General features: G+C 38.4%; 2 protein-coding genes across 5 annotated transcripts; one reads left to right on the forward strand and one right to left on the reverse strand.

The window, feature by feature from the left end:
* Window positions 1–3,161: 3,161 nt before the first annotated feature.
* On the reverse strand, window positions 3,162–215,999 carry CEP85L (centrosomal protein 85 like). 4 transcript variants are annotated; one of them, XM_070496098.1, is made up of 14 exons: window positions 215,894–215,999; window positions 167,177–167,285; window positions 146,388–146,549; window positions 103,351–104,138; window positions 61,906–62,027; window positions 54,236–54,353; window positions 37,646–37,825; window positions 30,824–30,976; window positions 28,678–28,832; window positions 23,939–24,056; window positions 23,348–23,398; window positions 12,142–12,249; window positions 9,976–10,207; window positions 3,162–7,946 (listed from the first exon to the last, which is right to left on the reverse strand). In XM_070496098.1, the coding sequence occupies exons 2-14, from the start codon at window positions 167,256–167,258 to the stop codon at window positions 7,783–7,785; spliced, it is 2,433 nt and encodes an 810-aa protein (XP_070352199.1). In that variant the 5' UTR covers window positions 167,259–167,285; window positions 215,894–215,999; the 3' UTR covers window positions 3,162–7,782. The 4 variants fall into 4 exon arrangements, with proteins under 4 accessions (XP_070352199.1, XP_014721605.2, XP_070352200.1 ...); XM_014866119.3 differs by lacking the exon at window positions 215,894–215,999 and adding an exon at window positions 176,322–176,462; XM_070496099.1 differs by lacking the exons at window positions 167,177–167,285; window positions 215,894–215,999 and adding exons at window positions 145,830–145,911; window positions 165,640–166,059.
* On the forward strand, window positions 89,557–100,944 carry PLN (phospholamban). The gene is made up of 2 exons (XM_014866123.3): window positions 89,557–89,695; window positions 98,077–100,944. Exon 2 carries the CDS (start codon window positions 98,172–98,174, stop codon window positions 98,328–98,330), a length of 159 nt encoding a protein of 52 aa, XP_014721609.1. The 5' UTR covers window positions 89,557–89,695; window positions 98,077–98,171; the 3' UTR covers window positions 98,331–100,944.
* Window positions 216,000–288,358: the final 72,359 nt, after the last annotated feature.

Consider the following 288,358-nt stretch of genomic DNA (forward strand, 5'->3'; position numbering starts at 1 on the left):
GTTCTTAAAAGTGAAAGAGGGAGGCAGAAGAGAACCAAAGACAATGTATGAGCGACTCGGCCTGGCATTGGTGGTTTTGAAGAGAGAATAATGGGACCAAGGGATGTAATAACCTGTAGAAGCTGGAAAAAGCAAAGAAAGACATTCTCCCATAGAGCCTCCAGGAAGGAACACAGACCTGGCAACACCTCAATTTTAGCCCAGTGAGACCCCCTTTGGATTTCTGACCTCCAGAATTGTCAGATAATTGTGTTGTTATAAACTAACAAGTTTGTGGTAATTGGTGACAGAAGCAACAGGAATATGAATGTGAATTGTGGGCAAGAAACTACCAGAAAGGATTCTTGGAATGAAGGTGAAACTTATGGAATGGAGAAGCCCAATGAGGAAGCAGATTTAAGAAGGAGGAGTTGTTTAATTTCGACCACAAAACTGCGGTAGGAGGAGGGCTGGTGAGCGGTTCAGTCAGGCTTTGGAGTCAGAGGCCTGGCTCTTATTGTAGCACTGCCTCTTACAAGCTGTTCCAACTTGGGTAAGACATTAAACTTCTCTGTGCCTCAACCTCTTTGTCTGACGTAGGGATAGCAACAGCACCTATTTCGTAGAGTACTATATAGGGGAATAAATGGGAGAATCTATGCAAGGTCCTTGTGTGTGGTTGGCATGTGCTCAAACGTTGGTTGATGATGATGATACATTCAGAAGACACACCTCCTGTGCAGTTTTTTTAGTCATCGTGGACTGCTAAACAACTTTAAGCACTTGTTTTACGACTAAATGATCAGTATAGGAATAAAAAATGTAAATTAAATTACCTTGCTTCCTTGTTTAGAAGGATGCCAGCTGTACTATTTCTGTTTAAATTATTATTCTCCAGATTGGTGTATATATATGTATTCTCAAACTTAAAGTTAGATGCAACTGCGTTCATTTTTTCAGTTGATAATTTGTGGCTGTTTTAAGCTAAACCTTGGATTTGCCCTTACAAAACCTACACAGCTGGCCTGAAGCCTCATGAGACTGCTATGCTCCAGGAGCACCGAGGCTGGGAAAGACCTGCGTCCAATCCTGTGGCCTGGACCCACAGAAGAGCAGAAAGAGTAGTCACAGGAGAGATTAACAAGAGATCTAAGAGATGGAGGAAAATGGAACCTGCCTAAGTAGGATTTATTACCACCTTATCCCCCTTCCATTAAGAGCTCCACACCCTGATAGGGTGACCTATGCTTTAAAGACCACATTTTCTCCTTGGAAATGGAGTTCTTCCTTCCTGGGGCTAAGGACAGATATGTGCACATCTCTGGAGGGTATTATCACCTAGCTGCTCACTAAACACAAAGTTTAATAAGACAAGTAGCCTGTTTTAAAAGAGCTCAAAGTCTGGTGGGAGACCAGTCCCCAAACACAAGCAGTGGCACAAAGGAAGGGTGAGACCAAGTACTTCACATGAATTGTGGACACTCACGGAATATATGTGGCAGCATGACAAAGGACAATACTCCAGAGAGAAGTATAAACAAAAGTCAACAGGAGGTCTGCGTTCCAACTCTGACTCTCCACTGCCTTGTTGTTTATTAAACTTTACTCCATTTTCCAAAAGTATACGGAATATTAAGTGAAAATCAATTAGAACCCAAGACTGTAAAAGAATGCTGCTGTTCAACTCTGGGGAGAGAACTCTTACTGACAGATCCCTGGACCATTTCCAGCTTGGGGTTACTATGAATAAAACTGCTATGAACATTCACCTACAAGACTCTTTCTAGGTGTAGGTTTATATTTATCTCAAACATCTACTGTGAAATTTCTGGGTTACAGGGTAGGTATCTGTTTAACCTAAAATTTCTGTTATGAGGGAGTCAATAGAGACTGCGAAGTGAGAGTGTGTTTAAGTAAAAACAAGTTGGCTAAAATGGAAGGATTTTTCTTTTTGTGATCACACCAAAGTTTTGTCAGGGACGGCAGTTTTATTCAAATATTTTAGAAACACTGTATCATAATTTGAGTCCTCAAACTGGAATGTCCTCTAAATCAAGGAGGATGTCTTCACTGACATACTAGAGTGCTATTCATTTATAAAGTGTTCGCTCAACTGGACCCACACGCTGCCACTGTGTGCCGTTACTAACGTCTCACACCTCTTTCTAACTGAATCTGCATTTCTACACAGAACGATTCTGCTTTGTCGGGGAAGTTGGCATAAAAATCAGCTCAAACTTTGGCCAAATCCCTGGGATGGACCCTATCAAAAGCTCTTTATTCACTCTCCCATCAAGTTTGTTAACCAGATCAAAAATAACCATATCTTTCATTTTGAAGGAGAAATCTCTTCACTAATCACCTTAGAAATTTCTAGGATTTTACCCATTCTGCTGTATCTCTCAGACTTATGCTTGCAAAGCTAAGCTGTCTGTGATGCATGATTTTCAAAGTGGTCTTTCTGTTAACTGAATTAGGTGCCTCATTAAAGACTCTTGAAAGAGCAATGCCAAGTTAGCTGGACTGGAAACAGATACCGGTAATCCAAATATTTAACCAACTTCCTGGAGACCTTGAGGCTATAGCCTATTTGGGTTGGAACAGGACCCAGGGTGCCATCCCCAGGGCATCTCTGGGCCCAGGCTGGCAAACCATCAAAGCTGAGATGTCAAGGCCTCTGCATAAGCAACCTTTTAACAATGCTGTATTGTATTTGTTTCAATAAGGTTTCAATCTTCAATTAGAAGGTGCAAAATGAAAAAGATTTGACTTGCCAGCCCAATCTTTCAGCATTATGGAAAACTGAAATCGGATTTTGTCTGTTGGAAAAGTAGAAAGAAGACTCTTGATTTAAATGGGGATTTTAGAAATTCTAAAGGTGGACAGAACTCTATTAGCTGAAATGGATACAGGCATGCTTTGCATTTACAGCACCTGCCAAAGGAAAATCTCAGTGCCCTTCATGAGAAGACCCGGAGAAAAAGCTTTTCAGTAACTCGAAAGACATTCTAAGTCAGACTTAAAGCAGAAGTCTCCATGTTGTAGTCAAAGATTCTCTTGTGTATTTATAGAAAGCTTTTACCTAAGTATCAAGTCAGCATATTCTCATCACTGAGAATTCAGGAGAGTCTGAAATTTAAAATACATTCTTATATTAACGTGAGGCACTTGGAAGACATAAATCTTTTTTATAAAAAATTTATTTCTCTGTAAATACAAATTCCAACATCAACAAACAATAGTCCAGTGGAAAAATACTTAGCCATTAACACTGAAAACTTTTTATTTAATAAATAGAACTTTGGCATTCAAAATTCTAGCTGTAAATCCTATTAAAAAACAAAACCAAAAAACCAACCCCTTTACAAAAAAAGAGGCAAGAATGATAGATCAGAAGGCATAAGCCAACCAGTGGCTTCACATTCTTTTCACAATAACGGTATTTCAATTGAGTCATGACCGCTGTATTTACACATGAGGTATTCTGGGTGGTTCAAAAACTGAACCTAGTTTACAAAACCACCAGTCGCGGTGACTGATTATACTCTCTGCTGTGCTTTTAATGTAACCACCTAGCACCTGACTACTTCTTGTCATCACACCAATGTGATGCCGGATTTTATATTTACGTATTTAAATAACTATTTATACACATATGTACACACATACACACAAATGACGACATTCCAGAGGAGTGCCCGCTCACTCTCTGGGCAAGAGGCTGGGCTCCAAGGACATATGATAGCTCCTCTCATGTTTACTAGGGTCTCTACCCAGTAATGAAGAACTGCTCCTTGCTTAAAAAAAACAATACTTAATCAAGTCTATATACAGAAGAACAAGGTGCAATAATAATCATCAACATTCTTACAGCTCCTGTAAAATAGAAATGAACGCTTACTGCAGGCAAAAAGGCACAGAAGGTTCTCTCTGTGTGCAGCTGAAACAGTGTTGTTAATGACTTATTGATTTGAAACTACATTCTTAATATACTCAATACTTCTTTTAAATAAGAAAAAATCGAAAAATCCAAAATCTTTCCCCCCTCATGATTAAATGCATAACACTGTCATACAGCAATATACCACCATGGCATTCTCGGGTGAAGCTGGAAATTATATTCTTTATACCAAATAGGAAATAGCTTTTCTTGTTTTGTGAACACTGAAAAGAACTGTCAAAAATGGAAATGAAATGAATTAACTTTGTCTCTAAGAGCTATAGCTACTGGCAGTTTCAAATGACACAGTCTGAGTGAGCATGGTTATGAGAATTGCTTATTACTGTAATTACATATCTACAATGATAGAAGTCTACATAAGAGAATGCTGATAATCCAAACTAAAGATACGCTTGAGCTGAACTATGCTATACAAAAATACAGTCCAAGTTCTCAGCTGCTATGATATTCAACGAACTATTACTGGCATTGAAAGAACATTTTCACAATAAAGAAGTTCCTTTAAAAATACCCTTTAACAGATTCCTATTGGTAAGTCTTGAACTATGACAAAACTAACTTATAAGCTCATCACTAAGTCAGAAATGTACAATATCTATATTAGCAACACTTTCCAGCCCTCGAGATTGTCTCTAACAAGCTACTGAAAGAAGTCTAATAAATTGTCATGACCAAAATAAACTTCACTAAAATAAAATACTGTTAACATTAAATGTTGAATCCTATTTCAAACAGAAAAAGGGGCCACACTTATTTTAAAAAATGGAAAACAAAATTCAGGCATGACTTACCCAGTCAATACTTAAGCTTTTGAAAATTAGAGGCCACTGAAAATTTACTAACAGTTTAATAAAAGTCATCGTTTTCTAACATCACATGAAAAGACCACTATTGTGCCTCTGATTCAGTTAATTTTATCTGCACAGGTGATTTGGGTCTCTCATTGAGACAACTGTTACTTTATCCCTGCTTGAATGTGACTGAGGCCAAATAAGCTCAACTTCAAAACCCAGAAGACCACTAATCAACGCTAATGCTGCATGAGGTACTTCCTAAGAAGACAAGGATTTTATTCACAAAAGCATAATCAAAGAGTTTTCATCTCTAAGGAAATTTTCAAATAGATTTATTTTAAAATTTCGGTTAATTTTCATCTTGGACATATATCACTGTAATAACTTTCAAGAACAAACTAGTTCAAACTAGGACAACACACTACAGTGTCTATATTTGCCCATCTTATTTGGCCTAACAGTAAAATCTTTGTTTTCAATGAGATACCAACATTATTATGTCCTAACACAAGAGGTTGTCTTGGGAGGGGGCATTTTCTGAAAAATCAAAATTCAATACTGACAAATTAGAATACTACTAGTTTCATTTCCCCTAGAAATGGACAACCCTCCAAGGCTAGGTCCTTTCACAAACTCCAGACTCCAAGAGATCACATTTTGTAATTCACGGTTATACTTAAACTATCACACCTTAATTCTCTTTTTTATGGGAGTATACATTGCAGCAACTGAAATACATGAGCAGTAGTTTGTTAATTTCCTAAGTTAAAAAATTTTTACCTCAAGATACTTGAATTAGGTCAAATTCTGTAAGTTTTTGAAAACTAACATTAAAAAATCAAATTTTATCCCAACTCAGAAAACAAAACTGTACTTACAGTTGATTAAAACAAATGACCAAAAGTTTCTTTAAAGCAACAATAATAACCATAAAACCCCAAAACATATACTAACAACCTAGGAGACATTTAAGTAAGAACGTAGTGATCCAAATCAGTGATTATTTGCCCATTAGTACCATCATTTTAGGGTGCCTTTATTTCCAAAATTGGGGAGGTTGGCATTTGGGGAGGAGAGTCTATTCAAAGAGAATGTAAAAACGTGCGTTGCCCTTATGGCTTATCTCTTTTAGATGCTATTATCTACTTCACTGTAAAGGGCCATTTTTATAGATAATTAATTTTTACAAGGCAGAATTCTTTGCATCAGATTTTTGGTACAAATTTACTGCTCCTTGATTGTCTTCAAACCATCAACATTAAAAAACAAATGAACTCATTAGAAAGCCAAATTCCTACCAGTGATCAAGTCCCTCCTGATGAGGTGAGGGCCCTTGAGATGCGGAATCACTACAATGCACTGATTTCTTAGTGCCCAGATCCTCAGAAGTAGGAGGAGCAGGGAGGACTCAGGCACTGAGCAGAAGCAAAGTTTCATGTCCTTACGATGTATTCTAACCGACTGCTGAAAGAGAACTACGGAATAACTTAGCAAGCGCTGTACACAAGCCCAGTTCTGAAGTGAATGTCTTCCTGGGTAGTTTCCTTGAAGGCCTTATCCCACATGTTTTCACTGTGGAAAATCTTTAAGAAAAATCTTTTCTAAGAGCAGCCTTTATACCAGTATATAAGCCTGGCAAGAAAACAGACATGTGATCTTCTCTTGCCCAAAACAATAATATCCTGCTTGATTCACACTCCCTATTCCTTCTACCTCTTATTCAATCTTGACCTAAATGAGACTTGGTTGCATCAAGAAAACAAACCAATCTGTAAAGGACAATGATTACCATAACTAAGTACACTCAAAAGAATGTAATGAATGCTCCTGAGACAATAAAAATATAAAGTCCTTCCAAAATACCAACTAAAACAAGGAAATACTCATTTGAAGTTGAAACGATTGTACGTCTACTTAAGAATCAGTTGCATTTCGTAGTGATACTCTGTACTCCAGGAGAACTACCCTGGCCAAGCTTGTATTCTGTAAAAAACCCTGTTTGTAGTGTACTTCACCTAATAAAAGGAATCAAAATATCACCTGGCTTAGATTTTGTTTTATGCTTAGTGACAATTCAGATATAAAGAATACAGATTTAAGAATACTTTTCTTAAAGTAGTTTCAACTTTAAAACAAACACAAAACTGTTAAGACGTAAACGTTTGAGATCTGGATAAATAAGCTATTGTTCCAGAGTCACTTTGTCAATTTTTCTTTTACAACAATGACTGGAGACCTTAGAAGGTTTGCATGAATTACACATGGCTTTGTTTACATTGATATATATAAACAAAAAGTTGTAAATAGTAAGGGACACGTTAAAATTAGTTCAAATTGTGTTAAATTGTTTTATAATATATAAAAGACATCATCACATCCAAACTCCACACCTCTAAGGCAATTCACAATCACTCTGGAGAAACAGCTGCCCTATCCACAGTCCTAAAATCAGCCCAATCCCACACCTCATCATCTCAGCACAGTGGTTCTTCAAAACACAAATGGTCTTGCCTGCTGTACCTCTATTAGCACACCTGCCTGCTGTTGGAACTCTTGTTCAGCCAGCCCTTGAAAACCCCAAGTACAACACAAGCTTCTACATGAAAGCAAAGAAATACAAGAATAAACAGCGTGTGCCTTTCTCAGAAGCTGTGCTTTGATCCTAGAAATCCTTATAATTTTGTGAATAAACACACGCACACACACACAAACTACAGGATAAAAAGAAATCCTACCCCTTTATCTGAAGGGGATTCTTCACAGCTTGGTCCTACAGTCAGTAGTTTGAGAATACTGAATTTTTTTTTTCTTATACACTCTATCACGTTTCAAATGGTAATTCAATTTTTTGGCCTAATTAGACAAGCCCCTTTGAAATATCCCATTCCCTTTCTCCCCTAACAAAACAAATGTACAGAAAAAAAAATCCCATGTGCAAGTCATACGTCACTAGCAACTTTCCATCGTGGCTCCTAAAAAGAAACAGGAAGAACTATAACACAGCAGCATTTAGCAACGGGTCATTATTGCTGCGGGATCAACACTCCATCATTGGGTAACGCAGCTGTCTCCCATGTCCTGAGCATAGCGGTCTGATATTGTAGTCCTTAATTCATCAATGTCCCTCCGTAACTGGCATACATCTGACAGTTTTTTAGTGAGTGTTTCTGGGCTGTGGTCATTCTCAGTCTCTTCAACTGAACAGTTCATTGCTGTGGAAATAAAATATGGAGAGAATGTCTCACCTTTTTTTGAACAAAGGCATTTTAGGATTTTCAACTTAATTATCAGTGGAAATACAACGCTGTACACTGAATACCAGTCAGGGTCAGGTTTAAAGCATGAATCATATAATATTAAATAGATTTTATCTACCTGGTCCTCTTAAAATTTTGCTAAGGCTTCTGAGAGACATCAATATTTAACTGGCAGAGAATTTCACAGAAGATTGAGACTGAGCAGTCACAAAGGTAGAAGCAGAACCTAGAGAGTGTCAGCATGGAAACCATGGTAGCAGAGAGTTTTAAGAAGGGTAGGGTGACCCGTATCAACAGAAAATTGATGAAGTGATGAGATAAGGATTCAAAGAACCACTGGTTTTTGACAAATTAGCTGGGTGGTCAAGTTTTCACAATGTCCAACTATAAGGTAAGCATTCTGGGGTTAGACTTTAAAGACTGGAAGGAGCATACGTTGGGAGGTGAATGTGGAAAGGGTCGTGAATCTTCCTTTTATTCATATTCAAATAGCTCTCTTCTCCTCTTACTGAAAAAGTTAACAAATACTATATAGGATAGGGCAAATGCAGAAGGTTACAAAATAACTGAATGGGTGACCAGCTCTAAAATGGCGGAGAAAATGAGTTTTTGTGTGTGAGCTTTTGCTTCTTGATCCAAGAGGTCACTGCTAACTAAACCACCCATGTTCACCTGGCACACTTCTCCTCCTCCTCTAGGATTCAAGCCCAAGCCCAGTTCCTCCATGGAGCCTCACAGCCCTTCCTAGGTAGATTTGGTTGGTGTTTCCCTTGTGTTCCTGCTGTCTTCTTTCCACATCTCCATTACAGTACTTATTGCAATGCTCAAACAATTTGGTTAATGTGCAGGCAAAGGCTGTGTTCAATTTATCTGCATTATCAGCACCTTAGTGCCTGGACTATCGAAGGCCAGGAAATAAATATTTCCTAAGTGAGTGAATATACTTAAACTTTGAAATATTTGTTACATGTCCACACTCATATATGTGTACACACAGCTATGAAGTGGAAAGGGAAATTCTCCTGACATCTCCGAGCACAGTTACATGTTTCACTTAACAAGTGATAGAGTTTGATCAAGAGTAGTATTTGGTTTGCTAAAATAACTATTATGATGCAAGATGGTGGAATCTTTTTGATGAAACTGGAAACAAAACTAGTCCTCACTCTAGTCACATATTAACCATATTATTAGACAATTACCCAATAGAACATGTTGGTGCATAAACCTTGTGGTCTTACTGCATATCTCCTGACTAAAGTCCATTTCTTCTGTAGTAAAAAGAGACCAACATGTCAATATTACAATTCAGATCCATGTGCAGAGATGAGTATTCCTACAAAAGTAGCTGAGGGAAGGGAAATTAGGACATTCCTGTGGCAGCTCTCACAACTGTGTGTGGAAGAAGCAGAACTGAGGCAGAATCGGTGGGTTGATACTCAGAAGGACAAAGCCAGCAGGCACGTATGACAAGGGCAACAGATCTATGGGCCATGAAAACTGGCTCATGTGACAGCATTGGCAGTTACATTAAGCAATTGCCATAGAACAAACACTGCACAGGAAAGCAAGTGAGTATTTTTTCTCAAATATTTTACCAGTGGACAGGTGGCTGGGTCATTAATTTATACAATTACCACATGAAAGCCAAGAGAACCATTACTTCTAGAAGAGCAATCAGGAAATCACACCTAACTACACTCTAGTCACATATTCACAGATTCAGCACAGCTCATCCACGCAGGCACAGCCGGAGGCAGTCCATCAGCTATGACCCTGCTCACTTCTGTAAGTATAATTAAGTTCTAATAATGAAGTAATAACAGGTATTCAGAGACCCACAGACTCAAGCAGAGATTTATAAATCTAAGTAGGAAAGGGGATTAAAAACAAACGGGGAAAAGGCAATCAGAAGTCCCTGATTCATGGAGACAGGTTCCTAATTATTAAGCAACACAATAAGGACAAGCCATCAGCCACTTACATCTGATTCCCAGTAATAATGAAAGATTAGGCTCCTTGCCCTGAGCACGCTGATTAAGAATACTACACAACGCCTTTAAGTCAAACAGACAATAGGACATTTCCTTGAACAGCTGATCAATCACACTCAAATCAAAGAGTGGCCGTTTGGAAAGAAGTGCCTGCTGCCTGGACTGGTCGGCTTCCTGGCCCTGATCCAATAAACAGCACGACTCTTCTGTTTGTCTTTGGTTCTGCAGTGGATAAAGAAAACAAAAATCAGGGGGTCAGAACAGAGGAGTGGTACTCAAAAGTTAACGTTAACACGTCACAGTGGAGTCGTATCATTTTCACATTAACCAAATTTAACTGCATAGACACAGTAGGAAAAAAAAGAGAGAGAAATAATTTAAGTAGTGGAAATGGTTCCTCCACGCCATGTGATGCCCTAGGGTAAACCTGAGAGGAAACATAAACCCAAACTGTCTTAGTTTCTAGGAGTCTCACGCCCTCACATCATGAGCATCCTGGCTGTGTACATATTTTTCAATAATGATATTTATCCCAAGAACAAAAAGAACTATGAAGAAACTTTAAACCTCATCCTGTAGTTTTATTGTTAGTAGCAAGAGTGATTGTTACTTTGAAAGCATTTTTTGTCTATTGGGAAAAAAAGTATATATGTTATTATGTTAATTTTGAAACCAAAATTTTCAGTGTAAGAGAAAAAGAAATACAAGTATAAAATCAAAGAAGAAAAAACAACTCTGAATTATTAAATTTGAATTGGAAGTATCAATATGAACTCATTATTTATTACCCTCAGAAAGAGATACCTTCACCTCATCCCCAAAATTGTCACCTTCTCCCCCTCATCCTGAAATTGCTAATTAAAGGTAAGTTTAATTAGCTTTCCAGTTGGGACTGTATTTCAGAATAACAAAATGGCCTGCACATTGCTGAGGAAAAGATCTTTTTTATAGATGAATAGCAGCTAATAAATGTAAATGAAATTATGTAATCAGGAAAAAAACCCCATTTGTTTAATCCTCTAATGATTCAGACAGTGATCATCAGTGGATACTAAACCCATCAAGGTAAAGGGTGCTGGCAAACTGCATATTCACACAGTCGCCTACATATCACCGCTCAGATGACTTGCTGTTTGCAGAGGCTATAACGTAACAATGAAAGAATCAGTGTGTCACCGTCTTAAACCCAGTGAGATCAATATTTGTGTCACTTACAGTGGGATAACCAAACATATATAATTTGATGATGTCAATAACACCAAGCATTCGTGCCAAAAAATGTTTGATCTGAGCGTAATGATAACTTTAGCTCTAACTTCTAGTTTACAAGAAACAGATGGGGTAGAGAACAAGATAAATGACACCACAAAGAAGCAATTAGACAAATTTAAATGGTCTGACAATCTATAAGTCTGTAAGACAACAGGCCCAGTTTCGTCAAAAAGTCTCTAACATGGGAGAACAAAGGGACCTCAGATTTATATGACAAAATGAAATGCAACTCATGGTCCTTGATCGAATACTGATTTCAACAGTCACTATAAAAAACATTTGGGGAAGAAGTGGGGAAATTTTACTGGAGAGTAGGTATTATCGAGTATCAAGGAATATTATTTTTATTGCACATTGACAATGGTGGTATGGTTATACAGGAAAATGTCCCCAATTTTTGGAGATGCATTCTTAAGTATTGAGGGGCAAAATGTCATGATGACTGTTAAAAAACGAAAATAAGTATTTTTTTAATAACATGTCCTTAAATGCAAGCCAAGTATTTCATCTCATAATTAAATGAAGAAAGTGTGATCTGTTCCAATGATGAAGTATCAAAATTGCACCTTCCCTAAGGATTCCTAAGGATAACTTTGTCTCTATTCAATTTATGCCTCATTCAAAGCCTTCAGGACCTAAGCTCTCTAGGACATTCGAGTTTGCTGTAGTTAAGTCTGCAAAACTGTATTCTAAGATATAAGAAAATAAAAGTTTGTCTTTTCGATTATAAGTTTAGTTAGCCTAATCTAATGTATTTAATTAACCAGCACAGCAAAATCAAGTCGTCAATTAATGTCCTATGAATATGCACAAAATAAGATTTGCTTTAATTTAAATAGGTATGGAATCATCCTTTCAAAGCAATTTTAATATCTTCTACTCACATCAAGCAATGTTTTTGTTAATCTCTGTAGGTTTCTTTCTTTCTTTTCCAGTTCTTCCATCATCTTTTGAGTGGTCAATTTTTCTTTAGACAGTTTGCCTTGCATAGACTAGAACAAAGAAAATTGGAAAGCAAACCATGTTAATGCTTAAAGCAAAATGCAGCCAGGCAGGTAACCAGGAACACTGGCTCTAAACACTTTAGATCCTCCATCCTCCCCAGTCCCTTGGAAGGGGCTGAAGCCTTCACTTTAAATCAATCCAAATTAATTCTAGAGTGGATGACAGTAAAGGAAAATAATAATAATAATAATACCACCTTTACCAAGAAAGTTTTTAATCTGGATAAAATATGTTAAATCTAAAATTGCTGCTTAATGCTATATTACAAACAGTTCTGATTTTATTAATTGACCTTTGTTTATAAATTGGGAGTCTATTAGCAAACCTATACACTTTTTTTTTGACATTTTTCTTATGATTAATAAGACACAAGATCATAAGACTATCCCTATTTCTGTGATTTGAAACACAGCTAAACAACCTTCTCTCAGGGCACAGCATTCCAAGCTGTGAATACAATGTTGAGTTTAGGCCAAAGGTCTATTATGGGACTCGATAACCCAATCTCTTTGTTAACTCCCATTATGAAATCACAAATTGGCCAGGCATGATACGATTCTAAGAAAATCCTGAGTACACCAAAGCAGTATAGGATATTTTCAGAGTACTCGGGTCACTTTGGCCTTTAAGCCTAATTTTTAGCTATAGACCAAAGAAAAATTTGTCATAAACCTTGTGGTTATCAGTGATTTCCAGGTGTTTCTGTCAACATTTTCCTTCTGTTAAACCACAAGATCAATAAACATATGCCCAGAGAAAAGATTTCATTTTTTCCTCAGGACTGTATTTAGTCTCAACTCTGAAAACACTTCAGAACACTGACCATCTAAACAGCACACTTCACTATGAAGAGTTTCCTCACATTGTCTCTGGACGGAGTAAGACAGGGGAGCTGTCACCATGGGTGACAGCTAAGGGGGGGTGACATGAGACTCTTGCAAATATAAAGCAGTTTTCTCAGTCTCAGATATTCAACCTTGATGCTTTTTACTTTCATTTGTCTGCTAAACTCTGAAAAAAATATTACATTTAAGAACTTAAAAGTTGGATACAAGTGAATTATGCTCTATAACAAGCACATTTCCTTCCAGGGAAAACTCGTTTTATATTCCACAAAAATGACTCCCACAGCACAATGTCACATGGGCTGAGTATGTGTATTTTTGGATACTGAAATTTCTTTGTAACTGCATTTGACTGACTAAAAACTTATATGACTGAATGATATATGGGGATTTATTTAGCTAGCTGAAGATCGATGCTTACTGGCATGACAGGATTATTTTGCTGGAATCCAGAATTCACTCTAAATTTTCTTAAGAATTGTGTCTATTTATTTTATAAGGCTTGTAGAAGAAAGGCACCATAAACTACTCTAAATTTCACATTTTAACAATGAAAACTGAACTCAAGAGAAGCATTTTCATAATGCTATAACTCTTTAGAAGATCATAGTGTTTTATATTTTTACCAATTCAGAGTCATGTTGAATGTGACTAATAATTAGCTAGTAAATCTAATATATTCCTACGTAAGACTAAATCGGTGAAGAAACAATCTTCTCCATCAGAATAAACTGGAAATGTTTGGCAGTTAGTGCTCTTTGTCATAAGAAGGAAAATTGCACTTGGGAAATAGAGCAAGCTTAATGTGTTATGTTGGTTTGGTTCAAGGGCACTTATCAAGTAGCCTTTTAATAAGGGAAAGAGTTCACAGAAATGCTTACCCTAAAAGGACCAAATGCTGTACAATTCCTAGGATACTTAACAAGCTAAGATAACAATGGCATCTAGGAAGCATTAATAAGGGAAATGCACTCTCTGAATGAAATTTGACATTTTCTCTCAATACCTTTTAAAAAACTAGTTAAGGGGCCAACCCGGTGGTGCAGTGGTTAAGTGCACACGTTCCGCTTCTCAGTGGCCTGGGGTTCGCTGGTTTGGATCCCGGGTGTGGACATGGCACTGCTTGGCATGCCATGCTGTGGTGGGCGTCCCACATATAAAGTGGAGGAAGATGGGCATGGATGTTAGCTCAGGGCCAGGCTTCCTCAGCAAAAGAAAGAGGAGGACTGGCAGTAGTTAGTTCAGGGCTAATCCTCCTCCTCCTCAAAAAAAAAAACAACTAGCTAAAAGAAAGTTTATCTCCTACACAAGGTCATTCCTTCAAGACTGGGAGAGGTGGCTGTTTTATCTAATGCATAGAAATTAACACAGAGAGTCAAGGAAAACGAAGAAATAAAAGAATATGTTCCAAGTGAAAGAACAAGATAAAATCTCAGCAAAAGAACTTAATGAAACAGAGATAAGTGATTTACCTAATAAAGAGTTGAAAATAACAGTCAGAAAGATGTTCTCCTGGATCAGGAGAACAATGCATGAACAATGTGAGAATTTTAACAAAGAGAGAGAAAATATAAGAAAGTGCCAATCAGAAGTCACAGAGCTGAAGAATACAATAACTGAACTGAAAATATATATTTGAGGGGTTCAATATCAGAGCAGATGAAGTGGAAGAAAGGATCGGCGAACTTGAAGACAGCGCAGTGGAATTAATCCAATCAGAGCAGCAAAGAGAAAACAGAATGAAAAAGAGTGAACATACCTTAAGGGACAACATCACATGGAACAATATTCTCATTATAGGGGTCCCAGAAGGATAAGAGAGAGAAAATGACATAAAACTTAACTTGAAGCAATAATGGCTGAAAAATTCCCAAACTTGGGGATGGAAACAGACATCCAGATCCAGGAAACCAAGAGAATTACAAATAAGATGAACCCAAAGAGACCCATACCAAGACACATTATAATTAAATTGTCAAAAGTTAAAGACAAGGAGAAAATCTTAAAAGCAGCAAGACAAAAACAACTTATTACATACAAGAGAACTCCCATAAGATTATCAGCAGATTCTGGAGTAGAAACTTTGCAGACCAGAAGAGTGTGGCATGATATATTCAAAGTGATGAAACAAAAGAACTGCCAACCAGGTTTGCTCTACCTGGCAAAGCTGTCCTTCAGAATTGAAGAACAAATAGTTTCCCAGACAAGCAAAAGCTGATGGAGTTCATCACCACTAGATAGGTAGCCTTACAAGAAATGTTAAAGGCACTTCTTTAAGTTGAATAGAAAGGGCACTAATTAGTAACAGGAAAACATATGAAAGTATTATAAATCTCACTGGTAAAGGTAAAAATACAGCAAAACTCAGAATAATGTTATAAAGGTGGTGGGTTAATCACTTATAAATGACTACAACACTTTGTTAGTAGATACACAAGATAAAAAAATAAAAATTATGGCATTAAAAATATAAAAAGTAGGGCAACTACATCAAACTAAAAAGCTTCTGCACAGCAAAGAAAACTATCAACAAAATGAAAAGGCAACCCACCAAATGGGAAAAAATATTTGCAAATCATATATCTGATAAATGGTTAGTATCCAAAATAGAGAACTCATACAATTCTTAGCAAAAACAAACAAAAAAATCCATCCTGTTAAAAAATGGGCAGAGGTTCTGAATACATATTTTTCAAAGAAAATATACAGATGGTAAACAGGTACATGAAAAGGAACTCAACATCACTGATCATCATGAAAATGCAAATCAAAATCACAATGAGATATCACCTCACACCCATTAGAATGGCTATGATAAAAAAGACAAGAGATAATAAGTGTTGGTAAGGATGTGGAGAAAAGGGAACCCTTGTGCACTGTTGGTGGAATTGTAAATTGGTGCAGCCACTATGGAAAACAGTATGGAGGTTCCTCAGAAAATTAAAAATAGCACCACCATATGATCCAGCAATTCCATTTCTGGTTATTTATCCAAAGAAAACCAAAACACTAACTCAAAAAGATATCTGCACCCCCACGTTCATTGTAGCATTATTCACAATAGCCAAGACATGGAAACAACGTAAGTGTCCAGAGATGGATGAAAGGATAAAGAAAATGTGATTTATACAGTAGAGTATTACTCAGCCACAAAAAAAGAAAGAGCTCTAGCCATTTGCGACAACATGGATAGAGCTTGAGGGTATTCTGCTAAGTGAGATAAGTCAGACAGAGAAAGACAATACCATATGATCTCACCTATATGTGAAATCTAAACAAACAGAAAACTGAACTCATAGATAACACAGAACAGATTGGTGGTTGCCAGAGGCAAGCGGGTGGGGGTTGGGGAACAAAATGGGTGAAGGAGGTGAAGAGGTATAAACTTCCAGTTATCAAGTTAAGTCCTGGAGATGTAATGTACAGCATGGTGACTACAGTTAATAATACTGCATTGTATATTTGCAAGTTACTAAGACAGCAGATCTTAAAAGTTCTCATCACAATTAAAAAAGAATTTATAAGCCATGTGGTGTTGGATGTAAACTATACTTATTACGGTGTTCATTTTACAATATATAAAAATATCAAATCATTATGTTGTACACCTGAAACTAGTGTTATATGTCAATTATATCTAAATAAAAATAAATAAGTTTTAAAAAAAGAAAGAGAGTTAATGGTAACAGCAGAAGATTTTAGAGTCAGAGATAATTAAGTTCTGGGTCCACAGCTTACGTGCTGTGCAATCATGGGTAAGTTATTTAATCTTTCTAGGCTCCAAATTCATTAGAAAGAATTTCCTACCTTGTAAGGTATTAGGAAAATTACACAGTGTGTATGTAGACCACATTTTTGGGTGTCTGCCTATTCACAAATTCCATGAATCATAAGTAGTCATACTTGTACTGGACATCTGTACTCTCAGGTCATAGCTCACTGGTACAGGCTGACTGAACACTTGACCAAACCTGAGGAACTAAGACCTAGAGTCTATGCGTTAGTCTCTGCAGGTGGCTGGAAATGCACTATAGAATTTAGGAGCTGTGGGGCAGCCATATTCTGCCATATTGGCTGAGAAAGGAAAGGAAGTCAGTCTGGAGAGAGAGAAAATAATGAAACCCACTGCAATGAGAGAAGGAACAATGCCTTTTCCTTCCTGAAGCCGAGCTTCATTCCCTTCTATGGCTTCCATAGATATCTCTGCATTCTTAAAATACAGTAGATGCTACGGCTTTTTTGCTTAGGCTAAATTGCATTGGTTCTGTTGCTTACAATCCAAAAGCCTAAATGACCTCTACCTGGTGCAAAATATTTATGCAACAAACACTAATTCCTTTCTTCTTACACTAAATATCAAAAAGAGCCCATTTCTTTTATCAAATCACCATGATATAAACTTTAAATATCTTACAATGTTGTCAGTTATACCTCAATAAAGCTGAAAAAAAAATTGGCCCATTCCAAATTCAGCAACGTGGATGAATTTTCTTGTGGGCAAAGGTTTTTTGTTTTGTTCACCAGCTATCCCCTAGAAAAGTGCCTGGCCTGTGGCAGAAACTCAGTTAACAGTTACTGAATGAGCTAAACTAACAAATAAATGAAAAACTAACCACTCAATACCTCATTTAGTTTTTATTTAAGAAAAAGGTTATGTTCACTCATTCAAAAATAGTTTGGGACTGTCTTTTATGCACATGGCACTGTGCTAAGACCTGAATTAGATAAGGATTGTTCAGACTCTAGAGCATCCATTATAAAGCTCTCGGAATAAATGTAGCAGAAAACAAAACCGGGCATTTTCTTTGATCTCAAGGAGCTAACAACACCACCATATTGTAGAGTGTAATCTACTAAAAAATTTCACCTTAAAAGCAAAATTTCCAAATTCTACTTCTAGGCAACTGAACACAGGTGCTTCCCACAGAAAGCTAGCTTTCCACTGTGCTCCAGTTTAAGTATCTTTCATTCCAGGAAAAGACCCTTAAAACAAATCCCTCTCCTAAGGCTTATACAAGACAGAGATGAGACCAACACTTTTCTTGTGCATTTGGTCTTTCTTTTGGGATTTTCACTTTGAGGCAGCTAGGAGTAATGGCAAGAGCACAAACCCTGAGGTCAGTCAGACATGAACTAGAATCTCAGCAGAGACCCTGGGCACACCTTTTTAAATCTCAGCAACTTCATGTACAAAAGGAAGACACTCTTTCTTACCTTTTAAGATTACTATTAAGGTTTAGAGATAAATATAGACCAGAAAGCACACTTCCCCTAACATGTAACATTAGCATCAGCATCATCACATCACTGATACCTCTGCATGTGGCAATAGAGGCCCCATTTCTCACTTTGGCCTAAGTGTGAACAAATATTAAATCCCTGTTCCTCACTCCTCCATACTGATAAAAGGGAGAATTTTCAAAATATTTATAAAAACTAAGAGAAATAAATAAGGAATTGCAAAAACCATAAAAATTGCCATTTTTTAGGTTTCTAAGAATCAAAGACAGTGTACAACTCAAATTCCTTAAGCTAACTATCATCCTGCTCCCTGATATAACTTTAAAAACAATCTGCTTGAGAGTTCCACTCCCAGCATGACAGCATGAGGAGCTCCTCAGGCTCGCGCCCCAGTGCAAATTATAAAAGAACACATTTACAGTTTCTGGAAATGGTCCTGAGGGCATATAGCAAATGAAGAAACATATATTCAAGAAAATGTACTAAAACTTAGTAAGAACAGCAAAAATCTGTGGTATTTGAAAGAAAATCCACTCCATCCCTACACACTCACAGCTCAGCGAGATGGGAATTCTACTCCAGACTGCCACAGCCCGTAACACAGGACCCCTCTCCCCTCAGCTCCCACTCGGAGAGCTATCTTCCTAGGAAGGGCAGGACATCAGCATTTCTCACTCTGCCCTCAGCTACCTGTAGCTGAAGCTAAGTTCCAGGTAAATACACCCAAAAGGTGGGGGCTCCCTTCTTCTGCTCACGCTCCCTCCTAAGATGAAGCTTTACCTTGGGTGCAGCACCACTGAAATACTGGGGCCCTGACTGCCCGTGCCCTGGCTTCTGGGGCAGGGGTTCCACACTGCGAGAGGCAAGCCAAGATCTAGAGCTTCTGCTCACATCCTAGACACTCACTTAGAGAGAAGCTTGACATTGCTCTGGTCCGCACTGACCTGGCTCAGAGATTCTGCCTGGGGAGAAGCCAGCCACAGAACAGAGCGCTCCAAATGTCTCCCTAAAGGAACTGAATTAATTTGCAACAGTGTTGCAAAAGTTCAAGCCTAAGGGCACTTCAAAAAGAGTGGAGGTTGTGGTGAGAGGCAGCTGGGAGGATACCGTTACATTCATTGAAGGCATAGGCTAAAGAACAGGTAGCTACATTCCCAGAGAGAAACAGTGAAGGTGACAACGGGGAAGAGCACTCTTGGGAAGAGAACAAATCTCCTTTGAAGGAGCCAGAATGGGTCAGCCTGTGAAGCAATTTATGCCACACAGCATTGCTGAAAACAGAGTGATCAGCTGGCAATTAATGGAGCTTAACATTGGTGTGGGCATGAAAAGAAAAACAAAAGACCACATGTTACGTTCATATGAAATGTCTAGAAAAGGCAAATCTATAAAGACAGGAAGTAGATTAGTTATTGCTTCCTGGCAGGGGAGGGGATGGGGTTTAAGGGAGTGATAGCTCAAGGGCAAGGGGTTTCTTTTTGAGGCAATAAAAATGTTCTAAAATTGACTGTGATCTTGGTTTCATATACCTGTGAGCATACTAAAAATTACCGAATTGTACACTTAAAATGGGTAAATTGTAGGCCATGTGAGTTATATCTCAATAAAGCTGTTATTAAAAAATCAGCATGACATAAAGAAAAAACAACCTGCCTGGGTTCCTTTTCTTCCAGCTCCTGATCTGCTCTCAGGCTTATATGCAAGAGCTACCAAAACAGTTCAAATGTGGAAGAACACCCAGGTATCTTGGAACTACACATTTTTCTTTTTTTCACTTAAACCTCAGTCTTCCCAGTGGATTCCATTTCTGGTCCAATGAGCATGCTGAGGATTGTTACATTTCCTCATGACTCTAGGACTAGGACCATTGCCAGGCTCTCAGTAATAATTGCCTGGGGAACTTGTTAATAATACATATTTCAAGCTTCACCTCAGAGATACTGATTCATTAGGTTCACAATGGGCCCCAGAAACCTGTATTTTAAAAAGCCCATTCCAAATAATCTGAATATTCATATAGGTTTGGTGACCACTCAATAGCACATATAGGCTCAAGAACATTCTTTCATGATTCAAGTAAGCTGACTCCTTTCCTGCAACGCCCCCACCTCAAATCTCAAAGAACTGATTTTTCAAAAGTTAAATCCACCTTTTACATATTTTTTCTAACATTTTAAATAAGCAACAACTATAATGTGCATACAACAGGCCTATAGGTACCTTAAAGACTGTTCTCATTCTAAGTACAAACTCTGCACAGAAAGCGTACTTTTTAAAAAGCTACTTTTCATTTGATAGGAGACTTTTTTGGCTGTAGGTTTTTCAAAAATTAGTATTAATTCCTGATAAGAATATTTTTAGTTTTTCATGCATTATAAAGCAACTTCACATAGGTAAAACTCCGTAAAAATTTAAAAACTTTAGGAAGAAAGAACTTCACGTGAGGACACATCACAAAACTAGGATAACACAAAAACAGGAGATAAACATCACAATAATAATGGGGAACATTATATCAATCAATATTTATTAAGGTTAAAGAAAAGTTATATTCTACCTATGAAACATTTTACTGGCTATGACCCATTTTCCCACCATTTCCACTGAGAAAACCTGCTGGATGAAGGCTTAAAGAGAGATTTGCTCAAAACTGGAATAAGACCTTCTGACGCTGTGGGAACGTTTATTCTTGAAGTGTTCTAAATAGGACAGACTGTCACAGTTTTGAGATTGGTGGTTCCAAACATGCCTTTAAGAGTGAACAGTCTTAATGACCTTTAAAGCATCATTCTGTCTTTTGCGAGACTATGATAATTCATAGACAGCTGTCAATTCAGAAAGACCACTTAAATCCATAAGCTCTTTCCCTGAGGAAACATTTTAATGTTAGAGAAAACAAGTAAACATAACAAACTTTTTAATCTGTATCTCTTCCACCAAAAGATTACAGTGATAACAGCTCACTGGAAACACGCTTACGTAAGTGAAATGCGCTTTTGAGGAATAGGTAGGAAGGAGGGTAATGCCCAATGAAGAACTCATGCACATTCTGACTGCAGCCATGTTTATAGAAATGATGGGGAACACTGTACTGCGAAACATCTTTCTATATTGTATATCGACAGAAGAAAAACCTGTAGGAGAAGCAGCCAGTTCAGCTATACTGGTTTCATGGATATAAAGAAAGGCAATATTTCTAAATGATTAATGAATACACAAGGTATTCACGCCAGTTAACAATATCATCTTGACAACTGAACAAAACAGTAGATAAATCTGTATTTCTATAGCACTGAACTCAATATGAAAATCAGCATACAGTTTTATATGAATTACTACTTTTTCTATATTCAACAAATACAATATAATGAGTAGAAGACTGATTTCTCCTCAACTTCCATCGTTGTGAAGCAATAAACTTGCCACTGACCTAAACCAGTTAGTACACGACTTCTACTGCAAGGTGGTAAGCTACAGCGGTACTTTAAATATAGCATTTTCTCTCTGTAATGCTGCCTTATCTTTATCTCCTGTAAATTGGACATAAAATGAACACAGCAAAAGATTTTATTTTTCTCTTTTGTCATAAAATTTAAACTGTAAGAATAACCTGCTTGTACCCAAGGCAATGCAATATTTCAAACCAGCCTAATGAACTTTTAACAAATTTGGTCTTCTCAACAGTTTGCAGGGACATAGAAGAAGCAGTGAAACATGAAATTCTAATAATACTGAGTTTTCTTTGTCTACTAAACACTCTAAAATGGAACTACTTCCCGGAACTATGGAGGAACAAAACACTCAAACTATAATGGCAGTGAAATCTTACAATAACTATTATACTGATAGCTTAAACTCATAACTCATGTTTTAAAAAGGTTGGGAAGCTCTCTGCCATCATTAATTATATTTTGTGTTATTTTGTCTATGCAAAAGAACTTGAAGAACTTAAAAAAACAGAGCTATAGCATATGGGAAGGCCATCATACTCTACACAGGAGTAAGGTTGGCCATTCTTTATGCAAGCAGTTGGGAGAAACTAGGCAGCTTTAAAGAACTAGTGATTGAAGGGAACTGCTATATTATGTGTATCAACTTGATAACATGCCCATCAACTGTAGTACAAAGGAATGCGAATACTTTTTCAACCCAAAGTCTTCTCTTTAGGATTCTCTCTGTGGTTTCCAATGCTAGAGAAATAATTCACATTCATTTTTTCAGAACAGGCAATATTTTCAGGTTTTTACAGAGTATACACCTTCTATACTCATCACAAACCACCAAACAACAAATAAACAAAACACTTAGCTTCTTCAACTGTGAGGGACAAAAAAATAACAAGTTTATTTAAACAAGTAATGTTAAGCAAAAAATTTTCTCATTATCTGAGGTATATTTGTTTTCATCTATAATTTTCTATTAAAATAATATCTTGATATGTATAGCCAAGTTGGCCAGTTATCAACACTTGCTGTCTGTCTCTGTGAGCAAATTATATACTAAACCTATGGACCTAGATGGCCAGAACGGCTAAGAACCCACCTCCTGCCCCCAAAAAGACTGCTTCAAAGGATAAGACAACAGAATTAATGAGTATTTTGTCTGGGCCCAGATATTTGGAATTATTAGGAGGGAGAGGGCTCCATGCCCAGTCACAATGGACTAGGAACAGTGCATTGTCTTTAATTAGTAGATCACTGATGGCCTTAACCAAATGTGATCTCAGTAGTAGAGATAGACTACAGCCCATTAAAAAGAGGAACGGTGACGAATAGAGAACAACTTTCACAACTTTTTTAAGAGTTGATTTACCAAATAGCATTTTCGTTCTAAAAAACTGAAAGATTAATATTAAAAAATTTGCAACTTCATTTCAAGTGCTATTAATCTTTTCATACAAAAAAATATATATACGCTTTACTATTTTTTAGGTTATGTAACCATTAAGCATATAAATCAGCATACAGCTAAATTAAAATCAGCACAAAACATTCCTTACCTGAATTTCTAAAATCATTCTGTCAATCTCATCTTGTTGGCTGTCTATGATCTAAAACAAAGGAAATAGACCGGTTTGAATCAAATTGTTTTTTTAAAAGTACCAATATTTCAAGAATAAAAAGCAAAGCACAGGAAATTATTAATTTATTATTAAAAAAATCAGGGTGTGATTTTATTTTTCACAAATGTATCCATACCAAGTATCCTTTAAATAGCCTATGATTTGGATCACACATATATAAAACTGCAAAAGTACTTCACCAGTTCTCGATAAAACTTTTCTATAATTTATGCAATTTATAAAAATAACTGTGAGACAGCCTTTGAATAAGTTAGGAAGGAAAAAAATATCCTTTTGTTTTTGCTAACAAGTAATATAATTTCCTGAGTTTGGCTTTTATTTAAATTTAAATTATTTAAATTTACTTAAATGGCTACTTCCAAATAAAAACATTCAAACTAAAAATTCCATAAGCTATTAAATACCAGCAAAAATATAAATTGAATAAAAGAACTATAAATTATATATCTATATACACATATCCACATAGTATAGACTTCATGTTTATAAACAAAGATATGGACTGACCTTACTAGCATTCTCATTTTGCTCTCGCAAGTTATCATTCTCATTCTGAAGCTGTTTTGCATCTAACATGGGAAGGCGGATTCCATCTTCAAGGCATCTTTCTACTTTTTGCTGCAAACTGTTTGTTTTAGGAAGACAATTATATGAAGAAAATAAGTTCTGTGTGCTAATTTTGGTAGACGACTTCAACATAAATGAAGTTCCTTTTTAGGGTCTATAGTATTTTTTAATCAAGCAATAATCAAGACCTACAGACAGTATATGAATAAGTCTGAGTACTTACATTTCATACGAGTAAGAAATAAAATGGAGGCTGATTGTCTTTTCAGAAATGGCAAGTATGAGACTAGAGTCAAGAGTTGCTTAGTATGTGACATCCTTAGGCCCTAGTGAAGTCTCTCATGACCCTCATCTGAGCTCGGCAAGCCAAGCCCTGTTCTTTCCCTCACCCCAAAAGCACAGTTCCCTGATTAGAATGATTGCGGTAGGGAACCTAAGAACACAGATGGAGGTCTTTGTCCTTCATTCTGAGCTCAGCAAAAGTTTGTAAAAACCGTTGTTGCCTAAACCAGCAGAATTACATTGCTCCTTCATTAATAAGAGCAGCAATCTAACATATTTATTACTTAACCTAACAGTTTCTTAGGCTAGCCCCGGCAGAGAGCAGTATTTTAGAAGAGGAAATCACGAAAGAAAGCCACTCCGATACATTAAGAATAAAAGGATAAAGGAGAAAGACGGTCTTAGCCTTGAGAAAGGAAGAAGAGTCATGTTTGGGTTAAAGAAACTTATACTATTAACAATCATGACCAAAACCAAAACCTAACGGCAAGACACTAGGAAGAATTCAACTTCAGCTTGTAATTATACTCAAGAGTTGCAGAGTACTAAAAGAAATAGACTTCTTATAATCTGAGTTTTGACATTTTCATTATTTTAAAATTATTTTTCTTTATTAGTGAAAATATTTTTTTTATTACAGTAACATCGGTTTATAACATTATATAAATAATTATTTTTCTTCTTCCAAGTATTAGGAGTATCCTGTGCTTTCTTTCTCTTCCAAAAAAAAGAAGAAATGCCATATGTAGATTATGGACAAAGAATTGACAGTCCTAAAGTACAATGAGGGCTTCAGATTGTTAATAAACAATGGCACCAGAGAAGTTTTTATGTATTATGAATGTAGTCCACTGCTTCGAAATATATGGCTACTTGTCATGAAAGTATTTATTTTTTCAGTCTAAAAGGGGAAAATACATTATTTCTATCTCAGAATAAGTTCTTTCCAAAATCAGTGTCAAAGACACTACTCCTTCTGTATTCAATAACATTCCAAGAGAAATAAATTACATTAAAATTATTAAAGTCTTTCATATTAAAAAAAAAAACAAAGAAAATGAGCCAACTATGAGGAAGGAAAAATATACCGTCATGGAAAAACACCAAATAAGGTCTTATTTCATGTATACATTCTCAATTTATGAGAATTGAGATGCTTCATTCGAAGCATGCTCACTTAGAAAAGTAATAAATCTCTTAAATAGCAAAGGTGCCAAGGATGACATTAATAGGGATCCACCTACATATTTTATTTACATCTTCATTTCTAATGGAAAACTACTCTTTTCAAGAAGACAATCCATTTATAACCGCAACAAAAAGAATAAAATATTGAGGAATAAATTTAACCAATGAGGTGAGAGACCTGTACACTGAAAACTATATGATATCATTGAAAGAAATTGAAGACGACATAAAGAAATGGAAAGATATTCCATGTTCATGGATCGGAAGAATAAACATAGTTAAAATGTCCATACAACTCAAAGCAATCCATAGATTCAATGCAATCCTAATCAGAATTCCCATGACATTCTTCACGGAAATAGAGCAAAGAACCCAAAAATTTATATGGAACAACAAAAGACCCTGAATAGCCAAAGCAACACTCAGAAAAAAGAACAAAGCTGGAGGCATCACAATTCCTGACTTCAAAACATACTACAAAGCTATAGTAATCAAAACAATGTGGTACTGGCCCCAAAAGAGACAAACAGATTAATGGATCAGAACTGAAAGCTCAGAAATAAAACCACGCATCTATGGACAGTTAATCTTTGACCAAGGAGCCAAGAACGTACAACGGAGAAAAGAAAGTCTCTTCAATAAATAGTGTTGGGAAAACTGGACAGCCACATGCAAAAGAATGAAAGTAGACCATTATCTTGCACCATACACAAAAATTAACTCAAAATGGATTAAACAATTGAATATAAGACTTGAAACCACAAAACTCCTAGAAGAAAATATAGGCAGTACAGTCTTTGACACTGGTTTTAGCAATATCTTTTTGAATACCATATCTACTCGGGCAAGGGAAACAAAAGAAAAACTTAACAAATGGGACTACATCAGACTAAAAAGTTTCAAAGCAAAGAAAACCATGAACAAAACAGACAATTCACCAACTGGAGAAAATATTCGCAAATCACTTATCAGACAAGGGATTGATTTCCAAAATATATAGAGAACTCATACAACTCAACAACAACAAAAAACCAACAACCCAATCAAAAAATGGGCAGAGGACATGAACAGACATTTTTCCAAGGAAGATATACAGATGGCCAACAGACACATAAACGATGCTCAACATCACTAATTATTAGGGAAATGCAAATCGAAACTACAATGAGATATCACCTTACACCACTCAGAATGGCTATAATCACCCAGACAAACAACAACAAATGTTGGAGGGGATGTGGAGAAAAGAGAATGCTCATACGCTGCTGGTGGGAACGCAAATTTGTGCAGCCACTATGGAAAACAGGGAGATTTCTCAAAAAATTAAAAATAGAACTACCATATGATCCAGTTATCCCACTACCAGGTATTATTAATCAAAAGAACTTTTCTATAATTTATGCAATGATCCAAAGAGATTTATGCACCTCTATGTTCACTGCAGCATTAATCACAATAGCCAAGATGTGGAAGCAACCCAAGTGCCCTTCTACAGATGAATGGATAAAAAAGATGTGGTATATATATACAATGTAATACTACTCAGCCATAAAAAAGACAAAGTTATCACACTTGCAACAACATGGATGGACCTTGAGGGTATGATGTTAAGTGAAATAAGCCAGACAGAGAAAGACAAATATTGCATGATTTCACTCATATACGGAAGGTAACAAATACATGGATAAAGAGAACAGATTAGTGGTTAGCAGAGGGAAAGGGGATTGGAGGTTGGGCGAAAGGGACAAAGGTGCACATACGTATGGTGATAGATAAAGATTAGACTACCGGGAGTGAGCACGATGAAGTGTATTCAGAAACTGATAAACAATAATGCACACCCCAAATTACACAATGTTATAAACCATTATAAGCCAAAAAAAATTACTTAAAACAAGAAGAAAAAAGAATACTAAGCTCAATGTTCTCCAAAAACCTAATAAAAGAGAAAATCTAAATAAAAGTGAAAGTATAAAATCATATTAAATATATAAAAGCACACAGGGGACCAAAACAAACGTTCGAATTATTTTCAGGTGTTCCTAATTCTATTTATAAAACAACACAGCTTGAGTTTATGATCATAATGCCCTATAAAACAGAACAGATACATTACCTCTTTTCATTTTACCACTAAGATGATAGAAAAAGCTATATGGTTGAATATGGAGGTCAGGAAGCTGTTTTGAGACTAGAGAATAGGATATAAGATATGGAGACATAAAAAGGGAAATTAAAGAGCAAGAAAACAGGAGAAAAATAAAGGCAAAGTCAAAAGTATATGAAGTTTTTGGAGCTGAGATCAGAAACACTGAAGAACGAATTGTCCCAGAAATCAGAGTTTTTCCGCGCTGAAATCCAAGAAAAAAAGTAGACTAGGCATATTTAAGACTCAAAGTGGTACTACAGCAATATTAACATGGAATTATCAGATAGATTTTGATTAAAAAGCTGAGAATACACTGACACATATAATTGATATATATAAGCATTAAGAGTGTATTTCTTAAATTTAGCTTTTTTTGCTGCTTTGTTGTCTTATTCTAGTTTTATCTATTTATGGTTGATAATCTATTAAAGTTTAAGTTTTATAAAACCGAGTACATGTAGATGCATATATAACATAGTTCTCTAGGTTTTTCAAGAATCCAATATTAATTTCCCAGCTTAAATACATTAGCTAAATATACTAACAAATGACATTCACTGTAATTCTAACTGTTTTTTCTAAACTAATTTAAAAGAAAAGAGTCTATGAGGCAAGATACGTGCGGAAACTTGGAGGGTACACGGCAAAACAGCCCTGTGTTTCTCTGCGGTGGGGTCACATGGGCGCCAGTAACTTCACTTAGACACACCTCATTAAGGAGTGCCATCTGAGTATTTGGTGGCCTCTCTTTTTGTTATTTAGAATTTTTACTTACTTTTTGACAAAGTTATCAGACAAAGAGTTTGTGTTAATGCTTTTAGTTTTCAATTGGTGTTCGCATTTTTTTTTTTTTTACTATTATCATCTAAAACCTCTGGCAAGATGTCAATGTTAAATCACAACTGAGACAATCTGTTTCAGTGACATAGTACTTTTGGTTCTTAACAGTACATCTTTGAGAAGAATAGAGTAATAATTATAAATTAACATATTTTAAGTAAAATGCCTTATAAAAACATAAATAACTTAAAAATAACAGAATTACTGAAGGTTTTCTTACCTCTGAACTGTAGTTACCAACTCCTTCTCTTTCTTCTTCTGGCATATTAACTGTGCCTCTTTCTCTTGATATTGCTTTTTGGTCTCTTCAAGCTTTTTTTCTGTATCTATCAAAGCCTCTTGCAAATTCTTATTTTTTTCCTCTAGAATCTGCAGCTAAGGAGAAATTTTTCAAAGTTCATAACATGTGGAATATTAAATGTGTTTCTACTAGAAACTGTTACTGTGTTCTCAAGGATTAACAGATTCATGCTTAAAATCACACTATCTTCATTTCATCTAGAGTACTTAACACTTTATCTCCTCCTTTGTGTAAAGGAAATTTGGGAGAACGGGATTACGGAGAAGAGGAGAATGGGGTCAGAAATTTCCAGAAGACAGAGAAAGAAAGGTGAATGATCTCGATCTGGGGGTATTTTTTAAATTTTATTTTTAATTGTGGTAAAGTACACATAACATAAAATTTACTCTCAATCATTTTTAAGTATACAGTTCAGTAGTGTTAAGAACATTCACACTGTTGTACAACTAATCACCAGCATTCGTTTATCTTGCAAAACAATCCCTATACCCATTAGCAATTCCCAACTGTCTCTCCCCTCAGCCCCTGGCAACCACTCTTTGACTTTCTGTCTCCATAAATTGATTACTCTAGGTACCTTATACAGTATTTACTCTTTTGTGAATGGCTTATTTCATTTAACAAAATGAGCTTAGATTCATCCATGCTGTATTGTAGCATGTGTCAGAATTTCCTTCCTTTTTAAGGCTGAATTGTATGTATATGCCACATTTTGTTTATCCATTCATCCACTGATGCACCTGGGTTGCCTTCTCCTTTTGATTACTGCAAATAATGCCGTTACGACCATGTGCCATGTACAAAACGTCTGTTTGAGACCCTGCTTTCAATTATTTCGGGTATATACCCAGAAGTGGAACGGACAGATCATAGAGTAATTATATTTTTAATTTTTTGAGGAACCATCATATGGTTTTCCATAGTGGCTTCACCATTTTACATTCCCACCAACAATGCACAAGGATTCTAATTTCTCCACATTGTCACCAATGCTCGTTCCTTTGTTTTTTTTGACATTAGCCATCCTAATGAGTGTAAGGTGTTATGAAAGCATGTTTTTAATCTATAATCCTTTCTGTTCCTGCTCATGCAAACTCCTGCGTTCCTTCTTTAGTTTGTTCCTGACATTACCCTTTCTTAGTTTTACAATGTATAAATTAATATAAACAGAGAATGCATTACAGTTCTAGAGTCTGCAGAATAATGACACTGTACAGATTAGACTGATGATTCTCAACAGGCAGCAATCTGCCCCTGCCCAGGGGACATTTGGAAATGTCTATAGACATTTTTGGTTTGGGGGGAAAGTGACAGAGCAATGCTCTTGGCATCCAGTAGACAGAAGCCAGAGAATGCCGTTAAGCATCTTTCTATCCGCAGGAAAGAATCTCACAACAAAAAATTATCCACCCTCAAATGTCAATAGTGCTGAGGCTGAAAAATTCCATGATTAGAAACACTTTGAAAAAAGACTTAAGAGTGGGTTTAACAGATTTATAAGTAAGGTTTCAAGAGGACAGAGTCAGTAGAAAGACTTTGGACAAGGTATCGTTAAGAAAGGAAAATGGTCAGAAGAGAAGTCAGAGGAGTAAATGGAAGTCACGGATTAAAGTATAAGAAAGAATTTATGGAGAGATTAAGAGAATAAAGAAAACAAATCAGATATCTGGAAAGATAGTCAAAAACGGTCTTGTTTACTCTTGGTGGATCCCAGAAAATATGGGGAAAAGTCAGAACTGTGGTGCATGCATGTGTGTGTATGGGGCGGGTGTCAGACCGGCTTAGAAACTGCCTTTTGGAGTAGAACACTAAATGAGAGAGTTAAGGTACAAGTCCAATAGGAAGGTAACCACATATTAATTAACAATAAGAAAGACCTATTCATGCTTAGATGAACAAAGTTTCTAATTAATCTTAAAAACAGCAATTTTAATGGATTTAACTTATAATTAGCCAAATATATAACTAAAATTTTACATTATAAAAATTACAAAACTTCTAAAATGTCAACTTAAAAATAAATGTTTTCACGTCATTTAAAAATGAGCATTTTATTTAATGTTACCTGTAGACTCTGACTCTGTACATCATCTAGAGTTGGAAGATCAGCCAGATACTTTTCCAAGGTCTCAATTCTTCTCTGCTTTTCTTTGTTTTGTTCAGATTCCTTCTGGCATTTTTTTTTCAGGCTACTGATGTATCTATCTCTGGTTTTAAGCTAAAGAAAAAGATTATGACTCTTCAGTGGTTTTGTCATTAATAATCGAAACCAACACTCTAATCTTGAGCATCCTAATCTTAGGTAATTCTTAGGCAATAACAGTTCCAGGTTATAGTTAAGACCACCACCAACTCACGTAAGATTTACCCGATTTCATCAATTCCAAGATTCATATTTTTTTCAAATTTTTACATTACTGAAATCAAGAGTTTTTGAACTTTGTTTGCTTTTACAAGTGATAGCATTCTATAAATTGCAGTCAGCCAGGTAGCAGTAATGATGTAGTTTTTATTGCCTGCACATGTGCAAAGTTGGTTAAGCCCATTCATATCTTTGGTATTTCAATAGTGTCATGAATATGTTGAAACTATGTATTGAGTTTAAATGATGCTTAAAATACCTTTAAAAATGTTCCATTATAATTAGGCATTAAAAAAGTTACTGGGTACCTAGAAAGACACAGAAACAGAGCTGTGGAGTATAATTTTGAAATCAGTGAAGCAAGTATTCATCTCTGAAGGAATGACTCTAATTTCTTATTTTTTTCAAATTTATATCCAAATGTTTCATGTCAATAAAGAAAGGAAGATAACCTACAAGCAATTAAAGCTGTTTTGTTACTACCAGACTTGCAAAGGAATTACTTATCATGTACTAAAGTAACTCAATCAAAGCCAGTGGAACTTAGCAAAATTACCAAATACTTAGGACCTGAAAAGGACTAGTGAGACCAATCTATACCTCAGGAAAGACTACTGTTAAGGCATTGTGTCCTAAGTGGACTTGAAGCATATTTTCTAAAAGTTACATAAAATAAAGGTGTCCCTTAGCACTAATGTGATCTTAGTATTGATGAAATATGTTAATTGAGCACCTACTATAGGACACACACCATACATGATCCTAGTAAATCCTAATTTGCATAGGCTGAAGCTCATATTTTTATGTACTAATTTTTTTCACCTTTCCACTGGAAATATACTATCTTTAAATTTCATATCTTACATTCGAAGCTCTTTCATACTTAAAATCAATTAAAAACAATCTCTGTATACAAGCAGTTGTCTAAAAAGTAAACTCTAGGGGCCGGCCCCGTGGCCAAGTGGTTGGGTTCATGTGCTCCGCTTCAGGGGCCCAGGGTTTCACTGGTTTGGATCCTGGGCACAGACGTGGTACCACTCGTTGGGCCACGGTGAGGAGGCATCCCACATGCCACAACTAGAAGGACCCACAACTAAAATATACAACTATGTACTGGGGGGATTTGGGGAGAAAAAAGCAGGAAAAAAAAAAAAAGATTGGCAACAGTTGTTAGCTCAGGTGCCAATCTAAAAAAAAAGTAAACTCTAGACTCATATTTAGGTTAAACTACCAGTCTCCAAATATTTAACCTTCTTCTAGAAACTTACAGGGTTCTAATATATTTTTACAGCTTATTCCCATATTCACCAGGGAAATAAGTGCCAGTAATTAGTAGTATAATGGATTACTCTTTCAAATTTTATTAAAGCTAACGCCCACAATCTAGTTTCTTTTATGCCTTATCTATTTTCTTTCAGGTCCAATGTATAACAACTTTTATTAAAACGACTTGAATTTGAAAAAAAAAATCACATCTCATTTCATCTATTCATTTCATCAATAACATTAGGATCCATTTATTACCTTGGGAAAGGAGCAACACAGGAAAACAGACAAATCCTATTATTTATTGGGCTTTCTCAGGATTAAAGGCAAGTTGCTGGTGTGACAATTTAATGTGTGATTTACCAGAACTCACAGAATGTTGGCATTGGTGGTGGCCTGAAAGACCACATAATAAAATTCCCTTTTCTAATATGAGGCCCAGAGATCTTAAGTGGCTCGACTACCAGTAACACAGAGAGAGTTGGGATTTAAACACACACTGTGTGACTGAAAGCCAGTGTTCTTTCAACTCTTCCACAATACTCATAATCAGATTCCCACAAATTCTCTAGCAAATAGATTCCACATCAACAGATGCTCCATCAACAAAGCCTACTCTTGCCTTAGCAAATGACCCTGTAAGTTACAGAAGTAAACATATATAGCCTATTTTTACTAAACACTCCCTAATTTACACTTAACTGTATAAGTGTCTTAAATGCGACACGATGATATTCTCAAAAAGCAGCCATTGGAACAGTGCAGTCATGCAGTCTTCTACCAGCAAAGATGCCCTACTTTTCTTCTTTTTCTTTGGTTGGTCAACTGTTGTCTTTGCTATTATTTCAGGCTTGCTGCCCTTATCACAAATCTCTGCCAACACTCTCCTATTGGATACCATCTCTGCTATTTGTTGACCACAAGTTGATCGCACATAATCACTGGATCCTGGGTTTTTTCAGCCCTGCTCACTGATGAAAGCTCATCGTATTTTGTTTTTGTTTTTTTCATTTTTTTTAACTTCAACGTTCTGTGTGGTCTCGGATTAACAGAGGTTACTGAGGTCTGAACTCCAGTCATGAGCTCCACGTGAATGAGGCATCACTAATAAATTTTCCCTGTTCTGTTTATAAAAGGTTAAATTTTTCCTTTCAAGGAGATATTATGCAATATTGAGATCATTCCTAGAAGGCAATAGGAGGACCTGTTTTAGAAGAGGTTTACAAACAAATTTATTTTTATTTTAAATATCATTGTTTGAACAAAATAGATTATTGAGGAAATTTTTTTCCTCTAAAATTTTTTATAAATCATTATTATTAGCCCAAAGCATCAGCTGTAGAGTTAAACTGTCTTGAATTCTACTCCTAGCTTTTCAACAATTTCTAGCTACATGCAGGACAGATTACTCAAATTTTCTCAAAGCTTCAGTTATCCCATTTTTAAAAATCAGGGTAAAGTATAGACCTCATAGGGTTTTTGTGAAGATTATGATTAAATGAGAAAAGGCATTTAATGCACAATAACACGCTGTCTGGCGCACATAAGAAAAAGTTCATCAAAGAGTAACTTTTATTATTATGATCACATTAAATGTTTTTCTGTCATCGAATTAGTCTTGATCAGGGCCACAGGGAGTAAATGCAGAAGGAAACAACACAATCCAACCTCAGGTGGGCCCAGAGTGTGGGTGAGTTGATGCATCATCAGTGAGTCTGTTTTCTAGCTTCTACACTCCCCTCAAGAACTCAAGTCATCCACCACAAACTCTACCCTCCACATTCAGCCCCCTCCTCAAGTGCCCCTGATACAGACATTTCCATTCCTAACTGCCTCACGCCACAGAGAGGCTATTCCTCTTCTCTTCCAAGACGAACTCTTCCATCTTGGTGTCTCCTATCAACCTTTCTCTATTCCTCTTATGAACTTGCTCCATCACACACCCACTCTATCTTTGATCTCTCTCTCTCATCATTCTTTCCCCAGTCCTTTGTTGGGGTTACCTCACTCCCTGTTCTTCCCTCTTGGCAAAAATCACTTGAAAGCATTCATTCATTCAATATGCCAGGCACCAAGGCTGGTGCTACATATGTTACAGTGACACATTAAGATATGTCCCTGCCTTCATGGAGCTTACAGAGAAATATTAAAAAATAATGATTATTCAGGGGAGCCGGCCCGGTGGTGTAGTGGTTAAGTTCTTGCACTCCACTTCGGCAGCCCAGGTTTTGCAGGTTTCGATCCCAGGTGTGGACCTACACACCACTCATCAAGCCATGCTGTGGCGGCATCCCACATACAAAATAGAGGAGGACTGGCACAGGTGTTAGCTCAGGGACTCTTCCTCAAGCAAAAAGAGGAAGATTGGCTACAGATGTTAGCTCAGGGCCAAGTTTCCTCAAAAAAAGAACGATTATTCAAAATTGTGTTAAGTACTGGAAAAAAGAAGAACAAAATGCTCTAGACGTAACAGGAGACATTGGAGGGGAAAGACATCTAAGCTGAGGCTTGACGAAACAAATAGGTGACCAGGGAGTGGGAGAAGAGAGCTAAGTATTCACCAGGCAAAGGGGAGACTTTGTGTAAAGATCCTGATATCAGCAACAAAGCCTGACCTATTTAAGCAACTGTAAGACACGGTCCCAAGACACAGTGTACTGGTGACTGCTACAGCTTAAGCTGTATAAAGAGGCAGGGTCTTTCAGGTCACAGGAAGAATTTGATTCTTATTTTAAAGATGAGATGGCATTAACGGGTTTTAACCAAGTCAGTGAAATGACTGGATCTTCATTTTAAAACGTTCAGTCCTCCACATTATCAAGAATGGATCTGAGAGGCTGTGGAGCAACTGGAACTCTCATACATGGTAGTGGAAGATTAAATAGTACAAATACTTGGGAGAACTTGAGTAGTTTCTTCCAAGTTAAATACCTACCCAACGAAGTACATGACCCAGAAACTCCACTCTTAGAAATCTACCCAAGAGAAATAAAAACACATGCATACAAAAAGTCTGGTACAATAATGTTCACAGTAGCTTTATTCATAATTTCCCCAAACTGAAAATAATCCAAATGTCCCTGAACAGGAGACTAGATACACAGTGGTATATCTATATAATAGAATGCAGCTCAGCAATAGATAGGGACAAATTACCAATACAGCCAACAGTATAAATAAATCTCAAAGACACTGAGTGAAAGAAACAGACACAAAAGTATGTATACTCTATGACTCCATTTATGTGATGTCTAAGAAGACTCAAAACTATAGCGATAAGAAAGTATGTCATGGAGGCGAAGGAGCCTGACTAGAAAGAAGCACAAGGGAACTTCTTGGGTGACTGAAATGTTTTGTGTCTCATTTTAGACAGTGGTTCTATGTGTATATATTACCAGCAATACTCATAAAACTGAATACTCAAGATCTGTACATCTGACCGTATAGAAATTATTCTTTAATTTAAAAAATATAATAAATAAAACACAGAATTACAACAATAACAAAGAAGTAGAGGGCAAGGGTGAGCAGATAAGCAGGGCAAGAACAAATTCAGAGACACCAGTGAAGCAGCTATTACAAAAGCTTTGCCAAGACATGATAACTTGGACCCGGCTGGTAGTGCTGGACAGATTCTATATATATTTAGGAGACAAGCTTCATTAGACTTAGTAAATTTTCTAGCATAAGTAACTGAATATATAGTAATGAACACTGAAGAAAATTTTGTTTCATTTGAGAAGAACAGGACAGTCGTAAGGCAAATTAAGAACTGTGTTTTAGACATGAAAAGTTTCAAATAGTTATAAGACATCCAAGTAGGAGCCATCAAATAGGTAGTTAGTGTATAAACTGATTTTATTAAGCACTGCACACTGAAAGTAATAAAAGATGAGGAAAAATTTAGATAAAACAAAAATATATTTTAAAAATTGTACCCACTGTATCATCATAACTTTCACACAATCTTTTAGTTAACAAGTCTCAGGTGAAAAAATATTTGAATCCCTCTCACATGTGTATGACCAATGAATATTTCCTTAGCTCTCTCCAGATTTCGGTATTGTATAAAGCCCTAAAAATACATAAAAGAAACAAGAAACAGGTACTTAAGATACTTCCAAGTTAGCCAAGACAAAATAAATCATACAGCTGAGAAAGAGAAACCAAGAGAAATTTTTGTCACTTCTTGGAAGTGACAACTCACTTCCACTTTTGGAAGTGGAAAACTCACATGTGTGTATATATATACACACACACACCCCCTCCCCTCAAACAAAAATGTCAATTGAGTTCTCTATATAGCTGCAAAACCTCCCTGAAGAAATCATGGTGACCTGCTCCAGATCACTTGAATGGAAGGTTCAGTTAATAGAATGATAAGTTGGATATATCCAGAGAGAAATCTAAAATCAGTTCTGCCACTAAGTAGCAGCTTAAGGATCTGTGCCTCTTCAGTATATTAGGGCTTGCATGCATCCTACTTGATCTTTAACGATACTATAATGGAATGAGGTGAAAATACTGTAATAGAGGCAGAAAGGTCAAATAAATGTACAGATACATTGTGTATGTAAGCAATTGGCTTTTAGCTACTTATTCTAAATCAGGGGCTTCAGCTTAAATAACTTGAAGTCACATGCTTATGAAAGACAGATCACTCTTATTTCACTTTCCAATCCTTCATGCTCAACATGACAAAGAGAAAGGAACCAAGAAGGAAAAGGAGAACAGTTATTGGTGTCACATCTCAGTGTAGGCACCAACTTAAAAAAGGTTTCACTATTAGTTAGAAAGATATAATATATAGCGGTATCTTTTTTTTTTGAGGAAGATTAGCCCTGAGCTAGTATCTGCTGCCAATCCTCCTCTTTTTGCTGAGGAAGACTGGCCCTGAGCTAACATCCGTGCCCATCTTCCTCTACTTTATATGTGGGATGCCTACCACAGCATGGCTTGCCAAGCGGTGCCATATCCGTACCCAGGATCCGAACCCATGAACCCCAGGCAGCCGAAGCAGAACGTGCGAACTTAACCACTGCACCACCAGGCTGGCCCCTACAGTGCTGTTTTTGTCCTTCAAGAAAATCCCTGGATTTTTGTAGACAGCACAGGGTTTCTCAAAAGTTGCTACAAAACTAATCACTTCAATATAACTGTATAACCTGTATGACACCGGGCAGAGAGTGGATGACAGACAAACAATTATATGTTGAAGGAATGTTGTTGACCCGATTCAACTTTATTAAAAATACCTACCTTTTCCTCCAGTTTCTTCTTCTCTTCACTAAACTGGCTTATTCTTTGTTTGAGAAACTGATTGAGCTGTAAAACCTCTTTCTCAGTAGATGCAAGCTTTTGCTCAAGTTCCTCTTGCTGGGAAGGGGACACTGACTGATCTGAAAATGAACTCTGCAGTGAAGTGTTCTCATATTGTGGCTATTGGGAAAGAAAAAAAAAACAAGTAGGAACTTACAAGTTTCCTTGTCTTGAACAAATGGAAAGAAACTGGAAATGAGGCACAGTCCAAGAGTGCACACAGGCATTAGCAGCAGACACACCTGGCATGCATCCCAGCTCTCCTGACTCCCAGCTATGCGCCACGACTACCTCAAATTACTTACCGTCACCCAGCCTCAGCTTCTCCTCTATAAAACAGAAAGAATAAAGTCTACCCTGCAGTGTTTCTTTGAAGAGTGAAGTGTGTAAAGTTCTTAGTATGCAGCAGAAGCTTAATAAAAGGCAGTTATTTGGTTAAAAAGTATAATTAGAGATATAAAGAGTACCTTATATAGAAGTGAAAGTTCTAGGGAGATAAATAAAAATTAGAGAAAAATTTCCTCACAGGTGACCATTTCCAGCTAATATTAAATTCAATGAATATTAACGGAGTGTTTCCCCAACTAGAAAGTGAGGTCTATGAAATCAGGGATTTTTGTCCATCTTAGTTGCTCTCACATCCCCATTTCCTAGAACAGTGACTGGCACAAAACAAATGCTTTTCAAAAAATAATTGCTGAATGAGTAAATGTATTATGGTTTCTATGAGCAAGGCTTTGTAGGAAATTTAGAAAGAATTTTTCCCCTCCCCTTCCCCTTGCAGCGTAACAACCTAGAAAAAGAAGACAGGAAACACAAATGTTTCCTCAAACAAATTAGAATGTGATAAATGCTACAAGAGATACCAACAAAGTAATGTGAAAGCAAAAAACAGATTATTTTTCCATTTATTCAACAAATATGCTAGACATTGTGTACTGTGGATTCAACAGTTAATGACACAAGGCCCCACCAGTTTAATGAAGTGTCACACACAAAAAGACAACAGAAACTGTCTATGTGCTAAGATGGCTGTATACGTAGTAGCAATGGGAAGGCTTTATAGAAGTGAACTTGAAGTAGGCCTTGAAGAACTCATACTTTCTCAAAAGGCAGAGATGCAATTCAAAAATTATATTAATAGCACTTATCATGTGCAGGGTATTTCAAAGAAGACAGACACAGGCACTGCTCTTTAGAAACTAACCAGAGGCATAAGAGAAACCCTTAGATAATTATGTACAGGACACAATATGGTATCCAAAGAAAAGCTATCTTAAGTACAAAGTGTTGGGAGGTGGGAGGATAAATGAAGACGGCATTGGGAGACTGACGAAAAAGGTTTTATGGAGAAGGTGGCTTTTGAGACAGATTTTGAAAATAAGGAGAATTCTGGCAGGAACAGAGAAAGGAAGAAAAGCATTCCAGAAAGAATATTTTAAAAACATAAGAGATGGGATATATGCAGAGAATACCCATGTTTGTTTAAAGTATAAGTATCAAGACTGGGGAATATAATGGAAAACTTAAAAAATCTAAGAGGGTTTCTACCGTAGAATCACAAGTTCAGAGTACAACCTTAATTCATAGGAAATGGGAAGCCAGCGACAGCTTTACAAGAAAGTAACGTGACTTAAGAGACTGTGAACTGTTTTGTAAATCTCTGTATTCCCTGGCATTTAGCCCAGTGCACACTCTCAATAACTTCTGATTAAAGAGAAAAGAGGAAAAAAGGACAAGAGTGCTATAACAACTGGAAGCAATGGAGGGGATAAGTTAAAGGATATTGAAAATGGATATGAATATATCACTTTAAGAAATTATTCTAACCTATTTAGAGCACTCAGAACAGAATGAAGAAACTTCTGGAAACAGAATTGAGAGGATTTAGAGAGAATTGTATTTCAAGATGTGAATGGACAAGAAATGTTAAAGATAATGAAGGTTTAAGATTTCGCGTCTAAGTAACAGGGAAGAGTATACTGTGAGCAGAGGTAAGGAGATCCTATAGGAGAACAAGTCCAAGCAGATGTACTTAATTACAACTAGAGCCTATTGACATTAAGATGCCAGTTGAAATACAAGCAGAGAAGAACATCAGGCAGTTAGAGAGGTGGGTCTAGAACTCAGGAAAATGGCTAGGCTAGATTAGGAAACTGTAAAAAGTTAGTACAGACTTATGGTTTCCAGTCTGGCATGTAATAAGCTCAGAAATTGCCACTCTGTCTATTTTACTAACAAGTAAAAAGCTGAACACACTGAAAAATCCGCAGCTCTTCTCAGATCTGTCAGAGAAGTGAGGTCACAGGCAAACTGCTGCCCCCTGAATCAGAGAAACAGGCAAATAGAGAGAATAACACTGGAACAGAATCCTCTATGGGAACCAGTGCCGGAGCAGGAAAACTAGAGGGGCAACTGATGAACTGCTGGGGGTTCAGAGTGCATAAGTCTGAGTGTCAAAAACTCCAGCAGGACCCAGTCATAGGGGACCCTCAGATTTTTTTGGGGGGGGGGTTTCCTTCAGGAGTCTAACATCTTCAGTGTCAGAGAAAAAAAATCCCCTCTTACTTCCAACAGTGGGAGGAGAAAAGAAACCATTTTGATGTATGCCAGAACAATCTGTTCTTCTTAATAAGACCTGCCCTCAGGAGAAACTATTTTGCCAGAAACTAACCTACCTAGAAGGGAACTAACCTACCTAGGAAAGAAATACCTAACTCCAGCTACCTCTAGCCTGCCACAAGGGGGACGAGCAATACCCAATTCCAGTTACCTTTAGCCATTGTGTCTCACCGAAGAGTGGGAAAGATAATACTGAGAAGCACTAGTGAAGTTCACAGGCCAAGAGCACAGGCTCACTGAAAGACTAACATCTAATCAGAGGACTACAGAACGTTGTTCCTCCCCCCACACCTTGCCACTACATTACTAAAGGCCTATTTACCACATTTCCCAATACTCAGATCCACCTTTCAAACAAAAGTTACAAGGCATACTAAAAGGCAAAAACATAGTCTAGAGAGACCAAACAAGCATCAGAACCAGAGTCAGATACATCAGGAATGTTGGAATTATCAGACAAGAAAGTTTTGAAAATTATGATTTACACACTAAGGGCTTAATGGTAAAGTAGACAAGACATAAGAACAGATAAAAAACGTACGCACAGAGACGGAAATTCTAAAAAGGAAGCAAAAAGAAACTCTAGAGATCAAAAACACTGTAACAGAAATGAAGAACGTCTGGTGAGCTCACCAGTAGACTGGACACAGCTCAGAAACAATCTCTGAGCTTGAGGATATGACATCAGAAACTTCCAAAACTGAAGAGCAAAGAGAAAACAGTCTGGAGAAAAATAGAACAAAATATCCAAGAACTGTGAAATAACTACAAAAAGTAACATACATATAATGGGAACAACACAAAGAAAAGAAAGAGAGAAAGGAACAGAAGCAATATTTGAAAAAATGATTGAGAATTTCCCCAAATTGTCAGACCCCACACCTCAGATTCAGGAAGCTCAGAGAAAATCAAGCAGAATAAATGCCAAAAAACTACACATAGTTGTATCATATTTAAATTTCTAAAAATCAAAGATTAAAAAAATCTTGAAAGAAACAAGAGGGAAAAAACATCTTACCTATAGAAAAGACAGGCAAAGATAAAAGTTATATCTGACTTCTCAGAAACCATGCAAGCAATATTTAAAGTTAAGAGAAAAAAATCCACCAACCTAGAAGTATGTACCCAGTGAAACTATCCTTCAAAAGTGAAAAAGAAATACTTTCTCAGACAAATAAAAATTGAGGGAATTGGTCGGCAAGAGACTTGGCTTGCAAGAAATGTTAAAAGAAGTTCTTCAGAGAGAAAGGAAAGGATAAAGGTCAGAAACTTGGATCTAAGCACAGAAAGGAAGAGCATCAGAGACGGCATAAGTGAAGGTAAAATGAAAGCTTTCATTTTCTTAATCGATCTAACAGATAACAGTTGGGTAAAAAAATAGGGGCAACAACGTATTCAAGTATGTTTATGTGTGTTTGCTTATGTACAAGTGAAATGAATGACAACGACACAAGGCAGAGGACGGAAGATTTAGGAATACTTAGTTATCATAAGGTACTTGCACTACTCATGAAAAGTACAGTGTTATCTGCAAGTAGACTTGGATTGGTTGTAAATGTACATTGTAAACTCTAGGGCAATCACTAAAAGCAGCAAAAAGTATAGATGCTAAGAAAGGAAAGAAAATGGAATCATATAAAATACTCAATTAAAACTGCAAAAGGCAGAGGAAGTGTGGAAGACAAATAGGAACAAAGAACAAGGGCAACCAAACAGTAGCAAACATGGTAGATATCAATCCAACTATATCAATATTCACTTCAAATGTGAATGGTCTAAATACACTAAACAAAAGACACAGATTGTCAGAGTGAATCCAAAAACAAGATCCAACTATATGTTGTTTACAAGAAACTCACTCTAAATATAAAGACACATATACATGAAAAGTAAAAGGGATGATGGAAAAAGATACATCATGCTAACATTAATGAAAAGAAAGCTAGAGTAGCTATATTAATTTCAGACAAACCAGACTTTAGAGCAAGTAAAGTTATCAGGGATCAAGAGGAGCATTACATAATGATAATAGGGTCATTACTCCAAGAGACATTAATGTGTATGTGCCAACAACAGAGCATCAAAATATGTGAGGCAAAAACTGATGGAACTGCAAGGAGAAACAGATGAAACCACTATAATAGTTGGAGTCTTTAACAACCCTCTATCAGAAATGGACAGATCCATCAAGCAGAAAATCAGTAAAGACAAAGCTGAGTTCAAAAGCACCATCAATCAACTGGATATAACTGGTATCTATAAGACTACTTCATCCAACAACAGCAGATTGCACATTCTTCTCAAGCTCATATGGAACATTCACCAAGACAGACCACATCCAGGCCATAAAACACAACTTAACACATTTGAAAGAAGAGATATCACACAATGCATACTTTCAGACCATAATGGAATTAAACTAGATATCAAGAGAAAAGTAGCTGGAAAACCCCAAAATGCTTAGAGAATAAACACTACATTTCTAAGTAATATATAGGTCAAAAAAGAAATCTCAAGAGAAATTTTAAAAAATTTTGAACTAAATTAAAATACATGTTATCAAAATTTGTGGGATGTAGTGAAAGCAGTGTTTAGAGGAAAATTTACATCGAGTGCATATAGTAGACAAGATGAAAGAGCTAAAATCAATCATGTAAAACCCTAAAGAACCCACCAAAAAAAACTATTAGAAATAATAAACAAATACAGTAAAGTTGCAGAGCACAAAACGAACACATGAAAATCAACAGTGTTTCTACACATTAACAACAAATTAGCAGAAAGAAATCAAGAATACAATCCCATTTACAACTGCAACAAAAAGAATACAACACCTAGGAAGAAATTTAACCAAAGAGGTAAAAACTATAAAACATTGTTGAAAGAAACTGAAGAAGACACAAAGAAATGGGAAGATATTCTGTGCTTATGAATTGGAAGAATTAACAGTTAAAATGTCCATATTTCCTAGAGCTATCTACAGAGTCAATGCAATCCCTATAACAGTCCCAATGACATTTTTCACAGAAATAGAACAAAGAATCCTAAAATTTATGTGGAACAATAGACCACAAATAGCTAAAGGAATTGTGAAAAAAGAACAAAGCTGGAGGTATCACACTCCTTGAACTCAAACTACACTATAAAGCTATAGTAATCAAAACAGCACGGTTCTAGCACAAAAAACAGATACACAGATCAGTGGATCAGAATCAAGAGCCCAGAAATAAACTCACACATCTACAGAGAGCTAATTTTTGACAATGGAGCCAAGAACACACAATGGAGAAAGGAAGGTCCCTTCAACAAATGGGGTTGGGAAAACTGGACAGTCACATGCAAAAGAATTAAAGTAGACCCTTATCTTATACCATACAGAAAAATTAACTCTAAATGGATCAAAACTTGAATGTAAAACCTGAAACCATAAAACTTCTAGAAGAAAACATAGGCAGTATGCGCTTTAACACTGGCCTTAGCAGTATCTTTTTGAATATCATGTCTCATCAGGCAAGGGAAACAAAGAGAAAAATAAACAAATGGGACTACATCAGACTAAAAGTTTCTGCAAGGCAAAGGAAACCATCAACAAAAAGAAAAGACTAAAAATTTGGAGAAGATATTTGTAAATCATATATCTGATAAGGGGTTAATATCCAAAATACATAAAGAACTCATATAAGTCAAACACAAAAAACCAAACAACCCAATTAAAAAATAGGCAGAGAGGCTGGCCCAATTGCCTAGTGGTTAAGTTTAGCACACTCTGTTTCTGCAGTCACAGTCTGGTTCCCAAGCGCACACCCACACCACTTGTTGGCAGCCATGCTGTGGTGGCAACCCACAAATAACATAGAGGAAGACTGGCACAGATATCAGCTCAGGGCGAATCTTCCCCAGCCAAAAAGGAAAAGGGCAGAAGATCTGAACATTTTTCCAAAGAAGATATAAGATGGCCAACAGGCACATGAACATGTTCAACATCACTAATTATTAGGGAAAAGCAAGTCAAAACTACAACAAGATATCACCTCATGCCCATCAAATGGCTATTAAAAAGACAAAAAATAACAAGTGTTGGAGAGGATGTGGAGAAAAAGGAACTCTCATACACTGCTGGCAGGAGTGCAAACTGGTGCAGCTACTATGGAAAACAGTATGGAGACTTCTCAAAAAATTAAGAATAGTAAGTAGTACCATACGATCCAGGTATACCACTTCTGGGTATTTATCCAAACAACACAAAAACACTAATTCAAAAAGATATATGCATCCCTACGTTTATCACAGCATTATTCACAATAGCCAAGACTTGGAAGCAACCTAGGTGCCCATCAACGGACAAATGGATAAAGACGATGTGGTATATATTCATAACAGAACGTGACTTAGCCATGAAAAAGATGAAATCTTGGGCCAGCCCTGGTGGCCTAGTGGTTGAGTTTGGCCTGCACCACTTGGGTGGTGCAGGTTCAGTTCCTGGGTGTGGACCTACACCACTCATCAGTGGCCATTCTGTGGCAGTGGCTCACATACAAAAAGAGGAAGATTGGCAACAATGGTAGCTCAGGTGAATATTCCTCAGCAAAAAAAAAAAAAAGAAAGAAAGGAAAAAAAGAGATGAAATCATGCCATTTACAACAACATGGAAGGACCTTGAGGGGATTGTGTTAAGTAAAATAAGTCAGATGGAGGAGGTTGTGGGTGTGTGGGGACATAGGATATACGGGAACTCTCTGTACTTTCTTCTCAATTTTGCTGTGAACCTAAAACTGCTCTGATAAATAAAAGTTATTAATTTTACAAAAAAATTCATATAGGTGTTTCTATTACAATGAAATATACACATTCCTAGCAAATCATGCACTAAAAATAAAAATGCTTATGGGAAAGGTTAAGAATAAGAATAGTCTACTTAAAACCTATGCAACTTCAAACCAGAACACTAATGAAAACAGTGACTGGTGAGGTAAGTTGAACATTCTGGGTAGGCAGCCACAGCGGATATTAAAGACCACATCCATACCTACAGTCAAAATGCTGGTGTCACTTCAATTAGAGCAGGTCTGATGGGTGTTGAGACAATGGAGGTAGAACTCTGCAATACAGGGACTACCATTCAGGTGGGCAGGAGGCAACACAACCTGCCATGAACTGGAAACCACTAAAAGAGGGCAGGCATCTCTCAAGAAAGTAGGAGGACTCTTGTAATTTTCGTGAAATGAAGCTTAAATAGGGTCTGCTGCCAATGCAGTAGGCGAGCCTAGGCCTTTTTGCAGCCTGCCAGAGATTCTAATTTTACTCTCACTATTCTAACTCTCCTTGCCTGGGGAAACGCATGCACACGCACACACACACACAAATCAATGACACTTGAAAACTCTACTGACATCATTCTCCTATCTGCCATCTGTGTATAAGTGCATTTGCACTACAGAAATGTGTTTTGTAGCACGACAGAATGTAGTTGAACCCCTAGATGAAATTATGAAGACACAAAAAGGAAAGTCTGAAGCTGGAATGCTTTAATTTCTACATTTAATTAGGTCTTTTCAGCCTTTATCTACTTTCTCTGAGTGTCACACAACCACTCACTCTGTGGAGAAAGCCTTTCTTGCCTTCATTTCTCTGACAATACCCACCCCTCATGCCTCTTCGCAAGTTGTGTTCTTCTATTCCCTTCTAAAGTACTGCCGTTCCCTGTCTTCACTTCTGGATTCCACTGTCTTCACTCGCTGCACATCCGATCATGCCTGAGGCTTCAACAACCACCCAGCTAGACGACAATTCATAAATCTCTAATCCCTCCCTCAGACCTGTATCCACGCATATCAGCCTCATTCCTCATCTCAGTCCTAAATCTACAATACATAAGCTGGACTCGTTATTTTTCCCCTCTAAACCTATTCCTGCTGTAGTAGTCTCTAGTCTGGCCACCAACAACATAAACAAATCAATTTCCCCATCTGAAACTAGGCAATCATTCTCTCTCACCACATTCAAGACACTAAATCTAGCCCTCGCTTGGTTGCACAGATGTTTGCTACATACTTTTCCTCTTGTCCTGACCAACATTGTTTCAAAATTCCGGTGTTCACGTAACTTTTAGACTAGTAAGAACTGCCTTCTGACTGGTTTCCCTGCTTCCAATACTATCCATCTTAAATCCAGTCTCTATTACGCCACTGTAGTAACTAAACTAGGATACCTTGGAGAGTGAAAGAGGGTGTTATTAATAATTAGGCTAGTACAACAGGCATTGACCAGAACTGTCCCTAAACCTGAGACACGTCGACCCCTTACTTCTCAAGCCTTTGACACAACTTGACCTCTGCTTACCTCTTCAACCACATCTCTTACCATTACCCTTCTCTCATTTTACACTTCATTCATACAGAATAATCTGTAGTTTTCCAAATGCAGCATCTCCTCTCTTGATTTCGGGCCTCTTCGTGTCAGTATACTATGCCTCAAATATTATTCCTCCACCTCCTTCATGAACTAAATTCTTTTAGTTCATCAGGTTCTCAGATTAGATATCCTTTCCTATGGGAAGCATGACCCCACCTTTGGAAGACTAGTTTCTATGCTCTTAGTAGGGGTTCCCACGGCACTTCATACATATTCCTTTTGGGTACCTCCAATATAACTGCAACTGTCTGTTGTTTATCTGTGTTCCTCATTATATTGTCCCCTCCTTGAAGGAAAAAGCAATTTCATTCACATTTACATTACTAGAGCCTAAACAGTGCCTTACACATAGTAAACATAAATAATTGTTGAAGATATGGATAAACACATTTTTTTTTAATATTATCCCTCTGTGGGCTTTGAGATCTGTGAAGACAGAAAGTGTTCTTCACTTTTGTGGCCCCAAATGTGTTAAAACATATTAGATGTTTATGTTCTGTTGAATGAACTCATTTGTAAAGGTGAGACTCATTTATAAAATACTCATTAGAATCAAAGGACTTGGTAGTACAAAATACAGCTGAAGAAAAAATAAATAGAAAAAAATGACACTGACAAAAAAAAATAAAATGGAAACAAGGAATGATGCGTCAATGATGCTTAATAAGAATAAGCATTATTATTCAGTTGGTCTTTCCAAGGTATAGATGTATTTGGAAAGAAGAGACCTCTTTCTTCTTCAGCTTTTTTTTCTTTTTTTTTTTTTGAGGAAGATTAGCCCAGAGCTACCATCTGCTGCCAATCCTCCTCTTTTTGCTGAGGAAGACTGGCCCTGAGTTAACATCCATGCCCATCTTCCTCTACTTTTTATGTGGGATGCCTGCCACAGCATAGCTTGCCAAGCGGTGCCATGTCTGCACCCAGGATCTGAACCAGCGAACCCCGAGCTGTCAAAGTGGAACGTGCGCACTTAACCGCTGCGCCACCAAGCTGGCCCCTTCAGTTTTTAACAAAAGGAAATACAGTCCTTCACATTTGTTTTGTCCACAGGTTGAAATTTTGGTACAGTCATGCAAGGCTTAATCATGGAGATACATTCCAAGAAATGTGTCATTAGGTAGTTAGTCACTGTGCGAACATCAGAGAGGGCACTTACACAAACCTAGATGGTAGAGCCTACTACACACCTAGGCTGTAAGGTACTAATCTTATGGGACCACTGTTGTTATGTGGTCTATTGTCGAGTGAAACATTGTTATGTGGTGCATCACTGTATAAGGCATTGTAAGTACAGATCACTCTTTGCTTCTATCACTTCTACCACTGAAACAATCTAGGAAGTTTGCATTTTAGGATGAAGACCTGGTTCTCCTTTTCTACCTATAAGACTTAATGATGTCTAGTTTTCAGGTCATTTTGACTATAAGGTTATTCAAAGCTTTTATTTTTTTTTTAAAGAAAGATTAACCTGGAGCTAACTACTGCCAGTCCTCCTTTTTTGCTGAGGAAGCCTGGCCCTGAGCTAACATCGTGCCCATCTTCCTCTACTTTATACGTGGGATGCCTACCACAGCATGGCGTGCCAAGCGGTGCCGTGTCCGCACCCGAGATCTAAACCGGCGAACCCCAGGCCGCCGAGAAGCAGAACGTGCGAACTTAACCACTGCGCCACCGGGCCGGCCCCCTCAAAGTTTTTAACAGGCAAACAAGCTACTACTCATGAATATGTTTTTCATCTATAAATTCATAAAGGAATGTTGTTTTTACATCGAAAGTTTATTAACCTAGGATATAAACTATGAAAAGTATAATTTCCTTTGTTTAATATACCATTGAATTAGGATAAACAAGCTATAGACCCAAAAATGTGCATATATAAAATGTTGTGCATAAAAAATAATGTTGTTCATAGATCCAAGGTAAAAATTCTTTTGCTAAAGAAACATTTTATTATCATATTTGTTGTTTCTTCTAACTTTTGCCATTTTACCAGCTCTCTATATCTATCCACTGGAAAAAAGTTTATCATATATTTATCATATCCATTTAGTACTTAGAGTTTTCCTTGTAGTCTCTTTTATTAATTTCCCTTATCTCTTAAAGTTGAATTTCTTAACAATATTTTAATTCTCCACATAATTCAAAATCTTTCAATATTTTTAGTAGCCCCCTTGCCCATATCCTTCCAAATATTTTTACCTGTTCTTGCAGCCTGACTTGGAGAGCCCTCTACTGGCCTGACACTGTGTCAAAAGACATTTTCTTCAGCTTGCAGATATACATTAAGTTTTAAACGCTTTTGGTAATATAATAGTAATTGCATCATTCAAGTAAATCTTTACTCAGAATAACAAAGTTACAAGGATAAACTGCATGGTTCTATCAAAATACTGTTAATCAAAGTAAATTATACTACTTATATAGCCTAGAAATACCATTTTCAAATAACTGGACACTATTAATCTCAGTATCATGGAGCCTTGTTATCATGTGACAGAACTCACAGATGAGACTACAGAATAATGAGGTATTTTGATGTATTAGTAACTAAAGTATGAAAAGCAAGATGGAATTTCTATGTTAAATGCCTCTGCCTCAAGCAAATCTGATTGTTGCCTGTTTTTCAGTATTTCTTGATGTATTATACCAATACCTTTAATATTTATAAACAAGTTCGAAAATATAATGGAGGAAAAAATTCCACTTAAAATAATTTTTAAAAATTCTAGGAATAATGTAGATGACAAAATAAATTTTCAGAAATAGAAGTATACACCACCATAAAGTTATTAGTCCTCACTTTTGATTCTAATAAAAATGCCAATAGTATTTTTTTCTTTTGGAAATAAGCCAATTATAAAGTTTACAGAGAAAATATACAAAAAAGTTTTAAGAAAAATTCTTTAAAAGAAGAGTAATAATTGGGAAAAGTAGCCATTCCAGCCATATAAATTTTATTATAAGACCTCAAAGACCCTATGTCTGTGTTGCCCTTAGACTGTACCCTCAAGGGCAAAACCAGCCTCATTTACATTTCTATTCCTAGTGCCTAGACACTGCCTTACCCATAGTAAACACAAACAAATTTTGAAGGAATGGATAAACATGTTTACTCATGTGGTCTCTCCCTCTATAGTTTAAGATCCATGAACGCAGGAACTATTTTTCCATTTTGTGACCTCAGAATTTAGCACAGCGGACGTTTAATAATTGTTTTGTTAAATGCGTTCATTTGTAAAAATGGGACTTATTTATAAAATACTCATTACAATTAGGGAATCCTCATGGTAGAAAAAAATGAAAAAGAAATAGAATGATATAAATATAAAGAAAACATTATGACAAATTCAGAAAACGTAGTTTCAAATCAAATTACAGACAAAAAAGCTAACTTCTTTTTATACATAAAGGATTTGTAAAATCAGTAAGCAAAAAACCAAACCATAACAGAAAAAGATAACCAAAGGATAATAAAAGACAATTAACAGAAAAAGCAATATGAATGGGTCTCAAATACATGAAAAGAAGTTCAACATCACTCTTAGAAGAAATACATATTAAAACCATATGGTGAAAACAAGAAAGATCTTAAATCAACAACCTAACTTCACAACTCAAAGAATTAGAAAATGAAGAACAAACTAAATCCAAAGCTGTTGGAAGGAAGGAAATAATAAAGATTAGAGCAGAGATAAATGAAATGGCAAACAGAAAAACCAGAGAAAAATAAATGAACCAAAAATTGGTTCTTTGAAAAGATAACAAAATTGACAAACCTTTTAGCCAGATAGACTAAGAAAAAAAGATTCAAATTACTAAAACCAGAAATGAAAATGGGGACATTAACTATCAATTCTACAAAAATAAAAAAGATTATAGAAAGAGTACTATGAACAATTAACTGTACAGCAACAAATTGGATAAACTAGATGAAATGCACACATTCCTAGAAACACAAAACCCACTAAGACTGAAACAGGAAAAAACAGAAAATCTGAGTAGACCTATAACTAGTAAAGAGATTTAATCAATAATCAAAAAATCTCCCAAGAAAGAAAAACCATAGCCCTGAACCTGATGGCATCACTGGTGAATTCTACTGAACATTTAAAGAAGACCTAATACTAACCCTTTTGAAATGTTTCAAAAACTGGAAAAGGAAGGAACACATCCTATTAGGCCAGCATTATTCTGATACTAAAGCCAGACAAGACACTACAAGAAAACTACAGACCAATAATCCCTTAAGAACACTGATGTAAAAATCCTAAACAAAATATCAGCAAACTGAATTCAGCAGTATAGTAAAAAGATTATACTCCATGACCAAGTGGGATTTACTCCTGGAGTGCAAGGATGGTTTAACATACAAAAATCAATCAATGTAATACACCACATTAACAGAATGAAGGGGGGGAGGACAGAAAAAATACAATAATCTCAACTGATGCTGAAAAAGCATTATGACAAAATTTAACACTCTTTATGATAAAAACAGTCAAAAAACTATGAATACAAGGAAACTATCTCAATATAATAAAAGCTATATAGAAAAAACCCACAGCATACATCATACTCAATGGTGAAAGACTAAAAAGCTTTTCCTCTAAGATCAGGAACAAGAAAAGGATTTCTACTTTCACCATTTCTATTCAACAGAGTATTGGAAGTCCCAGCCAGAGCAATTAGGCAAGAAAAAGAAATAAAAGGCATCCAAATTGGAAAAGAAGTAAAATTATCTCTGTTCACAGATCATACAATCCTACATATAGAAAACCCTAAAGATACCGCAAAAAAAAAACTGTTAGAGCTAATGAACGAATTCAGCAAAGTTATCAGGATACAACACACAAAAATTAGTTGTATTTCTATACGCTAACACTGAACAGTCTAAAAAAGAAAATTATGAAGACAATTCCATTTGTAACAGTCTCAAAAAGAAGAAAATACTTAGGAATTAACTTAACCATGGAGGTGAAAGACTTGCACAATGAAAACTACAAAGCATTGCTGAAAGAAATTAAAGACGACGAATAAATGAAAACACATCCCATGTTCATGGACTGGAAAATCTAATATTGTTAATGTCAATACTACCCAAACCGATCTACAGATTCAATGCAATCCCTATCAAAATCCCAATGACATTTTTTGCAGAATTAGAAAAACTCATCCTAAAACTCACATGGAATCTCAAGGGATCTCTAATAGCCAAAACAATTTTGAAAAAGAAGAACAAAGCTGGAGGACTTATACTTCCTGATTTCAACACTTACTAAAAAGCTACAGTAATCAAAACAATGTGATACTGGCATAAAGAGAGACATATATAGACCAATGGAATAGAACAAAGAAATAAACCCTTGTGGATAGAGTCAAATGATTCTGGACAAGGTGCCAACCATTCAATGAAGAAAAGACAGTCTTTTCAATAAATGGTGCTGGGAAAACTGGATTATCCACATGCAAAATAATGAAGTTGGACCTTTACCTAACACCATATACAAAAATTAATTCAAAATGGATCAAAGACTCTAAACATAAGAGCTTAAAACTATAAAACTCTTAGAAGAAAACACAGAATAAACTTTCATGACACTGGATTTGGCAATGATTTCTTGGATACGACACCAAAGGCACAAGCGACAAAAGAAAAAATAGACAAACTGGACTTTATGAAAATTTAAAAATTTCGTGTACGAAAAGATACTATCAACTGGCCATTGTCACAGAATGGGAAAAATTATATGCAAATCACATATCTGATAAAGGATTAATATCCAGAATATATAGATAACTTCAACAACTCAATAACAAAAAAAAACCTGATTCAAAAATGGGCAGAAGACCTGTATGGACACTTCTCCAAAGAAGATATATAAATGGCCAATAAGCATATGAAAAGATGCTCAACCTCACTAATCATTAGGGAAATGCAAATCAAAACTACAATGAGATACCACCTCACATCCATTAGGATGGCTACCATCACAACACAGAAAATAAGAAGTGTTGGCAACTATGTGGAAAAAATGGAACCCTTGTACACTGTTGGTGGGAACGTAAAATGGTACAGCCACTGTGGAAAATAGTAGGGCAGTTCCTCAAAACACTAAAAACAGAATTACTGTATAATCCAGCAATTCTACTTCTGGGTATCTACTCAAAAGAACTGAAAGCAGGGTCTTGAAGAGATATTTGTACGCCCATGTTGAAATAAATAATATAAAAAATGTTTATAGCCACATTATTCGTTATAGATAAAATACGGAAGCAACCCAAGTGTCCAGCAACAGGTGAATGAATAAGCAAAATGTGATATACATACAATGGAATATTCTTCAGCCTTGAAAAGGAAGGAAATTCTGACACATGCTACAGCATAGATGAATCTTCAGGACACTAAACTAAGTGAAATGAGCCAGTCATAAAAAGACAAATCCTGTATGATTCCACTTAACAGGAGACAGAGTAATGAAAATCATAGAGATAGAAAGTGGAATGGTGGTTGCCAGAGAAGGAGAATGGGGAGTTATTGTTCAATGGGTATAGAATTTCAGTTTTATATGATGAAAAGAGTTCTAAGATGAATGGTGGTGATGGTTACACAATATTATGAAAGTATTTACTACCCCTGACTTATACAGTTAAAAATGGTTAAGAAGCTAAATTTTATGTTATATGTATTTTAATATAAAAAAATCTTTGGAAAAACAATATGGAGATAACTCCCCCACCTCATCCTTTATACAAGCCTACTAGAAGGACAAAAATCTCAAAGTTTCAAAACATACTGTTAACATGGCTAGGAGTGGGGAGGTGGGAGAGGGGAGAGTCGTATACACTGCTGACAGGAGCTAAAGACTGCAACAAGCTCTCCTGGATAGCAATTTGACAGTATCAGTAAAAATTACCAACTCATACAACACCTAGAAATTTCATTTCTGAGGACTCAACTTACAAATGAGCAAAACAATGTTTGATAAAAGGTTATTCTTCACAACATAATTTATAATAGTCCAGACTAGAAACAATCCAAATTTTGATGAGTAGGGACAGGTTGAATAAATTATACTTTGTCCATAAAATGGAAAATCAAGCAGCTATAAAAGCAAAGGAAAGGGATGCTGTCTATGTAATGATATGGAAAAAAATCACTGTATTTTATACAATATAAGGGAAAAAAGCAAGGTGCTGGACAGTGTATATATTTTGATATTTTTTGCGAAGGTTGGGGGATAAAAGACATTCATATGTGCTAGTGGTATACATCAACTCTGGAAGGATACACTAGAAACTGATAATAGCAGTTCCTGTATGTGTGTGTCGAGGGGGTGTGAACTGGACATATGGTAGACAGTACTTGATAGATCTTTTACACATATCCATGTGAATGAATCATTAATTCAAAAGAAGTCCTAATTTTACAAGCCACGTATAAAATTAACACATGCTTTACTAATAAAACAACAATTACAAAATTCTCTGTAATCTTACCTGCAAACTAGCCACGTAGGAATCCTCACAACTCACATAATGTCCTAACATGGCGTGTTGCGCCCGTAACTCATTATCCCTTATCCTCTCATGTAGGTGGGTAATTTGTTGCTTCTGTCTGCAAAACATAAATTGAGGTCACATTACAAAAAAATACATACTCTTCTAAGGGATAGTTAAAAGCAGAACTTTCAGGATTCTAATAATTTGACATAAAATTATTATCAATTTTAAAATTCAGAATAGGGAATTTTTTAAACCACAGTACCATGAGGTATGTGGAAGACAACTGATTTATTTATACTGTAGAGTACTTCTGGCAATTTATAGAATACAACCTTCTTGAACACTCTTCTTAGATTCTAACAAAGTCACGCTTTGCTTTCTTTCTTCTTGTTACCTAACATAATAAATGTTACATCCTCAGTCAGGAATGCTTTTACCTTAAAATCATTATTTTCATTCATCCAAATTTTGTTCAACACTTGCTAGCTACTGAAGCTTTTGAGAATCTCATTGTCTGGGGTGAAAGGTATTTTTATAAATATCATCTAGCCCAACGGCTGTTCTGCGCTTGCATCTTCTCTACAACATCCCAGGTTGCACAGTCTACACAAACACCACCAATGATCCAGGACTCACCTGGTCACAGATCTGCATCTTTGGATAGCACTGACATTTCGTTTTAGTATAACCTCATGTTGGAACCAGACACACTGAAGTTCAATTCCTTCCTCAGCAGCTCATAGCTTACTTTACTCAACTTACTTAACTTTTGTGAATACGTATCCTTACATATTTGAAAACTGTTATGTGCTAGGCATCATGCTAAGAGCTTTATATGTATTATCAATGATCTTTAAAAATTTAATAACAAGTCTCATATTAAGGTCATGATGGAGAGAGAGCTTTTAGGAATGATAATAAAAACCAATCCACTGAAAGAGAGCCAGAATTGACACAGATGATAGAATTAATAGGCAAGGACACTAAATCAGTTATTATAACTGTTTTCATATGTTAAAAAACAACTAGAGGGGCCAGCCTGGCGGCGTAGTTCCACTTCAGTGGCCTGAGGTTTGCGGGTTCAGATCCCAGGCGCAGACCTACACGTCACTCGTCAAGCCATGCTGTAGTGGTGTCCTACATACAAAATAGAGGAAGATTGACACAGATGTTAGCTCAGGGCTAGTCTTCCTTGAGCAAAAAGAGGAGGATTGTCAACAGATATTAGCTCAGGGACAATCTTTCTCACCAAAAAACAAAAAAAACCCTACAAAAAAGACAGAATATGTTGAACAGAGACACAGAAGACACAGACATTACTCTAAATGGGATTAACGGCAGACTAGAATTTGCAGGAAAAAAGATTAGTGAATTTGAAGACAAAGCAAGAGAAACTATCTGGGGAAAGAAACAGGAGAAAAAGTACTAATGAACAAAAGCTCAGAGCATCAGTGAGTTGTGGGATTTCTTTAAGAGGCCAAATATAAGTGTGATTAGAATCCCTAAAGGAGAGGGAGGAAAGTGGAAGCTGGGGCAGAAAAAATGTTTCCAGAAAACTGGCCAAAATTCTTCCAAATTTGATGAGAACTATACACCCACAGATCCAAGAGGACCAGAGAACCCCAAGCATAAGTAATGTGAAGAAAACTAAACTAAGAAACATCTTAATCAAATGGCTTAAAAATCAGTGATAAAGAGAAAATCTTACAAGTAGTCAGAAGAAAAAAGATAAATTCATCCAGGGAGACAAAAGTAAAGAGGATAGCAGATTTCTCGCCTGAATTAACGCAAACAAGACAGTGAAGCACTTTAAAGTATTACTCTAAAAGTATTAAAACTTGAGAGCTATCAAACTAGAATTTTCTACCAAAGGTAAATTAAAAACAAAACAAAAACTATCAACCTAGAATACTTTATCCAAGGAAAATATCAAAGACAGAGGTGAAATAAACTTTTTCAGAAACTTAAAAGGTGAAAGAATTCATCACCAACAGACTTGAACTACAAGAAACGATAAAGGAGTATCTTCTAGTAAAATAAAAATGATACCAAATGAAAACCTGGATCTACACAAAGGAAGAGCATCAGAAATGATAACCAAATAGGCAAATACTTAAAATATTGTTATTATTATTTAAATCTCTTTAAAAGATAATAGACCGTGTAAAGCAAAAAAAAAAAATTTATGTATTGTGGGGTTTATGATCTTTGTAGTAGAAAAATGTATGACAAAACAGCTTATAGGCTGGGAAAGGAAAAACGGAAGCCTATTTTTGGAAGATTCTTATACATGAAGCAGTATAGCAGTATAGTATTGCTGGAAGGTAGACTGTTAGCTACACTTTGAGGATGTATGGTATAAACTCTAATAACAACAAAGAGTTAATAAGAGCTAATAAGCCAACAAAGGAGATAAAGCGAATTATAAAAAATATTCCACTAATTTAAGAGAAGGCAAAGAGGAACAAAGAACAGATGGTACAATTAGAAAACAAAGATGGCAGATTTAAATGCAACCATATCAATGATCACAAAATGTAAATGGCCCAAATTAAAAGGTAGACATTGTTAGAATGGATGGAGTAGACCCAACTATATGCAACCTACAGGAAAACCACTCTAAGTATAATAACATAGTTTGGCAAATCTCATTTCTAAAACCATTTTGGTCTAGAAGACATGATTGCTGATTATATTTTGGTTTTTTTAAAAATTGAGATATAATCAATATATAATGTCTTAGTTTCAAGTGTACAACATAATGATTCAACATTTGTACATACTGGGAAATAATGACCACAATGAGTCTAGTTAATATCTGACTATATTTCTTTAATGTTAATAGTTTATGCAAATTTTCCATTTCTCTTTGAGCTAATTTTGACATTCCGTAAAAATTATTCATTTGCTTCCATGCTTTCAGATTTATTGACATGTTTATAACAATGATTTAAAATATCCACCTATAATATAACTTTTTATTCCTAATATTTTAATTTGAGCCTTTCTTTTTTCCTGATTAGTAGAACTATATATTCAATTTCTGCTCTTATTTTTATTATTTACTTTCAAAATTAAATTGCAATACAGTAGTTGGGATTGAAAGAGAATACTAGATTTAGAAATTGCTTCTATAATACTAGATACCAAGGTATAAACAACCATAATAGCTTAGAAATGAACTATTATTCTGTATTTAAATGCTCAGAGCAGCTGATAAATATAATCAAATCTCACTTCAACACTAGTAATGGAAAATAACCATGACTCTTGCATTATGGGGTCTACCTCAAAGTAAAAGACGTGCTAGAAATTGCTATGAACAAAATCTCACATTAGTTATCAAATGTGTGGAAGTGAAGTTTTAATAACTTATAATAACCATGATATCTACAGGTAGGCCTTGCTTTAAGAAATCTAATCACAAACCCTAGCTTATAAAGCAGATGAATTAGAAGGACATTATGAATTCAATAAAAAAGTACCCACACTATACCAAAGAATTCACCACTGATTTTAAAAAGCTTACCTAGCACAAACATAACGTGATTTTACTTCCATATGTAGTTCAATGGGATACATATATACCGTAAATTGCGAGTAATGACAACATGAGAATTCTCTACACTGCAGCATTAACTCAGGTGTCACTTCCGAAGGTATAAAGGTTTCCTCTCTGGACCAGTCTCAAGAGCACTGACTTATCTGATCAATTCAGTGACAAAACAACTGAGCAACTTCAAAGTGCAAAACATTGTAAGAACGGTTAGTATTAGCAACAACACAGGTTAACCAGCAACCTTAACCTCTTTTCTACTAAAATAAGGCTATTTCCTCTGAATGAGTATTTGGTGAATACCACTATAAGTAATATAACGTGCAAGAAACAGTCTCTTCCATGGAAGAAGCACACAAATACATTATACAAAACATGTATATATATAATATATAACATACGTGGCTACTATTTGCTGATGGCTACTATGCATCACGCAGTATTAGGGCTTTTTACATACATTCATCCATTTAATCATCACGCTATAAAACTAGGTGGAAGGGGGAGGGAAGTAGCCCAGAACAGTGATCTTCAAAAAAGTCCATTTTTGTTTCAGTGGTGAAACTCTTGTACCTAGGCAGGTGAGTAGATTAACGTGGTCAAGCATCTTATTCAGAATCACCTAAACGGTCAGTGCCAAACATAAAGAATTAGAAACCAGGTTTCCTGCTTTTTTCCTGAGTTGTTCTGGAAACTCATCTATATGCTTTTTCTCATGAGATGGAGCACACTCAGGAACAGTTAATACAGCAGTTATTTTTCCCTAACATTTGACCTGCTTTGACCTAATTATCCAGAGTCATCTACTACAAAAGTTATACGCATTGTGAGAAAACACATTTTTCTCTTGCAATTGTGGGTAACTTGGTATTTTCAAAAATAATATCCAGGTATTACTCCAAAGGAGAAAGTTCAGCATCTTTACTCTCAGTTCCATCCAGCTGGACGTAAATCCCATCAATCCTCTCTCTGAAATAGCCTCTGCATGTGTTATCACCATTTTAAAGACCATTAGTTTAATTGAGTACCTGGAAAAAAGATATGCTGTATAGTTGGTTCTAATTTTTAGCACTATATCTTTTATAGAGAGTTTTATATACGAACATTTTTACTTTTAAATGCCGATTATGTTGCTTTAGAAATAAAAGTTGCTACTTTTTCTTCCTGTTTTATACAATATCAAATATTTTATAATAAACTAGTTAAAAAAAAGCCCAAAGATTATTTAAGACACTAGGTGTGGTGGATTGTTTACAAACTACCCACAATTATTCCCATCCCTCTATTTATGCTCCTTTTCAATGTGATTTTGCTGTTCCTAGTGTCCAGAGGTGAAGTCTACCGGCCTTATGACCATAAGGATGTAGTGGAAGTGATGTTGTGCCAGTTCTGAGCCTAAGCCTCAAGAAACCTTATACGCTTCATCTTCTCTTCAAACTCCCCCCAGCCATCATATGGACAAACTCAGCCTAGCCTCCCGGAGGACAAGAGAGCACATGCAGCAAAGATAAGCCATCCCACTGAGGCTATCTTAGGCCAGTCAACTCCTACCTGACAATGCAGCTACCACAAACACACGAATGAGACTAGATGAAGAACTGGCCAGCTGAGCAACTTGAATTATTTTGGATTATTTCCTTAGTATCCTTCTACAATATACAAAATTGAGAAAAATATTTTTAACAGATTATGTCAATAATTATCTGCATTTTTTACTGCCACACACTGAATGTTTGTATCCCCTCAAAATTGACATATTAAATCCTAATGCTGAATGTGATAGTATAAGGAGCTGGGGGCTTTTGGGAGGTGATTAGGTCATGAGAGGGATTAGTGTCCTTATAAAAGAGCCCCAGGGAGCTCCCTTGCCCCTTACACCATGTGAGGTTACAGCAAGAAGACGGCCATCTAGGAACCAGAAAGCTGGCTCTCACCAGACACTGAATCTGCTGGTGTCTTGACATTGGACTTCCTGTTGTTTCTAAGCCACTCAGTCTGTGGCATTTTGTTATAGCAACCCAAATGGACTAAGACACCTATTAACTTACACTCAGTGGAATGGTAATTATAATGATGTTCAAAAAGTAATAAAAACCAATTGATTCTGATTGAAGGAAAGCATATCCATATTAATTAAAGTCTGAATTTTAGTCTGTTTTTAAAAAGTATTAATTTCAAGTATGTACAATGAATTAAATTACAAGTCTTCAAAATACCTATCCAGCTGGGTCTGTAATTATTCATATACAAAATTCACTTGCACTAGAAATATCTAATATATTTAAGGAGGTTTTTTCCCCCCAAAATCAATTAAAACTGTCTTCTGCAATCTTCATTCATTTATTAAGCATGGAAGTATCAAGCATCAAGCATATACTATGTGCCAGGCTCTGTTCAAGATGCTGGGAACACAGTGGAGAAGAACAACGTGCAGAAATCTATGCTCCATTTTACACTCGAGTAGATCTTGCATGATACTGGCAAATTTCTAAGCAAAATCTTTAGAAATTTCAATTATTAAATACACTTAAAGGTTTGAATTAGAATTTAATTTTAAGGATAAAATGTCTAATACTTTATCCCATTTAAGGACATGAAAATAAGCAGTAACTAGCATTGATTAAGAAAAAACCCCTCCCCAAATGATTTCCCAATTACCACGATACACGTTTAATTATCACAAAAGTAGACATAAATGTGTACTATGAATACTCATCATAGATAATATAATTAAGTAATATTAAGGTTTATTTCTGAGAATAATCAGGAGATTTAAGTATAAAAGAATTTTTTTCAAAATCATCAATTCCAAAAGAATTTTTTTCAAAATCAGCAATTCCCAAAGTTCCATGCACCCCTATGTTCATCACAGCATTATTCACAATAGCCAAGTCATGGAACCAACCTAAGTGCCCAGCAACTGAGGATTGGATAAAGAAGATGTGGTATATATATATACAATGGAATACTACTCAGCCATAAAAAAGGACAAAGTTGTCCCATTCACAACAATATGGATAGACCTTGAGGGTATTATGTTGAATAAAATAAGCCAGACAGAGAAAGACGAACTCTGTATGACTCCACTCATAGGCGGTAGTTAACATATGGGCAAAGATAACTGATCGGTGGTTGCCAGGGGAAAGGGGGGTGGGGGGAGGGCACTAGGGATGAAGTGGTGTACCTACAACATGACTAATAATGATGTACAACTGTAAAACTGTAATTTCACAAGGATGTTAACTTTCATAACCCAAATAAAAAAAAAAGAATTTTTTTCAAAGCTTTGGTACTCAAACATGCAAAATTTTTGGAATGTCCTCAAAAATTTCCACAATTATTATCTCCAAGTCATTGAATTTTAAACATCCATGAGTTTCATAGTTCCTGTGCCTTCAGATCTAACATATATTAGTTAAGGAAATTACTGCTTTAAAAGTAGCTTTCAGTTTGATAGTACCCAAGTGTAAAACACAAAGATACTATCTTTAGCTTTAATAGTTCATTAGCATTGCAGCAAACTTGCTACACATACAAAGAAGATGGAGAGGAGTTTCCAAATAATGAGTAACATTAATGTGAATGGGAGGATGGTAGAAAACAGACAGACAGACAGACAGACAGATATATAGACAGACAGACCACAGACCAACCCTCAGTTTTGACAGTGCTTCTTTAATTTTTTTTTGGCAGAGAAAGATTTGCCCTGACCTAACATCTGTTGCAGATCTTCCTCTTTTTTTTTTTTCTCCCCAAAGCCCCAGGGGATGGCTGTATATCCTAGTTGTAAGTCCTTTAGTTCTTCTATATAAGCCGCCACCACAGCATGGCAATTGACAGACGGGTGGTGTGGTTCTGCAACCAGGAAATGAACCTGGGCCACAGAGGCAGTGAGAGCGCTGAACTTTAATCACTAGGCCATCAGGGCTGGCTCTGATGGTGGTTCTTAAAGGGACTTGGATCAGGGAGCAAGAGACAAGAGACATCAACGTATCTGTAAGGTTCTATTTCTTAAACTCTAAAGTAGCAAACACAAAAGTATTTGGTTTTATCAATTTACATTTCTGTATACCTGACATATTTAGTAATTTAAAAAAAACAGACTCACCGATCAATTACAATTTCTTTCTGCCTCAGTAGTCCTTCTTTTATTTTCAGCACTGATTCCCACTTACTGAAATCCTGATAGCCAGAAGGTGAGTAACTCTGACGAGATGATCCAGTCAAAACCTGCACAAACATGTTTACACTATTAGTATACTAAAAGTGTCTAAAGGGAATATTTATATGTTATCTAATATTTTCCAATGATTTTCATGAAAAAATAGAGAACTTTCCATTTGATATTTTTAAGATTATGTGAAATCACACTTGTGAATACAACAAAAGTTGAAGAATTTCAAGAAGTTACAAAGTAAATGTACAAGTCTAATGAAGAATTGGTGACAAGAGAATATTTAATCTGACTTATTATAATACTATATATTATATCTTGTGGAAGTTTTCTGAAAATAAGAGATTAATCACTGCCTAAGGAAGGCATACAATAAAAAAAATGTACCATGGCTAGTCTAGACAAACATCACCAGAAGAGTTTCCACAAGGAAATAAAAACAGTATCTGCAGCATTCAGACTTCAAATTGTCATTCATTGAATCATCATTTAATTCCACTAAAATTTCAAAAGCAAAAATATTTTTAAAGTAGTAACTATATCCATAGAAAACATGACTATTAAGCAGATAATCTGGACGATTACTGGTCTCCAATGTAAATGATGCCATTTAGAAAAAAATCTGCTTAGAATTTAAGACAAATCTTAGATATTTAAAACAAATCAACAACAATAAAAACCAATATGGCAGATATCCTCAAATTTCTATCATTGAAACAAAAATTTAATATTTAATACTGGTGTTGTGGGTTGAATTACATTCCCCTCAAAAATATATATTGAGAGTAATGTCAGCAATATGGCAGAGTGAGCTGTTCCCTTTCTCTCTCCCTCTTCAAACTACAACTAAATGGACATTGATTGATCAATGGAGGATACCCACACAGCACAACAGGATGCCTGGAGATCCATGCAGCTATACATCTGAAGGTGGATGGACTACCCTTGGGGAGGTGGTAGAGATAGGTGAGCACTCTCCAGCAGCCCTGTGCATGTGCGCAACTGCTCTCCCAGCTGGCATGAGTGCCCATAATACCACTGCAGCCCTGAGGGTGGGAGCTCGCCTTGTCACAACTGTGTGAACACGTGATGGCTGCCCTGAGCCCGTGTGATCACCTTCCTGTCCAGTGGGAGTGCCCACAGTGCCGTGGCAGTCCCAGGGAGTGGCCCAGGCTAGGACCCCATTGGGAGGCCTCGCTTACCAAACATAGCAGCCAGTATGACTGTAGGAAGAGGTGGTGGTGGATCTGTGTGCCCAGGCAAATGATTTCCCAGCTGGCATGAATCCCCAGAGTACCGCTGTGGCCCCAAAGGTAGGAGTGCATCTGGGTGTGACTGTGGGATCAGGGAGGAGCAGCCCTAAGCCCATGTGATCACTTTCCTTTCTGGTGGGAGAGCCCACAGTGCTGCTGTGGTCCCAAGGAGTGGCCCAGGCTTGGACCTCATGGGGAAGCCCTGCCCACCAAGCACAGCGGCTGGTGTTACCGTAAGAAGAGGTGGTGGCAGATCTAGTGCCCAGGTGAATGATTTCCCGGCTGGTGTGAATGCCCATACTACCACTGTGGCCCCAAAGGTGGGAACACGCCCCAGCAGCCCTGAGCCCCACGTGATCACTTTCCCGTCTGGTGGGAGAGCCCACAGTGCTGCTGTGGTCCCAAGGAGTGGCCCAGGCTCAGACCCCGTGAGGAAGACCCACTAGCGCAACCTTAAGAAGAGGCAACAGCAGATCTATGTGCCCAGGTGAACACCTCCCTCGCTGATGTAAGTGTTCATAATACCCCACAACTCCCAGCAGACAAGGTAGGATCAAAAACACAGCTCCTGCTTCCCCTCAGCAGTAGCAAGTGGAATCTGCGACCTGATACTACCATAAATGCCCAGGGAAAGGATTAGTTCATAAAATACCATGAGAAACTACAGCAACAATTCAGAGTAGAAGGAAAATTACAATTCTCCAGAAACCAACCCTGAAGTCACAGAAATTTATACTCTAAATGCCAGAGAATTCAAAATGGCTGTCATAAAGAAACTCAACAAGTTACAAGAAAACTCAGAAAGACAGTTCAAGGAGCTCCGGAATTAAATTAATGAGAAGAAGGAATACTTCACCAAAGAGACTGAAACTATAAACAAAAAAAAAGAGCAGAAATCCTGGATATGAAGAACATGATTAATGAAATAAAAACATATTGTAGAATCTTTTAAAAATAAAGCTGATGTTATGGAGGAAAGAATTAGTGATTTAGAGGATAGAAATATAGAATCGCTTCAAGCATAGGAGGAGAAAGAACTAAGATTTTTAAAAAATGAAGGACTTCTTTGAGAAATATCCAACTCAATTAGGAATGGCAACATAGCATTATAGGTATTCCAGAGGGAGAAGGAAGGAAGAAAGGAGCAAAGAGCTTGTTTCAAGAAATAATACCTGAGAAATTCCCAAACCTGTGGAACTTACAGATACATGAAGCCAACAGAACTCCTAATTATATCAATGCTGAAAGACCTTCTGCAAGGCATATAATAGTAAACTGGCAAAAGTCAACAACAAAGAAAAAATATTAAGAGCAGCAAGGCAGAAGAAAATAAACTACAAAGTAAACCCTATCAGGCTTTCAGCAGATTTCTCAGCAGAAACCTTACATGCTAGGAGAGAATGGAATGATATACTGAAAATACTGAAAGACAAAAACTTTCAGCCAAGAATATGCTATCCAGCAAAACTATCATTCACATACAATGAAGAAATGAAAGCTTTCCCAGATAAACCAAAGTTCAGAGAATTCATTGCCACTAGACCTCCCCTATAAGAAATGATCAAGGATGCCCTCACAGTTGGCATAAAAAGGCAAAGGTCTACAAAGCTTTGAGCAAGGAGATAAATAGACAAAATCAGAAAACTGCCACTCTCTTTCATAACAAAGAAGCAAATACTTAACTATAACTTGAAAGATAAAGGGAAGGAAAGAATCAAAAGTAACCATAAACACTTCAACTTAGTCACAAACTCACAACACAGAACAGAATAATTTTTAACAATAATAATTCAGAAGGGGAAGAGGAAAGGGACGGAAGCTGCTTAGGCTAATGGAGATAAGAGGCTATCAGAAAACTGACTCTCTCATCTATGAGATCTTTTATACAACCTTAAGGTAACCACTAAACAAAAAAATCAGAGCAGAGCTGCACTTAAAAAAAAAAAGAGAAAACCGAGAAACTCACCACAGAAAATTTCTAAAATGAAATGGCAGTCAGAAATACAAAGGAAGAGAAACAACAGAAACATAGAACAACCAGAAAACTAGAGATAAAATGGCAGTATTAAGCCCTCATATATCAATAATCACTCTAAATGTAAATGGATTGAGTTCTCCCATCAAAAGACACAGAGTGGCTGGATGGATTAAAAAACAAGACCCAACAATATGCTGCCTCCAGGCAACACACATCTCAGCTCTAAAGACCAATGGGCTCAGAGTGAAGGGATAGAAGACGATACTCCAAGCAAATGGCAAACAAAAGAAAGCAGGTGTTGCTATCCATGTATCAGACAAAACAGACTTCAAGATAAAAAAAGACAGTAAAAGACAAAAAGGGGCAGTATATAATGATAAAATGGACTTTCCACCAAGAGGACATAACACTTATGAATATATATGCACCTAACACAGGAGTATATAAAGCAACTAATAACAGACCTAAAGGGAGAAATTAACAGCAACACAATAACAGTAGGGGACCTCAACACCCCACTTACATCAACAGATAGATCATCCAGACAGAAAGTGCACAAGGAAATAGTGGATTTAAATGATACATTTGATCAGGTGGACTTAATAGACATATAGAGAGCATTCCATCCAAAAACAGCAGAATAAATGTTCTTCTAAAGTACACATGGAATATTCTCAAAGAGAGACCATATATATGTTGGGAACAAAGGCAAGCCTCAATAAATTTAAGAAGACTGAAATCATATCAAGCATCTTTTCCAACCACAATGCTATGAAACTAGAAATCAACTACAAGAAAAAAACGGGCAAAGTTGTGGAGACTAAACAACATGCACTGAACAACCACATTGAATGAATGAAGAATTCAAAGGAGAAATTAAAAAATACCTGGAGGTAAATGAAAACAAAAATACAACAAACATACCAACTCTTAGGGGACGCAGAACAAGCAGTTATAAGAGGGAAATTTGTAGCAATACAGGCCCATCTTAACAAACAAGAAAAATCTCAAATAAGTAATCTTAATCTACACCTAACAGAACTAGAAAAAGAAAAATAAAGCCCCAAGTCAGCAGGAGGAAAATAATAAAAATTAGAGCAGAAATAAACGAAAGAGAGACTGAAAAAAAAAACGGTAGAAAGGATCAATGAAACGAAGAGCTGGTTCTTTGAGAAGATAAAATTGACAAACCCTTTGCCAGACTCACCAAGAAAAAAAGAGAGAAGGTTCAAACAAATAAAATTAGAAAGGAAAGAGGAGAAATTACAACAGATACCACATAAATACAAAGGATTATTAAGAGAACACTATGAAAAACTATATGTCCACAATTGGATAACCTAGAAAAAATGGATAAATTCTTAGACTCATACAACCTCCTAAAACTGAATCAAGAAGAAATAGAGAATCTGAATAGACCAATCACAAATAAAGAGATTGAAACAGTAATCAAAAACCTCCCAAAAAACAAAAGTCTAGGACCAGATGGCTTCTCTGGAGAATTCTACCAAACATTCAAAGAAGATTTAATATCTATCTTTCTCAAACTATTTCAAAAAATTGAAGAAGATGGAACACTTCCTAACTCATTCTATCAGGCCAACATTAGCCTGATATGAAAACCAGAAAAGGATAACCAAAGAAGGAAAATTACAGGCCAATACTGCTGATGAACACTGATGAAAAAATCCTCAACAGAATACTGGCAAACCTAATACAGCCATACATTACAAGGATCATACACCAAGATCAAGTAGAACTTATCCCAGGGATGCCGGGATGGTGCAACATCTGCAAATCAATCAATGTGATACACCACATTAACAGAATGAGGAATAAAAATCATATGATCATCTCAATAGATGCAAAGTATTTGACAAGATGCAACATCTATTAATGCTAAAAACTCTCAATAAAATAGATATAGAAGGAAAACACCTCAACATAATAAAGGCCACATATGATGAACCCACAGCCAACATCATACTTAATGGTGAAAATCTAAAAGTCATCCCTCTAAGAACAGGAACAAGATAAGGGTGTGCACTCTCGTCACTCCTATCCAACATAGTATTGGAGGTTTTGGCCAGAGCAATTAGGCAAGAAAAAGAAATAAAAAGAATCCATTTGGAAAGGAAGAAGGGAAACTTTCCCTGTGTGCAGATGACATGATTCTATATATAGAAAACCCTAAAGAACCCATCAGAAAACTATTAGAAATAATCAACAACTAGAGCAAAGTTGCAGGGTACAAAATCAACTTAAAAAAATCAGTCGCATTCCTATACTCTAATAATGAACTAGCAGAAAGAGAACTCAAGAATACAATCTCATTTAATATTGCAACAAAAAGAACTAAATATCCAGGAATCAATTTAACCAAAGAGATAAAAGACCTGTATGCTGAAAACTATAAGACCTTACTGAAACAAATTGAAGATATAGAGGAACGGAAAGATACTCCATGCTCATGGATTGGGAGAGTAAACATAGTTAAAACATCCATATTACCTAAAGCAATCTACAGATTCAATGCAATCCCAATCAGAATCCCAGTGACACTCTTCATGGAAACAGAATAAAGAATCTTAAAATTCACATGGGACAACAAAAGACCCTGAACAGCTAAAGTAATCCTGAGCAAAAGAACAAAGCTGGAGGCTTCATAATACCTAACTTCAAAATGTACTACAAAGCTATAGTAATCAAAACAGCATTGTACTGGCACAGACACACAGATCAACGGAACAGAATCAAAGGCCCAGAAATAAAACCACACATCTATGGACAGTTAACCTTCAACAAAGGAGCTAAGAAGATACAACGGAGAAAGGAAAGTCTCTTCAATAAATGGTGTTGGGGAAACTGGACAGCCACACGCAAAAGGATGATAGTAGACCATTATCTTGAACCATACACAAAAATTAACTCAAAATGGATTAAAGACTTGAATGTAAGACCTGAAACCATAAAAATCCTAGAAGAAAATATAGGCACTACATTCTTTGACATTAGTCATAGCAGCAGTTTTTCAAATACCATGTCTACTCAGGCAAGGGAAACAAAAAGAAAAACTTAACAAGTGGGACTATATCAGACTAAAAAGCTTTTGCAAGGCAAAGAAAACCATGAACAAAATGAAAAGATACCCCATCAACTGGGAAAGAATATTTGCAAATCATATATCCAGCAAGGGGTTAATATCTAAAATACATAAAGAATTCATACAACTCAACAACAGAAAAACAACCCAATCAAAAAATGGGCAGAGGATATGAACTGACACTTTTTCCAAAGAAGATATACAGATGGCCAACAGGCACAGGAAAAGATCTTCAACATCACTAGTTACTAGGGAAATGCAAATCAAAACTACCATGAGATATCACCTTACACCAGTCAGAATGGCTGTAATTACCAAGACAAAAAATAATAAATGTTGGAGAGGATGTGGAGAAAAGGGAACACACATACACTGCTGGTGGGAACGCAAACTGCTGCAGCCACTATGGAAAACAGTATGGAGAGTTCTTGAAAAATTAAAAATAGAAATACCATACGACCCAGCTGTCCCACTTCTGGGTATAACACAAAGAATTTGAAATCAAGAATCCAAAGAGATTTATACAGCCCTATATTCAGTGCAGCAAGCCAAGACGTGGAAGGAACCCAAGTGCCCATCAACCGATAAATGGATAAAGAAGATGTGGTATAAATACACAATGAAATACTACTCAGCCATAAAAAAAAAAGACAAAATCGTCCTATTTGCAATGACATGGATGGACCTTGAGGGTATGATGTTAAGTGAAATAAGCCACCAAGAAAGACAAAGACCACATGATCTCACTCATATGTGGAAGATAAACAAATACACAGACAAAGATCAGTTTAGGGGTTACCAAGAGGAGAAGGTAGTTGGGGGGTGGGCAAAAGGGGTGAAGGGGCACACATGACAGATAAAAATTAGACTATTGGTGGTGAGCACAATGCAGTCAATACAGAAACTGATAAATAATAATGTACACTTGAAATTTCATAATGTTATAAACCATTATGACCTCAATTATTTAAAAAAAAAAAAAAAAAAGGATATGTTGAAGTCCTAACCCCCCAGTACCTCAGAATCTAACCTTATTTGGAAATAGGGCCTTTACAGATATAGTCGAGTTAAGATGAAGTCATTAATGGGCCCTAATCCAATATGACTGGTGTCCTACATAAAGGGGAAATGTGGACAGAGACACACACAGAGGGCAGACTATGTGAAGACAGAGAGACAACACCATGTGAACGTGAAAGCAGAGATTGAAGTGACGCATCTACAAGCCAAGGAACACAAAAGATTGCCAGCAAACCTCCAGAAACTCAGCCCGGAACAGATTCTTCTTCACAGCCCTCAGAAGGAACTAGCTCTGCCAACAGCTTTATTTTGGACTTCTAACCTCCAGAACTGTGAAACAATAAATTTCTGTTGTTTAAGCTACCTGGTTTGTGTCCTTTGTTACAGCAGCTCTAGGAAACTAACATAATTGGTAAATCAAATAAGAAGATAAATTCCTTGGCAAGCTAAATGATGCTATATAAACACCACAAAGCAACTTTAGGAGAATTCACATGTGCAGCGACATTTTTATCCTTTGTTTTCCAAAATGTCACTGACAAGACCTACTTCAGAATAAACCACTAATTGTGTGCTATTAACTAGTCCTAGATTAACCCTTTAAATTGACTGTCAATACCAGGACAGGATGTTTCAGGGAGGAGAAAGACAATAAGATGAACAGACTAAGAAGAATAAAAACTTCATCAGATGGACAGATGTGTGGAGCGGAAGTGACACATGGTGTTACAGGGGCAGCTGAGTCAGATCTTGTCTCTGAATTTCATTCCTTCTCTTGCCTGAAATGTTATTCAGCCAGTACGCACCAGGACAAATACATTAGTTATTATAGTACCGAAGTACTTTCACTGTAATTGGTAACTAGCTGCTGCCCAAAACGCATGAATGTTCTCTTTACTACCCAGGCAACTCCTCAGAACTCACTATCATCCAACAAATAGTTACTTCCTAGCTGAAAAGGGGTCTTCAAGACCCTGCTCCATCCACAAATGGCATCCTTTCTGATTGGCTGTTCCCACACTAGTCAGCCCCCCAAAATTCTCTCATCTTAACACAATCTACCAGCTCATATTTAGCTGGAAGAGCTAGGATTCACACGTAGGCAGCCCAAGAAAAGAGAACGTGTTCTTAAGCACCACGTTGATACTGCTTCTACTACGACCTTATAATTAACTAAGAAGGTATTCCAAATTTCCTTTCATCACAAGGGCTAGGAAAAATTCTTCACAGTAATTGCTCTTAGAAGCTAACAGATGACTCAGCACCATAAACAAAACTGTTGATATTAAGAGACAGTCTCTACTTATTGCAACTCCACATTACTTAACAACTATCAATTTAATGGGTAAGTCAACTAATGAAATTTATTTTGTCAAACTGAGCTCAAACAGGAATTCATTAAAACTAGTAAAAGTTGAGCAAAACAAAAGACCATTATCAACAATTCCAAAACTCAACATAAGATTTGGAAATTATCAGAATGATCTGGTGAATGATTTTTGCTATGATTTATAATACTAAATATTTCATTTATTTAGAGACTAAAAGTGAATATATATTTTATTTGTATACTGTGTTATATATTAATTAATATCCTGATACCAGTTGATGGATATTTTAAATAGTGGTTTTTGTATATTGTTATCATGCCTAACAAAAAACCTCTGAGGTAGCTTAAGGATCCTTGGTGCCCTCCTCCAGAAATCCAAAAAAGGTTCCTCCATTTCTGATTCCCACCATCAGCAATGACCTACACCACAATATCTGAAGCCATGTGTTAAACATCTTGTGCCTACTTCAATAAGACAAGTGCCTAGGCAAGAGATGACAATCTCTTCAAGAAGACATTAACTATTCTACTTTTTATAAGTCATCTACTAAAATATTTCCCACGGCTGACAAGTTCCTAGGGAAAAGCCTTTTCTTCTTTTTCTAACACATCTTGACATCAAGAAACAGAAGGAATAAACACAGGAAAAGTACGTCTGTAAGAGAAAAGCAAATGACAATAGCACTTGGTCTACAGCACGTGAACCATTGGCCGGATGGACACTAAAGCGCCTGTCAGACACTTTCATGAATATATGTAAAACAAAATATGAGATTTATTCTCCTGATCTGTAGCCTCCTTGATCTAAACCCTTTAGAAAACAAAATAAATAAAAATTCAACTATGAAACTGAGCAAACAGGAATACGGGAAAAGGAAGCCTTTCTCTGTAATTAAGATGCAACATACAATGACTTACCACATCAGTAGCATGATCGCTTCCTTACTAAACTTCAAATCTGATTCATAAAAGTGGTTTAAAAAGGACAACGAAACCTGACATACAACCAAATGCTGCAGGAGGACTTAAAAACAACTTTTAAAACCTGTTTAACTCTTCCTATCACTACAAATGACAATTATGAGTCATTTTACCTTCCAAGGCCTTTATAATGAGGCCACAGTGTATGCTATATTAAATATTTACAGAATGTAATTTGAAGTAACTGTCAAGATTTTATTTTAAATCATACTATAAAATCTCAAATAGCAAGACAGCCATCAAACCTTTATGATTTTACCAACAACATAAACAATGCTACACTACTAAAGATACATACAAAAGGAACAACTGATGAAAATTTATTATTATTATAATTTATAGCAGTTCAGGCTTCAGTCTTGACAAAGCTAAAAGAGAATCTGACAGAAACAGCATAGGATTGTTTTGTACTACATGTGGGAAAAATCAGTTATCTACCCTGAAACTATTTATCTTTTGTAAATTCTAACACAAAGGTTGAAGAGTGAAAAGGGAAATAGACTATGTTCAAACTGGTTCTTCCTCACATTTCCACATTACATTCTCAGTGGTTATTCTTCAAAAACTGTCAATTTAATGTGTCAGCAAATGTTAAAGATTTCCTCCCCTTTACTTATCAAACAAAAATTGTCTTCTCCTAACCACACACTTGATAGGCTGAAGAGAACTTACAAAATCTTACTAGCATCAATTATCTATTAGGTTCCAGCAGTGTACCCAAAAGCAGCTGGGGGATGGGGGGTTTTGGGGGGAGCCTTTTCCCTCTGATAACACAATAGGAACCTTGAGTATACATAAATGCACACTTTACAGCTCTAGACAGCACTAGCTTAGCTTCGCAACATTAATGTATGTGGAAAAAGGAAAGTAGCCAAGTGTGATTGCCTTAAAACCATCACACTAAAAGTTACCGAAAATCAAGCCCAATATAAAAGTTAATGTTTTCTTTTGTTTTATTGTGGATCACGAGTTACTGTGCTTTGCAAACTATGCTCTTGCACAATGTTGGCTAATGAACAAAAGAGAAGTAGGAGCGGCAGTATCATTCTCGGATATCATAAAATTCAGGCCAAAAGAAAAAGCATTAAATGAAAATAGGAAAGTTTTATGTTGTAAAAGGTGAAATTCACCAAGAAGATAAAATAGTCACAAATGTTTATACATTTAATAATATACTTCATATGATGAAAAACTATTAAAAATAAATGGAGAAACAAATGAATCCACAATCAGAGTGAAGACTTTAGTATGTCTTTCTGAAATAGAAAAATCAGGTAGAACAGGGGTTGGCAAATCCAGTTCTATTTTTGTATGGCCTGCAAACTAAAAATGGATTTTATATCTTTAAATGGTTGAAAATAATCCAAAGAAAACTATTTTATGATACATGAAATTTAAAAATCAGGGTCCATAAGTAAAGTTTCATTGCAATACAGCCAAGTACATTCTTTTATATACTGTCCATGGCTGCCTTCCCAACATCAAAGTTAAGTAGGTGCAAAAGAGACATTCTCTCTCCATATATATACACATACCTATATATACATACATATATAGTTACCTATATATACATACATATAGGTGTATGTATATATGTGAAACTATATATATTTAAAAAGTTATGCAAAGAACACTTTAAAATTGTATTGCCATATACAGCATATCAATAAATCCAAAATTTTAGATAAAATGGACAACTTTCTAAAAAAATAACAATTACCAAAATTAACTCTTGAAATAGAATATCTGAATAATCATAGGAGAGACTGGAAAAAATAAGTCTTCTCTTTAAATGAGGTACTGATTTCATAAGTAGTTTCTATTTAAATTTAAAGACAAGACAAAACAGTGAAAGAAAAAATTTTTGCAAAAGGTAATAAAGCAGGGCTTGAATAATAATAAAGCATATTAGAAATCAACAGTATTTAAAACAATAATACACTTTGGAGCAGATGCAGAAATTCAAATTAAAACAATACCACCACTTTTGATATCACTGAAATTAAATAATATACTTCTAAATAATACATGGGTTGACTGAATGAAACCGAAAATATATCAAAATTTGTGGGATGCAGCTAAAGTAGTAATGACAGGGAAATTTATAGCACTAAATAGTTATATTAGAAAAGAAGAAATTGAACTCTCTAGATGAAATGAAACAATGTCTCAAAAGTATACACTACCAAAATTCATCCAACATGAAACAGATTATTTGAATAGCCCTATAAGTATTAGAGTAATTGAATTTGTAGTTTAAACAAAAACTCCTGGAAAAGAAATCTCTAGGCCCAAATAGTTTCACTGTAGAACTCCACCAAATGTCTAAAGAGTTAACACCAATGTTCCATAAACTCAGAAAAGGGAACATTTCCCAACTCACTTTATGAAGTCAGCATTACTCTGATACCAAACCGAGACAAAACAGTAGGAAAATGAAAACTGCAGACCATAATCCCTCATGAACACAGATATAAAAATCCTTAACAAAATCAAATAAAATCAAATTTAGACAGAAAGATATGTATAGGATAATATGGCCTGAGGTTTACCCCAGGAAGGCAAGTTGAGTTTAACATTCGAAAATCAATGCAACTCACATTAATAGATTAACTTTAAAAACTAACAAGTCATTACAGTATTCGTGAGACTGTGGTGTTGACATAAAGATAGACCAATGGAACAGAATAAAGATCCACAAATAGACCTACACATATATAGTCAACTGATCTTTTTTTTAAATTAAACATTTTATTTTGACATCATTGTAGATTCACAGGCAGTTGTAAGAAATAATGCAGTGAGATCTTGTGTATATTCTAGCTAGCTTCTCTAAGAGTAAAGTCTCGCAAAACTGTATTATGATATCACCACCAGGATACTGACATGGATAGAGTCAAAATATGAAACATGTCCATCACCACAAAAATTCCCCTCACTGTCCTTTTTTCCCCAACTTTATAGAGATATAATTGATACATAACACTGTATAAGTTTAAGATATACAATGAGTTGATCTGATACACTTACGTACTGCAAAATGATTACCACAATAGAGTTAGCTAACATCATCATGCCACAATCAGTCATCTTTGTGTGTGTGCGTGTGTGTGTGTGTGTGGTGAGAACATTTAAGATCTACTCTCTAGCAACTTTCAAGTATATAATACGGTATTGTTAACTATAATCACCATGCTGCACGTTAGATTCCCAGAATTTAATCACCTTATAACTTCAAGTTTGTACACTTTGACCAACATCTCCCCATCTCCTCACCCCCAGCCTCTGGTAACCACCACTCTAGTCTCTTTCTATGAGTTTGGCTTTTTTAGATTCCACATGAAAGGACATCATACTGTATTTGTCTTTCTCTGTCTGACTTATTTCACTTGATCAACCAATTTTCAAAAAAGGGGGCAAAACTAATTAAACGGGGAACTGAATTTGGTATTTAATCAAAGGAAGTGAAAATACACGTCTACAAAGACCTGTAGGCAAATGTTTATTCATAATCAGCCAAAACTGGAAACAATCCATATGTCCATTAACTGATAAATGGATAAACCACACTACATCCATAAAATGCAATGCTACTCAGCAAAAAAACCAACAATTGATACATACAACATGGGTGAATCTCCAAAGCATGCTAAGTGCAAGAAGCTATACTCAAAAAGGTTACATAATGTCTGATTCTATTTATACGACATCTGGAAAGAGCAAAACTATAGAGACAGGAATCAGATCAGCGGTTGCCAGGGCTAGGGTAACAGGTTGACTACCAAAGAGAAAAAGGAAACTTTTGGGAGTGATAAAAGTCTTATACAACGTGACTGCTGTGGTATACATCTCTACATACATTTTTCAGAACTCAAATGGTACATTTTCAAAGGTTGAATTTCACTGTAAATAAGATGTACCACAATAATTGTGCCTATTTAAAAAAAGATGGGTGTATTTTGTTTGTAAATAATATCTCAATAAAATGTATTTTTCTAAAAGTAATTACAGGTAAGTATTTACATATATCCCATCCAACAACACTAGAAGCAGAAACAACTTGTCATCATAAATTTAAAACAACCCAGATGTGAATCAACAAAGGAATGGATAATTGTGGTATATGTACAACAGAATACTAAACAGCAAAAAAACAGAGCTATTATTATACTCAACAACATAGATGAAATTCAGAGACATTATGCTAAGCAAAAGAATCCAGATACAGAAACACACATATTCAACGATAATAAAAGTCAGAACAGTGGAAATGGGTGGGGGGTGGGGTGTTGCCATATAGACAGTGACGAGGCACAAATTAAATTTATTGGGCATTGGAAACTTTTTAATATCTTGACCTGAGTGGTGGTTCTAAGAATACACACATTATTAAAGAGAATGGAGCTATTATTACACTCAAGACTAACACAGTTATGCACTTTACTGTATATATTATAGACTTCAACAAAAACAAAATACATAATAAGCACAGGGAATACCTACACTTTATTTCTCTCTCTATTTTAAAGTAGGACTGAAGGGAAAAGTAGGCCTTGTCTGTGAGGGGAGAATACTTAAGTACTCAAAGGTGCACTGTAGATGATACAATGCACTATCCTGGGTATAACTTCCTGTCTCTTCACCACTTCGGTGCTATTCTACAACTGAAAATAATCAAGAGATAAAAGACCAGAAGAAGTAAACACTGTATACCAAGAACGCAAGAACAGAGTTGATAATCAAAAGTAGCAGAACACATCACCCCAAAATACGCCACTTTGACATATTGATTATTTTGAGCTGTAAGCACTTGAAAAACAGCAAATGCAGGAAGAGGGTTTCTCAACTCTATTCATTTGCCTAAAGACAGATTCTCCAAAAGTAACTCAACTGTCATAAATTCCCTCACTTGGAGTTTCATCAACCAGAAAGGACTGACTGTTAACACAGAAGAGGGGCTAGCAGCAGATGCAGCACCCAGGCAAACTTTCTCACAGACTATCATATCTCCCATCTATTATTCTAGGGGCCCATTCATCTGTCCTAAAAACCATTCACTTTCCCCTTAGAGGTCTACATCCTCCTTCCCCTTTCCCTATTAAAATGGAATTTAATCCTGAATTCTAAAGCCACCTCTTTGAGTTCCTCATTTTGCTCTGGGTATCCATCTGCCATGTATACATGAAGTATACACGTTAATAAGCTTCTGTGTTTCTCTTGCTAATCTGTCTTTTATTACAGGGGTCTCAGCCAAGAGCTCAGAAGGGTAGAGGAAACATTATTTTTCCTCCCCTACAACAACCTTAAGAGCTGTCAATACTTCAAGAGAACAAAGAAGGCTTCTGTTAAGACAGAGGACAATCCTGCTTCATAATACAACCCATTAGTAACCCATTTTTATCCCAAGTAGTTAGAAAACAATTAAGTTTCTAGTCAATAAAATCATAACTGGCCATGAGAGGCATACCATTTTGTGGCAATTATATATTGATAGTAAATAAACATGTTGACCATATTCCAGAAAACACAGGTACTGTTTTGACAGAAGCTAAATAAGACACACTGAAGAGATCTTTGAATATTTCTAGGAAAAAAATGCATCAAAATTCACATATTAATAAAATAGAAAATTACTGTTGTTATGCTGTTCTACTTAGAATTTCAAGTAGTTGGTCATGTTTCTACTTGACTGTAGCCAGTATAAATAATCAAGGAGAACATGATAACTTAAACTTATAATATATAATTTATATATATAGCTTATGAATAATAATACAACTTTAACTAGACATGAACATGAAATCTAAAAGATAAGTATAAAGGCATGTAACTGTGTGAGTTAATGTGAAGTATGGAGCAGAAAGGATGTCATTAAAGCAACAAACATTTCAAAATCTGTACAGGTGAAACAAGGACACTTGTAATTTACAAGTAAATATTTTTCATACATTTTTGGTAGTTAAACTCAGGGAGGGAAGCGGCTTCCTCATTTAGATGTTTTACTTAAAAATGCATCAGATACATTGTTGCAATGGTGGTTTCGAGATGAAAACAGCGTTTTACTAGCCAAAGACGAATCCTAACTCTTCTGTGTCTAGACCCCAACCACCCAGATTTATAGACCCAGAACACACATACAAGCACCTCTTACTGTAAAGAGAAAATTCCACTCTCATAACTGGATGGGGATTACAGGCATCTACAATCCCAAATACATGCTACTTAGATGAGACCCAGATGCTGTGAAAACTTGCCAAAATATGTCACTTAATGGTCAAACACACTTCTAAAATAAGCTTACTCTACTGCAGCTGAAAATAGCTCAAAATTCTTTGGCCTCAGCCTAGACAAATACTGTTAAATTTAGATAATCTAGAGCTAGCGCACTTAACTGGAACACAGCCTCGGCAGTTCTTCAAGTCTGTTATCTCTCCTTCATTTGCCTTTGTTCCTTCGCTCATTCACCACTCACAACATGTCAAGCAACACAGCAAATCTTCCTCTGTTTCCTGGAACAGTCTATCTGAAGAGATACTCTACAAGTACTTTTTGGTAAAAGAATCATGATTCCTAACCCAAAAGTAAATTGACAAAGCTCAATAATGAAGATGAAAATTAACTACAAATTACGTAGAATTTAAAGAGCTTTTTTTTATTCACCAAGAGAAGGAAAAGCATGGATTACATGTTTACCAAAAGAACTGTGCATTAAAATAAAATCTATAACTTACATACTGTATTATTACTAAGAGAATTGAGAATTAAAATTAAAAAATTTATATCTTAACTAAGCCCATGTAATTATTTATGGAGTGTATCACTACATATTTTCTCTAACAACATTAAAATTAAAAAATCATATAAAATATTCTACACATAACTTCTTCCTCTGAGAGACCAATTATAAACTGAAGTCTACATCCTGACTCTTGAAATTTAAGTTATAGAAGGAACTGTGTTTATAATGATCTCATTATTTCTTCAGTTTGTGTGGGCCACTAACTATATAATGCTATCCTTGCCATGCCAATACACTCTACTGAAATAACAATGCAAATACATCAAGTTACTTTAAAAAGAAAAGCCCCTGGAAAAAATAATAAAAAGAAACTAATGAGAGGACTATATACCTATATTTTACATCTAAAAGTACATGTCATGAAAATAAAGAGAATCCTAAAAGTATTACTGATTTCCACCCTGCTAAACAACTAAATTACTATTAATTTAACTCTTTTCTTTTGGAGGAAGGGACATTTTTCCTCTCAAAAATCAATCTGGTTTATGTCCAATCTGTATCAGCATTACTGTGTTTTTAAAAAATGCCAACAAAGGAATGATCCATCTGTGAAACAAGACTCATTACAGTAATAATGCAAAAGTGAAGGGGGGTAACGGTATATCCGAGATTGAGGAGCAAATCAATTAGAAGATTAAGTAAAAAAAAAAAAAAAAAAAAAAAAATGAAGCTTGAGTCTTCAAATTTAATCATGAATTTTACTTATAAAACAGAATTTAACCGTTTCCAAACCCTTTGTTGTTATAATTTACTTCTTTTAAACTTAAGATGAAATATATTAACAGTAGAATTTAACGAATTTAATTTGTTAATTGTAATTAACAAACCTGAAGGCTTCTACTGGCAACCAAACTGGAAAAACAAAAATATAAGGGTATGATTAACAACTCATGAAAGGGATAGGTATGAAATGGAAATGGAGAGAAGTTTATCAAAATGAAATATTTAATATAATATGGGTCTATCTGGAATCCTGCCGAAGGGTATGGATAACAGATGGACCAGACTATAGAAGCAGAATCTACTGAAACAGAACTATAGCACAAGTGCTGACACATTTCATTCATTTTTAAAAGCAGATTACCAAAATATGTTTTATCAACTCTTTTATCATATTTTACTATCAAGAGATGAAAGAAAAATATATAATAATATATGTGTTTTGAGACCAAAGTACTGCCCACATTATTTAAAGATGTATAAAGGGATTTTCCTAAAAGGATATAAAAGGTGATCTTGTGGGGTAAGGAGGAGGCTCTCTTACTTTCCACCAGTTGGGATTATTTGATTTTCTTTACATCCATATACTTTTTTCTTTACTGACAGTGCAGTTATGGGCCATTAAACGTTTTCTTCTTCTCTATGTTAAAAATACCATTTAAAAAAAATTGTTTCAAGAGTCAACAATGGAAAAATCTTCCCAGGGTAAAACTGTTGAGAAGAGTTTAGAGAGCCCTCTACATCTTAGAACATAAAACAGGAGCAAATTCATTGTGTTCAATTCCAACACCCCTTCATATATTTTTCTTAAAAAGTATAAGAACGAGAAATATTAAGAGATTTTCTAATCCTGAGCCTAGTTCACACCTAGCCCACAGCACACAATCAGCAAAAAGAGCACAAGTCACCACAAGCTTTAAAGTATATTTCTCAGCCTTCAGAAAATTCCAACAGTTTTTCCAACAGCACAGATATTGCAATTAGAGTATTATGATTGAATTATGAGTGGCTTCTTTCCCAGTTTAGTCTGTATCATGATAAACAGGACTTTATTCCTTTATAATCCCTGCTACTCAGCACAGAACCTGACAATCTTTGCTAAATATTGAGCAATGTAAAAATTTACAATCTACAAAACGCTACCATCTCCCAAACTATCATTACTTAAAATCTCTATTATGATTTTCATAGCAGTAATACACATAATGGAAAGAAATGTATATACCTTAAAAATTATAGTTTAAAGATCAGTCCACAAACTTACATTCAAATAAAAATCATGCTTTCTGGTCCTTGAGGTCTAGCCTTACTTCTTGCAGACTCCGAGAATCTCTGAGTAATCTACATAACTAATTTAACTTTAGTTTGCATTTTAGAGATAAATTTGAAAAATAGTCTTCAGTGGCCATTGCATTCCATTTTGGAGGTGTGAAGTCTCAAGAGCACTCCTGCATTCTCTAACATTCATTACACAGATTCATAATTATCTAAATATTGAATTTTAGATATTTTCAAGTTAGATTAAAAAATCAAGATATTAATGCTTAAGTCAACAATCAACTCTTCAGATACCCATGGCCCCAACTAAGCAATAAACCTATAAAAATGAATAAACATTATCAGGGCAGCCCAATAAACAACTAGGCCAAAAGAATCTTCTTGATCCTAATGCTGGGGCTGGTCCTGGCACCCACTCACCACCTTTGACCAGTTAACTAAAGGGCAAATGAAAACAGCAGATGTTCATGTCCTTTTGCCATGCTGTATAAGCTTTCAATTTGAAGATGGGTTAAGGAGGAAGTACAGATACACTGAGATATATCAAAATGATATACAACTCTCAGTATATTAAATTGCTACGTATGTATTAGGAAATTGGGCTTATTAATCTTTTCTACTGGGACACTTTACATCTCTTGCTTTATAAACATGAATTCCACATATCAAAATCCATTTTACATAACCTTTTCAAGAATGATCTATGCTGAAAAATAAGGGTCAACTGCATTTATATCCTATGAACTTAAAGAGGGCTAAGTAACTGAAGGACAGAAGCTTCAGTTTCAGAGGTTCTCACCTGAGGCAACCAAGGACTTATCTTAAATGCTGATATTATCAGAGTCTTTCTATAAAAGCTCAGACCTAAATTAAGCTCTGCTTATCTCTCCCATCCTTAGTGCAGCAGTGCAAGTCAAGGGGTCACCTGAACCAAACTACAAGTGTGACTCCTTTAGTTGCTAGGTTGGTCCAGTCACATCATTCTGAATGTTTACCAGTTCTAGAGTCTAATCCTCACCAAAAAATTCTATTCTTAGATCATCTTCTCAAAGAAGTTTGTCTAATTAAAAGGAAATGCTGTCAACTACCTAACCTTCAAAATTATTAAATTGGTTTCAAACACAAATGAAATTCATTTAAGAGCTTGATCATCCTTGAATAAACTAACGTTTAGTTACAACAAGTTCACAGAGAAAGAGACTGAAAAAGATAAAGGAGGATATCAGATTTATTTATACAGATGTTCACCAGCATTATTTGTTTATGGTTTATAATGGCAAAAATTAAAAATCACCTAATATTCAATAAGAGACTAATCCAATAAATTATGGTGCACTTATATGTTAAAAATAAGTCATTAAAATTTATAATATATATTTTAATATATAAACACATAAAAATACCCAAACATATTAATAAGTAAAAATTATTCTCCAATGAACATGTATTGATTTCGTGGGGTTTTTTAAAGAGTTTTTAAAAATGTAAGATGCATAAAAACAAAGATGTTGTTTTTTACTGTATGTCTTAACTATTACAGTGTGTGGTAACCAGTAAACCAGTAGTATGACTAAATGAATGAATTAGGAACTGATGTGAAATTTACATGTTTAATTATTTTAACAGAGCTAACTAAGATCAATGGCTGCTTTTAAAAATAACCACAGTTTCGAAGCTAGTTTAATCATAGAACATCTGAGCTTCATAGACACACTAGAAATTAATTCAATATGCCCAACTTTATCTGTGAGAAAACGAGTATAGAAAGATTCAATTCTGAAAATCATACATAAAAGTAGTAAGAGAAAAAGACTAGAACGACAGTTCAAATTCTTCAACTCCTCATTAATAAGCCATGACCAACACACAACCACTCCACAAATCAGTATGTTACACACATACGTCAAAGTGTGAAAAGTTAAAAAAATTAAAAGCAAGTAAAATCTCAAATTTTCAGAAGCAATTATTAGGGACAAAGAAATCAGTTCGCCTAAAACCTCAGAGGGTCTTTATCTTCACTTACCCCTTCCTTCAACTTATCCTTTTAAGAGCTTAGTCGTAACAACAAACTAATATTCTAAATATACTTTAACTTCCAAGAGGTAAGCAGTGTGAAGAGTATAGAAAAATAAATCAACTTCTATTCATGAAGTTTATGGTAAAGAAAACAAATATACCTATAAAATATATAAAGTCCCCTTTCAACTTCTGATTTACCTGACTTACCTGAATTATAAGAGATACTTATGCAATTAAAAATTAAGAACAAACAGGCTCCTCCCGACCTATTTTTGAACTATGAAGGCATTCCAGAGGAACAAGAAAGTTAACAAATAGCTTCCAGATAGAAGAAATAGCACATACAACGGCAGAGTTGTGAAAGCCGTTATGGTGGGAATCGATGCCAGATCAAGAAGGACCTTTGTATGTAATGCTGTAAAGTGTGGGTTTTTAACCTTGAGGGAGATGATGATACAAGGCAAAGTTCTCACTATGTGAGTGACAGTCAAATTTGTACTTGAGAAAGAAACATGGCTATCAGGGTAAAGACTAAATAGGACAGGGTCAAGACAGAAGACAGAAAGACCAGTTAATAGGCTTCTAAAAATGTTCAGAGGAGCGCTGATAAGGCTATGGGAACGCAGATTTATATTTAGTAATCTGCACTTGATTTCTTAGTGAATGAGGAGTCTGGTAGAAGACAGAAACAAGGATGAGCCTCAAATTTCCATTTTGGATGACAAATAAATGATGGTGCCATCCTAAAGATTGGGCATGCAAGGGGCTCAGGTGCTATGGTGCCAAACACAAAGATAATGAATTTAATGTGTGGGGAAAACTACAAACTCACTGAACTGAATTAAAATCTTCTTAACAATGGAGTAGCACCATAGTCTACAGAGTTCTGAAGCAAGTATCTGGAGACCTGAGGGCTGTGTTTTGTTGTTAAATTTGTTTTGTGGTACGTGTGTTTCCATTTCTCACTTTGGCTTTGGTTCTGTCAGCTTCCTTTGTATCAAATATGCAGTTCTCTTAAAAATCATATTGCTTCCTACTGTATATGCTAATTTGACTCTCAATCCTGAATTTCCTTGTCCTCCTGGTGTTATCTTGCACAGTGGGTTAACTTCCAAATGATAAATGTTTCACTTGCATGTTACATGTGTACTGACAGACAAGTTCCTTGAAGCCACAGAACATGCTATAGTATTTCTATCGCTCAGAGTGTATTTCATAAGTTTTGTAAATATTGTGCCAACCTACCTGAGCCCTTACTTTAAACTGGCCTCTCCTGATGTCAAACTCTTCCCCATTGCTACTTAGGATACTTAACAAGGAAAAGAGAGTCTGTCCAGAGCTCAGACATTTACGAAAAAATAAGATGTCTGGGCCTTCAAATACGTGGCAACTCAATTCTAAAAGTAAATGTCCCTCCCCCAAAAAGCCTTAAGACTTGTAGGTCACGGTAGTATTGGTCTTTTTTCCCCCAATTGATAAATAACTCCTATTCTCTCTTCTCTATCGCCTTAGGCACTTCTCCATCCCTTCAGTCTCAGACTATTCTCATTCTCATTTTTGCTCCAGAGTTTTTTCAATTAATCCTTCCTTAGGTAGCTTTAACATTTAAGGCAGTAATTCTCAAACTTCTAATAGAAAAGTACCCTCAAGAGTTAGGTAGAGTCTTCCTCCTGGGAGTTGGGGGGGGTCTAATCTGAAAAAGCACACCATCTTCAAAATACTGTGTGTATCACAAAAACTTATTCAAAGCTTGCATTTTACTGTATTGTGTATTTGAATATTAAAACGTTTTAATTTCATCACCACTTTAACTTTTTGTCAAAGGTTTCCAGAAACTGGTCTATGTTGAAACTTCTTTTGCCTCCAACACACCACTACAAACTGGAGTTTAAATATTCAGTGTAAAAGATAACATACGTCATGATTTTCTTTACACAAAGTTAAGTGAAATAAGAAATACTTTTAAGGAATACATTAAAATGCCACAAAACTATAAAAAATGCAAAGAAATGAACCCAGGATTCAGAATAATCATTTGCTTGGGTGGGGAGTATAGAAGAACATGGCAAGACCATGTGGTTAGATATAAATTATTACTAACACCCTGGCTTTTGTTTTAGGTGGTAATCATAGAGGTGCTTATTACTAAAAATCTAAAAAAATAACTACAATTAAAACAAAATAAAAACTAAGTAACTACATAAAAGCAGGCTGTGCAATGTTAAGAGTATATAAAGTACCACGGATTATTATTACTCCAATGAGGAAAGAAAACGAAATTTAAAAAAAAAAATTTTTAAGGCTCAATTTAGGAAGTGCAGTCTTATATAGATAGTATGACCTTCCTTGACTCTTACCCTCCAAATATATTTATGACATTTTAAAAGACAGGAAAGAAAATTACTTTCTCAGTTATTCTACTCTTATCCCAAATCTCCAAATCATTCATATCCTTCTCCTCCTCCCCCACAATGAGTTTTAAAATTGAGGATTTTTTAATTGTTCCTAATTCTGCAAGATCACTCATTCACTACAACCCTGCAGTCTTCCCCAATCCCCACTTTATTCCCTCATCCAACTGTTCATTCAATCAGTATTTAAGAATTACTACGAGCCAGGTTCTCTACTAGATAATAGTGCTATACAGAATAAATAGTGGTATAAATATGCGTTATTGGATCAGCTCTCAAGGAGCTGCAGTCTAGTCTAGACAGATGTTCTAATGAACACAATACAAACATAATAAGAGAGGTATATGCAGAATTGTTTCACATAAGGCAAGGAGGGCTGAACAGAAGATGTAAAATGAAACAGTACTTTGCTGGGAATAAAGGTTGGTAAGGAGGACATTCCTACAAAAAGAAGGCAGGCTTAAAATAGAACAATAGCCTGTTCAGAGGGCCACTGGCAGCTGAACACTGCCAGAGCACAGGATACAAAGGAAGGTGATAAGAGGCTAAGCTAGAAAGACAGGGCCTAAAAAAGCAAACAAGAGGTGTGGATTTTAGAAACCTCAGTTGGAGAATCCAGTCTTCCTCTTTCAATCAAGGCCTGCCCCATACCACTACAGAAACATCCACTAAACATCCACAGGAATTCTTAACTTTTTTGTGCTGTGGACTTTTTTGGCAGAGTGCCATAAACCTACAGCTCTGCTCTCAGAATATTTTTCTGTGCATAAAATACACAGGATTCCAAATAATTTTTGGAGACACTCCACTCTTAAGGTAATGAAGAGTAAGCGTGGGCTGTGCATAGTGACTTTTTTATGGTGAGTAAAGTAAGGAAGGGGGGAAAAAGAGTAACTCACAGTGGAGAAACGTGATGAACATCACTTCAGCCAGGTGACCAAGGTCAACAACAACAGTGATAAGGCACGTTGACAGTACGTCCCCTTGGTATGTGATGAAAACGGCACTTTACCTCTCTGGTCTTCCTCTCAAAAACATATTAACCAGTTTAACCATGAGGAAAACATCAGATAGAACCCAACTGGGGAACACTCTACAAAACATCTGACCAGCACTCTTTAAAATGGTCAGGGTAATCAGAAGAAGGAACGTCTGAGAAACTGTCACAAGCAAGGGGACCAAAGGAGACATGACTACTAAATACATTCCGGGATCCTGGATAGGATCCTGGAACAGAAAAAGGAAACCAGGGAAAACTGAGGAAATCTGAATAAAGGATGGACTTTATATAATACAATATGATATAATACAAATATATAAGTATCTATTTATATATAAATATAAAATAATATAAACAAAGGATGGGGTTTAAAAGAATGTACCAACAGTGGTGCAACTGTTGTGACAAATAGGCACATCATACTAATGTAGGATGTTAACAAAAGGGGAGACCAGGTGTGGGGTATACAGGAACTCTCTGTACTATATTTGCAATAATCCTGTAAATTTAGAACTATTCTAAAATAAGACTTTTCAAACAAAATAAATAAGATGCATAGAATTAGAAAGGAAATGAACTATACTGAAATAATTACTACAAATTTGTGATATAGTATCTGTGCTTCTTTATTAATGCATTAAATAATATTTACAAGCAGGTGTAATTATGGTAATTTCAAAGTATTAATGACTGTAACCAGTATTTCAAGCCACGTGCAACAACAATAGTACATGAACTGATCTGAGATTGCTACCGTGACAGTCAAATGCACTGCTGACACTTCTTCAGTCTTCGGTCTACAGTCAAAACCATTGGGGAGGGGGCTGGCCCCGTGACCGAGTGGTTAAGTTCGCGCGCTCCGCTGCAGGTGGCCCAGTGTTTCGTTGGTTCGAATCCTGGGCGCGGACATGGCACTGCTCATCAAACCATGCTGAGGCAGCGTCCCACATGCCACAACTAGAAAGACCCACAGCGAAGAATATACAACTATGTACCAGGGGACTTTGGGGAGAAAAAGGAAAAAGATAAAAAAAATAAAAATAAAAAACTGAAAAAATGCTAAATCTCATTCAGAGTTTAGTAACAATAAAGATGTAATTTTTTTCCTACCCAAGTTCAAAGACTACTGAACGCTACCCATGGACTGCAGGTTAAGAATCATCTTCTAAAGGAAAAGAAAAAATAAATACTAACACGAAATGGACACTGTGTTGCAGGATCTCTAACGGTCACTGCACATCCTTCATCCCACTAAACCCTCACAACAAACCCATTCCAGAGCGGAGGCAGCTTTCGGAAGTTGTTTGTGTAGGGTCACGTGACCAAAAATAGATTCAACCTATAGTCTGACTTCAAATGAAGATTCTGGCAAAGCCCCTTTAAGACATCTTCCAGCCCCGTCGTGGAATTCTTGAGGAACATTCTACTGATGATACTGTAGTTCACCAGTGCTCCTATTAAACAACTTTCAGTTTGGACAATCAGGCTAAAGCTACAACATAACACTTCCTAGAGCTCATTTGGACTAATAATAATAAAAAGCAGTAGCAGCAGCTAACAAAAAGGAAAAGTGTAAACACAGAAGCTCCCAATCTTGTATGAATCTGAAAAGGCTGAATGTTGTCTCTACTTTCCAACTCTGATACAGTTCGTTAGATCCTTCTAAGGGTGCGTGTGTGTGTGGAGCCTATGTATGCTTTTAAAGCAAATGTGCCAACATGTGAGATATCTAGGGCATATTTTCTTCAGGTTATGGCAGTTTCTTAGTTTATCCAACTAAGAATTACTAATTCTATTTTCTTAGAACTAGAGGTGCTCACATTACAATGATCTAATCGCTAAACTTCATTTTCAAATCAATGTCTAACTGGCAGACAAATTTAAAGCAGACTCTAAAAATAGTAAGTTTTCAGTAATTCATCTATCTCCATCTCAAAATTTCTTAGTTGATGTATGCTATCCTATGAAATCTATATCCAAATTATGATTTTTTTTTTCTCCCACAACACGCCAATCTATCAGCAATTGTAACTAAACAGATGCGGATTTGAACCCCCAGTCTGTCCTTTAGCAACTGTGTCATCTTTCACAAATTACTATAAACCACTTTAGGCTCGTATTTCAAACCTAGGTTTTGTACTGCAGCCATCAACGGCAATTGATGATAATAATAAGAGATCCTTATTACATAAGGATTGAAAGAAATAATGTTTGTAGAGTACTGAGCAAAATATCAAACATTATTCACGCAATTTCTTTAACTTGGCGTTTTACTTTTAAGTTGTAAATTTTCCCTTAGCAATGTTCACAGAGGGTGTTTGCTGAAATATTATTTTTCTGTTAGTTTTAGCTGATTCATTAAATAACAAGAGATTTGCTCTAGAGAAGGATTTTATCTTTCTTTGGAAGAAGCCAAAATCATCTCCATTTAAGGACACATAAGCAGCTGCTGCAGCACATTTCAGTTACCCATGAGAAAGCGAAGCAGGCTGAGTTCACGCTGCGATAAGTATAAAAACATGAAAAAATTAACCAACAGTTCCCTCCAGAATTACAAAAGAGATTTAAGAATTAGAATTTGCAGGTGTGGTGATTTAAGTAAATCTAATATATTAACAAAAAATTAGAAAAAAACAGGAAAATGATGCCTGGCTTTTCAAAAGAATTCTCTTCCCAGTTCTACTATAAAATAAACTGTTCTAGGAAATTCAAAAATATCATTCCGTTTACTAAAATTTAATTTATATAGTAATTTTCAGGAAAACAGCTGCTGCATTAAGTGAGGTACAATCCTTCTAGAAATATTACAAAACATAAATTTCCAACACGCACACCTATTGTCAATAAAGTATCATTAACTAGGATGCCACTGATGAGGAATCTGATTATTTCTTTGTTGCTAGCAAGTTACTCTTGATACTGTGTCAGCTTATAAAAATTTTAGTAAGATTTTACGGTAATTCAATGCAGCTGTTAAAAAAAATCCTAAATACTTAAATTTGTAAATTGAAACTTTTCTCAGAGTGCCATGTATCACTTTAAATACGAGAATTGCTGTTCATAAACATATTGTCAAAGCCCTAATTAAAGAAAATACAAGTGAATTAAGTATTTATTAGTTCTTACTTTGTAAGATAAAGCAAATTTTTTAAATCCAAAATCAGCTATTAGCCTGGTCATCTCACACACTCCCTCCCCCATATACACAAAGACATGAGGAGAGAAAACAAAAGAAGATAGAAAAAGGTACAAAATTTGATTCTGTGAAAATGTTTAATTATTGTCTTGCTAGAAGCTAACTTTATGAAGCTGCATATTAAAGTAACAGCAGTAATAACAACTCAAGGAAAGTTGTTTGGCTTAAGCCAGTATTATTATTCTCACTCTGTTAAAATTCCTCTAACAGCTTTGCTTCTTCAGCATTATTGCCGCCAGTATACTATACAAGTACTTCTAAGCATGAAGATGCATGAATCTTTAAAAAGAGCTTTCTACCACCCCAAATTTACTTAGTTCTTTTCATTTATCTTGCATATACTTTTTAAAATTAAAAACAAAAAATGAAGCACAAAGTGTTAATGACCTTTCCATACCTAAATTAAGATAAATGACATTTTAAAAAGTTTGGTTGTGATAAGAGCAGGGCTAACCAATCCTAACTTCAGAATTCCTGTGTGACATCACAAGACCTCCCCAGAACACTTTTTCTCCTCCACCTACTTCAATTGTTCCCACAGATCTGGTAACAGAGTCCGAAAACTTCCCAGCTAAACGCAGATAAGACTTCACACAACGGACAGTACTCTAGATTGTGATCAGCACAACAGCCAAGGTAAGAAATACATTTCACTGATTTTGGTAATTCTTACTTTCTACAATTCAAAATTACTGTACTTTTTAAAAAGAGTTAACCATACTTTGTAAAGTTCAGTTCGAAGTTAGACAAGTGTCTGATATGACAAAAAACTTAATTTCTAAATAAATGCTTATCCGGTCAGTGACAGTAAGAATAAGACAACTTTGAAAAAAGAGTTGCATTCATCTTTGGTCCTTGTTATTGGCTTGTCATTTTAATTTAAATTTCACTTTTATTTTGCTTTTCAAAAGTGAATTTCTGCCAATTAAAATATCTCAACTATTTTACATATTTGGTGGTAGTGGTGATTTGATTGCTCCATGCAAAAACAGTAGCTGCATTTGTGTTATTTGTTACTCTGCTGAGAAATGAGGACTGAGCTATTTACGTCTGCAATACTATGAACAGTTGTGTAATTGTACAGCATGTACATTATTGGCATGACTATTCGGATATTATTGTCATGATTCCTTACAGTGAATATTAAGGGTTTAAGAATATATAACACAAGCTACTTTTAAAATGCTTTTGAAGACTTTTTTCCCCTCTCTATTTATAAAGTCCAGTCAACTTTCACCAAACACTTGTAAAAAATAAAAAACCAAGCTTTTAATAAAATTATTTACTTATATTAAATTGAACACTATATCATAAATAATAAGTTCAGAAATTTTAAAACGCTTGTCAAAAACACATGTAAAATTCTAAAGTTACAAAACAGTAATTCAGCACTTTAAAAATAGAGACATTATTTTGGCAGCATACACATTCCTAAATATCTGATTTGAGTAAATTTGACAAAATGAATGTTTACTCTGCCTATTCATGAATATACTTTTATCAAGTTACTATCCTCCACTGTTCTTCAGTTTCTTCTCTTGCATTTAGAAGAGGGGGAAAAGAAAAAAAGAAAAAAAAAATGCCCAGGAATGGAGATGCCACAACAAATTTTATAACTTCTGTTTGAATTCTACTCTACTCTTTGATGTTATTACAATCTTCAATTTTAATATATGAAATGTGTCTTTATTCTTAAATCTCAATCAGGGCATAAAGAATATCACATTGATTTTATTTCATTATTTTTATCTTCATATCTATATGTTAAAATAAAATTTACCTCTAGAACCCTAAGGTCCTATGACAAATGTTAACCCTGCTGCTTTTTATGGATAAGAACTTTGTAATTCCATAAGCAGCTTTCCTTAAGGGATGTGAAAACATTTCTAATTTTTCTCTACCACTGAGGCACCCTAACTGCCTCTCAATATCTTTATATTCATAAAATGTTTTTCCTTTGATATTACACAAAAGTCAGTGTGAGTGTTTTATATGGATATTTGTGCATTTTTACTAAAATACCTACCAAATTACATTCTCACAATTCAAATGGGATGTTCATGAGTTCTTTTACAGTACCAAAATTTCAGCACATCACAAATTGCTCCAAAAAGTTGATAATTTCTAGAAAGAGCAGAAATTCCACTATCGAAGTTATCCTTAGATAAAGAGCGTGTCTAGGTTAATAGAAATTACATAGTTATAGTGACTGCTGTTCGAATTTCAAACATAATGCACTAATGTCAGACACTATGTCCCAACAAGTTCATCTTTATCATACGGTGAAATTTAAGTAGTCTTTGTTTATAAAGACGTGGTTTAATGTTAAGTGTTAAAAAAAAGTGTCAGATGAAATAAAATGGAAGAAATGTGAAAGATGTTTTAATTATGAAAATTGATTACCTTTTAAAAACATATGAAAGTGCTAGAGTACTTTGCTTTACTAGGAGGAGGCACGACATAATCATTTCCTAAAACTGAAATATCAAAATCATTTAAAAGTATTTTAGTGGACATAAAGGAAAATAATATTCCAGAAAAAAATTACATTTGGCTATATATTTATACATATTGTTTCTTAATCTCACTAATTAATTGGAGATAGGAGAATATCTGTATAAACAAAATAGTTCAAAAAGAGAAAAATTTTAATGTATTAAATGTAACATGTAATATATTATGTAACGTACCAAACTACATAATATATTAAAATTTTAAGTAAAAATTCAATGTAAAGACTAGATTACCTCTTTAAATTAGTTAATGTTTATTACCAATCCTAGAAATAAAGATGGTTAATTAAAACTTCCTCCTTTATTCTTAAACAATTTTCTAAATGCACCGGTGTATACAAATATTTCATTTGATGCTTTTAACTCCTATATGTTTAACACCACATCTCTTATTTTACACCTGAGGAAACAGATGGGAAAAGGGGAATGGCCCAAGGTCACAGAGCTAGGAAATGGTGGAGGCTTGGCAGGAGCTGAGGTTTTATGACTCCACATATGCACATCCCATCCACTGATCAACATGGCTTAAAAATAAATCATGACATTGGCAAAGCAAAATAAATGGAAAGTCCTCAAATACTCTTAATGGTATGCTAAAAGGCAAAGTTAGAAGATGCGAACTCTTTTAAAATCACACCATTTCATTTAAAGTTACTTTACGTATGAGGCATCACGTTCTTAATAGCCTTTATAATGTTCTCCTGATCATTTCAAAGCCAGGGATATAAGAAAGTTATAGATGCCTGTAGTTACTAAGCAATAAATCCTGGAAGGCAAAACTCAAAATAACTGCACAGACTTTAGAAACAGTAACACGCCACAATCAATCAAATTAAAGTTTCCTTTTATTTAATTTGTTTCATTGCTAAAATATTCATGCCTTTTCTCTATTTAGCCTTGATACCAAAAATCCAGGTTAATTTCTCCTCAAAACTTTTCACAAAAACCACTTTCATACTTCATTCCAGTTCCATACTAAATCCTTAGCTTTCCTCAATTTCATTTCTGACCTCCTCACGTTCTACCGTTTAAAATATTCAACCCCATTTGTTCTGAGGTGCCTGAAAACAGGAAACTTGCTTTGTTATTCGTGCTATGAAAATCACTAACTTTCATCTACATTGCGAATTAACATAGTGCTGATCATACCAGCAAAGGAGTAAACCTAACGGTTAAGAAATCAAGAAAGTAATTCTTCTTACAGTGACCTCAATGAGATCATCTGTAGTCTCTTTGACCACTTCCAGAAATAGTATATCATTGTTCTTACCCTCCAGAACTCTGAAGCATATATCATCAAATAGACACATGAAAATGAGGCTTGGCTGCAAACAGCGCCACCCCAGTATACTTGTAGTTCACTGAGGACCTCTAGTGTTTTTAAAACGAACTCCACCTTCAGGCCTTTCAAAAAAAAAGACCAATTCACTCACATTCATGGGGGTATATTTAATTGGCATTCATTTGTCCTTAAAACTTCCCCTACACTCCTTCCCCACATGCTCGTTTCCCAAAAGAAGAATCTGAAGTCTCAACTGCTACAGAGTTAAAGGAATATTTTAATTGCAAATAAGTTAATTTTAACATAAACAGATAATGAAGATAAGCCTACAGACAAAACAGCAACAGCAACCTGCCAATTTCAAAGAGAAAAACCTCTCTATGCTGTTGTTTAATGAATTTTCCTCCAGGCAGAGCTTTAAAACAAGGGAAACATTTCATTATGGGTCAATTTGGGGGTTTAGAATATTGATTCTTATGTTTAGACAACTCTTTTCATAACCAAGCAGAAGCAGCTTGAAGATTCTTTCAAATAGCCATTGCAGACCAACAATGCACTGGAGTGTTGCTGCCGCAGAATAACTTCAAACAGAACTTCCAACTGAAGCATTAGGCAATTTCAAAAGGAAAATGATTCCACCAAAGTGAAGTTTTGCATGCCAACAGATTGATGATAAATCTAGTGATGAATTGTCCTGATTTAATTCAACAAGTCAAAAAGAGTGCATACACAATCACTTCTGGATTATCTGTGCAAAGAATAGCAAACAGTAGGAAAAAATAAAACCTCAAAATAACCCTAATACAGACAAGTCCTGTAAACTCAGATCTATAGAGAATTCCAACCTTCTGAACCAATTAAATGGAACAAAAATTCTAAAAGTTATGTCAGCCTATAATCTTGGATGTGTATTATTTAAATTTACTAGCAAAATATGCCCATGTTTTACTAAAAGAATAAATAAGTAGACAAAAATGAAAGGAAAGCAAAATTCTGAATTCCACAGCTATAGATCAAGAATCTCAGGAATTCATGATTTCAGCAGAGGGAGTACCCAAAAAAACCTGAAATTCAGAAAGTTCTGCAAAGCACTAAACGTGTTTAAAATATAGGCAGAAAATACTGCTCATTATATATATCATTAAGGTAACAACTGACTAGCAAATCATAAAGCAGATCTCCAAAAGTTTTCAAAAGTCTACTGAAGTTCCTTTTGCACAAGAATGCATCTGACATTACGTTAAGAAACAGACTCACTGCCGACAGGATTCCTGCAGAAGCCGATACCGTGCCTTTCACCCAAACCTTGCTCAACATGGCACATGATATTTGTTGAAGGATTAGAGTTGCCTGCACTGTCTCTCTCCTCCCTCCACTTCAAAAAACAGAATACTATCTTGAACTTGACTATATTTACTTTCCAATTTCACCCTTTTGAGCAAAAAAGGAAAATTGGACAACCAAAGGCTTTATAATCCCTACAAAGAATAGTAAATAGTCTTCCCATTCCTCCAAAAATGAGAATAGTCATAGGTCCCACAGACATACAAAATACCCCGTGGAGACATTTCTGCCTCTTAATGTAACTCAGGAGAGGGGGATCGGGCATTTCTACAACCAAACTCCTATCAAAGAATCGTTCATATTTTCAATATTCTGATTCTAAGGCTGGATGATGAGTTAATTCTTCAAGTGTCCTTACTCCTCCTGTCCCAAACACCTAATTTACGCATATTGTCATCCTTTAAAAAAAGGAAAGCAGGGCTAATTTCCATCTTTATAGCTGTTTTGGCCAGATTCAAGTTCAGAACATCCCAACATAATCTATTTCTGATTATACTAAAAGAATGCTCTAAAAAGATCAGATAAAATGAAAATAAAGTGAAATTTTTCTATGCTCTCCACCAAATACTACTTTATTTACAGCTTGGCTCTAAGAAAGGCGGGGAAAAGACTGCAGGCATTCTAAACTCATCAGATGGTTGTGAGTGCAAAGAAAAGAATGATAAACACCTGACGACCATGCCATAAATTCTGATGCAGTGAAGGTCACAGACAACTCCAAAAATAGCACTGTGCTGTTCCTACACACAGTTTTTCAATTCTCAACATATGAGAGGAAGCCCCATCTTGTATGGATGAATTCTGGCTTAATTGTCATGCAGATTTTGGAAGTTCAGCAGCATTAGGACTCAACACATTTCAGATTGTACTACTGTAAAATAAATTGGTCCCAAAAACTTGAATGCATGTAGCTAACATTTCAGCATGTAAAGCAGACTTGGTTTTGGTTTTAGCACAAGATTATAAAGAGACTAAAAATCACTTTATAATTATAACGTATTTCTAAGTTTGACAAGAAACAAGACACTATCTTTGGTTGTCTCCTTTATACTCAACCTGTTTCCAGGAACAAACTATCCTTTTTCAATAATAGTTGGCTGTTGAAGTAGTATGAGATCATCTTTAAAGTACACTCATTACGCTTCCATCAGGAGAGAGCTCCTCTCTTTTGGGTATATATCTTCGCATTTCACAAATACCAAATACTCATTTGTACAAAGCCTAGTTCAGGTTAATGTTGTTAATCATTAACAACAATTTAAGCTGTAATCCTCTAAGGTAAATCCTCTGAACCTCATTATCCTCATCCATAATAAGAAGACACTTGAGAAGAATATTGGCGATTATGTGTTCAATATCAAATTCTGTTATTCTAACTGGTTAATCTGTTAAGGCACTATCTTTAATCATTAATAATTTTATTAAAAATATTAAAGTAAATCATAGAAATCCCTTATTCAACGTAAATTACCGATTTATTCAAATGGTACAAATTGTGTACTAAGTACTAGAATATAAAATAAACATGTGGTTCCCCATACTCACGAACTAGAAGTCGACTTGGGGGCAAAGACACATAAATCAAAATTATAGCAAAGCTATCCTGATATAGGTAATACTAAAGATCTACTGAAAACCAGCGGAGGTGATAACCAATTCTGCCTCGATGTTACTCATTGTGTTACTTGTGGAAGGTTTCATTAGGAAGCGTTACTCAAACTGGGCCTTAACGATCAACTGAAGTTTGCCTGGCAAAGAATCAACAGTAGAGGGGGGTGGAAGGGAGACATCCTAGGCAGAGCCAGAACAACATGTGCAAAAGACAGAATCATAAAAGGGAATTAAGTATTTATGGAAAGGTGACATGTTTCATGTGACTGAAGTACCACTCATCAGTATCAGGGTAGGGAATGACTCTTGTATATGCTTCATGATGAACAACTGGCCAGCTTCCTCCTTCTCCATGTTTTATCTCAGAATCATTTTTAAATTCAGACCTTTTAGACCATATAAAGTCCTAAAACTTCACAAAAACGTAAGTTCAAAGAGGAATTACCAATACTAATTCTTATTCCTTTCTTAACTGTTACATATCCTTATATAAAGCAACTAGTTGGATATATAAAGTAATAAAGGAAATCTTCCCCACAATTACCCAATAGTACAAATTCACTGTATCTACGATAAGCAAGTATAAGCAGAAACAACTTAAAGAATGCATTTTCTTAACAAAGATAACCCCTGTATTTCTATAGCATTTTATTGGAGGAATTGAAACAAAAGTAATTAAATACTCACCAAGTTTAAGCTGCCATTTTCTAAGGAGGGTGTGTTATAGATAAATTAAGTAACAGCCACTTGTGTTGGACAATGAAGAATATATGCTAGAGATACATCTATGCTAAAGAATATACACTGGAGAAACACAGGTTGTTACCAATTCTTTAAGAGAGTGAAGTGTGATGTAAGCTGGCTGTTTGGATCTCCTCACTACAGACAAACACTATGGAGGAGGCCAGAGTCTCCAGCCAAATGAAAGACCAGTCTAGCATTTAATTCAAAACATAACAGAGCCAAGTTGAATTACTGACAGTACAGAATCTAACCACCATATATCACACGGTTTCTTTGTAACAATAAATGAAAAGTTCTAACTGCTCATGCCTGGTATATAGTATCTTCCTCTTTCCCATTTTTTCAGTTCTCCCCTCTGCTCTCTTCAGCACTAGTTGCTCTCAGAAATGGAGCTGTCAGGTTGACATGGATTTTCAGGCAATGTATAGACACGAGGGAGAAAATGAAATCTGGCCACTGGAGTAATGTAGTAATATTCTGATTAACAATGATATATCAACAAATGTTAACAGCCATTATCTCTGGACAATGGCAGTTATTTTTTAAATTCCATTTCTCATTTTTCTTATTTCAAAATGTATGTAGATGTATCCTGATTGACAACAAAATATTCCCAAAACAGCTATTACAACTGTCTCAACAGCTATTACAGCTATCTCAACAGTTAATTTACAGTTAATTTTTAATCTATACCTAGTTTTTCTAGAATAATGTGTTGTTTCAAGTATTATTTTGTTTTATTAATTAGCACAATAATTAATTAGGGAGTAACTAATCAATTACTTAGGTAGAATAGCCTGTGGGAGCTCAGAAAGAAAGCAAATGGAAACCACTGCTCTTAAGTACAGGACATTTGTGAACAGGAACTGTCCGTGGTAAACAGCGAGATAATGATCATTCTATTACTATGCCTCTGAGCCCGACAGTCTTCGGTACTTAATATTGTCTTGTTAAAACATTACTTAAAATAGCATATTCTACAAAGCTATAAAATCATAAAAAGGAATGATCTGAATCCATTGTTCTGCTAAAACACTTCCCTTTAACTATTTTATTTTCGACTAAAGTTAATATCCAGACAAAAAATTATCGCATGTGTTTCTTTTTATGAGATTTGCTCTGGAGCTATTAATACACTAACATTCACCACAGTTACACTCACAGAGAAACAGTCTTAATGAAACTATACGTAAGAATTTTTGCCCAAGGAAACAGCCCAAAACAAGGTGCACCCTAAACCAAATTATACTTCTAGTCATTTTAAGAGGAGGAGGCAAAGATTGAAGTTACTACACTCCAAATACAAGACAAATGAGACATCATTGTGACCATCACCAAAAAAGACAGACACTCAGAGAGACAGAGAAACGTGTGTGCGCGTGTACACACACAGGCTAGAGAGACGTTTGCTGTCATAAATACAATAATGTTGAGGAAGATAAATTAATACAAGCTTGTGTTTTACGTGTTCAGAAAATAGGTTACACATATGATCCTAATCCCTTTACTATTTTACATTCCAGGCTACCTAAAAGAAGACAGTGATCGCACATTTGGCTGTCAGCTTTTTATCTTTCCTTTGCCATTTAAGACTTAGACTTCCTGCCTTCCTGGCATCATGGAGAAAGTCCAATACCTCACTCGCTCTGCTATAAGAAGAGCTTCAACCATTGAAATGCCTCAACAAGCACGTCAAAATCTCCAGAACCTATTTATCAATTTCTGTCTCATCTTAATCTGTCTCTTGCTGATCTGCATAATCGTGATGCTTCTCTGATGTTCAGCTGCAATGTCCAGTGCTGCAACTTATCACCATCAGCTTCAAATCTGTCATCCCATGAAGAGGGGAAAACAATACCATATAACAGACCACTTCCTAAGTAGAAGAATTTCTTTGTGAAAAGGTCAAGATTCAGAGCAAAACAAATTCTTAGCAAATGTATTCATCTGCCAGATCTTGTAAACATGAAAAGGGCCTTATTTTCAAAAGTTAACTTTAAAATGACTCTAAGTATGCATAATGTAACTGTTGATTTCCTCAACAGAGCTTGTAAGTTTCTATCCCAAATCTTTTCTGAGGATGAACTAGAGGTTTAGTTTTGAAACTGCACTGCTAACAAGTTCACTTCATATAGAAAGCATTAGCTTCACCCTTTGGGCTAAATATAATTTATATTGTACTGTAAAAGCCTCTTTGATGTTTATTAAGTATTTTTCAGGTCTTCACCAAGTACCAAAATAATCATTCAAATGAAGTGTCATCATTTGAAATAGTCCACTGACTGCTCACATTTGTTATCTTTATTACTATCATAGAAAAGTCTTTGTAGTAACTCTATCAGAACCTACATTCTAAAATAGAAATTGTATTTTTTCTATATATATGACACTTTTTTTTTTTTTGAGGAAGATTAGCCCTGAGCTAACATCTGCTGCCAATCCTCCTCTTTTCACTGAGGAAGACTGGCCCTGAGCTAACATCCATGCCCATCTTCCTCTACTTTATATGTGGGACGCCTACCACAGCATGGCTTGCCAAGCAGTGCCATGTCCGCACCTGGGATCTGAACCGGCGAACCCCAGGCCGCCAAATCAGAACGTGCGAACTTAACCGCTGCGCCACCGGGCCGGCCCCGACACTACCATTTTTTAAAGTTTATGATAATCAAGTAGAAAAAAGTAAGGCTATACTCTTACATAAATAAAATTTCTCTGAACTAATATTTTCAAAGAATTACAGAATTCTAGCACATGTAGGTAAACCATAAATCTGTTCTCGCTAGTACACTATGACCTATAGATAAGAACTGTTGGTTAATTTAACATCTGACAGTGTGATTAGCCATAATTACTAATACACAGGTAGAATAGAGTCTAACGTTCATTTAAAGTGCAGTAGTTGATTATCTGAGTTAGAGTACGTATCTCGCCATACCATATCTTTGGAATCACGAAATCTTAAGATTTTAGAATGATTTTATAGGTTGTCTTCTAATCTCATATTCAATGTAGGCAAGGAAAAGAATAAAGAATAAAAAATATATTATTTCAAGCATTAAAAAATAAAATTTTTAATTCTCTCTCCAAAATTAATTAATTCTTTGATTACACTTTGAAATGAACTTTTTGTCCCACTATGGTTAATGCTACAATAAAACTATTTTCCTTAATTTATCAACCAGATGGTAAACAGCTACTTGGTAGGCCACTCCACTATAGACCCAGCAATGCTAACCTATAATAATGTTCCTGCTGAATACATTTTCAACTTCATTTAAAAATATCTTCCAACAACTCAGAAAACAATAGAAGTAAAAATTGGTGTTGGAAAATACACTCAAGAATATTTGGTAATTTAAATTGACCCAGTTTAAAATTAATTCTAAAATGGTTTATATCTGTACTGCATAATCCAGTAATTTTAACTTCAGTTCACAACATATTACTAACATAGCAATTCTTTTTTTTTAAAGATTTTATTTTTTTCCTTTTTCTCCTCAAAGCCCCCCAGTACATAGTTGTATATTCTTCATTGTGGGTCCTTCTAGTTGCGGCATGTGGGACCCTGCCTCCGCGTGGTTTGATGAGCAGTGCCACGTCCGCGCCCAGGATTCGAACCAACGAAACACTGGGCCGCCTGCAGCAGACTGTGCCAACTTAACCACTCGGCCACGGGGCCGGCCCCAGCAATTCTTAAAGGAGTAGAGAATGTGTAATTTACCACATGATTTGCTAAAATATGGCTACTAAAAGAATTTGAGAAGTCAATATAGACCTTGGTTTGTAACACAAATGCTGCTAATGGAAAGGTGAAGGAGACATTGCTGTTAAATTTTTCTGAATCCTGAAAGGTGATGGAGATGAGGAGGGAGACAGTGTTAGTTCACTGATATCTGAAGAACAGAGGAACAAGGGGTCTCGCACTGTCAGGGGATGTCTTGAAGGAAGACTCATCCACGGGTTGGAGATCCCTAATATCAACTAGAAAGCTTATAAATAACAGCGATACATTCACCTCACTGGTGTCAGTAATTATCCATGCAAAAAGTAACCAAGTTCTATAATTAGCTGCACTGATCTTAAAAATAAGTGGAAAACTTAAAATGATAAGTTCTATTCCTTTTATTACATTGTTCATTACAACATCAACTTAAACTATAAACTGTGAAGTATGGGGTTTTTCCTAAGTAAAACAGAATAAAGAATTTTTTTGTTTTTAATTCTGCCTTTAATAGAAATTAAAAGCTTATACTTGAGGATTACAGAATACTGTAACAGATTATAATGTAAAACAAAAACCTATTCTTTAAATGGAATTTATTTATTCTGTTTATCATGTTGTGTAAAGAGCAAGATGTAATAAAACAATGTATTTAAAAAATTTTACCAAATGCTCAAATACTTTCAACTGCAGAATAAATTCCCATCTTAATTTATAGGGTACTAAAAACAAACTAATTTTTAAACGTTTAATGCTGTCTTTTATATTTTAGTTGGTTCAAAATGTTTACTGAATGCAAATCACCTCTAGTAAAATGAACTTTCTTGAACTCAGTGAAATCACTCTATAATACACTCATGATTGATATAACCATAAAAAGTGTAATTATAAGTAGTTTTGTAGGTTGATTTTGTAGGTTGCTTTTGATGACTTACCCCAAACAAAATAAGATCAAGATTTCCTATACAGACACAAGAGGCCAGACCTACATAAAATAATGAACTTCCCACTACTTAAAAATTACTTATCTTTTGATTATTTTTGAGTCTCTGGCAACACAGGAAATCGATAAAATTTCAAAAAGGTTTCAATCTTCTGCTAAATAACAACACACTTTAAATGTCTAAAAATTATCTGCCTATACCATATAGAAAAGTTGACAGATGAAAAGAAGTCAAACATATTACTAATTTTGCTTATTAAAGCACGTATACAAAAATAAATTATATGCTTTTTAGCTACCTAGTGAATGTGCCATAATGTCATATCCTTTCTATGGAGAGTGTTAACAATGTCCACATCTTTCACTGCACAGTTATATTATTTTAAACAAAGAAATTAAAGACAAAATGAGGTGCAAAAATAAGACTAAAAATAAGAAAACTTTCTTTCCAGAGGATGTAAACGAACACGTAAAATGCTCTAACGTTAAATTTTTTTCATTCTTATTTTAGACAAACACCAAGTCATTTAACTTTAAGTCATTTTTATCAAATTTTTTATTTATATTTTTGATTTATATAAGAGAAATTCTCCAGTAAAATATGTCGAAATCATTAGGTGCCAATATCTTGACTGATCAGGCCCTTCCATGATTTAAAAAGGCACACAATTTTATCTTCCTCTTTAATGAGTGCAACCCAGAACTTAGAAACATCCTAGGGAATATACGAGAAAAGAGGAACCACCACTTTGTCGGTAAAGAGACTACGTCCTCACTACCGTCTGGGAGACCCTGTGAGCTCTAGGAACCCAGTGGGCACTGCTGTGTGTAGAAGCTGTGCTGCACGATGCATCTCCAAGCTCCCTACCCTCTCCGCATTGCCTCAAGCTGGGGAAAACTTTGTTTACAGCAGGGGTTCCTCCAGGGAGATGAAAGCAGGAGTGAACTAGTACTTGCTCCTTTAAACTCACCCAATTTTCTCAGTTACGTATCTTTCTATCACACCTACTTCAGGTTGGCGTAGAATAGTTGGCCCCTCTGGACAACTCTAACTCTGAGTAAAGACACCAGCTGGAGAAACAACTGCCTGATCCCTGTTCTCCTATAACCATAAGCATTTGAGAACTAAAATATGATAGTATTTGAAAAATCAGGTTTCCTATCTTTTAAAGACTTGAATCAATAAATCACTAATAAATCTGGTTAATTTGCTCTTTTCTGATTTATAATTCAGACTAGTCATGAGGCTTCTGTTTGGTTACGTGGCTTAAATATACATAACCAAGATTATAAGAACTATATCCATAACAAGAGTAAAGAAGGCACATGGATGTGTTGAGGGCTCTCCTGTGAATGTAGCACATTGGGCTGTGTGTGTGTTTTGGGGCTGTCCTCAGATTTGTGAGGGTCCTAGGTAAGCGATCTCCTTAACCTTTCATAGAATATATTTCTTTAATTTTTCTTATTTTTATTAGTAGTAGTAATGAATAGTAACGTAAAATGTTTACTCATAATCATAAAGTGCTTTCCTTAAACTGATAAGTAAAGCTTGACACCTGATTTAACTTTTTAAAAACTAAGCACACCTGTTTTATAAACCTAAATATGTATCAACTATGACCAAAACTTCATAGATGCCTCTTTCGCTCTGCCTTTTCATTTTATAGATGAAGAAACTGAGGCCCAGAGATCTTAAATACTAAGTAATAGGTAGAGAAGCATCCAGCTTCTGAATCTGATAGAACCAGAAACAAAATCCAAGGCCCCACCCTCCCAGGCCATGCTCTTGCTGTTGCACCACGCCAGCTCCCTTGTTTCTGCTTTAAGTTTCCTTAGAGAAAATGTTTTCCCTTGTTTCTTTTTATGCCCATTTAACAAATGAGAAGGAAAGTAAATACCAAGTTAGATACAAGATTTTAAGCTTTTCATTCTAATCAGTCTCAAACGCTTTTTAAGTTTTGTTTATTGATGCAACACTTTCCAAGTTTACAATATTTATGCTTACTAATTTGCAAGAGAAAGGAAAAGCAAAACAATCTGTGACTGTGGACACGCTGTCATGTGCACTGCAAGTGTGTTGTCATACTCACAACATCCACTGGAGGGAAGCAAACACGAGATTTTGAGCCTTACCTGCATTGGTGATTCACTTTCTGGTCGAAACTCTTCGATATGCTGCTGTTGCCAAGGAGCTAAGCTATAAGAGTCCTCTGTAGCTCTACCTTCCAAAGGATTCGTCCTCAACTGCTCTGTAAGCCACATCTGTGTCCTCACAGAAGGCTGAATGGGAACTCCCCCTACTGCCTGCTGACCAAGCATTAAGTATTTTGGAGGTTCAAAAGTCTCTGAGCTTGTCATAATAGGCTTGCTTTCAGGTAAGGCACTATAAGTCATGTCTAAGGTCTGTCTCCGAAGAGTGGAGGAAGCAGCTCTAAAGTCCTCTTTGTTACAGCTCTCAAATTTATATTTGCAGTCCAGAGTTGCAGATCGTTTTTTACTTATTTCCTTGTCCTCTAGCTTAAGCATCTCCATACTATTATGTAAGCAGCTAGGCCCAATTGTCCTTAGTTGTGATGTTAAAGCCTTGCCTCTCCCTGTCTTTTCCAAACCACTCCTTGACTCTTCAGTGTTTACACCACCACTCTGGCTGTAGTTATCCGGAGCAGTGAGTTTGGATAAAGATGACCATTTCCGGAGGGGCCGGAAGTCCTTCATGTCTAGTGAAGAGTCCTGCTCTCCTCTACTGTGGTTCCCCAAGGTTTGCATGAGGCTTGTACTCCATTTTGAGCCATCTGATGTCAATGATTCTCTATGTTTGGAAACCGAAGCACTGGAGTTAGACGGCATGACATGGGCAGTAGGAAGAGTAACCAACGATCGACTAGGCTTAAAAGATAATGTGCCACTTGAAGTTGAATGATCTGGAAAGAAAAAAGAGTGCTAAATTAGTTGAAATTAACAGGGGAAAAAATGAGGCAAAACACAAAAAAGCCAAAACAAAAATCTGAATATGGGTTCCCAGGACAAGTTTTTCAAAATAACGGACTTATTATTATTATAAGTATTCCTTTATCTGAAACAAATCAAACATACTTTCAAACATTATTTTCTAAAAATGGATACATAAAGTACATGTCCACTTACCACCTACTTACAAATGAAAAATGACTGGAAACAGGTTTATATTCAATGTAAGTATTGTGCCTTTAAAAGAAAAATCCATCTCCCTACTGAAAGGTCTTACTCATAATTTAGCATTGAAGCCTGAAACACAACTTTATCAGAAACTGGTATTTTTCAGTGTCTTTCCTAAATTGTGGAAATCTATGCCAAATCTGAACATTTTAGCATCTCCCCAAACTCTAACTCAAATCAGAAATATGGGTAAAGGAGCTCCTGTAATAATGGAAAACAATCAGACAGGATTCTAGCAATATATTTGTGGATACAGAGTAGTTCCCACATTCCTGGTCTCCTTAATGGCATCACCAATGATGTATTCCCCAAGCTAGAACTCCTGGAGTCTATTTTGATTCCTATCTTTCTCTGCATATTCATTAAATCCCCAAGTTATAAATTTTTATTTCCAAAAGATTACATAGCTATTGCCTCAGGTCAGGACTTCACATAATATTATTCTACACACAGGAACAGTTTTAGTAGGCTCTAGGAAAGCTCAATGGATAAATAAGGGCCTCTATACTCAATGAACTTACCATCAAGTGCCAAATTATCATCAAATGTGCCAAATTAAAATCAAAGATTATAATTTTTATCAGAGGTTATCTAGAAAGAGGACAGCAATTTCAAGTGTGGGGGGAGAGAAGGTAAGTGATGAAAAGCAACTTTCACAGTTTATTCTATATCTGTGCATACTGTTTGACTCATTTAAATATTACTTTTGAGCTTTGTATTGTTTTAAAGAAATAAAACAATGGGAGAAGAAATGTTGAGAAAGTCATAAGAAAATTCAGATGGGAAGATCCAGGCAAACTAATTTAAAAAATGAAATTCCAGTAGGTCTTTGCACAAAATTTATTTACCTGGAGATGAACAGGGAAAAACATTACAGATGGAGGAATTTGAGCAAAAGTATTACAGCGGACATTCATCACATTCAAGCTTTCTATCGGCTTCTGCAGAACCTTTCTGTATGCAGGAAAAGTATCAAACCTAACCTCCCAAAATAAATTTTAGGCCTCAAATTCCCAACATGCCCTGCAACTATGATGCAGACATTCAGAAACACCTGCACGAGATCTCAGTTTGGAAGTGAGTCACGTGAGAAAATGGGTTCCGTGTGGAACCACCATCTTTGGCTGGTATGGGCAACAGCAGGGGCATCAGCCTCCCCAGATGGCAGCAGCAGAGGCAGCCAAAGCAAGTTCTGGCCCAGGAGGGCAGCAGCTGGGCAGCACCGGTGGTTTCCCCCACTGTTGGGTGGGGCAGGAGAATGACAGTTCTCAGGGGTGTTTTGAGGCATACTGACTGCCTGGGCGCCTGGTTCTCCAGCCCTCCCTAAAACTTCTGTGAGGTACCAAACACCCTTAAATTCCTCATCTGCTCAGTCAGCCAGTCAGCTGCTTCTGCTGATTAAGAACACTAACTGATCCAAGTGTGAAGCCAGGAGAATGTGGCTCCAAAAGAAGAAAAACAAATTATCTCGTTTATCCACAGTATGGAATAAGGATCAAGAAAAGTTGCTCAAGATAATTCTTGACAGGTAAAGGTGAACCAGAGCTGTACGAGTCTTCAAATCCCCTGCTAAGGAGAGAGCCTGGCCTCCACTCAGCAAGAGATATGATATCACTGAAAGCTTCCAAACAAAGGCGTGAGTGACGTGATCAACACTGTACTTAAGATGGTGACTCCAACAGCAGTAATGAGGATGGATTAAAGCAAACTGATGGGCAGCAGAAAGACTGACTATGATGGTAATCAGCAGAAGAAGGAAATAGAGGGGAATATGCTACTGAAGGTCAGTTCTAAATAGAAATACAACAAATGTTCCCCAAAAGTCTATGGAATATTTGTATTAACATACTATTGTGTCTATTTTTACATATATATATACATATATATATATATATATATATAGGTTTGTGTTATTATTCCTAAAGGAATATTTGCATTAAAATCATCATAGCCTCTTACAAATATATTTTTTAAGACAAAAAATGAGTTTTATATAAAATTTGAAATTTTCGGTTTTTTAAATTTAAAAAAATTTGTAAGTAAAGATATAATGTTAAGGTTATGTGTAATGGTTTTGAAATCAGCCTTTTTAAGATCTTATTTTTTTTCCTTTTTCTCCCCAAAGCCCCCCGGTACATAGTTGTATATTCTTTGTTGTGGGTCCTTCTAGTTGTGGCATGTGGGACGCTGCCTCAGCGTGGTTTGATGAGCAGTGCCATGTCCATGCCCAGGACTCGAACCGACGAAGCACTGGGCCGCCTACAGCGGAGTGCGTGAACTTAACTACTCAGCCACGGGGCCAGCCCCTGAAATCAGCCTTTTTAGATTCAACTCCTGGCTCTACCACTTAGTAGTCATGTGTGCTCAAACAAGTTATTCAATCTCCTTGCATCACAATCATCTCGTTCATAAATGGAGATGACAACACTCAGGATTAAATGAAATAATACACATAAAGTACTCAGAAGAATTCCTAGCCCAAAGCAAAATGTTAATTATTATTCAACCATTAAAAAGCTAAAAGTAAATGTTATTTTCAGTATAGCAGACAAAAGGCTAAATATCCATACTATACAAAGAACTCCAACAAATAAAAAAACTAACAATCCAATTTTAAAATAGGCAAAGAAAATCAGTAAGTAAATCACCAAACAGAAACACAAATAAAAAATACATGTAAAAAAAACAGATGCTCAAACTCACCAACAGTAAAAATGCATTCCTTATTATATTCATAAAACTATTAAACGTTGCTAATATCCTACAATGATGGGCACATAAATTGTTACAGCCTTTGGAAGAAGAGGGGCAACCTGTATATATCAATATTTAAAATATGCAAACATACAAGTGAATATATGTAAACATGTACAAATGTGCATGTACATACATATATATTCATGAGAAGAATATATCCAAAACTTAATAAACAAAGGTAACCCCTGCATAGTGGAAAGAGGAGAAAAGGAGAAAGATGCTTTCATTTTTTACATTACACAACGTCTTATTTTAATTTCTCTTCAAGGAGCATAACTTAACTATTTTGTCAAGCTTCTGCAAAGGTGTTTTGTTTTGTGACCTCAAAGAGTCTGAAATATCTCAAAGAACAGTTACTACAGTATGAATAAAACATCAAGTGACTGTCTCACTTTCCATGTCACAGTTGGAACCTCTGAGACCAGAGATCACCAGTCCTGCTGCTCCTTACATCTGATAATGTGCTACTTTCCTGGCTACCTTCGCTAGCTCACTACTTCCCAGGTACAAGAAAAATCAACAATTGGTGATGAAAGACAATTCCACATCAGAATGGTATCTACTCCTACAAATCTGAAAGCAACTGACATATGCTGTTCACTGAACATCACACCAACAAGACAATTTACTCCTACGTATCACTTAGCCAAAGTTCTCAAACTTTAGCATAGGATACAAGCTACCTGGGATCTGAAGCCCTACTCCAAGAGATTCTGAATCAGATAGAGCAGAGAGGTGTCCAGGAAATACCACTTTTTAATAAGTAATTCTGCTATTCTCTTCACTATGACATCATTCCACCTGAGTCTGATTCCAGTTCTGAAGCCTTCAAGCTTAAATATCCCAACTTCAACCAGCACCAACATCTAAGTTCTAGTGTAAAAACTGATTTACTATGACACTCAGAATGCATTACTGTCAAGACTAAGGAATAAAGCTTAGGCTAGTCGCACACATGTAGACATACATACAAAAGCAAACACAACACCAATAAATAAGAAGTTAAATATCTGATGGTATGAATATTTGAAAAAAGGCACTATTATCTCTTAAGAGATGAGTACAGGAAATATTAATTTTAACAATTTTAACACTTTAAAAATATTATTTTGTGCTAATGAGACACAATTAGAGGTAGACGCAATGCAATCCTAATGTGCTTTATTACACTACCTAATTGTAGCCACAAATCCCAAAGGAAGTCATTACGATGACATCTAGCCCATATTTAAGCTACAACAGTGAAATGCGAAACCAGCACAAGGTAGTCTCTATAAAAACCAGAGGACAGGATTTATAACATTCACAGAGAGCAGAGAAGAGCAAACGGCTTCAGACAGATTTCAGCTTGTAAGGGAAAAATATAAGAGGAGGACATTATTGTAACCTGATAATGCAAGTCACTTATATTTAAGATAACACATCTGAATTCTGAACATAATCCCAACCTTCTGTTTCACTGTCATGTTATTCTTATCTGGCAATAGATGAACACATCGATCCTATCTTCTGTTATATATATAGGGATAGTCTCTCTCTCTGCTCTATCTTTCTTATAGTAAAAAGGAATTAAATTAAAAAAAGATTGACCTGCAACTAAGATATACAACTGTGTACAGGGTGGGCTTGGGGAGATTAAAGCAGGAAAAAAAAAAAGAAAGATTGGCATCAGTTGTTAGCCCAGGTGCCAATCCTTAAAAAAAAGAAAAAAAAGACCACGCCTTCTAGATCTATATTATAAAAATAAATCATGAGTCTTTATGGTAAGAAAAAAGTAATCAGGAAATTATATAACCCTGTATCAAATTTTCTGATTTAAATGGTAACAACTTAACACATGTATCAATCAACATGAAATATTATAACAAATATTTTATATTTTTAAATAAAAATGTTAACCCTAGCTCAAAGGCAATGATCAAGTTTTTATACAACACCATGATACTTTTTTCCTTTCCTGCTAATGCCATGATCATAGCATCTGAGGGGAAAAGAAAACATTTTTATGCCACATGTAACCCATCTCTTTTTTTTTTCTGTTTACAAATGAACATTTCTAAGTATTCCCTATTATTTTTAGGTAAATTTTTAAAAATATTCTAAACTACACTTTGATAGGAAAGGAGCTATGTAAAGAAAGCCAACAATAATTCAATCAAAGAATCTGCTAGGAATGTATTATATACAAGGCACTGTGCTAAGTAGAAAAGACAACGCAAATATATTATTTGCAATAAAAATATAAATATAGCCCTTCCTCTCAGGGTTTACAACTTCACCATTACACACATAGCTGCAGAGCAGGACTAAAGTTTATCATAAGGAAACTACAAAACATCAGATAATGAGGAAGTGAGCCAGAGAGAAAAGGCAGACTATTCATAAAAGAACTCTCAGCATGACAGCCAATTTCTCAACAGTAATAATGAAAACCAGAACACAGCGAAATAATATCTTCAAAGAGTTAAGACTGGTACCTAAGACTTGTTTGGAAAGGTAAGCTATCTTTCAAGTTTGAGAGCAAAATATATTTTCAGCTAAGCAAAAACAGAGCTTACCATCAACAGACTCACTAAAAGAACTACTAAAATTCTTTTTATTTCTTTCAGGAAGAAGAAAAATGAGTCCTGAGTTGTACAAACAAATGAGTTGTCTTTTTTTTTAAGTAAACTTCTATTAAGTCAGACAAATGAACAACAATGATTGCCTAAAACAATACTTGTGGGTTAAATAAGAGACAGAGCACCAAAATATTGGCAACTAGAACATATAACTCAAAACAGGGGTGAATGAGCATTCCAGTGCTTTAAGGTCCTTACATTTGTGAGAGGAGGAAAAAGATTCTAATTACTACTGTAGCTAGTCACGTTAGGAATGCATGTCACAATTTCTACATTAACAGTAAAAGAATCGGTAGAGCTGGTACAACTGGACAGCCACAGGCCAAAGAAGAAAGTAAGAGCCTTAGTTTATACCATCCACAGTATTAACTCAGAATGAATCACAGGCCTAAATGTAACAGCTAAACTATAAAGCTCTTAGAAGAAACCATAGGTGTGAATCTTCATGATCTGAACTCAGGAAGTGGTTTCTTAGATATAACACCAAGAGCCAAAGCAACAACAATAAAAAAAATAAAGATAAGTTGGAATTCATTAAAATTCTAAAAATTTTTGCTGAAAACGGTACCATCAAGAAAGCAAAAGATGCCAGTTGGATCAAGATGGTGGAGTAAGAAGATCCTTAGCTCACTTCCTCCCACCAACACACCAAAACTACTACATAGAAAACAATGATCGCTGAGAATGACCTGAAGACTAGCAGAACAGATTTTCCACAACCAAGAACATAAACAAAGAGCCACACCAAGACATGTAGGAGGGGCAGCGCGGATACCCACAAGCAGAAGGGATATCACAACCATGGAGGTCCTCCCAGATAAGCAAGGGGCCTGAGCTCCACATTGGCAAGAGGAACCTCCATAAAGACTGATTTTTAAAACCAGCAGGGCCTACATATGGGAGAGCTGGAGAGCTACAGGAAACTGAGACTCCCTTCTTAAAGGGCGCACACACAAACTTGCTCTGAGTCCGAGCACAGAGGCAGCAGTGTGAAAAGTGCCTGGGTTGTATGTGAAGAAGATTTACTCACTAATTTTAGGGTATATGCTGGAGGAGCAGGGATCTGTTGGAACTGTCTCTGGGGACAGAGGTGCTGATGGGTGCCATTTCTTTTTAATGCTCCTACTTAGTTGGCCTGGCCTTGACAGATGCCATTTCTAACACTCTCCATCTAACTTGCAAGCACCACTTGCCCCACCTTTGTGCTCCTCTGCAGACCTGCCCTGGCCAACACCCCTCCAAGGTGGCTGTCACCCAGCCCTACCTCGGCAGGCAGCCCCAGTCAGCACCAGAGCCCCTCCAAAGCAGCTCCCAACCCATGTGGCCAGCCCTACACACCAGTGCACCTGTAGCAATCATGGCCGAGGCACAACCGGAGAGTGAACACAGCCTATAAAGGGGACACACTTAAAGTACCTAGCTCTGGTGACTAGGGAAAATTGTGCTCCTAAGCTCCACAGGACCCCTTCTCAAAAGACCAGGAGACACAGCTGATCTACCTAATACACAGAAAGAAACACAGAGACTTAGGTAAAGTGAGGAGACAAAAGAACATGTTCTAAACAAAAGAAGACAAAATCTGAGAAAAAGAACTAAACAAAACAGATATAAGCAATCTACTATCAGTAGACTGACCTCACTAAAGAGCTCAAAGTAATGATCATAAAGATGCTCACTGAACTTGGGAGAGGAATGAATGAATACAGTGAGAACTTCAACAAAGAGACAGAAAATATAAAGAAGAACCAGAGCTGAAGAATATAATAACTGAAATGAAAAATACACTAAAGGATATCAACAGCAAATCAGATAATGCAGAAGAACACATCCACAACCTGAAAGACAGGGTAGTGAAAATCACCCAACCAGAACAGCAAAAAGAAAAAGGATAAAAAAAAATGAGGATAGCTTAAGGGACCTCTAGGACAACAGTGAGCTTACTAATATTTGCATTATGGGGTCCCAGAAAGAAGAGAGAGAGAGAAAGGGGCAGAAAACCTACTTGAAGAAATAATGACTGAAAATTTCCCCAACCTGGTAAAGGAAACAGACATTCAAGTCCAGGAAGCACAGAGAGTCCCAAATAAGATGAACCCAAAGAGACTCATACCAAGACATACTATAATTAAAATGTCAAAAGTCAAAGATAAAGAGGGAACCCTAAACAAAGCAAAAGAAAAACTAGTTACATACAAGGGAACTCCCATAACACTACAAGTTAATTTTTCAGCAGAAACTTTACAGGCCAGAAGGGAGTGGCATGATATATTCAAAGTGTTGAAAGGAAAAAACTTACAACCAAGAATACTCTACCTAGAAAGGTTATCATTCAGAATTGAAGGAGGGCTAAAGAGCTTCCCAGACAAGCAAAAGCTAAAGGAGTTTATCACCATTAAATCACCCTTACAAGAAATGCTACAGGGACTTCTTTAAACAGAAAATATCATAACTAAAAATAAGAAAATTATGAAGGAAAAAATCTCACTGGTAATGGCAAATATATAGCAAAGGTAGAGGATCAATCATCTACACAGTTAGTTTGAAGGTTAAAAGACAAAAGTGGTAAAATCATCTATATCTACAACAATTACTTAAGGGATACACAAAATTAAAAGATGTAAAATATGATACCAAAAACATAAAATGTGGGAGGGATAAGTAAAAATGTACTGCTTTTAGAACATGCTCGAACTTAAGAGACCATCAACTTAAAATAGACTGCTATCCATGTAGGTTGTTACATATGAACTTCATGGTAACCAAAAACCAAAAACCTATGATAGATACACACACAAAAAACATGGAAACAAATACAAACATAACATTAAAGAAAGTCATCAAATCACAAGGGAAGAGAGCAAGAGAAGAAGAAAGGAAAAGAGAAGAACTACAAAAACAAGAAAATGATTAACAAAATGGCAATAAGCACATACCTATCAATAATTACTTTAAACGTAAATGGACTAAATGCCCCAATCAAAAGACAGGGTTGCTAAATGGATTATAAAAACAAGACTCATAGATATGCTGCCTACAAGAGACTCACTTCAGATCTAAAGACAAACAAAGACTGAAAGTGAAAGCATGGAAAAACATACTCCATGCAAATGGAAACAAAAAGAAATCTGGGATAGCAATACTTAAACCAGACAGAAAAAAAGACTTTAAAACAAAGACTGTAACAAGAGACAAAGAAGGGCATTACATAATAATAAAAGGGTCAATCCAACAAGAGAATGTAACATTTGTAAATTTCTATGAGCTCAACCCAGAAGCACCTAAATACATTAAACAAATATTAACTGACATAAAGGGAGAAAAAGTAATAGTAGCAGACTTTAACACACCACTTAGATCAATGGATATAAAGCATCCAGACAGAAAATAAACAAGGAAATGTTGGTCTTAAATGACACATTAGACCAGATGGACTTAAGAGAGATAAACAGGCCATTCCATCCAAAAAACAGCACAAAACACACTCATTTCAAGTGCACATGGAACATTCTCCAGGAGAGATCACATTAGGTCACAAAACAAGTATTGATAAATTTAAAAGGCTGAAATCATATTAAGAATCTTTTCCAACAACAATGGTATGGAACTAGAAATCAATTACAAGAAGCAAACTGGAAAAAACAAACACATGGAAGCTAAACAACATGCTACTAAACAACCAATGGGTCAATGAAGAAATCAAAGAGAAAATCAAAAAATACCTTGAGACAAATGAAAATGGAAACACAATGTTCCAAAATTTATGGGACACAGAAAAAGCAGTTCTAAGAGGGTTCTAAGAGTTCTCAGAGCAGTTCTAAGAGTTCTATGTTTATAGCAATACAGGCCTACCTCCAGAAACAAGAAAAATCTCAAATAAATAATCTAACCTTACACCTAAAGGAACTAGAAAAAGAAGAACAAACAAAGCCCAAAGTGAGCAGAAGGAAAGAAAGAATAAAGATCAGAGTGAAAATAAATGAAATAGAGACTAAAAGAAAAAAATAGAAAAGATCAATGAAACTAAGAGCTGATTCTTTGAAAAGATAAACAAAATTAATAAACCTTTAGCCAGATTCATAAAGAAAAAAAGAAGGCTCAAATAAAATCAGAAATGAAAGAGATGTTACAACTGACACCACAGAAATACACAGAATCATTAAAATATTACTACAAACAACTATATACCAACAAATTGAACAACCTAAAAGAAATGGATAAATTCCTAGAAACATACAATCTTCCAAGACTGAATCAAGATAACATAAAAATCTGAACAGACCAATTACTAGTAATAAAATTGAACCAGTAATCAAAAAACTCCCAACAAACAAATGTCCAGGGCCAAAACGCTTCACAGGTGAATTCTGCCAAACATTTAAAGAAGAGTTAATACCTATGCATCTCAAACTATTAGAAAAAACTGAAGAGGAAGAAATGCTTCCAAACCCATTCTACAAGGCCACCATTACCTTGATACCAAAACCAGACAAAGACACTACAAAAAAATTTACAGGCCAATATCCCTGAAGAATATAGACACAAAAATCCTCAACAAAGTATCAGCAAACTGAATTCAACAATGTGTTAAAAAGATCATATATCACAATCAAGTGGGATTTATCCCAGGGATGCACAGATGGTTCAGTACCTGCAAATCAAACAACATGCTACAATACACCACATTAACAAAAATGAAGGATAAAAATCATATGATCATCTCAAAAGATGCAGAAAAAGTATTTGACAAAATTCAACATCCATTTATGATAAAAACTCTCAACAAAGTGGATACCGAGGGAAAATAATAAAGGCCACATGTGACAAACCTACAGCTAACAACATACTCAACAGTGAAAAGCTGAAAGCATTTCCTCTAAGATCAGGAACAAGACAAGGATGCTCAGCCTTGTCACTTTTATTCAACAAAGTATTGGAAGTATTAGCCACAGCAATCAGACCAGAAAAAGAAATAAAAGGCATCTAAATTGGAAAGGAATAAGTAAAACTGTCACTATTTGAAGGTGACAAGATATCATATATATAAAACCTGAAGATTTCATCAAAAAAATATTAGAACTAGTCAGCAAATTCAGTAAAGTTGCAGGATACAAAATCAATATACAGAAACCTGATGTGTTTCTATACACTGATAATGAACAATAAAAAAGAGAAACTAAGAAAACAATTCCACTTACAATTGGTTCAAAAAGAATTAAATATCTAGGAATAAATTTAACCAAGGAGGTGAAAGACCTATACTCTGAACACTATAAGACGTTGATTAAGAAACTGAAGATATGCAAATAAATGGAAAGATATACTATACTCCTGGATTGGAAGAATTAATATTGTTAAAATGTCCATACCCAAAGCAATCTAAGATTCAGTACAATCCCTATCAAAACGCAAATGGCATTTTTCACAGAAATAGAAAAAAAAAATCCTAAAGTTTGTAATTTTGTATAGAAACACAAAAGATCGCAAATACCCAAAGCAAACCTGAGAAAGAACAACAAAGCTAGAGGCATCAAACTTCCTGATTTCAAACTATACTACAAAGCTACAGTAATCAAAACTGTGTGCTACTGGCACAAAAACAGACACAAAGATCAATAGAACAGAACAGAGAGACCAAAAATAAGCCCACATTTATATAGTAAATTAATCTATGGCAAAAGAAGCAAGAATATACAATGGGGAAAAGACAGTCTCTTCAATAAATGCTACTGGGAAAACTGGACAGCTACATATAAAAGAATGAAACCACTTTCTTACACCATATATAAAAATCAATTCAAAATAGGTCAAAGATTTGAACATAATACCTGAAATGATAAAACGCCTAAAAGAAAACATACGTAATCAGCTCTTTGATATCAGTCTCAGCCATATTATTTTGGATCTGTCTCCTCAGGTAAAGGCAACAATAGCAAAAATAAACAAATGAGACTACTTCAAACCAAAAAGTTTTTGCACAGCAAAGGAAACATTAACAAATGAAAAGGCAACCTAATGAATGGAAGAAGATATTTGCAAATGATATATCCGATAAGGGGTTAATATCCAGAATATATAAAGAACTCACATAACTCACTATCAAAAAACAATCCACTTAAAAAAGGGGCAGAGGATCTGAACAGATATTTTTTCAAAGATATGCAAATGGCCAATGATACATGCAAAGATGGTCAACATCACTAATCATCAGAGAAACACAAATCAAAACCATGAGATACCACCTCACATCTGTCAAATGGCTATTATCAAAAAGATAGGAAGTAACAAGTTTTGGTGAGGATGTGGAGAAAAGGGAACCCTTGCACACTGTTGGTGGGAATGTAAACTGATACAGCCACTATGGAAAATAGTATGGAGGTTCCTCAAATAATTAAAAATAGAACTACCATACAATCCAGCAATTCCACTTCTGGGTATTTATACAAGGAAAACACTAATTTGAAAAGATATATGCACCCCTATGTTCACTGCAGCATTGTTTTCAATAGCCAAGATATGCAAGCAATCTAAGTGTCCATCAATAGACAAATGGATAAAGATATGGTATATACACAATGAAATATTACTGTCATAAAAAAGAATGAAATCTTGCCATTTGCAATAACATGGATGGACCTAGAAGGAATTATGATAACACAGAGAAAGACAAATACCATGTGACTTCACTTACATGTGGTATCTAAAAAACAAAACAAACAAACAAAACAAAACAGAAACAAACTCATAGATACAAAGAACAAAATGGTGGTCACCAGAAGGAAGGGCAGTAAGGGGGTGGGGAGATGGGAGAAATAGGTGAAGGGAATTAAGAGGTACAGACTTCTAGCCATAAAATAAATAAGCCACAGGGAAGTCATGTACAGCAAAGAGAATATAGTCAATAATACCGTAATAACTTTGTATGGTGACAGATGGTTACTAGACTTGCCATGGTGATTATTTAGTAATGTATATACATGTCCAATCACTATGTCATAGATCTGAAACTAACATAATTGCATGTCAACTATACTTCAATTTAAAAAAAAGAAAGTAAAAAGATTACCCACAGAATGGGAGAACATTTTTGCAAAACATGTATCTGATAGGGACTCATATCTAGATTATATAAAGAACACTTACAACTCAACAATAAAAACACAAATGATCCAATTTAAAAACGGATGCAAAATCTCAATATATGTTTCTCCAAAGAAGATATACAAATGGCCTCTTTAAAGCATATGCAAAGATGATGGACATTACTTACTCATCAAGGAAATGCAAATTAAAACCATAATGAGATACCACTTCAAACCCACTAGGATGGCTATCATCAAAACGACAGTAAGCGTTGACAAAGATGTGAAGAAATTGGAACTTTATCTAATGATGGTGGGAATGTAAAATGGTACCACTACTTAGGAAACAGTTTGGCAGTTCCTCAAAAGGTGAGACATTAAGTTACCATACAACCCAACAATTCCACTCCTAGGTATGTACCTAAGAGAAATGAAGACATATTCATAAGGCATTCATCTTTTTTTATGAAGATTGGCACCTGAGGTAACATCTGTTGCCAATCTTCTTTTTTTTTTTCCTTCTGCTCCCTAAAGTCCCCCAGTACATAGCTGTATATTCTAATTGTAGGTCCTTCTGGTCCTGCTATGTGGGACACTGCCTCACCATGGCTTGATGAGGTGCTAAGTCCACACCGAGGAACCGAACCAGCAAAACTCTGGGCCACTGAAGCAGAGTGTGTGAACTTAACCACTTGGCCATGGGGCCAGCCCACTATAGAGGCATTGTTCTTAATAGCGAAAAGGTTGAAAACAACCCAAATGTCCAGCAACTGACGAACAGATAAATAAGACGTGGTATTATCCATACAGAATGTTATATGGCAATAAAAAGAAATGAAGTACTGATACATGATACAACATGAATCTTGAAAACTTGTTAAGTGGAACTCAGTCAGTCAAAAAGGACCACATATTAGATGATTCCATGTATATGAAAAGGCCAGACCAAAGAAATCTACAGACATAGAAAGATTAGAGGTTGCTTAACGCTGGGAAGGAAGATGGGGAGTGACAGCTAATGGATTTCATTTAGGAAGGCTAAAAAGGTTCTAAAATTAGATTGTGGTAACAGTTGCACAATTCTGAGAATATTTAAAAAGCATTGTTATATACTTTAAATGGGCGAATTATATGGAATGTAAAAATTATATCTCAAATAAAACTATTTTTAAAAAAGACAGGTAGTGTATAACTTCTAAGAGACTAGAAAGAAAATGGCATGAAGAAAAAAGTCATCAAAACAAGGCAAGAAAGAAAAAAACTTGAGAAAAGCAAAATAGAAAGTATACGACATGATTTAAAAATGCATCAAAATATAACCATCGCAGTAAGTGAAAATCCACTCAAAAGACAATAAATGTCTAAATAATTTTTTTAATCCAGCTAAATGTTTACAGACAATATACCTAAAATATTAAATCTTATTTTAGCATTATGGTATCTGCACAGAGTTCGAGAATGACTACAAAACAGAATTATACAAAAATAACTGTCAAGAATATTAGGAGAACTGTATGTCATGATAACAGTATCATGAAAAGCATGCTTTCTTGAACTGCTTGCTTTTATTCTTATATCTTAAGAATAGTGAGAAATTTCTGTGTCCCTATAGCCAAACATGTGGCTATTGTTTTAGCAATTGTACATGATACCAATAGCATGCAATTCTGCGCAAATGTTAGTTCTCATTTTGTTACTGCCTAATCATTACCACCACTTTGTTTTCTTATTATATATTTTTTCTAAATTATATTTTGTGAGGCTACTTCAAATCCTATTAAGACAGAAAATGAGTGAAAAGTTATAAAATTATTAGTTTAAAATAATCACAGAAGTCTATCGTTGACAAATTAGCTCTTGAGCCCTTTTTGTACATTGTGGCTTAGCAAACATTCACAACAAACTAAGAAACTTCTTTCTATAAGCTTATATAAAACACAACAAAAAGCTCGTTTAAAAAAAAAAGGGCATTTCTGACGGCAAACCAGATTACTGGCAACTTAATTAAAGGGTAATCCAAGGTACACCTTAAAGAGATCAACAATTGAAAGCAAACTTATTGTAAAAGTCGGTCAGTAAAAATAGCTCCTTTTTTTTATTTACACAAAAACTTAAATATGATTTTTTCTGGAACGTCTTTTAAAATTTCATTCAACTGTACCATTTTCTGGATATCTCCGAATAGTTTCAATTTACCATTAAGTCTCATCAGGCAGTTTACTTGCAAAGAGCTATAAGTGTTATTTCTCTCCTGTAAAAATTTTTGCAAATCAAATTATAACTCAATCTCTTAAATTACGGGATGTGACTTTTGAAAATGTAAATTTTCTCAGAAACAAAGCTATTACTTTATGACAGAACAGACAAGAAATTATTATTTGGTCCTCTATCCATCTGCAAGTCTGGAGAGATATGGAGTCATTAATCTCTTCCCTAAACCCATGGCTGTGTGACTGAAGAGCCTCCTAGGTCAGAAGTACACAGGTTCATCATATGTTTCTAAAATGGACTAAACTCTGCTCAGCCTGGTCAGGTTCGGGCATTCACATTGTACTAGGCCAAGCAGCAAACTGATAGAAAAAACTGAGGGGATGGATGAATGAATGGATAGATCGATGAATGGATGGATGGATGGATGCATGAATAAACAACACTGAAAGTAAAAATGAGGTCCATAAAGATATAAAATATACCTCTGACAAACAATTTTAATTTCTACAAACTTACTAGAGCTGTAATGCTATCATACCCCATGTTTAAGATTTTAAAATTCAAATGTTTCATTTTAAGCAATAATGTAGATTAACAAAATTAAGTAGAAATGGGGTGACAAAGGAAAGGGTTATTTGATTTGCAGAAGAATGTGAACCATAATTGTTTTGAATACTGCCTTGAAATTATTTGATTCCACAAATCAAAAGTACTCAGTGCATAACCTTTATCCTACTGCCATATGCAAATGAAGAACTAAAGTCCATAAGGGTTAAATTACTTGACCGAGTCCAGATCTCAAAATAGAGTCCGGGTCTCCTGTTTCTCAGTGTAGTGTTACCTATACTGCCCCGCACTACATAGCTTGGGCCTCTCCCCCCCCAGGTCCTCCCAAGTACACGCGCCTAACACAGTGGGGTTTAGAGCAGGGCTCCGGAGTCAGACTGAAAGAATCTCAGCTCCACCCCTTGAATAACCCTGGATATGCTTTTACTAATGTCCTCCAAGCCTTATTTTTTCATCAGTAAAAAGAAGGTAATTTTATTTTACCTCAGAAGGATTCTATAATGAAACTTTTTTAAAAATCATGTATAAAGTATAAAACCTCATAATGCAAAAATTTATGGTAGATATTTTTATTAACGTTAAGACTAACTGACCAACTAACTGACCAAGACTAATCAGCTGTAACATCTGGAAGTCCTGTTATTGGAGCATCCATTATCAGAGTCCTGAAAGTTCCAAAGGTATGAAGTTGCAAAAAACACAGCACTATGCACCCAATGAACTGACTGCCAAAAAAATTTAAAAAGGATAACAAGTTAGAGAATGGTCTAAATACCATTTACTTCATCTATAAAATGAATATATAATTGTACCTAACGTAATTTTTGAATTAACTGAAACAATCATGTAAGCCTTTTATCATGATGCCTTGTACACAGTAAATGCTCAATAATTATTATTATAATTAAAGGTTAAGAGGGAGCTCTCAATTAGCTTAAAAATATTACCAAGGGTGTAGAGGTGAGCAGAGAAGTAATAGCTAAATAAGACTGCCATCTGTTATCATTTATAATTGTATAAATTTGAGTTGTGTATATGGGGGCTCACCCTTTCACCTTCTTTCTACTTTGGTATGTTTGAAATTTTCTGTTAAAAAAGGGGGAAAAAAAGAAAAAACTAAGTAAGAACAAGAGAATATTTTACATTAAAATGAGGTGTTTTAAAGAAACCATTTGGCAAAGTAAACCAATAAAACCTAATCACTGTAATAAAACACACGAGCAAAGAAAAGAAAGCCCTGGGACATTTTTATATGTCCTCCAAAACTAGCGGTTGCCTAGGACTGGGGGAGTAGGGGTGTTAGGGGATGATGGCTAAGGGGAGTGGGGTTTCTTTTTGGGGTAATGAAAATGTCCTAAAATTGATACTGGCAAGAGATATACAACTCTGAATATGTATACTAAAATCCACTGCACTGTATACTTTAAATGGGTAAACTGTAAGGTATGCGAATTACATTTCAATAAAGCTGTTTAAAAAGAAAGAATGTATGGTTTTCATCTCCTAAATATCTTCTGAATCATCTTATTTTCTCCTTTCCCACTGTCTCTTTTTATGAACAAGCCACCATGGGCTCCTACCTGCAACGCAAATGGTCACCTGGCCTCCAGTTTTGCTCTCCTCTGAGCCACCCTCAGAGCGTTCTTCCACTGCCCAGGCTTTGACCGTGCTGTTCTCTCAGACTAGACTACTCTCCTCCTTGCTTTTGCCCTGCTGGTTCCTACTCACCTTTTTGGGCCTCAGCTGACACATCACTTTTTAGGGGGTCCTTCCCCTAACCCAGTGGATCTGGGGATGTCCTCTACCCTGTGTACTTCGGCTATCACACTGCTCATCATATTTTATGATAACTATTCCTGTATGTCTTCGCCACCAGACTTTATGTATTCAATGAACAGGGAAATATTTAATTCTAACCTCTGGTACAGTACCTGACACTTAGCAGACACTCAATAAACATTAATAAATAAATGATTGAGCAAGTCCTGACCTTACAAGTCCTCAGGGTCTTCATGAGATAAAGACAATGCACCAAAAGGTTACATAACTCTTCTAATTTTTCTTCCTTTCTTATATATTCACAGGATGACCTCAAAATTTACATTATTCAACAGCCCAATGATTTCTTAGTAAAAACAACTAACTAATGAAAATATGATTAAACTGAAGTCCATTTTTATCGGTCCCTCCTATTTGAAATAAATGAGGTTAATTAGATAAGAAAAATATCTCCAATATAAATTAGCAGATGGGAATTATCAAATAAGAAAATTATTTAACTCCATCTCTACCTTTTTTTAGTAAAATATATAAATATGCTTGAAAATTAGCCCCAAATGCACTGTTAGAAGCTACATTTAAGAATTCAGATTTAAGGAGAAGAGCCAAGATGGCGCCGTGAGTAGTCCTCTTTGTCTCTCGCCCTTCGAGTCTATAATTATTTGGACACTTATCGCTTGACAAAGGATATCCAGACAGCATCTCAGGACGTCTGAGACACCCACGCGACTATACATCAGAAGGCGGATGGACTTTCCTCCGGGAGGATGTGGAAATAGGTGAAAACTCTCCGACCCCGACGGGCAGCCTAGTACCCGCAAGCGGCTTTCTTCCAACGGACGCCCCCAGAGGATCCACACACATCTAGGGCAGGAGCGAGAACACAACAGAGGAGCGACGGTGGAAACAGGTGACCAGAACCCTACCTAAACCCCCTGCAATTACTCCTAAACGCAGAGGGAAACTTTGGAGTTGCACACCTGAGCCCGCGGGGAGAGTCTCTCCCCGCCATTGGCGGGGAGACCCAGCCTGGTGCTCGGGGCGCCCGGAGGGTCCCAGAGAGAGACACGGAGGGCACGGAGATCTCCCAGCTGCCGTTGCCTGCCCCGTGGGACTAGGGATTGCCGGAGATCTCGGAGAGGACCGGGGCCAGGGGAATTTTCAAAGGCCGGTTCTGCGACCCGGAGGGAAGCGCCGGAGCTCCGCCCGGGCAGCAGACAAAACTCTCTGTCTGCTGTTAGCAGAGGGGCCACGCTGAGCATTCACGGCTCCGGGAGAGGCCCGGAGAGAATCCCAGAGGGCGGGGCGACCCCCAGCTGCCATTGCCCACCCCGTGAGGCTAGGGATTGCCGGAGATCTCAGAGAGGACTGGGGCTGGAGAGAGTTCCAGAGACCCAGCTTAGTAGCCTAGGGGGAAACCCTACAGGCTCACAGCAGCCTTAGGGAAAGCCTCTGCACAGCACCAGTAGAAGGCACCCAGCCGCCAGCCACAAGGCTGGAAGACCCCAGGGCAAAAGCAGCATAGCTAGGTGTACTAACCACAGACTGTAGAAGATGCCAATAGCTCTCCTGCGACCCATAGAGGACAAGTGAGATTTGGTGGGTGCCGACAGCAACGGAGCGACAAATATAAGTGATCCCACCCCTGGCCGCTGGAAAAGCCCATAACACCGTTGCAGACCCCAAGGAGAGAGCACATCTAGGTGGGCTCCAACAGTAGGCACCTGCAGCCTGAAGCCCCCCTGTGACAGCCCCCACGGCAGAGGAGGGAATCCAAAGGGCCACTGTGGCTACGAAGAGGGGCCCAGGCCCAGTTAGCAACTATGGACAGGGTTCCTGGTTGGTGAAGTATAAACAGCTGCTCCTCCCACCGCAGCAGCTGAAACAAGTGAAAGGAGCAACTAAACTCTATCTCCATGCGGAGGCACAAATCAACAACATCAAGCAATATGAAAAAATACATTAAATCTCCAGAACAGAAAGAAAGCAACAAATATACAGAAAACAATCCCAAAGAAAATGAGATATATAACCTAAATGACGATGACTTCAAAACAGCCATCATTAAGATTCTCAATGAGTTAAGAGAGAATTCTGACCGACAACTCAACGAGTTCAGGAGCTATGTCACAAAAGAGTTTGATACGATAAAGAAGAACCAAACAGAAATATTGGAAATGAAGAACACAATAGAGGAGATTAAGAAAAATCTAAATGCTCTGAACAGTAGGGCCGATAATATGGAGGAAAGAATTAGCAATTTGGAAGATGGCAATATAGAATTGTTGCAGGCAGAGGAGGAGAGAGAAGCAAGACTTAAAAGAAATGAAGAAACTCTCCGAGAATTATCAGACACAATTAGGAGATGCAACGTAAGGATTATAGGTATACCAGAGGGAGAAGAGAAGGAGAAAGGGGCAGAAAACCTATTCAAAGAAATAATGGCTGAGAACTTCCCAAATCTGGTGAGGGAGATGGATCTTCAGGTGACAGAAGCCAATAGATCTCCAAACTTTATCAATGCAAGAAGACCAACTCCACGGCATATAGTAGTGAAGCTAGCAAAAGTCAACGACAAGGAGAAAATATTAAGGACAGCCAGGCAAAAGAAACTAACCTACAAAGGAACCCCCATCAGACTATCAGCAGATTTCTCAGCAGAAACTTTACAGGCTAGAAGAGAGTGGAATGATATATTCAAAAATCTGAAGGACAAAAATCTACAGCCGAGAATTCTCTACCCAGCGAAAATATCCTTCAAATATGATGGAGAAATAAAAACTTTCCCAGATAAACAAAAATTAAGGGAGTTCATTGCCACAAAACCTCCTCTTCAGGAAATCCTCAGGAAAACCCTCATTCCTGAAAAATCCAAAAAAGGAAAGGGGCTACAAAACCAAGAGCAGAGGAGATAAGTAGAAGGACAACAACAGAGAGTAGCAGCTCTACATCAGAACAGATTAAACCATGGGACGAGAAACAAAGGAAACTGAAGAAAACCGGAAAACAAGACACAAAATGGGAGTGGTAGGCCCCCACGTCTCAATAATCACTCTAAATGTAAATGGATTGAACTCCCCAATCAAAAGACACAGAGTGGCAGGATGGATCAAAGAACAAGATCCAACAATATGCTGCCTCCAGGAAACACACCTCAGCCCCAAAGACAAACACAGACTCAGAGTGAAGGGATGGAGAACAATACTCCAAGCTAATAATGAACAAAAGAAAGCAGGTGTCGCTATACTAATATCAGACAAGGTAGATTTCAAAGCAAAACAGATAAAGAAAGATAAAGAGGGACAGTATATAATGATAAAAGGGACTCTCCACCAAGAAGACATAACACTTATAAATATATACGCACCCAACACAGGAGCACCAAAATTTGTAAAGCAACTCTTAATAGAACTAAAAGAAGACATCAACAACAATACAATAATAGTAGGGGACCTCAACACACCATTAACACCAATGGACAGAACATCCAGACAGAAAATCAACAAGGAAATAATAGAATTAAATGAAAAATTAGACCAGATGGACTTAATAGATATATATAGAACACTTCATCCAAAAACAGCAGGTTACACATTCTTCTCAAGTGCACATGGAACATTCTCAAGGATTGACCATATTTTGGGAACCAAAGCAAACATCAATAAATACAAGAGAGTTGAAATAATATCAAGCATCTTTTCTGATCATACCGCTATTAAACTAGAAATCAACTACAAGAAAAAAGCAGAGAAAGGTGCAAAAATGTGGAGACTAAACAACACGCTTCTCAACAAACAATGGATCATTGAAGAAATTAAAGAAGAAATCAAATATTATCTGGAGACAAATGAAAATGAGAACACGACATACCAAATCATTTGGGATGCAGCAAAAGCAGTCCTAAGAGGGAAATTCATCGCAATACAGGCTCACCTCACTAAACAAGAAAAAGCTCACGTAAGCAACCTCAAACGACACCTAATGGAACTAGAAAAAGAAGAACAAACAAAGCCCAGAGTCAGTAGAAGGAGGGAAATAATAAAAATAAGAGCAGAAATAAACGATATTGAAACAAAAAAGACAATAGAAAGGATCAATGAAACAAAGAGTTGGTTCTTCGAAAGAATTAACAAAATTGACAAACCCCTAGCCAGACTCACCAAGAAAAGAAGAGAGAAAGTGCAAATTAATAAAATCAGGAATGACAGAGGAGAAATCACAACAGATACCAATGAAATACAAGAGATCATAAGAGAATACTATGAAAAACTATATGCCAACAAATTGAACAACTTGGAAGAAATGGACAAATTCCTAGACTCCTACAATCTCCCCAAACTGAATCAGGAAGAAATGGAGAATCTGAATAGACCAATCACAAGTAAGGAAATAGAAACGGTAATCAAAAACCTCCCCAAAAACAAGAGTCCAGGACCAGACGGCTTCTCTGGAGAATTCTACCAAACATTCAAAGAAGACTTAATACCTATTCTCCTCAAACTGTTCCAGAAAATTGAGAAAGATGGAGAACTCCCTAACACATTCTATGAAGCCAACATCACTCTGATCCCCAAACCTGACAAGGACAACACAAAGAAGGAGAACTACAGGCCGATATCACTGATGAACATAGATGCAAAAATCCTCAACAAAATTTTGGCAAACCGATTACAGCAATACATCAAAAAGATTATACACCATGATCAAGTGGGATTTATACCAGGGACACAGGGATGGTTCAACATCCGCAAGTCAATCAACGTGATACACTACATCAACAAAATGAAAAACAAAAACCACATGATCATCTCAATAGACGCAGAGAAAGCATTCGACAAGATCCAACACCCATTTATGATAAAAACCCTCAGTAAAATGGGTATAGAAGGAAAGTACCTCAACATAATAAAGGCCATATATGATAGACCCACAGCCAACATCATACTCAATGGACAAAAGCTGAAAGCCATCCCTCTGAGGACAGGAACAAGACAAGGGTGCCCACTTTCACCACTCCTATTCAACATAGTACTGGAGGTGCTGGCCAGAGCAATTCGGCAGGAAAAAAAAATAAAAGGAATCCAAATAGGTAACGAAGAAGTAAAACTCGCGTTGTTTGCAGACGACATGATCTTATACATAGAAAACCCCAAAGAATCCACAGAAAAACTATTAGAAATAATCAACAACTACAGCAAAGTAGCAGGGTATAAAATTAACGTGCATAAATCAGTAGCATTTCTATACACTAACAATAAACTAACAGAAAAAGAACTCAAGAACTCTATCCCATTCACAATCGCAACGAAAAGAATAAAATACCTTGGGATAAACTTAACCAAGGAAGTGAAGGATCTATACAATGAAAACTACAAGACTTTCTTGAAAGAAATAGGCGATGACACAAAGAGATGGAAAAACATTCCTTGCAGATGGATTGGAAGAATAAACATAGTTAAAATGTCCATACTCCCTAAAGCAATATACAGATTCAATGCTATCCCAATCAGAATCCCAAGAACATTCTTCACAGAAATTGAACAAACAATCCTAAAATTCATATGGGGGAACAAAGACCACGAATTGCTAAAGCAATCCTGAGCAAGAAAAACAAAGCCAGCGGAATCACAATCCCCGATTTCAAAACATACTACAAAGCTACAGTGATCAAAACAGCATGGTACTGGTACAAAAACAGGTCCACAGATCAATGGAACAGAATTGAAAGCCCAGAGATAAAACCACACATCTATGGACAGCTAATCTTCGACAAAGGAGCAGAGGGCCTACAATGGAGAAAAGAAAGTCTCTTCAACAAATGGTGCTGGGAAAACTGGACAGCCACATGCAAAAGATTGAAAATCGACCATTCTTTTTCACCACACACCAAAATAAACTCAAAATGGATCAAAGACCTAAAGATTAGGCCTGAGACAATAAGTCTTTTGGAAGAGAATATAGGCAGTACACTCTTTGACATCAGTTTCAAAAGAATCTTTTCGGACACTGTAACTCCTCAGTTGAGGGAAACAATAGAAAGAATAAACAAATGGGACTTCATCAGACTAAAGAGCTTCTTCAAGGCAAGGGAAAACAGAATTGAAACAAAAAAACAGCTCACTAATTGGGAAAAAATATTTACAAGCCACTTATCCGACAAAGGGTTAATCTCCATAATATACAAAGAACTCACACTGCTTAACAACAAAAAAACAAACAACCCGATCAAAAAATGGGCAGAGGACATGAACAGACATTTCTCAAAAGAAGATATGAATATGGCCAATAGACACATGAAAAGATGTTCATCATCGCTAATCATCAGGGAAATGCAAATCAAAACTACACTAAGATATCACCTTACCCCCGTTAGATTGGCAAAAACATCCAAAACCAAGAACGACAAATGTTGGAGAGATTGTGGAGAAAGAGGAACCCTCATACACTGTTGGTGGGAATGCAAACTGGTACAGCCACTATGGAAAACAGTATGGAGATTTCTCAAAAAGTTAAAAATAGAAATACCCTATGACCCAGCCATCCCATTACTGGGTATCTATCCTAAGAACCTGATATCAGATATCTCAAGAGTCCGTTGCACCCCTATGTTCATCGCAGCATTATTTACAATAGCCAAGACGTGGAACCAGCCTACATGCCCAGAAACTGATGATTGGATAAAGAAGATGTGGTATATATACACAATGGAATACTACTCAGCCATAAAAAAAGACAAAATTGGCCCATTCACAACAATGTGGATGGACCTCGAGGGCATTATGTTAAGCGAAATAAGTCAGTCAGAGAAAGACGAACTCTATATGACTCCACTCATAGGTGGAAATTAGTATACTGAGAAGGAGATCTGATCGGTGGTTACCAGGGAAAAGGGGGGGTGGGGGGAGGGTACGGAGGGGGAAGTGGTGTACCCACAACATGACTAACAAAAATGTACAACTGAAATTTCACAAGCTTGTAATCCATCATAACATTAATAAAAAAAAATAAAAAAAAACAAAAAACAAAAAAACAAAGGCTCTTGGAGTGGGTTGCCAGCCACACGCCAGTGTCTGTCTACCCCAGCTGCATGTAAACTTGGAGGTGGGCCAAGAGGGTGTGAGTTATGACACTCACAGCAGCTGCTACATGAGGGTGACACCCTAACTGAACAGTTTCAGATAAAGTGTGGCTGAATAGAATAATAAAAATTTGGAATCTTGCAAAAAAAAAAGAATTCAGATTTAAAAAGATAAAATAACGGCCTTTGAGCCTGCCTCTCATGTGCCACATGATCTGGGAGAGGAAGACTGCACTGCGTCAGAGCCACGCCTAAGCAACAATTAAGTTCTTTCTTGCCTGGGGTCCTATACTCCCAGCTTCCCCTTGCTTCTCCCTTAATCACTCAACGCTGGTACCACATGTAGGTCATGCACGACACAGTGAGAGCTGCATGCTTCAGAAACAACGCCCTCTCAGACTCACTTTTGGGGCAATGGCAGCTATTCACATGGCCTCCAGGTCTCAGCAAAGAAAACCTAGGAAGAAGCTAGTGATCTGCTGGTGTGGCTTATGTTACAATTTAGTAGTCTTCCGATGCATCTATCCTCATGTCATAGATCTATTTCTTACCAAACTGGAATTTGACACCCCATGAACAAATTACCACAGCTAAAAAGTAGGGCCGCTAATCTTAAATTAGTGTCTCAACTTCTTGTTAAATATAAAAATCTCACACCCTTAGTTAGCATTATTTGAAACCTCAAAATACCATAGCTAAAAGCAAATCATTCAATGGTAATTTGAGCATATTCTTCTGTGTCAGCGTCCCTTCCCTGCTGAGACTCTGATGCAGCCCTCACTTCCACTTTGATCTCTGTAATTCTGCAGTTCTTGAAACACAGTAAATATCCAATAAATATTTAGTAAGCAAATAAATGAATGAACAAAGGGAAGGTACCTCTCTCTATATATATATGAAATAGTCATTTATAAAACTGGATATTTGTAATTCATAGAGCACTTATATTCTGTACTCAGTAATTCTATATTCTTGTGTGGATTTTAAGTTTTTAGAGAATTAAAACACAACAGTAAAATACAGAAGAATGCAAGTTACTTTTCAGATGATTCACAGGATACTTTAGGGTATTTAGCAGTAGCCAATGAGCATCACTTGGAACATCAGTTATAACCAAACAATACTAAAGGGTGAAAGGGCTGGCTGTAGGGGGGTGGGGGGGGGAGTGTTGTGGGGTCTGACTAGATGGTACCATCCAGTTTGTTTTAGGTCTGACAACTTACTTCACAGATGTACTGTTTACTTAAAGTAAGGTATCATGCAATTTAAATAAAAACTATTCCATGTACTTTGATCTATACACCCAAAATTAAATTTACGTTTAGTATATAGAGGTACACCTATTCAACCATAATTGTCTTGTAAACAAAGAGAAATAATCACCAAGGTAAATAAGAACTTAAAATTTACTATTACAGTTAAATATCTGAGTTATATAACATAAGCAATGTTATCATTTGCAAAGAGTGACCAAACTTTAAGAGCTTGTAGCAAGAAAGGCGCTTTCCCCTTAAACACTCAATTCCCAGCCAAACTTCACATATGAAAGACTGGTGCAATCATACTCTTCCACTTTTCGCCTTCACGTGGGTACCTACTGGCCTAGCAGCAGACTACGCTCTGAGACTTTGGAGGAATGTTCCCCCTTCCCTCCTAACTACTGAGGGCCATTCCCCAACTGAGCACCAGAACTCTTGGGAATTTCAGGAATTCTCCAATCTAAAATCTCCCCACACCTTAATGTCCTACCATATCCACCTTAACTTTCTCTTTGCCAGGGGAACCAAGGCAATCCCACTGGAAGCTCTTAGCACTGTTAAAATGATAAAAGGGCTGTGCTCTTGACATCCCCAGACTGACAGCAGAATATAATTTATCATATACATAATGCTATTGATATAAATTTCTATTATATTAAATATTAAGTGGGCTGACAGGAGCTATTTTGAGAAGCCAATATTGTTTCCACTGGGAAATATATAAGAACACACACATACTCATAAAATCTCTGAAAGTAAACCCTTTACAAATTATACAATATCAATACCAGTATGTCCAAGAGAAATATAATGCAAGTTACGTTTTTAATTTTAAGGTATGTAGTAACTACATCAAAAGTAAAAATGAAAAGATAAAATTCATTTAATAATGACTTTTATTTAACCCACTATATGCAAGATATTATCATGTAATAAATATTAAAAAGTACTGATATTTTACATTTCTTTTTTCATACAAAGTATTCGAAATCCAGTGTGCATTCTACATCTCCATTCGGACGAGGCACAGTTCACGCACTGAATAGCCACATGTTGCTGGTAGCTACCATACTGGACCACACAGCTCTATGCTATTGTTTTCCACGAACTACCTCAAATATCTCCAGAAAGGAATTGACAGTAATTTACAGATCTAAGTATGTACACTGTACCAAGTACAGTAAGTGACTTGTAAGGAGAGTTAAATCAGGAGTTTTTAAATAGTCAACCTCTTGTACTAAGTAAATCATGTAGTTACTTAATATGCACCTTGAGGTTTTCACAAGAATCAGTTTTTTAAGAATTCAAATGCCCTCGCACATTCATTTACACGTGGATTCACCTAAAAACTATCACAACAAACCAGAATAACGCAGCACTTCATGCCGCAGCCTTGTAAATCAAGAAGTAATACCCAGCTGCAAGACAAACAGCAACAGTAATAAAGGCAGCTAAGTAAATTATTCTGTAGATAAATACTCTAAAACGAACTCAAACCACATTTAGTAACACTGGTCCAAATTTCACGACTATTATTTAGAAATTAATAAAATTACATGCCATGGTAATTCTCAGCTAGGGGTTGTAGTACAAAGGAGATGAACACTTTTTAAGTTATTCTATAATGTTTGGAATTTAGTAAAGATAGATTTGTTTAATTTTATAAATGAGAAAAATAAACATTGTATAGACCTATGGTTATTGGATGACAAAAAGATTTATATAATCAAAGACCAAAGTATGTAAGACACAGCTATGTGACACTGATATGAAATAATCTAATATAGAACATGTTTGAAAGCTGACATTGTTATAAATATCAAACATTTATGTTCTAATGAAGGCTATTTTCGATATTTAGTAATCCTCCACAATGGTTATTTCTCTGAGCCTTTTACATTAAACAAATATGCCATGAAGCAAATCCCACAATGAAAAACAAAGATTATAAATTAGAAGACTCAGGACACTTACCAAAGAGGAGAGAAGGTAAAGAACAAATGAACAACTCCCACAAAGAGGAAATCATGAAGACTTCAGGAAGGAAAATACGCACTACTTGGAATCAAGTATTACATCAGCCAACACATCAAGCTTTCCTTCTAAATAAATAGTCTTTAATATGCCTGCTAAACTATTTCCTATATTCAGATAAAAATTTTTTTTAACTTTTTTTTTTTAAAGATTTTTTTTTCCTTTTTCTCCCCAAAGCTCCCAGGCACACAGTTGTATATTCTTAGTTGTGGGTCCTTCTAGTTGTGGCATGTGGGATGCCACCTCAGCATGGCTCGATGAACAGTGCCATGTCCGTGCCCAGGATTCGAACCTACAAAACCCTGGGCCACTTGCAGCGGAGCACGCGAACTTAACCACTCAGCCACGGGGCCAGCCCCCTCAGATAAAATTTTTAAATAACCACTTTTTTTTAACAGGAGTACTCTTCACCTCTCTATTCAATAATAAATGCAAACAAGATCATTCATTACCACCACCAGTCAACTCAAACCACCATTCTGATACATTTTCCACAGAAGTTCCAAGTTTCTGTTATTGGTTGTCAGTCTTCCCGAGGCCTACTCCTTCATTTTATTTTCATCCACCATTCCTTCTACTCCTTATCCTTTCCTAGAACACTTGTCCTATGCGCCCATTAATCTTCAAACTGTGATACTGTTTTATCCGTATAGAATAGCCTCTAAATAACACAATCTACTATGATTATGCATTAAACTCAATGGATTCTTTGTCCATCAGAATATTTTCTATAGTGTAAAATCACTCACTGTTTCATGTATTAATAAAAAACTGTCAGAGTTCAACTTGGTGGCAATGGCAAGAACTAATGGAAAGCCAAAAAATTTAACATCTTCACATCAGCCCAATTCAAGTGGAAATCATGTTCTTCACCCCAAAAGATTATAGAAACTTGTATTTAATACCTGATGAATTATTCAGTGAGAAAAGCAGTGATATTTGCAACTATTAACACAAATAAATTAGTTTTAAATTAATTCAAAGAATAAAGAGAAAAGGCAGTGTTCTAAATAGAAAAGATAAGTAACTATATAATAATACACAGCTGTATCAAAGAGTTTCTGGAGATTATGAAAAAAAGATACTCTTACAGTCATATTCTCAATGAGATATTTTCAGTTCTTCAGCCAGTCATCACGAAAAGGCAGCACCCCAGCCCTGACATTGTAGGGCCTGGTTTGGGGGCGGGGGCGGGGGGTATGGGAGGTTAAAGCTCTTTTTGGCCAAAATAAGGACGGAAAATCCCCAGCTGCACCCAGATTAATACCATAATACGCTATGCAGGTTGAAGTAACTGCATATAAAAAGATCACTGTGTTTTTAAGCCAAAGCTCTGAAAAGCTAAAGAATTTGTCTCTGGATCTCACGTAAACTTTTCAGCAGAAAATCCCAGAGCAAACACTCTGCAACTTTTAAATCCTCAGATTTGTTATCTTCCCACATCATTCTCTCCTCAAAAAAATTTTTAAAGTTCACTGATGAGACCAAATAGCTAATAATACATTTATGAAAAAAAACAACAAAGCAGTTCTCCTGCTTTATTTCCAACTCAACTTAGTTCAAATTACTCTCCAGCAATTATTTTATGCCTTTCTGTTTAACTCCATAGTCTATCGCAGTGTTGTGGATTGAATTCTGTCCCCCATAAAGACACATGAAAATCTTAACTCCTGGTACCTATGAATGTGATCTTATTTGGAATTAGGGTCTTTGCAGATGTAATCAAGTTAAGATGAGGTCATTCTGGATTAGGGTGGGCCCTAAAACCAAGGACCAGTGATATTATAAGGTGAGAGAGAGACCTGAAGATACAGCGGAAACCCAGCGAAGGCAGCCAAGGGAAGGAGGCAAAGATGAGAACTATGACATCATAAACCAAGGAATGCCAGGGACTTCCGGTAACCACCAGAAGCTAAAGGAGGCAAAGAAGAAAAGTTCTTCCCTAGAGACTTTAAAGGGAGCATGACCCTGTTGACACCTTGATTTTGGACTTGCACTCTCCAGACCTGTGAGAAAATATAGTTCTATTGTTTTAAGCCACCCAGTTTGCGGTAATTTGCTATGGCATCCCTAGGACACTAATACAGGGGAGTAGGAGTTAACAGTCCTGAACCTGCTTTACTTGTCTACCGGGAGCTGAACCAATAAGTCAACGGACAGTAGATGGTGGGACGTATCTCACCTTTCGAGAAAGAAGGAAAGATATGCAAGGTAAAAAGGCTAAAATGAATTCTGCTGTACTGGATTAGAGTTGGAAACATCAGTATGAACTCCTGTTTAGCTTAATACAGATACTGATGAATAGACACAGACAAAACTATAGGTATGTATACACAGGATATTATACATACCTACATAACCTAGCTCTGTCCTCTGAGAGGGTCTAGGAGCAATGACATCCCAGCACTAATAAGCATTCCTAGCACCCAGATCTTGATTTCTAAATACCCTTATTCAATAAAAGGAACCAGAGTTCTTTGGAGAAATGGCTGATTCTAGGGCTAAGGTAGGGAAAATATAAGATAAGCATGGAATATCTTAGTATCCAAAAGTAAGGAAGTGCTCAAAAAATAAAAGGATGTGGTAGGGGGCACAAAGTGTCACAGGCAACCTGAAAGAGTTTCCAATGGCCAAAACTGGAATAACCTGAGCAATAAATTATTATTGGACCAAAACCTAAAAGATAAAATAAATATACAAAGTCCATAATGATATAAATAAGTGATTAAATAAATGAGGGAGATGAGTCTTTCTTATAAAAGAATTACAAATAATATATGTAGGTATTTTCCCCTCCAGGATGTTGAACTCAGTACCTCCAGCCCCATTTTGAGTTTAGACTGGACTTAAGTGACTTGCTTCCAAAAAACAGAATATGGGAGGGAAAAATAATAGTCTTTTAGTGGAGAAACCTGGCAAACATATCTCAACCCAGGGATCAAGGTTAATGTCACCAGTGATGTCTTTTGACTATCATGTATCCTGATACAATAAGAGCACTTTCACCTCTGTAGTATTCTTTGCAGAAAGTATAGCCTCAATCTAATCACAAGAAAACATCAGATAAATCCAATTTGAGAGACATTCTATAAAATGCCTAATCAGTCCTCCTCAAAACTGTTAAGGTGGGGGCTGGCCCAGTGGTGTAGTGGTTAGGTTCACACCCTCTGCTTTGATGGCCTGGGGTTCTCAGTTTCAGATCCTGGGCACAGACCTATACATCACTTGCTCATCAAGCCATGCTGTGGCAGCATCCCACATACAAAACAGAGGAAGACTGGCGTGGATGTTAGCTCAGGGACGATCTTCCTCAAGCAAAAAAGAGGAAGATTGGCAACAAATGTTAGCTCAGGGTCAATACTTCTCACACACAAAAAAACAAACTGTTAAGGTTATGAAAAACAAGAAAAGAGAGAGAAACTGTGACAGATCAGAGAAGATTAAGAAGACATTACAACTAAATGTAACGTGGTATCCTAAATAGGAACTAGGAACAGAAGGAGAACATTATGGAAAAACTGGTGAAGTTCTAATATAAAGTCTGAAGTTTAATTTAAAAAGTAAGTATGTATATACATGAGCCCATAGTGATATAAATAAGTGATTGAAAAAATAAATGGGAGAGAAGGGACAAATATATCTTAAAGAAAAATTCCAAATTTTAAATTCAGATACTTCCTCTTCCAGGAGTTTAATCCTCCCCAGCTGACTTGCATCCAAAGAATAGAATACAGAAAGGAGAAAAACAGTTACTATACCATGGAGAAACCTGGCAAGCCTGGGCCTACCAGTTCTGGAGCCTTTTTGAGAATGTTTAATAATATAAATTGACAGCTTGTTCCTGAATTCCTCTGTTGCTGGTTTAGGATTCAGCTCTTGGGGACCTGCTAAGAAAATTTCTTACTTACTCTTCTGACTTACAGCTCCCAAAAGTATACTCTTTTTTTCCTTTTGTTCTTGTCATCATAGGTTGTTTTTCTTTTTTAATTTTTTTCCCTGAGTTAGTGAGATCTCAGAAAGGAACAAAATTAGAAGAGAGTGTTCAATTTGTTGTCTTAACCTTGAAATTTACTTGAATTTCTTTCTAGGTTGGAACATATATTGCTATCTAATTATTTTAACTGGATACACAGTGAAATATTTAACCATTTCTCTATTGATAGACACAAAGTTGTTTCTAATTTTTCAGTATTACAGCGAATATTCTTATACATTTTATCTTTGTTCAACAGCGTGTGTGCTGAATCAAGGATATATATACCTTACATAAGTTATTGAGAGGTAAGTAATTTGACCTCTTGGTGTCTCACTTTCCCCATCAGAGCATGCTTATTAGGATTAAATGAGTTAACACGTGTAACGTGCCTAGAACATAATAACTAAGCTATCCAGTTGTTAGTTATCACGGCCAAACTGCCCTCTATCAAAGGTGAATATGTGCACTGGTTTTCAGAGTACAACTTTTGCCATCTTTGCTCAGATTCTGGATATTACAGTCTATTTTTTGGAGAAAGGGGGCAATCTCATTGGTGAAAAGCAGCATCTCATCATCTAGATTTTCATTTCACTATGACTGAATTTGATTATCTTTCAGATGCTTACTGGCAATTTTCACTTTTTGCACAAATTGTTTATATCTTTTATCTATAAAATTTTCTAAATTGTGAAATATTCTAAATTTTACAGATAAATACCTGTTTTTGGGAATTTCCCTTATTTGTAGGAGCTCTTTAAATAAAATGAATATTATTTCCTTATTAGTTTTACTACAAATATTTATTCCTAACATGTCCCTTTTCTTATCTAGTATCTTTCATCAGCATTCAAAAATTTTTGTTTATTAAATCAAATCTGTGTTTTGTGGCCTAAGAAGAATATTTCTAACGTGAGAATATAAAATTAATCTATCTCCTAGCACTTTTACGATTTTTCTTTCTTTCCTCTTCTTCTCCCCAAAGCCCCCCAGTACATAGCTGCATATTCTAGTTGTAGGTCCCTCTGGCTGTGCCATGTGGGATGCCACCTCAGCATGTGCCATGTCCTCGCCCAGGATCCGAACTAGTGAAACTTCGGGCTGCTGAAGCGGAGCACGCGAACTTAACCACTTAGCCACAGGGCCGGTCCCTATGATTTCTTAAAGAAACCATTAGCTCTTTAATTCACTTCAAATTTAACTTTCTTACAGTTTGAGATCAGGATCTAATATCACTTTTTTGGGGCCTAATCTTTCATTACTGTTTTGAAATGCTGTCTTCCTATTATGCATCAAATTTCCAAATATGCATGTGTTTTAAAAAAGTACTTATGTTGATATGTTTGCTATAGAAATGCTATATATATATATGATTTTTTTTTTGCCAATTGGTGGAATAGAAATTGTAGGCTTTAGTTTTATTCTCTGATTTATCGTTTGGCTCATCATGTTAGGAGGAATTTTATTCATTCTCTGTGTTTCTTCCAATACAGGAAAAAATAGGTCCCCATGGAAGCCTGCTTTACTCTTAAATGCCCATGGAGGTCAAACCCAGTCCCATGCTTATCTCAATGCTTAAATCTCCTTGGAGAATAGAATAATTCTAGGAGACTCAGGTGATGTGGATTAGGTCCTGTGAATTATTTCAAAATGAAAATTATTTTTTAAAGAAATCTAATATAGGTAAGTAAAAAAAAAAGGGAAAGCAAATCACAAAACACATATGCGATGACCTAGTTTTTTAAAAGCCTGTGTGTATGTGAATAAATGCACAGCAAAAGGTCTAAAAGAACATGCAACATAATAATAACATTTTTGACCTCAAAAAGTGAAGACTGGAGAAGAAGAAATAAAAGACTTCACTTTTTTGCTCTATTTTATTCTATACAGGTTCAAATTTTTCAAAGACCATAAATTTAATAATGTCTGAAATATCAATTTACTCTTAAAATCATGTTCATCATTATGCTTTTTTAAATGTGCATTTACTTACTACTTTTTAAAATCCGGGGGGAAAAGAGTAAATAAATACATATTAGTAGTTGACATTAAGGAAAAGTTTTACGATCATTTTTTTCTTCTCTTCATTTTTTTTCATTTATGTCTACATTACAGAATTTCTGGTTCAAGATCATTGCCTGAACGCACAAAGTTATATTTTCTCCCTTCCAAGACTCAATGAAATGACACAAAAGTAACAAGGTAGAAACTCACAGCAATGAACAATACAGGACCATCAGCAAAAGAAATTACAACAAAATTCCAGAAGCTGGAAAATGAGGAGTGTTAATTATTGAATTAGGACACGAGACGGCATAAAATACCAGTCTTGGGAATGTAGCACAGAGAGTTCATCTGTCTGGGGAACATTAAAGAGGCTCTAATCTTGGAAATATCAGGTACAAAAGCAGGCTAACCCTATTCTACGATACGAATTATAAACAAACCCAAAACAAAGCAGGAGGTATAAAACTGTGAGGGTGGAAGTAGAAGTATCATTGTTTTACGTAAGTCGGCTGGGGAACCGTCCTAGGGAGGGGGAATTTGAGGAAAGAGACACACGAAAAAAGTAAGAAAGCAAGGAAGAAGAACAGAAATCATTTTTTAAACAATGATGATAATGCAAAGAACTGCACTAAACAATTTAAAAATCATATAATTAAATCCTCATAGTATATAACAAAGTTATCTCCGATTTAGAGATGAAAAAACTCAGGCTCAAAGAAGTGAGAAATTATTCAAGGTTGTACAGATAATTAAATGATAACAGGTTTAAACAAAGCTTTAAGCTCTTAACTACCATATTAGTAAGAGTAGTAGTTTCACCTTTTGGGAACTAGTTTACTCATTTATATAATGGTCTGATTAATTGCCTCTAAAGTCCCACCCAATTCTAACACTATGACTAATTGTTACCAAAGAAAATAACCCTATTTATTATCTATAGCTTAAGAAAATATTCCATTAGAATGCCTGAAAGCTTCAAAAAAAAAGTCTATAATGAGACATTTTATTTAATATTTCTGGAATATCACCAGCTTCCCACTGAAAGTAATGCCTTTAAAAGCAGTTTTAAAAAAAATATAACAAATTTTTACATTTAGACAAAATTTAGTTTGTTTGACTTTTATTTCCTTCCTGAACTCAACTTTTTTCTTTTGTGTATCAACTTATTCTTGAGGGACTCTGAAATCAATTTCAATAGTAAGGCACATAGAATAATATACTAAGATGTTATTTCAGATCAATCAAGTAGAAAACTCACCATTACAACTGTCAACATACTCTGTCAACTTTATTCCAAGGGGCCAAATATGAATGAGAACATTTAACCAAATTTACAATAAAATCAATAGCTCGAAGAATATTCATTCACAAACTAAATAAGGCTGTGAAAACAGGATATAAAATTTAGAGAAAGTAAAAAAGAAAGCTAAAGAAACATAAGAACTATATATTTAAATTATTTTCATCTTTTAATTTAACAAAAGAATATCTTACAAATAGATTTTTTTTTTTTTGTAATACACATTCCTGTTCGTCTGCCACTTCACCTTGTATATATTTCCTACCTTTCCTTGAGTTATATGTTTTAGAGAGTCAACTGCTGTCGGATATAAGACCATAATAAAATCAATATTCTATGCAACTGAATATTCTATGTTTTCTTTTTGCCTCATATCTCCCAGACTCGAAGGTGAAAAAGCCAGAAACCCAAAAGAACCAGTGGGCCCCAAAAACTCCCCCAAAACCCCTGTTCTTCCAGGAAAGAGGAAGCCAACAAGACAGAAAGTTTTTAGACAGTAACCACTCTTCTCCAGCCAAACACCACAAAAAAAACTGTGGCCCTACCTCCACCCACATCAACAAAGCCAAGTGGGAAACCTAGACTTCCAACTTTGCCAAGCTACAACAAAGTACCCTAATATCCCCATCAGGGTAGGATCAAAGAAGGCCAAGTAGGGAGACAGGATTTTCATCCCTGTCCAGCAGTATAGAGCCCTACCTCCTCCATACACACACACTTACGTTATAACAGAAGAGCCTATACAGAGTTAGGACATTCACCATCACCCAGCAATAACGAGGCCACAGTGGCATCAGTGGTGATCACATGGAAAACCTGGACTTCCATCCATGACCAGCAATAACAAGGCACTCCCCTCCCTCCAAACTCCTCTGCTATCAACAGAGGTCAGAGAGGGAAGCTGGACTTCTGACTCCACCTGGCAGTAAGAAGAGAGTGTCCCTTCCCCCTCACATGCCAGAGTGGTATCTAAAAAAGCCAGCTAACAGAAAAGGTTTAAGTACATAAACAAACAAATATTTATAATAATTTTATATTATGTTTACTTATATGTAAATAAATGCTATAGCTTATATTTATAAAATTGTAATTTATAAGTATAAGTAAACATTTATTACTTAATAAATAAATCCAGAATCTCACAATACAAAATTATCCAAGTTTCAAATGAAAATCATCTGCCATACAAAGAACCAGTAAGTTCTCAAACTGAATGAAAAAAAGACAAAGATGTCACCACCAAGATAACAGAAACGTTAGAATTCTCTGACAAAGACTTTTTAAAAATCATCATAAAATTACTTTGCTGAACAATTAAAGACATGCCTGAAACCAATGACAAAACAGAAAAGCATCAGCAAAAAATAATAAAAAGTCTCAGCAAAGAAACAGAAAATATAAAGAAAAACCAAAATAAAAATTTGGAACTGAAAAATACAATAATAGAATTAAAAAGCTCAGTGGATAGGCTCAACAGGAGAATGGAGCAGACCAAAGAAAAATATCAGTGAAATGGAAGACAGAACAATAAACATTACCCAATCTGAACAACAAACAAAAAATAGGCGGAAAAAAAAACAAAAGGAAGAGAGCACGAGAGACCTGTAGAACAACAGGTTTTAGAATTTATGCCATCAGAGTCCTAGTAGGAAAAAGAGGCTGAAAAAGTACTCAAAGAAAATAATGGCTAAAAACTTCCATTTACAGATTCAAGAGTCTGTACAAACCCAAAAAAACACACTCACAGACAGGTGATATTCAATTTCTGAAAATGAAGACAAAGAAAAAACCCTTGAAAGTAGCCAGAGAAAAATGACAGCAGATTTGTTTTCAGAAACCAGGGAGGCAAGAAAAAAGTGGCACAATACTTTCGAAGTACTGAAAGAAAAGAACTGTCAAACTAGAATTGTATACCAAATGAAATTATCCTTCAGGAATCAAGGGGAAATCTAAGTTGAAAGAAAACTAATTTGTCACTAGCATATGTATCCTAAAAGAATAGCTAAAGTGCTCTAAACCAAAAGAAAACAACAATATAAGGAACCTTGTAACACAATGAAGGAAGAAAGAAAAGAACGAATGCAGGAAGCAAAAATATGAGTAACATACAACAGGTTTTCTGTCTCCACTTGAGTTTTCTAAATTATGTTTGACAGTTAAAGTAAAAATTATGACACTGTCTGATGTGGTTATAAATATATGTAGAGAAAATATCTGAAACAATTTTATTACAAATAAGGGAGGTAAGGTTTGTATACTCCACTCAAACTGTTAAAATGTTATATATGGCATGTATATTACATATATACATGACATATGTAATGTAATACCTAGAGCAACTACTGGAAGAGCTAAACAAACAGATATACTTAAAAATACTATAGATAATCCAAATGGAATTTTAAAAACGTTTATCCCACAGGAAGGCAGGAAAATGAAAACAGAAACAAAGAGAACAGAAAAATTAAGTATTGATACAACAAGAATTACATTAAACGTAAATGACCTACATATACCAATTAAAAGAAACTGGCAGAGTGGATTAAAAACCATGACCCAATTATATGCAATTACAAGTAACTTACTTCAAATATAATGATACTGATAGGTTGAAAGTAAAAGAATAGAAAACATATACCATTTAAACATTAATCAAAGGAAAACAGGATGGCTGTGTTAATGTCAGATAAAGTAGACTTCAGAACAAAGAAAATTACCAGCAATAGAGAGGGACACTATATAATGATAAAAGGGCCAATCCACCAAGAATACATAGCAATCCTAAATGTGTATGCACCAAACAAGAGAGTTGTAATATATGAAAGAAAAATTTATAGAAAAAAAAGAAATACAGAAATACACAATTATAGTTGAGACTTTTTGGAACTCCTTTCTCAACAACTGATTGAATAACTAGAAGAAAATCATCAAAGATACAGAAAAACTCAACAACATCATCAACCAACAGGATCGAATTAACATTTACAGAACACCTGACTCAACAATAGCAAAATACATGACCTTTTTAAGTATCCAGAGAACCAAACAGACCATATGTCAGGACCCAAAACAAATCAAAAAATTTAAAAGAACTGAAATCATAGAGCATGTTTCTAACCACAATGGCATCAAACTAGAAATTAAAAGCAGAAAGCAAGAAAATATCCAAACGCTTTGAAACTAAGAACACACTCTAAATAACCCTGGAGTCAAAGAGGAAGTCTCAAGGTAAATTAAGAAAACACACTGAACTGAATGAAAATGGAAACACAAAATACCAAAATCTGTGAGACACAGCTAAAGTGGTGCTGAGGGAAATTTATAGCACTAAATGCATATGTCTTAAAAGAGGAAAAGTTGCAAATCAATAACCTAATCTCCCACCTTAAGAACTTACAAAAAGAGCAAAATAAACCCAAAGCAGAAAGAAGGAAATAATAATGGCAGAATGGGTAAGTTCACATGCTCTGCTTTGGCAGCCCAGGGTTTTGCCAGTTTGAATCCTGGACGCAGACATGGCACTGCTCATCAAGCCATGCTGAGGCGGTGTCCCACATGCCACAACTAGAAGGACCCACAACTGACAATACACAACTATGTACTTGGGGGCTTTGGGGAGAAAAAGGAAAAATAAAATCTTTTTTTAAAAAAAAAGAAGGAAATAATAAAGAACAAATCACTAAAATTGAAAACAGAAAATAAAAGAAAAAATTAATGAAACAAAGAGCTGATTCTTTGAAAAGATCAATAAAATTGACAAACTAGTACCAAAACTAAAAAATAAAAAAGGAAGACACCACCAATTACCGACACCAGAAATGGAACAGCGGATATCACTATAGAGATTGCAGATATCAAAGGGATAATAAGAGAACTCTATGAACAATTCTATACACATAAACTAGACAACATGGACCGCTTCCCCAAAGAAACAAACTATCACAACTCAATCAGTTTGAAAGAGATCATTAGACTAGCCCTATAACTATTAAGAAAATTGAATTCATGATTTTAAAACAATGAAAAAACAAATCTCTAGGCCCACATGGTTTCACTGAAGAATTTTACCAAACATTTAAAGAAGAATTAACACCATTCTACGTAATCTCTTCCAGCAAATAGGAGGGGACACTTCCCAACTCATTTTATAAAAAGAGTATCATCCTGATATTGAAACAAGAGTATTATCCTGATATTGAAACAAACAAAAAAAAAACTATAGACCAATATCCCTTATGAATACACAAAAATGTTTCCTTAATAAAATAGTAAATAGAATTCAGCAATATATAAAAAGAATTATACACCATAACCAAGTAAATTTTATTCTATGGATGGAAAGCTAGTTCAGTATTTTAAGATCAAGCAATGGACTTTAACACCATATCAACAAACTAAAGAAGAATATCATACATCAACTGATGAAGAAAAAGCATTTGCAAAATCCAACACTTATTCATTATTAAAAAAACTCTCAGCAAACCAGGAATAGAGGGGAACTTCCTCAAACTGATAAAAGGCATCTAGAAAAAACCTACAGCTAATAGCTGTTATACAGCTATTTAACCGTGAAGACTGAATGAATGCTTTATTTATAAGATCAGGAAAAAGGCAAAGATGTCCATGCTTACTACTCATAATCAACACTGTGTTGGATGTTCTAGCCACTGCAATAAATAAAGCAAAGGAAACAAAAGTCATACAGATCAGAAAGGAAAACCATCCCTATTTACAGATGACATGATTGTCTCCACAAAAAATCCCATGAAATGTACCCAAAAAAACCTCCTAGAACTAAAAAGTGAGTTTAGCAATGTCACAAGATACAAGATAAATATACAAAAATCAATTATATTTCTACATAATAACAGTTAACACACTGACAACAAAACTGGAAATATAATACCATTTACAGTCACTCCAAAAAAAAAGAAATAGTTATAAATCTAACAAAACATATACAGGGCATGTATGCTGAAAACAACACAACAGTGGAGAATGAAATTAAAACCTAAATAAATGGAGATGGAGAAACATACCACGTTAAAGAATTGGAAGACTCAACAGAAAAAAGACGTCAATTCTCCCCAAACCGATACACAGACAACACAATTGCTATTAAATTCCCAGCAAGATTTTTTGTAGATATAGACAAAATTATTCTAAAACATATAGAAAAGCAAAGGAACTAGAATAGCCGAAACAATTTTGAAAAAAAAGGATAAAGTGAGAATAATTACCTTACCTGATTTCAAGATTTATTAAGCAAAAAAAAAAAAATTAACCTCAATCTATGTCTCACACTGTGCAGAAAGGATTAACTCAGCATGTCTGGGTATTTCACCTCCTGCATATTTAAAGAAAGGTTTTCCCCTAGAGCATGTAGGAAGTACCCTCTACATCCTGGAAAATCCTGCCTAATGAGAGTTTGTTTACCTGGGGACCCTGGGTCACTCCAGGTAGTCTATGTCAATAACATGACTTACGGTGGGCCTTGAACCACGTGTTATCACCTTGACCTATCAAAGGCTGGAGACTAAGGTCATCCACGGAGGCAGTCAAGCATGCCAACGTAACCAACCCACAATAAAAATCCTGGACACCAAGGCATGGGTACCTAGTCTGCCTAGCAATACTTCAAATGTGCTGTCACACATCATTGCTGGGAGTTAAGCACTGTTCACACAACTCCACTGGGAGAGGACAACTGGAAGTTCGGGCCTGGTGTCTCCCGGACCCTGTCCTTTGCTGCTTTTTCTATTGCTGATTTAAATCTGTAACCTTTGGCTGTAACAAACCATAACCATTAGAATAATAGCTTTTCTGAGTTCCATGATTCCTTCTAGCAAATCATTGAGCCTAACAATGATCTTGAGGACACCCAAACACAGATGCTTTATAAAAAATTAACTCAAAATAGATCATGGACTTCAATGTAAACATAAAATGATAAAAATTCTAGAAAAAAGATGAGGGAAAATCTTGAAGATCTGGGACCAGGCAAAGAGTTCTTAGACTTGACCTCAAAAGCAGAATCCATGTAGAGAAAAACTGATACACTGGACCTTATCAAATGTTAAAACTTCCTCTGCAAAAGACACTGTTAGAGGATGAAAAGACAAGCTACAGAGTGGAAGAAAATATTTGCAAACCACATGGCCAACAAAGGAATAGTATCTAAAATATATAAAGAACTCTCAAAACTCAACAGCAAGAAAGGAAATAATTCAATTAAAACATGGGCAAAAAACACGAAGAGACATTTCACTGAAGAGAACAGACAGATGGCAAATAGCGTGAAAAAATGTTTAACATTATTAGGTAAGGAGATGAAAAATAAAACCACAATGAGCTATCACTACATTCCTATCAGAAAGGCTAAAATTTTAGAACCACCAAAATGCTGGCAGAGATGAAGAGAAAAGTGGATCCCTCATACCAATCCATTTCCAATGCTGATGGAAATGGAATAGCCACTCTGGAAAACAGTGTTACAGTATCTTTAAAAACTAAATAAGAAACTACCCTACAACCAGCAGTTGTGCTCCTGAGCATTTACTGCAGAGAAATGAAGACATTATGTTCACACCAAAATCTGTACACAAATGTTTATAACAGCTTTACTCCTCATAGTCAAAAACCAGAAACAACCCAGATGTCTTTCAATGGGTGAATGGTTAAGCAAATATGGTCTAACACTAAATTGCTGAATACTACTCAGCAATAAAAAGGAATGAACTATTGATACATACAACAACCTGGATGACTCTCCAGAGGAAAGAAAACAGTTCCAAAGGGTTACATATCATATGAATCCATTTATATATAGCTTCCCTGAAATGACAAAATTATAGAAACGGAGAATAGATTAGTGGTTTCCCAGAGTTTGGAGGGAAGACGCTGTAGGCAACATGAGGTATATTATAATGACAGAAATGTTCTGTATTTTGACTCTATCAATGCCAATACCCTCGTCATGATACCCAACTATAGTGTTCCAAGATACTATCATGTGGTGGGGTGGGGAAAGACTGAATAAAGGGTATGTAAAATCTCTGGACTATTTCTTAAAATTGCATGATGATCTACAACTATCTCAAAATAAAAAGTTTAGTTAAAGTGAATGAAGGAAAAACTAATATGACCCTAGGACAATTTCCTTTGATATACAACAACACAGAACATTATCAAATATTTAAATATTACTTTATAGTTTCTTAGTTTGGAACAATAAAACACATCCCTTGAATGTTCACAATCACAACCACTCTCCAAAGAGTCATGTCTAAACATTAAGAATCTTAGCTCACCTTCCACGCTGTCAGAACAGGAAGTTCCAATGCCGGTGTCGCCACTGTCAGAAGCTATACTATGTCTCCTGATATGGTTATTTCGATGGTTAGATGGAACACTTGTGGCCTGCCACAAGGGTTCATTACCAGGTAACCATGCTGATGAAGAATAATCTGGGCCTACAAAGGAAAATATGCAAAAGTTAACACATTATAATGTCTATGAGTAGGCAGAAGATATCCTTTTTCGCCCTTGTGAAAAATACGTATAAAGCATAAAAAGTTTTCTACACAAAAAAAATTATAACAGATCAATGATATCTAAGATTCAACAAGTAAACATCTATTGCTCACATATCAATTCGATGCTGATTTAGCAGCTTCCTCTGGCTGAAAGATTCTGTTTTCTACTTTGAGTACTGAACTTTAAACATGTACTGCCGTCCTATTTAAAATGTCAAATCTATCATCTACCTATCTGGAAATGTCAGCACCCTGCTCTGGAATATTTGATGGGTAGGCATCTGAGATCCCATACACAGGCATTAGCTTGGAAGTGGGGCTCAGGAAAGTCTAATTGTATCATATTGCATGGTAATATAAGAAGAATGTGCTTATGGAGGATGAAAAAATTCTATTTTTTTCTACTATACCTTTATCACTTAAAATTCAAAATTATTTTGCATTATTTTAATTGATTTTATTTCTTCAGTTATCTTTTGATAAAAGTCTAACACCACAGCATCTTCCTGGCTCTTTGCTCAATTTTCCCTTTTGAGTTATATTAAATCCTTATTTTTTAGCTAGTTTATTACTTTTCAACAGTCTCTCAATCTTTATTTTCATTTATCTTGTCCATTTTGACTTAATTTTTGTCTTTTTCTGATTTATCCAGCATTTTACCTTTTTTGCTCACTTCATTCTCTTATTATCTATTACAATGCCACTCAAAGTGGACCAGTGTTGGTCTGTGAACTATTTATTACTAGTTCATGAAAGTTAGGTGCAGAAAAAAAGAATAAGCATTTAGAAATCTTTACAGAAATTTGAAAGAGCAATTTTAAATCTACTGAATTTTATATAAAACCAATAGAAGCACATATCTTTTTTATGGCTAACACAGTCATTCTCAAATTGGAGCCTGCAGAAGTTCTCTACAAGCATTTTGGGCCTTCATTTCAATGACATCCTTAAAAAATTAGTAAGCGCGTTAGAGATTATCTGAATAGCTACCTTAAAGCAGATTATTTCCACCTAATTTGAATGCCACTGTGTCTGTCTGTATAGCTACCTTAAAACAGATTTATCCTCATATAATTTCAATGCCCCCATTTGTGTTTTATGTTTGTAATTGCAGCTACCTTTAAGTAAACGGCAAATGACATATTGGGCACTAAACATCATGATGTGAAACAAGACATTTTTATAGCATTATCATGTGACACACTACTGAAATTGGCATGCGAGGAGTGCCTTCTAGTAGTTTAAACTAAGGATCAGCAAATGACAAACATGTCCGTAAAATTAATTACATGATTTTTACCACACTTTTAAGAATAATCATTCTCTGTATTAATACTAAAACAAAATACAAAAACATTAATAAAACCAGACCTGAAGCTATTTTCTACCATATTAATCCCAACATTAAAGATTTAGTTTTAATAAAATATTATGCCACATTAATATTATTTTGAGGTTTTATTTACATATACTTTATAAGTTAAATTTCTTTGGGTTTTATAAATATATGAAGTATATAAGTAGCCTTAAAGTCCATATACATTTAAATTAACTCAAGATTTTAAAAAATTAGCCAAAGGGACACTTTTGTCTTCTCTGGTCCACAACAACCACTTAAATCTCTGTAGATTCTAGACCTCTCTCAGAATGAGATTTATCTTAATTTATCTGATTAAAGACGCATTATATTAAAGCACCCAGTTAAGGTACTCCATCACCAGGCCTGCTCTAACTCTGATCCATCTATAGTCTACACCAAAATGTTTTCTTCAATCAGCTTAACATCCCACCTAAATGAACTCAAAGTCTTGTCTAAACTGTTATCAAAAAGGGAAACAGGCCCGCTACTTTCTCTCCCAAGTACAAACCTATCAGTTGGAGAAATATTTTTTTAGCAATACCCAGAAAATAGCATAAATAGGCTGGGAGTACATGTAAATGATAAAGATATGAAAAGACATCCAATCTCAGTAATAATGAAAGAAATGAAAAAAACAAAGTTTTCAGACTTCTTAAATTACATCATATTAAATATTATTGGCAAATATTTGAAAAATTGATGTCAAAGTGCAGGGAATATTCATCTAGTTTTGTGGGCAAATAAACTGACACAAACTTTCTAAATTAGGGCATCTGGGAACAGGTACCTAAATTTAACATAGATGAGACCTACTAGGAATTTATCCTAAAAAAGTAATCAGAGAAGTATAAAAATATATAAACACAAGGACATTCTTGACAGCACTGCTTAAAATAAATAAATGCCTAGAAACAAAATAGATATCTGTAAATTAGTTAATATTCAAGTGCTAAGAATAATTTTTTACTAACCTATTTTTTTAACATGTAATGGCATCCAAAAAATTAAGTATGTGTGGGAGAGAAGCATTTTACATAGCTGCATATATAGTATGATTCCATGGTTGGAGAAGAGGTTGTACATTTACATATCCAGAAAAGGAGCTTTCAGGGAGCTCTATCCTTAAAGGTTAACATTGACTATAATGTTTTACTAAAAGAACAAATACATTACAGGACCATTTACTCTATCACTAGTGATGATGATGATGATATTATTATTATATACTATCATCTTATAGGGAAAAACACTGGAAATTATTTATATTGATTTGCAGATTACATTAACATTTGATTCTGAGATTAGGAACCAGCTGTAATCAAGATATGTAAACTCAATTCATACCACAATGGTATGAAACTAGAAATCAATTACAAGAAGAAAACTGGAAAATTCACAAACATATGGAAATTAAACAACATGCTCCTAAACAACCAGTGGATCAAAGAAGAAATCAAAAGGGAAATCAAAAAATATCTTGAGACAAATGACAATGAAAACACAAAATACCAAAACTTAAAGGATGTGAAAGCAGTTCTAAGATGCAAGTTTATAGTGGTAAATGCTAACATTAAGAAAAAGAAAAAGAAAGAGCTCAAATAAACCATCTAACTTTACACCTTAAGAAACTATAAAAAGAAGAACAAACTAAGCCCAAAGTTAGAAGAAAGGAAATAAAAAGGATCAGGGTGGAAATAAATGAAAGAAATACTGAAAGGAAATAGAAAAGATCAACAAAACAAAGAACTGGTGTTTTGAAAAGATAAACAAAATTGACATGCCTGACAATTAAAAAAAAGGGAGAGAAATTTCAAGTAAGTAAAATCATAAATGAAAAAGGAGACATTCCAACTGATCACAGAGAAATACAAAGGATCATAAGAAACTTTTATGAACAACTGTACGTCAACAAATTGGACAACTTAGAAGAAAAAGATAAATTCCTAGAAACATATAACCTACCAAGACTGAATCATGAAGATATGGAAAATCTAAGCAAGCCAATCACTAGCAAGGACATTGAATCAATAACCAAAAATCTCCCAAAAAAGAAATGTTCAGGACTAGATGGCTTCACTGGAGAATTCTACCAAACACTTAAAAAAGAATTAATTTCAATCCTTCTCAAACTACTTCAAAAATAGTAGAGGAGAGAACACTTCCAAACTCCTTTTAAGAGGCCATCATTACCTTGATATCAAAGCCAGATAAGCACACTACAAGACAAGAAAACTACAAGTCAATATCCCTGATAAAGACAGATGCAGAAATCCTTAACAAAATACTAACAAACCAAATTCAATAGCACGATAAAAGAATCATACACTACAATCAAGTGGGATTTATTCTAGGGATGCAAGAATGGTTCAACATATACAAATAAAAACATTAACAGAATAAAGGATAAAAATTATATGAGCATCTCAACAGATGCCAAAAAATTATCTGACAAAATTCAACATCCTTTCAAGACAAGAACTGTCAACAAACTGGGTACAGAGGGAACATACCTCAACACAATAAAGGCCATATATGACAAGCCCACAGTTAGTATCATACTCAGCAGTGAAAAATTGAAAGCTTTTACTCTAAGGTCAGATACAAGAGAAAGATGCCTACTCGTACCACTTCTACTTAACATAGTACTTGAAGTCCTAGCCAGAGCAATTAGGTAAGAAAAATAAATAAAAGGCATCCAAATTGGAAAGGAAGAAGTAAAACTGTTTCTATTCGCAGACGACATGATACATATAGAAAACCCTAAAGACTCTACCAAAACACCATTAGAACTAATCAACAAATTCAGCAAAGCTGGATACAAAAGCAACATACAAAAATCAGTTGTGTTTTGGTGCTGGCCCAGTGGTATAGTGGTTGGGTTCATGCACTCCACTTTGGTGGCCCAGGGTTTGCCAGTTCAGATCCTGGGCACAGACCTATGCACTGCTTATCAAGCCATGCTGTGGCAGGCATCCCGCATATAAAATAGAGTAAGATGGGCATAGATGTTAGCTCAGTGTCGATCTTCCTTAAAAAAAAAAAAAAAAAAAATCAGTTGTGCTTCTATACACCAACAACAAACTATTGGAAAGAGAGGTTAAGAAAATAATCCCACTTACAATTGCATCAAAAAGAACTAAAATATTTAGGAATAAATTAAAACAAGGAGGTAAAAGATGTGTACATCAAAAACTGTAATGCACTGATGAAAGAAACGGAAGACGACAAAAATAAATGGAAAGATATTCCATGCTCAATGACTGGAAGAATTAATATTGCTAAAATAGCCATATTAGACAAAAGAATCTACAGATTCAATGTAATCCCTGCCAAAATTCAAATGACATTTTTCACAGAAACAGAAAAAAAAATCCTAAACTTTATACAGAACCACAAAAGATCCCAAAGAGCCAAAGCAAACCTGAGAAAGAACAAAGCTAGAGGCATCAAACTTCCTGACTTCAAACTATACTATAAAGTTATAGTAATCAAAACAATATAGGATTGGCATAAAAACAGAGACATAGATCAATGGAACAGAATAGGGGCCCAGAAATAAACCCATGCATATATGGTCGACTGATTTACTACAAAAGAGCCAAGAATATACAATGGAGAAAGGACAGTCTCAATGGTGTTGGGAAAACTATACAACCACATGCAAAAGAATGAAACTGGACCCCCATCTTACACTATACATGAAAATCAACTCAAAATGGATCAAAGACTTGAACATAAGACCTCAAACCATAAAACTCCTAGAAGAAAATGAAGCGGGTAAGCTCTTTGATATTGGTCTTGGCAATGATTTTTTTGGATTTGACACCAAAAACAAAGACAACAAAAGAAAAAGCTACCTCAAACTAAAAAGCTTCTGCACAGCAAAAGAAACCATCAAAAAAATGAAAAGACTATGAAATGGTAAATCATATATCTGATAAGGAGTTAACATCCCAAATATAAGAAATTCATACAACTCAACTTAAAAAAAAAATTTTAATTAAAAAACGGGCAAAGGACCTGAACAGACATTTTTCCAAGGAAGACATACAAATGGCCATGAGGTACATAAAAGGTGCTCAACAGCACTAATATCATGATAATTCAAATCAAAACCACAATGAGATATCACCTCACACCTGTTAGGATAGCTGTTATCAAAAAGATAACCAATAACAAATGCTAGTGAGGAGAAAGGGAACACTTGTGCACTGCTGGTGGGAATGTAAACTGGTACAGTCACTGTGGAAAACAGTATGGAGGTTCCTCAAGAAACTAAAAATAGAACTACAATATGATCCAGCAATTCACCTTCTGGGTATATATCCAAAAGAAACAAAATAACTATCTCGAAGAGAATATCTGTACTTCCACGTTCACTGAAGCATTATTTACAACAGCCAAAGTATAGAAACAACCTAAGTATTCATCAATGGATGGATAAAGAAGATATGATATATACATAAATCAGAATATTATTCAGCCATAAAAAAAGGAAATCCTGCCATTTGCAACAACACAGATGAACCTGAAGGGCATTATGTTAAGTGAAATAAGACAAAGACAAAGACAAATACTGTAATGTATATATAACATATATGGAATTAAAAAACAAAAGATGAACTCAAAGGGAGAAGAATGGTGGTTGCCAGGGTCTGGGGAGTAGGGGAAATAGGGAGAAGCTGCTAGGGCACAAACTTTCACTTATAAGATCAGTGAGTCTGAGAATCTAATGTAGAATAAGACGACTATAGTTAACACTGTTTTGTATACTTGAAATTTGCTGACAGTAGAACTTAAGTATTCTCACCTTAAAAAAAAAAGTAAATATGTAAGGTGATAGATGTGTTAACTAACTCTGGTGAGAATCGTTTCACAATGTATATGTATATAAAATCATCATGTCTATACTTTAATGCATTACAATCTCATTTGTCAATTATACCTCCATAAAGCTAAAGAAAAAAAAAGAAATAATCCAAAATTTAGGGGAGTGGAGTTATAGAATGTTCCTTACGCATTATTTCTAATAAGGAACAACTATAAATAAACCCAAAAGGGAGAAGGGAACAGAATCTTAGCCATTAAAATAAAGAAAAAGATCTAAAAGTATAAAATGCTTATATTGTCAATCTAACAAGACAAAATTTAATAAATGAGAAATTCACAAATAACCTCAGATTTCAAGTTGTCTAGGAATTCTCTAAACTCTTTTTTGCCCATCTCTAGCTTAGCACCCACCACATAAATCTGAAGTTACCTGTCCAGGTATTTGTCCTCCTCCTAGACTGTAGAAATGCTCATCGGGGGCAAAGACCATGTGTTCCAAATCTTACTCAGTGCTGCAGCCAGCATACAGTAAAGATTCAAATATACACAGAAAGAATGCACAGAGCAATTGCAAAGGAATGCAACAAAACACTACTAGTAGTTTTCTCTGGATGGCAGGATTATTGAACATTTCTTTGACCTTTATGCTTTTATTTTTCTTGTAATTATTATAGTTTATTTTAATAATTAGGAAAAAAAGTTTATTTTTTTAAATGCTTAGCTCCTACCACTACCCCATAATGTACTTATCATTTAAGCACCTCTTAATTATCCTATACCGGTGCTAAATAACTAAAAATGAAAGTCTTCAGAGATATTTTTTCCTGGAATGAGTACATAAACTTATTTGGCCTAATTTGGAACAAAATGGATACAATCTAACATATAAATCAAACTGCCATAACTTTTTAAATGTTCAAAAGTACAAAACTGGCTGTTAATGTACACAAAATGAATTAGATCTATAAACTTGAAGGAAAAAAAATTCTTCAAATTCAAAATAAAAAACTTAGACAGACTGGCTCTTTGTTTTGGTTGACAGCTACAAGTCCATTTCAATAATACCACAATTAACTTTGTCATTAGATGAAAAAAATTACAAAGCTCTTTAAAGCTGTGGGACATTCTACTGGGGAAACATACAACTCATATAAGTTGACAAAAGATTCTACGAAAGTATCCTCATCAAAAGAGCTCTAAAGGAAGGAAGCAGATATCAAGTCCAATCACATAACAAATCACTGGATCAATCAATGGAGAAACATGTTCTACTCAGAATAGTATGTTATTCTTTTAAATCAGTAAGATATTTTAATTTGCTTATGAAGGTACCACAGTGATCTTATTTTTGCTAAACTTTCCTTTTAAAAAAAGCAAAGCAATTCATTCAGGTTTCCCAAAATGACAGAAACATAATAAAATGATAGACTTATCTATCCAAGTTGATCTCCTCCATCCTGAACTCCCATTTGTCTTAACCTTTAAATATAAATACTTCCTTTTTTAAAATATCCAAAGTATTTTATGTGCTTAGAACGCTGAAGATAATTAACAAATGTCATGAATAAAAGACATTCTGATCTTTTAGATTGAATAAATTCAGTCTGAGAAGAATGACATGTCTTGCCTCTAACAAGTCAATCCAGAATCACACAGCAGTAAGAACCAGATGTGAAATATACTCACTAGGTGATATACTAAGGAAAATTCTCTCACACAATAGTTAGACCATGCTGCTGAAATGGAAGCCACTCAATTCCAGAGAAGTGCTACGCACTTTAAAAAAAAAAAAAAAAACTTAAAATAAGGCTCAGTGATCAATAACAATAAAGTCTTACCTAAGTCCTTTCACGTTAAAGCAACTGAATGTATAAAATCATTGCTCTCAAGAACAAAAAGTAGCAAAGATCCCAAGACACCACATATTGGAATTTCTCTTTGGAAGACAGACTGTTTCATTTTTTAATACCAATTTCAGTTCTTTTAAATAGAATAGTGAATCCCCAGGGATAACATTAAAAATTTCTTTCTCATACTGGAAATATAGAAAGATCAACAGCAAATGAAGAAGTAACCTATCATATTTTACTTTCTTTCTGAAGCTTTTTTTTCAACTGAAAGCAAAAATGCATACATCAAGTCTTCCACAGTATGTTAATATATCTGTAACTGCACTTAGAAGAACAAGTAATCTTACTGAATTTTTTAAATGACACCTCTAAGCCAGAAGAAAATAAAAATAACACCACTGACAAAGCAGACTTAGACTTTTACATAAAAAGCTGAATATATACTACAAATCATGAATAAACACTGCAGTGTTTTTAAAAATGCAGGTTATCTCCCATTCAGTGGACTGAGACCAATCTTTTAAAATAAAATAGAACAGAACAGAAAATATCAAAGCTCGTTTGCCCTTATATGACATGAGATGCACATATCTCACATTTTAACATCTCTGCAATGTTAATAAGTACAAAGTACTTTCGCACAAAGTTCAGAAGGGTGGCCTTCAACTGCCCCAATTCTACTGTCAATAGAAATCAATGTACAACAAAGCTAAAAAGGAACAAATCCAGGGAATACAACAACAACAATCTCTTTTCCTTAACCCATACATCTAATCAGTTTCTGAAACCCTTCAGTCCACTTCAGAAGTATTAGCTGAATTAGATCTCGCTTCACCATGCCCACTGTCACAGATCATACATTTTGGCTGGACTGCTGCAAGGACCTCCTGCTGGACTAACTTCACCCAAGCCAGCCTCTACCCTGTCAGAATCACCATCTTAAAATCAAATATATTTGCCATTCTCCTGCTTACATAGGTCTGTGGGGTCCTTACTGCATATCAAATAAAACTCAAACTCCTAAAGTTTGCCAAAGTTCCTCACCCAGTGGCAACCTCATTTTCTAATACTTTGCTGCCCCTGCCCCCTCTCCCAGGTCCCCTTACAAACACCCTAGACACACATACCTAGTCACGGCCTCTAAACCAGTCAGGTTCTTTCATGACTCCAAGCAATTCCCTTCCCTATCTCCTTTAAGAGTCCCAGGTCAGAATTAACTGGCTCTAAATGTTTTCTCTGATTTCTCCAGGTGGTACTAAATAACTACTACTTTGTGCTCTTCCAAAATATCACAGTCAAAATTCCATAACAATATTTACTAAATTATATTAAGCTGTATGTATCTGACTTTCTTCTCCCTCACCAAACTGGTAACGGTTAAAGGCTTTTGGGTTTTTTTAGTCTCTAACACAGAACTGCACAGTTAGGCAGCCTCTCAATAAATGTAGTCACTATTATCAGTAGGTACCCAATAAATGTTCATGGTACAAAATTAAAATTTTGGAAGTCTTATAATTAGATCTAAAAAATATTCTTCCCTTTAGAAGAAGGATTAAAAGAGTTTTTTTGATGGTTGTTGCCTGTTTTAAAATCCAGGAGATTTTAAACCATCCCTTGAGCCAGCTTGCATTTAAGTATCTATTTAAAGGTCAGTAAATATTTTCCAAAGCAGCTAAAAATATTATTAATAGTTATAAATGGTTTGAGGGGCTGATGGCCAAAATTCCTAATAAACATGGGGAAACAATCTCCAATAGGGTAAAAAATGCAAAAAAGTCACAAAAAATTACATGAAACATTGAAACACACAAAAAATATTCAAATTAATAGTAAGCAGGAAAAAACCCAGAAAATACTATACTACACTGGTAAATAACTACCTAATATGGAAGAAACTTAATATAGCAATATTTATGTTCCTTATCCCACTTACGTTATGTGCTCCGCTCCATTTTAGCACTGTTTATCTCCAGGGTAAATGACTAATAGTTTTAGTTTTTTTCTTTTATTACAAAATTAATAGTATAGCTTAGTGGAAAAGAATGTGGACTGTGAAACCAGGCTGCCTGAATTCAAGTTCTGTACCACCTCTTCTTAGAAGTAGACCTTGAGTAACTCACTTCGCCAATCTGTGTCCCAGTCTCTTCATATGTAAAGGAGAAAAAAAATATGGTACCTATCTTATACAATTGTCATGATAATTGAATGAATTAACATGTAAAGATATAAAAAAAGTGCCAGGCATAAAAACAGACACATAGACCAATGGAACAGAATAAGGGCCTAGAAACAAAATCATACATATATGGTCAATTAATTTACTACAAAGGAGCCAAAAATATACAGTGGGGAAAGGACAGTCTCTTCAATAAATGGTGTGGGGAAAACTAGACAGCCACATGCAAAAGAATGAAACTGGACCCCTACCTTATACCATGCACAAAAATCAACTCAAAATGGGTTAAAAACTGGAACACAAGACCTGAAATCATAAAATTCCTAGAAGAAAACACGAGGAGTAAGCTCCTTGACATTGGTCTTGGCAAAGACTTTTTGGATTTGACACCAAAAGCAAAGGCAACAAAGCAAAAATAAACAAGCAAGACTATATCAAAGTAAAGAGCTTCTGCAGAGCAAAGGAAATCATCAACAAAATGAAAAGGCAACCTACCAAGCGGGAGAAATCTTTGCAAACCATGTATCAGATAAGGAGTTAATATCCAATATACATAAAGAACTCACACAACTCAATAGCAAAAAAACAATCTGACTAAAAAATGGGCAGAGAAACTGAACAGATATTTTTCCAAAGAAAACGTACAACTGGCCAACCAGTACATGAAAAGGTGCTCAACATCACTAACCATTAGGGAAATTCAAATCAAAACCACAATGAGATATCACCTCACACCTATTAGAATGGCTGTCATCAAAAAGACATGAAATAACAAATGCTGTCGAGAATGTGGGAAAAAGGGAACCCTTGTGCACTGTTGGTGGGAATGTAGATTGGTGCAGTCACTATGGCAAACAGTATGAAGATTTCTCAAGAAACTAAAAACAGAACTACCATATGATCCAGCAATTCCACTTCTGGGTATATATCCAAAGAAAATGAAATCACTGTCTCAAAGAGACATGTGCACCCCCATGTTCACTGCTGCATTATTTACAATAGCCAAGACATGGAAACAACCTAAGTTTCCATCAACAGATGAATGGATAAAGAAAACGTGGTGTTTAAATACAACAGAATACCATTCATCCATAAAAAAGGAAATCCTGCCATTTGTGACAAGACGGATGGGCCTTGAAAGCATTATGCTAAGTGAAATAGGCCAGACAGAGAAAGGCAAATACTGTACTCTCCCTTATATGTGGAATCTAACAAAACCTAACTAGAAGGAACAGAGAACAGACTGGTGGTTCCAAGGGCAGGAGTAGGGTGGGGGAAATGGATGAAGGTAGTCACAGAGCACAAACTTCCAGTTACTAGATAAATAAGTTCCGGGGATGTAATGGACAGCATAGTGACTATAGTTAACAACACTATATTGTATTTTTTGAAAGTTGCTAAGAGAGTAAATCTTAAAAGTTCTCATTACAAGAAAAAAACTATAACTGTGCAGTGATGGATGTTAACTAAACTTATTGTGGTAATCATTTCCCAATATATACATATATCAAATCATTATACTGTATACTGTAAATATAATATAAAAAACTAATATAATGTTATATATCAACTATATCTCAATCAAACTGGGGGAAAAAATCCAGCTCAATCTAAGTTAACTGGCTTTCTTGCATTTAAGAATTTAATCTGAATTTTAAGTAAACAACAGCTAGTATTCTTTGCTTTCTAAATACAAAAAAAGGAAACCTAGGGGCCGGCCCCATGGCTGAGTGGTTAAGTTCACATGCCCCACTTCAGCGTGTGAAAACCCCACGGTTTTGCTGGTTTGGATCCTGGGTGCAGACCTGGCACCACTCATCAAGCCATATTGAGGCGGCGTCCCATATAAAGGAACTAGAAGAACCTACAACTACAATATACAACTATGTACCGGGGGGCTTTGGGGAGGAAAAAAAAAGAAATCTGGAAGTTCATTCATTAACTACTGTAAATAACTTTGAAAACATTACCACGAAAAGGTATAAAACTCTTTTTCAGATGTGATTCTGAATTTCCTTACTTTCCCTTCTAGTATAACAAGTAAAAGCTTTAAATGAGGTTGGGTCAGGGTGAGGTTAGTTTAAAACATTCCAAAATAAAGTTTTGAGAAAATTTATAAATATCTCCCCCAAATTAAAGAACTTAATTTCTAATCAAACTTTTTAGCACACTATTCCTAAAATGAGAGAAATGCCTCGGCATTAATGAAAAAGCTTCAGTAATGTCATGGCAAGGCAATATATATTTCTTATGGTCGATAAACACACAATCTCTGCCTCTACAAGAGTAATATAACCCCCTTGTAGAAACCTTTAAACTTTACATGAAATTGAGTCCAAATCTTTGACCTCATTCTTTTCCAGAAGGATAACTAAAAACTACAGTTCATTTCAGAACTCTGATGCTATACTGAAAAGTAGCATCAATAAAGTTTCAAGTTTATTTACTTGATACTTACTATGTAAAGAGGGTATAAAAACAAAGTTCCTGATCTTACTCACTCTCTTTAGAAGTAATTTAAAATCTCATCAACAACTTGAACTAATTTAGCACTACCTAATGAAGTCTTAGAACAATTTATCACAGGAGAAAAGAAACAAAAATAAAGGTCAAGTTACTACTTCGAGGCAGATTCTCAGACCAGAGCATGAAACAAAACTAAATACGAAGGTCAGGTCCCCTAATTGAGAAAACCTTCTATTCTGATGGGAAGGAACACTTATACAGTTCAGATGCCCTGGGCAGAGTCCTCCAGGCAAGGCTCAGCCACTGTTCAACTGAAGGCATCCCAGGAGATGCTTCCCCTAATTTTAAAGCTGAAAGTCCCACGCAGACCCACACAGTTGGTAACCTTAGCTTGAGAACCGGTAAGGAGAAAACACTTCAAACAGTGATTGAGCACTTCTGTATCACTCTCTATGCAATGAAGTGAACTGACTGGATTAGAGTCTCTCACTGAAACTGGCCAGCAGCACTGACCACTGTCTTCTGGCTCCTCTTTCAAGGCCTCTTGGAAGCAGACTGCGGTGATCACGCCTTTCTTCAGTCTCCTCTCTTCTGGGATACAGCACTCTCCTGGTTTCACTCCTACCTCAATGGCTCCTCCTCCTCAGTCTCTCTGGATGGCTCCTCTTCCTCTAACTGCCCAGAAAACATTAAATGTCCCCAAGCTTGGCCCTCTGCTGTCTTATTTTAAATCTCTGCTGGCTTCTCTATACTCTCCATGTGATCACCCTTAAACACCATTTATACACAGGTAACTCTCAAACTCCTATCTCCATCTCCCCCATCTCCCTACTAAGCTCCAGATTTGTATACCCAACATCTCACCTGAACAACTAAACAGCATCTCAAACTTCACACTGCCAAAATAGAACTTTTTAAAAAAATTATTTTATGGAGGTCATATTGGCTTACAACATTGTGTAAATGTCAGGTGTACATCACTATATTTTTTTCTGTATGGACTAAATCGTGTTCACTACTAACAGCCAGTTTTTATCTGTCACCATACATACGTGCCCCTTTATCCCTTTCCCCTCCCCCCAGCTCCTCTTCCCCTCTGGCAACCACTCATCTGTTCTCCTTATCCATGTGTTTGTTTATCTTCCACATATAAATTAAATCATACGGTGTTTGTCTTTCTCTGTCTATTTAGCTTAGCATAATACCCTCAAAGTCCATCCATGTTGTCACAAATGGCACCAATTTTGTCCTTTTTTATGGCTGAGTAGTATTCCACTGGAGATATATACCACATCTTCTGTATCCATTCATCCATTGATGGGCACTTGGATTGGTTCCACTTCTTGGCTATCATGACTAATGCTGTGACGAACACAGGAGTGCATATATCTTTTTGAATTATTGATTTCATGTTCTCTGGATATGATCCAGGTAGTCCAAAACAGAACTTTTGATTCCACTTATCTTCCTCACACTCTTACCCATCTCAGGAAATGGCACCACCATCCATTATAATTACTGAAGCCAAAACCACGCTATCACCTTTGATTCCTCTTTCTCTCATGTGCTACCTTCAAGCCATCAGTAAATCCCGTCAGATTTCTCAAATATATTCCAAATCCATTCTCTTTTCTTCTCCAAATCCAATCTTACCACTGTAATCCAAGCCATTCTCTCTCACCTAATTACTGCAATGACCTATTAACATTTCCCTACTGCTATTCTTTCTCCTCCCCCTCCACAATTTCTTCCCCCACCAAACAGCCAGCAGTGATCTGTAAACACCAAGGATATGAAAGTCTGCTTCATTTCTCCAGTACACAGAACAATGTCTGCCTCACAGGCGCTCAGCGTGCTGAGTCAAAAGATGAAGAATCGTCTCCCCTACCCTTTCATAGCTACCTTCTCCTCCTGCAGCACAGAATTCCAACTTCTCACAATGCCTTACATCACCAGGCCTCCCTCACCTCACATCCCTGCTCGCTATGCTCTAGACTCACTGGCTTTTGAAACTCCTCAAACTTCCCAAACTCACTTTCACCTTGGAGCTCTTGCTGTACCCTTTGCCTGAGCATACCTCCACTCATGTCTCGCTCCTTCTTTCTCATCGTCCAGGTCTCAGCACAATGTTACCTCAACAGAGAGAACTCCCTTAACCAGCCTACCCAAAGCAGCTCTGCCCATCCTCTGCCATCTCACCCAGTTTCCTTTTCTTCATAGTACTTAACACTAGCTGAATTATCTTGTTGTTAGTTTACTTACAGACTGTTCCTCTCCACTAGAACGTAAGCTCCCTTAGAGCTGGGACCTTATCTTTCTTGTTCAGTGATGTATCCCTGGGGCCTAGTGCAATGCCTACCACACAATATTTATTCAAAGAATGACTCACAAACACTTACCAAGTACTTATTATGTGCCAAGCACTATGCTAAGTAACAACAACGGATTTTTTTAAGTAAAGAAAAATAGAAAGCGGAAGTAAAACATTAGTATGAAGAGTAATTTGATGTTCTTTCTACGTTGATCATTCCCACTTTTGAATGCCTTTATACAACAAATTCCACTTTTTAGAATATTATTTAGCCAGTGCAAAATATGAAGATCCTTAAAGTAGTCATAATAATTAGTATCTCATTGTAGCTTTAGAAGTTACCTAGATGGTTACATTCTTCATTTTTTTAACGCACAATTTGAGGGAACTAATTAAGCTACCACTCAGTAAAACACTATCTAGGAAACTTCAGGAATTCATCATTTTCTCAGAGAACACATACATTTCATCTAGTCAGAAAAATCATGACTCTGTAAAACCTTTCTGTTCTCAACATACAGGAATATTCACAACATGACAATAGAGGTTGTCAACTCACCATTTATTGCCTGGCCTCAGATTAATTTACCAGCTTCATTCAAGCCATGAAATGACTGAATTCCAAATACTAATCAAGTTCATTTCACAAAAGTCATCACTAAAGTAGTCATTCACTCTCACTCCCCAACGCCTATTATAAAAGAACATGTCCAACTGAGTTTAGGCCAAAGAGTTATGTTTCATTGTTACCATAGTACTTTTAGGTCCATCTAATTCAGAGCCGCAGCAGAAAACCTTAGTACTTGATGTAATCACACCAGTTTCTACCACTATCATTATGATGTCACTAAACACCTTATGTCAATGCATCAACTAGGAAAAGGCAGATTTAAAGCTCAAGGCACTGAACAAAGACCTTTCTTCAGATCATGTAAGTGTTTTCTATAACATTTTCTTTTGGGCACACTTTAAAACTGTCATATCCTACCTCCACATGTTTTAATGGTTGAATGTATTAATATTTCTAAAGTATGATTTATAAAAAGGAACAAATTCAGTATAACTAGGTATAAATACTCAAAATATCACTATATCATATTAGATGCTTAAAGCCTAAGGGAAATACATCTACCCTTCATCAACTCTGAAACTATTACACATTTTTAATAATAGGGTATCATCAAATGCACAAAAGACATACTCTTGTCCTATTTAAAACTAGCTTTCTAACCATACTTACCAATAAAAAACAAAGGGGGGCTTCTCTTTGATCTTTGTATGGAAATATAAGAAAACATTCATCTTATTTTCATTTACAACAAAGTTACTCTACAAAGCTGAAAAACTGTGGGCAAAAAAGAAAAATTAAACACTAAAGCAAATGTCAAAAGTTCAGGATTTTCCAAACCACACTTGATACTGTTCCTATTTATTTTTACTGCTGTTACCTTAAAAAGAAAGTTTCCTGCAATTTTTCTGAACACTGGTTCTATATTACCTTTGGTTTTCCCTTTAGTCTAGTTACATATTTGTATAACCAAACCAGTTTTAGGACACCTAGAATTAACCCACATATTGAGATAAACTCATTTAAATACCAGAAATTATTTACTTGTCCCTGCCTTCACACTGGTCCTCAGGACCAAAATGACTGCTGGTAAATTCAATCAGAACACTGGTTCCCTTTGTCTTCAGGAAAGCTCTAAAATCATTCAAGTTAGTCAAAAGATATATGGGACAATATTTCAAAAATATAAATTTTCTTCAAACTCTCAAAAAAGGGAAAAAATCCCTAGATGAATCAACTCAGAGGTCATTATGCTGACCTTCAACATCTCCTCATTTGCTAAAGAAACTAACCTACAGGACAACTTTTTTAAACTAACTAAAAAATAATTTTAAATATTTGTTTGCTCAAGAATAAACTAACATAACAAATAATTACATCACTATTACTGTAAAAGTAATCTACTCTTAGCACATAGCTGAAAAAAAATTTTATTAGAAAGGCATGTCCTGACTTACCAACGGTTTATCACTGTCAAAGCTGAGATAAAATATATGCTTTGTAAAGATATACCATCCAAATTCCTTAAACTTGGGTAGTATTTATAAAGTATCTTCTTCCACTATATTCTTCCTCACAGCAAAGGCTTAGAGGCTGCAATAAAACCTCAACGTGCTTCCTTCAGTTACTTAACAACTGCTAAGCACTATGATGCTTTCTTCCTCAGAGAAAATAATGGAAAAATGGATACAATGCTTGGCTGATATTATACCTCCAAACATGTTATTATTACAAATAAATTTTAAGAGGTTCAGTTACAAAGACATTACAGATGGCTTTTGACAAGTACAGATCACTGAAACCACTCCCTCCAGCCACTAGGGATAATGAAGCGTCTTCTCACTGAGTTACTTTGATTGCAGGATTTGTAGATACTCAGTAAGCATCAGAAACCTCTCAACTGCAGTCTTCTCTTCTTAGGACAAATACTATGCATTTTAGAGAACGTAATTCCCTCCTTATGTTGGTTTTTACTAAACTCTATCACTTCTAAAAGTACTGCAGGACCCAATTTAAGAGAATGATTTCGAATCTAACTCTGGATTTTAAAATTTATGTATGTCTAGATTTAATGTATAGTATGGTGACTATAGTTAACAACACTGTATTGTATGCTTGAAATTTGCTAAAAAGATCTTAAGTGTTCTCATCACACACATGAAAAAATGGTAATTGTGAAGTGATGGATTTGTTAACTAGTTTGTAGAGACCATTTCATAAATGTATACATATATCAAAACATTAAGATGTACACCTTTAACATATATACAATTTCTATTTGTCAATTATATCCCCAACAAAACTGAATTACATGTCTAAAGAAGAGCCGCATCACAAATTTCTAAACTATCACAGAATTGCATTGTTTGAAATTTTAACAGCAATCTGAGTTTGTGCCTGATATTTTTTTAACAGCAGAATACACTACCAGCGCACAACCAGGTCCAAATGCTGCTTCTGCTTTTTTGTTTTGCAAACGGCTTTGTAAATGTATACAAAAACGTCAGTTACAGAAGTCGAGCTCAAAGATTTTGTGGAACAGGGTTACTTCATAGGAGTCCTAGAACCACCTAAAATTGGAGGAAAAATTGTGTGTGTGTGTACATACGGCATTTGTTCTGGATAAAAGGTCCCTATCACTTTCAACTTCTCAAAGGGGTTCAAAGTTCAATCAGGTTAAAGAGTCTGGAGGAATCGTCAATGTCAGATAACTTGTCACAGGCAACCCAAGCCCTATTTTTTATCCCAAATGAGGGGAGGATTTATCCTAATTTGGTGGCTCTGACACAACTTCTGAGCGATGCAGGCATGAAATGGCTGTCCGATACAAACAGCTCCCTTCACACACCCAACGCGGTAAACCCCAAATTTTCCTGAAAGGGGCCAAGGAGATGCAAACGGACCGACTCCCCGACTGCTCAAAGGTCGACTGGCTCTTGCAGGACGTGTCCTCCCTCGTGCCAGAGAGGGCTGGGGGGCGCGCCCCGGGCTGCGGCGAGGGGCTGAGGTTCCCCCGGGGGGCACGGCATCCCCAGCAGCCTCCTGCCGCCGCCGAACGCGCCCCAGAGCGGCCGCGGGCGTGGGCGCAGCACGGCCCGCCCTCCCCGCGCCGCCGCCGCAGCACGGCCGCAGCGACCTTCCCGCCCGGTCCCCGGGAGCCCCGTTATCCACGGGGTCGCTCACCCCACGAGGGGAAGGGAGGAGGACAGACAACAAAGCCCAAGCCGAAGAGGCCCAGGGAGCTTTCAGGCGGGGCGCGGGGCCGGGGCGCCCAGGGCCAGGGACGCGGCCGCCAGATGTCAGCCCGGGGGCCGGGTGTCGGCAGGGGGAGGAAGCGGGGAGGGCGGGCGCGCGCGGCGGCGTCGGGGCGGCGGGCAGGGGAAGCCAGGCCTACGGCGGGAGGGGGCCCGAGGCGCCGCGGACGGCCGCGACCCCCGCCCCAGCCTCGGACCGTCCCGTTACTTACCAGCCGGGAAGCTTCGGGCTCCGCCGGGGCTGTCCCGGCCGCCGGCCTCCGGGGCCAGGAAGCGCCCCCACATCGCGGGCAGGAGGGCCGGCTAGGCCGGGGGCGCCCGACTCCCCACGTCCGTCCGCCCCCGCCTTCGCCTCCCGCTTCTTCGGCGGCGGAAACTTGTGCGGCGCCTGGGCCGCGGCGGCCCCGGCGGGAGGGCGGGAGGGCGAGCTGGGTAACGGCTGCTCAGCGACGGGCGGGGAGCGCAGGGGCCAGATTCGCCGCGGCGGCGGCGGCTGCCATGGCTGAGCCGGCTGGGCTGAGGCCCCGGCCGGGGAGGCGGCGGCTCCGCGGTGACGGAGCTCGGTCCCTGGCTGAGCCCAGGCTCCGCGGCTCCGGGCGAAGTTGCAGCTGCGGCTTCTCTCCGCCCCCTCCGCCCGCTGAGCCCGAGCCCGAGCCGGAGCCGGAGCAGGAGCGGGGCGGGGCCTGCCGGGGCGGGGCCTGCCGGGGGCGGGGCTTTGGGCGCCTATATAAGGCCTGCGCGGCACGGGGCGGGGACTGTGGCTGCCCTTGGTGGGCTCTGCGCCGTTTCGGTTCGCCGGTATCGACTGGGGCGGCTGGGCCAACCAGCCGCTTCCTTCCTTCTCCAACCTCGCGCCCGGCGAGGTGAGAAGAGGGTGATAATTTAGCCCGGGGCCCTATCTTTCGTACCCCGCTACCCTGGGTAATCCTTCAACCCTCCAGGGCTCCTCTCTGAAGGAGGCGTGGAAGACCTGCCTTCGCAGCACAACTGTTTGAGATAAAGAGCATAACCCGGGAGGGGTAGGACTCCTAGTCTCATTTGGGATTGAGATTAAAGTCGTCGTCGTGCATTCCACCAACATCGTTTATAGATCACTGTGCAGGATAGAAAAGAGGTCGTTCCAATTCAGTAAGGGAGGAGACAGATACCAAAGTATCTATGACACAGGCATGTGCGCACGCAGGAAGAAGCAGAGACGGCAAAGAAGACCCAAGGATAATTAGTACCAGAGGATTCATGGAGGGCCTGTGAATTTTAATCTAGTAGCCCAGTGTTTCAGATAAGCAGCCAGAAAGGAGTCAAATTGGCACCAAAGTATGTATTGGGAGTGTAAGTGTCTTTACCAACTACACCTTCACGTTTCTCCTCTGCCTGGTCAGTTTCCACTCTTCACCTGGAACGCCGAATGCAGGAGCAAGTATCCTGAGGAAGGACCGAAGACTGCAGCATCCTCTTTAAATCTTACTTCTCTTTGGCAATATTATAATCCTTCCAACATTTAGATACAAATAGTTTATTTAGTAAATATTGGTCGAGCACTGTAGAAGGAGGCGGGCTCTGCTCTAGGCAGAGGTAAACCAAAAAGCAAGTCTCTACCCTCAACAGGCTTTGAGTCAGTGACGCTTTCTCCTGTTTTGGAAGTTTGTTAACAAAGGCCTCACATCTGTATTTAAACATCCTGTAGTTGGGAAATACTGCCTAAAACTTTTAGAAGTTAAATTACATTTTTGTGTATAGTCTATCACTTACCACATCTGTGCTGTAATTTATCTGATTGCGGTGTTCTGCTCAGTCTCCCTCCCGTACAGCTCCACTTATTTCTCCAAATCATGAGCAATTGGCCAAAGGTCGCCTGTTTCTGAAGATAGAAAGTGACAGAAACATGAAAGAAGAATGTGATTGGTTCCTTTTTCTGATTTACACTTCAATAGTATAGGTTCAAAAAGAAACTTGACAGAATAAATTCCAAAAAGAATTATCAGAAGCTATAGGACTATAACAAAGTATCCCTTTTTTTCATGATTTACAGTTACCGTAGTCTCATAGGTACAGCATTTATGAAATAAATCTTTTTTATACAGTTCTAAGAAATGTATGAACTATTACAGATACATCTTGGTCCTTTGTGAGCTTAAAATATACTCTTGTTATTCCAAAACTCTGCCAATTTTCACTTAATTCTAAACAGTTTTTTAAAAATCCTTCACTCTGGTTTTCTACATGTTTTTGTGAATGCGAAGGTCATGTCACTACACACACACAAAAAGTACATGTGAAGCTGAGACTATGTACAATATTTCAATACCTATTACAGAATGAAAGCAAACAGCAAAAGCATCTTGCTGTTTTGGCTGTTGGCACCAAAGATAAACATTTTTGTGTTCCTACTAATTAAACTTGGGAGGATAGAGATCTAATGCAATTAAAATAATTGAAATACTAAGTGGGAGTATTATGTGTATGAAGTAAACCGTAACCATCCATTTTTAAAATCATATGGCTTCTAAGTATGTACTGAACTGAGATTCCCTCCACCCCATCCATGATACACCCAGTATCCGTGGTTCTCCGAATGATTAAGTTTATCATAGCACATGATCAAAACCCTCAGGACTGTCTAACCATTACTAAGCCTGATGTTGTAAATTGGCATATTTTTCTTTTCTTGTAAAAGTATGTAAAGACCATAAGGAGAATCCTACAAGCAAAGACATTTATTGTTGAACTTCAGTATTTTGGTCATTGTTTTTATAAGCAGAGATAACACAAGTAAGTAATGAAAATAGTGACTGTGTATGTTTGTGTGTGTGTGTATAAATATGGTTGCTTAGGGGAAATTTAGATACTTAATGTTTTGGGAGGGGGCATAAAAAATATAAACTAGATCACAGAACAGAGAAATAGTACTAAAAATGCCGTATTTAGTACCAAACTGTATTAAACTATTCTTTTAAAATGTTGCATTCCCAAATACAACAATGTTAAAAGGATCATTCACCATGACCAAGTGGGATTTATTCCAGGGATGCAGGGATGGTTCAACATATACAAATCAATCAACATGATACACCACATTAACAAAATGAAGAATAAAAATCACATGATCATCTCAACAGATGCAGAGAAAGCATTCAAAAAGATATGGCATCCGTTTATGGTAAAAACTCTGAATAAAATGGGTATAGAAGGAAAGTAGCTCAGCATAATAAAGGCCATATATGACAAACCCTCAGCTAACATCATACTTAACAGTGAAAAACTGAAAGCTATCCCTCTATGAACAGGAACAAAACAAGGATGCCCACTTTCACCACCCTTATTAATATAGTATTGGGAGTCCTAGCTGGAGCAATTAGGCAAGAAAAAGAAATCAAAGTAAGCCAAATTGGAAAGGAAGAAGTAAAACTGTCATTATTTGGAGATGACATGATTTCATATATAGAAAACCCTAAAAAAACTATTAGAAATAATAGATGAATACAGTTAGGTAGCAGGGTACAAAATCGACACACAAAAATCAGTTCCGTTTCTATACACCAACAATGAACTAGCAGAAAGAGAAATCAAGAATACAATCCCATTTATAATTCCAGCAAAAACAACAAAAAGATACCTAGGAATAAGTTTAACCAAAGAGGTGAAAGACCTATACACTGAAAACTATAAAATATTGTTGAAAGAAATCAAAGAAGACACAAGGAAATGGAAAGATATTCCATACTCATGGATTGGAAGAATTAACATAGTTAAAATGTCTATACTTCCTAAAGCAATCTATAGATTCAGTGTAATCCCTAACAAAATCCTAATGACATTTTTCATGGAAATAGAACAAAGAATCCAAAAATTTATATGGAACAACAACAGGCCCCAAATAGCCAAAGCAATCCTGAGAAAAAAGAACAAAGCTGTAGGTATCACACTCCCTGATTTCAAAATATACTACAAAACTGTAGTAATCAAGACAACGTGGTACTGGCACAAAAACACACACACATATCAATGAAACAGAATCAAGCACACAGAAATAAACCCACACATCTATGGACAGCTAATTTTTTTTTTTTTTTTGGACAGCTAATTTTTGACAAAGGAGCCAAGACCATACAATGGAGAAAGGAAAATCTCTTCAATAAACGGTGTCAGGAAAACTGAACAGCCACATGCAAAAGAATGAAAGTAGACCATTATATCTTACACCATACACAAAAATTAACTCAAAATAGATTAAAGACTTGAATGTAAGACCTGAAAGCATAAAACTCCTAGAAGAAAGCATAGGTAGCATGCTCTTCCACATCAGTCTTAGCAGTATCTTTTTGAATATCATGTCTCCTCAGGCAAGGGAAACAAAAGAAAAAATGATCAGACTAAAAAGCTTCTGCACAGCAAAGGAAAACATGAACAAAATGAAAAGACAACTTAAAAATTGGGAGAAGATATTTGCAAATAATATATCTGATAAGGGGTTAATATCCAAAATATATAAAGAGCTTGTACAACTCAACAACAAAAAAACAAACAACCCAATTAAAAAATGGACAGAGGATCTGAACAGACATTTTTCCAAAGAAGATATACAACGGCAAACAGGCACATGAAAAGGTGTTCAACATCACTAATTATTAGGGAAATGCAAATCAAAACTACAATAAGATATCACCTCACACCCATCAGAATGGCTGTTATTAAAAAGACAAGAAATTACAAGTGTTGGAGAGGATGTAGAGAAAAGGAAACCCTCATACATTGCTGGTGGGAATGCAAACTGGTGCAGCCACTATGGAAAACAGTATGGAGATTTCTCAAAAAATCAAGAATAGGACTACCATATGATCCAGCTATTCAACTTCTGGGTGTTTATCCAAAGAACACGAAAACACTAATTTGAAAAGATATATGCACCCCTGCATTCATTGCAGCATTATTCACAATAGACGAGACTTGGAAACAACCTAAGTGCCCCTCAACAGATGAGTGGATAAAGAAGAAGTGGTATAAATATACACTGGAATACTACTCAGCCATAAAAAAAGATGAAATCTTGCCATTTGCAACAAGGATGAACCTTAAGGGCATTATGCTAAGCAAAATGAATCAGACGGGCAAAGCCAAATACCATGTAATTTCACTCATGTGTGGAAATAAACAAACAAACACATAGATAAGGAGAATAGATTGGTGGTTACAGAGGGCAGCAAAAGGAATAAATGGGCACATGTGTATGGTGACGATAGCAATTAGACTTTGGGTGATGAACACTGTATAGTCTACACAAATTGAAATATAATGAGGTACACATGAAATTTATATAAAGCTATAAACCAATGTTACCTCAAAAAATTACTTAAAAATAAAATGTTGCTTTCAAAAAAAGGCATTATTTAAAAATTAAACATAAATATTGCATCCATAAATCTTAAATTCTTTGGATATGAATCTGAACTGATTAAGTTGAACTATCTTATGGGTATTTTTCTTATATAAATTTATCAGATTGGGCAAACAACAACCAGAGAACTGGAGAGTGATATAACAATGGATAAAAGTGATATTTTAAAACTAGAAGAAAATCTTGAGAATATGAGGAAACCTCAAGACAGGTTAATGTTTGCAAAAATATAAAATATCAAAACCAACAAAATGTAGAAAAAGTAAACCAACCAATAGCAATTGAAGTAGTTCCTAAACAACAAGTACCACTTGATAGAAACAGATTTGTGAATGAAGTCTAAAAAATTCCAAGGAACAGATAATTTCGGTGTATCAAGAGTGTAACAAGGACCATGATATGTAACATGTTCCAGATCACAAAAATGACAAGTTACCCAATTTATTATGGGTTGTTGTAATCTCAAATATCATTTATAATAATGAAAAAAAAAGAAAACTAAGAGACTCTTTCTTTTGAGGATGGATTTGAAAATCTTAATTGGATTCCTAGCAGATACAGTCAAAGGTTTATAGACAACATGTAGGTTACTTAGGCTGTCTGTGGCTCAATTTCCTCATTTGTCATTTGGGGATTGTAATAGTAACTACCCCATAGGATTGTTGTGGGGATTAAATGAGTTAATAATTGTAAAGTGCTTAGAACAATGCATGTGTGCACCATATACTGGTGATAAAGACAAACATACGATCTAGAAATGGAGCTCTGTTATACCTCACCAAGGAAAAATATCATTCATTGGTATATCCAGGTCAGTTACAGATGATGCTTTGTATACATCTATCAGAATGGAGTAAAGTACTGATTGATTTCCTTTCCTGACCCTTTGAGGTTACTAGTTAGTCCAGGAATTATGGTGAAATAGTATACTCTTGAGAAATATTTACCAAATTCTTTGGGGCCATGTTTATAGAAGCCTTCATCTAGGCTATGATTCCCTGAATTCCCCATGTGGATGTCTGCTTAGCTACTGGGTTTCCTATCCTACCCAGTACTATCAAAATAGAGGAAAGAAGATTCAGGAGAGGTGGCTAGGTGGTGTGGCCGCTCCAAGAGGGCAAGGACACCTTATCTCAAGTCCCTGATTCCTGGGAGATACAGAAAATGAATCCTACTTGTACATTTGTCTCCAGAGTTGGGCTGCAATGGCCAATGAGAAAATAGGTAAGATATGAACTACTGAGTCATGGAGCAGTCCTTTGGGTGGGAGGTGAAGGTGGGAGGAATTGAATTTAGCCAAAATATAAAATTAAGTCTTCCAAGGGACCATCAATAATTACTGGACCTGCTTAGGACTTACATCTTTGTCAATGGAACATATTGTGATCACCATCAGGTCATACTCAATCTATAGAAAAGATGCAAGGTCATTTACAATGAAAGGGGACAGCAACATTGACAATGTATGGACATGTTTGTCTTCCTTTTCAGACACCAGAGGGGTAAGTGGAAGGGGGGAAGTGTGGAGTTCAAGAAAGCAGATCACATCTTCACAAACACACACACACACACACACACACACACACGGCCTCCTATCTAACCTGCACTAGTGGAGAAGAGAATTGTTTTAATAACTTAAAATATCCAAAATGTTATGGAATTAGATTGAGATGTATTCAGGGGAGAGGGGAGTTTTCAACAGAGTACAGTTGGTAGCAGTTAGTGGGGAAAAAACCTTAGTGTATATACTTTCAGTGACTTGAGACTTCTCACTAAATCAATTACGTATTTTTTGTAATCCTCAAAACAATCTGTCATCAACAGTTAGTTTTAGCTCCATTTTAAAATTGAGAAAAAGGACCCAGAGAAGTTAACTAAAGACATATAGGCAGTAAAGAGCTAGAATTCAAATCTGAGCTATATGACCCCAAAGCCCATGCTTTTCCCACCATGCTCTTTAACACGTTGCAAAACAAAAATTATAAGATTTTTCTTCAGATGCCATGGGAGAAGGAAGTACCTAAATATAGGATTTCTGTATGGTGTTTAAGGTTCAGCTAAGCTTGGAAACCATATGACATTATTCTGTGGTGTTGGATGATTTTCTTTAGCTGCAGCCAGCAGTTTGAGTATAGGAATAAAGAAGGTAGACAGATAAACAGGGTTTTGCAGTGTAGACACTTAGGGAAAAAGGGCAAGGAATTTAAGAATATCGGCTGCGGAATGGATGAAGTGGTAGGGAACTGGGTCCAGCCTCTCTGGAGAAAACAGTGGTCATGAGAGGGCTGAAATGTTGGGAGATAAGGGAGTGGAAGTTTCACATGGAATCAAGAGCAGTCATAAAGAGAGTCAGGGAGTAAACATTAGACACATGGGGTGTGGGAAGTGGGGCAGTAGAGGAATTAATCTATGAGGCAGCATTGGAATTGCATCTCTCTGATCTCTGTTCAAGAAAGACCCTGATGTTCACTTGCAAGGAGTGCAGTTGGCTAACAGCCTCCAGCCATTAGAACCTGTGGGCTCTGCCTCAGCTTTGGAGTGGAGGCCCCACTGTTCCTGGATAGCCACAGCCAATGACTGACTGAGCACGGAGGTACTGGGGCCCGCCTTTCTTCCCAACATAGAACTCTTCTAATCATCAACTTTTCTTCTCTAGCTCTCAACTGGGTTGACCAAGACCTCATCAGATCCTCTTTAATCCTGTTCCATGCCCCTTTTATCTTTCACAGATGTTATCTTCCAATAAATCCCTTGGACTCCTTGATTCCTAGCATCTGCTTCCTAGAGAACCCGACTGAGACAATCTGTGAAGAGAGAGATATAAAGGAGTTGAGTTTTCATCTATTTGTTTGTTTTAAATAGTAAAGTGGGGGTTCTGTAGAGCATGATGAACATGTTTCTGAGGACAGTAAACCAAGGATGGGTTACACATAGCAATATGGACTGAAACCATACGCTAGTATAGATAAATAAGTGCCTTACATCTTGAGTGGTAGAAGAAGGCAAGTTTGAGTGGACTACAGGTTTAAGTGTACTCAGAATACCACTTGGGCACACGTGAAACTCATGGGAGAAAGTCCTCAGTAGTCGTGACAGGGCTGGGCCTGGCAGCTGCTGCCCCAGTTAGAAAACTTCCACTATCCAAAGTATTTCCAGGATTGAACTACAAACCGTGAAACTTATTGAGTTTCTTGAGGTCAACAGGATTTTAATTACTTAATTAAGAGCAAATAATTGGTTATAACTTCACCACTCAAATAATTTTAAAACATGAAGGCAGTTTTCATAGTAGCTTCCTTACTTCTAGGGAAGAGAAGAGAATTCAATTCAATAACTCTGCTAACTTTGGTGAGTTTTATTCCTAAGGATTTTCCCCATATTGCTTATACCACAGAAGAATGTAGGAATCTCTGTAACTGTAAATAGAGTTAGTATCAGCAAAACAATCCCCAGAGTGAGCTGGGCTAATTTAAGGAGTGGACTGTCCTTACTAAAATGTCAATGGAATTTTAACAAGTATTATAATATATTCAGAAAATGAAATGCAAGTCTAGCTGCAGTTTTCAGGTTTACCAGGGAACTAATTTCTTATCTTTGTTTTTTTTTTCTGATTGTAAAATAATACATATGAAAAAACAGATAGAAGATAGTATTAAAATATTTATTACTTATTCATTTAGTAAATATTCATTGATCATCTAAGTTGGACAGGAAAAACTAGGGACAGGTGTGACAGACTGGCTTGCTTCACTGTAACCCTTTATAGGTTTTGAATTTCCTGTTATGCAAACATACTTATTTATCCTTAAGGTGAGGGTTGTTTGGGTTTTAACCCAAATTATTTCTCAGAAAAGATGGAGTCATTTTGTATTCCAGTCCTTACAAGTCTGTCATATTATGGGTCACTCTCTTAATTATTTTAATCAACAACATACCAATTGAAGAAATCATTTAGCCTGACGTAAATTCAATCTGTAAAATCTGGAATTTGTATTTTAAAAAAAGACAAATTTAAGATGCCACTTTAAAAGGTAGTATAATACATTGTAGTGATTATAAATATGTTATATATGGAATGGGGAAAAGCAACATATCTGAATTAGTAAATTTAATAAATAGAAGTAAACTAATAAATGCTGTGTGACATTTAACCATTTGATTTCTGTCTCAAAATTTTAACATATCAAGTTGTCCCAAACACATTTTGAAAATGTCTGAAAAAAAAACGAGATCACCTTATATTCGGAAATATCTAGACTAAATTGATTAAAATTAATTAATTAAAGTTTATCTACTTGTTTCTCCACTTTGAGCCATAATAGACAAGGTAATTTTTAAACATTTCTAATATTTTGTAATGTTATGTTTGGGGACTCTGTTTTTAACTTACTACTTTAAACTGAATTCGGAAGGAATAATGTCTTAAAGACTTTTCTTACAACCCAGTAAGACGTAAAAGTTTTAAAAAAACTAAAATAACGAATTTGTAATTGAGATTTATTTATGTTTTGCTGTTCTATGCACCTTGAATCACCAATTACTGAACTGCAAAATGAAAGCCGAGAAAAGCCACCTGAATATCAAATACATTCATTATCATAAGTGCTCACAGAGAATATGAGATGAACTAACAACGAACAAAGCGTCTAAAATTAAATTCACATCTTCATACATATACTATGAATGATGACATAATAAATTACAAGAGATATATATATATGATAAACCTGAATTCATATGACATTTTCCTAATTGTGATATTATGTAAATATTTATATTAATTAATCAGGTGCTTTTTTTTCCATTACAGATAATTTCCTAATGAAGTTATGGAGCAAACTTTAGCCTTAGTAAAATTGGACAAGTTATTTCTACTGTGAAAGATCGCTGAAGGATAACTGTTTTCAACGAAACCTAAAGACAGAGATAGCAGTTAACATTTATTTTCATAATCTTAAAAAGGTATATAATTTCAGTAGGAGGGACCTATAGCGACACTAAGTGGGGGGTGGAGTGAGGACATTTGATCAGTGCTGGGGGAGAGCAAAGCAAAGAAGCATTATCCAGAGAATTCTGCACAGCAGTCGCCCACCTGATCCGGGCTGCCTTCTTAGCTTACCCTTGAACGTCAGCCTGGTTCTGGCCCAGGCCCAAGAGCTAAGTTTCAGATCCTGGCAGGCTTAGGAGAACAGTGCAGCCTGGAACATCTAATCCCACTCCGGCTTGCTCTAAAATGGCCCCTGAATTCATCCAGCTCCTGAGCCTGCTGCCTGAAGCTGTTGCTAGAAACTCGAAGCATAGAAGAGCAATGCCACTTTTGCTCCAGCTTTGAGTTTCGGTTTTACCATATTAATTTTTTCAAGAATTTTCATCTTTCCACATGCCATCTTTTAGAACAGATTGCTTAAAGTTTCTTAGAGGAAATGAGGCACAGTTAGCAGATGAGAGGGTGTACACCCGTGTTCCTAGGGCCCGGGTAGCTATCACCTTGTAAGGACTTACCTGCTACAAGAGAAGCCAGGGCCAGGCAGTGTAGTTTTTCTGTTGCCTTTTAATCCGGGGGCTTATGATGGATTTCCTTAAACTGTTTTGGTACGTGTGGGCAATCTCCTACTGGTACAGCCTCTGTTAGGAGGTAAAGTTTGTAGGCTGCAAGGTGGCTTTCTGCTGAGGACTGCCGGCCTCCTGGAGAGGGTGTCTGCTGAGGGAGACCTCGAATGAGAGCCACCGGGAAGCTCAGATGCCTCGATCCCTTTTCAGATACTGGCAGAAGGCCAGACTCAGAGTGTTCCTCCAGGGAGTAGCTGGGTGAATTGGCAGGCGGCCAGGTGAGGGGCAGACTGTCATTTATAAAGTGATGGTTTTTATAGACTCCTAGTAATCCGTACTGCACTTACCTGAACCCTGTGGTTTCTGGGAGAAAAAAGAACCAGATTATTCTGCTATTGGAATAAAACCAAGATAAACACTGGATTTAGGTTTGTGGGATCTATATTGGTCTTTTCAAAATACTTCAGTATTTATTTCAGCAAATAGCCCTTGCATGATCTTGTGTCCCTAACTTACACTTTTCCTGGGTCCTGTGATGCTCTCTGCTCCTCCAGTTGCCATTAAGGGTCCCTTGCTCCACCGTGCCCCAGGGCTTTGTAATGTTGTCTATAACCACCTCATTAACTCTCACCTGTCTTGGGTTCTCTGAATCTGGTTTCCTTAAATATGATAAAGAGTATGTCACTTATTGTGAGAGATGTCAGAATATTCACAGAAAAGAATGAGTATTGCTAAACTGAGAAAAATATGATTACCATAAAATGTCATCTTAAAATTTTCTTGTAGTTTAAGATTTGCATAAACAAAACTGATATTTATTAATGTGTCCTATTGAGTGCCCAGCACTGTGCTAAGAATTTTACCTGCACTGTCCCATTTAATCTTAATAACAACATAATAAAGAATAGTAGGAACCATTATTATTTCCATCTTATAGATGAGAAAACTGAGGCACAGAGAGATCCAAGGAGACATGGTTAACAAGTGGCAGAACAGGAATACAAAGCCAGTTCTGCCTGACTCTAGAACCTGAGTACTACTTTAATATTAGCTATACTATGAGCACTTTAATATTAGCTATTACTTTATTAGTAATCAATGATTTAACAACTAAAAGATATGGAAATGAAATGCAAAAGAATGATAAACATCCAACTTCAGTCATCTCTGTAGAGGCAATGAGGGAGGGGAGTGGAACTGGGAAGAGGGTACACAAAGGCTTCAACTGTATATATAATATTTGATTTTTATAAAACTAATGAAAATATGGAAATGTGTTAAGATTTGATAAACCAGGGCCACAGGTTAATATTTTTCTCCGTACTTTTCTGCGCACCTGAAGTTATGACCTGATGTCATCCTATTTGGTTGATATGAAGACTAAATAATTAAGGAAATAATTCTGGTGAAAGTCTGGAGAAACTGATATCTTTACACACTTCTGGTAATGTAAACTGGCCCAACTCTTTTGGAAACCAATTTGGCAATATGTGTCAAAAACCATAAAAATAATCTTACTCTTTGTTTCAGTAAGTTTCCTTTTGGGACACCATCCTAAGAAAAAAAAATCAAAATATGTGTGCACATACACACATAAATACACACACTGGAAAAATGATACGCATAAAAATGTCAACTGCAGTATTATTTATACTGCAGTACGATAGTGGAATACAATAAACAATCTAAAATTTTACAGTAGATTATGTACTGTATTATGCAGCCTTTAAAGTAACATTTATGAAGGCAATATAACAGTTTGCATAATACTAGTGATGTATTATTAGTTGAAAACAGTCAGAATACGAAATTGCATATCCACTAGGATTAAATCAATGAAAAAATAAGCTAGAAAAAGGTTTAGAAGGAAGCACCATAAAATGATGAGTACGGAATTAGTGTTAGGACCATGAGATTGTGAATATTTCTCTTTCTTGTCTCTCCCAAATTTTTGATAATATTGGTCTCTGATATATTGTTTTTGTAGTGTAAAATTATTACATAGTACACAACTAGCCTTGGAAATAATGAGATACATTCAAAAATAAACTAGAATTCAAGGGAGAGGATGAAAAGTTCCAAGGAAGGTTGTAGACAGTCCACAAGCAATGCAGGCGTTCAGAGGAAGGGGAGATCATCAGGCGGGTGTCTTTAGGAATGCTTCCTGAAGGAGGCGCTGTCTGTGGGCTTCAATAATCAGCAGAGCAGGGTAAGAGCTGGGACTAGGAGAGGGCGCAAGGGAAGCGGGCGTGCAAGCTTTGAAAGGAGAAAGATGTGAGATCATCTCAGGAAACAGCACTTCATGTCATGAAATATTTTATTTTCAATTTTATCTGCTGATTTTTTCAGAAAATGTGGTGACTTTAAAGTTGTCATGGTTGAATTAATTCCACCAAACAACTGGTTGTAGAATCTTAGCAACATAATTATGAGTTAGGCTTCTGGCTCCAAATCTTTCATCTAAAAATAATCGCAATGACTGCATCTTGGGAAAACAAAGCCATTACCTATTCTTGTGCTCCAGCTATCTTGGTAGTCACTTACTGGAAAATGGATCGTGGGGAAAATAACTGCATGTTTTTAGAACACTGCTTGTCACTCTTACCTTCACTAAGTAGATTAATGAAATAATTTTAAAACTTTTGGTCTAGAGGTATGCTCTTAAGCATGCACATGACTTAGGAAAAATCTTTTATGCTCACACAAGGTGCCTGTGCTCCCCAAAGGGCACAGCCCTGGATCTCCTGAAAGCCTATGTTATTCCTCTAGGGAATGTATTTTCTTGTCCAGAAAGGGGGACGGAGGCCAGGGGTGGAGATGTGGCGGGTAGGAGGGGGGATGTTAGGTAGGTCTCCAACATGGGTTAGCTGGATGAACCTGTATGCTCCACTGCCCCCCTCATACACCAGCTGCTCTTCGCCCAGCTTCCTTGGGTTAGATAAATACTCATTGAATGATATATGAACAACAGGATTAATGATAATAGTTGTCATTTATAGAATGATTACTTTGTGCTAGGAGTTTACATCCATTAACTCTGACTGTCCTAAGAATCCTGCTGAGTGTATAACTCAAATACCAGGACACTTAGGTTCTTCAAATGACTCTAGTTTTTTAAATTCTTTAAGATCAGGGTAAAATAAAAGCACTTGATTGCCATCTCCCACACCGATGAGAAATCTGCTGGTCTTCCCCACATCTCTAGGTTTCTCTTCCTCACCTCACGTTCTGTTTTCCTACCTTGGCCAAATTCTCCATCTATCCTCTACATCCCTCTTGTGTTTGCTTTCCCTTCTGCTGGACTGCCTTACCCATTACCATAAACGCATCAGCTTAATTTCATCACTCTCCCAAGTATTGCCCACATATGACTGCTGGTAAAACAAACATCAATTTATGTTCTGGTGAAAAGGTAAGGAATGATTCACTGTGGTGCCAAGTGACAAACAACTCAATATTGGATATTAAGACTATTGCCCCAAATAAAGCCTCAGACTCTTGGCTATTTTGCTGGACTTCTTTTCTTCCTGGGGTTGGTGCTTTCATCTCAAGCTCTTGGATGCTCAAAATTCTTCATCATGCAAAGTGATTTATTTCTGTGCCTGGGGCTTCCTCCTTCATATCTAAAGCAGGCCTATCAGGGTGTTTTCCTAAACTTGGAGTCCTAGGAATCAGAAGGCCTGTAGTCTGCTGTGGTTTTAAATAGCATTTTTCCCCCACCGCTATGTTATTATCCACATTTACACAAGATGAAACAAGTTTAGTGAAATTAAATGATTACCCAAGAAAAAGGGCCAGAGTGTGAATTACAAGCCTGGCTTGCCCAACTCAGAGCTTAGGTTCCTCCCTCCAAACCAGGATGAATGCATGAGAGTCAATACTTATTGAATGTTTACGGCATGTCTGGCTCTGTTCTAAGAGCTCTAGGGGCATTAACTCATTAAATCATCACTTAGCTAATATGCATTTTATAGATACAGAGATGGTAAGTAACTTGCCCAAAGTCACATAGCTAACAAATGGAAAGGCCAGGATTAACACCCAGGTAGTTGGTCCCTATGGTTCCCATCATTAGCTGCCATGCTCTCTCAACCTCATGCTTCAGCTCCCCTCACTTGGTTCAGTGGCTGGAAATAGGGGCAGATACTGGGTGACAGTTCAGTCTGCACCCTGAAAATGACTCCAGTGTGGTTTTGGAAACTGAAGCTTTCTGAAGCTATGAGAATGCAGGGGTATTGTTGGGGTCTGAAGGTATAATTTGCTCAGTGACAAACTGAGTTATAAACTTTATAACTGCTGCTTTTGAAAATAATAATGGAATTCTGTCTTTTCTAGCTTAACGACTTGCTCCATTCACTCAATTCATTTAGTCAGTCATTCAAGATTTGGTGAGCGTCCTCTGTACCTCAGGTACTGTTAGTCACTGAGCAAACAAAGACAAATCTTTCAGATCCAGGCTCAGTCCTCGAGTAGCTCAGAATCTTGTGGGGAACTTGTAGTCTAGAGCATGTTGTAATATGACTCATTCATCAGATAGTTACACATTTGACAATACGTGACACTATAGAGAGTCATATTTTGGGTCAATGAATGAAGGAAATGTCTAAGAATTACTCTTTGGAGGAAAGAGAAATCATTCTATCTCCAGTGCTAGGAAGACCATAGGAAGTGGACAGTAGAGCCTGGATGACCACCTGGCCAGGATTTTGTAAAGAGCATTCAAACATATTATGACCTGAAAAATTCTCATCGTGGAGACCATGACCCATGTTCTGAATGTAAGGAAGACAGTCACGTCAGTAGGGGTGTGGAGATCTACATGAAGGCATGAAAGACAAGTTAAAGGTTAAGATTATGGTGATGATTCCTTCCAACACTGGTCCATGGTGGATGGTGCGGAGATTCTAGATTTCCCTGCCTGGCTCTTTAGAGAAAAAAATTATTAGCATGAAGAAGGGCATGAAATTGGGTCGCTGTTGCTTGATGGTACTATTCCTCAAGAATATAGGACTTGCATGATTTATTTTATGCTCAAAGTTCTGATCCAAGGTTTAATTTCCTGAGTGGACAAGACGATCGGGCAAGATATCCCATGAAGATGACCACTAGCAATTCTTTGGGCAGGACCATCTCTCACTCTAAGTTAATAAATAACTTTGTGTAGAGTTGGATCTTAAGGATGAACTAAATCAGTAGCTGAACCCCTAGGGCCTCATTTGTAAACAATTAAAATTTTAAACTGCATGTGAAAACTGTGCATTGTTTTGTATCTGGCTTATAATTGGAGTTTCAAAGTAAGATTTCATTTTTAGAAAGAAAAGAGCTCCATTGCAAAAAGAGAACACCTCTGAGATTTTGGTCCATTTCTCTATTCATAAGGAGCTGAGGCCCAGAGAAGTTAAGTGATTCACTGAAAACGCAGAGGTAAATCTTAAAACTAGGACGCCACTTCCAGCTCAGTCCACTGCACAGACCTTCCACTTCCTGTCCCACAAGCCACTGTGAGTCTGGAGAGCATGGTAGTCACCCAGGCCAATGTCACTATGCGTGAACTATACATTTCTAGTACTGCAAAAGCTAAGAATTAGGCTCTAAATGGGAGGATTCTACTAAAATACTGACTGGCCAGCTACCATTTATCATTTATTTAACTAAGTGCTGCATAATCTAATTTGATCCTTAAAATAATCTGTTAGTTGGGCAGAGCAAGTATCTCCCCAGCTCCCATCCTTAATTTTGCAAAAGGTAAAACAGTCTCAAAGATATTGATTTCCTCAAGGAAACATTAGTAGATTAAAAAAAAATGCAAATTCCAGTCTTCTGACTTTTAGAACAACAGGGCTCAGTTTATTATATTATGTCCTGTTTGATCCAACTAATAAGAATATGCTGTGCCTGTGAAGACAGGAGACCAATGATGTCATTAAATAGGACAGCTCCCAAAACTGACAGGCACAAAAGATGGAGGACAAAATTTAGATTCCAACCTATGAGCCATGGACATCTGCCGAGCTTTAAAATTCTTACAAGGGGACTGAGAGTTCCATTAAGTCTGCTTTTCTAATCCTGAGTAGGGTGGGTTGCATTGATATTTATGCCTATTCTTCAAATGAGTGTAAATGCTCTTTTGTTCAATACATATGACTTTAATTAAAAGCATTACTGAATTCATAACAATGTGTTTTGTCCTTCTGTGTTTTCTCAATTACATGTTACTGAAATAACAATTACAATTATGTGGGGCTCTATGAAATTTTTTATGTTAAAAATGGGATCATACTTGAAAATTTGGGGACCCTCCGTTCGAGACTAAAATAAAGTGAACAGAGCAATATTAAGGTAGGAAATAATTATTTTAAAACATTTTGTATTTTTTCCTGTGTTTCTATTTTAAAGTTGTATAGCTAAATCATTACTCTTTGTTTTTCATGTTGAATGGCTGCTTCTTATCTGGCTTTGTTTATTATGTGTGGTCAGATCACTGATTCTCAGAAAAACTACCCCCGAGCTTAGCCCTACATTCCTCCAAGATAATATCATCTACAGGGGTCGAGTTTCTTGCCAGGAGAGCTGATTCTCAGAAGTAAACAAACCGAAGTAAAACCATGAAATGTTAAAGAAACAGTCAAATTTAGACAGGACATTAATAATACTATCTTGGCTATTAAGTGTCTCTAAAAAAGCATAATATCCGGTCAAACTGACCTACAGAAATGGAACGGTAAACAGAACACAAAAAGGGCTGTAAGCAATACCATCTAGGAACACTGAGGTAATGGATAGGCTCATGTCTGCTGGGGACTCCGGGAGGAACAGCTGTTCCCTTCTCTCAAAACAAACGCTCTGCCAGTGCATTTCAGTCTGCTTACCAGCTCAGCTCTGCTTCTGAGGAGTAAGCCAAACACATAGCCTCTGGTGATTTACCTTAGGGAGGACATTAGAGAAACTTGAAAAACAAAAGTCAAAGGCCTTTCTTGAAAAGGCCCTGTTTTGTATGTTTCCTCCATCTCTGGCAATCTTCCATCCTCAGTCCACCTACCCACTTCCTTGCCTTCCTTACATTTGATTCTTTGTCAGATGAAACATGGAGACAATGGAAAGCAACTGGGAAACAAACTAAACATTTCCTTCTGGAAACATTACCTATTTTTAAATAACAACTCAGAGTCTGAATACTTTCGATAGAAAAACTCAGTGAAAAACTAATTTCTCCAAGTCAGAACCTAGAATTTAAGATCTCTCCTCAGTGTACTACCAAAACTCTTTATATCTGCAGCCAACCTAAGCTTTTACCTCTGGAGATTGAAGTTTAGGTCCTTAATCATAGATTTCTCTCATGAACTAAACTCATATAATTCCATGTGGAGCTGGGGTTTGAAGGTGGAATAGAGCGAGGAAAGTTAAAGTTACAACACTTAGTTGAATTTGAGCTGACTTAGAGGCAAGTCCTATCATTTCTCTGGGCCCCAGGTGAGTCATCTGTAAAATGAAAGGATCTTAGGACCTTGCTAGACAACCTTTAAATTTCCTTCCAAATCCAAAGTTGTCTGATTCTTACAGGTACCAAGTGGGAAGTGAAACATGAAGGGTATAGCAAATAGAATTCTGCTTGTGGTAGTTGGATTGGTCCCGGTTTTTCACTCCCACCCTGAGATAGAATTACACAGCATTTGTCAAGTGGCTTTGCAGGACCTCCCACTGGAGTAGGCAGAGTGCATCTCCCCACCTACTTCAGATTGGGCTCGGGCACATGGCTTGCTTTGGCCAATTGAAGTTGGCAAATGTGATGCAAGCAGAGCCTTTAAACATGCTTGTCTTTGGCTTTACTTCCCTTGCTTCTGTAATCAACTGGCTAGCCAATGATTCAAGAACAAGGAGATGTGGAGCTGACCAAACCATGAGCAAGAAAAACAAACATTTATTGTTTTAGCCTTTAAAATCTGTGGTTGGTTGTTATGCAGCACTATTACAGAAGAAATCTGACTGATACCAAAGACCTCTGGCTCTTCACTTTTTTGGTGCACTTTATCCAACGATATGCCCACTGATCTGAAACTTTCTTCAAGGCTGTTGAGCTGCATTTGAGTCATCTACGCATTTCAAGTTGACCATGGAAATGTTCTCATTAGGACCATTTGCAGGGTTATTGTCAGTGCTAAGAACACTGCACAACTTAAAATTAGTTCACTGAACTTTCCATGTAAAGAACTATGTGTTCTTAGCCTACATTAAGAAAGACTTCAATGAAATTGTGCCGTGCTGACTGCAAGGATGGTGATCATTATAACTTACAGTATTGTCTCTGTGACAACCTTTTGGAGAAATTTCTCTCTGGTTTCAGTAACTGGAGAAATTGTGTTCATCCAAGCAATTCATTCTATTGAATCTATAGACACTGGCTCAATAACTGGTTATGAGCCTTCTTAAAATTGCTCGGAAAAGTCAGAGCCAAATATGCGGCCTTCTACAAGCAAGTGCATGCAGGTGAACTTGCAGCAGACATTTTGCTTAAAACTCTCTCCTGGTTTCATCTTTTTTCCTACACTCATTTTTTCTTTTTTTGTTTTCCTATAACTTACTATTGCTATTACATTGAGTATTGTTGTATTGTTTATGTCAGCCACCTTAAAACCTTTTTGGAACAAAATATATAGAACACTGTTATAAGAAAAATATTAATTTCAATGAGTAAAATGAAGACAAAAATACAATTTCATCACTGATCTGTCAACTCTTTTGTTAAAACTTACTGAGAATATGGTATTTCTCTAAATTATCTCTAAGAAGGTGTGCATAAAGCACTGATATCCATTTGTACCATTTCAAATCCATCCTCAAAGTAAATATATGGGTGAAAAACTACCTATCTTCAAGCTGTTTGAAATAGGAATGAAGTTTTTTACTTACTAGGAAATTGATATATTATTCTTTTAATTACTTGACTGAATGAATTCTTTCCTTTAATTATTTGTTGAGTACCTACTGCATGCATACATGTTGCTAAGTAATATGAGTACTATAAAGATGAGTAAGGTACTTCAATATCTTTAAGAAGTTCCTGTGTGTGTGAGGGCGCATGTGTGTGATAGGCACCTCTACATTACAGAGACTTGGTTACCTTCAGTGCAATTGGAGTTCACTGTAAGAATCAGGAAAAGTGAGGGAATGTGGAAATACTAGAGACCTCCAGCAGAAGCACATTCTGGTCTCTGATTCTAGTCTAGTGCTCTTAAGCATCAAGAAATCAGTCACCAAGCTCAGGTGGGGTGGGGCGGTGGAGGTGGTTGGGGCAGTACAAGCGTAGGAAACACCAGCAAAAGCAAAATAATCGTTAAGGGTGAGAAGAATAGGAAGCCAAACTAATGTGGGTCAGTAGATGGAAGCCAAGAATAATCAGTAATAAACAGAGCCAAATCAGAAGCTGAAAGAAGGGTTCTGGTGTAAGACATTGATTTGAGTTTGCATGTTTGAACTACTATTGAATATCCAAAGGGATATAAAAATCGAGAAATTATGAATTGGTACTTGCTATAAACTTTAGGGGATTTCTATTAAAATTTTCTGTGTCTAGAGACAAATGTGAGGTATAGGGTAGTCAGGGAGGGACAAATACCAGTCCTACCAACATCTGTAGGAGGTCCGTGCAATGCTAAAGTCATACAGAATATCCCATGACATCCCAGCTTAAACTTCACATGCTAAGTAGAGCCACCAAAGAACAGGAGGGAATTCTGTGGTACAGTGGTAAAGTCTCACTTTACCACCTCTGGCTGTAACTCTTTCCTTATTCCAAGAGACACCTGGAATCAAATTTATTAAAGTAGAACTGTGGTAAATTTTAACTTTTCCCTTCTCCCATTGTCTGTACCTAGTATTTGAACAGGACTCTCAAGCAATTCTGAAAACTGTAAACTCTATCCATGGATATGAACATAATCATAAAAATGAACAAGCAAATGAACCAACTTCTAGATTAAAAGAGTCAATTTTAATCTGTAAAAAGAGAGTAACCATAGGAATAAACTTAAATGATCCCATCCATGAAACAGTTAAATCAGAACAGAAAAACTTCAGAAAAATCTCTAAATGCCAGGTACTGGAAAGAAACTGAATTATCAACAAGACTCAAAAGAACATTACACCATATGCAAAAATAAACATAAAGTGGACTGTAGACCTAATTATAAGAGCTAAAAGCATAACACTTAAAATATAAGCATACATATTTATGACCTGGGATTAGGCAATGGTTTCTTAGATATGACACCAAAAGCACAAACAAAAAAATGGCAAAAACATATTAATTAGACTTCATCAAAATTACAAACTTTTGTACTTAAAAGGAAACTGGGAGAAAGTGAAGAGACAGCCCATAGAATGAGAAAAAATATTTGTAAATTGTGTAACTGATAAGGGACTTATATCCAGAACTTTCAAAACTCAACAATAAAAAGACAATCCAATTTTAAAGAGATCTGAATAGATATTTCTCCAAATAAGGTAGACAAATGGCCAATAAGAGTATGAAAAGATGTTCAGCATTATTAGTCATTAGGGAAATGCAAATCACAACCACAATGAGATACTATTTCACACTCAGTAGGATGGCTATAATTTTTAAAAAACAGAAAATAAAGAGTATTGATAAGGATTTGGATAAACTAGAACGCTTATACATTGGGTGAAAATGTGAAATGGTCTAGCCACTTTGGAAAACATTTTGCCAGTTGGTCAAAAAGTTAATCATAGAGTTACCATGTGACTCAGCAATTCCACTCTTAGGTATATACCCAAGAGAAATGAAAATATATGTTTACACAATACCCTATACACATATATGCATACCAGTGTTATTCATAATAGCCAAAAAATGTAAATAACACACATGTCCATCAACCAATGAATGGATAAGTGAAATAATACACACACATTGGAGTATTATTCAGCAATAGAAAGGAATGGAGTAATGAACCGTGCTATGACATTGATGAACATTGAAAACATGCTAAGTGAAAGGAGCCGGACACAAAAGACTACATACTTTATGATTCTATTTATATGAAATGTCCACTATAGGAAAATCCATAGAAACAGTAGATTAGTGGTTGCCAGGGGCATGGAGGGCGAGGGAAACAAGGAGTGATTGTTAGTAAGTAAATAGGGTTTTGGGGGGATGATGAAGATGTTCTGAAATTAGATAGTGGTGATGATTGCACAACTCTATGAATATGCTAAAAACCACTGGATTGTACATTTTAAAAGAGTGAATTTTATGCTATGCAAATTTTATCTCAATAAAGCTGTTGCTTTAAAAAATATCACATATTTAAAATGGGAACAATTTGAGATGAGGAAAGATTGCTTTAGAAGTTAAGAATAGGGTTGCTGAAAGTTTGGGGAAAAAATGCAATGGAAGCAGCAAAGGGCAAAATTGGAAAATGCTGAAAATCAAATCAGTGAATTTTAAGATGAACCCAAAAAACCTTCCAGAATTCAGGGAAAATGATAAGGGAATGAGCAAGCTGGGAGAAAAGATGATGTATTGAGAACAGATGTAGGACATCCAATAATGGGTTTCAAAAAGAAAGGATAAAATAATTACCAAACCAATTTTTCAAAATTTCCCTGAGCAGAAGACTAAGCCAAGTTAAGATCCAGAGAATCAGGTAAATAGAGTTATTTTTTACTTTATTTTATTGCTAATATTATGGCAGTTTTTTACTATTATTAGTCAGCTTGAAACATTGCTTGGAAAATTGTACAGTCTCTACTCCATGTTGTATTGTAGTAGAGCGTTAAGCCATGATCCTGGAGATCTGGGTCCTGGCTCTGTCACTAACCAGGAATGTGGCTTTGAGCAAATCATTTAGCCTCTTTGGGCCTCAGATTGTCATTTGATAAAAATAAAAACGAACTAGAAGATTTTAACACAGTTGCCTTAAGCATATGATATGGCCCAGGAGAGTGGAAGGAGGTAAAGCAAGAAGGCTAGACAGGGGAAAATAATCAAGTCCTGATCTAACAGGACTACAATATTGGGGGTGGGGTGAGAAGGGGGGCAGGGATGTGCAAGGCAACCTGCCACTGTCCACAGTGCTGAACCATCCCTGTTTTGTCTGAATGCCAGATAGAGGCATTAGGGTTTGCTTTGGTAAGCAATGTGGAGATCTGACTATTCTAAAGAACAGTGACACTCTGAGCTCATATACATCGATGCATTTAATTACCACATATGTGCTAATGGTCCCCAAACCTATATCTCCAGCACTGACCTCTCTCCTCATCTCTTAACACGTTTCAACTATCTGCCGAGCATCACCTGCACTTTACTGCGTTGAACTGACTTCAAACTCAACAAGTCCAAAAGTGAACTTGTCATATTTACTAATGATCCTGCTTCTTCCACTGTAATTTCCGTCTTGATTGGTGGCACCAAAATTTATTCATCCTCCCAATACAAACATCTAGGACAACTCCTAGATTTTACTTTGCCTGCCACCTATAATTTATCACCAAATCCTGCCAATATTACCCTTAAATATCTCTTACTTCTGCCTCTTTCTCTCCCCTCTGCTGTCATGGTCTTTATTTAGATTCTAAACATTTCTTTCTTGGACTATTTTAACATCCTTCTAATTAATCTCTCTATCTTCAGTTTTGCTCCCTTTCAACTTACACATGTGATCAAGTTACTTCCCTGCTAAAAGCCCTCTCTGGCTCCAACTGATTACAGCACAAAATTCAAGTTACTTAGAATGCCGTTCAAGGACACTTCATATTCCATTCAGGAAAGAAAACTCTGAAATAGAGACTCATGTTCAGGACATTTATTAGAGTTCCCTGTGGGTCAACACCCATGGAAGGGTGCAGAAGGAGGCAGGATTGGGCAGAGGGAGAAGTTGAGCTTGCTGAGGCCCAAACAAAAGCCTCTCAGCCCACCCATGGGAAGTTCTGTAGCTTCAGAATGGTTCTGAGTTCGGGCGAGGGAGCCAAAGTTTTATATAACACATTGATCAAGTATTGGATGCAAGATGTCACTGGAAGGAAATATGACTTTGAGTGATGCTACAATTTGAGGGTTGTCTTCTGGAAGCACTCCCAGAAGCTGGGAAAAACATTCATTCCCGAAGGGGGACCTGGGCAGCACATCAGAGAATCCACCATCCTCATGTCTACCTCCACACATCCTTCAGTGTTTCCTTGACCCCCACTATTGACTTTATGAGAACACTTACCACACTCTATTTTATTGCCTCTGTACTTTTCTGTATTTCTCATTAGACTGTGATCTCTGTGCAACTACCGCTGTGACTATATAAATCATTGTTGTATCCTCAATGTTTGGCACACAGCAAGTCATTAAGCAATTTATCAAATGAATCATAAAATAAATGAAGAATGCAAATTTCCTTTGTCCCCATTCTTTACTCCCTGGTGCTCCAGTCATACCAAACTAATTACGTTCCCTGAATCTCCCAAGCCTTCCTTTGAATCTTTTGGGTTTGCTTTCCTTTGGCTTAGAATGCCTTTTTCTGGCTTGATCATCAGCTGAATGTCTACTTCTCTTTCAAGAGATAGCTCAGTTGTCACCCTTGGAAAACTTTCCTGGGCACAGTCAAAATCTTCACTCTCTGGGGGCTGGCCCCGTGGCCGAGTGGTTAAGTTCGCGCGCTCCGCTGCAGGCGGCCCAGTGTTTCGTCGGTTCGAATCCTGGGCGCGGACATGGCACTGCTCGTCAGACCACGCTGAGGCAGCATCCCACATGCTACAACTAGAGGAACCCACAACGAAGAATACACAACTATGTATCGGGGGGCTTTGGGGAGAAAAAGGAAAAAATAAAATCTTAAAAAAAACTTCACTCTGTCTTTCCACAGAACTCAGTTCCTACCAACTGTCATAATCCTGTTGCTTTTAATTTACAGGTCTGATCTCCTTCAGGGGATATGAGACTATGAGTTTCATATCCATTTTTGTTTCCTTAGCACCTAAAGGGGTCTGGCACACAGTAAAGAGAGAATGAATTGATAAACAATAAATATATGAGTAAAATTTGGCTCTAGGAATATTAACTAGGAAGTGTGTGCAGAATGGACTAAAAAAGAGGAAGATACAGGGGAGAAAATTTTAAGGTTCTATAAGAAGTATGTGGTTGTGGACACTGAATTAACTGTAATTTCTTATTTCCAAAATTAGTTTTTCCCATTTGCAAAATGAAGAGCAGATGGTGACACCAGCACAATTGTTGCTTTGCCTAACATATGTCAGCCACATCACCTCTCAGTCCATTTTTTACTAAATGCTGGCCCAAGGATGTCAAATTCAAATGCCTTCAGGTACCTAGCAGCTTACTTAAAAATGCGGTGGGCCTGTAGAGAATTAATTATTCATGTGAAGGGCATTCCATTTCAATTTTTAGATCATGTGATCACCAAACAGGTATTTGGGCCTGATGTGGTCTGTAGCTGCTGGTTTACCAGCCCCTCTGCATGTTTTCAAATCAAACATTTTCTGAGCTATAATGGAACTGAGTGGGGAGAGATGTGGACAATCTTTTCAACCTTGTAGAAAAAGAGGATGTTTCTTTATTTCTGGTAAGATGTCAAATTCTTTCTGAAGCGATTTCACAGTGTGCCAGAATATTAGATCAGAAGTTTCACCGGCCGCCAAAAAAAAGAATCTTTTCCTTCCAAACAAAATGTCTTGATATCTACCCTTGGAACTGCTTTTGTTTTTTTCTAAACAAAGTTTATTTTCTTCTTATTACACACATAACACCAACTCTTTGGAAAATATAGAGAAAAAATTAGAAAATAATTTCTCAAAATTATACCACCAGTGAGCAACCTCTGCTGGCATTTATGCATCAGATACCAAGTGGAATTGCGAAGTTCACATGCATGCTCAGAGCTGGGTAGCAGGTGAGCAGGAAAATGATTTAGTTCTAAACAGTTGGATTTCTGTAAGCACTAATGACCCAGCCGAGCTAATAAAGACATTCTGAGGTGACTCTAAAGTGCCTTATTGAAACCAGATGTCAGCAGAACAGGGCCTGATGAGGAGGAGTTTACCGCCACGGTACTGCTGCTGAAATGGAACTTGGTTCTGAATCCACAACAGGACTATTGTGCGTATGACATTTACTTTCAGAACTCAGTTCTGAATTGACAGTAAACAAGAGCGTTTGAGTCCAGCCCATAAAGGACCTTCACTTGGTTGCCAAGTAATTCAACTTGGAAAACTTACTTACCAGTAATTCAACATAGAGACGTGCAGTTTTTGACCTTAAAACACTGAATGCAGTCTTGAAAATTTAAAGATGTGGATTTATACAAGTTAAATGACAGAAGACAATTACAACAAACAGAATCACATTTTCTTTTACAAGGAACTATACTATGTTTTAATTTAGAGTTTATTGTGTCCAGGAATTCTTGAGAATCATAAAAGGGAGAAGCATTGGGAAGCAGGGAACTGGGTAAGTCTGAATGCTAATTATCAGAGATCTGGAGTAAAAAAACCCAATATGTCCATCATTAATAATTAATAGACCTAATGTTAATATCTTCAAGAAAACTTAAAATATCAGAAGTTCTATTTTTTCCCTGATGAATTTTTACAATTATCCTCTTAATAGTATTTACACCCCCATGAAATTTTTGTGCAATGCCACCAGTATATTAGGGGATAAAACTCTAAGAATGTTTCAGATGCGGGATTAGGAAAATTAAATCTATTATAGGTACCTTTAAAATTCAAATCTATTTTATTATTTTACTAAAATTAAACCTGTGATGCACTTAAATATCATTAGATGGTGTTAACAGTGCTTCACCTACATTAATATTCGTTTCAAAATTATTAATCTCAGAAAAACAAAACAATCAAGGAAAAATAAAGGGTGATGGTTTCAAAAACCGAGTAGCTGTTCATTCAAGCTAAATATGATAAACCGACTTTATTAAATAAAGCCTTACACTTCATAGTCACAGCAGTTTGTAAATACGTGGTTGCTAATTCGTTGATTCGTTTTATTCATCAATCATGTTTTTAGTACTTTACCTCCCAGGGTTATACTAGATTCTGGGATTCAGAAACACAGGCTTTCTGGGTGTGAAACATGGGCTTCCCCTCCAGGAGCCCACAATTAAATTCCATAAAGAAGTTTTAAAGAAGGGGTGCCCTCACCATGTACTAAGGAAAAAAGAAGTGATTTGGCACCCAAATGGCATGAGGAACGTGTGTCCCCTCCCTTGCTAAGTTGTTCACACTTCCTTGGTTAGTGCTTCAGATAGGGGTAAATGCAGCTTCAAATCGTTCTATACCCTAAAGTTAAGTCCTCCTACTCCTGAAATACACACCCACACACACACACACACACACAGAGATGCGCGTGCTTTCAACTTGCTCTAAATTTTTGATCTTGCATATCAAGTACTTGGTACTAAAACGTTATTTTTAGAGTTCACAGCTCCAATATGGAAATGTTTCTAGAGCTTGGACCTAGAAGTTTATGTCTTTCTCAAATTTCCAGAGTGGTAATAATAACCACAGTGAGGACGAGGGAACTGGAACAATGCCAAACGGGAGATATGGCCTGAATTTGAAGAAGTACAAGTTTGTACAGGCATGAAGATTAAGGCAGTTGGAATCCTGTGCTTGCGGCTAAGAGAAGTTGTGGAGTTCCCTGGAGGCCTCCAAGGAGTGAGCCATCCTAAATCACAAAGGTATGTATTTTGCTGAAGATTCCAGACAAGATGATCCTGAGGCTTCTTATACTGTGGTTAGGAAATCTGACAGCTACGTTTAAATAGAGGGCATTGTGTTTTTACCACTTAAGATTGCAACAATTTGATCAGACAGCTTTCTTTTGGGAAGACTTCCAAACCAATGTTTAGGGGAAAATCTATAATCTTTTTCATGCCAAGCTGGAGGGCTTTTTTTTCTCCCTTTAAATGTTTATATGGAAGGTTATGAACTGTAAACATATTTATATGAAAACTTAACTTTTTAACCTTTTATTGGCTGTATTGCAAGGAGTTATGTGGCCCAGGCGGGCAGGGAGAGCAATATTCCCCACGATAGACTGCCACCAATCTTCCATCTCCTTTCCTGACTCCAGCAGCCATGTTGGAAGGTCGGTGCAGCATCCTGGTGCATTTGCAGTGTGGTTTGACAAAGATCATAACGTTCCCATCAACATATGGTGACAAACCAATGTCCTTTCATAAATTCCAGTGTTTCTTCTTACTGAAATAAGTGATTAACACCTGGGTGTAACTATGTCTACTGCAGCTACCCAGTTTTGTAAAGTGTATAGTTAATTAAAGGGCAAGATTCAAAAACATGGCCAACTCTGTAAAAGCCCTCAACTTAATCATCTGTTTCTTGCCAACTTCAACCTGTGGGGTCGAGAGGCATTTGTTGGACCATGGCCTGCTCATCTTTGGGAAGGATCTTTCAAAAGGCTGGGCCCTTTTTTCAGGGAGGCTAGTTAGAGGACTCAGGGCCACCTATTTTGATAAAGTCCTTTTTCACCTTGCCAAACTGACTTTCCTTTCCAAAAACTATGTGGAAATCTGTTTAGTTTTTCATAATAATATTTTCTCTTTGCTTGTTTTTCCATAATGATTTCATATCTATACTTAACATCCATCCCAACACACTTACACAGGAAATGGAGACCAAAGCTAAAACAAACACACCCTTTTCTATAGCAGCATTTTTAAAAATTGGCAGTTAAAAATCAAAACATAAAACAGAACTCTTTCTGCCAAGATACTCTCCCTCTAGGCGACATTAGAAAATTCCACCCTACATTTCAATGGAATTTTTGCTGTTTGTGATCTTAGTTTTCACTATTGTGGCTTCATAAGCATATGTAAGGCTTAAAGATATTTGAAGCTGCAAAGAAACCTCATAAATTATGAGCAACGCACAGGAAATGAAAGCTCAGCATTGTTTCTTCCTACTCATCTTCCAAAAGGGCTGAACAGTTATTTTACGCCCCTGAATGCAGTCTGCCATGGCATGTCTGTATATATCCATCTCCCTTAAGGCAGGACATTATAGTAAGCCCTGATTTCATCATCTCACATAAGGGGGCATTATGATCTGCAGTCCTGATTGCTTCTGTTGAGCTGAATTTTAAAGGAATTTGGAATCTCATTCTTTTACATCCTCGTAACCAAGACATGAACTCTGACAATAGAGACTATTCATATGTTAATTATTCTCAGCATTATGTATTTCATGTGAAAGGAAGATCCAAAAATGAAGAATCTGTCTTCCATTCTGCTGACAGGGAAATTTAGTTTTGCTTAGTTATATCTCTAACTGTCCTTTCGCTTTTAAGAATGTAACAGGAAAAAAACTGTAATAAAACAAGATAGGAGGTTGGCCAGTGGAACAATTACTACATAGTACTTAAAAAGATATACAGGTACTTAAAACTGTTAAGCAATGGCTGTCTCCAATTAATAAACCAAAAATAAACTCTAAATCATTGCTTGGACTTCAGACATCATTTTTTTCTATAGAAATAATATTATAAGTAGTACTCCTTTTACGGAGATAGTCCACAAAAGTATTTACACTGATGTCAATAAAATACTTTTTTGCAAATATTCTTGTTCGTAATGAAAAATAATGTAAAAATACAAAACTTTAAAAATACGATTTAATACCATTTTTATTTTCCATGATTGCAGTGGAGAGACAGGAGGTTCACTGTACAAGTGAGGTAGCAGGAAATTTTGAGGATATTCTTGAGATGGACTCTTTAGTACTTTCAAGTTTAGAGACTGATTTGGCAAAATACTACTTAGTCTTTCCTTTCTCTTGATGCTAATGTGTCCCCAATACTGTTTTCCCACCTATGGGCCACGATTTTTATAGTTGTTTTGAGGGGTCACAAATGGAACAAATAGAGAAAGAGTGATGAGTGACAGTGAAGAAAATAAAGGTAGAAAAGGGAGGAGGGGAGGAGAAAAAAGATAAAAGAAAGTAGTAAAGAAGTTTTCTTAAGACAGCTGGCAAAAGTTAGAAAAGGTAGAGAAAAAAGTAAGTGGGTTGAAGATGATAAAGAGATTTCTTACAGAGGAACAAACCAACCTGAGATTTCTGGAAATAGGAGGAATGGGGAAAGCTTGGAATGTGTATGATCTCCAGAGAGGGAAGAAGGTTGGGAGAGGAAGACACATTCATTCAACGTTTCCCACAGCGGGCCGCTGATGACCGTGGAAAGCCAGGCAGCTGGGTGCTGTCGGGAGCAGGGAGAAGGTGGGGGAACCTGCCAGGCCAAGGTCTGTAGAGACGGAGGATCTATACGCTCTGAAGATACATGTTCTAAATTTAGAAATACCGATATATTATTAGAAACAACTTGGTTGAGGTATAATTTACATGCCTTAAAATGTACCTGTTTTAAGTGTACCATCAATGGTTTTCTTGAGGTTTACCATGTGGTGCAGCATCGCCACCATAGAGCTTTAGAACATTTCCATCACTCCAGTAAGACCCCTCCTGCTCCTTTACAGTTAATCTCCTCCACTCCCAGCCCCAGGCAATTGCTAATCTGCTTTCTCTATATATAGATCTGCTTTTTCTGGACCTTTCGTATATATAGAATCATTCAGTATGTGGTCCTCTGTGTCTGGCTTCTTTCACTCAGCATGATGTTCATGTTGTAGCATGTATCAATAGTTCTTTTTATTGTTAGATAGTTTTCCATAGTATGGATATATGCCTGAGGATAAACACATCTTGTTTTCCACTCACCAGTTACTGAACATTAGAGTCGTTTCCCCTTTTTGACTGTCATGAATAATGCGAATAAGGACACTTGCGTGTGTAAGTCTTTGCGTGGACACCGACATGTGTTTTAAGCAAAACATTACTGAAAGATTCACTTGTTCATGGAAAATACAAATACTTGGCTTTGTTGTGTTCCGCAGCTCCACAACTGCGTGTACGCACTCTCCACACAGCAATCAGAGTGGACCTTCCAAAACAGAGAATCAGACCACATCCCTCCTGAGTACAGTTCTCCAGTGGCTTCCCGTCTCACTAAGAATGGAGCCTAACCTCCTTACCCTAGCCTGCAGGGCCCTGCCTGACCTGACCTCTGCCGACGTGTTTCACTTCATCTCTTGCTACTTCTCTCACTTGGCGCCTTCACCTGTGTTGATCTTGTTGTTCTCCAACCAGGAGAGTTTGTTCTGCCCTCGGGGTTCGTATATAAGCTATTCCATTTGCCTATGATGTCCTTCCCTGTCTTCATTTGGCTCACTGCTTCTCATTCAGGTCTCTTCTCACGGGTCCTTCATGTAGAGAAGCCTTCCATGGCCACCCTATCTAAAATAGCAGCCATGCTTCTCACACTATTAGACTTACTGTGTTTCGTTTTCCACTAGCACCTACAACTGAATGATCTGAAATCACCTTACTTATTGTTTGTTGACTGTCTCCCTATCAGAATGCAAGCACAATGAGGCAAGTACTTTGTTTATCTTTTTCATTGATAGAGCTCCAACTCCTAACATGTGGTAAATGTTCATTAAATTTGTTGAATTAATGCACAAATAAAAATTAAAATTTGACACTCTTTTTACAATTCTATACTTTATCCCTAGAATCTCTGAGAAGTCACTTAGACCATGCTATAAATTCCCAAATCCCCCCAGTACATATTTGCACATTTTAGTTGTGGATCTTTCTAGTTGTGGCATGTAGGATGCTGCCTCAGCATGACCTGACAAGCGGTGCCATGTCTGCACCCAGGATCTGAACCCGTAAAACCCTGGGCCCCCGAAGTGGAGCATGCAAAGTTAACCACTGGGCCACGGGGCCAGCCCCACAGTTTGTGAATTTCTAAACCGATGGACCAATGATCTGGCCTATGGCAGGCTGTAGGCCATTTTTGCCCTCACATACGTTTGTTTGATGTAGCAGATACTTTGGAGCCCTATTCCCATCTCTGTTTCAGCTTCAGCCATAGCAGAGAGCTCCCTGAGAGCTCAGGCTCACTGCCTGTTGACCGGGTCCCATCTCAAGCAGGTGCAGAATTATTCTCCTTTCTGCCTTGGGCTTCTCCCAAGCCCTGAAGCCATTGGGCATATGTATAAACAGGGTCCTGAAGTGAGCTATATTAATGGTCTCCAGGGCAAATGTCAGCCATCAACCAACATAGGAGCCATGCTTCATCCTCACATCCCTCAGATAGAAAATTCTGGAAGAAATTCACACTTCCCAGAAGCCCCGGACAAACTGAATCCTTGTGCCTTCAGCAGAAGCTTGGATATTGACTTTCTCTCTTTTCTTGTCTCACTCTCTCTCTCCCTTACTCCTGTTTTCTGGAATTACTCCCTAACAAATGACTTGCAGCCAAGTTGCTGTCTCAGCCTCTGTTTTCAGGAGACGAATTAGGTCTATGACTTACATAGCTTTTAAAAAAAATTATGAGTTAATTGTCCAAATTTAAAGCTCAAAATATTTCATGTTAAATTCTGGGTTTTCAACTTCATGCGGTAGTATCCTGTATGTTGCTTTGTGTATAACACTTTTTAGGGTTCTGTTTAGCAAGAAAAATTATAGTTCATATTGTTAAAAGATAAATATGTTAAAAATTTTGTTAAAAATTTTGAGGTTTTGTTTGTTTGTTTGTTTTGTTTTTGGTGAGGGATATTGGCCCTGAGCTAACATCTCTTGCCAATCTTCCTCTTTTTCTTTTTCCTCTCCAACCCCAGTACGTAGTATATGCTAATTGTAAGTCCTTCTAGTTCTTCTATGTGGATGCCACCACAGCATGGCTTGATGAGCAGTGTATATGTCCACGCCAGGGATCCAAACTGATGAACCCCAAAACTAGAGCGAACTTAACCACTTGGCCACAGGGCCAGCCCCTCCAAATTTTAAGAGTTTATTTGAGCAAAAAATTGATTCAAATTGGGCAGCATCAAACCAGAAGTGGAAGTAGTTAGGGGTGCTCCATGAACAGGAGCTGGGGAAAGACTTTCACAGAGAAAAGGAGGGAGCAAAGCAAGGAAATTACTTGATTGGCTATAGATGAAGTGTTTGCCTTATTCGGGAAAGCCTAATTGGCTGTTTGTGATTGGTTCTCCTTAGGTTTTGATTTCTTAAGCTTGAGGCGTTTATAGGCTTGAGTTTTGGTTTGCTTATGGAGGCTGCTAAGGTATTAGAACCACCTCAGTCTAATGGCCTATTTGCTTAGTTAGTTTAACAATATGGACATTAGCTAGTTTTCAAACCTTCAACCTTTCAGTTGTTAATAGGTCATCTCAGCTGTTCTGTGAGGAAAATAGTCTCAAAATTGTGATTCCATTAGGAATGAGAGGAGATAGGGAGCTCTTTCTATTATAGAATGAGGCAGAAAAAAATTTTAAGGCAGTCTTGGTTCACTAGATTTCCTGTGGAATGGGAAACCAAGAAATGAATAGCTATAATACTAACATGGACAGTGATCAGTGCTTGTGAATATGTCTCTACATTACTAAACCAACTCAGCCTTGTAGTTTCTGGATTAGGACAATTGTAACATGTGACTACCAAAAGAATCTTTTTTTATTTGTGTTGGTTTTGAAGTACCATGAATAGAACTCATTCATTCAAACGTTTAGTAATAAAAAGAGATTAATTGCAATACTGGTGCATTCTTCTTGTCCATGCACACCGTGTTTTGCTTGTAAGGGTATACCCTGTATCTTCCCACCTTCAATGGAGTCAATTATTTGTGGTTCTTGTCCCAGGTATAGTTTTACACCCTGGCCCCTCCCTTCCTATTTATATAGTTCACTTAAAAGCAACTTGTGTGCTTGAATCAACCCTGGCATTTTATCTTATACAGGATTTAGGCATATCTAATACTTTTGAGACCATTTGCTACATCTTTGGTGATGCAATGACTCAGATTGCTTATGACTGAAGAAGTCTTATGGTTTCTAATTCTTCTGTGTCTGACTTGTAGACAATATTAAATTTATCATGTCTAACTATAACTCTAGTAATCTCCTGCTCTTGTATACCTATATCTCTAGAATGAATATGGAGAATACCATATTATTTCCAGATCTGCTACTTTTTGAATGCTCTGAAGCTTTTCCTTACAGGAAATACCTCTCTACTGCCTCGTAGGACTGTCAATCGCAAGGCACTATCTCCCCTTCCACAGGAATGGGTACGTTATCCAGGCAGGCCAATCAGAGCACTCCATCTGTCAGCTACAGGATTGGTTCAGGGAGTCACACTAGGCCAATCATAGTCATCTTTGAAATTTTACTGGAACCATTCAGAAAGAGGTTACATCTTTTTCTTTTCATTGGGATTGCTGTAGTTAGTAAATCCAAGCTGCTAGTGGCCATTTTTGCCAAAATGTGGGGAATTTTCCTTGAAGATGGACTCAATAGAAAAGAAAATAAAGAAGAAGAAGGGAAAGAGGGAGGAACAGTTTAAAAGAAAGACTGAGATAGAGAAACAGAGACAGAAAGGAACAAAAGGCTTTATCGAATGATAAAAAGACAGATGACATAATTTGGACTTCCATATCCAGCCATACCTGGAAGCAAGCAAGATCTCTCTTTTTGGTTCTCCTTAGCCAAAGAAATGTATATTTTTCTTAAGCAAGTTTAAGACAAATTTTTGTCACCTGCACTTGGAAGAGGCCTGACTAATGCTTGAGATGCCTACTCAGTGTCAGGCTGTGGGGTTAGGTTGTGTCACTGTGGATGTCCTTTCTTCCTCCATGAAGCTTGTGGTTATTAGCAGGATCAGTTATCTGGAGAGCAAGGAGGCCCTCAGCTGGAAACCCAGAGCTCAAGGGATGGGCCTGAGGTGGATGGAAACTCCCATCCCTTTCTGGGTCTTAACGGTGATAAGGCCAGATATTTTGAAATATGCACTTGCAGAAACAGAGCTCAAGAGGGAAAGGAAAGAGCCCTGTGGTGGGTTAAAAGCCGAAGATGAGAAAGTTATGCAATGGACATTAGATTATTTACTTTTATGGTCTTAGTATTCTTAGTACTTATTGCCATTTTGTTATATTCTAGCCTTCAGTAAAGCTTAATTTGGTCATTAAGTCTGTCTCAGCTGAGCTAAATGGTGTACAAGGAAAAGCCATGTGCCCATGTATGGTACAGAGCATTGAAAGAAGGGCATCTGGCTTTGTCCCCCAAGGCCAGCAAGTGATACTCACAATCATCAAAATAATTCCTGAGGAGAGTGTTCAGAGCTGAGAGTTGGGACAATAAAGTACAAGCTCCTCTACCAAGAAGAGACTTACCCTCACTCACTGCTTTGAAACATCTGGGTTTTATTTCATTAAGGAAGGCGTTAATGTATTAACCAATTATACACTTAAAGTGAACAAAAATATTAATCTCCCTGGGGCTGGCCCCGTGGCCGAGTGGTTAAGTTCGCGCGCTCCGCTGCAGGCGGCCCAGTGTTTCGTTAGTTCGAATCCTGGGCGCGGACATGGCACTGCTCATCAGACCACGCTGAGGCAGCGTCCCACATGCCACAACTAGAAGAACCCACAACGAAGAATACACAACTATGTACCGGGGGGCTTTGGGGAGAAAAAGGAAAAAATAAAATCTTTAAAAAAAAAAAAAATATTAATCTCCCAAATAGAAAAAGCAACAATGCCCAACTTCTTTAATCTAACAGATCTATTAAGACTTCCCACTACACTTCCAGGCTTGGGGCACAGATGGCAGTGAGCTAGGCCAGTGCAGAGGAAATGAGTCAAAATGTAGATATATCGATAGAAGAGGGCATCAGGGATTTTTGCTGGCAGGCAGGGAGAGAAATCATTAGACAGGAAGTTCTACTGCAGCTTGAAATTTTTCTCTTTGGCATGCTGGGGCATGCTCAGTACCAAAAAGCATGCCCAGCACCTAGGAGCCCAAAACGCAAGGCTGAGGCTTTTTAAATTCTTCTTACCTCTGATTAGAATTGGGCCCAAGAAATGAGAATGCAGATACCTTCACAGATTGCGAAGGTGAGAATTGTGTGGCCCCAACTGTTGAGATAGAAGGAAAGCGGAGATCTCTAATGAGGTTACTTGGAAAAAACAGCTGAAATTACGACATTCAGTTCATGAACAAGAACGGTCCAATGATAAATTTTAAAAGTCTCTGTGAGAGTGAAAATTGGTCCTATTTGCTCCTCAGGAGCAGTAACAAGTGAGGGCTAGCACCACAACCTTTCCATTTCCGAATCTCATATTTACTTTCCATTGAGTCCATTACTAATACATTTTTAAAAATTTCCATGCTCTCAAAGAGAGATGTTTTCCTCCTTAATTATTCGTACCAGCTGGAGGTTGACCCAGACAATACTACTAGTAGGTGGATGAACATTTGTCTGTCCTAACTTTGAATAACATCAAAAACGAAAACTTACAAAGAAATACTCAATTCTGAAAACAATATTAGTGCTGCAAAAATGTATATTTTTTCTTTTGGACCAATATCTCAAAGATAATTTGAACTGGAAGATCTCTATCAGCCAGGGAGCCTCACTGCAAACAATGGAAATACACTCTGCCTGGTTTGGGCAGAAAAGGGATTTATTGAAAGGATATTGGTTAGCTCTAAGACTGTCCAGGAGAGCAAGCAGGCTCAGAAGCCATGCAGCCAGGGATACAACAAAAATCATGTCACAAAACTAATTCTGTGAGGACACGGCTGCTGCTGCCACTTAGTATCAGATATCAAAGCTTGCACAGTTGACACTGTTGGCACCATACATTGGATCCCACTATGGATGAGGCTGGCAATGCTGTCCTTGGAAACCAGATGTTGTTGCTACAACCACCACAAGCAGAAGTTGCACCCTCTCTCCCCATTTGCAGTACTAGCTCCCAGTTCAAAGTGAGGCAGAAGAAGGGACTACCTCTTATTTTCTTTTTAATAGATAAGCTTGCACAGAACTACCCCCACATCCTTCAATGTCTCATTGGCTAAAATGGGCCCACATGGCCCTTGTAAGCCAAATGCCCATGAGGAGAATAGAATAACCATGATTGGCTAGGTTAATTGATTCATCTGTAGGGGTATAAAGTCACATGGAGGAGCATGGGTACCTGTACAAAACTGAAGTTTTGTTCACGAGAAAGGAGAATGGTCATAGGGTTGACAACCAATGTGGTGGACATTTATATAGATCCCAAATTTCTTCACACTATGGTCCCAGTTTATGAGACCCACCCTCAGACTTCTTCCCAAAGCTGCCTATCACCAGTCCTCTGGTCTTATTCTTTTCATGTTCATGACAATCTGACCAAACCATTTGTTACTATCCATAAACTTATCTCTCTTTCCAGGAAAAAGCAAAGATGATATACCACTCAAAGTTCTACCTACTGGGAGAATTTTCCTTCTCCACTTTCACTTCGGTGGGACTGAGTGGGACTCAGGAATCCATATGAGGCTGGTGCCAGCTTATTATGCAAAGGCATCTGTAAACTTTGCTTTGTTTATCTTTTTCTTCAGTTGACTGGTAATAGAGAGCTATTCGTAAAGCCATCAGTGTTGGTCGGTGGAGAGGTGGCAGTGCAGCGTGACTAGCCATAGTAGGAAGACATCAGCATGTGAAATTTGAGCTTTCAGGGCCTGCTCAGATGGACTCATTTACATACCATTTCCGCTTGGATATGTTTGACCTTATAGCTGAGTAGATCAGATAACATTCAGGTCATGATAGGTAGCTTACATTTCATATCAGAAATATGACATATTTCTATCAGGGCACAGCAGCAAGCCAAGTACTACTCCTCCAAAGAAGGATGGTTACTCATTGAAGAAGGCATAGCTTTGTTTTAAAACCTTGATGTTTCTTCTGTGAATCTTGTATTCAGTCTTTCCACACCACAGACTTTATTTGATTTTTGAGCCCCATTGATCTCACTGGGTCCTAAAAGGCTGTGTGGAAAAGCTGCAGCCTGGACCAGGCTGAAGAGTCTTCCTCTGAGCCCTACTCAAAGCCAGCAGCCTTTCAGGTCACTCAGGATAGAGCTGAGGGCACACAAAATGTGGTATAGGTTGCTTCTAAAATCCAGAGCACCATCCATCATAGTGCCTTTTTCTAGGGGTAGGAAACAAATTGTCCTTGACATTGAAGAGGATGCATTCACATGCTATACAACACAGATCCCAAGAAAATTTACTGTCTTAGCATGGGATGTATTTCCCACCTTCTGGCATGCATAGCCTTAATCTAAAATACCAGCCACTTCCACTCTCCAGAGCTCATGAGCCTGTTATCTCCAGTGTATCCCTGAGGATGATGAGACAATCAAGTTATTGTAGACGAACTTATGGCACAGAGAATAGACAGTTAACATAGCCCTGAATTGAAAATATACTTCTGCCTTTTTGGTGAAATCAAACTACTTCTGGCATCCTCTGTTTGTTGGAACAGCTTCCAGATGAAACCTGCAGCCAATATGCCATCACAGTGTATGTTGGTTTGCTGTGATAAGGTCACTACACTTGGAAGGTCATGTGTACTTGGAGTTACCACTTGACTTAGCCTACAGTAATCCCCTATTGTTCGCAAGACTCATTCGTCTTTTGCACTGGCCACTGGATAGTTAAGTGGGGATGTGATAGGAAATACAGTAGCCTCATCTCTGTGATTTCCCCAGAGATGCAGTAAAACAAATTACAGTAATTTTTTTTATTGAAGTATAAGAGAATATTTTTTGATTTACTATTTTGCCTGGGAAGTTGAGCTCCTGAGCTATCACTAAGCCATTCCTACCGTGGTAACTTTTTTAGCTTCCACTCAACAGGTCAGGAGTCAGTGCTGGAAGTCTGCCGTTTGCTGAGGTCATCTATCCCAATAATATACCCAGAAACTGGGGAAATAATCCTGGCAAGGATTCAGGGTCCTGTTGGAATGCATCAGTTAGTGTTCTGTGTGGTGGACCACTCTAGATACTTTAAGTAGAAAGAGCTTTAAGACAGGGAATTAGGCACTTACAAAATCACTGGAAAGTCTGGAGGGGTAGGTGTCAAAGGCCACCTCCAGAACTACTGAGTTCAAGAACACAACACCAGAGCTACAATCACTAATCTGTAGTATTTTCCCTTAGTAGGCTGTCATCTGTTTTGATCTCTATAACTCCATTGTATATAAAAGACTTCTGAAGATTTTTGAGAGTTGTATCATTTTGAATGCCATGCCAACTCTACTGCTATTATTATGGTCAGCATGCACACCTTGACTTTGCCAGTTAAGTGCCACTAATTGCCCTCTTCCGTCTTAGTATCCGTATTGAAGTCAGGAGCCCTTTTCACCCACAGATCATTCTCTTTCTGTCCCAGCGTATGGAGAAGAACCACAAAGCGCTTTTTGAGAAGCTGAGTCTTGCCCACATCTATGCAATTTTCAAGTTGCTGGTATAGGAAATATTTTCTGGACATTTCTTACTCCTTCCAGAGGAAGGAGACAGGGAATAGGTGAGCAGTTCACATGTGTAATCTACCCCAATATTCATAACTCTATAAACTTTTGGATTTCTGCCCTGATAACATAACAAGAAATTTCTAGTGCCTCGGGTTCATCTGGAATGGGCTACTGTTGAGCGTAGGTCAAGAGATAATTTAGACAACTTCCAACAGTTTGAGCTGGCACATTGAATCCAGAATCTCCAGTAACTGTATCCCTACTGATAAATTCTGTCTGATCTATAATTGTGTTCTTCCTTCCTTGGTCTAGTACCCTCAGAATCCATTTCCACACATATTTTCCAACATAAATTAGCAATCTTTCATTTCCTTTGGTAAGTACATCTTCTGGTCCTGGATTCGGATTTATAATGGATCTCCTGAGGCATAGGGAGATCTGAATCTGCTTATGTGTCTGGTGATCTTGAAGGATGGTGGGAGTGGAATGTAAGGAGAATTGACTTGCCTTGTAAAATCATTCCCTAGACTCTCTCATGTGAGGTCATCAAGGACCCCTCAGGCTAGACAGGAACAGCATCGTCAGACAGGAAGGATTCTTTCATTGCTACAGGTGAAAAAGAAAAAAAAAGAAAGAAAGAAACTGGCCTGAAGAGTCATAATGTTTCTCACATAACATAATAAGACTTCTAGACAAAAGGTGAGCTTCAGAAGTGGTACACGCAGGCTCTGGCCCTGCTTCTTCCAGTTCTCTTGTTCTGTCCTCTGTGTGATAGCTTTGTCCTCTGGTGGGCACCCCTCATGGTTATTAAGGTGGCTACCAGACCACGATACATCATTGTTTATGTTTGGTAGGAGAGAGATAATCCATTTCATAGTCATGGAGTACAAGTTCCCCCATTCAGAGTGGTTAGCTATCTCTGCATCAATAACAGTTACCATGGAAATGGCACATTCAGAATACCTTTCAAGATAGGGTTCCTGAACCAATCGCTAGGAAGTGGTATGGAATTAACATAGTGGCTTAACCTAATCAGTTTACCCCATACATGAAGATAGGTTGAATACCTGAATAAAGTAGAAATTTCCATTAGGAAGAATGAAGGGGAAAGGTCCATATGATATAACATCCACTGACATGGTACAACATCTATTGAGAATAAGAAATGTTTTCTCCATCCAGTAGTCAGAGAAGAATAAATATAATACAATATTTAGGTCTGATGTTTAATCTTGGAAACAAATGCATTAATATTTTTCTTTACATTTACTCTCCATGGATAGTTCTGCTTTGACATAAAAGGGCTTTCACTTTCTGGTGGAAATTCTATGCCTTTGATATCAAGTATATCTCTTGATATACCTTCACTTTTTAAAACAAGCTGACATTTTTCAAGTGTGGTGTATTAAAAATGGTCCAAAAGTTGTTTACACTTCCTTTCATCAAGAGGTGGAGTCCATTTTCTACCCCTTAAATCTGGGCTGGCCTTATATATTAGTCTGCTAAGAGTGCCATGACAAAACACCATAGACTGGGTGGCTTAACTGGCAGAAATTTATTTTCTCACAGTCATCGAGGCTGGAAGTCCAAGACCAAGGTTTAGCAGAGTTGGTTTCTGATGAGGCCTCTCTCCTTGGCTTACAGACGGCCACTTTCTCACTGTGGCCCTTTCTCTGTCATGTGCATCCCTGGTGTCTCTTCCTCTTGTTATAAAGGCACTAGTCCTACTAGATGAGGGCCCTACCTTTATGACCTCATTTAACCTTAATTACTTCCTTCCTTAAAGGCCTTCTCTCCAATACAGTCACATTGGGAATTAGAGTTTCAACGTATGAATTTTGGGAGAACACAGTTCAGTCCAGAACACCTTGCACCTTGCTTTGACCAATAGAATGCTGCAGAAGTGATGATCTGTGACTTCTCACAAGACCTCAGGAAGCTTTAGCAGCTTCAGCTCTTGCCTTCTTTGGAATCAATATGTGCAGAAGCCCGAGCTAGCCTGCTGGAGAGATACAGAGAACAGAAACACCCTGATCATTAACCCCAGCTGACTGCCCATTGATTGCAACTGGGAGTAAGCCTAGTTGACACCACGTGGAGCAGAGATGAGTTGTCCCAGCTGAGCCCTGCACAAATTGCTGATCCTAGAATTGTGAACCAATAAATGATGTTATTTGAAGCCACAAAGATTTGAGGTAGTTTTTATGCAGTAATAGATAACTGATACAAGCCTTTCATGATTTCCATTGTTTCTTCATGTTCTATCCTTTTACTGTCATTTTAGTGAGATTTGGGAAAGAAGCGGACCAAAAAGTTTATTGTCACTAAACCATGCTTAATTAGAAATCAAGAAATTATATGTTATAGTTGTGTTTTTTAAAGAGTAATAACTTAAAAACTCTGTCCTATTTTAGATTAGAAAAACAGAAATAGCATACAGACCTGTATGGGAGTTGATAATATAAGTAATCGCATCCATCCCTGTAAATGTGATGTGACATCCCTGAGCAGGCACTCAGAAACTGCCATTCCACTTCTGTTTCTGGCAAATACCCAGTGAGCTCCTACCGCATGCTATTGTATTATGCCCTGTGGTGGGTAGGTAGGCTGTGGGTTGGGGGGAAGGCAAGGGTGAAGATGGGAAGGTGATGGTTCCATTAATAAACAAAATAAAATTCTTAAACAATTAAATCAGATTTAAAATATGTACTTAACTCTGTCTTTATCTCATCTTTCTTAATATGTACATCATATTCTAATGACCCCCATATCATTAGATAATATACATATATAGTTTATGATTGAAAATGTACATATATTGGGAGGAAGTGCTCAAAATTTTTTTACTTACACAAGGAAATGATAAAAAAGTGTAGATGGGCTAGGAAGCATGGTTGCCCTTTTAAGGGACAAATATAGAAGAGAAGTGTTTGTTGGTAGTGCCGTGGAGTTGATTCCGACTCCTAGCGACCCTCTGTGCAGCACAACAGAATCCAGCCCCATCTTTTTGCACCATCCTCTCATCTTCGGGGGCTATATCAGACAATGCTCTGCTGCCATTCATAGAGTTTTCATGGCCAATTTTTTCAGAATTGGGTGGCTAGATTCTTCTTCCTGGTCTATCTTAGTCTGGAAGCTTAAATGAAACCTGTCCACTGTGGGTGACCCCACTGGTATTTGAAATACCCGTGGCCGTGTCATAGCTTTCAGCATCACAGCAACATGCAGCAACCACAGTATGACAATGGACAGACAGATGTGGTTCCCTGACCAAGAATGAACCTGGACCACGGCATTGAGAGTGCTAAATCTTAACCACTAGACCACCAAGAAGAGAAGTGTACCTGTCGTGTAATATAAACAAACACACTCTTACCTACAAGATGTCATGAAACTGCCATGACAAAGGCACTGGGAAAATGTCAAGGCCTATCTATCCATAGTAAACATTTATTGACCTGCTCTGGGCTATGCACTGTAATAAGCTATTTGGAGGAGTCAGAGATGGAATCAGAAGTTTTCTTGCCTGATCTAAAATACATCCAGTTCTCCTGGGGTTTCCCGTTGGGGTCAGGCCCGATGTAATAGTCGGGTCCTTCTAAGGGTTCATGCCTGTTATAATATGTTTTACAAACATCCCTGGAGCAACCCGCCTCCCGGCTCATCTTCTCAGTGGTCTGATCAGACTTGGGTGGTCTGGACTTTGTTCCGGGTTCCTTGACTCAAGTCCCCCCGGGTATGACATCAAACACCGGGAAAGCGCCTCATTTGAAGCCGAGCACTCTCCACACTGAGGCATTTTATCCACCATTTGCCTGGCAGCTTCCACTACAGATGTTTTCTCATCCTTCTGGCTCTTTTCACCTTCCTTTCAGTTAGCTTTTCTTCCAAATGATGTTTGTTCAGTATTCTGGTTTTTAAGTAGGTGCCACATCCGTTTTCATGCTTTTCCTTTACTGTTTGATTTTTCACTCTCCTTGTAGCCATCACACCTCACCATCACATCTGCCTTCTCCCTTTCATTTTTTCCCCATTCATTTATTCCATGCTGTTCTAGCTGTTTTCCTTTGTTCAATTCAGAACATCAGCCGGAAGCTTCCCCGTTGCTAAGTAACAACATCACCCACACACACCCTTTTCCACTCTTGCTCATTTTTTCTGCTGCTTTTATAAGCACATGGGATCAAATTGTGTCTGAAAGAAAATGAAGGGTGCTCCTGTCTTTGCTTCATCCGGAGAGGATGCACACCTTTAGCACCCTACCTCCTCTGATTCGATTTTGCCTTCTCGGTTGATCTGATCATTTGCCCCTGGCTGTGTGATAACACTAAAAAGGCACAGAACATCCCTTTGCGCTTGTGCAATTTAAAGATGGGAGGAAGGGATATAATTTCTGCTAAAAGAAGAATGAAAGAGAAAATGTTTAAAGTTTAGTTACAAGGCACAGCATGGACCCATCAAGGGCCTTTGCGTAGACCTCTGAAACAAATCGAGGTTTTACAAGGTTTCTATTAGGGATCCAGACAACTAGCAAGTCCCTCTAACAGACCTTCACCTTGTTTAGTTGTGAGAAAGCAACTAATGGAATGATGAGTATGATTTGCACAAAATAAAGAACAAAAATAATACAAGAACTCATTACGCAGCTTTCCAAATCTCAGTCCTTGTCCAGACATCAATCAGACACGACACTTGTACCAAAGGCATAAGTGGAGTTGTGTCAGCCCTTCTCGCAACAGGCTCTTAGGGATTCCAAGTTCCCTGGTGCATTTTAATAGTTTAATGGCAATGGTGACTCCACATCTCCAAATACCAGCACAGGGTAACAGAGATACTTGGACCTTAGAGAAATCTCCTTTCACCCTTGCGATGCCATAAATAATTGCCCTCCCTGTGTGAATTCCTTCTCTCCCCTTGTGCATTTATGCAATGCCTGGGAGGCCTTCCCTGAGGAGCCTGCCCCATACTGCTGCTCTCAGCTCTTTGCCCACAGTCAGCACGGAGCTAATTGGGGGGCGACGGGAGCTGCCTTGTTTCTAGTATCACAGCCTTTAGGTGTGTGTCCCTGCTCTGCAGGTAACTGTTCTCTGCAAGGGAAGGACTCAGGTCCTGCCTGTAATGCGTACTTGATGCATCGCCTTAAATTTAATCAGAGGACACAGATGCTCTGACAAGGGAGTTGTTTTTAGTTTCACTTTCTAGAGAGGAGAAGGAATAGTAGTTTTCTTTGTATTAAAGTCCGAGTTCACCAGGTATCAAAGTACCAGAAGTGAAGCTTATGTATTTCCAGCACTATCTTGATCTGTAGACTGCGCATTTCAGTAGAGAAATATTTCAAGAGCCTTATTCGTCAGGATCTGTTGATATTCTGAAAGTGGAGTCCCTATGAGACTGAAACCCACTCCAAGGTCTTCTAAGAATGCCTGACCAGAACTGGAATTGGCAGGCTTCTACCATTTTCCTTCTAGAATCAAACTCCTTTGAGACATTAGGTTTTCTGAGAGGTTCAGAAAATTTTAATATGATTTCAGTTTTTAACTTACGGTTATCTCAACTAATGAAACATGTCTTTGAACTTTCTGAAAGTTTTGTTTTATGTACTTCTTGCTTTAAACAACTGAGAATTATACAAATTTCTCATTACCCTTCAGGATTCACTTCTCTTTTATTCTCTTATCCCCAACATGAGGCATCAGTCAACACCACCATGCCATGTTAGCTTCTTTTCTTCACAAATCCGTACATTTAATTCCTTTATCCCTTTCTATCCCCCTTCATCAGTGTGGTCTACAGTCTCACACTCCTGTCACTGAGAACTGTGGTACACTTCCTAGAAAACAGACTTACTGTCCACCCGGAATATCTACATGGTGACATATCCAGTGCCCTAGAGACCTGTCACTTTTCTTGACCTCTCAAAGCTAATGACCCCTCTGTTTATTCAGCCACCTACAACCTCGGCCACACCCTCCACCGCATGACCTGGGACTGCTTTACCTCTGAGACCTTTAGGTAAGAATTTTTCTTTCCAACCGTAATCTCCTCCTCTTCCAGCTCTCAGTTAGCTACTCTTCACACACCCCATCAGGACTTTCACTTCACAACCCCAATCCTATTCTTTCCCTATTAGTCTCCTCGTTTCTCCACTCCTTCCCCACCCAGCAGAGATCCCATGATCCATCCTTTAACCACGCTCTCTAGTGTCTCAATACCCTTGCCTCTTATTAGTCTGGAAAATCCCCAACCTTGCATGAGTTCATCTTCATGTTTTTCCTGTCTGCACCCACACTATTGAGGTCTCCTGGAGAAATAACACGACTCTACCAGCTCTGTTGGGTGCCATTCCAACTCCATGTCATCAAGCACTGGTCCCTCAAGGCTGCACAGCAACCCTTGTTGTATCCCTCCGCATCTACTTGTTATAAAACATCATTCATTCATTCATACACGCATTCACTCATTTCCTGAATATTTATTGAGTGTCCCCTCTATCAGCATACTGGGCCCTGAGAGATAGCTGTGACCAAGACAGACAAATTCTTGGTCATCCGAAAGCTGAAAGTCTAACCTGGAAAACTGAAACCAAAACAATTCCAGAGAAGTGAATTATTTGGAGGCTAGTCTTTGAGAAGAATGGTGAATGGATGAAATATTTACCATGGTGAGTGAGAGAAAAGTTTCCTGGGAAACACAGGAGGGTTGCAGTGCAGCCTTGAAGAACCAGTGCTTGATGACACAGAGTTGGACTAGCACCCATAACAGAATTCTGTAATTTCTCCAGGAGGCCTCAATAGCCTGGGTGCAGCCAGGGAAAACACAAGGATGAACTCATGCAAAGTTGGGGTTTTACCATGCTGATGAGGGCAAGAGAGTTGAGATACTAGAGAGAAACTCTATGGACAAGATAATATTTCAGATATAAAAGTGTTAATGGATTTGTAATGCCTTTTGATAACTATTGCTTTTCTAAACAGATACTAAAAGTGCAACTACTATCATACAACTGTCCAGAAAATTATTCAACAATTAAAGGGCATCCTCATACTCCAAAAAGTTGTAATTTCTTTGCATATTATTCTAAGAGATGCATGAAATATTATCTTTTGCTAATCACTAGTTATTTTCTCTTTGTCTTTTTAATGTTGCAAAAGTACAAAAAATGAAAATAGTCTGATTTTTAAAAAATTCAAACATTATAGAAGTACTCAGAATAAAAGCGAACTCTCCCAGCATCCTTTCCCCTTTCCCATTCTCCGTCCCTGCACATAAGTCTTATTAAGAGCTTGATGTGTGTCCATACAGTTCTCCTTTCTAGGGCTTTACATACAGAAAGATGTTTGTGGTCATTTGCATACACACCTAAGTTGTGAAAACTGCATAGTTAAATTGTGATTTGGAGAAGAAAATGTAAACAATTAGGCATACCTTGCTTTAAATAGGAATAAACTTTATTCCCTATGAATAATCACTTGGACCTAAACTTAAGCTGCTTTCTATAAGCTGATGAGAAAGCTAAATGAGAAAGAATATTAATGATCTAGGGAACAAAATGAAGAACTTAGTAGCTGACTCATCAGGTTGAGATGATGATCTCAAGTAAAATTAAATTTTGTTACATGCTTTTGTCACAGATTACATAGTAAGTTCGAAAACACAACAGAGAGGATCTGTAAAGATAGATAAAGACTCTACCAAATATTTTCACTATAATCACAACACTTACCCCCTGAAGTGTGAACTCTCCTTAGCTATCCGTATCAGGGTTCATGAAACATGTTTGAAATAATACAGAAAGTCATAACATATGGCTAATATAGGATTGATAGATAATAAATGGGGCCTCTTGTTAGTCTCCTCAGAGCTAATTGAACCCCCAAGAACTGACTCACTGAATTTTTTCTTTCTTTCCCACCTTGAACTAGTCATATATTTCCCACATTATAAAAACTGAGTGCAATGGCAACAAGACTTTTGGTGATGAATGTGATGTAGTCTATACAGAAGGCAAAATATAGTGATGTACGCCTGAAATTTATATAATGTTACAAACCAATGTTACCTCCATAAAACAAAACAAAGACTCAGTGCGTCTTTTGGAATTTGACCTAGATTTTACAATTGCTGTCTGCTTGATGAGCATGAGTCAAAAAACAGTTTTTGACAGTTCCTAAGGTTAATGAGAAACGGAAAGTCACAATATACGTATATACATGTGTAATTTTGGATAGAACTGTGCATACATAGTCTACAGCTTGCTTCTTTCGTTGAACAATATGCTGAAGTCCTTTTACACAGTACATGCAGATTTTCCTAATTCTTTTAAACTCTTCGTTCTGTTCCATAATAAGAAAACACCATAATTTATTAAACTACTTTCTTTTCATTAAACTTCCTTTTTTGTTGTTACAAATAATGCTCTAATGGGATGCTTATACATATTTACATTTACACATCTAAGTGTTTTTGTAGAATGCATCCCTAGGATTGGAATTTTTAGGTAAAAAGGACTTATACTTTTTGTTTTATATATATTGAAATAATTGCAAGTTTTTATGTGTCAAAACGGACAAAGTATATAAAAAGTTAATTCACAGTACAGCAAATCTAAATAACCAACAATCACATATAAAGATACTCAAATTGATTAATAACTATGAAAATAAAAATTAAATAATGGGGTATCACTTTGTAGCTATTAAACCAGCAAAAATTTAAAAGACCAATAAAATCTGTTACTGGTGGAAATACGGGAGAAAGAGTTGCTTTAGCTTTTTTTGGAAAGCAATCTAGTAGCATCTATTAAAATTAAAAATATATAGAGACTTTGACCAACAAACTCACTCTTAGAATCCAATCCCATAAAAATAAAAGGCCAAAATGTCAGAATACACAGACAAAGATGTTTTGGACAGCCTTCATTTCTTTCTACAAATATTTGATAAGTGCTACGTTCCATCACTTCAAAAATGAATAAGACTCAGAACCAGCCCTCAAGTTCCTCACAGCCTTTGGGGGAGACATGTAAGTGCACAAGCAGTTGGAGTTCATGTGGGAGGTGCTACGAAGCAACCCTGACCTGGGATGGACGGTTGCAAAGACTTCACTGAAAAGCAAAGATGCATGACTTTGTAAATACGGGATGTGTCTAAGGCCTTGGATTAAGTTGTGTGGTCCAGGACAGCTGAACAGGGTAAAGATACCTGGACATGGGGAAAGCAGAACCCATAAACTTGTCATGAAACAAAACTCTGTTAATGAAAGTCACAGGTACTCTAACTTTTCTTTTTTTTTTTTAATTTTGTTTTTTTTGAGGAAGATTAGCCCTGAGCTAACATCTGCTGCCAATCCTCTTTTTTGCTGAGGAAGACTGCCCCTGAGCTAACATCTGTGCCCATCTTCCTCTACTTTATACGTGGGACGCCTACCACAGCATGGCTTTTGCCAAGTGGTGCCACGTCTGCACCTGGGATCCGAACCGGCAAACCCTGGGCCACCGAGAAGCAGAACATGCACACTTAACCACTGTGCCACCGGGCCAGCCCCTATTCTAACTTTTCTAATGGCAGTGCGGACAGAATATGAGGTGCACAGTGAAAAAGAGAGTTACTCTTGGGGAATAGAATCAAGAATCTATTATTAAATGGTAGCCAAAAATGCTGCTTTGTTCCTATGCCTTTTAGAGACTACACTTTTGAAAGGTGTTTGTTGAATCAATAAACTAAGACATGGGAAGAGCATATTAAAAGGTTTAGCTCATATAAACCTAGATTTAGTCAATAATCTCACCTATTCAAGACTTTTCTTTGAATAGACATTTCCTCTTACCCTCCTTCCTTTCTTCTTTTCTCCTATATTCCTTCCTTCCTTCCTTCCATCTTTTTCTCCCACCATTTTTCAGGAGAAGAAAGGACTCCAGTCAAATTGGGACTCTGAATACTGTTAACCTCACTTTGACCCTATTATTTCACCATTTAACAATGAGACAAAATCATCAGCTCTTCAATCATAATTTTAAATGCCAAAATAGTGCTTAGCAATTTTAAAAGTATGAATATTACATAGGAAAAGAATGTCTATCATTGAAAACAAACAAAGAAAACACATAGTTCATCAGAAACTGGTCATCTATGACAACCGAGATTATGTAAGTAACAGATCTCAGGAAGGGATCGTCAGACTGTGGAGAAACGAGCAGCCCATCTAGAACCAAGGTGTGTTTTCTCCCTAACTGTTGTCATTAAAGGAAAAGACATTAGCCTGGGTTCCCGTATGGAAAGGCTGGGACCTCCCTGGAATAATGAAAATGTTCCCAGAGTCTAAGAGCTGCCTGGCATTGCTCCCATATCAACAGCAAAACAACTGCATAGCAACCTCCGTTTGTCCATTTCCTCACCCATTACAGTTTGTCCAGAGAGAACACCCCGACAGTCCCTGTCTGCTTCGTGAAGTATGTCACATAGGAGTTGAGTCTATATGCCAAGTTGAGAAGCGACACATGCTAGCATTTCCCAACACACGCTGTTCACCACGTGGGTTCCTGGAGCGCTGCCTCTTGGCTTCAGAGGAGCTCCAGCTCCCCTCCCCTCCCCCATTTCCTCTCACAAAGACAACACGCAATAAGCAGAGCGACCACGTGTGTGTGAGCTCCCAACTGGCCCGGTACCCTGTAGATCCAGTGACCTGTTTTATGAATATTAGGAAACAGTTTCCAGCTTGTTTTCTGCATTCTCAGGAGTATAGTACATAGAGTTCACAGTAACAGCAGAATAACAGTCACTTCTAAAACAAAGAAAACCTACTCTAACTGCTGCTTTGCAAGGACCATTTGCCATCTGTTTATTTCCTCATGGCAGCACTGCTTATCAGGGACTCCAGCAATGGCACCAACGTACAAACCCAGACTGGAGTACTTTTCCTCTTTCCAGAGGGTGTTTCCTTGAACTTTCCCATCTGCCTCTGAGTAAGATGTAGAAAATATTATTTATAAAATAAGACTAGCAAATGACTCATGGTGAATAAAAATAAATCCAGGGTGCCGTTTGTCATCTTTAAGAGAAAAAAAGGAAAATGCTCCACAGTTTGGAGAAGCAACTCACTTTTTCAAACCTCCTCGAGGAACGTCTTCAATGATAGGCAGAAAGCGGGTTTGTGGGGGTTAAATTGAGCTCAAGAAAACTCAAGTGGCAAGAGCACATCCAGCCTCGTCATGCATATTCATAAGAGGCAACCTGAGCTTCCCTGTAAAACCACAGTGTGACCGTGTTTCCTGCACACGCTTCGCATCCTACGCTGCCAGGAAATGCTGTAACCCTGAAAACGCTGAGGCCTTGCCTTCTAGCTTGGTTCCGAAGAATGATCGTCCTTCACTGCCCACTTAACCCACACGCTGACTGGATTTTCTCCATGGGCCTTATGACAGCTCAAGAAGCATCCATCTGTCACGATGCATTTTACAGCCATCATTGTGCAAGTGTGAATTTGAAGGCTTTGGCTAATAAGAAGCAAAAAGGAATATGGTCATTTATTTTCAATAGAGCCTTGGGCATTTATTATTAATACTCTAGTGGAGAAAGAGATCAGTATAGCCTACACAGGAAGATAATTATTCTCTATATGCGCCTTCTCTTCTAAACAGATTTTCTACAACAAAATACCCAGAGGTAGTTTCCCCTGCCAGAAAACATAAATCTAGGGCCTTGTTGTTTCAGTGGGATTTAGGGAGGCATACACTGAGTTTTTCGTTCATTCACTCAATAACTAGTTATTGAGAGTCACTATATGCCAGTACTGTTCTAGGCACTTGAAAACACAATGAACAAAACAGATAAAAGTCCCTCCATCGTGAAGCCTATGACAGCCTATTGTCATGCTCTTCTAGGGAGAATGGACACTTTATTGTGTACCCATCGCAGAAGGTCCAGGACCTTTTTGTTCAATTTCTTTCAAATGCCCTTGATGACCCTGTGAATGAAGAAGTTGGTGTGTGTGCCTATGTGTGCTCTGTGAAGGAGAGACAAAAAAGAGAGAGAGGAAAATAAAGCAACATTGAAACACAGAGAATGAACTGAGTGGGAGATTATTTAAAAAGTGATATGGGGCTGGCCCCATAACAGAGTGGTTAAGTTTGTATGCTCTGCCTCAGCAGCCCAGGGCTTTGCTGGTTCAGATCCTGGGCATGGACCTAGCACTGCTCGTCAAGCCATGATGAGGCAGTGTCTCATATAGCTGAACCAGAAGGACCTATAACTAGAATATACAACTATGTACTGGGGGGCTGTGAGGATAAGAAGAAAAAAGAAAAAAAAAGATTGGCAACAAATGTTAGCTCAGGGCCAATCTTAACAAAAAAAGTGATAGAAAGGGGCCAGCCCAGTGGCATAGTAGTTGGGTTCGCATGCTCTGCTTCTGTGGCCCAGTGTTCGTGGGTTCGGATCCTGGATGAGGACCTACACCACTCATTAAGCCTTGCTGTGGCAGTGACCCACATGCAAAATAGAGGAAGACTGGCACAGAGGTTAGCTCAGGGACAATCTTCCTCAAGCAAAAAGAGGAAGATGGGCAATAGATGTTAGCTCAGGTCCAATCTTCCTCACCAAAAAAAAAAAAAAAAAAAAGACAGAAAGACTTATCATTATGATCTAGTAAAAACACAAAAGACACCAGTACTATGGGGAAACACAAAAGAGACAAAAAAAGAACACTAGTCTGGATGGAAAAATCTGCTATGCTCTAGATTACGAAGACACAAAACATTATCAAGAGGTCAACGCTCCCCAATTTAATCTATAAATTTGACATAAGACTCAAAAAACTTTGTAATGATGTTTTGAGCTGGATAAGCTGCTTCTAAAGCAAGAAGAAAAATCTGGGGGAAAAATGTAGTGGGAGAGGGGCTAGTCCTATCAGATACTGAAATATAAAGCTTCAATAACTAAGAATGTGATACTAACCCATAAATAAACAGAAACAAAATGAAATTGAATTAAAGCCCAGAATTAGTTCCAAATGTATAGGGGAATGTAATATCTGAACAATGTGGCCCATTCTCCGTGAATCTGCCTTACCACCATTGTCTACCGTGCTGCAACTACACAACATTTAAATAAGAAGAAATTATTTTTATACTCAGCTTTTAGAATCAACCATTTCTTCACAGAGAAAACTGTCTTTACAAAGTAGATCAAGTTGGTCGATGAGTACATTAAACCCAGCAAAGAAGTTTTGGTTACATAGCACAGGGAAGGACTTTCTGACCTCAATGTTTTTAACGAAAATGTGGAATTTTTAAAGATGATCCTGGACTGAATGGGACTAATGGAAACCCGTCTTGTGTGTGGGGACTGCCCAAGGCCTAGGGGTGGCATCAAAAATGAAGACTGACTCTTGCACAAAAGAAGCTTGAGCAATTTATGGAGAGGGTAGAAATACAAACACAATTGCATATTAGTTTTTAATTTTGACCTTTAGTTGTATTGTACAATTTTGTGCCTAAGGGATAAAAGGATGTTGAAGACAGTTGTGGGAATGAAAACATGGAAACCAAACAAACTCAGGAAAATGTCATGACAAAGGACAATCTTGAACAGTGTTGGAAAGAGATGAAATGGCATCACTTGGTAGAATGTACCAGATCAAATAGTCTGTGGATACCTCAGAGGTGGAAGGCCACTGAAGGAAGGGACAGTAAAGGGTTTGATGGCCACAGTAAGGCCATACAAGACAATAAGTTAAGTAATAAGCTGATAGAACACTTGCTGAATAGCCCTGATTTAATTTTGTCAGGCAAGTGATGAAAAGAATGTTTGTCGCCTGGTTGGGTGGTTTGCATAAGGAAGGAACTAAAAGCGGGAGAGGAAGTTATTCCCATTGTCTAGATACGATGCTTAGGTCCAATCCAGCCTGTACCCATGAGAATGGAGACAGTGTGTGACTTTGAGAAGCTCTGTAGAGCAAGAAATCGTGGAACTGGTGATTTTCTGGACTAAATGATAGAGGACAAAGATTTGATATGGTTAGGAACATAGGAGGCTGGCAGAAAAATGGAGACATTGACAACAATGGGAACCTTCAAATCTGATAAGAATTTGCAAGGAGGATAGGGACAGGAAACAAATTCAATTTTGGCTACATTTAGCTGTAGGTGGCAAACAACCAACGTATAACCCCAAACTCTACTGGTCACAGAATCAAAACCTTAAGTAGAGTAAATTCAGAATTCTCAGCAAAAGAATATTTTGCTGTTTTTTTCATCATGAGGCTAAATGTTTCTTGCCATTTATAATATGCGCAAAAATATTTATGAAGGTCATGCTTATCACTGACTTACATCTTATTTAAAGAAGAGGTATCTGGTACAGACACCATTAAAAGAATCTTTCCTCCCACACCCTCCTCAATAGAGAGAAGAGCAGAGGAGCACATTTTTGGCAATCTTGCCGAGAGGGGAAACCCTTCATGCAACGTCATCATCTCCACTCTCTGTCTTGCTCCAAAGTTCACCAGCTGGTAAATTAACGCATTTCCTTTAGGTCATCATTTTGATCCTTTCTTGGCCACCAGTTATCGAATAGGCAAAATGTTGCTAGGTCACGGTGTAGACTCTCTGATACCAGTGTGGGAGCCATAGTTGGGTGTGATGGAAATACAGAGTGTACCTAATCTGTGTATATGTCACAGTGTCACCTAAGAAAAGTTGACATCATTATTTTATCATTCACACCATTCTTTATAACTGGATTGATTATTCTCCTACCTCACCAGGCTTGGTTTTGAATAATCTTCAGGCATTTTTTTTTCTCCCTCAAGACAAATCCTCAATAGATTTTCAAAGAATTTTGAGAATTTTCAAAAGCATGTATTATATTTTCAAACATTTTTAGCAGCAGAACTTTTATTTTCCTAATGAGAACCCCAAAGTATTAAACAGTTGACAGTCAACACTAACGACAAAGTAGCAGAAAGAAAAATTAAGAATGCAATCCCATTTACACTTGCAACAAAAAGAATAAAATACCTAGGAATAAACTTAACCAAAGAGGTGAAAGATCTGTACACCAAAAACTATAAAACATTGTTGAAAGAAATCAAAGAAGACACAAAGAAATGGAAAGATATTCTGTGCTCTTGGATTGAAAGAATTAACATCGTTAAAATGTCCATACTTCCTAAAGCAATCTATAGATTCAACGCAATCCCTATCAAAGTTCCAATAACATTTTTCACAGAAATAGAACAAAGAATCCTAAAATTTGTATGGAACAACAAAAGACCCCGAATAGCCAAAGGATTCCTCAGAAAAAAGAACAAAGCTGGAGGTATCACACACCTTGATTTCAAAATATACTCCAAAGCCATAGTAACCAAAACAACAAGGTACTGGCACAAAAACAGACACACAGATCAGTGGAACAGAATCGAGATCCCAGAAGTAAACCCACACATCTATGGACAGCTAATATTCAACAAGGGAGCCAAGAGCATACAATGGGGAAAGGAGAGTCTCTTCAATAAATGCTATTGGGAAAACTGGACAACCACATGCAAAAGAATGAAGGTAGACCATTATCTTACACCATGCACAAAAATCAACTCAAAATGGATTAAAGACTTGAATGTAAGACCCGAAACCATGAAACTTCTAGAAGAAAACATAGGCAGTATGCTCTTTGACATCTGTCTTAGAAGCATATTTTCAAGTCCCATGTCTGACCAGGCAAGGGAAACAAAAGACAAGATGAACAAATGGGACTCCATCAAACTAAAAAGCTTCTGCACAGCAAAGGAAACCATCAACAAAACGAAAAGACAACCTAACAATTGGGAGAAGATATTTGCAAACCATATATTAGATAAGGTGCTAGTATCCAAAATATACAAAGAACTCATACAGCTCAAGAACCCAATTAAAAGATGGGCAAAAGATCTGAACAGAGATTTCTCCAAAGAAGATATACAGATGGCCAACAGGCATATGAAAAGATGTTCAACATCATTAGCTATCAGGGAAATGCAAATCAAAACTACAATGAGGTATCACCTGACTCCGTCAGAATGGCTATAATTAACAAGACAGGAAACAGTAAGTGTTGGAGAGGATGTGGTGAGAAGGAACACTTGTATACTGCTGGTGGGTGTGCAAACTCGTGCAGCCACTATGGAAAGCAGTAGGGAGCATCCTCAGAAAATTAAGAATAGATCTACCATATGATCCAGCTATGCCACTGCTGGGTATTAATCCAAAGAACTTGAAAACGCAAAGACATAAAGATACATGCACCCCTACGTTCATTGCAGCATTATACACAATGGTCAAGACTTGGAAGCAACCTAGGTGCCCATCAAGGGACAAATGAATAAAGAAGATGTGGTATATATACACAATGGAATACTACTCAGCCATAAGAAATGACAAAATCTGGCCATTTGTGACAACATGGATGGTCCTTGAGGATGTTATGCTGAGAGAAATAAGTCAGAGGGAGAAAGTCCAATACTGTATGATCTCACTCATGAGCAGAAGATAAAAACAATGACAAACAAACACATAGCAACGGAGATTGGATTGGTGGTTACCATAGGGGAAGGGGAGGGGAGGGCAAAAGGGGTGATTAGGCTCACATGTGAGGGGATGGACTATAATTAGTTTTTGGGTGGTGAACATGATGTAATCTACACAGAATTCAAAATATATTATGATGTACATCTGAAAGCTATATAATGTTAAAATCCAATGTTACTGCAATTAAAAAATAAAAGAAATTAAAAAATAAATAAACAGTTGACAGTCATAAAGCTCTTTCTAATCCCATCTAAAATCTCAGGGGTTGATGGAAAATATGTTGTTCTGTGTCAACCTCTGAAGTGTCTGTGGAAATGCAGGCAAGTCCAAAAGAGAACCCAGCATCTCTGAGCACCAACAGATGAGCATAGCTGCCCAGTGAGATTGCACTCAAGAGCCAACGTTATATGTGATCCGATGTGCTTTTAAAAACATTAGCCACATCTTGTGGTACATAAAAGCGCAGGCTTTATTTTTTTTAAGTTTGTTTTCTCTTATTTTTTTATATTTTGAGGAAGATTAGCCCTGAGGTAACATCTGCTGCCAATCCTCCTCTTTTTGCTGAGGAAGACTGGCCCTGAGCTAACATCCGTGCTCATCTTCCTTTATTTTATGTGGGACGCCTGCCACAGCATGGCTTGACAAGCAGTGTGTAGGTTGGCACCTGGGATCTGAACCGGCAAACCCCGGGCCAATGAAGTGGAATGTGTGAACTTAACTGCTGCGCCACTGGGCTTGCCCCTATCTTTTTTTATTGATGTAACTAGTTTATAACATTATATAAATTTCAATGTACATCATTATATTTCAAATTCTGTGTAGACTACAGCATGTTCACCACCCAAAGACAGATTACTGTCACTATACACATGCGCCCTTTTATGCCTTTCTCTGTCCTCCCTGCCCCCATGCCCTCTGGTAACCACCAATCTAATCTTCATATCTATGTGTTTGTTTTTGTTGTTGCTGTTGTTTTACCCTCCACTTATGAGTGAGATCACATGGCATTTGACTTTCTCCATCTGACTTCTTTCACTTAGCATAATGCCCTTAAGGTCCGTCCACGTTGTTGCAAATGGCAAGATTTCATCTTTTTTAATGGCTGAGTGGTATTCCATTGTGTACATATGCCACATCTTCTTTATCCATTCATCTGTTGATGGGCACTTAGGTTGTTTCCTGGTCTTGGCTATTGTAAATAATGCTGCAATGAATGGAGGGGTGCAAATATCTTTTCAAATTAGTATTTTCACGTTCTTTGGATAAGTACCCAGAAGTGGCAGAGCTGGATCACATGGTAGTTCTAGTCTTAATTTTGGGGGGAATCTTAAAGTCAGACAGACCTGGGTCTGATCCTGCTATGTGATCAACACGCTACTTCGCCTCTTCAAGGCTCTGTTTAAACATCCGTGAAATGGATATAATAATACTCATCTTCAAATGTTGTTATGAGGGGGAAATAAGGTAATGTGAATAAAGAGCTAGCGGAGTGCCTAACATACAGTGAGTGTTCAAAACTGGTAGGCAACAATAATAATTATAATAGTGGTAACAACAATAATAATAAAAATAATTGCCTTACCTTGAAAGTATAATCACCATAGTGGTAAGAAGGCCCTGTGGGGTTGGTAATAAGTTCCAAGCTGGCTAGTCTGACCGAAATTCTGGAATCTCTAACTCTCCTAAGAGAAAGAGCATTAGCAAGCAAGGCATTAAGGAAATCAAGATGCCACCTATGGATAAGGCTCTTCAATGAAGACCCTGAGTGGACTCCCTATGATCTTAGAAGAACTTGACAGCCAAACTAAGCATCTTCTTTCTGTCAGGATCCTGGACCCTTCTTCTACAGAATAGACATTGTCTTACTTTAAGAACCTCTGGGGAAACAGATGCTACAACTTCCCCTAATATAATATGCTATTTCAGGCATCAGTAACTGCCCCCTTAGTCAGTCTTCAGTGCTAATCTAAATCCTCTGTGCTCTAGTCTTAGGCCAGCCGTCTCACCTCTAATTCAGATTTTATGGTACTCGTACTGGTATTGAACCAAATTACAGCTAGAAATGTATACACATGTGTTCATATGAGCTTTCCATGTCAGCATATGCTCTTGATAATCAGCTGTGATGAGTTCCCACGCAGGAGCGTGGCATTGTTAATGTAATCAGAAACACATTAGCAGTGTTTGCTTAAAGGCGCAGCCCAAGTTCATCCTTGACAATTGTCACACTCTGACTCGTGTGACCTGAATCAGAAATAAGCAGCATTTTAAAAGCCAGCAAAATGGATGAATGGTCCTCTGAGTGGTTTCTGCAGAGTTTACTGCCCCTTGGGCCAAGCTGCATCCCAGGGCATTGGTTTATTCTCTGGAAATTGACTTTCCACCCACCTTCTGGGAGATCTCAGCATTTTGCATAGTGTCTGGGATTAAACAAACAGCAACAAAAACAAGTCCCCTGAAGCTATCACCAAAGAGCAAATGACTTTCCGTTCTTTACCTTTATATGTCAGAGAAGTACCAGTCCAAGGGACACTGCTTTGCTCGGTGGATCAGAAAAGCAGTGCTAGAAAGGGACTCAAGTTGGACAGTAGCATGTGCCCTGACGTCTTCCTGGCAGAGCCAGGCCAGCTGCCAGAGACCCTGAAGACTCTACAGTTAGACTCGTTCAGGGTTTCTGAAGAACTTTTTTTGAAACATAGTCTCTTGGGTACTGCTCTCCCTCCAAAAAAAGTGGTAAAAAATGTTCAGAAGTACTGAATACAAAGAAGAATTAACCAAAAGCCAAGGAGGCATAAGATTTATTTGTACGGGTCCCGTCCAAAGCCCTACACCTAATTTATATTCATGATTTTGTGTGGCATGGACCGCAATTCCCCGGATCACTCTGAGACCCACTTTCCTCTGCTACATAACAAGATTAATAACACCTTGACCACACCCAGGGATCCTCTTCCTAAAAGGGCCACCATTTTCTGAAACACATACTGTCTGCATATAATGAGAAACCCATTCCCCTCCAAACAGATGAAATTGAAATCCTCCTGGAGTGAGCTGAAAGACAAAGACAAGAATGACAACAGATCTTTAAGGTATATTCTGGAGCCCTCTTGGGGTTCGGGAAGAGGGGATATTGCTCTGAGGCTTTGAGGTTCCCTGGCTCCTCTCCTCAGGATCCCCTAGTGTTTTCTGCCATCTCCCTCTTCCTCCCAAAAAAGTTTTGAGGAAGGATCTTGTGGCAGGCAGAGTAATGGCCTCCAAAGGTGTCTGTGTCCCAGTCCCTGGAACCTGTGAATATGTTTGTTGTGTTAAGTGGCGAGGGGAAATTAAGGTTGCAGAAGGAATTAAGGTTGCTAGTCAGCTGATCTGGTAATGGGAGAATATTCTGGATTGTCTGGTTAGAGCCAACATAATCACAAAGGCCCTTGTAAGTGAAAGAGCGAGGCAGGAGAGTCAGAGTCAGAGGGATGTGATTTAGGAAAGACTCCATGACTTCTGGTCTCTGGTTCTGCTGTAGGGAGCTGGACGTTGCCACTCTGTTCTAACAACAAGAAATAGCTGAATAGACTGAAAAATCAACAACTCTTCTTGGATCCATAGAAGAGAGGAGGACACAGGACAAGCTACTGCCCACAAGATTAGAGAGACAGGTGAATACAAGGCATCTCGGCCTCCCTAAGCAGAGACTCAAGAGAGGAAATGGCCATGGGACCCAGTGCAGGAGGTAGGACAACCTGAACCGTAATTGACGAGTTGCTGGAGGCTCAGAGAAGACAATGCTGAGAGTTAACAACTCCAGGGGAACCCAGTCATAGGGGGCTCCCACAGTATTCTGAGACTGACCTCCAGGAGCTCCACCAGGTTCTCACACTATATATTGGAGAAAGAGCCCCTCATGCTTCCAGTGTGTGGGAAGAGGTGAACTATTTTGTGTTTTTTTTTCTTTTGAGGAAGATTGGCCCTGAGCTAACTGCTGCCAATCCTCCTCTTTTTGCTGAGGAAGACTGGCCCTGAGCTAACATCCATGCCCATCTTCCTCTACTTTATATGTGGGATGCCTACCGCAGCATGGCTTGCCAAGCAGTGCCATGTCCGCACCCTGGGATGCCAACCTGTGAACCCTGGGCCACCAAAGCAGAACATGCGCACCTAACCACTGTGCCACAGGGCTGGCCCCTAAAGGAACTATTTTGAAATGCACCAGAGCATTCTGTTCTTAGCAAGGCCTGCCCTCAGGAGAAACCAGTTAACCAGAGCCTAATCTGCTGGGGTATTCCCAGAGCCTAACTGACCTGGGGAAGGGAAATACCCAACTCCAGACCATTCTAGCCATCCTGTTCCACCTAAGGGGGAGGAAAAAAACCCTGAGAAACACTCACGAATTCACAGTCTAGAGACACAGGCTCACTAAAGACTGAGATGGAATCATGGGACCATGAGCGCTTCCCCTCCCCCACCCCTTGTCACCACATGGCTAAAGCCTATTCATAGCGGTTCCTTTTACCTGGTACCTCGCATCCAACTATCAAGAAAACATGACCAGTCATACCAAAAGACAAAAAACGCAATTTGAGGAGACAAAGCAATCGCCAGAACCAGATATGGCAAGGATGTTGGAATTATCAGACCAAGAATTTAAAACTTTGATTGACATACTAAGGTCTCTAAAGGATAAAGCAAACAGCATGCAAGAAAGACTGCACCAGCCACTGCTGGCTTAGAAGGTGGAAGGGAGCCACAAGCCAAGGAATGCCAGCAGTCTCTAGAAGCTGGAAAAAGCAAGAAAACGGATTGTCCCCTAGGTGCTCCAGAAAGGAAAACAATCCTGCCGGCACCTTGATTTTAGCACAAATAAGAACCATTTCAGAATTCCAAGCTCCAGAACTGTAAGATAATAAACATGGGTTATTTTAAGGCACTAAGTTTGTGGTAATGCATTACAGCAGCAGTAAGTCATTAATACTGATGCATTCTTGGTCAATTATAGCGCAACATGAATTAGAGCATTTCTTAGTCCAGCGTTTATTTTAAATACCCGCTTTCTTCTTCCAAGGCTGGCCCTGGCACTTGGCGTTATCCTCAGTCTGGGAAAGGATGAACGGGCAGAGGTCTGGCCTCTTAAAGAGTTATGCCGCCTGCCAACCTGCCCAGCCACTGCGGCCAGGGTAGCTGGCGGGATGCTAGAGGCTAAGGCTGGGTGGCTGTGACGCTGAGAACCGCCCCCCTTCCCTAGAGAGCCGATGCTTCCTCCTCCATCTCAGCAATGATCACAAAACTGTGTCACCCTTAACATTGTGATGTTACCTGATTTTTTTTAGGAATAAAGGCAGTCACTCCTTAAGTTCTGAGCTGGCTGAGCTGGGGGATCCCCCAGATGCAATTCTAGAGCAGAGATTTCCTAGAGCAGATAGTGGTGAGGAGGGCTTCTTGCCACGCAGTGAGTGCTGTTGTGAGCTCCTACGGGGCTGGGCCTGGGCCTTCTAATTCTCCTTCATCCTCTTCATGGTTAGATTCCACCTCAGCCCTGCTGTTCCTTGACAACAGGTCTTGAGAAGATAACTTACGCTCCCTAGACTTAGTTTCCTCCTCAATAAAATGCCATCACCACCAAGTTCAGAGACCCTGACTACAACATCCACAGCAGGCACTTAACCAAAGCTCTTGAAGGACAACAGGAGGATTCCTTTGCTTGTTTATAGCTGCTTTCACTCTGCTTTGAAGCCCAAGGTTTTGTGTACCTTCCCATCTGGACTTGAAATGCGTTATATGTGTGTATTTACAAAATTATATTAACATATTAAATGTACAAAATTCAGTTTCTGATTGTGGGTCTGCTCACCAGGGTCAATAGTTGCTCTCTGCTCAGGATCCTTCTCTCTATGAGGCCAGTTAGGGTCATATAGTGTTCGTTGATTACACCAGAGAAATATTAGGAATGGATGTTTTGCCAAGACTTTTCCTTCCAGCCCAGACACAGAGTCTAGAGTGCTTCTCCCTCAAAATATTCTTTGAGTCGTGGGTTTATAAATTCTGACATGCTTTGTGATCTTCAGGATGCTAGACTCTTTACTAACAGTCTCCTTATATTTGAGAAGCTGCTAACAACCCCCAAAGCTCAATGTCTTTAGAACGCATGATTCAACTTTACTTTATCATGAGTCATCATTGACTAGCCCATAGTCATAGTTGGCTAGCCCATCTTCTTCATGACTCTAAGTCAATCTCTGCTCAGCCTCTAGCCAATCCTGACTTTATACAAGGCAAGGGTAAACTTTAGCTCCATAATCTAGGAGTTAGGCTCAGTCGCCATTTCTGGACTATCTCTGTGGCAAGATCTGATAACCAGTATTTTGAGTGCTGAGAATTTTGCCTTTCAACTTGCCAGAATTTCAACCTGCTAGAATTCTCCAGCCACTTCAAGCTCAAGGCTGCCATGCTCTTGTCAATCTCTCTTGTGGGAATAATCCTAACAATGAACTACTAACAACCTTCCCCAATATCTTCTGCCTATCTAAGTTCTTCTTGTATCCCAGAATGTCACCACCTGCCAGAATTCCGTGTTGGGACATCCCACAACCTTGGGATGATGGACCACCCATATTCATTCCTACCCTGCTACCTATTCTGCAGACTACATTTTTTCTTGGCACCTGTTCCCTGGTGCTTGTTTCTCCAGCCCCTCCCAGGCTGCCTGCCCCACTGTAGTTAACTGGGTTATGCCTGGCCATATCCCAAGATATGTCAACAATTGATAGATCACACTTGAGGAGCCAGAAAATCTTATTAGACTGAAATGTTAATTAGGACAGGAACTCTTGGAATGTAGCAGCAGGCAGAGCCATCAAGGTTTGGACAGTGGGGAATGTGTAAGCATCACATTAGGGAATTACTCTCTAAGCAAAATATAAAATGAGATGCCTCAAACTGAAAAAAATAAATGGCAACTGATTTTACAAAGCCTAGAAGTTTTAAAAATTCTTTCTGTTTTTTGTTTTTGTATATTTTTAAAATTAATTTTAATTGCAATAAAATACACATGACATAAAATTTACCATCTTAACCATTTTCAAGTGTACAGTTCAGTGGCATCAAGTGCATTCACAGTGTTGTGAAAATGGCCACCATCCATCTCCAGAACTCTTTTCATCTTGCAAAAGTGAAACTCTGTACCCATTAAACAATAAACTCTTCTTTCCCTCACTCCAGCCCCTGGCAACCACCCTTCTACTTTCTGTCTCTGTGAATTTAATTTCTCCTGTAAGTGGAATTATACAATATCTATCTTTTTTGACTGGCTTATTTCACTTAGCATCATGTCCTCTAGGTTCATCCATGTTTTAGCATGTGTCAGAATTTCCTTCCTTTTTAAGTCTGTTGTATGTATATGCCACATTTTGTTTATCCATTTATCTGTCAATGGACACTTGGGTTGCTTCCACAACTTGGCTGTTGTGAATAATACTACCATGAACATGGTCGTCCAAATAGCTTTCGAGTCTCTGTTTTCCATTATTTCGAGTATATACCCCAAAATGAAATTGCTCCATCACATGGTAATTCTATTTTCAATTTTTTGAGAAACTGACATACCATTTTCCATAGTGGCTGCACCATTTTACATTCCCACCAACAGCGCACAAGAGTTCCAATTTATCCACGTCCTCTTCAACACTTGTTATTTTCTGTTTTTTTGATAGTAGCCATCTTAATGGCTCTGAGATATCTTTTTGTTTGTTTCACAAGTCATCTGGAAGTTTTCAGGCTCTGAAAATATTTACAAGTGAAGATCTTGCCATTCCCCTCCCCATAGATGAATAGTGTTCAGGTTAAATGGTATTTTTCATCACGAATCTGTAGCCTGATTATATTTTTAACAACTAAGTTTTTCACCTATCTAAGACTGGAGTTTAGTGAGGCTCTCATCAACAGCTGTTAGGTAAATAATGAACTAAAGATCTCAATGTGAGTATTTGATCTTATTTGTTTTCCTGGTTTTATTTATATGAAAGTAGCTATAAGTTCCTTTTACTTTGCCCTCCTTCAGAATCCCAACAAATTTATTTTCAAAGGTGACGACATATTTTATAGGTATGCAAAAGACTAAAAAGTTTTAAGGTTTCTGAGGGTCTTGAAGGAATAACCAGGTCCTTAGAAATGTGGGAGTGGTCATAATTATACTCAATAATCATTACTCAAATTATCCCACTATCAGACATTTCAAGGAATAAAGACAAGTTGAAAAGCAAATTACCAGTGAAACGTATCTGTCATTGTATTTCACATATGACATAACCTAGTAAGAAGATAGAATGACTAAAAAACTTAATTAATTTTAATTATTAATTTTAAATATCCACATTAATTCCATGTTATCCAAACAACTAATTTTTTTAACTCTGTGATCATGGTTTTTACAAAGGGTCTTTAATTATATAGAAGTTGAACAAATTGTATTCATGAAGTGATTTTGCCATTCTTTTATTCCTGATGCTTTTCTCGTTTTCATATGAAACAAACTCTATTCCCTATGCTTAGGATGCTCTTCTTTATGTAATTGTCTAAATTCTGCTCATCCTTCAAGGCTTCGCTGAAGTCTTCCCCCACTAGAAGATAATCATCAGGAGGGCAGAGTTTTGGTTTTGTTTAATGCTGATTGATCATTACTTTGAAGAGTATCTGGTGCTAGGAAGGGATCTATAAATGCACATTGAACAAATGATGAATGAATGTATGAATGAACGAGTTAACATCCTAGACTTTATTGCTCACTCCCTCCTCTAAACTTCTACAGCATGTGGACTCAGTCCATATAACTTATTTGACTCTTAACATGTACATTTTGTCATGGACATTCGTGTTGTCCACCAAATATTTATAGTTCTCTCCTAGCACATGGTAGAATCATGCTTTCTCATCCCCTTGAAGTTAGATGTGGACACATACTTGCTGTAGACAATGACATGAGCAGAACTGACAAGTGTGACACCTAGGAGGAAGCTCTAAGAACCATTGAGTGGTTCATCACCTTCCCTTTCTCTTGCTTCAATAACTATAAAAGTAAGCATCAGTATGGAGCCCTCATTAGCCTGGGTTCCTGAGTGACTGCAATGAGCAATCTGTGACGGCTATGTAGGAGTAAGAAATAACCTTTGTTGTTATAATCCCCCAAAATGGGGCAGTTATCTGTGTCTGCAGCATAACCTAGCTCTTCCTTACCTGTACACGCTTTGTCTCTGTATGTATCTGTTAATTTGGGTCTTCTCTCTCCAACTGGATCCTAAGTTCTTTGAAAGAAATAACTCTGCTTTGTAGTTCTTTGAGTTCCCTTTTTCCAGTTCAGTACTTTAAACACTGTAGACACTTTATAAATGTTTACCGATGGTGCGTGGTGGCGATGATGATGATGACAATGGTGTTGGTGGTGGAGAAGAAGAGGACAATGACATGAAGTCAACATCAGGTGTACTTATATTTTGAAGCAATCATTTTGGCCTCCGAATCCTTGATTATTTTTTAGAAAAAAACCCCAGTTAGTAACAGACTGGAGTTCGCCATGGTTTTTGAACTTATAAAGTATGTACATTTTGACCATATTTCCTACGTATCCCAGAAGCCTGGTCCAATAGAAACTTCTATGTAAACAATGCTGAGATCCTATTCGTATGAAGTTTCATGTTAAATTTGATTGCTAGCTATAAATCATAATTGGAGATCGTGATTAAGAAGGTACTTCTTGCACAAAAGTGCTTTCAACCTGTTACTCACCTGTTTTAAAACATATTTCCCTCTTCATTTGCTTTATAACACCCATTTGGTTCTGGATATTTTGCAGTCTCTGGAGTGGCTTCAAGGCTATCCTCTTCCAGTCTCAATGACTTCCCATTCTGGAAACATCCTCTTCGCAAATGAAAAAACAAAGCTATCCCTGGAGTTTGGCTTTGGGTGACCCTAAGTGGCTTGAAACTGTCACGGGTCATTTTCCCCCTGGAAGTGAAGAAGGGCTTCCTACAAGTCATTTGTACAGCATTGGACAGAGGATTATGGTGACATATGCCATGTTTTCCTTTAAGAACAACTAAGCCTAAATCTAATTTATAATCAGATCTTGAAAAGTATGACAATTCTCTTGGGGCTACTTCCTCAAGATTACTTAATCCTAGCAATTTACAGGACACCTGAGAACTGTACCACTTAAGAAAGAAGGAGAAACAAGGTCAGTCCTTCTTTGCTCTTGCCCAGCATGGACTGTCATCACGCACCACCCCCCCACCCAGCCCCCCATCTCTGTTTCATTTCACAGTCATCGAGGCCATTGATACCAGAAAGTCTGCCACTGCTCTGCGTTCACTGTTTCCCACAGTCCCAGACTGGGGATTTCTCCTCCCTCCTGACCTTCATCAGTATTTCGACCGCCCATCCTTTCTCCAGTTACAGTGCATATCTTCAACATTGATTCCATATCCCTGTTCTCATTTTATCTTTCCCTAAGTGCTTTTGAGAGAGAAGATAATTGAGTCATGTCACTCAGAGATCACTATCTTCTGCTGACACTGAACATCTCCCCAAATGGATGAATGAGCAAAGTGATGTTTAGTGGAAGATCAAATAGAGGAGAGAGAGAGGGTGGAGTTCATTCTGTAGAGTCTGATTGGTGGAGGCTGAGATAAAATTAATTACAATTATGCAAAGACAAGGTGGTCATATGAAGCTCATGAGCAAAGAAAATATAAGTCCCACTTCCTACCCCACCCTCAGACCTCTATCTATGATGTTCTCATTCCCATGTCAGTACTCTTTTCTGCTGTACTTGTCATCCTTAATTTTCTCTTCCTCTCGTTTACAATCCATCAGTACATCTGAGCATCGGTACTTTAGAAATACACTGTAAGCGCCTCCACCATTAGTACTCTAGTTCAAGCGACCATAATATCTTGCCTGGACTGTTGTGATAACCTCCAAGCTGGTCTCTCTGCATTTCCACCCTTGCCTCCCTTTTCTATTCTCAACACAACAGCCAGGATGATCTTTTTAAAACAGAAGTTACATGTCATTCCTTTGTTCTAACAGTACGTCCACAGCTCATAGGAATAAAATCCCAGGCCCTAATGAAGGTTCCAAGCCACTACATGATCTGACCCCTGACACTTTTCTGATCTCATCTCCTACTACTCTACTCCAACCTCACTGATCTCTTGGCTGTTCCTCGAACATTCCTAGTAAGCTCCTATGTTATAGCCTTGGCAGACACTATTCTCTCTCCTTAGAAAGGTGCTTCCCTAGATATCCACACAGCCTGTTCTTTGAATTAGCTGAGCTACAAGATAAGCTACTGTAACAAAACATAGTTACTTAATTCAGAATAGAATTGTATTTCCCTCTTGTAAAACTACAGAGATGGCAGGGCAGCTCCGCCATGTCACTATGTGGTCTCCAAGCTTGCTCCAGTTGTCACCATTTCCCAGGTGGTAGGAGAAAGGTAGGCGTCTTTAAGGAGATGACCCAGAAGTTGTACACGTCGCTTCTTCTCACAACCAATTGGCCCAAAATTAGTCCATGGCACACATAGTTGCAAGGAAAGCTGGGAAATGTAGTCAGCACGAATGTCATCCATTTGTTTAGGGAAAACTCCAAGGTTCTAAAAGCAACAAGAGGATAAAGGATACTGGAGTGTTGTTAGCAGTCTCTGTCATACCCCTTCCCTTGATTTGCGACTCTGCTCAAATACATCCTTAGCAGAAAAACCTTCCCTTTTTACCCTTCTGAAAATATACTCCCACTGTCACTCTTGATCCCTGTACTCTACTTTTTATTCCTTTTTAGCACGTGTTTTATTTGTTTGTTCGCTGCTACCCCTCACCAGAAAGAACCACCAGACACCCTGAGAGCAGGGATGTCTGTTCACCGCTGGATCACTGCTACCTGGAACAGTGCTGGGCACAGAGCAGGCATTTCAAGATATTTATTGAATGAATGAACAGCTGTTGAATCACATTTAGATTTCAATAAATATGTAATGGAGTACAGTGAAGACAGGGTTTTAATTTATTCTTGAAAGCTGGAGGAACACTAATTAAAGCTACTTGCAATTATCTATCTCTGTAACACATTTCCTTTCACTGAAAATAATTAGTAAAATGGGCCATTTATTTATTACAAATATGGAGTGTATTAGTCAGGGTTCTCCAGAGAAACAGAACCAATAGGATATAGATAGATAGACATAAGAGGAGATTTATTATCAGAGTTGGCTCACAGGGTTATAGAAGACAAGAAGTCCCACTATATTTCTGCCATTCACAAGCTGAAGAACCAGGAAAATTGGTGGTATAATTCAGTCTGAATCCAAAGGACTGGGAATCCAGAGGCCGATGGTGTAATTCCTGGTCTGAGTCCGAAAACCCAACAGCCGGGAGCGCTGATATCCGGCATCCAAGGTCAAAAGATGGTTGACTCTGCTCGAGCAGAGAGAGTGACTTTGCCTTCCCTCTGCCTTTTTATTCCATTCAGGCCCTCAACAGATTGGATGATGCCCACCCACACTGGTGAGAGGAATCTTCTTTACTCAGTCTACCGATTCAAATGCTGATCTGTTCCGGAGACACCCTCACAGACACACCCACAAATAATGTTTTACCAGCTATCTGGACATCCTTAGCCCAGCCAAGCTGATACATGAAATTAACCATCACACAGAACAGAAACATCACACATTGTTTTGGGGAAAATGTGAAATTATCATTAAACTGAAGGTATTGCAACTTGTGATGTTAAATGTCTGCATAGTAACAGAAACTAAATGTATATTTCATGAGACTTTGACTTTATTGAGTTAAAGAAGGGTGTTGGGAAATTTGGGGTTGAGATTTGACTGTCCTTGAAGATTCTTGTTGTTACTTGCATGTCTTCATATTCAAATACGTACCAAGAGGAGCCTGCAAACCTGAGCCACAGCAGGAAGAGAAGCAGCCTGATCCGCCCTTCACCTTATGCTGAAAGCTGAGGAAGACCATGAGAAGGAGTGGTCCGGGCATGGACCAGCGCTTTCCAGACTTGACAATTGGTGTCCTATACACAGCGATGTTTGCGATTGTGAAACATATAACCAACCATTTGAGTGCTTCATCTGGTCCTTGAAGGAAGCCTATCCATGCGTGGGGGTTAAGCCTTCCTGAAAGGAATGGATATTCCCACTGTCAGCCACCCTGGTATGGGAATGAGTTGGCCCAGGATAGAGGAGGGGAGAAACTTCTCTTCTTGAGACTGGACTCCAAGGAAGGAAGATGCCTGGGCATGCTCTTTGGTGGAGGTTGATCTCGCTCCTCCACGTTGAAGCCTGATGGAAGTTTCCTTTAATACCACTCGTGCTCAAACTGGGTCTGGATGCATTGCCCTTAGGAACCCCTTCTAGCAGCACTGCCTGTTATCCTTTATGCTGGGTGTCTGTTTATCTCCACCACAGCCTGGTCTTTGCTGGGCTGTGAGGACAGAAAGGAGCAACCACAGTCCTTGCTCAGAGCAACAGGCAGAGGTGAACCAGAACAGCCCGGAGAAGCCAGACGCAGGTTGGCCTGGGGGATTCATGGAGCTCCAGAGAGCCAGGATTCAACAGGTTACACACTTTCCTCCAGGGTGTCCAGATACCACTTCAGAGGTAAATTCAGCAGGGAAATAGGTTTCCTGTGCTCCGTGAAATGGGGCTTCATTGTAATTTGGATATTAAAGGAAGAACCTTATTTTTTAGCTGGTGAGATCTGGGGATATGTCAATTACATCTAATTGGAAGTACATCTGAGAGAAGGATTTGTATCTCTTGTTTCTGACATCCCAGAGTGTTTCTAATTATCCCCTGCAGCATCACAGTTATTCCAATCATTTCTCAGAAAAAATTATTCTAAAATATAATGTCATCCTGAACCTGTTAGGAGAAAGGAGACTGACAAAGCTAACTAGAGAGTACAGCTTGCCCCATCAGAAACAAATGAGGCTTCCTTGGACTCGGCTTTCATCATTTGACTCTTCTGCCCCAAACAGCCAATGGCTCCCTGCTTCCTCTAATATCGAGTTGATATTCTGCTGCTTAATTTTCCCTTTTCAAGGGAGCCTTTCCTAACTGAACTTAGTTCTACTTTCTGCCATCATGAGCTTTTCACCCCAAGGGTTTGACAGACTCCATGCCTATGACCCACCTTGGTCCTCCTGCCTCTTATCTTTGCTTGTTTTGTTCACACCACCTGAGTAATTTATCCCTCGAATTAGCCACAGTCATGAATTATGTGCCAAATGTTTTACGTCTATTTGTTTTGATTCTTCAATTAGCTGATGAGCCCCTCTGGAGGAGAGGCAGTGTCTCTTACTTCTTCAATGTTCCTTATTGCACCTAACACCATTCCGGTCATCTTACAGGGCCAAATTAACACATTCTTATTAAATCTTGAAGAAGAGTCTTGGAATCACTGATCTATAACTAGTTCTTGTAACTAGGTGCCCTTTTAGCTGAATCACATGAGGAGATAGTATTATTTTCCTATGGCTGCTGTCACAAACTTGGTGGCTTCAAACAATAGAAACTTATTCTCTCATAGTTCTAGAGGCCAGAAATCCAAAATAAGTTTCATTGAGCCAAAATCAAAGTGTCGGCATAGCCACTCCCTCTGGAGCTTCTGAGGAGAATCTGTTTCTTGCCGCTTCCAGTTGCTGGTGGCTGTCAGCATTCCTTGGTTTATGGCCACACCACTGCAATCTCTGGTGCTATGATCACATTATCTTCTCCTCTTCTGCATGTCAAATTCCCCTCTGTCTCTCTTTTATAAGGACACTTGTGATTGCATTTAGGGTCCTCCTGGAAAATCCAAGATAATCTCCCCATCTCAAAATCATTAATTTAATTATACCTGCAAAAATCCTTTTTCCATATAAAGTCACATTTACTGGTTCCAGGGATCAGGAGGTAATATCATTAGGGGCTATTATTCAGCCTACCACAAGTTATAATTTAAACAACATTCTTAAAATTTGATTAAGTAAATATAAGAGTGATGGAAAAAGACAATATTGAACTAGAAGTAAACAAATGAACTGCTCAATAAAGTAATGACCTGTCTACACACACGCACACACATACATACATGTACCCACATGCATGTGAGTTTGTGTGTCAGCAAAAGTATTTCCTTTTCCATCTTCAGCTTCACCATGTACCAATGTCTTATTTGTACAAAAAAAGAGACAAAATTAAAATATATAGAGTATTTACTTGGCACTGCCCACACGACAAAAGGAAAGTTTGGGTTCTATGTACAGAGAGATTTGTTTATCACTAAAGTATTTTGAAACTTCATCCAATAAAAATAGCATTTAAGGTTAATAAAGGTTAAGGAACTATTGGACAGGTAGCCTGAGATAAGACATAATTGAATTTGCAAATGTTTCCATCAAATTACGTTCTTACTCCACTATTTCCTTCTAAATCCCCCAAGGAATTAAGAAATAATAGAGATATAATTATAATACCCAACATTTGTCTAACAATTTATAGTTTCCAAGGCTCTTCTCAGCACAACCTGGTGAAATGGGCAGAGTGAGTACTAGCTCTCCCAGTTTTCAGATGAACAAAGAGATTCATGGAGAGTAAATGACTTGCTCAAGAAAACCTGGCAAATAATTGTCAGACATTTACAATGACTTGGGTTTCCAAATCTTGAGTCACTATACCTTCAGGTACACTAGTAATAAATTCAAGATTAAAACAGTAATAAATTCAAGATTAAAATGACAGTAATGAATTTAATCATTAATTGAGAAATGTGTAAACTGACATCTGATAGAGAGAATTCTTGGCTGGTAAGCTGTTTGTCCTGCTGGAACCCTGGCAGCTTCTCACTCTACCAATCTGTCTCTTCCATATTTGTCTAGATCTACCTCTAAGCTGGCCCCATACTTAATCCAAATCCAGGGAGATTCCTGACATCCAGTAGTACTGGCAGCAAGACCACCAATCTGGTTTTTATTTTGGTTCCACAGCTTAGTTTAATGAGCATATCTTGGAACCCAACTTTCAGTCAATCAAATGCTATTATTTATTGATCCAAAAATGTGTGCAAGGCATTGTGTCAGGTACTGTGGGGAACCTTAGAAAAACATCTGTCATCCACTCAGCCACCCACTCATCCATCCATCCATCCATCCATCCATCAATCCATTTACTCATTTAATATTAACTGATTACCTGGTATGGCCAGGCACTAGAATCAAAGATGAACAAAACATAGTTGCTGCAATTAAGACACTCACAGTCCAATGAGGGGGAGAGACATATTAACAGATCAGTAAAATGAGCCATGATAAATCCAACATTGGAGTTATATGCAGGGATCAGAAAGCTTTCCTGGAAGAACTTCTGAAATGCATCTTTTAGAACAAGTGAGTCAGCAGGGAGAGGGAGCAGTAAGAGAGGGGACAGAGAGCATATGAACAAAAGCCCAGAGCCAAAATACAGCATGATGTGCATTAGCTGTGCCTCTGTATCGACAGGATCAACATCTCTGAAACCTTGAATCCCATCTTTCGTCAACCTCCACTGCAGGCTGCTAAGCGGGAGCCACAGGCATAGGGGCATCCGCTGGGCAAGGCTTCTTTCCTAGTAGCAGGGACTGCTACGTAGTGTTTGCAACTGATGAGTGTGCAGGACCATGCATTTGGGTTTGCAACCCTGCTTTAAGGGGAGAGAACAGAAGGGAGTAGCCGACTTCTCATGTTGCACCAGCCCCAGGGTGAGTGGGTGACAAGAGCATCAACAACCATCCAAAGGAAGAATCAAAGCCTCAGGGGAAGACTCAGAAAGACTCAGAAAGGAGGGAGCAAGAATTGTTAATGTCTAACATTTTTGAGCCTCTCCTGGAAAGTTTCACCCTCCAACCCAGCACCCCTGTCGTCTGTCCTGGACCCTTCTCATCCTTCCTTTCCTCTTCCTGGTTGGGTTAGGCTGCAGATGGGGGAGATCATGACCCTTGATGGTTAGAGTGTGACACTAACTGATCTGGAGGCTGGGGTCCTGAGGGGTCAGGACTAGTACACGCCTGACTCTGTATTTTCCAGAACCTAAAGTGAACAGCAGGGTGTGGTGAGCAGTGAGGCTGGAGAGGTAGGAAAGGGTGAGTTCCGGGTACCTTGTAGGCCATTTCAAGCTATCTGGAACAGTGCTGCCCAAAAGAAATAGAATACGAGATACGTGTAGTTTTTAATTTTGTCACGGCCACATTAAAAAATGGCAAAAAGAGGCAGGTAAAATTAATTTTAATCATATATTTTATGAAACCCAATATATCCAAAGTTTTATCACTTCTACATGTAATCGGTACTAAAAGTAATTAACATATTTTACAAACTTTCTTTTTGTACTAAGTATTAAAAATTTGCTGAGTATTTTACATTTATAGCACATCTCAATTTTCACTGGCCACCTTTCAAGTGCTCAATAGCCACATATAGCCAGTGGCTACTATATTGGACAGCACAGGTCTAGAATTTTTCCTGAATGTACGTGAAATCATGGAAGGGTTTTAAGCACGGCAGTGGCAAGATCAGATTTGTGGTCCAGACACATCACTATGGTAGATTTGAGGACGGTAACTCAAAGGAGAGAGGACTGGAGGCAGGAAGACGATGGAGGAGACAACAATACGGAAATACAGAAGGATGACCAGCGTGTGAATTAGGAGTTAGGAGGCTGGTGGTAAGTGTAAGAGGGGAGGACCCAGTCAGAAAAATAGAAGTTACCTGGGGTCTTTCAAAGAAAGGGAAACTAACATAGTGAATTAATTATCTAGTGATGAAACTGATAAAAAACGTAAGAGAGGACAATAAAGCAATCGGGAGGTTAGCCAGAGCAGGAAGTCGCTGTCGCCCCTAGGCTGGAAGGACAGAGGGAGGGGGTAGAGTTACCACAGCCAGAAGCTGGGCCCATCTGGTGGGAGATAGAGCTATGGTGGGGCTTGCTGGTGCGCGCTGGGACAGGCAGGGAAGAGCTGTCATGGGGGAGATGCCGTCAGGGGCAGCGCAAGAGAGGGAGAAACACCCTGGCTTCTCCCCTCCTCCTGCCTCCCAGCCTTCCAACAGTGCCTCTCACTGCCAAACCTACCTGGAAGCCAGCTGAAAGGGAAATGCACTTCCCTGCAACGTAGAGCAGAACAGACGTGGGGAATGGATTTGAGCGCAAACAGGCAAATGATCAGCACAAGGAGACAAATTTTTAAAACTTTTAAGAGGCAAGTTGGCATAAGTTGAAGATTGCACAGGACACATTAAAGGACGCCATATTAGGTGCTGAGTTTCCTTACCTGCATAGGACAGATAAGGGACTGTATAAGGGAGAAAAAGGGTCAAAGGTGACCACCAGGTTTCCCTGCCTCAGCAGTTCCAAGCCGGCCTGATCTGCCCATCCACTCCTCCCTTAGGACGAGTCCTTGCCCAAGAGAATTTGTAATCCTTTATGTAAACAGGTTTCCCAAGCAGACCCAACTTTCCAGTTGGCCGCATACAAACAAGACCTGTTTAACTTTAAGCAGGGGCTCATACTAAAGACCCCGTTCAGACTCGCTTTGGTGACAAGGCAGGTGGGGTGCTACCAAATGAAGACAAAGAGGAGAAGCAGATCTGGGGATGAGACTGAGGAGTCAGTGTTAGAAATGATGATTTTGAAGTACTTACAGGATGCAAAGGAAAGATGACCAGCAGACATTTGGATATCTGAGCCTGAAATTCAAGGGAGAGGTCACAGCTGAAGATATAATTCAGGAATCCTCAGCATACACACGTAGTTAAAACATAAAGTTGATGAGAATACTCAGAGAGTGTGCAGAATGAGGAGAGATGCCAATGAGGAAGGAACCCGGGGGAAGAGCAAGACACAGGGATGTTGACAGTAAAATGACCATGAAGGAGGCCAAAATGGACGGTCAGAGAGGAGAACCAGGAGGGTGCCAAGTCACTAATGCCCAGCAGTGGAATCTTAGTGAGTCTTGAGAAAGAAACTCATCAGTTCATTCATTCAGCTAATATTTGTTGAGCACCTACTCCATGCCAGGCACTGCTGCAGACACTGTGAATACAGCAGGGAACCAAGCAACAATCTCTGCCCGGATATGATTTACGCTCTGGAGTCAGTGCAGGAAAGGGGTCCAGCTAGAGAAAGGAGGAATAGAGCCCATTGGTTGGAAAATTAGAATGGCTTTGATAAACAGTGAGGGCCTGTCCAACTGGATAAGCTCAGAAGACAGATTGCTCTGCCCTGAGCAATTGCGAGTGAAGGAGCAGAGAGAGTGGGTGTAAATCATTATTTTGAGAGTTGTATAAAAAGGAAGAAGCAATGGGGAAGAAGCAATACTTGATAGAAGTAGCGCAAGTTGAAGTGAATGTTTGCTTTCCTTTGGCTACGAGATTCTTGCCTGTATTCGTGGGCTAAGGCTAGGGAAAAAGGAGCCCGGAAACGTGAGGAAGTTGAAGATTTGAAGAGAAGATGCTTGATAGAGACAGGTTCTGAAGAAGACAGAAGGGGAGACTCAAAGAGCCTTACAAACTAAGGACAGCTTCAGTATGCATTTAGGAACAAACTTTTCTTTGCTCTTTTTTCTAGTGACCACTAACATAGTTCTAAATTCCAGAGAAATGTAAAGGTAGGACATGGATTTTACCGAGAGTGTTATGGGGGAAGAGAGAAGCTTTTTCTTCTCTCCTTCACCTTTTTGTTCTCTCCACTCTGGTTTTCCCCCTGCCTCCGTAATATCTTAGTGGTTAACATACAGGTACAAACAGGACCCGGAAGGGTCTCCCCAGCTCATTCAGAGCCCTGCTTGCCACACGGTCCACCTAATCAGGCACTTATCTAGGAGCGCTGAAGCGCAGAATTTCCCAGGCAGCAGAAGTGCCGGGGAATGCCGGGAGCAGCTAGTCTCCAGGGCCCCGGGGTGCAGCTGGCAGAGACAAGGCAGCACCTGGCCTCCATCTAGAGCAGAAGGGGAGGCATCTTTATGGGTTCCCCAACTGGCAGGGTGGAGCCCTGACCTGGGCTGCTCACCGACAAACACAGGACAGTGCCCAGCCTCGGGACATCCTCCCCTGAAGGAGAGCTTTCGGCTAGTGTGGGCGGATTGATAAGGAACCGAGAGAAGCCTGGCCGCTGCTCATCCTCCACCCCAGCTCCCCTGCCCGCTCCACCTCCTTGCCTCTGCATCTTTCTAAACAGACTCAACTGATTCTAAAGAACCAGCGCGAGGTGAATTTATCTTCACTGTCGCCGCTGACGGCAGGCTGCCCCGCTCATTCCCGAGGTCCTCGCTGCCTTGGCCCACAAAACAGAGACGGTTTGCAGGGCGCCGCCCCTCCCGGCTTCCCTGGGACCCACCCACCAGTGTGTGCTACAGACCATCTCAGTGCGTCAGCCCGGCTCACTGAGTTCTCCAGGACACGTTTACGCAACTCTTTCCTTCCTGATGTATCAGCAAAACAAACCCCGTATTCCTGGGATGGTGATGTCAGCTTCTTGTCACACACCTGAGGCTGCCGGCCAAGTTGTCACACTGTGATGATCTAAAAGAACATAACAGAAACAATAACAGAAAATCTCTAAAGAGCAAATAAAAAACTAGAGATGTGTGCATGTATATATGTATATTTTTGCATAAACCGGTATTATACATATATACACACATATAAGTAGTATACATATGTGTGTATATATGTATCACACACCTACATATATATCCACATAAATGTGTGTATGTATACCAGTATACGCAGATATATATACAGATATATGCATATATTCAAGAACACACACACACCCTCAATAATAAATGTGCACTAAGAAATTCAGAAAAGAATTCCATTCAAGTGCTCACCTACGTAAAACAGAATAGAAAATGGGAGTTTTGGCTTTTAAAAACCTACTTCTAATGTAGTTTGTTTATGATTACAGAAGAACCAGATGGAAAGCAGTCTGGGGAAAAAATCTGTTTCATCACTGGAGCGAACAAACACAATTAGAATGCTAAAAACATTAAGTTTCATGAAACCGAACAGAACAAGGCCTTTTTTTTTGAATGGTGATTGGATGAATTAGAGCCACCTAAACCCCAGTAATCTCTCGAGACTCAATATCCCTTACAGCATCAGCTGCAGGCCAAAGAAAGAGAGCTGGCTAATTTGAAATCAATCATTAATATTCATTTTTTATCTTTCTACAGCTGTAGCAACTGTGGTCTGCCATCTTTCCTTTCCATGTGGCGGGCAATGCATTTCTTTTGAAGAAAGCAGGATTGGCAAGCTTACCTCACTCACTTGCTCATTCATTCATTCATTCATTTTCCACTTAAAAGAAAAAAAAAAACCCTCGAGTTCTCTCCAAGTGGCTTTTGAGTAACCTGAGCTGAAACAATTAGAAATCCATTTATTGTTACTGTACAATTTTTTTTTTTGGCCATGTGAGCATTTTAAGCAAAAGAACACTTTTCATTGATTATACTACAAGCACTAGGAGTTTTTCAAAAGTAAAACCATAAATAATTTTTGCCATCAATTTCAACAAAAAGAAATCTAGAATTGACACAATGGGAAAAGCATTGAGCAACAATGTACTCACTCTCTTTCAAGATGAAGCAGTGGAAGATGGAAAGTCGATTTCCATGGGGTTCCCTCTGTTCATCACTTCAGCCTGTGGGTCATCACCCAGCCCTCCATGTTCCTGCTCTGGGAATGGAAGAGCAAGACCACAGGATAGAAAAGGGAGGCATTAAGAGCATTTTAAAGCTAAAAGGCAAATCCCATTTAATAATCCCTGTTTTTTTCCTCCTTACAGCTACCAACTTCCATTTATAATATATGAACATTTTTCTGTTGTTTTCTAACCACATTGTATTTTTATTGAGTTCACTTTTAATGTATATATTTATTTAAAAAGTGGAAAAAAGTATCCATTATCCCGTCATACTCATATAATCTTTTGAAGTATTTGAGTTTTTTCAGATTAATTTTTTTATTTGCATAGATTTCTACTAGTTGTTATGAAACTATATTGATAATTTTTTATTCTGCTTTTCACACAATATTAGCTCTGTAATTTTTTCTTTTGTTGCTATCTAGTGTTCTTTTTTTTAATTGTGGTAAAATATACATAACCTAAAATTGACCGTCTTTACCATTTTTAAGTGTACAGATCAGTGGTGTTAAATGCATTCACATTGTTGCACAATCGTCACCACCATGCGTCTCCACAACTCTTTGTCTTGCAAAGCTGAAACTCTATACACCAATTAAGCAACAGCACCCCATTCTCCTCTCCCCCCCGCCCCTGAGAGCCAGCATTCTATTTTTTGTCTCCACAATTTTGATTACTCTAAGCACCTCATGTAAGTGGAATCATACAGTATTTGTCTTTTTGTGACTGGCTTATTTCACTTAGCATAATGTCCTCCAGGTTCATCCAAGTTGTATTATGTGTCAGAATTTCCTTCCGTTTTAAGGCTGAGTAACAGTCCCTCGTGTGTGTATACTGCGGTTTGTTTATCCATTCATCCCTTGATGGACACTTGGTTTTCTTCCACCTTTGGCTACTGTAAATAATGCTGCTGTGAACATGGGTGAGCAAATATCTCTTCAAGACCCAGCTTTTAATTTTTCTGGGTATATACCCAGAAGAGGAATTGCTGGATCATATAGTGATTCTATTTTCAGTTTTTTTAGGAATTTTCATACTGTTTTCCATAGCAGCTGCACTATCGTACATTCCCGCCAACGGTGCACAGTTCCAATTTCTGCATATCCTCACCAACGCTTCTTATTTTCTGAGGTTTTTTTAGATAGTAGCCATTCTAATGGGTGTGAAATGGGCCATATAGTATTCTTAATGAATATTTTAAATGACTATATGACATGCTGCCTAGTTTATATACATAGTAATTTACTTAACTACAACCCTTTTGTTAAATAGTTAAATTGTTTCCTGGCTTTTTCCCTATTATAAATAATGTTGTGGCAAACATCTGCAGTATATACTTTTTCTAATTTTAGATTTTTCCTTTGGGTAGGTTCCCGGAATTAGCATTACAGAGTTACATTGGATAAATTTCTGCTGTTCCTGATACGTTTTGCTCTAAGAACTTTCCCTGTCAGCCATTGACTCTAATTGAAATAGTATGCAGGACATGTGGGAGCCTTTGAAGGGGTTTCTTTTCTCCCTTCTTTCTCTTTGCCCCAACCAACATGTCACACACAGAATAATCTGCCTAAAGTGATATTTTCATTAGGTCTTTGCTGACACTATCACCAGAATTTCTCTTTTAAAACATAAAACTCTTGCAGTTTTGTTATTCTTGGATTCTGTATTTGTGAATTCACCAAATGGCTAAAATTGATTTGTAACCCCAAAATCAACACTCACCACAATTTCACAGTTATTTGCAGACATGTGCAGACTGGTGAAAAATTCAAGTCTCAACAAGCTCTTCCCAGCTGAGGTCAGCTCTCACACTACACATTGGGATCGTTTCCATGGTCTATTTAGTGTCATGCCCTTCATATGTGTGTGTGTGTGTTTTCTTTTTTTTGTAAGGAAGATTGTCCCTGGGCTAACATCTGTGCCAATCTTCCTCTATTTTGTTTGTGGGATGCTGCCAAAGTACAGCTTGAGCACTGTGTAGGTCCGTGCCTAGGATCCAAATCCATGAACCCGGGGCTGCCAGAGCGAAGCCTGCGAACCTAACTACCATGCCACTGAGCCAGCTCCATATTTTTGTGTTTTTTGTTGGTGATTTTCCTGTTTAAAATGCCCCCCAACTGTTGCTCTGAAATGCTGTGTGGTGTTCCATGCACAAGAAGGCTGCGATGTGCTCTGCAGAGAAAATACGTGTGTTAGGTAAGCTTCCTTTGGGCATGAGTTAGAGGCAGCTGGCTGTGAGGTCGATGTTATGAGTCAACAACAGATATTAAAGAGGGTGTCTTTAATGGAAACACACACTAAACAAAGGTATGTACTGATCAGTTGTCGAATACATCGTGACCAGATTCACAGGAACCTAACCCTATATTTCCTCTAGGAGGAATAGCTCAGTATATGCTAACTCAGTGTTACCAGACTTTATGGTATGTAACTGTTGCAAATAACGAGAACTGACTGTATTTGTAGGCTTTACTTAAAAACCTTTAAAAACTCCTTATTATTACAAAGTTTATATTTCTGAGGTGATCGTTTGAGGCCTACACCTTTATGCCCTAAATGAATTCTTTAACCTTATCTCTGGTCCCCAATGTGAAATCTTTTTGCTGAGAATGATTCATCGATGATTGTAAGAGATGCTAGTTGAAACAAACACCTTGAGCTTTGCCAACAGAGGGCCGTCTGGTGAGAAAAACAAATTCTGCTTTAAGAAAAAACTCTAGGGGGCCAGCCCCATGGCTGAGTGGTTAAGTTCATGTGCTCTGCTTCGGTGAGGGTTTCACTGGTTTGGATCTGGATGCAGACACGGCACCGCTCATCAGGCCATGCTGAGGCAGCGTCCCACATGTCACAACTAGAAGGACCTGCAACTAGAATATACAACCATGTACAGGGTGGCTTTGGGGAGAAGAAGAAAAAAAGAAAAGAAAAAAAAGAAGACTGGCAACAGATGTTAGCTCACGTACCAATCTTTAAAAAGACTTCTACAGCAAGAAGACCATTGTTTCTGAGGCACCTACAAAAAGGCTCTTACTCTTTCACTTCTTTTGGCAGCAGGCTCTCAGGATCATTGTTTCTAGAAAAGTGTTTTGTTGTTACCATGTTACTGCTTCATTCACGGCCCCATAGCCGAGCTGGGCTATAGCTATTCCCATGGGTGTGAGCTTCTGGCACACTGGTGTTAAGTCTGACATTCTCTTAGAGCGTACTCAGTCCTATGGCCAGAAACGGTTCCAGAAAGCATAACCCAATGGTGATATCACAGCCTTTATGGGTGGGGAAAAACATTTTTAAACAGCTTGCAGAGATTTCTGGCATTAAGAATTGCAGATCATGGGACTCGGACCTATGTTCAACTCCAAGTAGATTTCTTGCCGTAATGTAAACTTCCTCCATCACTCCAAACCTTTGACAGTCTGCTGTGTCTTTACAGCCTGTGTGACAGTGCAGGGGAAATAAAAAGGGTGTGGTGCCCACATTCACTTCTCCACTGACGACAATGCAGAGGCAGCATCAGTGTGCCAAGCGCAGTGGTCCTGGCACTCCAGGCTGTGTCCAGCTCAGGGTCATCCGCAGCCATAGGAGGAATGAGAAAGACAAGAGAAGCAGCTGCAGTGCAGAACAGGCTAGGGCCGATGAGAGATGATGCCCCTTCCCCAAGGGTGCTTTCGGGGGAAGCAAAAATCCGTGTTACACACCCTGCTGGACATGTCACTCCAGTGGATCCCCACTGCCTGCGTGATTGAGTTCAAATTCTTCAGCCCCAAATCATCAACTGGTGCCAGACCCCCTTACCACATCCCCTCCTACTACCCCCAACCTGTCGCCGTTCTCCAAGCACAGCACTTCCTTCCAGCCTCGGTTCACCGTACCTGTGGGGATTGCCCCTCGCTCTTTCTGAATGGTTAGTTCCTCTAACTTGGCATCTCCTCTGAGCCTGGCCAGAGCCACTCAGGCTGACGCAGGGTTACTCCCACCTTGCTGGATGGCCCCATTGCACCTTCTTATCCTGCATTCTAGAACCGCCCGTATCAGAGTGTAGTCATTCATGTTCACGTCTGCGCGTTCCACCAGCCTCCTGAGCTCCCTGAGAGCAGGGACCGAGTCTTTCTCCTATTTGTGTCTCTGATGTCAGCCTGGCGCCTGACATGTGTAGCTGCTCAGTGTGTCCTGGTGGTTAAGTGAATGAACACAGGGATACATTTTTGAGACGTGGATGACTGTACTTTGGTCTCAATGGTCCCATAGCTCCCTGTTAACATTTGTCTGACTGGCTCAGAAAGCAGAGTTCCTTCGAAAGTAGGAAGAAGGTACCTAGGTGGCAAGACTTGCCGTTTAGGGAAGGAGGCCATAACATAAGAGAAGTTCCAATCAGACTCTAAGAGGAAGTGGAAGACCCACTCCATGCAGCCCAGTGGGGAGAGAGAAGGAGAAAAAAGATGGAGGTTGGGGAAACAAACACTTAAGCAAGTGTGTTCTGCCTTGTCTTCAGACCAAATTCCAAAGAAGTGGGTGCTGCTAGTTGAGGGGAAATTGAAAGCAGAGGGAGCTTGTGCCCTACTCCCCGGTTGGAACTCTGGAAGGAGACCCACAGGCCCCAAGCAAACAGTAGGCACCTAAGCTGAGAGAAGGTCTGATTAGTGCCCTGGAGGCACCCTCTCCTCTGTGGTATGGAAGGAATCCAGACATTCTTGCAAGCTCCTTCAATATTCAACAGGCAGCTGAAAGGTAACTGCCATGAAGACCACAGAAGAAATAATGAGGCCCTTCTGTGCAGAGGCCATGGCACAGATACCTGAAGTCAAAGGTCAAATGCAGACCTTGGCTAAGACTTAGAGGAATCCACAATACTGCTGAGAACAGAGGTGAGGTCCTGGCTGCAAGGGAGGACCACCGGGCCCTGCCAAGAGAACAGGCCACAGCCCACCACCCTCAGTCTCCAGCTGCAGATACCAGCAGAACCCCAGTGACCAGGATGACACCCAGAGGCCTTTTGGGAAGTCCAGAAGGCATGTGAGATATCTGTGTGTGGGCCCAAGGCCCTCTTCACCCGCCCCCCATAAATTCATACGCATATCTAACCACAGTTACTGCCTTGGGAAGAGTAGGGATTGGGAAAGAAATCTAAAAGATACAGTATTTATGAATAAAAGAACAAGTTAAATCATTAATAGCAACTAGGGTATATATTTAACTGGCTAGATAGGAGTTCCCACCTCACCTTTAGCCAAAGAGATGAGCGCTTCCGTGGAAGGTTTGCCCCACTAACAGAGAACTCTGTTTGGGGTGGTGTATGGATTGCTGTATGTGAATTTTTCCACCCTACTATAAATGAAACAAAACAAGACAAAGGAGAAGAGGTCAGGTGAACATATCTAATGAAAAAAGCACCAGCAATGAAACAGTGATGGAGTCCGGGGGACTTCTATGCCATTTTGCCCAGAAATATGCCTTTTATTTATATTTTCATCACTTCCTCTTTTGTGAGAGATCCGTGCTTCTGCAAAACGCTGTCAAGAGAAGAAATCAAACAGCGTGAACCCTGATTCTGGGCTTCAGAAGTCAGCTGCTGCTGCTCCTGTCAGGTATAATTTGCCTCTTGGCTGCCCCTCGCTGACGCCTTCAGAAGCACTGTGTGTGCGTGTGTGCCTGTGTGTGCAGGTGCATGCACATTTATCTACGTGTATGCAAGTGCCACTTTTATTCGTCTTTGGCCTGGGGAAGCCTTGGGGAACCAGAGTCCACCATTCTCTGTTTACAGTGAAGGGGTGGAGGACTCGCTGCCCACCTGTTGCCCGGGGCCAGGGACTGACCAGGCCCCTGCCTCTGACGCCTGGAACTCACGGTTGAGCCTGCGGGCTCTGCTTCCCGGTTCACACCTTTGCCTCTCCTGGCCTCTCAGCAAGAACTCTGAATTAGTGTAAAGACCCAAGCACAGAACTCTTTCAGTTTTCTACTATGTGGCTTCTCTGCCTGAATTCTGTCTCCTATAGACTTTGAAATCTGTGTTAGACTCTCTGGCCCTGGCCTCTCCAGAGTAAGGAAGGACGCTGGCTACTCCATTTTCCTCCAGAGCCCCTCAGCTGCTCACCTAGTGACTGGTGACTTCCTTCTGTCCAGCCCACTGTCCCCTCACCCCCACCCCACCAGACGTGCACAGCTCCCTGGCAGCTCCCTGGCCCTGACTGGCCCTGGCCCAGGAAATGGCTTTCTACATGTTAATCTTAACCACTTTTATTCTTGCAACATTCTGGAAATTCACGTGGTGATGTATTTAGTTATAGCTGGTTACCACATATTCATATTTGCAGGCACCGTGAAGGCGTGACATGCACCAATTCGTTTAGTTCTTCAAGAACCTTGAGATGCTGCTGTTTTACAAATGGAAAAACTGATGTTTAGAAGGCTTGAGTTTTGCCCAAAGCCACAAAGCTAGTAAATTGTGGATTTCAAATTAGGGCCTATCTCTTCTTCATTCCAAGTGCTATATGCTTAACCCACATCGGGTGGCCTCCCCTGAGGACTCTGACGGTCTTCACCCTAAAGATGGTCCTCTAGCTCTGAACTTGCTTCCCAACAACTTCCAGACACATCCCTGCTCTTCTGAAGCCTCATCACACAATTCATGCTAATGCACAACTTGGTTTTATTCCCTTACATATGTGTCACTGTCAAAGGACAATTTTTTAATGACTCATATTATTATAAGATGAACATGAGTAAAAGATTTTATTTGACTCATTAGTTAATGAGTAAGATGTTACAGCCAGCTCGAAGGAGAATTCGAAGTACCATACATATATGGGCAATCAGAAAAGCTGAAATGAATTTAACGTGGCTGCAAAACTACTCGAGACCCACAGGACAGTCATCGATTGCATTCCACTAGACACTGTTCATTTGCATTTCTATGGACAACAATCATTTGCGCTATTGTTATTTTCTACAACTTAGATACAAAATAACTCTAAGACAATGAAAGCTAGAAATAACCCAGAAGTGCGCGCTACAGGAACACCTAGTAGTCATTTTTACCCATTTTAAGGTCTTTTGAAATTCTTCCTGGCTTCCTAAACATAATATTTTATTATATGAATGTATCATAATGTAACTACAGACACACACACACAAATACACACAAAGAGGCCTAGATTCAAATTGTGAAGAAATATTTTCTCTTCAGAAGGAATACAATAGAAGCATCTGGTCCTCTGGCCCTCTTTAAGTGGCATTCGTTAAAGATAAGTATTCCACAACCAACTATGTATTATTCCCAAAGGATTCCCCCAGTATCATAGGTTATTAACTTTTTTTCAAAAGTGTCATGTGCAGATTATACTGTGATAGTCACCTCTTATCTTGAATGCTGTCAATGTCCATGTGGCAGCCAATCATAGGACATTCACGAAGGTAGGAAGTTTTGAAGCCCTAATTAAATATTTTGACTAGAAACCTGCCTTTGCTTTAACAGGACATCCTAGCATGAAACAAATATTTGCCAAAAATACTTCCTAAAGGAGGATAAGGTTCTATTTCTAAGAAACCACCAACTTCTTCCTTCCCCGAACACCTGTTTCCTGGCTTGAAAATTTAGCCTTTAGTCAGTAATAATGGACACTTGCTGAGTAAGGATAGACCCGCTCAAAGGAACAGGCAACAACCTCCCAGGACCCCAAGCACAGCCTCCAGGAGTGGCTTGGCGACTGGGGTTCAAGATCCAAGTTGCTTCAGGGTCTCAGTCATTTTCTTGCTTCCGGATGGAAGGAGAGTCTGAGGCAAGAATTCATGTGCAAATACATTATTTGGGGGGTGAAGGAAATACTTGTTGAGGAGTAGAGGAGAGAGTGGAGGAGGAGGCAGGCAATGAAGTGTGTGTGATTCAGCCACTGCCACAGAGGGAAAGTGAAGCTCCATCTCACAGGGAAACTCAAGGAAATTGTGCAAAACACAAATTCAGGATTATCCACCCAAAGGGAGAGGGAGCTAGGGGAGTATTTATTGTCAACTCCTATGAGCCGTGGATTGAACGCTATTCCTGAGAGGTGCTAATTCCCCAGTTACTTCTACCCTGTCCTGCTATCGCTGCTGGAAATAAGGCCTTTAGATGCAGAGATGCTGATACTAGTGGCTGGAGTCAACCAGAGCCACTGAAAGGCTGGGGAAGATGGGGCAGGGGAGGAGAGGGCAGATACTGCTAGGACTTGCTACCCCTCCCTAGCAGACAAGGAAGGATGGTCTTCCCTCCAGGGCTCAGCATGAATGTGCTTCAGCATCCCTCTTGGTCTCTGCTTTCTTGCTTTTTCTTCAGCTCCCATATTTCTTAGTTTTAAGTCTAGAAAGAAAGAGCATGAGAAAGAATCTGATTGATAAGCTCATCTTATCACTGTCCTTGTTGGTACAGAGGTTATCACCCTGGGCCAGCTCACAGGTCACCGGTCAGCCCCTGGATTGGTTGTTCTAGGATCAGGTGCGTGCCCCTGGCTCCTGTTTCTGAGTGTAGCAGAGTCAAGTGAAGCAGAGCATGGCCACTCCTACCAAAGAATAGCCTAGGGGCTGGGAGCAGGACAGCTTCTCTGGGCAAGCTGACCGCCATGCATACTCTGTTCCTACCGAGATAACAGCCGAGATATGCCTGCGTGTGGTTGGGAATTCTTACATTCACTGCACTGGGAGGAAGTGGTGAGCTTAGAGCCACTAGAATCCCTAACCCGAGGCTGGGGGTTTTCATACATGTGCTTCCCCTTAGGATTTAGCATGTCCCTTTAGCTCATCCTTATTTAAAACTGACCTGGCACTTTACCTCTCACCATTTCTACCTTCTCATTTTCATGAACAAAAGCCTCGCGTATAGGCAGGAAGATTTCCCTGTACCAAGACTGGCTGTCACTCTTGGTTTCCAGGAGTGCATTGCATTTAAATCTGTGGACCCTGTATTCTAATTGAACCCCTCACTACCGTCTTCATGTTCTCTGAAGAGTCCTCCCTCTCTCAGTTACGTGCTCTCTTTGCCATATTTTCCTTATAACATCCAGCACTCTCTACAATTTACTTTTTTGTTAGTTTTTTTTACTGTTTATTTCCTGACTCCCCACATAAGCTTCATGAGGTCAGATGCCAGAATGAGGCAATCAAATTAGTATTTGTTAAATCAATTTATCACTAAAGCAAGGGCCTTAAGGTTTTTACCTAGGAAAGGGCATGGGGGGATTAGTTTGGACTGATGCAGTGGTGTCTGTGGTTTGGTCCCTATTGTGACAAAGACAAGTACTGAGGTGGTGACTGGCCAGGGGCAACGTGGAGTCATCAGGCAGAGGCGAAGTTGTGGCCTGGGTCCCATCAGCCTGGCTCAGACCAGTAGAGTCCCTACCTGGAGATGGAAAGTTTGTTGGGAACCATCAGGTGGGGTCAGCAGGGTAGGGGCACGTGAGGCGGGCAGAGAGCAACAGGGAAACATCTGGCAGCCATCAGGGTGAGGGACAGACGATAACCCGCTCAGAGAGCAAGACCTGCCTCTTGGATGAACAGAGTGGGCCCTGCCATGGCCTAGTTTTGGGTGAGGAGGATTCCAAGTGAGGGAAGGAATTCACAGCAGCCACATTGCTGACAGCAGCCACCCCACCGCAGCCCACACTTAGCGTGCCAACGCTCCCTCAGGGCCAAAAGAAACAGCTGCAGAAAATGATTCTCCAGGAGATCTCGAATGTCCTGTCCTTCTAGAGATGCTTATGGACGTCTGTATTCATTGTGTGTGCCAAGAACCAGCACTTACATTATCCTCTGTATTCTGGTCTTCCTTTCATTTCTGATTTTGGAAATTCACATTGGATATGAGATGTTTTTAATTTTAAATAGATAAAATTAAATGAGCATAACGTCAATATTTTCCATCCTGACTGCCCTGTATGTAAACAGCAAATCCAACAACACATCAGAGGAGAATGTTAAATGGCCCTCAGCCTTTCTGTCATTTGTGAAAGATATCCTTTGGACAAACTGGATAAATGAGAACAACTTGCCAGAGGAAAGGTGCCTATAAAGACTTGAGCCTGCAGTTAATGGGCTAAGTAGCTTCAAATCGAGGGCACTGTAGGCAGAGGGTGATTATATCCAAGTGTGAGAACACTACGACATTTTCAGAAAGGCAGGACAATTAACTGATGGTTAGGCTTCAAACTCATGAAAACGACAGGCTCACTGGCCTGGTCCTGCGTCACTGAATGTGTGGAGAAGAAATGGATTCCTGTGGTACATTAGGAAAAAAGTTTTATCAGAAGTTTCAGTGTAAATAGAATTGCTAAATTGTAAGAGGGAATACGTTTGCCAGAGGAGAAAAATCCAAATGTTCAAGGCCCTGGATCAGGATGTGAAGAATGTGTCACATCGACACATTCACTGAATGAAAGAAAGTCTCCAGGGCAGATTTTTCAAGGGAAAATAACAGCAAAGAATTTCCTAAAACTATCAAGAATGCTCTCTCCCTCTTTGGTGAGTGCACACCTATAAATTCCCTCGATACACTTTCAGTGCACTTCATTCTTTTTATATAAACCAATAATAATGACATATTCTGAAATAACATTCTTTACATTAAATGTAGGGCTTCAGAACCAAGGGCTGCTCTTCAAGCTCAGAAAGCCCTCGGCTTTCTAACCACGTTTCCACACATCACTGAGAAGGAAAGAGATTGGTTCTAAAACCGCATAAAGGTGATGGCTGCTCAGAACCTCCCCAAGCTCGCAACATTCTCAGCTCCAAAGGCATCGATTCCGTTTCACTCCACGTCAGCTCTTCTTCAGCATGGGCTCACCTGTCCTGTCTACTCAGACCTTCTATCTGATCACAGCGCTCTACCCTGTACCTTCTCCTTATCAGTCATTATTACCATAGCTGCACTACGTCACCCTCATCAGGAAATTCATTCAATTATATTTTGAGAGCCTACTGGGTGCCAGGTATTGTTCTTACAGTACATCAAAGCATAAAACAGACAAAAATCCCTGGGGATAGTGAAGGAGGAGGTGGATAATAAACAATAGACATAATAATAAGTAGCATGTTAGGTGAGAAGGTGATATGTGTTCTGGAAAAAATAGGGCACACTAAGAGGGATCAGGGGGGCTGGGGCATGGCTTGCAATCAGGGATGTGCTGCAGCCATCTTGCACCAGCTCCCAAGAGCTGATTGTGAAGTCTCTTCCCCAACTCCAAGTTCAGCAACATCAATTCAGTGACATCACGTTGGTAACTTGAAATCACTGAATATTTGCACCATTGAAATTTGCAAATGATACAAAGTGTGGCTTCTTTTTGCCCAGATAGACAGCAGATGAACGTTTACCAGCAACTTACCAGTGTGATTTTAAATCTAACATTGACCTTGAAGCAACGACATGAATGAGGTGAGGGAGCCAGCCTTGTGGGATCCAGGAGAAGGGCATTTGAGGCCATGGAACAGCCACTGCAAAGGCCCAAGGAGGAGCAGACCATGTGTGTCCTAGGAGTAACAGGTACAGTGGACAGAGCAGAGGAACTGAGAGAGAGAGAGCTAGAGAGAGTGGTCAGGAGACACTTGGTGGGGTAACCTGAGGGCAGATGGTGGAGGATCTTATAGGCCACTGGAGGGACTTTAGCGTTTACTAAAGTGTGATGGGAAGCTATCAGAGGTTTTAGAACAGAGAATGTCGGGATCTAACGTATTGTTTTTTGCTGAGGAAGACTAGCCCTGAGTTAATATCTGTTGCCAATCTTCCTCTTCTTTTTTGCTTGAGGAAGATTAGCCTTGAGCTAACATCTGTGACAGTCTTCCTCTATTTTATATGTGGGTGACTGCCACAGCATGGCTGACAGTGGTGTAGGTCCACATCCAGGATCCGAACCCACGAACCTGGGCCACCAAAGTGGAGTCCACCAGATTTAACCACTAGCCCACGGGGCCAACCGCATATATCTAATATACTTTTAAAAGGACCACTTTGACTGCTATGTTGAGAATAGATTGAGTTGAGGGGAGTTGATGGGCAGTGAAAAGATTTAAGTAAGGTGAAACTATTCCAGGTATTTTAGTCTCTTATCTAGGTGAAATATGATGGCTCAGAGTGACAATAATGGATGTAGTGAGAAATGGTTGGATTCTAGATATATTTTGAAAGCACCCACAGGAGTACCAATTGATTGGACGTGCAGTGTCAGAGAAAGGAGTAAGGGCTGACACTAAGACTTTTGGTTTGAACAAATAGAAGGATGGAGTTGACATCAGTTGAGAATTGGACAGCTATGAGTGGAACAGATGCAGCGGCAGGGCAGGGAGGGACAAACAGAAGTTCTGTTCTGGACAAACTGAACTTGGGGCATCTATTTTGTTGAGTAGGAGATGGGTGTATAGGTCTGAATTTTAGGAGAAAGTTCTGGCCTGCAGACATCGATCTGGGAGGTACAGATGGCATTTAAAGCCTTGGGACGGGGTAGTAAAGCCAAGGAGTGAGTATAGATAGTGAGGAGAAAAAGAATGAGTTCAACTTTAGGATACTCCAAGGATAACAGGTCAGGGAGAAGAGGAGGACCAGCCAAGGAGAGGGAGGAAGGAGTAGCCAGAGAGGCAGGAGAGAAACCAAAGGGATGGTGCCCTAGAAGCCAAGGGCAGAAACTGAGTCAAGCAGGAGGAAGTGACCAGCTGTATCTAATGCTTCTGATAGCGCTGGTACAATGAGCAGTGAGAATTGATCATTGTATTCAGCAAAACGGAGATCACGGGGGACTGTGAGCAGGGTAGTGGCAGTGAAGTGAAGCCTCACAAGAGCGGGTTTAGGAGAGAATGGGAGGAGGGAAATCTGACACAGTGAGCATAGGGAGCTCTTTCACGGATATCCACCCGCAAAGTAGAGCAGAGAAATGATGCTACGGTAGCTGGCAAGGGAATTGAGGTCAAGAGTAGGGCTTTGTTTTGTTGGAAGTGGAGAGATAACAGCAGGTTTGTGTGGTGATGGGTCTGAGCCAGTAGAGACACTTCAGTAGAGGGGAAGTGGAGTCACTCAACCTTTCTCTTCTCTCCCAGGCTGCTTTCATTTCCCTCCTTACTTTACTTCCCTCTTTAGCCAGCCTGGTCCCATGACTGGCTACTTCTATTAGGCTTTTAGCAACCCCCTAGAATGCCTCCTGTTTGTTATTCCTTCCTTACCAAGCTCCATTTTCTTTCTTCTCTAGAACTCTTGGGTTGCCAATTGGCTTTACTACAATAGATTCATGCTACCTCACCTCAGTTGAACCTCCAGAGCTCTCCAAGCATTCTTTTATTCTTATATTCTTTCATGATTTATGTCCTAGCAAATGACCAACAGAGTTTATTCCATTTTTCTAAAAACTCTTATTCAGCATTTGCTCAACATGCATTTATTGAGCAACGACCATGTTCCAGCCCCTGGAGCCTGACACCCAACCCCCAGATACTCCTGGACTCAGTAGATGACCTTTCCTCCACTTTACTGAAACGATGCGTGTGAATTCCTGCAGTCTTCTCCTTTGTGTTCCCAATTTTTAAGACTTCCTTTCCATCCTTATTTATAAAGATAATGTTTCCCTGCTTATTTCAAAGATTAACTCTTTCCCTTAGGCCTTGACACTGGTACCTCTCACATTGGCTACCTTGTTCTCCCAGCATATCTCGCTGCATCTTTAACATCACCCCTCCCCGACTGTAGCCCCCTCCCTTCTTCCCACAGGTAACAACTACTCTGGGTCTTGAACTAATCCTCCTTTTGCTTTGATATATGATTTTTTAGCACATATACCTATATAGGTAGATAGATACATATACACACATATAGGTAAATATATGTGTGTATAATCTTAAACAAGATCGTATTCACTTTCGACAAACTGAAGCTGTGTTTTAGACTTCAAGTAAAACACAAGCTTAGTTATGTATGGAGAAGACAATTTGGCCACCAGTAGGGGATCAGCTGGACAGATTCTGTGGGGTATAGTCTGGCTTCCCCTTTGGGGTCGTCAGTACGGAAGGTCATGAGTGAGTCCTGGGAACATGGAGTTGGGGCATCTGGCAAGAAAAGTGTGGGGGGCAGGCTGCTCTGCATTTCCTCTGCTAAGTTCATGTGGCATGTCTCCACCTTCGTTAGCCTGCCGGAAGCTCTGATCATTTTCCTCTCTTTTCGCCCCACCTTTAATTTCTCCTGTGGTCTTCAGAATAAATTCTAAACCATGTAGAGAGTATTATGGGGTCTCACTACCTTTCAACTAGTATTTTCCACTCTTCCTCTTTTTGCTCCTTGTGCCGAACTAAGCTAGTGAGGCCATTTCCCTGAATGAACAGGATTTGTAGGACACAATCAGAAGACAACCTAGTTCTTTCCCCTCGTGGCCCATGCAATCTGCTCGGGGGCACTTGTTGTCCTCAGTGAAGTCTCAGGCAGGTTGCATAGCGTATCTGCTCATTCATGGGTAATAAAAAGTCCTCTGGTCAATGTAAATCCTAAGAATAGCCTCATTTCAGTAAATTGTTGAGTTACATGTGATGGTCAGAACTTCAAATCTCACTCGAAGCCTCTCTCCCCCAGTTTCGGCTGCTCCAGGCTGACGCTGTGGGGAAAGAGGTCATCGCTGGCTTCTTCATCTTATACTATGTCTGGACTTCTGACTATGCTTCTATCTGTCCTCTGCTCACGGGGCTGCTCCTGGATCCTCACAGAGGGGCACACCAGGGAGCGACAAGCTTAGGAGCAGGAAAGACTCTACCTCGACTGACAGCAGGGAGACCTGGCACCGGTCTCCTCCAGGTGGCAGGGGCTTAAAGCTGATATTTCTCTCGGAGTGTATTTGGGGATCTATGGGGGCTCCATCTGGAACATGTACCCTCATTTCCCCTGATACAGGGGATGCCTTTTCTTTGTCTGCTTAACGTCCTTCCTCAGTCCCTGGGAGCTGGGAGTCCACTCCTTCTGTTAAGGTCACAGCCCGCTCCAGACAAGGCTCTCGGGCAGGCTGGCTCCCTCTCTGCTGTGGCCACCTCTGGCCTGTGGAAAAAACACTCAAGTATTCTTTGTCTCAACAACCTCCATTTCCTATGCAATTATCCACTCACAGACTCTTGATTTTAGAATTTTCCAGTTGTGGGTCCAGTAGCAGTCTCTGTCCTTACAGAATCCAGTGGGTGTAGGTCCACATCTCTGAGTGGTGTCCTTAAAGCTCCCTTTCAAATGGCTCAAGAGGAAAGGAAACACTTCCAAAGAGGAGGAAGGGAACCTGCCACAGGGTTCCCACATATTTCTCCAAAGAAATTATCTGTCAGAGTCCTAATCTCCTGCAAACAATAATCTCCTGTATGTAAACTCTAACCTTTTGTATATCCTCCAGTTGTGGAAGGTGCCAAGGGATGCAAAACTCAGTTTTGCCAGTCTCCTTTTAAAGTCCTATGAGGGTAGTCTAGTACTTTCTGTTGTTTGTGCCATCAAGCCGATTCTGACTCCTAGTGACCCTGTGGACAGCAGAGCAGAACCCTGTGGTCTCTTTGCACCATCCCCTCACCTTCCGGTACTACCTCAATGCTTCATGCAGCTGCCACAGCATGACAACAGACGGGTGGCGTGGTTCCCTAACAGGAAATCAAACCCAGGCTGTGGAGGCAAAAAATCTTAACCACTCGATCACCAGGGCTGGCTTTTAGAGCTTTACTTTTAAACAAACAAATATGTGTCATCAGTTCCTTTGATCCTAACTTTTAGAGCTGCAGCTAAACTGAGACAGAACTCGTTATAGGATATTCTTTTTTTTCCTAAAAGGTTCTGGCCCCACTCGTGTTACCTCCTCCCCCTGGAATGTCCGTCTCCCCCATGTCATCTATAAAGGCTCAGCTCAAAGACCAGCGCCTGCACGGAGCTGTTCCACATTCCCACAGCTACAAAGACCTCTCCTTCCCTTGTGCCATCTTTGTCCTTCTCAAATGGTGGTTGCCCAGTCTCTGCCCACGCACTCTGATTATTCCTGAGCGTGCCCTTTTCCTTCCTGAATGTAAAAGCCTTCACGTAGAGAATACGCCTGTATGAGTTTGCTAGAGTTGCTATAACAAGTACCACAGACTGAGACTTAAACAACAGTGATTTATTTCCCCACAGTTCTGGAGGTTGGAAGTCCAAGATCAAGGTGTCAGCAAGGTTGGTTTCTTCTGAGGCTCTCTTTCCTCGGCTTGTAGATGGCTGTGTTCTCTCTGTTGCCTCACAGGGTCTTCCCTCTGTGCTGTGTCTGTGTCCTAATCTTTTCTTACAAGGACATCAGTTATATTGCATTAGGGCCCACATCAATGACTTCATTTAACTTGGTCACCTCTTTAAAAACTCTGTCTTCAAATACAGCCACGTTCTCATATACTGGGGTTAAAGACTTCAGCATATGAATTTTGAGGACAGAGTTCAGCCCATAACAATGCCTTATTCACCCTTGTGCCCCCAGCTGTCCTCCACATTGGTGCTTGTTTAACATGAGCTTGCTGTCCTGAAGAACTCCTTGAAGACCCCAGGCCAAAAACTCTGAGAAGAGGGTATGAATTGTGATGCTAATGAAGAGAGTCTATAGAGAGAAGATTCTGCTTCCCCTCAGGGGTTGGAATGAATTGGCAATAATTCTTTCTTTTTTAATTACTGAGGCTTGGAGTCTAAAGGAAATAGTAACTGAAGGAAGTGAAGAAGAAATGGTGCTGATGAATATGCCAAGGATAGAGAATGTAGCAACATTAATTATCCCAGGAACATAAAAACTGACACATTCGGCCAGACACCTTTTCCCTCCTATGTGGCATATGGCCTGGCAGGGACACCAGGGGACACACAGGAGAGCCTGGCTGCTCTTAACATCAACAACCTCAAAGCAAATGTCGCCTCCCAGCAATGCCAATGCCTCAACGGGGATCTGCTATCTGTGAATTTATTTAAAGTTTCCCTTTTTTTCCAACATTTGGGGCTTAACTGTTTTTGTGATAGTAAAAATAATGCATGCCCAGAGTAAGAAAATACACATATAAAAAAACAAACTTAGGTAAGTTAGGAAGTGAAAGTCTTTCCCTTAGGAAATGTATAGCCTTAAATAACTGTATCAGAAGAAAATAAAGAAAACTAATGATAACTTCCGATTAGAGACATTAAAGGAAGAACAAAATAGACCCTAAGAAAACAGGAGGAAAGAAGTAACAAAGATATGAGCAGAAACTAACAAAGCAGAAAACAAAGATACAAGAAAGATAATCAATAAAACCAAAGCTGTTTCTTTGAAGAGACTAATAGCATAGACAAATCTCTGGCAATATTGATCAAGGAAAAGGAGAGAAATTATTAAAAGTGTTTGTAAAGAAATGGGAGCAGAACTATGGATGTAGCAGATAAAAAAAATTGAAAATACCATGAAAAACTTCATGCTAAGTATTCAAATTTAGATGGAGTGCACAAATTCTGCGAAAAATACAATTTACCAAATAATATAGACGATATGTGTGTAGTCTACATATAGTCTACGTAATAAACAAAAACATATTTTATATACACATATATAGGGATGTGAGTGTGGGTGTGCATATATATAGTTTGCAACATATATATCTCAAAAAGAAACACCAAGCCCAAATACTTTTAAAGATAAATTCTACCCAGATATTCAAAGAAGTGATAATCCCAATATTAAACAAGCAAATTACCCTGTGGGAGGAGGAGGGATAAATTGAATCCTGACCACATGCCGCAGATAAAAATAAATTCCAAGTGGATTAAAAACCCAGCATGAGAAAATGCACAGAATCCCAAGGTAACAGAAAAAATAATGACCATTTCATATCCATCATTTTGGCAAAAAAAGGCTGATAATACCAAGTGTTGACTGATAAGGGGTTAATATCCAAAATATATAAAGAACTCGTACAACTAAATAGCAAAAAACCAATCTAATTTAAAAAAGGGCAGAGGGCTTGAATAGATATTTTCCCAAAGAAGACATACAGATGATCAACATGAAAAGGCGCATGAAAAGGTTCATGAAAAGGTGCTCAGCATCACTAATCATCAGGGAAATGCAAATCAAAATCACAAGGAGATAGCACCTCACACACATTAGAAGGGTCATCACCAAAAAGACAAGTGAAAACAAGTGTTGGAGAAGATGTGGAGAAAAGGGAACCCTTGTGAGCTGTTAGTGGAAATGTAAATTGGTGCAGCCATTATGGAAAACAATATGGAGGTTCCTCAAAAAATTAAAAGTAGAACTACCATATGATCTGCAATTCTTCTTCTGGGTATATATCCAAAGGAAATGAAATCATGATATCAAAGAGATATCTGCACGTCCATGTTCATTGCAGCATTATTCACAGTAGCCAAGACATGGAAACAACATAAGTGCCCATCAACAGATAAATATATAAGAGATGAGGTACATGTACACAATGGAATATTATTCAACCATGAGGGAGGAGGAAATCCTACTATTTGAGACAAGATGGATGAAGCTGGAGAACATTATGCTAAGTGAAATAAGCCAGACAAAGTAAGACGAATACAGGTATCACTTATATGTGGACTCTAAAAAAAAAAAGGTCAAAACCTCATAAAAACAGAGAGTAGAAAGTGGTTGCCATGTTTGGGGAGTGAGGGAAAAATAGAGAGAGGTTGGTAAAAAGATAAAAATTTTCAGTTATAAGATGAATAAGGTCTGAGAATCTAATGTAAATATGTAAAACACAGTGACTATAGTTGATAACACTGTATTGTATAATTGAAATTTGCTAAGAGAATAGAACTTGTGTTCTCACCAAAAAAAAAAAAAAAGATAAATATGTGATAAATATATGACGTTACGAATGTCTTAGTTAACTAGATGGGGGAATCTTTCACAATGTATATGTATATCAAATCACCACGATGTACACTTCAAATATCTTACAATTTTATTTGTCAATTGTACCTCAAGAAAGCTGAAATTAAAAAAATACCAAGTATTGCCAAAGATATGGCATAGCAGAAATGCCCATATTCTGCTCTTGGAAATGTCAACTGGTGCAATCTCTTGGGAAAGTGTGGAAGTGGTTGCTAACTGCCTAAAAGTTAGACCTTCCACCCCTGTTCCTTATTTACCAAACCCCAATCTTTTTAGGGCAGCAACATCCTTAGGCTCAGTGTATGAATTGTGTCTGGTTTAAGCCAGTCATAACCATTCCATGATCTTTTGCCAGATACTTGTTTTCCTGTTTCCCTGACACCAAGGAGTTGTAACCCCATTCTGGTCAATGAAATGTAAAGGGAAGTCTGATGAAGAACTTCTGGTTACTAGGACACGAGAATCTCCAAGGGAGGGAGTGTAAGGCTGGGTCAGGGGAATGGGACCCTCTATTCCTCAACCATGTCCTTATCCTAAGTCAAAAGCAGGCTAGCCCTAGACTCAGGAAGGCTTTTCCTCCCCAAAAATAAAGAAAGAAAACTCCTTTTCCACATACTCTTCTCTCTTGTTTGGGACACTGGAATGAGACTGTGATGCCTGGAGTTGTGGAAGCCATTTTGTGATCATAAGGTGAAGAGCAAGAGGACACCACACTAAGGTAGCAAGAGTTGAAGGATGGAAAGTGGCAGGGTCCTTGGTTGACAATATTAGATAATTAAATCTTCACTGCTTAAACAACTGTTAGTGAGCTTTTCTGTAATCTGTAACCAAAAGCTTTACAGATAGAGAGAACAGTTGTCTAGTAAAGTTAAAGAAAAGCTTAAGATCCAGAAATTCTATTCTTAGGTATACACCCTAAATAATTCCCATAAATATACACAAGAAAACATGTCCAGAGATGTTCATTGCAACACTGTTTGTAATGATGAGAAACATCAAAAAAATCTAAATATTCGTCAACAGAAAATATGGATAAATAATTTGAGATCAAGTCATACAAAAGAATACTATATAGAAATTTAAATAAATAAACTGGAGTTACATGAATCAATAGACTAAACCTTAAAGGAACGTTCAGGAAAAATACAAGTTGCAAGAGGATTTACACAGTATGTTACATTTAGATAGACTTTCAAAACATGGAAAATAAGGGTCCTGCCCAGTGGAGTAGCAGTTAAGTTCACACATTCTGCTTTGGTGGCCCAGGTTTACTGGTTCAGATCCCGGGTGTGGACCTACACACTGCTTGGCAAGCCATGCTGTGGCAGGTGTCCCACATATAAAGGAAGATGGGCACAGATGTTATCTCAGGGCCAGTCTTCCTCAGCAAAAAGAGGAGGGTTGGCAGAGGATATCAGCTCAAGACTAATCTTCCTCAAAAAAAAAAAAAAAGAATATTATATATTGTTTATAGATGAATTAACATATAATACAAGTGTATCTATGCCTAGGAATGTTAAATAACAAAATCAGTATAGTATTTATTTCTGGAGATGAAGGGAAGGAAATGGTATCAGGGACCTCACATTAACCATAATGAAAAATGTAAAGTGCCCAAGAAATACCAATTGTTATGGATAATAACAAGAATATTCTAAGACTTCTCTAAAGGCACAAATGCTGTAGCATTTCATTCCTTTATAAGAAGCATCAAGTCCTCCTTGGCTTATTCGAACCACCATAAATTAAAACTCACAGGGGCTGGCCCCATGGCCGAGTGGTTAAGTCCACACAATCCACTTCGTCGGCCCTCAGTTCGGATCCTGGGTGCAGACATGGCACCTATCATTAGGCCATGTTGAGGCGGCATCCCTCATGCCACAACTAGAAGGACCCACAACTAAAATAAACAACTATGTACTGGGGGATTTGGGGAGAAAAAAGCAGGAAAAAAAAAAGATTAGCAACAGTTGTTAGCTCAGGTGCCAATCTTAAAAAAAAAAAAACTTACAGCATTTGAATTGCAAACTTTTGAGGCCTGTAATCAGTAGAAATAGCAGACAGAATGATCAATGTATTAGAGACTCCCCAGGTAATTTCTGTTAGTATCAAAATAATTCCGTGAGCCCTCAGTTTCTTTTCAGCGCTGGTCACCATCCTTTGCAAAGTGCCCACATCCACACAACCCTGGATTCAATGTTCATATATGTGTCTCTCCTCAAATTTCTCTTATTTTCGTAATCTTTTATTTTTTAAGACAAGTTGTAAAATTGTAATACTTGCATCCTATTCTCAGAAAGACCCTGCATTTCAAAATCACAAACCTTTCCCAAGTTCGGATATTAAGGCAAATAAGAAGCTACGAGGGAATTCAAGTTTATTGAAAAAGAAAGGTGATGGGAGGAAGCACTGTTTGTACTAGGCAAACATGACAGTCTTCTGTCCACATCGAGGGCAGATAAATATCTGGCTTAATTAATATTGGACTCTTTCTGGAAGATGTTTTTCCCAGTGTCTTAGAAGTCACATTTCTTGTGTAGACTTGAAAGTGAAAATGTGAAAAACCCTTTTAGACTGCGATGATAAAAGAATCATGTAGAAAAGAACTAATGCCGGAAGGGGACAAAAAAATTTCCAAGTCCTATTAGGCAAACGAGGAGGAGGGATTTGGGATAAGTGAGAACTGACCAGTCTGTGAATGCGCCACCTGTGAGTTCAAGATGCAGAAGATCAAAAAACTAAAGTGCTCGTGCCAACCTAGTGGGCGGGGACTGCTGGGCAGGGGACCTTGACCACCCCTGAGGTCCCAGAACTGAGCGGCCACGCTCTGCCTCCTCAGGGTGAGTGATTGCAAGTGTCCTGCAATTCCCCAGCACTCAGCACCCCGTAAGAGAAATGCTGGTTCCAAGACAGTGATTCTATTCTGAGTTAAAAGGACCATAAGCCTCCAGAACGTGGACTAGAAACATCCCATTCCCTGAATCACGAGGATGGGAACAGAAGAGTGATACCATATGTCAGCCCGACTGTGCCACCTCTGTTGTGAGCTTCTGCCATGAGAGCTGATTGTCCAAGGTTGGCCGACAAAGTGACAGTGGAATGTCCACTAGCGTGGTCTGGGAGGCTGTTCAAGGAAGGTAGGCACAAGACGGGACCGGAGAGAAGGTGTGCCGAGGCACAAGGACGTGGTGAACAAGGAAAGCAGGAACTCTCTGGGGAGAGAGGTCCTACAGAGAAAAACAAAAGATGAAGCCAGGATGAAGAAAGATGATCAAGATAAAGAAGCCCAGCGGGCCGGTCCCGTGGCCAAGTGGTTAAGTTCACATGCTCCGCTTCGGCAGCCTGGGGTTTCACTGGTTCGGATCCTGGGTGCAGACGAGGCACCATTCATCAAGCCATGCTGAGGTGGCATCCACATAGCACAACCAGAAGGACCCACAACTAGAACATACAACTATGTACTGGGGGGCTTTGGGGAGAAGAAAAAAAAAAAGAAAGCAAGCCAAAGGTCAAAGGAGTAGGATGAGACAATAATGAATATATGGTACAGAAATTAAGAAAAAGGCATGTTCTGATGGGCAGAATGAGGCCTCAGAACTGCCCCCGGGTCTTGCTCAGCCAGGCTTCTGTCACCCTAAGAACCATCGTAGTGGATCCAGCGCCTCGGCCTCCAGTTCCAAAACTCTTCTCGTCCTACCAGCTGGAGTTTCGGGCCTCTTTGCTGTGTCTCGTCTGTAGCTCTGCTCTGCCCCGTCCCACCCCCACTAGGCACAAGACTCCCTCTTGTTCTGGTTGCTTTCCTTTGGATACTGACTTATCCTGGGGCATGTGTGGTCTCCAATGAGTCTGAGCCTCCTGTTGTTTCCAACTTTCCACTCCTCGTTCCCACTTTCTCTATTCTAACAATCTGACTTCCTGGCCCTGAACCTGACCCCTGACCTTTTGTATTCTCTCTAAAGGCCAGCTTTTGGACTCTTCCCATTTGGGAAAGAGCTTCCTGGCAGATGCTGTGGGGTTTCCACCTGCATTGTAGAATAGAGCAGCGATCAGCGGCACTAGGTCCAGTTAACACCCACCACTTCACATGGTTGCAATTTTTTTTTTCTTGTGATGAGACCTTTTAAGATTTACTCTCTTAGTAACTTTCAAATAGAGCAGAAACGTCAAAGAGAAAGAAGGAGATGGAGACAACATCATGGGTGATGTCTGAGTGGGGAGTTTCAAGAGCACAAACCCGAGAGTCTAAAAGGAAGAAGGGGACAGAAAGGGATGAAGGTAAACCGGAAAACAAAAGATTCGCCACACACAGCAAGTGGGCCGAGGTGGTTTTCTGACCCACTTCTAGTTGTCTTCGTTTTCCTCTCACAAGCCCAGAGGGAGCTCTCTCTGAATGAGACCAGTGGAAACTTGCAGGGGAGGCAACTGGAAACGGCTGGCTTAGGTGACATGTGTGATGAGAAGAAAGCATTTCCTTACAGCAGCTCCTGATAAGGACACACTTTCAGCTGTTGTCTGCTCACTGCTCCTTCAAAGGAAAGCTCTAGGCGCCCTACAGGGTTCTAAACTTTGTCTCCTGTCTGTCTTTTTTTACCCTTGGTAATCAGAGAAAGAAAGAAAAAGAAGCTGCGCTTCCAGCTCTGTAGGTCCCTCTTCTAGAACCATCTTTTCCATTCTAGTTTTGGCAGTCGGCTTCCTTTCTCAACATTCTCTTCCTGGCTCCATTTTAAAGCCCTTAAACATAAGTGACTCCGTTTTGTTTCACATTTCACAGCCTTTCAATCTCAATCTGAATCAAATGCTACTCTATTGTATCTTTGAAAGTTGCTACGAGTAAATCTTAAAAGTTCTCATCAGGAGAAAAAAATTGTAACTATGTGCGGTGATGGATGTTAGCTAGACTTAGTGTGGTGAGCATTTTGCAATACATACATATATAGAATCATTATGTTGTACATCTGAAACTAATATATGCTATATGTCGATTATATCTCAATTTTTAAAATCAGTAAATAAATAAAAGAAAAATAATTAAAAAAAATAAGCATGGATTATTCACATTTGCCAAAGTAATTGCTCATTTCAAATGTTATCACCTTAGGGTATCTTTAAAACTTATTGAACACGTTTTCCATAATTGTCAGTTGACCAGCTCCCTGACTGAGAGTCATGTTCATTGTCAGATGATTATAACCATTCTTTTCTTCTAACAGTCACACGGATAAAAGTTAACATTCTAGGATAAAAATTAAATTTATGTATATTTATAGGTTTTTTTCTCAGTCCAAATTTGGCATCACATTTTGGTTTGGAGAGAAGATTGAGTCATAACTTAAATTTGCAAGAACTTCATGGAGTGTGAAGAGAAGCTCCTGTCCTAAATTACAGAGTTTAGATCATTGGAGTTGCTTCTTCGTGAGAGAAAAAACAAATGCTTGAGGGGAAGAGCCTGGGAGCATTCCAGAAAACGCTCGTAAATTCATCATCACATGTTCTCCATTCTTTCATCTGGACCCACAACATCTGTTGGTTGGCGGTTCCTATGGGTACCAGAGAGCATGTAAGCAAACCTTAGGTTTTATAGTATTTTCCTCCCCTTCAGTAACTGAACTTACCTAATTCGTGTCAAGTGCCATTTGAGAGTCTGCAGGGAGAGGCAGAGAATGTGAGCAAAGATCTATCAGACCCTGGAGGCTTCCTAAAAGTAAAAGGTTGGTTAGGATGACCAACTGCCGCTAAACTGCTCTTGCTGTGTCAATTCACTTTCCCTTGGTTTGCAAAGTGGCCTCGGGGAACGGAGAGGCTCACAAACGTGTGTTTAGTGGAAAGAACAATGGCCTGAGGGTCCAGTACACCAGGTCTGGTTCTCGGCTCAATCACTTAACAGCTACAAGCTTGGGCCAATCAATTAACCACTCTAAACTCCAGTTTTCTCATCTGTAAAATACAAGTAAAAATTCGTGTCTTCTAGATACTTCACATGAATTAAATCAGTGTAATTTAATTCAGTGAGGTCTCTGGAGTCGGACTACTTAGGATCAAATTCTGGCTCCACCACTTATTGGCTGGTGATTCTGGGCCAGTGACTTCAAGTCTTTAAGCCTCAGCTTTTGCAATCTCTGTAACATTCATAAAAATGATCCCCGCCCAGTCGGGTTGTAGTGCCGAGCAAATGAGCGTCTCCCTAAAAAGGATGTAGCACAGATCCCGGCACACAGTGAGTGTTCACATGGACGACAGCTGTGGTCACAGAAAGCTCCACATGCGAGACATTATTTCCGGTTCTCTTAACTAGGTCGCAGATTAATAGGAGGCAGTTGTGTTAGAAGGGCTGGAAGGCAGAGCCTTCTCCTCACAAAGCATTTCTTTCTCTTTTTCCTTTTTTCTCCTTTCAAGAACATTCTGGTACACATTAGCAAAACGCCTTGGGGGGAAGGGTGCCTAGAAAGGCTTTAGGTGGAGATATTTCCTTCACCATGAAATCCATGTGTTTTCAGAAGCTGCGGGGCTTGGAGAGGGGTCAGTTGGAGTATGTGTCTGAGACTGTGAAAAAAGCAGAAAAGAAGAGACTTCGTGAGTCCAAACTAAAGATACATCATGATTACCATTCTATCTTCATTAACATTGTTTTTCCAGATACGCTTTTTAGAAAGCATGAATTTCGATTGGTTTGGAGACTGAATTTTATTTAAGAGGTAATCTTGTAGGTGTTTCAAATTCTACAACAATCCCCTTGGGTAGTAATTAAATTTTTAGCTTTGGAAAAATATTCAGGGTTTTTTTGTTTTGTTTTGTTTTATTTTTTATTTTTTTTTTTAAGGTTGGCTCCTGGGCTAACAACTGTTGTCAATCTTTTTTTTTTTTTTTTCCTGCTTTATCTCCCCAAACCCCCCCTGTACACAGTTGTATATCTTAGTTGCAGGTCCTTCCAGTTGTGGGATGCGGGACACCGCCTCAACGTGGCCTGACGAGTGGTGCCATGTCCGCGCCCAGGATCCGAACCCTGGGCCGCCGCAGCGGAGGACGCGAAATTAACCACTCGGCCACAGAGCCGGCCCTATTCAGGGTTTTCAGATGATGATTAGCACAAAGTTTTGGTTGAGACCTCGGCCTTGCCCCTGCTGCTGACCCCGAACAGGCCCCTCACCTACCAGCCCGGCCTGGGCTCCTTCTGGGTCCTCAGGAGATTCTGTGACCTCCTTGCTTCGTCTGAAGCATCCTCAGTGCTCAGCACCCAGATCTGGGACTCAGTGTCATCTTTGCTTTCTGTGTGCAGGAACGCCTCAGATCACTAGCTGATTCTGATGTTCATTCCGTGTTAGGAAAAGGTGGGCAGATTTATGATTTTCACTGTAATGACTCTTGCAGTGTGACCGTTTTTCAACTCCCACTTTTCCTTTTTGTAAAATGACTTTCTCACCCCAAGACAGACTAAATGAAAATGCTTATAAAAGTGATATTGCGCAGTTACCAGGGTCTGGGGAAGTGCAGAATTATTGTTTAATGGTACAGTTTCTGTTCAGGATCATAAAAAAGTTCTGGAAGGGGCCGGCCCGGTGGCGCAGTGGGTAAGTTCACACGTTCCGCTTCTCCGTGGCCCGGGGTTCACTGGTTTGGATCCTGGGTGTTGACATGGCACCGCTTGGCAAGTCATACTGGGGTAGGCATCCCACATATAAAGTAGAGGAAGATGGGAGTGGATGTTAGCTCAGGGCCAGGCTTCCTCAGCAAAAAGAGGAGGATTGGCAGCAGTTCGCTCAGGGCTAATCTTCCTCAAAAAAAAAAATTCTGGAAATGGGTAGTGATGATGTTTACACAACATTGTGAGGGTACTTAATGCCTATGAATCGTGCACTTAAAAATGTTAAATGGTAAATTTCATGTTATGTATATTTTAACGTAATAAAAAAATGCTATTTCAACATTATGGTTTCATCAGTTAATTTAGACACAATATTTTCTGGTCACAGGGTATCAGGTGACCCAAGCTTTAAAGGCCTGCCAAGTGGGAATAGGAACCCGTAAGGCAAATACTATTATTGCCATTTTACAGATATAAAAAATGAGATACAGAAAGGATAAATGACCCTAGTAGGTGTGGGAAGAGTTGGTCCTAGAACCTGTGTCTTGTGACTGTGGTCTCACGCTGGTTGCACAGCTGCATCCAGGATTCTGGGGATCATGCAGTTCATGAAGGGAACAGGGACACAGCACCAGCAGACATATGGCTCCAGTGACTTTGACAACTGGCAGGTGGGGTGCTCAACACAATTCATCATTAAGTTTCCCTGAAGATGCTCCCAGGAACTCCCATCCTGGCTACTAAGCAGCCCATGTCCATCCATCCAACCATCATTCCATCCATCCATCCATCCATCCATGCATAATGGAGGGGGTGTAAGAGGTACTCAGTTGGGAAGGCCAAGAGGCCCTTTTGCCCTCTAGATCCTGGAGACTACTGAGTTCCTCTTAAAGTCAAAATTGACAACTGTGTTTAGCCATTTTTAGTCCAGATAGCTGGGGAGAGAGCGCAATAAAATTATTTCTCAAAAGATAAATTCAGTTGTCATTTTGAATTATTATCCAGTTAATTCTAGCTACACAGATACTGGATTTGGGTAATTTATTTTAAAAACGTGTTTCTATTTCCCTTCTCCCTCAAAGGATTGATTTAGTTATGTAAAAATGCAGAAGATTAGCAAAATGACCTTAATATTATGATTAGTTGATATCTGTCACGCTAGATTGTCATACCTTAAGAATTCTTCTCCAGCCTCCTAAATCAAGTCTGTATTTTCCCTTTTTATTACATTAAAAAAGAAATCCTGGTCTGAGAAGCCTGAAAGGAAACTTTCAAGATGCAACAAAACCAGCATCTAGTTTTTATTCTCCATTGCTCTTTGTAATCACTCAGAGAGGAAAAGTATTTTGAGAAAAATCCCACCCAGAATACACTCGAGTCACAGTTCATATTCTCTTTCTTAAGATGCCCAACTGTGACAAGCAAAAACCAATGCACAGATAGATCTTTGGGGCACCCTCTGGTGGCTGAGAAGAGTCACAAACTCAATGTCAGGACCCAGAAGGCCAGTGATCTTTGAAGCTTTTTAAAATGGCCATCACTCAATTGTCCATTCAACATTGAAAATGTATCCAGATCAGGAGAGCAGGAGGGAGTGGAAAGAATTTGGAATCACAAGACTTGGACCTGAGTCAGAGCTCTGTTATTTACTAGCCATGCAAACGTGTTTCTGGCTGGTTTCCACAGAGCTGAGGTTGACTCTGGAATTTCTCCTGGGAGATAAGAGGCAATGTCAAAACTAGAGGGGTATATGATCCCATTTATCTGATATGTCCAGAAAAGGCAACGCTATAGAGACAGAAAGTAGATTAGTGGCTATCTGGGGCTGGGGATGGGACCAGGAATTGACTGTAAATGGGCATGAAGGGTCTTACTGGGTGATGAAAATGCCCTAAAACTGGATTGTGGTGATTGTTGCACAACTTGGTCAATTTACTAAAAATCATTGCAATGTACATTTAAAATGGGTGAATTTTGTGGTTTGTAAGTTATACCTCAATAACATTTTTTGTAAAAACAACTGGAGGGAAAAGAAGAGTGGAAAACCCATGTAAATCTAGGTACAGAGCTAGGAAGCCTGAGCAGGAGGAAGCGGCGACGTGAGGGAGAGACAGGGGTGAGGACGAATGCTAGGACAGAGGGTGCTGTCTGGAACTTTATTTTGTCCACTTTGTATTGTCCGTAGCTCATGCCTAGGTGGGTCGCCTGAGGTGAGTGTGCTAGAGGCTTGAAGGACACCGCCCCGGGCTCAGCCTCCTATTGCAGGTGGAGGCAGGGCTTCTGCAACCCAAAATGGAAAGTTCTGAGCATTCAGGGGCATTTCTGATGAAGGGAAGACTATTAAAACAGCCAACTTGATACAGTTCCATCAAAACGGCCATTTTGAAATGTAAAAACTATGTTGTCTTCAACTTTCATAACAGATAATTCAGTGTGGTTGGGAATTAAATAAGATTCAGGAGTGGGCTGGGGAGAGAATGTCTATTTTTTTACATTACTCAGTAACAGAAAACTTGAAAGTGTGAGGATTCATAAAAGTACCAGAAGAACATTCAGGAGAATATCTCTGTAGAGTTGGATGGAAACTTGCTAGGAATAACACTCAAACAAGAGACTCTAAAAGAGCTGATAGATGGATTTGATTAGTAAAAAAACAAAAGAGAAAGAAGAAGAAAGAAAAAGAAAAAACAAGACACAGATGACATATTAGGAAATAACATTATATCATACATACCAAGCGAGTTTACTACTTTTCATGTAATAGACACTTACAAACCAGAGAAGAATGGCTAAAGGATGGGTACAGATAATTTAAGAAAGGAAAAATAAATGAAGACATATGATCTGCCAACATATGAAACAGCATTTAACCTGGCTACTAATTAATAAGTGTTATTAAGGAAAGAATGAGCTATTTTTCACTTATAAGATTAGCAATGATTAAGAAGATTGATGACGTTGCTTCTTAGTGCTCAGGTAAGTTTGTACCGCTTTCTGGGGGGTAATCTGGCACTGTACTACAAAAAGTAAATTTGCATAGTTTTCGGCCCAGCAATTCCATTTTTGAAAACTACTCAAATGCCCATCAACAGGGACTTGGTTAAGTATTGGACATCTATTCAATAGAACATCTGCAGTAACTGAAAATGAAGGTGATCTATGTTTCGGGTCATGGGGGAAATGCTTACATTATGTTGTTAGGTAAAAAATATGAGGGTCATAACAGCATCGATGATATGATCATATTTTTGTTTAAAATGGTACTTGTGTGTGTCTGTGTGATGCATGTGAAGATGCACTGCCCAGATCCCCTTTCAGAAAAGCACTTGCTGCCCACTGTCAGCCCCTCTAGGAGTTCCTCAGCGGCAGAGCCACCTCTCCCGATCTCCTGCCCTCCCGAGTAGGGTGGGTGGGCACATCCTGATGGAGGCGGGAGTATAAGGCCACGTCATTTCAGCTCAACAGAGAGCAACTCTGAGGTTACCGTTTTCACCCCAGAGCTCCCTGTGGGGTTAGCCGAGGCTGTCGGCAGGTCTGCAACACAGCTCCATTTCCCTCTACCCAGTTCTGCTTTCTTCCCCTTCTCTCCACAGGTGTTGACCCCAAGGACAATTCTTATGAAACATCATGCACAATAAACTCCATCTCAGAATCTGCTTCCCAGAAAACCCAACCAGCAATTTTTATACACATCAGTGAACAAATTCTGGAAAAAACGTCCACCAGGTATTTTGTGTTGGATGGGTTTTATGTTATAATTTTTGGTGTTGTTTGATCCTTTTAAAATGGGTATTTATTGTCATCAGATGAAAATAATAAAGAGGTTTTCATTTTGGAAAATAAGAGTTAATGATTTGGTTTTATTCTGGTCAAAATGACCACATCAAAGCATCTGGATTGAAATGGTAGCATCCAAGCCACATGGTGTGCACCCTTCTGAGTGGGGAGTTGAGCTCTGCTGATCCACACTCTTCCTTCTACTGCTCTAGGTCGTGGTCGAGGTAGGGGTGTGGTAGTTCTTCCACCAGATTGTCAGAACATTGTTGAGGCTGCCTGCGAAGTGCAAGGTGAAGAGCAATTTGGAGGGGCTGTGAGGACCCATTGAAGATGAAGTGCACCCACGTGGATGGGAGTAGATGATGGAATGCTACACACTGATAAATTCTCAAACCTTGTGAACTTCCACCCAGATGCCTTAGCTTAGAGCCTTGAACTGTTTGGCCAATACCTTATGCTGCCTATGTCAGAAGGATCTTCTATCTTCTTTCCCTTTGAGTGTCTTGTGGTTTTTCCATATTTTGGCTGCATCTTGTGGTCATGTTCAGGGGTGTAGGAAAACTGGAGGGTTAGAAGCCATGGCTGCTGAGAATGATGTATTTTTCTTGGCCAACACAGTCTTAGGAAATAGTGAGTTAGTTATGGATTGTAGCAGAGACCACACGCTGTTAGCCCAAATCCATGCTCCTCTTCTTCATTTCATAAATATACAACCCAAGCTTTTGCTGGCACATGGCTGTCCAGTTAAAGATTGCATTTTGTAGACTCCCTTGCAGCTAGAAGTGATTAAATGAGTAAATTCTTACCAAGGGGACGTCAGTAGCATCAAAGTTCCAAGTCATCTCCTTAAAGGGAAGTACGCTCTCTTTTTCCCCTTCCTGCTGGCCTGGACACTGATTGAGCAGATACAGTGGTGAGTTATCTGTGAATACGCCGACCAGGGCAACACCCTAGGTGATGAATGGGCTACGGGTGAGCAGCAGCCTGGGTCCCTGCCACAGTGAAACCTTCACAGCATCCCTTGACTACTGACACTTGGACTGTTGTGTAAAAGAGAAATAAACTTCCTTCTTGTTAAAGCCACAGAATTTGGGGGAGAAGCGCAAAAGCCAACCACTGTTTTTCTATTATAGTTCTATGACTCTACGACAGTGTTTGTTTCATTAGTGTAATTATTTACTTCTCTGTCTTTTTCTCTAGAATATTTCTTTCTTCCTGAACTACCAGCATAGAGGAGGCATTCCATAAGTGTTTATTAAATGTCTGAGCAATTGAATGCTGGTGAGAATATGTGGACAAGGGAAGCTGGAGAAGTAAATGCAAATTTCAATTTCACCATTTCGTATAACCAGAGTTCCCCTAGGCCTCTGTAGCCCAGGGGACAGCTGGAGCCCCGTCACCATGCACAGGGACAGGAATTATAACTATCTAAGTATTCACAGCTTTCCCTTCCCTTAGCCCTGAAGAAAACGCTGGTGTTTCCTGCTTAAGCATTCTGTACCACTTCACCCTCATCTGATCAAAACTCACATCTGTCTTTCAGGTCAGATTAATCGTGTGAGGAGCACCACTGAGACGGAAGGTTTGGGTCGGAAAAGGCTGCAAAAGGGAAGCAGGGAGAGGAGGCCTGAGTGAGCTGCAGGGCGTGAGAGCATGGGAGCCCAGAGAGAAGGGGAAAAGAGATTTAACAGTGAGAGGAGATTATAAACTCTGTCTCTTTTTGAATGTCACTTGAAAGGTACAAGTAAAGACTAGAATTCATTTGCTTTTGATGGCTGGTCTGTGCTCTCTGATAGCGACACCGTAGGAGAGGACTGGGCCAAGGATCCTGGGATGTTTTTTCCTACAATAGTAATAGCTCAAGTGTCCCTGGCTTTTAACTCACCTCTTCACGATGGGCTTCAGTCCCTTCCTCAACTCACAGATTCTTTCTAAGAGTCCTGGTTGTTGTCTCACTTGTAATCATGAATTCTAATCCTTATGGTGATGCTGGCTGCTCATAAAGCCACAGGAAAGTAAGTTCCAGCCTCCACAACTGCCACTGGTGTCCTGGGGGAAGCTTGATGTCTCTGCGCACAGCATGGTCTTCACGTGCTCCAAACTTCTTCCGTCCTGGTCCCCTGGTCTCTAGAACTGACCAAGGAACGAGTGTCTGAGATACAAGTCCTCCTCATCTGAATTTTCCTCCAAGATGCTTAAGCAAAAGTTGAAAATGAAAAGTTCTTGCTTTCTTCTTCAGAGAAAGAAACCGTCATGCCATGCAAACTCTTGTGGCCTTATCCCCGATTCAAAACGCAAGTCAGAGGCTCAAGCTGGGACCTGGCATTAGTCTAGTTAGTCTAACCTGCAGCGCAGTGAACTGGTTTGAGATCCTTGTCGGTTCTTCAATAGCAGACTCAACACCTGGGAGGTTAACACACCTGAAGTGGGGGTGACTCAGGTGGGCAACCACAACTGCCAATGGTTGGCTGGGCCTCCGAGGGTCCCCGTGCATCTCGAAGGGGGTTGACAAACCCACTTTTGTAATGCCTCAGTCTGACAGACGCACAGTATGAAGACATAGCTGGAAATGGTTACTGAGCTTTATGAAGCTTTATTAGTTTGTGTAAATGAGCCAGAAACCTACAGCCAGATCACTGAATTTTGAATATTCAGAAAATGGAGCTGATTATAAGCAAGACTACCGACTTACAAAAATGCACTTTGTTCCTGACATTTGACAAATATAATTTTGCTTCAGTTCTTTAAGATGCAGCTTCTCACGGTGGGTAGTGAAACAGTTTGCTGTGAATGTGTGAAGCAATGACATTTGCAAATGTGGGACCTCAGGGCAGCAGCCACATGGTTCGTCTTTGCTGACGAGTGAGCCCCCTGCTAGACTGTGTGTGAAGAGGTGTGAGCGCTATCAGAGTTTCCGTTTCACGGAGGGAGAATTAAGGAATATTTACAGAATGGGTTTTCTGTGTATCCATATTTATTAGCAGAATTTCAGCTTGTGTAAGGCCATAACATCAGTCATTCATTCAGTATTCTGTGCGAGACACTGTGCTGAGTCCTGATACTCAAACACAATATTTGAAGTAACTGTCCTAATGTGTGGTCACCGTGGCTATTTGCAGCTCCCAGCTTTGCAAAATCTAGGCAAAAAATCCGAAGTAACACACACACACAAGCATACACACACACATCAGTGCTTTATGGGAATGGAGAAGGTAGCTAGGTTTCCCTCCAATTAAACGATATATTCTGTAACTTTTTAGATATTTGAAAGCTAATTTAGGCTCTGAAAAAAAGGTAAGACTCATCTATTAAGTGATCTTTGGGATGCCCCAGGGCAACTGTAGATCCCAAATTAACTGCTAAATGTCAGCATTTTGTTCTCCTTTTCTGCGGTGTTACAGAGAGTCCCATTGTCCATTCTCTTGGGCGGCTCTTGCTGGCAGATCCCACGTAAAATCACAGAGGGCAATTCTCCATCCGTGGGAATGGGAATGCTGGGGGAGGAGGACCCCGCTCTGCATCAGTTCAGCTCACAGGCCTGCAGCCTGCTGGGAGGAGAATGGGCTCGGCAGGGGACCTGGCACTGACAGGGGAATGGGAGATCTCAAGCTCAAGCTCCACTGGGCCTTCACTGGGCCTCAGCCCCGGGCAGAGGAAGCACCGGAGCATCCCAGTTTTGCTAGGCCAGCCAAGCCCCTCTCTCTGGGCTGAAAATCCAGACTTGAGGGGCTTCTCTTGGATGACACCTACAGAGGACTTGAAGAAACTGAGTTCTGGGCAAACAGAATTTGCATGGAATGAAAGTAAGGGTTGTCTCTCCTTCATGTGTGTGTGTTGGGGGTGGGGAGTCTTGGGTGAGCTGTAGGTGGGGGTGGACGGTTGTAATGGGGTAGCAGGGAAGCATGGCCAACTCTTCTTGGGAGCTTGAGAAAAATCCAGTTAGATTTTTACCCCACAGGAAGCAACAACAAAAACAAAAGATTTCACATGGATTTTTTTTATATGTAAAGAAGTGAAACCACAAAGGAATAAAAAAAAGAACTTCTCAGTAAAGACAAAGAGATTGTGGGTGGATCTGAGAAACATTTAGGAGCATCTGCAGCACTGTATGACTGATTCGATGTGGAAAGCGGGGCGGAAGGCAGAGTTAGGGCCGACAGCCAGATTTCTGGCTCTGACGACTGTGGGGCATGTGTCTTTCTTTCAGAAGTGGAGACAAGGATGACATTGCCTAAATCACTCACCTGCCCCGACCCTAGGCTGCTCTGTCACCAAACTCTCGAACAAGGCAGTCCCTGAATTCCTTACTATGACAATTACTTCAATTTGCCACATATGATGAACATATTTTTTGGACCAAGACTTGGGACACACAGATTCCTGTGTAGCCTGACAATGGGGCAGGTCTGTGCCTCCAAATGAGAGGATGAGGTCCTCAAGATGGTTCTGCTTTTAAGACTCCAAGTGTGCCGCACAGTGGGATCCAAAATGCTGGAGGCTCTGTGGTGGCGCATGTGCTGGGTCCTCAAGTCACTAGGAGAACCATCTGTCCTCATAAAGGCACATTATAAGAAGATTGATCTGGATAAATCTCATGATTCCATAGTCTTCACATGTAGCCTCTGAAAGAATTCTTCTTCCAAAACCATTTTTAATCTCATGAAGTCCAAAGAAAGAAAAAAACAAAACTTCTTATTTCCCTCTGTTTTATTAACTAGGTAAAAAATGCCTAATGCATTTCCTTTCTATGGGCTAAAGTTCCAGTTCCAGACTAGTTGGAAATTGCATGAAGCAAAACATCACCATAGGCTTCAGCGGCGATGGGAGCAGGGGCACTGTGTCCCACAGCTGAGGTGCTGTGACGAGGTACAGACAGCGGCTTCCAAACTCACATATAAGGGAGTAATAATTGCCTTTCCCTATAGGCTCAGGCAACTGCAAGAGCTATGTTATTTAAGATTCCATGTGAGGTCATCAACTTTATTGATTAAATAAATAAAATTTTCAAGGCACTCCACGTAATCACAGTATCTTCTTTTGAGTTCTGCCTCCATCTGTGTCTTATTTGTTGGGGGGTGTGGGGCAATTTTCTGTAGTGTTTCTACATGTCTTGTGACAGCTCTTGACCCAGATTGTCTTTTCAATGATATTTGGATACAAAACAGCTTTGGAAGATAGAGTCCCTCTCTGGGGCAGAGGACAGAGGGCAGATTTGTTACCTGGCAAGGATAATACAGACAATGTCTCTCTCTGGGACAAAGGATGGGTAGGTTTGCCAACAGCCCACTGTGAGATTGGGTGGTTCCTCAGCTGTGACATAAATCTACTATGTGCACAGCATTCACCTGGGCCACCTCTGCACCATCCACATGGGATTGGGGGCTCAAGGGGAACCCATAAGAACGTGAAGCTCATGCTGCTGCTGTGCTGTGAGTAATAAGGTCGTTTGTCTCTGACCAGGAGTCTCATGTCTTCTGCCATCATAAATGAAGCTGTGAATGGCTAACTTGTTAGCTTGTAAGCAGGACAGAAACTTGGATCCTTCACAATTCTTGACATTATATTGTCTTGTCATCTTTTTGGGTCATCATTTGACTTGGAGTTGGGGGAAATGATGGTGAAGTTGTGATATAGACAACAAAGGCCAATTAAGTCTCTAATGTGAGTTTAATGTTGTTCTTCCCAGGGTCCTGCTAGCTTCCTGGTTATCTCAACTCTTTCCTTGCACCCATCAAAGCAAGCATCAGGCCAATGCATTGCTAGGCACACACATTATTATTAATAGCTCTACCATGTGGTGAGTGCCTGTATGTACCAACTGTTCTTCAATACGTGATCTCCATTTCTTGTAACAGTTTTGAGAGTTTGGAATGATACCTGACCTGAGGCTGAGAAGGGTTAAGAAACTTGCCCAATATCACAGAGCCTAGTGAGAGAGGCAGGATTCCAATCTGTATTTATCTGGTAGAAACAGGATTTTGACGAGCAATATGCACTCCTATGTTTTGCAGTCTTATTCTCAATAGCCAAGATATGGATACAACCCAGATGACCATCAATGGATGAAGGGATAAAAAAGATGTGGTACATACACACAATGGAATATTACTCACCCATGAGAAAGGATGGTATCCTTCCATTTTTGATAACATGGACAGACCTTCATGCTGGAGCATGGCATGCATTATGCTAAGCACAGATGGAGCACATAAAGCTAAGTGAGATAAATCAGACAGAGACAGACAAGTACTACATGATGTCACTTATATATGGAAACTAAAAAAGTTAAACTGTAAAAAGTAGAGAGTAACTTGGGAGTTACCAGGAGATAGGGGGAAGCATAAGAGTGATAGTGTTTATTTATTTATTTACTTTTATTTATTTTTTTGAGGAAGATTAGCCCTGAGCTAACATCTGCTGCCAATCCTCCTCTTTTTGCTGAGGAAGACTGGCCCTGAGCTAACATCTGTGCCCATCTTCCTCTACTTTATATATGGGACGCCTGCTACAGCATGGCTTGCCAAGCAGTGCCATGTCCGCACCCGGGGTCTGAACTGGTGAACCCTGGGCCTCCAAAGGGGAATGTGGGAACTTAACCACTATGCCACCGGGCCGGCCCCAGAGTGATGGTATTTAAAGGGTACAAGCTTGCAATAAGTAGTAAATAAGTCATCCAGATCGAACTCACATCAAGATCGAACCCACAGTGTAATGAATATAAACAATGATATTGTACTGTAATTATGTAATGTGATAAATATTGCTACATTGGCAATCATATTCCAGTATATAAATGTATCAAAGTAACACACTGTACACTTTAGACTGACACAATGTTATATGTCAAATTTGTTAAATAATTTTTTAAAAGCTCATGTTCCTCCCACCACAACCCCATGCCACCTCAGTTAAGGGAATGAAATTTCAGAGGAAAATATGAAACATTTTAGTGATGATATTGGTCAGTCTGCTTAACTTCCTCTCCTCGAACGACTACCCCCATTTCCTGACTTACTGCCCTATTTTATTGGAACCCTGTTATTGCCAATCCACAGCACTTCCTCAACCCTTTTCCCATTAGCATCTCTTCTTGAATGTAGCAGTATTGATGGTATTTTTTCACAGCTGCTTAGAAATTGTGTGTGAGGAAATGGACTAAGAAGGATTGAGTCATGCATGATCTAAGACAGGAAGTATAAGCTGAACTGACCCTTGACGGCAATGAGAAAGTAATCCGTGACCTCAGCTTCCAGGCCGGGGGTCTAATACGCATCCCCCGGAAACCTGAGTTGGGAGTTCGCGTCTCCACGTCTTCTCTCTAGGGGCTCATTTGAAGGATGGATGCCGTCCAGCCCTGGATTTCCAGGAAATGAGACTTCAATTCCTTGTGGTGTTAACTTTAAAGGAAAGGCATTTGGATGATTTTTGAAAGAGGAAGAGCTTTTGAAAAGAAGTTGAATGAAAAGATAGAAAAATCGACAATTCACTTTCATTTTCAATCTCCTGGCACCTGCGCCGTACATGTACTGGATGTGAAAGGCCCCGCGGTCTGAGAGCAGGTGGCCGAACATCCTCTAAATGAGCTACCAACTCATACATTTCAAATTCCTCTCTTTCCCCAGAATTTACCAAACTCCTCAGCCCTGGGAATGCCTTGGGGCATGGAAGATCTGAAAACAAAAGTGCGCTTACAAAGCTACCCTCACCACCAGTCGGCAGTACTGCTGCATTTTCCCAGCAAAATTTGTATGCATCGCCGCCTTTAGGATAATGCCCAGGATAAACACACTCTGAAATACATCAGGGTTCAACAGCTCACTGTTAGTTTGAACTGTCATCCGAGTTGAGTAGGCAAAAATTGTATAGTGAAAAGCCATTTGGAGAGGCAAAAAGACCAGAGAATATGAGAGGAATAGAAAGCTGGTTCCCAATGGTAGAGAATGAAAAATATTGGTGCATGGGAATAACTGGATTGATTCAAATCACTGAGGCACATCGAGGAGACCCAGTGAAGGGCAAGAAACTTGAAAATGCTCCCCCTCCCTGGTGGGATGTTTCCTCTTCCTGGACTGTCCCCATTCTGTTCAGGCCTGGTAGCTCCTGCCTCCTGAATAATGAGGGAGCGCAACAAAGGGAACAATGATGAGACCAAATGACGGGAGCAGGCTGGGCATGGGAGGGCACACCCAACGCAGTTCCTAAAAGGAAAAAAGAGAAAATCAAGAACGAGTGCAGTCTGGAATCTGTTTACAAACAGCCTCTGGCCACTTCAACATACAGTCAAAGCAACCACAGTTTGCAGCCCGGGTCAGCCGGGTCAGCCCGGCCAGCTGCTGGCCATCGTTGTGGTTGACGTAAATCCCCACCACTGCAAGTCACCTCACTCTGCCTGGCTTTGCCAAACCATCTGGTGGTTTGATTGGCAGAACAGTAGATGCTCTCATTATTCAAAAACATCAGCGCACACACACACACACAGACTTGCATGTGGCAAAAATATAGAAGTGAGAAATCCCCAGTCCATCCAGATTTGGCCTTCAGTAGTATATTATTTTGGCTTGTGGAACAAGGTTTATTTCTTGTTTATGTTTTTCATTTGGGCTTTTTGTTTTGGTTTTGGTGTGAAAAAATGTGACACAGCTTTTAAAGTAACTTAAAGATGAGGTGTGGGATGTCATGAAAGTTGGGGTACAGGACCCCAGTAGGACTCTGTGTATTTCTTTCTAACATATGTATTTCTGCTTATATGTCTCTGGGCCTGCGCACAACTTTCTCTGCTTTTGTCTCTGCATCACTTCCCTCTAACCCATCTGTCTCTTTCTATTTGTCTGTTTCTATCTGCCTCCTCTGTTTTTGCCTCTTTTTCCTCCACCCTTTCTTCTCCTTTTCTTCCCATTCATTTATTCAAAGTTGGATTGAGTGCCGACCACTGTATGTGTCTCTAAGAATTATAAAATTCCTCCTCCCCCAACTCCCAATCAAGTAGATTTTCACGCAGGTACTTCAATTGATCTCACTTTCAAAGGTCAGTACCCTTGAGGAAAAAAAATGCTCTTGACCATTTCCCTGACCTGGGATGGAGTTTTCTAGGGATGTTCATCACGTCGACCCTGTATCTGTCTACACAGAGCGTCGATGCCCTTCAAGGCTAGCAAGAAATAAGTTGGTAACAGGAGAACCTGAGCTCTCGGTGTAGAGAAAAATGAGATGATAATTTCTGTAAAAACGAAACATTGATTTAAACTGCCTGATTTTCAACTTTTTCAAACATGAAACACATGGCTTTATAGAGCATGGAACAGGAACTGAAAATGTGATAACCTGGTCAAACTTTGAATTTTTTCAAACCTACAAACAAGGCTTTTCAATCTTAAAATGATTTACATCTGTGACTAGGACTCTTCATAAATTATTTATCTCAAACTGTCAGAAAAAAACCTCTAAGGGCCTCAGGCTCCGAGTCCTTCCAGAATCCTGAACACAATGAACCCTCGGAGCCAGCAGCACGCCACCCTGCGGGCAGTCAGTACTCAACACACACGGGCTGAAATTCATTCAAGAAAAAATAAGTTAGGGAAAAAAAATTCATTAAGAAAAAATCAGTATGCTGGAAATTCTTTCTCCCAGAATATACTATCGTGCTTTCTAAGAATCTCTCAATTGCCTATAACTGCTGGAGGGCCTCATGTTTCACAGCAATTCTAGGATGAGTGGGAAACTCAGAAGACATGAGGAAAGACAGCATTCATTATTAATGAAAGTGCCACTGCCATCTGAGGAGACACGGTGCACTTAATGCTCAGCTTACCTCACTCTTCCATCAATAAGCCCGTGCTCTCTAATCGAGTATGGCAACCCTCGGTAGGCTCACTGGAGAGGATGACAGCCAATTAACCAGCACTCTTTGGCCTTAATTAAGCTGCCTTTCCTGTCTAGGATACGACGTCAATATAAATGGAGACTGTTCCCGCTGTATTTTACTTCCATTATAAAACTGAATTGCAGATTAATTCCTTTAAAATATGATCCAATTAAGCTTCCCTTATCTAATGAAATGCACATGTTTTGTATTTTAAATGAGGAGGGAAATTCACTTAATTTCTTTTTTGCTTCCCCCTCCTCCTGCTCTCTTAACTGATGGTCCAGGAGGGTATTAGTTTACTAGGGCTGCTGTAACAAAATACCACAGATGGGGGGCTGGGGACGGACTGAAACAACAGAAAGCTATGTTCTTGAAGTGCTGGAGGCTGGATGTCGGAGATCAAGCTGTTGCCAGGTTTGGTTTCTTCTGAGGCTTCTCTCCTTGGCTTGAATAAAGCTGTCTTCTCGCTGTGTCTTCACATCATATTCCTCTGTATGTGTCTACGTCCAAATTTCCTCTTCTTACAAGGACACCAGTCAGACTGAATTAGGGCCATGCTAACAGCCTCATTTGAGGGTAATCGCTTCTTTAGAGACCCTTTCTCCAAATATAGTCACATTCTGAGGCACTGGGGTTAGGACTTCAACACATGGATTTTGAGGGGACACCATTCCACCCATCTCAGTGAAGAAAGGGAGAGATTTCCAAGGAGAGGCAGGAGAGTGTACACTTAAGGGCACCACCTCTGGAGCCAGAACCTCTGGGTTCAGATCTCAGTTTTCCTGCCTGCCACCTATGTGACCTTGGGCAAGTCACTTACGTTCTCTGCCCTTTAGTTCCTTCATCTGTTAAATGGGTTTATAATCATGCCCACCTCAGGGAGTTTTTATGAAGATTAAACAAGTACTTTATACAAAGAAAGCCCTCTATATGTATTTGCTATAATTATTTCAAGTTTTTCTCCTAAAATGCTTAAAGAATGCTTACACATTTTTCTCATAGGGGAAATGAATGACGTGTGTCAACACATTATAAAAACGTGAAGAACATCTTGATCCTCATGGTACAGTGAATTGAAGTGATTATTTTCAAAATTTATTTTATATTTGCAACGTTCTTTTATACTCAAAACATATAATGGCCCTCGCATTAGGGCATGAAATGGATTGGGGCCACATTGGCAGACTTCGATCAAGACTATATCCTGTCACCCTCCTCCCCCGGGTCCTGCATCTTCCCCTCCATCTGAACCGAAAGCAGATTTGAATTGTGTGCCTGGTTCTACCTGAGTAAACCTGGTCCAAGATCTGGGGCTCCAAATTCAGATGCCTGCCTTCATTTTCACAAGGAAACCCTAATTCTGGACCAATGTCCTTCTTTCCTGCTATACACTGGTAGCTAAGTATTTCTGGAGAAAATCTGGTAACCACATGGGCGAATTCCACTAAAATATCATGGTCTCCAGCCCCTCTGGGGTCCTCTGCAGGACTGAATCTTTTCCTCATCGCTGGTCCACACCATCTCCCACTATCCTAGGGGGCTATTCTCAACTCTTACCTCTGCAGCCAAGTCGTGCAGTCAAACCACGCCCCTCCCTCTTGGCCCATGACAGCTTCCTCATTCCCACCAGGAACACAGTGGTTCCAGCAGCACTGGTGCCTAACTCCGTAGGCGCCAGGCGGAGTCTCTCCTCGGCCTTTGCTCTTGTGCAGGGGATGCCTTCTTTTCTGCCAGCCTCCTCCTCCACCTCCATCTGCCTTACTTTTACTCCTCTTTTGAGACTTGGCTCAAACATCACATCCCCCTCTTGAAAGCCTCCTTCCATCAGCATCCCCGCCTCACCTGGCTGGGTCGGCTTCCTCCTCGGTGCTTCCTTCACTCCCTGCACACATTTCTGGCACTGTATCCATCCCTCCCAGCAGATTGAGTCCCTTGCAGTGAGAAGTCCTGTGTGTTCATCACTGAATCTAACTGTCCAGCACAGCAGATGCTCCAAAAACGTCCTGTCTTTCCTCCATTACATGGACTGTACTAAAATCATTTGTGTGCCAAGCTCCTGAGAGACAGGGGTCAGAGTCTTCATCATTTTCCTTCCTGTGTTAACCAGGGTTCTTAGCTGCAAGGAACGAAATCTCTCTGTGTTAAGTACACGAGGATTTTGCTAAGAGGAACTGAGCAGCTCACTGAGCCAGTGGGAAGATCAGAAAGTTGGGCCTGAAAACAGGTATGGAGAAAGCAAACTAAAAGCAGCCAGGGCCACATGAAAAATCACACCTCCAAACCTGGCCACTTGACGTACAGAATGCACTGCCTCCCACTGCCACAGCCAGCTGTCCCTGGAAACTAGAGGTGGTGCAGCATCTGCCACAGCCCTCTGCCCCAGTGGATTGCCCACTCTCCCTCCTTCCTGGCCTCTCTGGCCCCCAAGTCACACTGGGGTGTGTGCACCTGACTGGCCAAGCCTTCAAGTGCCCAGACACTGAATGCAAGAGACACCAGGAAGGTGAGTAGTGGGTGTTGCAGCTGGTCAGAGAAAGTGAGGGAATTTCTCAAATAGGGAAGGTGGCTCAGACAATGGGCCCAAGAAACGACAATTACCCATTGTAGATCTCTCAGGCTTGGCACAGCCTGTCAAACAGGGAGTGGTATGTAAAGGCAGATACAAAATAAAGTATGAATGAATCTCCTCTAAAGGTGTTCCCAGAAACTCAATTGGCCCAGGCAATCTTGACCTGGCCCTACAACCCACGTTTTTGAGGAGGAGGAGACAAGGAGGGAAAGGATGGGAGAAAAGAACAAACACGTGTTAAGTGTGTGTGATGTGCCAGGCCCTGTGCAGGCACATTAGAGATGTCCCTGCTGGTGACACGATCCTCACTAGAATGTAATGTGCAAGAGGCAGGGACCAGCCACGTCTGCCTCATCATTTATCACATCCCCAAGGCCTAGCACAGTGCCTGGCACACAGGGGTCCTGGATAAATACTTGTAGTGTTGAATAATCCTATGAAGGAGATACTGAGCCATTTTGCTGATGTTCAGATTATGTACTGCTGGAGTCACAAAGCTAGTGAGTAGCCGCTCTGTCCGGCACCCAATCCCACGATCTGTCTATCATCACACCGTATGGACGCAATACTATGGATTGCCAATATGCAGGCTACTGGGAGGAGTGACATGAACATCATGGCAGCACAAAATATCCCTCATTTTTGTCCCCCTTTAACAACTAAAATTTGGCATCTATCCATGAACAAAGTGCCTCTGCGGGAGTTGTGGGATCTAGAATCACATGCCCAAGGACCCGGGAGAGTCCAGCCCACCTGTGCAATGGGGAACAGGTGATCCTGCTCTGGGCTGTGGACTGGCTCCAGCCCCTCTCAGCCGCAGTCCTGGAACGCCTGGAAAATACCGATTTGGGTAGAAACCCACGACAAGAGAGCCTTTGCAGAAGACCAAGTTCCAGCACTCTGTTGGAAAAAAAAATACAAGTTTGGATGTCTTGGAGTCTTTGCCTAATATCATCCCTTGCCCCAAGGTGGCCCACCTTAGAGAAACAGGAGGACAGCAATCTCTCCTGGGAGAGACAGGGAGAGTGGTGAGTGAGCCCCCAGCTACCCCAGCTGTGCAGGACGCTGCTAAGGAAACCCATGTCTCTCCCACAGCAGCCAGAGTGGTAAGACAGAGCTGCATGACTAGGAGGAGGGAGGAGGCTAGGAAAGAGGCAGATCAGAACATCAGAAGGCAGTAAAGGGACACGGTTCCTGCTGACTGTTCTAGACTCCAGCAGGAAGCCTGCTCATGAGCTGATGAGAAAACGTCACTAGAGGACCCCCCACCACCTGGCCCATGGGCACCCCCAACACCCTGAGTGCCAAACCCACACCTCTGTAAAACTCCTAGAAGAAAGCCTGGGGGTAAGTTCCTTGACAACAGTCTTGGCAATGATTTTTGGATTTGACAACAAAAGCAAAGGCAACAAAAGCAAAAATAAACAAGCGGGACTACATCAAATTACAAAGCTTCTGCACAGCAAAGGAAACCATCAACAAAAGGAAAGGCAACCTATGGAATGGTAGAAAATATCTGCAAATCATGTATGTGATAAAGGGTTAATATCCAAAATATATAAAGAACTCATACAATAGCAAAAGAACCTCCAAACAATCCACTTAAAAATGAGTAGAGGACCTAAATAGACATTTTTCCAAAGCAGACAGCCAAATGGCCAACAGGTATACGAAAAGATGCTCACCTCATGGGGCCAGCCCAGTGGTGCAGTGGTGAAGTTCACACGTTCCAATTCTCGGCGGCCCAGGGTTCGCCGGTTTGGATCCCGGGTGCAGACATGGCACCACTTGGCAAAAGCCATGCTGTGCTAGGCATCCCACGTATAAAGTAGAGGAAGGTGGGCATGGATGTTAGCTCAGGGCCAGGCTTCCTCAGCAAAAAGAGGAGGAGTGGCAGCAGTTAGCTCAGGGCTAATCTTCCTCAAAAAAAAAAAAAAGATGCTCATGTCACTAATCATCAGGGAAAAGCAAATCAAAACCACGATGAGATAACACCTCACATCTGTTAGAATGGTTGTTACCAGAGAGACAAGAAATGACTAGTGTTGGTGAGGATGTGGAGAAAAGGAAACCCTTGTGCACTGTGGGTGGAAATGTACATTGGTGCAACCACTGTGGAAAACAGTATAGAGGCTCCTCAAGGAACTAAGACTAGAACTACCATACGATCCAGCAATCCCACTTCTGGGTATTTATCCAAAGGAAATGAAAATAGAATCTTGAAGAGATATCTGCACCTCCATGTTCATTGCAGCATTATTCACAATAGCCAAGATATGGAAACCACTTGTGTCTGTCAACAGATGAATGGATAAAGATGTTGTATGTATATATACGCAACGGAGTATTATTCAGCCATGAGAAAGAATATCCTGCCATTCGGATCAACATGGGTGGATCTTGAGGGCATTATGCTAAGTGAGATAAATCAGACAGAGAAAGACAAATACTGTAATGTTACCACTTATATCATGTGGAATCTGAAAAAGCTGAACCCGTGGAAATAGAGAGTAGAATGGTGGTTACCAGGGGCTGGGGAGTGGGGAACTGGGGAGATGTTGGCCAACTGGTACAAACTTGCAGTTAGAAGATGAGAAAGTTTTGGAGATCGAATGCACAGCATGGTGATTATAGTTAATACTACTATATTATA

Source organism: Equus asinus, chromosome 24 (assembly GCF_041296235.1).
Source record: "Equus asinus isolate D_3611 breed Donkey chromosome 24, EquAss-T2T_v2, whole genome shotgun sequence".
Classification (NCBI taxonomy): domain Eukaryota; kingdom Metazoa; phylum Chordata; class Mammalia; order Perissodactyla; family Equidae; genus Equus; species Equus asinus.

What these genes read in the sequence shown, in the direction of transcription:
- CEP85L (XM_070496098.1), bottom strand. Translation starts at nt 167,258, where the DNA reads ATGATTTGGAGAAATAAGTGGAGCTGTACGGGAGGGAGACTGAGCAGA. An exon ending in TTGGTAACTACAGTTCAGAG is followed by an intron (nt 24,057 to 28,677) that starts GTAAGAAAACCT and finishes TAAAACAAACAG; the next exon opens with TTTGCAGCAAAAAGTAGAAA. An exon ending in GAATGATTTTAGAAATTCAG is followed by an intron (nt 12,250 to 23,347) that starts GTAAGGAATGTT and finishes TCTTTGTTCTAG; the next exon opens with TCTATGCAAGGCAAACTGTC.
- PLN (XM_014866123.3), top strand. Translation starts at nt 98,172, where the DNA reads ATGGAGAAAGTCCAATACCTCACTCGCTCTGCTATAAGAAGAGCTTCA.